This window comes from Lutjanus erythropterus, chromosome 3 (assembly GCF_056507025.1).
Source record: "Lutjanus erythropterus isolate fLutEry1 chromosome 3, fLutEry1.hap2, whole genome shotgun sequence".
NCBI classification, from domain to species: domain Eukaryota; kingdom Metazoa; phylum Chordata; class Actinopteri; order Lutjaniformes; family Lutjanidae; genus Lutjanus; species Lutjanus erythropterus.
Window position 1 is genome coordinate 40,334,895 of NC_139319.1, and position 231,654 is coordinate 40,566,548.

At 38.5% G+C, this 231,654-nt stretch overlaps 17 protein-coding genes, 1 long non-coding RNA gene and 1 other non-coding gene across 26 annotated transcripts; 6 read left to right on the forward strand and 13 right to left on the reverse strand.

The window, feature by feature from the left end:
• Positions 1 to 5,315: 5,315 nt before the first annotated feature.
• On the reverse strand, positions 5,316 to 13,585 carry LOC146330640 (CD48 antigen-like). Its single transcript, XM_084716180.1, has 4 exons — positions 13,142 to 13,585; positions 9,904 to 10,239; positions 6,222 to 6,509; positions 5,316 to 5,889 (listed from the first exon to the last, which is right to left on the reverse strand). Exons 1-4 carry the CDS (start codon positions 13,188 to 13,190, stop codon positions 5,705 to 5,707), a joined length of 858 nt encoding a protein of 285 aa, XP_084572306.1. The 5' UTR covers positions 13,191 to 13,585; the 3' UTR covers positions 5,316 to 5,704.
• Positions 13,586 to 15,338: 1,753 nt separating this feature from the next.
• On the forward strand, positions 15,339 to 22,804 carry LOC146330641 (uncharacterized). The gene is made up of 2 exons (XM_084716162.1): positions 15,339 to 15,463; positions 21,692 to 22,804. Exon 2 carries the CDS (start codon positions 21,697 to 21,699, stop codon positions 22,603 to 22,605), a length of 909 nt encoding a protein of 302 aa, XP_084572288.1. The 5' UTR covers positions 15,339 to 15,463; positions 21,692 to 21,696; the 3' UTR covers positions 22,606 to 22,804.
• Positions 22,805 to 25,319: 2,515 nt separating this feature from the next.
• LOC146330642 (ladderlectin-like) lies at positions 25,320 to 27,233 on the reverse strand. Of its 2 annotated transcripts, none has more exons than XM_084716168.1 (9): positions 27,122 to 27,233; positions 26,921 to 27,028; positions 26,644 to 26,691; positions 26,492 to 26,527; positions 26,362 to 26,403; positions 26,155 to 26,246; positions 25,820 to 25,945; positions 25,623 to 25,719; positions 25,320 to 25,439 (listed from the first exon to the last, which is right to left on the reverse strand). In XM_084716168.1, exons 2-9 carry the CDS (start codon positions 26,982 to 26,984, stop codon positions 25,369 to 25,371), a joined length of 576 nt encoding a protein of 191 aa, XP_084572294.1. In that variant the 5' UTR covers positions 26,985 to 27,028; positions 27,122 to 27,233; the 3' UTR covers positions 25,320 to 25,368. The 2 variants fall into 2 exon arrangements, with proteins under 2 accessions (XP_084572294.1, XP_084572295.1); XM_084716169.1 differs by having other exon boundaries at positions 26,921 to 27,031; positions 27,122 to 27,200.
• Positions 27,234 to 32,337: 5,104 nt separating this feature from the next.
• LOC146330643 (ladderlectin-like) lies at positions 32,338 to 34,231 on the reverse strand. 2 transcript variants are annotated; one of them, XM_084716170.1, is made up of 9 exons: positions 34,120 to 34,231; positions 33,919 to 34,026; positions 33,642 to 33,689; positions 33,490 to 33,525; positions 33,360 to 33,401; positions 33,153 to 33,244; positions 32,838 to 32,963; positions 32,641 to 32,737; positions 32,338 to 32,457 (listed from the first exon to the last, which is right to left on the reverse strand). In XM_084716170.1, exons 2-9 carry the CDS (start codon positions 33,980 to 33,982, stop codon positions 32,387 to 32,389), a joined length of 576 nt encoding a protein of 191 aa, XP_084572296.1. In that variant the 5' UTR covers positions 33,983 to 34,026; positions 34,120 to 34,231; the 3' UTR covers positions 32,338 to 32,386. The 2 variants fall into 2 exon arrangements, with proteins under 2 accessions (XP_084572296.1, XP_084572297.1); XM_084716171.1 differs by having other exon boundaries at positions 33,919 to 34,029; positions 34,120 to 34,222.
• A 2,142-nt stretch (positions 34,232 to 36,373) lies between these two features.
• Positions 36,374 to 42,217, reverse strand: LOC146330644 (type-2 ice-structuring protein-like). Of its 2 annotated transcripts, XM_084716165.1 has the most exons (11): positions 42,170 to 42,217; positions 41,632 to 41,710; positions 41,116 to 41,169; positions 39,296 to 39,349; positions 38,917 to 38,967; positions 38,646 to 38,696; positions 38,480 to 38,509; positions 37,764 to 37,858; positions 37,004 to 37,129; positions 36,819 to 36,909; positions 36,374 to 36,705 (listed from the first exon to the last, which is right to left on the reverse strand). In XM_084716165.1, exons 1-11 carry the CDS (start codon positions 42,200 to 42,202, stop codon positions 36,614 to 36,616), a joined length of 756 nt encoding a protein of 251 aa, XP_084572291.1. In that variant the 5' UTR covers positions 42,203 to 42,217; the 3' UTR covers positions 36,374 to 36,613. The 2 variants fall into 2 exon arrangements, with proteins under 2 accessions (XP_084572291.1, XP_084572292.1); XM_084716166.1 differs by lacking the exon at positions 41,116 to 41,169.
• Positions 42,218 to 47,735: 5,518 nt separating this feature from the next.
• Positions 47,736 to 62,889, reverse strand: LOC146330645 (ladderlectin-like). Its single transcript, XM_084716172.1, has 9 exons — positions 62,807 to 62,889; positions 62,646 to 62,717; positions 62,533 to 62,562; positions 62,400 to 62,444; positions 61,974 to 62,006; positions 49,167 to 49,258; positions 48,943 to 49,068; positions 48,725 to 48,824; positions 47,736 to 48,111 (listed from the first exon to the last, which is right to left on the reverse strand). The coding sequence occupies exons 2-9, from the start codon at positions 62,692 to 62,694 to the stop codon at positions 48,041 to 48,043; spliced, it is 546 nt and encodes a 181-aa protein (XP_084572298.1). The 5' UTR covers positions 62,695 to 62,717; positions 62,807 to 62,889; the 3' UTR covers positions 47,736 to 48,040.
• Positions 49,642 to 52,734, reverse strand: LOC146330646 (uncharacterized). Its single transcript, XM_084716178.1, has 6 exons — positions 52,649 to 52,734; positions 52,488 to 52,559; positions 52,375 to 52,404; positions 52,242 to 52,286; positions 50,620 to 50,652; positions 49,642 to 50,198 (listed from the first exon to the last, which is right to left on the reverse strand). The coding sequence occupies exons 2-6, from the start codon at positions 52,534 to 52,536 to the stop codon at positions 50,032 to 50,034; spliced, it is 324 nt and encodes a 107-aa protein (XP_084572304.1). The 5' UTR covers positions 52,537 to 52,559; positions 52,649 to 52,734; the 3' UTR covers positions 49,642 to 50,031.
• LOC146330647 (ladderlectin-like) lies at positions 60,237 to 61,701 on the reverse strand. The gene is made up of 4 exons (XM_084716177.1): positions 61,554 to 61,701; positions 61,330 to 61,455; positions 61,112 to 61,211; positions 60,237 to 60,493 (listed from the first exon to the last, which is right to left on the reverse strand). Exons 1-4 carry the CDS (start codon positions 61,590 to 61,592, stop codon positions 60,423 to 60,425), a joined length of 336 nt encoding a protein of 111 aa, XP_084572303.1. The 5' UTR covers positions 61,593 to 61,701; the 3' UTR covers positions 60,237 to 60,422.
• Positions 62,890 to 67,481: 4,592 nt separating the features above from the next.
• trnay-gua (transfer RNA tyrosine (anticodon GUA)) lies at positions 67,482 to 67,570 on the reverse strand. Its single transcript is given in 2 exon segments — positions 67,482 to 67,517; positions 67,534 to 67,570. It is a non-coding gene; the product is annotated as a tRNA-Tyr (tRNA).
• Positions 67,571 to 70,308: 2,738 nt separating this feature from the next.
• Positions 70,309 to 75,521, reverse strand: gstt1b (glutathione S-transferase theta 1b). Its single transcript, XM_084716181.1, has 5 exons — positions 75,348 to 75,521; positions 73,762 to 73,849; positions 73,518 to 73,668; positions 72,171 to 72,347; positions 70,309 to 70,663 (listed from the first exon to the last, which is right to left on the reverse strand). Exons 1-5 carry the CDS (start codon positions 75,457 to 75,459, stop codon positions 70,466 to 70,468), a joined length of 726 nt encoding a protein of 241 aa, XP_084572307.1. The 5' UTR covers positions 75,460 to 75,521; the 3' UTR covers positions 70,309 to 70,465.
• Positions 75,522 to 79,857: 4,336 nt separating this feature from the next.
• Positions 79,858 to 84,804, reverse strand: ddt (D-dopachrome tautomerase). The gene is made up of 3 exons (XM_084716175.1): positions 84,672 to 84,804; positions 81,944 to 82,119; positions 79,858 to 80,442 (listed from the first exon to the last, which is right to left on the reverse strand). The coding sequence occupies exons 1-3, from the start codon at positions 84,777 to 84,779 to the stop codon at positions 80,370 to 80,372; spliced, it is 357 nt and encodes a 118-aa protein (XP_084572301.1). The 5' UTR covers positions 84,780 to 84,804; the 3' UTR covers positions 79,858 to 80,369.
• Positions 84,805 to 86,871: 2,067 nt separating this feature from the next.
• Positions 86,872 to 95,001, reverse strand: chchd10 (coiled-coil-helix-coiled-coil-helix domain containing 10). The gene is made up of 4 exons (XM_084716174.1): positions 94,774 to 95,001; positions 90,336 to 90,564; positions 87,751 to 87,892; positions 86,872 to 87,488 (listed from the first exon to the last, which is right to left on the reverse strand). Exons 1-4 carry the CDS (start codon positions 94,809 to 94,811, stop codon positions 87,469 to 87,471), a joined length of 429 nt encoding a protein of 142 aa, XP_084572300.1. The 5' UTR covers positions 94,812 to 95,001; the 3' UTR covers positions 86,872 to 87,468.
• A 1,048-nt stretch (positions 95,002 to 96,049) lies between these two features.
• On the forward strand, positions 96,050 to 117,852 carry LOC146330652 (uncharacterized). Its single transcript, XM_084716153.1, has 5 exons — positions 96,050 to 96,600; positions 100,347 to 100,477; positions 106,654 to 106,833; positions 111,791 to 111,857; positions 116,716 to 117,852. The coding sequence occupies exons 1-5, from the start codon at positions 96,312 to 96,314 to the stop codon at positions 117,663 to 117,665; spliced, it is 1,617 nt and encodes a 538-aa protein (XP_084572279.1). The 5' UTR covers positions 96,050 to 96,311; the 3' UTR covers positions 117,666 to 117,852.
• An 8,284-nt stretch (positions 117,853 to 126,136) lies between these two features.
• Positions 126,137 to 130,607, forward strand: LOC146330653 (uncharacterized). Of its 2 annotated transcripts, none has more exons than XM_084716155.1 (4): positions 126,137 to 126,857; positions 127,812 to 127,915; positions 128,080 to 128,203; positions 129,241 to 130,607. In XM_084716155.1, exons 1-4 carry the CDS (start codon positions 126,611 to 126,613, stop codon positions 130,311 to 130,313), a joined length of 1,548 nt encoding a protein of 515 aa, XP_084572281.1. In that variant the 5' UTR covers positions 126,137 to 126,610; the 3' UTR covers positions 130,314 to 130,607. The 2 variants fall into 2 exon arrangements, with proteins under 2 accessions (XP_084572281.1, XP_084572282.1); XM_084716156.1 differs by having other exon boundaries at positions 126,138 to 126,857; positions 127,812 to 127,903; positions 129,241 to 130,606.
• A 1,809-nt stretch (positions 130,608 to 132,416) lies between these two features.
• Positions 132,417 to 136,859, forward strand: LOC146330654 (uncharacterized). 3 transcript variants are annotated; one of them, XM_084716157.1, is made up of 4 exons: positions 132,417 to 132,890; positions 134,045 to 134,121; positions 134,351 to 134,486; positions 134,808 to 136,859. In XM_084716157.1, the coding sequence occupies exons 1-4, from the start codon at positions 132,614 to 132,616 to the stop codon at positions 135,854 to 135,856; spliced, it is 1,539 nt and encodes a 512-aa protein (XP_084572283.1). In that variant the 5' UTR covers positions 132,417 to 132,613; the 3' UTR covers positions 135,857 to 136,859. The 3 variants fall into 3 exon arrangements, with proteins under 3 accessions (XP_084572283.1, XP_084572284.1, XP_084572285.1); XM_084716158.1 differs by having other exon boundaries at positions 134,372 to 134,486; XM_084716159.1 differs by having other exon boundaries at positions 134,375 to 134,486.
• Positions 136,860 to 140,372: 3,513 nt separating this feature from the next.
• On the forward strand, positions 140,373 to 168,262 carry LOC146330655 (uncharacterized). Its single transcript, XM_084716179.1, has 8 exons — positions 140,373 to 140,868; positions 151,560 to 151,663; positions 152,052 to 152,169; positions 153,746 to 153,909; positions 160,771 to 160,864; positions 161,110 to 161,225; positions 166,059 to 166,467; positions 166,929 to 168,262. Exons 1-8 carry the CDS (start codon positions 140,568 to 140,570, stop codon positions 167,612 to 167,614), a joined length of 1,992 nt encoding a protein of 663 aa, XP_084572305.1. The 5' UTR covers positions 140,373 to 140,567; the 3' UTR covers positions 167,615 to 168,262.
• Positions 163,809 to 164,651, forward strand: LOC146330656 (uncharacterized). The gene is made up of 2 exons (XR_014769865.1): positions 163,809 to 163,913; positions 163,945 to 164,651. It is a non-coding gene; the product is annotated as an uncharacterized LOC146330656 (long non-coding RNA).
• A 6,367-nt stretch (positions 168,263 to 174,629) lies between the features above and the next one.
• Positions 174,630 to 191,590, reverse strand: tmem132a (transmembrane protein 132A). 2 transcript variants are annotated; one of them, XM_084714222.1, is made up of 14 exons: positions 191,409 to 191,590; positions 189,083 to 189,166; positions 187,677 to 187,903; positions 187,373 to 187,585; positions 187,080 to 187,285; positions 186,462 to 186,602; positions 186,088 to 186,348; positions 185,823 to 185,975; positions 182,563 to 182,758; positions 182,299 to 182,442; positions 180,975 to 181,177; positions 179,428 to 179,647; positions 179,146 to 179,337; positions 174,630 to 176,476 (listed from the first exon to the last, which is right to left on the reverse strand). In XM_084714222.1, exons 2-14 carry the CDS (start codon positions 189,162 to 189,164, stop codon positions 175,520 to 175,522), a joined length of 3,195 nt encoding a protein of 1,064 aa, XP_084570348.1. In that variant the 5' UTR covers positions 189,165 to 189,166; positions 191,409 to 191,590; the 3' UTR covers positions 174,630 to 175,519. The 2 variants fall into 2 exon arrangements, with proteins under 2 accessions (XP_084570348.1, XP_084570349.1); XM_084714223.1 differs by having other exon boundaries at positions 174,631 to 176,476; positions 186,462 to 186,548.
• Positions 191,591 to 203,071: 11,481 nt separating this feature from the next.
• cd5 (CD5 molecule) lies at positions 203,072 to 225,537 on the reverse strand. Its single transcript, XM_084714226.1, has 6 exons — positions 225,294 to 225,537; positions 210,219 to 210,641; positions 207,034 to 207,159; positions 204,896 to 204,946; positions 203,524 to 203,586; positions 203,072 to 203,321 (listed from the first exon to the last, which is right to left on the reverse strand). Exons 1-6 carry the CDS (start codon positions 225,346 to 225,348, stop codon positions 203,251 to 203,253), a joined length of 789 nt encoding a protein of 262 aa, XP_084570352.1. The 5' UTR covers positions 225,349 to 225,537; the 3' UTR covers positions 203,072 to 203,250.
• Between the last annotated feature and the right edge of the window lie 6,117 nt (positions 225,538 to 231,654).

Here is a 231,654-nt window from a genome sequence, read left to right on the forward strand (position 1 = left end):
ACCAGTTTTAAAATAGCCAGACTAAATGTTGGCAGGTCTGTTTGTTGCTGTGAGACATTATTCAGGAAAGTGACATACACTTTTGTTACACTTAATTTAAATATGGCCAAATACTATTATTCACATTACAGGAGCTGTAATTTTTTGATAAAATTTGTAAAATTTGGTAAAATAATTAATAGCTAATTATTGTGGTGCTCCCAAGATTCCCAGACCTAAACACTGTCCTTTGTAGACATAAGAGAACATATTAATATTGTAGTGGACTAACACATTTTTATTATGCCTCCACCCGCCGAAGGTGCCGGGCCGGAGGCATACTGTTCTCCATGTCGTACATGAGTCCATGTGTCCGTCCTTCCGTCCGTCCATCACAGATTTTTGTTTGCGCAATAACTTTTGAACGGGTGGACGGATTTGCACCAAATCTTGTGTGCTAAGACTCTATAACAGGTACATGAACTGATTACATTTTGGAGACCAAAGCTTTCGAGATGACTGCAAAATGGCAGCCTGACAGACCTGTCTCTAAAAACACACTTATGCCAATACCTTGGTCAATTTTTTATATAAAGGTAATAGCTCTTTCCTTGCAATCTTTTCTCATGAACTGTATACTGTATCAATAGAGCCATAATTCTCAAACTCCTGAGACACTTGCAAATAGGATTTATAATGAATCAGTGGTTTCAATCAGGTGTAGGGAACACAAAAAGTCACAGTTGTATGAAACTGTTGCAGGCGGAGGGGCATCATTTTAGTTAGTTAGTTTTATGTTTCCTCCATATCATTCAGGCACAGTCTTGACCCTCTATGGTCTCGTTCTACTCTGAATGTAAATGACTGTGAATTGAGTTAACAAGATTCAGAATGAACAGCATGTTCAGCCTTTATTCAGTGATCTTATTATATTAAGAGTGTTACATAAACAATGTTAATATTTTGCCTGTTGTGCACAATAGGCGTGTGTTTGCTCACATCGTTCAAGAAGTACTGCTTACTCAAATAATGCATGTTCAGCTTAAATGCATGATAAATTAACGCAAATTGATAAAACTAAGTTGCTTATTTAATTTTTTCAAGGCAATGGGTTTCCTCACATTTTTTAAGTAAACTTAACTTAGTTAGTTGGATTAGTTAGTTACGTAGTCTAACTTAGTTAGAATTTACTCTTAGTTAGAGTTAGAGTAAGTTAAATTAAACAGAAAAAATAACATTTAACAAGGCAAAAATATAGACAGGTAAAACAAATACCTCATTGGCTCCATGCTGCTGCTGCAGAAAAGTGTTCAACTGGTAGCTCACCAGTGCTGTCGCCCAATAGCTCCAACCAAGCATGAGCAGTCAACAGGAGTCACAAGCAACTTCCAAATAAAAGCACTGGTACTTTGCAAAATAAATAATTATTAAAAAATAAGTAAAAATAATAATTAAAGGAAAAATGCAGCTTAAATTAAGTCTTAATATTATACTTTATAGAAAAAGTAAACAAATTATACAAATTGTATAGACTAATGTCAACAATTACACCTCCAGTATAATGGGACTAGATGGCGCTTTTGTGATGCTCAAAGCACTAAAAGAGTACCAGAGTGTCTTTCCAAAATTCATGACCCAGTTACTCAAGATAATCCACAGACCTTGTTGTGAGCAGTTCCATGTAGGAACAACTTTCTTTCCAACAGAAAAGAAAGTAATTCCAGTAGATTCTAAAGTAGTTCTGGTAGATTCTACTGCAAAAAGAAAGTAGTTCCTATAAGAAAGAGCTCACAACAGGGATTGTGGGTTATCTTTTGTCATGATTTCTGGAAAGACACACTGGTTTTGCATGTATTTTTTATTTATTTATGTTGGTGCTCTGAGCACTGCAGGCTTAATACCAGTTAGTCCCATTATATTGTAGAGAAGGCAGACATGTCTACGGCTGATATCTCCAACTCCAACTCTGCAGCTCACACCAAAACTATCTAGATGGATAAAAAGCTGAGGGAAAATATGTATTTATGCTTTTGAGGTGAACTGTCCTTTTAAACTTAGTAACCACTGTGTCACAATATATTTTTTATTTAATAAATGTAAATAATATTATTATTGTATAAATTAGTATTTATACAATACTTGGTATCATTTGAAAACTACTATAGCAGTACCAATTCCAGTACCCTTAAAGTGATATTGATACTAATAGAGTACTTTATTTGATACCCTTTCTTTCATTTTGGTGGCATCTCAACACGATGGATGTTCAACTCCATCAAATACACACAACAACAACAACAACAACAACAACAACAAATACACCACAATCAACCTGACTATCACACACTGTATGGAACTGGAACCTGGAGCAGCGAGCCAGTCATGTTGTGTTATATCCAATAACACTTGTTGTGGTTTGTCTGTGAGTGAAACTATACAATTGGTGATATATTATAGATCTGGGAACAAAAAATGATTGAATGTTTCATTTGAATGGAGAGGTTTAGATACTACCTGTTTATGGGACATTTTACTTGATACCTTAAAGCTACTGAATACTGACACCCAAGACTTTTACACATACAGCCTGCTATTATAATAATAACTTGTGTTGCAAATGTTCGTTTCGTTTCTCACTTTCGTGAGAAAGTGAGCACTTGCTTAAAATTGTCTTGTTAACTGATTTTCACTAAAATAATTCCAGGGCTGTCACAACTGTACGTTATATTGACTGATTCAGTTTACATTGACCAAACTGTGAAATGAAAAGGTTCCTGTTTGAAAAAGAACCAAACCAACTGAAATGCAATCCATTTTCCAAAAGCAATAAACAATACTTGTAACTGTTCCTAAAATAAAAAATATTGTAATCAATGAATTTTCATAAATGCCACATATATCAAATATCACACACAAAAAAGAATACATGTAAATCATTATTATTTAATGTGTCAGACTTTACTACACAGCTATAGTTGGCTTATTTGTAGAAGAGGGGTTATTGTTAATTTTGCTTCTTTTTTTTCCAGTCTTGTTTATTTTTGTTGACATCTTAGACAGGATGTTATCTCAGCAACCACAGATTTCAGTGAAATTTTGTGGAACTTTAAGCAACAGACCACATGTAAATTCATTAGAAGTTGGTGAGGATGACGCTACCATGTGGCTACTTACAAAGTCTACATTTTCACCAATTTTCATTTCCTAAAATTGGTCACCCACTTCCCTGTGTGTCTCTCAGCACCAACCCACTCATCTCTACTGAAGGTACAAACAGCTCACAAATACGCAGTTTCATTTTTAAAAAGGTCCCAGTAATGTCATAAAACAGTTCTCACTGTAAATTTTATTGAATGTCACTCAAACAGGAGGAAATAGTGCATTTGTTAGGGACTATTTTCAGAGGCGGATTAATCCACACTTGGTACTATTGTGAGTATTTTGGCCAGCAGAGAAGCATATGTGGGACTGAGTTGATTAGGGTTTTTTGCAGGTAACTGGTCTGATTCACTTTAAACTTTGCCTACTGCTCATTCTTGCTCAAATTTCTAATTTTCTTCTGGACAATATTTGAGTTTTGTCTGCACCAAAAATCATGGCCACCATTAGTGAAGCAGTGTCACTGTCTTTATTCAGATTCACATTTGAACAAGTGGTGTAATGAATGTAAAAAGAATCATATATATATATATATATATATATATATATCACAACTAAAAGACAAGTTAAATTGTGATGACATTATACATCACAGATCGGCACACTGCATCTGTTCTGGGTTTTTGTTTAATTAAAAAAAATGTGACTCATTCCCAGCTTCAGTGGCCTGACGCCTGTTCTCAGCTGTGCAGCTGAAGACTTTTGACTCCATGTTAAGTTTGCTGTAACATGAAGTTCAGTGCCATAATTGTTCCACTTAGAGTGAGCTGCCTTATATGCAGGCTGGGAATAAGAATTTCCTTCACTAAATGAGGTCAGGTGAACAGTTTTGAAGTACAATGGACAGAGATCCAAAAGCTTACTGAAAACACACTGAAAAATCTATATTTTTTATTTTTCTTTTCTTTTGTACTTTACTTCCATAATAACATACTTTTTGTTTTACTCTCGGTTTGCTGTGTGCACATTATGAAAATTTTGACTGAACAAAGAATCATTTTCTGTCAATGAAAAACATAATCATCTTGAAAGTTATGACGAACTATCAAAAATTAGCCAACAAGATGTTCCTCAGACTATCGTGTGTCGTCCACTCAGTGAGAAAACCATCTAATAGACATAAAACAAATGGACACAGAAAGCAGTGGCTCTTGAGTGGGCCCTTGGTGAGGGAAAAATAGCAAAGCTGTTTGTTTCATTATTTTATATTCGTGTAATATTCAAATCACCCATTCTTGAGAATTGGAACAAATCATGTCCTACTAAAAACTTGAATAAACTTATAACGATTAATGTCAACACTATTATTTAAGGGTTTGTATACAGTATATATGAAATATATATCATTTCTGAAATTTTTTTGATAGCTTTAATTTTTTTAATTTCTAAACTTGCTCTGTGCCAGAAAGCAGCCTTCTCTCAGACAAGAGTTCACAACTTCAAACAATTTGAAAATGTGTTAAAAGCCTTCAAAATCTAAACCTAACAATATGATGACATAGGTATAGAAATGTGCTATTATAATCATCTTTGTTTTAAAATATATTTTTTATTAAAAGGTTAGCCCTTTAAAGTTGTGTCCCAGATTTCCATCAACTGTCATATTTTTTTTATTTTTTATTTTTTTTTACAAAAAATAGGGTTAGCTGTATCCCAAGGACCCCTGTCTCATTTCCTGGGCAGGAATACTGCTCAAGTACTGGCAAACTTTATATTTTTGACATACTCATTAAATAATATTTCTATCAGATGTGTTTCAACCATAACATAGTAACTCTGTAGCCCTTTGCTAAATAAGAATAATGGTTTAAAAGTGTGTATTTTGATTAGCGTTAAGAGAACTCTGAGACAATTAAAAAATAAAATGGCTGCTCACTGTGAAACTACGCTGTGAAATGAAAAAATGTAACAACTCTGTCAGATGGAAAATCTGACATCTACATGTAATAAAAAATGCAATCACTAGGAGGTTTAATAGCAAAGAGTTCATTTATTCATTTTCTGTAACTGCTTATTCCATAAGAGTCGCAGGCTGCTGGAGTCTATCCCAGCTGACATTGGGTGAGAGGCAGGGTTCACCCTGGACAAGTCGCCAGTTCATCGCAGGGCTGACACATAGACAGACATCCACTCACACTCACATTCACACCTACGGGCAATTTAGAGTCACCAATTAACCCAGCATACATGTCTTTGGACTGTGGGACGAACCCGGAGAACCCGGAGAGAACCCACGCAGACACAGGGAGAACATGCAAACTCCACACAGAAAGGCCCTGCCCCAGCCAGCTGGGGGATTCAGACTAACCACTGCACCACCGTGCCGCCTGATAGCAAAGAGCTTGTTCTTTTAAAATATATTTTCCAGCATAATTGAAGAGTAAAATCGAAACCCACCTACAGTTTTGTCTCAATTCTCAAGAAAGAGTGAAATGGCAATTTGCATGATAATAAAGAAAATCAAAACAAAACGGTTATCATAATCATCCACTTATAGAGATCAGTTGTAAGAAGTTTCCACTGTATTAAGAAGAACTTTTGCATCTGTGCAGATAGGTTTGTGTAGTTATGAACTATGGCTTGTTTCAAGCTTAAGAGACCCTTGGTTTGTCCGGGATGATGATGTGATGAGACGATCCTTCATCTTCTGAAATCTGATGTGGTCCGCCACCAGAATAATCAAGGCCAGGCCAACTACAGCAGAGATAGCCAGTCGTACCGTAGCTTCAGTCTCACACCAGCTGCTAGCCTCTGCTGAGGGAATGAGATTGAAAGAGTACTGCTTGGACCTTTGAAGACAGTCTCCCTGAGTTTGTTACAGTGCCAAAACACCAAGAGTTTAGGGATTTAGATGAAACATTAGGTGCTTTAACAAAATCAGGGACTAAAGATTTAAATTACTGAGTTTGATTTGTTTCTGATTTATTCACAAATCATGAAGCATTCAACAATACAGACTATCCAAGATATTAATATTCATGGTTTTCTCCAGGGTCAGTCTCATTATTTTGCTGTCCACTGCACAGCTGTAACAGAGACAGAGAAGAGGAGCATTGTGTTCCCATGTTCTATCATCATCATACCTCTGTTTTTCAGACCTGCGTCCTCTGTTTGGAGTTTGGTGGCCTTTTCTTCCACAGGGTTTGCAGCCACACAGCTGTAGTCGTCTCCATCAGTTGACTCTATTTCAAGAGAAAGAGACAGCCTGGAGGACAGATCAGGACTGCTCGTCTGTTTCAGTCTCTCTCTCCCTCTGTACCAGGACAGGACCAGCTCTCTGCTGTTCTCCATGTAGCACTCCACTGTGGCAGAGCTGCAGCTGGTGTCGAGTGAAGATGCATTGACCTTGATGGATGGAGGGCGGACAGAGCCTGGAGAAAGATGAAACAGTGTTTTTAATGTGATTTTATTATTGGAACTGAGAACTTTCTGGAATAGAAACCGTCTTTGACTGTTGGTACTGAGCAGCTCAGGGCTGTCAGAGGAGAACTATGACATTATGAGTAATATACCCAGTGTGAGATTAAAAGACTGATCGCATCATCCAACTTGCCCCAGAATTTTGACTTTGGACTGTGTCACCCATTTTTGGTCGCCAGCTGTCAGTGTTATAGACCCTTTTACAGCCAACATCATCAAAAAGCTGCATCCAGACAAGTCATCAAGCTGCAAATGTTTAAACGTTGACCAGCACCAAATTCACCAAAAGGTCTAGTTACTGTGTATTTGATATGTCAGAATTGATATTTCACTGGTCAAATGAAGCTCAGCGTAAGTTCAGTCAAGAAGACCATCTTTATGCCTCATCTATTCACAACTCTCTCACTCTCTTTCCTGCTCATTCTCAATCACCCTATTATGGGTGTTCACTTTTCAGTTAACCAACCACACGTAGCTGTGGTCTCCATCAGCCAATCAAACTTTAAAATCTTTTCTCCTCTCTGCTGTCAGCAGCTATCATTTCAGTGCAGAATTGTTGAGACCCTCCTCCACACCATTCACCTCCAGTTCTTCATATCCAGGGCCCAGGTTGAGCTCATCAGAGGTCCAGTCCTCGTCACATCCAGACTTTCAGCCATTCTTTCACCACCAGTGTCTAGACTCCATCAGGGGTTTCCTACATTAATCACGGCTTCACTACCCCCCATACATGATGACAGGCCTAATTGCCAAAGCCTTTCCACATTTGAATTTGAATTGAACTTAAGTTGTTCAGAATTCTGACAGACAGCATCTATGGCTGCAAGCTATTAAACATGTTGATAAAAGGGTCTATATATTTCAACTATAAATCAATACTCTCATGTGCATTCAAACAGGTGGTCACTGTAAACATTCCCCTGTTTATACTGGCTGTGAAGAAATTCCTTCCTATTGCAATTCTTTCATTTTCTATCCCTCCACCGAAGCTGAGCAAGGAAACACTGTGTAGAGCAGTGAAAAAGGTCATGAGGTCATGAAATATAAATACATAAACTGTTTTTAAGTTTCAATTTTATATATTTAAAATTACTTTAAAATATTTAAGATTGGTTTTAAAAACGACCTATCTGACCTAGATTAACAGGTGTTCAACCATATTGGGTGACCTGCCACATTAAAATTGGAACGTATCTTATCATCCCTGCGATGAACTGGCGCCTTGTCCAGCGTGTACCCCGCCTCTCGCCTAATGTCAGCTGGGATAGGCTCCAACCCCCTGTGATCAAATTGGGTATTGGCATTCTTAAGTTTGGGAATGTCTGGTGCAGAGACACAGAGTGAACTCTGAGCCTTCTAACACTGCGCTTCACTTCAGCAGAACTTTAGTAGTAAAGTTTTTTGGGGGGTTTTTCACATAACAAGGACTATAGATTTTGCATCACTTATGCTGACACTCTTTCAGAGGGTATCTCTTCACAGCTAGTATGAACAGCAGGAAAGATTACAGGAACCAGCAACCTTTTCAATGTACATATGTGAGCATTGAGTAAGGACTGTCTTCAAAAAAGGTGAACTTATCCTTTAATGATTATTTCAGTTCCCGAAAGACCAAGGTGAAACTGTCAGAGTCATGAGGCAGAAGAAGTTCTGCCCTGGAACATGGGACAGCTGGAGCACTTGGTGAGACATCATCACTGTCTCAATGAATTTGTGTCTCAACAAAAAAAAAACCTTGTTGAGATTTAAATACCACCTGGTTGAGATACAAATAACACCTTGTTGAGATGCAAATAACACCTTGTTGAGATGCAAATAACACCCATTTGAGCTGAAATGAATGCCTGTTACAAACACAATTAACACATCAAGGAGATGTAATTAATGCCTCATGAGATGTGCACTGTGCCTAGTTGACATTCAGATAATGCCTGTTTGAGACACAATAAACACCGTAATAAACAGAATTAAAACATCAGTTAGACACAATTTTTGAGGCTTAATTTATACATCATTGAGGAGCACTTAAAGGCTCAAGTTGATGCAATAAATAGCTAGTTGACATATGATCTCATTAGACTGTATTTGACACCTCATATCCTACATTTCTCTGGAAATGAACCTGTCTTTGCATTTGTCTCCTGGCTGGTGTGTGGTTTTGTGGTGCAGTACTGAGAGTTCCTGTGAAATCAGCTTCACACGCATTGTTTCATTTGTTGAGATATCCTCTGTCCCTGTAATGGTTTTAATTGTCATAAATATCTGTCTAATCTCTCTCTGTCTGTCTCATCTGCTCTCTCGTGGGGGTTGAATGACACACATAAACAGCGTATTATCAGCAAAATGTATCAAATATTAAAGAACATATAATGCAGAATGGTCCTTTGTTGTATCAATATATTATATTGTTGGATCTGGATATATTACTTTAATGCTGTAGTTGGTTGGGGACAAGCTAAGTTGAACTACTATGTTGTTTTGTGAAGGTATGAAGTAATCTATCAATATCATGTGTAGAAAATGACTGCATGCAAGTTGTAAAATTATACTAGCAGATAACAAAGTACTGAACACAATGCAGTAATACAGTGTTGATGACCTGTGCCTATTTTTATAGAACTTACAAACTGACTAAAATAAATAGAAAAAAACACATCATCTAAAATCTACCATGTTATGAACATTGTTCTTTTAATGGGGTCCCTTCACATTCATTTATCTATATGACACTGTGGGAACATGTATATGTTAGAGCTGTGGCCAAGTTAAGACAGTTTCTTTGTAAATATACTGGAAACTTTTTTCGTGTCTGCAGGAAGTGGTCTCATCTTATGAAAAGCAAGGAGGTGGGTGGTCAGGATGTGTAGAATATACATGAAATTCACACTACAGGGCTTGTGTATTCTCACTGCAAACAACAACCTGAGAACAGTCACACAACAGCTATTCAGCTACTCTATGTACCCTAATTTAGGCAACCCTAATACCCTAATAGCCAGTGTGGCTATATACACCCAGGTAAAAATATTCTTGCATAACAACACTGGTAATAATAATAATAATAATAATAATAATAATAATAATAATAATAATAATAATATGTCGACAGTGAACATCTTAAATTTTCACTGATTCTAGCCTTCTAAAATCAAGAATCTTTCTAAAACATATTTTATTGTTGTACCTTTATTTTGAAGCACAAAAGCCCAATATAAAGTCTCAATGAAGAACCTGCGATAACACATAAATATTTACTATTGTTTGTTATTTATGATGTGAGACCATCCATGAGTCTAATGTGAATAAAGCTCAGTTCAGCTGCAGAGAGCTGTCAGCTGTACTCACCATAGACAGTAAGGTGGAACAAGCAAGAAAAGACGTTGGTGCCTATGGATTGGTACATGTAGACGCCAGAATCAGTGACTCTGAGCTGGGTGATGGTCAGAGCTCCGGTCTGACTGTCCAGCTGCAGTCTGTCTCTGAAACGCTCATCGTAGTCACCCCTCACCTCCATCTTCTTCACCGTGGCGATACGCATGTTGGGTTCCTCAGGTCCGTAAGTCCACAGTACCTGAATCCTATTGTTATTTGTGGGTTCTCTTGCCTGTAGGGTGACATTTGCGCCCTCTCGTGCTTTCACATCTTCCTTTTTTTCATCTGCACACACACAACACAGCAGAACTGAAAGAGAAGATATGTGGCTGTCAGACTGTTTTGTTCCTGATGAAAACACAAATGTTTTGTTGACTGAATTACATCAGAGGTGGAAAATATCACAAGGAGATTCAACTCAAGTTTAGTTTTTGGCTTAGTGTCAGCATCAAGGTCAGTCTCATAATCTCAAAATAATGATTTACTTTTTCAAAATATTGAGTTATTGAGATATTAAGTCATTTTCATATAGTTCCCCATTATTCTGAGACACTAGCTCAATATTATATGATAGGGGAGACCAGGGGCAAATGTAAATTTTTTTTTATTTCCTTCATAACTCACAGATTATTTGAAATAGTCATCTTGTGATATGAGAAACATACATATGTGCACTAATTAATAATACAATTGATACATTGTCCCCAGTAAGGACAAGACTGTAATATTAAATTTCATGCAAGAAGTCAGAGTGTTACCACTGTTTATAATTCAAGTTTTTTATTGACTTGAAAGGCACGGTACATGACATAAATATATTAATTTCCGGTCATACGAGAATAAAAGGCACATATTTTTTTATAATATGGAGGTGGGCTCCAGTCCATGAAAAAAGAAAAGTAAATAAATAAATACATGAATAAGTAAATAATGCAAATAAGTCTGTAAGAAAAATGCAGGGAACAGACTTACAACCAAAAACATGTCAAACACATGTCCCTATACATCGCTCTGCAGGGACAATTAATCCCCGTACAAGTTAATAACTTTGTGGGCCTATCTTCTGTTTTTATGTGAGTCCATAAGCAGTCCAAAGGAGACACTCCTTTCTCCTGATCATCATTTATACTACTGAGCATACTCTCATAAGATGCTATTTCCACCATTGCACTGGACCATTCTTTCAATTCTGGGGCCTTTGTTCTCTTAGGACAACTCAACAGACAGTTATTAGACCAACAATAATAACAGAAAATGCACACTTGGATACGTTTGGTATCTGCGACTGGTCCCCCAATAAACACAACATTGGACTTAAGGGGATTTCTGATCCAGACCAACTACTTAGAATATCCAACACTTTAATCCAGAGTGGTCTGACCAAACTACATGCCCATATACAGTGTAGGAAAGTCCCTATTTCAGTTTTACATTTCCAACAGCTATTGTTATTTAACAGCTTCATTCTGTAGAGTCCCAACGGTGTATGATAATATCTGTGCAGTACCATATATTGTGTGAGCTTTCTCTTCGCTTCTTTCATATATTTACCACATCCTGACATGATTTTAAACCATCTGATATCTTCAGTTTCTTCCCCAAGATCCCATTGACAAATCAATTTCACATTAAAAGATACATCGCACAGGAGGGAATTAGTTACTTTATAAAATTCTGAGGCCTTGCGATTTTCCGGGGGTAATTTGTAAACACAGTATTTTTCCAATACATATTGCAGGGTTATGCCACAATGAGGAGTATCTTTGTAAATTATGTGATAATTTTAATATTTTATGGACTTTTATCCACACATCTCTTGAATGCAGAAGGATTGGATTTGTAAAATGACTTATTTGAGATAAAGCAACAAGAGGATTAAATGGTGAGTACAGCTTATATTCAGTGTCCATCCAGGCTGCTTTATCTCCTGCTTCATCCCAATATTTTTGCTATTTTAGCCATTTCAAAAGATAAGTGGTATAATCTTGGTTCAGGAAGTCCCAAACCCTCTTTTCTCCTTGTGAACACCTTGTGAGCTTATTCAGTTTGATCCTGGATCTTTTTCCACTTCACAGAAAACGTTTTATTTTGTCATCCAATTTTTTAAATATAGTAGATGGTATTTTAATTGGAAGCATCATCATAATATAGTTAAGTTGGGGAACCAATGTCATTTTTATTATGCTAATTTTTCCCCATAATTTAAGTGTTGTGTCTCACATAAAAGCTCACCTGAAAGTAATCACATTACAACTGTAATATCTAATAATGTTACTAAGGTTTTTTGTATGTGGTTTGAATTCTTTCAAATGTCAGACATCGTCTGCATTCAGAGCAAAAGGCTGTCTGTTTTTTCAGAAGATAAGGCAGCTCTTCAGAGATCTGATTATTTGAATTGAGTTTAAAATGATTTTGTTTTACAAATAACAGTAAAAACAAATTCATGACTACTACATGCTGTTTAGTAACATCATTATGCAGACTCCAGTGTCCCTGATAGGAAGAAGTTCTATTTCAAATTAAACCCCAAAACCCCCCAGAAGAAATTAACATTAACTAGCTCAATTAAAAAACAATGTGAATTATGAATACAAGGTAGTTGATTTTAATCTCTGTGAAGTGAGCTGACTCTTTTTAAGGATGAAGTTTCCTCTTTTCTTCAAAGGGTTAAGAAGAAATAAAACATAATTTCCTGAAATGAAACTGATTCTGTTCCACTGGATTACTTCAGAAGCCCTCATGTTTGCTGTTACCATGTAGCTCTGATCACAAAACAACTCTTACTTGTGTGCATCATCATTTTGACTGAAACTGTCAAATATGCAGTTACAGTGATGTATGTATATATATGTAAGCCAAGTCTCCTCACAGAGATCACAGAGCTCTGAGAGAATAATATTTGAGCTGAATAGAAATAAATGTTTCGTCTGAATTGTAAGAAATTTAAACGACACTTAGTTTTGACAGTAGTCAGTTATCTGCCACTGCATGTTTAGCTGCACCTTCTGGACAGATCTGTTGCAGTATAGCCAAACTGCTTTGTTGAACCTCAAAAATGGTACAAAAAACAGTTTAAAAGGTCACAATTTTTACACGCTCAATTAAATCAAAAAGGATCCCAGAAACCTGTTGAATCTGGCAACATTGTACACAATTACTAAGAAAGAAACAGATTATTTTAACAGCAGGAAATACTACATTTTTTGCTTACCAACTGTGACATGGACAGCGAGGTGTTTCCTTCTTAACTGAGGCCCCATGTTGTCGCACAGTCAGTGTGTAATGACAGAAGGTGACAGTTTGCAGCTGCTGATCAGTGTGTATATCACCAGGGTCTCCTCTAGTTGCTGTAGATTTTCATCATGCAGCTCCACCTTGGGGCCATGTTCATTCACTGATACAGGCTTCAGCCGCTTCTGAAGACAATTGTCACCATCAGTCTACAAAGTGGATCTAAAGATGCAAACAAGACGTGGAAGTGAATAAAAAAAAAAATAAAACTTTACTGAACATACTGGCACAAAAATAGCAAAGGGCTGCTGGAAGTCCAGGTAAAATATCCAACAAAGAAGATGCCAATGTCCATGAAACAACAAAAATACTGAGGAGAAAACACCAAAAAATGTATCCAAAAAAGACCACAAGAGAACACTAGGGAGTACCATGTGAATGAAGACGGATGGTGCATTCATGTGCTCCACAGACAGTCCCAGTTACTGAGATGGGAAGTTATTACTCTTACTTTGGTGTGTTCATGTGCTTTTAAGTCATTGGAAGCATAATGCATACTGCTAATGGTAGGGAGTACAGGTGTAATGTAGGACACTTGTTATCAGGGTTAATACCAATACATAACATTTAAAATTAATCTAGGTCACATATGTGGACAGCAACAGTTACAACTTAACACTATATTACAAATTACATGTGATCAAAAAAGTTATGCAACACCTGAATTCATAAAAGGTTATCAACCAAACATTTTCTCTCATTCTCTACATTTCTACATGTATGACGAACAAAACAAACACAACAAAAAGATGGGAAAAAGACAAAGACTGTAAGTAAAGAGAAAGAAAACACATGAGGGAAGACATTCCAAAATAAAACAGCAACTGAACAACAAATCCCAAAACCATGACAATAATATTGCTGAAGCTCCTTACAATGTTGAGCTGTAACCACGACTGACCCACTTTAACAAACAATAAAAAATTGGCCCCACATTATAAGCCTTTTAAACCCCAAACTTCTTTTTCTCCTTCTTCTTGTTCTCCCTCCTGATTTTACCAGGAGACTCATAAGTTTTATTGCCCTATTCCTGTTTCCACCTGAGATCACACTTTATTTCTCACAATTTCTGACAGTTTTTCAAACCTTTTTTTTTCCTTTTTATTATCACAATTTGTGTCTGACAGTATGCAGTGTGTATAAGCCCTGTGCAACTCTAAAAGTCTGTTGTTTCCACCCAAACAACAGCGACACCAGACCAGAGTTCCTGAGAAGAACTCTTGTTTCTTAAGGAACCTTTTCAAGGAAAAGGGCATTTTGTCAAAACATCCGCATGAATTTTCTTTTATGGGTAGGGAAAAAAATAAATGTGTGAAAGAAAGCTGACAAATATTAGTTTATTCCAGAGTTTCACACAAGTTCCCACAAGAGGGACAAATTATTCTGTATGCTTTCCTGAGAATCAGAAGTAAAATTAAAAGTATTTAACATAAAAATGCTGTTGCAATGTCATTATTATTTTATTATTTTGATTTTTAAAAGTCTCCAAAATGCAAGAAACACAGTCTCTGAAACTCAGTTGTTTTGGTTTCGAAATCATACCTGTTTTTGAGGTCTCAAATTGGTAAGCATGATCTGCAGGCCCATTTTGCCCATGAATGATTTAATTAGAGGCCTGCTGTGAGAAACTTGGATGTGATGCTGGTCATTTCTGCTTAATGTAGACACTAGTTCGATCAACTAACAGTTACTTACTTAAGAAGTTCCCCTTCTTCTAGCTCATAGACTAAATGTATTTTTATCCTGAATTGGTGATATGTAGTTATATTGCCTGTGATAGTACCCTCTTGACTGTAACTATTTGCAGATGTTTATCACCTTGTGCATGTTGGGTGGTTAACCACACCTAAAATACTACTACTACTACTACTACTATAGTAATTTGAAAAGAAAAAAGTTGCTGAAAATTTTGCTGTGATTGAATCCAATGCACTGGCTAGTTAATATCTGATTCAAATCATCAAAATGTTTTAAGATCATCAATAAGAGAAAACAGGAGCATGGGGCTGAATAATGAGGACAGGTTTTGGTTTGCTCATACTGAAACCCTCCCAACCGTCTCACTTTTCTCTGACTGTGGTTCCCCCGCCCTCCCGCCCTCCCTCCCTCGTCTTTCACATGCCTAGATTTTCCTTTTTAACACTCTCTTCACATCCTCATCCATAGCTTCACTTTCTTCGCATTATTCTGTCTGTTGTCATTCTCCTGATCTCACCACTTGACTGGACAATCAGCTGAGCAAGTAAGTAAACACTTTCCTTTCTCATGTACATTTGTTTAGTCACACATGTTCACACAGTCTGAAACACGTGTTAGCTTCTTTGCTGATGATGTGATCATTTCCCGCTCAATTTGTCTGTTGTCTTTCATCTGCTGTTTGCCTTTCTTGTAACCAATTGATCCACTTTTTTGTACTTTCTTTCTACTACCCTTTCTAATGAAATAACCCGTCTGGACAACCATTTGACTCTCCCTCCCTTCAATCTCAGCCCTTCCTTCATTCACGAGTTCTCTTATTTTAAAATTCCCTCTTTATTTTATTTGCTCCAGGTCACCTGAACCCTCTGTAATTTTGAGTGAAAATATCTAAATGTGTTTTACCATCTTAGTGAAATATAGATTATAAATGAGACATAGAAAAATATAGTAAAATAGATTTATGAAATAAGGTTAGGTAGATCTTTTCCAGAATTATAAAATGTCACTCATACAAAGGAAATGTCACTAAATATCACAAAATTCAATTGAGGTCAAAATAATGGCTTTATATACTTGAAATAAAAAATATGCAGTAAGAGTATCATGAAATCACCAAAATCATGGAAAAGGCACACAGAAATGACTCTTATCATAACAAATGAATGTAATCATCAGGTTTGTGAGTGTTCTGTGTGTTACCAGTCTGTGTCTGAGTGTGATTCAACTGGAAAGTCAAAAAGTCTGAACATACGACAGCTTCTACTGTGAATATGAAATATGGCTACAATTAACAACTTACACATATGTACAGTACAAGCAGTACTGATAGTTGTACCTGTGACAGTGGCAACTGTATGAGTAGTAATGACAGTGTCTTTTTCCATTGCTCCAGAGTCCAACCTTTATGCTCCCTAGCAAATTGAAGCTTTTTTTCTGATACGTGTTTACACAGCTGTTTAGTTCCAATCCCTTGACTTCCCTTCACATTGTGTGTGTGTGGAAATTGTCTTACTTTCACCATTGAACATGTGTGAGTTGATTTTGTTTGATTTGATTTCAGCAAATGTTTAAGTAATCTCCAATCACTATCATTCAAGATTTTTTTTCCCTCCACATTTCTTCCAGGAAGATGATGGTTCACCACTATATGTCTTCTGACATATTGTTGTTTAAGAAATGAAAAGCTCCTCACTGCATCAGTCAGGGTTAAATAACTTGTTGCCAGCTGAAATATATTAATCACTACAGTAATTATCCAATGGAAGGCTCTGACCTATTTGTTAAGTTAAATACAGGTGGTGACTTTTTTGGGGGGACCAGGCTTATACAGTTATTTATATTCATACTGTACATTTATACACTCAGGGAATAATTCTACTTTGCAATTTTTAAACTTTGCATCAGGTTGGCTTTAAACAGCAGCAACAAGGTGGTGATGATAATATGGTTGACATCTACATAAAAAGTTAGACATCTGGAAGCACTGTCCATCAGCTTTGACTGTGTTCGTGCACAAAACATCATCAATGTAAACACAGTCTTCCTCCCCTCGTCCTGCTGGAGTTTTATGTGTTGCTTCCTGTCAAGCTCAAAACTGGTCTGTCCGTCACGTGTAACAGCTTGATCTGGGATGATGTGTTGGAGCAGGTTTCTGTACGAGGTGTGGGCACGACAGTGTCTAGTTTCCCATTGCCCGGCCAGCCAGAGTCCCATTCATTTTCCTGACCACACATTAGCCAGGAGTAGCATTAAGTCCAAGCTGGGTTAGCATGGCTCCTATCCCTGCTCACCTACACTCCCTCTGGGGTGGTCCATGGTGGTGCATCCAGCTGATTTTGCTGGGTGGTCAGTAGATGCTGTGTGCATTGTTGATGGACTCAAGAACTGCTGTTCTTTAATCCAAACCCCATACTTCCTTTTCCAATGTCTACATGTGTATTTCTGTCCTAGGTGATGCGTGTTTCAGCAATAAAGCTGAAAAAATTAAAGAGATTAAAAGAGAAAAGTAGCATAGTTTGAAGGAGCTCATGGCTGCAGTATCTACATGGGCCGGTTCTTGGGATCTCCGAGATGATTCAGCCACCAGAGGAGTTAAAATATATATCTGGAGAAAATTAGGAATTAAACTACAATTTTGATATCAGGTTTGGAATCACATCAAGAACATGTCAGATACTTTTCAATGGTTAAAGGCGGTAGAATGAGTGAACATATGAAAAGCCTCTGTGGTCTACTGAATCAAAGAAGACATGTTGATGCATCACAGTGATGCCCGTTAGAGAACCAGCCGCTTACTGACGGTTGCTTGTAGGTGCAAACAAGCTGCAGAACTTGATTTCCTGTTGTTTCGTGTGTGACACAGAGGAATGAGGCACACTGAAACAACCACATCCTGACCCCTGGGTATATGTGTGTTACTGTTTCCTGTGTGTCTTCTTTCTGTCCCCTTCAGTGTTCTTTCTCACAGGGGATGGAACCAGGCTGCATACAGTACATGTTGTGTACCAAAGGCTTGTGAAATACTCCAGAGAGAGTTGTATTCTTTTCTAAATGCTATAATCATCATCAAATCGAAGTGTAACAACTCAGTCTTGAAGATGACAGCAGGCTCTACACTGTAAATGCAAACATTTAAATCGAATAGTGCCTTTCAGCAAGGCTGGAAGTCACTAATTACAAACACTATAATTACAGTAATTAAGTAGGGTTTTTTGGATACTTGTACTTGCATATTTTTAAAATCATAATTGAGTACTGAGTACAATTAGAATTATTATCCAGACACCAATAAGGTTATGTGATTGCAAACGGGCTAATAAAAACAATGACATGTGGACGAAAAACAAAACAGGTCGCTGCACAGGTTTGGAATGTGGGTGGTAATGGCTTATGATGAATAATTAATTAAAAATATATTAATCAACATTTAATCTATAGTCTAGAAATGACGGTGGTGTTTGGTGGAACCATTTGTTGAATAAGGAAACTTAAAATGACAAAAAAAAAATGAAAATGAGTTTTAAAAAAATGTTTTGTATCTTATAAATAAAAAATGAAATCGATTGTTAATGTGTTCAACTGTCAGTTAAGGAAAATGCACAAAATATGCAACCCTAGTCTGGAGAGGTGCAACAGCAATAGTAATATTAAATATTCTTCTAACACTCGTACTTTTACTTGTAACTGAGTTAGATTAGTAATGAAACAGTACTTGTACTATGGTACAGATTTTCAGTACTCTTTCCAGAGTTTAAGAGTCATGCACAAATTCACACTGCTAAGCTCTTTCACTTACTCTTCACAAGCTGATTGGCTTCTTTTAAGTAAACTTGTTTGAATTCACAGTGTACCTGCAGTTTTGACATATATATGTGGTTTTGGTCTTCACTTGTAATGTTGGTGTACTGTTCCACTTCTGTCCGTGGCATCGCTGTCATTCAGAGAGAGTGACTCATTTTAAAAGTGGACTCTATTTTTAAATCTTGACTCACAGGCTCACCCACATCTGACCTTAACATCATCCAAATGACCAGTGATGGTGTGACATACTGAAGGGCTGCTTGATTTAGATGAAGGTAAAGAGAGAGTTAGCACTTTACAAACTTTAGCTGTTCAGAGGCGTTAGCTTTCTGGCTATTAGCTGGGCCAAAGACTATATGAACTGAGTGGACCAGAAATATCCCTTGCAGCCAAGTTGTATCTGAGGTTTGTCCTATTTACTAGACTAATGAACCACATCTACATTGCAGAAGAACCATACAGCAGGATGTTTTATAAAGACAAAAAGACTAAATCTAACTCGCATTCTGGGTTTTTCCCTACATATTAATCCACCCGCGATTCAGTTTTCACAGCAGCAGAGAAGCTGTGTGTGGAGGAGACTGTTGTTAATGACGGAGTTTATTACAACAGAAACTAACGTGATGGTTAATGACATCGACACCAACCAGATGCACTTATAAAATTAAACAATTGTCTATACGTAAAACAGGAGAGTCTGTGTTTCTCTGTGAGAAACTTTCAGATCTTCTCACAGCAGAGTGAACAGGTGAGGGAGGAGAGGAGGGCAGACTGATCACTTATCAATCACTGATACCGTCGTCCTCTCGGACTGATTAAAAACATAAAAATGTCAAAGTTGGTGTCAAACCAAACCTGGGTGTCCACACAAATAAAGTCTTTGTGTAAAACACTGCAGAGTTTAACATTGTGCTGTTTACAGACAGTCTGCTGTCTGTAGTTTGACAGAGAGACAGAGGGTCGTGTCTAGAAGGGAACCATAGACCTGCGAAAGATCGCGCGAGTTTGATTATTTTAGTAGAAATAACAAACACAAATCTCGTGAGAATTGTGCAAATAAAGAGTTACCTTCTAGACACGACTGAAAAAGGTGCGCAGCTCCAAAGATATAAAATCATGTCGTGGTGTCGATGTTTTTAATGTGGCGGGCCGCCATAAATAAAACTATTCACTGATCCACAGAGAGTCACTGAAACACTGATCACTGACCTGCTGTGATGGAAAAAATACTCACATTCTTTATTCAAGTAAAAACACTAATACCACAATGTAAAAATATCTGATTACAATTTAAAAATCTTGCATGTTATTGAAAAATCAACATTTTTAATGCTTTTGTTGTACTTTAATGGTATTCTTATTGGTATTTTTTGATGACTAAATACAGACCTGCAAACTCATAAGAGGAGAAAAAGGTGGCATGTTGGTAAACCAGTCCCCTGTCCTCTGTCCCCTGTCCTCTGGGGGTCTGGGAGCGTCTGTCCTGCTCCAGAAGAAAAATGTTGTGATTTTAACAAAACATTCTGGTGACTGTCAGTTAAAAGAGTTAGTTCACTCTCTTCTGTTTGTGGTTTCTGCAGAACCAAAATGAGTTTGACACCCCTGATTTACAGGTTCATTTTAAAATGCTGATGTATTTTGAGCCTGTCGCCGATCATCTGAACATCATCCTCTAGTTGTATTTTCTAAAACATTTCATGATGTATCTGATTTTATCTGTATTCATTCTCTCGCTGCTGATCATCTTTTCTCTATTCCTTATTTTTAAAACTGTCCTTAGTGCTTGTTCTTGGTGGGAACTGTTGGACAGAGGTGGAAAAAGTACACTCTTTATTCAAGTAAAAGTACAGATAATTGTGTAAAAAAATACTTCTTTACTCAAGTAAAAGTGGAAAAGTACAGGCTCTGAAATATACTGAAAATGTAAAAGTAAAAAGTCGTCCTCTAAAGGACATTTCTAGCAGGTGTTTCTGTACAAAGCTAAGTGAACCTCACCTTTTCACAGTGGAGTCCCCCTGTTTTGTCTTGTTACGTCTTATATGCTGTTTTCGTGATGGTACGTCTTTAATGTTGTTTTGATCTTGTTACCTTTTTTTGGCTTGTTTTGTTTTGTGGCTTTTCATCCTTTTTGGTCTTGTCACATCAGTTGTTGCATTGTTACATTGTTTTTTGTATTTACATGTCTTGTCATGTCATGTTACATCTTTTACGTTGTTTTTCGTCATTCTGTCTTTTATGCTGTTTGTGTCTTATTAGGTCCTTTATGTTGTTTTCATCTTGTGACCTTTTTTCATCCTGTTTTGTTCATTTTTCATCTTATTATGACTTTTCTTTGTCTTGTTAAGTCTCTTAAGCTGTTCATGTCTAATTTGGTCTTTTATGCTGTTTTTGTCCTTTTATGTCTTTTATGTTGTTTTCATCTTGTTGCTATTTTCTGTCTAGTTTTGTTCATTTTTTCATCTAGTTACGTCTTTTTCATCTATTTACATCCTCTTATGTCATTTTTCATCTTGTTACTTCAGTTTTTAGTCTTGTTATGTGTTTTTCTGTTTTGTTATGCCATTTTTGTCTTTTTTGTCTTAAATCCTTCATCTTTGTTTTGTTACCTCTGTCATGCATGATAGGTACCGACGCATATACTAAAGAATTGTCTTTTCTATGTGTTATAGTCTTGTCCATTTAGGTTGACATTGGTCTTTCAGAAAAATTAATACTCAAGTAGAGTACAGATACCTGGAATATATACTTAAGTAAAGTAACACATACATGTACTTAGTTACTTCCTACCTCTGCTGTTGGGTCTGCGTAAATAATCTCACAAAGTGTATCGCCTTATCTGTTAACATCTGTTCTGACTTGCTCTGCAAATAAAAGCGAAGTGAATTCAACTAAATAATAATGTCTTTACAGCTTTATGCTTCCATTATTTAACCGGTATGTCTGTGTTTTGTCTTTTTACTGACCCACACAGTCACCATGAAGACCAGGGCCATCCTCGCTGTGACCTTATTTATGATGATATTCCTGATTCCTGCATCTTCTGCTGATAATCAAACACAACACAACGACACTGCTTCTACCACCTCTATCCCGAACACCATGACCACACTTTTTGAAGGTTCTGTAGCAGAGTCCAGTCAGTCTAATCTGGAAGGACAGAATACCGCCTCCTCTGCAAGACCATCATCACCTTCGACATCATCCATAATGACATCACATTCCCAAACAACCAACCAGCCTGGCCGATTTTCCTCCACAGTAGCGAACAATGCCACAAGCTCTACCTCCTCTAAATCCAAATACAACAAGTTAACAATTTTCTTGATTCTGTTGTCCATCATGGTGCTGATGCTGTGTGTCGGATGTCTCCATGCCATGAGAGATCGCGAGGACAACTCTGTCACCGGGTTCTTTCTGGATGTGAGGAACAGGGTGAGGGATGCAGTCAGAAACCTGGAGGACCGTGTTGGGCTGCGTCTCTGGCCAGGAGGGAAGAGGGGGGAGGAGGAGGAGGAGGAGGAAGAGGCAGTGGGAAGACAGGGAGAAGAAGAAGGACAGAGGACAGATGACGAGGGAAACGGAGGAGGTCATGGAGAAAGGAACAAAGAAGGGGAGGACAAAGAGGAGGACAGCACTGACTCAGATGACTACTCCAGCATGGAGGGGGACAACCTGAAGGAGAGGGCTCTGAGCAGACAGGAGGAAGAGGAGAGGAAGCAGAGTGGGAACGAGGAAGGGGGAGAAACAAGCAGCGGGAGTGAAGGAGGCCATGGAGCCGAGAAAGGAGAGAGGAGTGGAGAGAGAGGATTAGAGGAGATAGCACTCGTCAGCTGTCCGCAAGAGGACGACGAAAAGGCAGACTTATGTGACGTAACTGTCCTGTAGTGACTGGAAGACGAAGGATAAAATGCCAGGATTATATGAGGGTGAAAATGCTGATCAGGGAGATTTAGAAGGAGAATGATCAGGTCGTGATGGTTTAAATAGATTGTTTCACTTGAAGGTTAAAGATTTTAAATACTGTGATGTCTTTTTAATGTCTTTGAACACTGGAACAAATTATTATAGAAACAAACTAATGTATGTTTAAAATCTTGACAACAAATAATACTGTTTTCTACACAGCAACATGTTCGTTGCAAACTAAGCACACAGCCTTATTGCTGACCTCCACGAAAAAATACTTAACAGTCCATGACGTATTAAACACTCGACATTGAGCATCAACCTCACGCTTTTTAGTGTTCATTTGGTGACTCCAGTGTTTTCCTCCATCAACTGTTCCACGAACAAAATTAAAATCCCTATTCGCTCAACCTGCCGTGGGCGTGTCTCAGTCAGTGTAATTCAGAAAATGTTGTACTTTAAACCTTCTAATGTGTGAGAATACAGTCTGTGTGCATTTGATGATCTTCAAATAAACTCTTAAATAACTTCAGATGTCTTCATTAACCCTCTGGTACCCATTATGATGCCAACATTTTTTCTAATTATTTTGTCATGAAAATACCAAGTAAACATAATTTAAAGAAATTATATATACATACACACACACACACACACACACACAATTTATATATGTATATATATGTGTGTGTGTGTGTGTGTGTGTGTGTGTGTGTGTGTGTGTGTGTGTGTGCGTGTGTGTGTTGAGAGGGGTGGTTGTAGCAAATCAGATAGCAGAATGATTTAGAACATCAAGCTTCTGAAGCAAACCCTTTAAAGCTGACATAATGCATCTAACATTGGGAGGATGGTCATTTGAACAAGAGACAGTTAACAAAATATTTATATTCAGTGAGCTGGTCTAGAATTTCCCCACAATATGAATACATTCTGATAATATCTTTTATTTTATCAATAAATGTTGTATAATTACAAGCCTGGTCCTGAATATATATCACATCATGCCAATAATGATGGTAAAGCACACCCTGTAGTGCAGGGGTGGGCAATTATTTTTCCTAAGGGGCCACATGAGAAGCCCTGATTGTTGCCGGGGGCTGCACAAATTTTTGTCACACTGTGCCTCAATTTTATCGTTAAGATTAAATATAGAAAACATACTGTACACTTACTCTTAGTCTTCAGTATTTATTATATTGAAAAGCATAAGAACATTAAATTATGCAGGAGTCTTTGAAAATACTGCACAGGTAATCTAAAGCATCACACCAGGGATGCTGTGGACACAACCCGTCCTGTACACCTGTTTTATGTTTGACAAGAACTGTTAGCTGCATAACAGCCAGGTATAAAATATATCCAAAAAAAAAAGCTCAAATTACAGTTTTCAGATGAAAATATTAGTTTGTTTTTTAATAATCCACTGTGGATTGTCAGTGCCAAAAACAAATAACATGACAAAATAATACTGTTTTGTACACACAGAACAAACATGTGATGCTCGGACACAACTCATCATGAACTCCTGTTTGCATCTTTGACAAGAACTGTTGAGCAACAAAACAAACCTGATGGGAAAAAATCCAGAACAGTACAATATCTCCTGTCCTGACCTATAAACACATGTAGGTTACTTTTTTCAATTTATGAGAACAGCAGTACTTTTGTTTTTTGAATGATTCAGTGTGGATTGTCAATGCCTAAAAACAAAAATCTTCACAACAAATAATACTGTTTTCTACACAGCAACATGTTTGTTGCAAACTAAGCACACAGCCTTATTACTGACCTCCACAAAAAAATACTTAACAGTCCATGACATATTAAACACTCGACATTCAGCATCAACCTGACGCTTTTTAGTGTTCATTTGGTGACTCCAGTGTTTTCCTCCATCAACTGTTCCACGAACAAAATTAAAATCCCCACTTGCTCAACCTGTCATGGGCGTCTCAGTCACCTCAACAGAAGATGCAGCGACTGCAAACATCACTCATGTCGATCAATTGTGACAGGAGGAAGCGCACTCGCGCCACACAAGCATTTCAAAATAAAAGCCAATTTAGATCATTTCATTTGTCTCTGTAGCCTCTTAAGTAAAATGGTGTGGTTTGTCTTCGACCTCGCGAGCCGGATAGAACCATCATACTTGCCGGATCCGGCCTGCGGGTCGTACAATGCCCAGGTCTGCTCGGGTGTAATATTACTTAAAGGAGAGGCAAATTGTGAAGTGCTGTTGTCAGTCAAGGTAGAAAAGCTTTATAAGCTATAAAGGTGCATTTACCATTTAGCATCCATGCTAGGATGAATCTTTAAGTTAATTTGTCCGTAAATGGAAGATTTCAAGATGTCAGTGGCATACAAACAGGATGTTGTTGTTGTTCTATATCAATATTCTATATTTGACATTTCTATTAGACTTGAATGAAGAACACATGCTAATGTTGCTGTTAGCAAATAAGGCACAAGAGTATCACAGTACATCAAACATTGTTTATTATTTAGAACATGTATGTTAATTATAATACAACTTTTCTTTCTTTAAAACATGTTTTCAAAGTAGAAAAAAGAATCATCACTGGGCCTGTGGCCTCTTTACAAATCTGATTGTGTAGCAACAATGAAGAACAAGTATTTCGTTTCATATGTACAGCATGAAGTCATCAACAAAACATACAATGCAAAATGATTAAGACCAGAATGATTAAGACCAGTACACACAGCTGTATTCTGCTGTCAGCTTCAGCAGCTGTCGGTTCTTTTCATGCAGATGGACGGCCAACTATTACCACAGTTATTATTGGACCAGCCCGCTGAAAGACAAAATGTCCACTCATTAATGTCTCACAAGCCCAATAATGATCATAATAATGAGAATTCTTGAGTTTATTAATCTTCATTTAAGCCTGTATCAAACTGTGCAGTGGTCGAGATAAAAACACATTGATAAGTGTTATGATCAAGCTGAATAGATCTGAATAGAAATGTTGTCTTACCTCTGGCATTAACGTGGACACACGGGAAGCGGCTGATAGTATTCACTGAGCTCCAGTAGTTGTAGTTGAAGGAGCTCTGATCAACCCACCTCCAGCCCTGGACACAAGACACATCAAGTTCAGCTCCTCTTAAACATTTCATGTGGACATCTTCATGGATTTAGCTTTTTATTCAACATGTCTGATGGTCTAATAACCTGGAAGTAGAATCCTCCCATCCAGGAGACGGATTGTCCTGATCTCCTGGTGAGCTGCTGGAGGAAACTGTAATCAAACACATCATGGACAGAAGCCAAGGAGGCTCCCAGACTGGCACAGTAGGCCTGGAGGGAGGCACACACACACACACACACACACACACACACACACACACACACACACACACACACACACACATGCAAATGTTATTTTAATATAATAAAATGTAGACTAAGTGTTTTCATGTTAGTTTACAAGATGAACAGCAGAGAAACAGACTTTCAAAGCAGCACTCTGACTGCACGTGTATCTTTAAGAGAAGAATGTAAATTACCGCAGCACTGCTCCAGCTTCTGCCAGAGCTCACATACAGGTAGCAACTGCTCTTGTATCTGACCCAACCAGGGGGACACGAGAAAAAACGACCTGCAGAACAGAACAGAACAGAGAGGGGAGCGCATCAGTACCTGAACACATCATTTGGTGTCATGATATTGAACAGCAGGCTCAGTGTTCAGTGTTTAATTCAAAGACAAAAGACCTTCAGCCGTCTCTCCAGCAGGAAACATCTCAGGCTCTTCCACTAAAGAAAAGAATAAAAACAGTCACATTCTCAGAAAGTTTTACTAATGTGACACAATATGTAATGAATCATCCGTTCAGCTTTTTACCTTCAGGAACAACAACTTCAACTTCATTTTCTCCCACTGAGACAAAAACAGAAAACACAAGCTCAGTGTGATGAGCGACAATCTGTTCCAAACCTTCACATAACATTCATTTAAACTGTATCACAACTGTTTTCTGTGTGAGAACAACTTACTCTGGTTGTTCTCCTGCAGCTCCTGAGGTGCAGCTTCAACTGCTTCAACTGAAAGGAAACAGAAGGATGAGGCTGCTGCCTGTCACATGTCTCTGATTTCATTCATTTATTCATGAATATCTTCAAACTATAAAGTACAGGGCCTCCTGAGGGTCATGTGGTAGAAAAATAATTACTGACAGTGAAATCCATATGAGTGACTGCTGAAAACAGACAGATGAATAATGGAACAATGAATAATAACCAGCGAGGTCTAAATCTAATCAAATGATCTGACCTGCTGCAGCTGTGACAGCAAGAACACCGCTGAGCAAAACACAGAGGATCAGGAGAGCCTTCATGATGAAGACGATGAGGAGGATGAAGGACGATGAAGTGTGAACGTCTGCTGGGAGTCAGAGACAGTCAAACAGTTACAGAATTGACTCACATGGAATGAGACAGACAGAGACAGAGACAGAGAGAGCAGGTGTCTTACCTGTCAGGTAAATGTGAGGTGATGTTCAGGTATGAGCTGAGAGATGCAGTGATGATGAGGAGGCTGTCCTGCTCTTTATATACACACCTGAAGCACAGGCAGCACACAGAGCGGCACGTGAAGGAATGAACTTTGATTGAAACGTGAGTGTGTTTGTGTTGTTGTGTTTTATCCCTCAGAGACTTCAATTTGTACACATGAGGCCAATAAACATTTACTCATATCAGTGACATTTATATGACTGATACAGATCTCACTGATGTGATCTAATGATACAACACTGATGTTAATGATCTAAACAGACCTGACAGCTTTCTCTGAAACACAATGAGACACACAGCTGAAGGTGAACCATGTTATTGGTTAAAGGACACAATGATCAATGATCATTAATTCCAACTGGAAATGTTGCTGTCAGTTGCTTCAGCTGAGCAACTGAAACATGTCAGTACTGCTGGGTGGCACTTTAACAATCAACAGCTGTATATAACATGAACTACAAGACAGACATCTCTGCCACATATTAACACATCTTTTTATTAATATACTGCAAAACAGATACTGGATCTAAATAAATGTTTATATATGTAAACATATACAGTTAATATGTGTTGGTATATGGCCATGTATCAGAGTCCAAGAGTTGCTGTTGTAAAAGACAACTCCCTCATCTCCTCGAAAGTTTAGTCAACAATCATAAATGAATCTAAGGTCAGGGTGCCAGATTCATACCTCAACATGTGTACACTCTGCTTCTAGAGTACTGCAGATAATCTGTGGGTCATAAAAATTAACATTTTGATCAGTGGATGAGTTGCAGGTGGGTGAAATACGGTCAAGTGTCTGCCCATTAAGACAGATGCTGTGTACATTTGCGCACGTGGCACAGCAGCTTTAACTTGTCACTGGATCAGTTAATAACATTAATAAATGTTCTGTGTTATTCTGCACATCTAAAATGTCTCTCACACAGTTGTACAGTAAAATTGTTTAAGTATAAAGTATAAATCCTGACTTTCATCAGAGCTGTCTATAAATGATTTCCTCTGTTTCCTCTGGAGAGTTTTCTCTTTCCTGTCAAGTTTATAACTACTGTTATATCAGCTCCTAATGTTTGGAGCTGTAACCTTATTGCACCTATGGAAACATCACTGCATAATTACTGAAATAGCCTCTCTAACCAGTAAATCATCTTTTATATTATGTTGAGCAGTGCCATCTTCTCAGCTGATTTTTAACTAGTAATTAATGTAGTTAAGTTTCTATGTGTGCAGTAATGTCACTGCAGTCATGCTACTGTGCCTTGTGTGTAAATGTGTGCACAGCATCTGGCTTAATGGAGAGATCCTTCACCCTATTTCACCCATCTGCAGCCCATCCATTATTAATCAGAATGTTCATTTTTATGAATCCGCCTGCCTGACGTTTTATTAACCACAGTGCGTGTATCACCTAAATTCATGTTATACCCAAAATTCACCTATAATGAATTAAGACTCTAAGTACGTCCTACTTTGCAATCAAAATATGTGCTTTTTAAATTACAAATTGGAGCTGGACAGGCCCTAAATGCACTTCTGCCATGCACTATAGATCATCTAAATAGGTCCAGAGAGTCTTAAAATATAATGCAGGAAGAAAGTTTAACTCAGATCATAGAAAAATCTGCCTTTGTCTCATCAGTAATCTACTGAAGGTGTGGGATTTGTCCATGAAAATAAGAATTTTGCATTCTGTCTCTTAACTGATCATTTTTATATAAATGTTTTTATTTGGGTTTAAGACATTTATAATTCTGGATGCATGCAAAGTTCTGTCTATTGATCCACATGTACAAATGAATGAATATGGGTTTTTAGGGCAGTGACAACTTTCTGGAGTTATAAGTTATGGAAGTCTTCTGACAGGTGCAGCAGCAGCACTGTGTTATCTGGCTGATACTAGAAACCTGATTTGTTGGTGGTCTGAAGGTCATTGTAAAAGACACCTACCTTGTGTCCTTTAAAGTCTGTGTTTTGTTTTATCTCATGTCTTGTGTGGTCAGGAAGGACTAAAATGTCTGTTTATCTTCAGTTTTGTGATCATGGGTGCCTCGTTATTGTTATAACCACTTATAGCCACTATCAGTAATCAATACACACATCATTAAACCAAGAATAATAGAAAAAAACACTAACTGTACAGCTAAGTATACAACTAACTCTATGTTAGCAGTTACCTAGTGTTTCTGACCTGAGTTCTTCCAGGGAAAAATATTATTCTACACTCCCTTTAAGAAATTTTTTCATAAAAAAAACGAGACTCTGGACACACGAGAAAAAGGGCATCAAATGTTGACAGTCTTTGTGCTCATTTATCATCAGTATAATCCATTAAGATACAGTAAAGTATTTGTGTACAAACTTTATAGTTTGTAAGATTTCTCACTGAAATAAGTGTTGGTTGGTGGATTTAAACACTGACTCATAAAAGCCATCACTCAGCTCGCTCAACTGATTGTCTAACACTCAAAGTCCCAGTGCAAATTCTAATCTTGGAAATACTGCTTCTCATGCTGTCTGATAATTGTATTAATTGTTATGTTTGGTTTTCTTCTTGTATTTATTCTGTTCAAAGTGGACTCTCGACATCATTGTGAATGAAAGCACTCAAGGAATCCTTGAGATTAAATAAAGGTTGATAAGCATTACACACACACACACACACACACACACACATGCACAAAACTATTGTGGTTATAATGTAGTTAATAATCTAACAGGGCCGATGTTGTTTAATCAAAGTTGATGTTACTGTGCCAGCAGGCTCCTGCACTCAACCTGATCTTGTAGTGTCTGACTACATAAGTGTCCTTTCTGCAGACATTTCTTTTCCTAATCTAACTTCAGTATTTTTAGTATCTAAGGTTTTCTTGTCTTTCTAAAGCAGTCATATCAAATAAAACACTGATGAAACGATCATAAGAATTCCTTCAGACCACACAAGCCCCCACTCTCATCTGATTTCATTTCAATCTCTTTATACCCCACAAGTTATTTTTTTTAACATATTTATTGCTTTTATATATTTATACACTGAATATTCAGTACAGTATACAAACAAAATCTCAACAGTCCCGAAACATGAACATATGGCAGTATCAGAAGTAATAATAATTAGAAAAAAACTAAAAATAACAATGGTAATAATTAGATCAATTTTAAAATAATTATAAGAAGGGGAAAAAAGTTTGACACAACGATACTGTGTAAAGGATAATAACTAAAAACAAATAAATTATTATTATCATTATTTTTTAATGTAGATAAACAAAAGTATTGATCAAAGTTCAGCATACATTCCTCACAATAAATGTGATACTCTCATAATCCCCTCATACTTCCAGTGCTTCTTCAGAGCTTCTTCAAGCTCTTTCTAACAATTCCAAAAACATCCTCCAAATGTTATTGTTGCACACTTGAATAAACAGTCAGTGTGATTTTTTTGGATTTTCTTCGTTTACTTTCAATCCAGCTCGTTTGCTGAAAATACACAGATGAAACAGTATATCACATTTTGACACACCTCTGTCCAACTCAGCACGAAGTGCCCTTATTTACATCTGAGTTATATAAAAATTAGCTTCTAACAAATGCAACACAACAATACACACAAGTACACAAAATGTTACTGCGACTCCCTGCTTCAACATTACTGTTTTTTGCAAATGGGTACAAGCGATAAAAGCACACACTTATTTTAATACATGCTGGAGTTCCTACACATTACAGCCAAAGTTAGCATAGCCGCTACATCTACACCGAAAAATAGCTTAGCTGCTAACTTTACATACAAAAGCTCCAGTTACACTTCAAATACACAGTGGGAATAAACGGGCAACTTTCCCAACTCTCTATAACTCAATATACACTTCTGTCCCCTTATTACCCAGTTTGCTTACCTGAAAATACACAGATGAAACAGTATATCACATTCTGACACACCTCTGTCCAACTCAGCAAGAAGTGCCCTTATTTACATCTGGCAGAGATGCTCACTTTAGGGGATCCTCCCTCTTGTGTAAAAAAAGAGGTAACAACACCTATTTTCTTATGCACTGTTTGATATGCAGGATTTTGGCAGGCATGACATTTTACCTTTGGAACACTGTGTGTTTCATATTGCTGTAATGAAATGAAATTACAATTAAATGAAATTAAATGGAAATTACACTAAATAAAATATGGGAGTGGCTTTTTACAATAACAATTTGTATTTATGAACTTCTTGTTTCATGAACTCATCTTCACATTATTAAACTCACAAGCTTTCCTTCTAACTATATAAATGAGTTTCTCAAGAGTCAAACTTGATGTTAAGTTTCTTAACCAGTGGTCAAGAGAGCGGTGGTTAACACTTTTCCAGCGCAGAGCGACAGAGCGTCTGGCTTGTAGTAGAAAAAGGTCAATCATTTTTCTTTCTCTACTGGATAGAGAGCAGTTGTCTGGATAAATGCCTAAAATGCAAATCTTAGGATACAAAGGAATTGGGGAAGATGTCATTAGGGAGATATATTTTAACACCGAGCTCCAAAACTTTTGGATCTCCTCACATTTCCACAACCAATGATATAGTGTGCCCTGGTGAATATTGCACTTACAGCATAGGTTGTTTATTTTAGGATCAAATTTATTTTGTGTTTGTGTGTTATGTAAATGACAATCAGACAAAGTTTGGTTGAGGACTGTTCAGCTGATCAATATATGTGAATAAAATATACTGTTAACTAAATTCTCATTTCTACCAATTTCATGAATAGAAAGTAATGATTTGTTTCTGTCATTTTGTTGCCATGGAGTAGCTGCTGCTGCTGATGATGATGATGATGATGATGATGATGATGATGATGAAGTGTTGATAATGATGATGATGATGATTGTGTTGAGTTGTGCCTGCCTCTGGCACGTTGCTAATGTGAAATGATAATGTTGCTGTTAGCAAATAAGGCACAAGAATAACACAGTACATCAAACATTGTTTATTATTTAGAACATGTATGTTAATTATAATACAACTTTTCTTTCTTTAAAACATGTTTTCAAAGTAGAAAAAAGAATCATCACTGGGCCTGTGGCCTCTTTACAAATCTGATTGTGTAGCAACAATGAAGAACAAGTATTTCGTTTCATATGTACAGCATGAAGTCATCAACAAAACATACAATGCAAAATGATTAAGACCAAAATGATTAAGACCAGTACACACAGCTGTATTCTGCTGTCAGCTTCAGCAGCTGTCGGTTCTTTTCATGCAGATGGACGGCCAACTATTACCACAGTTATTATTGGACCAGCCCGCTGAAAGACAAAATGTCCACTCATTAATGTCTCACAAGCCCAATAATGATCATAATAATGAGAATTCTTGAGTTTATTAATCTTCATTTAAGCCTGTATCAAACTGTGCAGTGGTCAAGATAAAAACACATTGATAAGTGTTATGATCAAGCTGAATAGATCTGAATAGAAATGTTGTCTTACCTCTGGCATTAACGTGGACACACGGGAAGCGGCTGACAGTATTCACTGAGCTCCAGTAGTTGTAGTTGAAGGAGCTCTGATCAACCCACCTCCAGCCCTGGACACAAGACACATCAAGTTCAGCTCCTCTTAAACATTTCCTGTGGACATCTTCATGGATTTAGCTTTTTATTCAACATGTCTGATGGTCTAATAACGTGGAAGTAGAATCCTCCCATCCAGGAGACGGATTGTCCTGATCTCCTGGTGAGCTGCTGGAGGAAACTGTAATCAAACACATCATGGACAGAAGCCAAGGAGGCTCCCAGACTGGCACAGTAGGCCTGGAGGGAGGCACACACACACACACACACACACACACACACACACACACACATGCAAATGTTATTTTAATATAATAAAATGTAGACTAAGTGTTTTCATGTTAGTTTACAAGATGAACAGCAGAGAAACAGACTTTCAAAGCAGCACTCTGACTGCACGTGTATCTTTAAGAGAAGAATGTAAATTACCGCAGCACTGCTCCAGCTTCTGCCAGAGCTCACATACAGGTAACAACTGCTCTTGTATCTGACCCAACCAGGGGGACACGAGAAAAAACGACCTGCAGAACAGAACAGAACAGAGAGGGGAGCGCATCAGTACCTGAACACATCATTTGGTGTCATGATATTGAACAGCAGGCTCAGTGTTCAGTGTTTAATTCAAAGACAAAAGACCTTCAGCCGTCTCTCCAGCAGGAAACATCTCAGGCTCTTCCACTAAAGAAAAGAATAAAAACAGTCACATTCTCAGAAAGTTTTACTAATGTGACACAATATGTAATGAATCATCCGTTCAGCTTTTTACCTTCAGGAACAACAACTTCAACTTCATTTTCTCCCACTGAGACAAAAACAGAAAACACAAGCTCAGTGTGATGAGCGACAATCTGTTCCAAACCTTCACATAACATTCATTTAAACTGTATCACAACTGTTTTCTGTGTGAGAACAACTTACTCTGGTTGTTCTCCTGCAGCTCCTGAGGTGCAGCTTCAACTGCTTCAACTGAAAGGAAACAGAAGGATGAGGCTGCTGCCTGTCACATGTCTCTGATTTCATTCATTTATTCATGAATATCTTCAAACTATAAAGTACAGGGCCTCCTGAGGGTCATGTGGTAGAAAAATAATTACTGACAGTGAAATCCATATGAGTGACTGCTGAAAACAGACAGATGAATAATGGAACAATGAATAATAACCAGCGAGGTCTAAATCTAATCAAATGATCTGACCTGCTGCAGCTGTGACAGCAAGAACACCGCTGAGCAAAACACAGAGGATCAGGAGAGCCTTCATGATGAAGACGATGAGGAGGATGAAGGACGATGAAGTGTGAACGTCTGCTGGGAGTCAGAGACAGTCAAACAGTTACAGAATTGACTCACATGGAATGAGACAGACAGAGACAGAGACAGAGAGAGCAGGTGTCTTACCTGTCAGGTAAATGTGAGGTGATGTTCAGGTATGAGCTGAGAGATGCAGTGATGATGAGGAGGCTGTCCTGCTCTTTATATACACACCTGAAGCACAGGCAGCACACAGAGCGGCACGTGAAGGAATGAACTTTGATTGAAACGTGAGTGTGTTTGTGTTGTGTTTTATCCCTCAGAGACTTCAATTTGTACACATGAGGCCAATAAACATTTACTCATATCAGTGACATTTATATGACTGATACAGATCTCACTGATGTGATCTAATGATACAACACTGATGTTAATGATGTAAACAGACCTGACAGCTTTCTCTGAAACACAATGAGACACACAGCTGAAGGTGAACCATGTTAGTGGTTAAAGGACACAATGATCAATGTATCATGCATCACTTGAGCAACTGAAACAAGAGTATTTTGTGTCAGTTTGCTAGTTAACAGCTGTATATAAAATGAACTACAAGACAGACATCTCTGCCACTTATTTACACATTTTATTATCAATATACTGTCGACGGGACCAGATATTGGATCAAAATACATGTACCTTTCTGTAAACATATATAGTTAATTATATGTTTTGGTATATGGCCATATATCAGCGTTCAAGGGCTCTATCTTCTGCCTGGCACAAAGAGGTCAGTGCCACTGTCATTGCTATTTCCTGACTGACACACCTGTCATTTTCACAGCTAGCGCCCACGCTGTTTAGATAGCAAATGTACTGGCATCCATCAGTGCACCTATTGTGTTGGTCTTTAAATGAGGCGTGGTCAGTCTCTGTGTGTTCAGTCATAGTTGGTGCATTGCCATCTTGAGGCAGCAGAAAGCGAGGATGAGTATGAGTGCAACGTTGAGGGCGACTGCGGCAACTGTGTAGAACTCCTTTATAGACACCGCGTTCCAGACATACGTGGGTGCCTTGAACATACTGGAATTGTCACTTAGCTCATCAGGGAGGCGCATGAAGACAACGAACACCTAGTAGTCCCGTGGCTGGACTTTGCCAATGCCTTTTTGATCAATACCCCACAACCTGGTGGAAACAGCACCATAAACAGCATACAGAAAATCAGGGACTTCACTCTGAATTATTATAACTGCTTCAGTCTGAGAGTCACCTTTGGACCCTTTAACATCACATTAACATGGCACCACTTGGAAAAGGGGATAATCACAGCATGTACCATTTCAGTGATACTATTCGAGTTGGACATGAACATGCTGGGTATGTCAGCAGAAGTGGAGTGAAGGAGCCCCCTGACCAAGTCTGGAGTCCAACAGTCCCTAGTCCGAGCCTTCATGGACAACCTGACTTTGGCATGTGGACACAGATGGATCCTCCAGGGCCTTGAGAGACTCATCACATGGGCACGAATGGGCTCCAAGACCAAAAACTCCAAGGCACTGGTGTTGAAGCTAGGAAAGTTAATAGGTAAGTTCCGCTTGATCCTAGGAGGCATCCAGATCCTGCAAAGCCAGTCAGGAGCGTGGGCAAAGTCTCTGACCAGGGGCATTCAAGGCCTAGATTTATCGAAACCGCATCCTTCACTGTCTCCTGTGGCCCATACTGGTCTATGAGGTACCACTGAGAAATGAGGGCTCTGAAATGAAGTTGTCCCCAGCCCTACCAACCCGTATTATTGGGTGCTGGCCTAGACTCAAGCATGTCCCCTGTGTCAAAGAAGGGGATCCCTCAAACAGATTCTCTGTTGCCCAAAGGCTCTGGGAGAGAGATGCATGACAACCAGGTCTGTGACAGACAACGAGACAAATGGTCCAGTTAGAGCTGACTTGTGAACCAGAAGGAGGAGGCCTACGAGAGGAGAAGGCCAAGTTCAAAGGGACTTTAAGTCACGTCTTTCTCTCTGTTCTCCTGCATACATGAGTTCAGTATCAGAACAAGGAGGTTTGTCACAGGTTGGCTGCAGCCGTCAAGAAGTCACTGCAGCCAGCTTGGAGGCCCAACTCCAGAGGAGGTTACACCCAGATAAGAATTTTACACACCAGAATACACAGTGACCGTACTGCACAAAAAACCATTGTGGTTGTAATGTAGTTAAAAATCTACCAGGACCAATGATCATAAATCATCATTCCTTTTAGTGTAGCAGTGTCCCAGATTGTCATTAACAGCCTCATAACTTCATAACCTCATAAACAACCACACATGAAGGGAGTTTTATGTCAGCGAAAACCTTATACATCCAAAACTTTCCAGCAAATGAACAAACATTGTGTATTTCAAATACCTGAACACAAGACATTTTGACTGTTGTCATCTCATATATTTATTTTTCCATTTTATATCAACAGAGAGGATAAGAGAAATCCGTCAATTCAACTGAAAAATACACTTGTGCTTCTATTACCAGAAAGGTGAGGTAATAAAATGTGCAATATAAACATACAGTCCATTGCAGAAAATTGTCTTCACAGTCAGCAACATGTTGATCCATGTACGGCAGTCAGTGACAAACACGCCTCCGTCCTCAGGAACTACCATTAGCACAGTACCCAAGTTTATATGAGCAGATGAATGGATGTGTGTTGGTGCAGCTTGTACTGGTCCAGCCTCGATAATCTGCAAGATCAACAACAACATACGGTTAGAAACAGATTCTGACAGAGGCTAACTGTTAGCATTTATACCCACAAAATTCAGGTCTGCCCGTTCAACCCCTCGTGTGATCTTACCCTGGCTGTTCAAGTGCAAACAGTCATAGCCATTGCTGGTGTACCAGTTGTTGTAGTCGAACGGTGTAGCATCATCCCACCTCCAGTAGCCCTGTGGGGACACAGTCGAATTACAGTCAGTATTTGTTACAACGCTGTGGAGAAGTGTCTGTTTTTAAAGCTTGAGCGTGAATCTGATCCCTGACCTGGAATTTGTGTCCACCCATCCAGGCTGTTAAGAAACCAGCCTTCCAGGCCAGCTGCTGCAGGAAACTGTACTCCCATAAATTGTGGGCTGACGCCAGGCTGGAACCCAGACTCTCACACAGAAACTAGACAGAGAGACAGACAGGGACACAGAAGCAAAGACATGAACAGAGAGATTGCCAGTGAGCAGCTTAAATGACTTTCGACTGAAGAGACGGAGGGACAAGAACACTGTTTCAGTGCTGTGAGCTCCACATTCAAAACTCCATTCAGCTTCATTGTATCATCGCACCAACGTCATTCATTATTATCATCACACAATACAGGGTTGCACAACAAAATGAGACTTGTAATTCCCTCATGCTACATACAAACACACATGCAATACAGTCAATTAATTAAATTCAGTACAGAATAGGATAAAATCACAAAACAAAATGAGACAAAATAAAACAATATATACAGTTATTTAGAAATATACGTCTTGTGCTGGACGCAGAAACCTCAGACACAGATATCTGCAAAAACAAACAAACAAACAAAAAACCTATCCTCCCAGGTAGATACTATAGAGGACAGTGAAAAAAAACAGTGAACCACAAAGGAAATTAAGCTAAATACCAGTGTAAATATGTTTCTTTGGACAATTTAGCATTTTACACTGGAAAAATGTAACTATGACCAAAAATCAATTTTTTCATCTTCAAACAGAATCAGAACATTTCCTCTCATCTCTTGACAAACATATCTGTCTTTTACCTCTGCATTAGTCCAGGTATACGACATGTTGACCAGCAGATAACAGCTGTCCTGGTGTGACTGCCATCCTTCTGGACAATATGAACGTGATCTCCCTGAAAAAAATGAACATTTAACGTGAATCTCATGTAAGCAAACAGCAGCATGCTAACCATCTAACAACTCTTGCCACTTTAACTGAAAAAAAAGCAATGCAAAACTTAAAAACATAGTTTGACAGTTTGGTTAGATGATAAGACATCATTTGTTAAGTATGAAACTAGAGCCAGGAGACTCCAGAATTAGCTGAGCTTAGCTTAGCATAGTGACTGGAAGTAAGAGGAAATAACACACCTGGCTTTACAGCTCAATAATGAAAACCTTTTATCTTGTTTGTTTGACTTTGTGCAGAGCCAGACTGGCTTGAAGTCTATGCTAAACTAAACTAAGATAATTTCCCTCTGGCTCAAGCTTGTCAAAAAGCATATTTTTGATGAGGTGGACTTTTTTGCTACTTGACAGAAACTTTATAGCTATTTTTGTAGTTGTTATGTGTGTACAGGCTTCTGCTTTAAAGGAAATTTCACTTTTTTACAGCCTGGATGATCAGTGAAAACACAAGTGACTTTTAAATAAAAAATAAAAAATAACAGAATTGTTATTATTGGATATCACAGTGGTCAGATTTTGTCATGTCATCAACAGCAGCCTCAGTCTGAGCTCATCATGTCATTTACCTTGGATGAAAGGAGGAAGAGCTCCACCTCCTGGACAGTGCAGGGATCAGAGAGGGAATGAAGAACACAGCTTCATTTTATACATTCTGATTATTTTATGCAAATCATTTTCATCTTATCTGTGTTATATATTGTTACTGTTGTGTGTTTCCTGAAATGAGCTTACGTGGAGTTTCGTCCTGCAGTGGATCCTCCAGAGCAAATTCTGTTGTGTCATCTACAGACAGACAGACAGACAGACACACAGACAGACAGACAGACAGACAGACTCTGAGGTCAGAAATATGTTCAGTGTTCAGGAGGAGTAACCTGAAGCCCCTTATTGTCCCCTGCTGTAACAATATCACATGATAATATCATCATGATAGTCAACATGTCCAGTGTCCCTATGGACTGTTTACAATGTGAGAGCAGGAAGCAGGTAAACAGACGCTCACCTGGAGCTGCACCTTTAGCCTCCATGTCTTCAACATCTGCTACTTCCAAAACTGAGAGGAGAAACATGATGAATGTGGTTAAAGAAACAATCTGAATCTGAACAAATGTCACAGAATTTCAAAGTATCAGCAGTGATCTGACTCATTAATGATGTTTTGAGGTTCTACTGAGCACTACAGTAAAACAGGCAGAGTATCATTATGTTCTCTAAAATGTTCATCTCAAATCAGAAATAAGATTATAATGGAGGTGATAAGTGTTCTCTCTTCAGATGCAGTAAATACATGCAGTGGAATGAAGTATGAATATGTATAGTATATAGTTCTGGATGATGATGTTCTGCTGTAGTGAGTAACAGCAGCTTGTGGAGACTCTGACCTGGGACTGAAACATCAGCTGTGTCCTCTGGGACATTGTCTTCCACTGGAACAACTGACAGGAAAGACAGTGTTTTCACATGTTAATGACAAGAGTTTGTTGTGTTTCCTGTCAATCATCTTTTCATCATTAGTCACCATCACAATAATGATGATGAGAATGAAGAGCACAGAGAGGGAACCAGCTGCAGGCTGCTCATTACACATCTGTAGCCTTGTGTTTATAGAGAGTGTGTAAATGACGTCACAGCATGGACGAGTCATGTGGCTACTTCCACTGAGCAGAGTTTTCAGGTATCTGTACTTTATTTATCTTTTTATTTTTACTCCCTACATTTTAACATAATTATCTGTACTTTCTACTCCTTACATTTTCAAAACAGGCTTGTAACCTTATTTTTAATGCATTTCAGGGGGATTATTGATTTTTTTTACTTTGCATCATTGTGTGTAGCCCTCCCAATATCAAGACTGATTTCCACCTGTAAGGACAGAACAATAATTTCTAGAAGAGATGATTTCTTGGTGTGTCCATCACTTCATGGCAAGGACGACAGACATAACAAGACAAAAAAACAAAGGCATAACAAAAAGGCATAACAAGACAACAAGGATGTAACACAAAGACAAAAAAGATGTTAGAAGACAAAATCGACACAAGAGATGTAAAATGATGAGAAAACAGTAACAATATTGGAAATGACTGAAAACATGTAACACAAAAAAAGACATAACGAGACAAAATAAGATGTCACAAGACGAAAAGAAAATGTAAAATAAAAGGCACAAAAAGAAGAGAAACAGACAAGAAAGGGAGGCTCAAACAGAGACATGAGGATCAGTAAACTTTGCACAGAGACAGTCAGTAGAAATGTCTTTCAGTGGACGACAGTTTACTTTTATACTCTGAGTACGTTTCAGAGCCTGTACTGTCTCACTTTTAGTTGAGTAAAGAAGTTGAATCAGAAAACACACAGGCATCTAAAATGATAAAGAATTGGTGTGTGATTGACTGAACAAATACATTCAACAGGAAATCAGAGCGATCTTTTTACAGACTGCTGAAAGATAGAGAAAAGAAAAGCAAATGAATCACTGCAATTCACAAAAACAACAGGACTCCAGCCACTAAAACATGGATTTGTAGTTGCTACTTTGAGTCAGATATGTTGGATTTTATGTTAAATCAGACCTTCAGATAAGTACTGTGTTGACCATACTCATCAGTTAAATATTTTGCATCATTTTTTATATTTTGATTAACTGAGCCTTTTGCATTCTAACTCCAGACTACACTACAGACTACACACACACTGATGCATGTCCTCAAATATCTGTGTAAACCTGTCCACATACAAAACAACATGTCCTTTGGTGTCCTCGTCACTTTAATTCTGCCAACAAATCCCTTCTTAAAGTAACAAAACATCCCAACTTCTGTAGGCTTTTCTTTGTGTATTTCCCTGGTGTCCAAATCAGGTCCCTGATTCCTGTCCACATGTCAATGTCATTAACCTCTTTCTGCCTTTAATTTTCTCAATTGTACCTGCCTTTAATTTACAAAGATAAACATATACCTATATCAAACCCTGTATATATTTTTTTTAATATTGACACTTAAACAACCATTTCGCTGATTCATTCAGTTGTCATGGTCACCTGCTACAGACGCTGTAAATGAATTGATCGTCCCACTGGCTGCTCATGAATGAACACTCTCCAGTAACACTGACAGAAATGTGATGTCAGTGTTTGCTGCCATGACGATGACATAAATGACAGAAGACAGAGAGTGACTGTAGATGTTCATCAGACACTGACCTGGGACTGAAACATAAGCTCTATCTTCTGGAACAACGTCGTCCACTGGAACAACTGAGAACACAAACAGTAAAAACATCATGTCATCAAATGAATATGTCATTTCTATACAGATGTGATCTGATGACCCTTAACATGAATGCAGCTGCTGTCATGGATACTAATATTATCTTTAATAATGATCAAATCTCCTGACAAAAATCTGTTCAGGCAACGTTCTGCATGTTCACACTGAGTAACAAAGGTGAACATAGCCGGATGTTTTTCATTCTGACACAAAAAAATACTTGGACAAGGTCAGAAAAGACATCTGGAACCTGGACATCAGTTCTGATCAGAGTGTCTAAACTCATCATATATGAACCTGCAGGGATCATTTGCGCTGTTTTTTTTTTTGTTTTTTTTTTTGGAAGACGCTCGCATCATATTTTGTCTTTGAGTGGTGATAAATTGTTCGATGTAAAGAAATGACAGAAAGCATCAGTAGTGTTGTTTGGAGTCTACTGATGACTTTACCTGCTGCAGCACTGACAGAGAGACTGACACAGAGAAGAGAGACGAGCAGCTCAGTCTTCATGATGAACATGATGAAGGTCTGGAGGAAAAAACACAGAGAGTCTGGATTCTAAATGTGTGTGTGATGATCATATTATTAAACCTCAGTGTTTAGTTACATTATTATATAACAGTGATTGTTTATTCTCCTAAAATCTAAAAAAACACATGAACTGAACGTTTGCTAAAAGTTACGTCAAACAACATCTGCTCCAGTTTAAGAGGTTGGAAACAGAAACCAACCAGAGAGAAAGAAAGGATGAAACCAACCAGAGAGAAAAAGAAAGGATGAAACCAACCAGAGAGAAAGAAAGGATGAAACCAACCAGAGAGAAAGAAAGGATGAAACCAACCAGAGAGAAAAAGAAAGGATGAAACCAACCAGAGAGAAAGAAAGGATGAAACCAACCAGAGAGAAAGAAAGGATGAAACCAACCAGAGAGAAAGAAAGGATGAGTGCATTAAAAGATGACAGTAGCTGAGTGTCAGTAGGTTTTACCTGGTTGAAGTCAGTATCAGCTGTAATGAACATGACAGCCTGCTGAGCTCTTTATATACTGACTATCAGCACAGACCTACTGGAACAAGATAACAAGAGATAACAAGGTTTGAATGACACTTTACCAGAAGTGACCCAGGTTATAGGAATATGTTTTGGAAGGAGTTCAGTAGTTATCATTGTATCACTGTGTTACTCAATCCAGACTGCTGGGAAACAAACTTCCTGAACTGAAGTACAAATCACTCAGAGATTTTAATAAAATAAAGTACTATATTAAGGTTTAGATGTGTTGCTAACCTTGGACAGAACCAGGCTGGCTGTTTCCACCTGCTTCCAGTCTTTGTGCTACTTGTGCTGACTTGTGAGATACTTGACCTAAGCAATGATTTGACTTGATTTACTTGACTCTCACCACAGTGAGCTGGGACTTGCTTGAGACTTGAGGGTTAAGACTTGAGACTTGCTAGTGACTTGCACATGTGTGACTTACTCCCAACTGTGCTCTGCGGAGCCCTTTTAGTGGACAAACCATGGTAAAGTGCCCTCTGAAGTGCCCTGCTAGTGGACAAACAATTACAATTACAATTACCTTTTATATCATATCGCTTTTACAACCCCTTTCCAGTACTACATACTTTGATTCAAAGCAGTAAAACCTTTGGTCGTGCAATAAATTACATAATTTACACACCGCTTTCAGGGACGTTTTAGAGTAATCTGGTTGAAGTGCTCTTTCATTGGCTGAAACAGCAATATATTATGATGCAGTTCGTCATCAAATGGTGACCTTGTTTAATGATGGGATGATGTCTTACTTGAGTCAGCATGATTAGTCAACATTATCATTAATTACACTGAAATGTGCTTTTGTAACAATATACTAAATGGTCAGTATTAATGTGAAGTCACTAAGTGACGCTATGGGATGCACATTTTTTTATCCATTTTCCTCCACTTACCCGGGTTTCTGTGGGAACAGCATCTCTGTGAATGGTGACAATGAAATTAACTGGGATGTTGGAAATCTCTTCTGCATTGAACTACTGCAAATTGTGTAACACTGGTGGGTCTGGTAGTCCAGTTTGCGTGGCTTTGTTTCCGCTGGTTAAGGTTTAGTTCAGAGGTTGTTTTCGGGTAAAGGGGGAAACCTGTTTTGCCGCCCTACGTGGGTTGGACAGAGGTGGTTCCCCTTCTATTGTTCATTTTGGCCGACCCATCAGGGTTAGTTAAGTTATTTTTAGGTTCTGATCCTTTTGATTTGGTCACCCTGTTTTCTGCTTATTGTAAATAAAATAAACATGTTTTTGCAACTCTTGACTGATTATGTTTGACCTCCTCTGGATACAAGCTGTTCTTGGGGTCGTAACACACACAATATAGCTAACAGCAAGCAGGCTGTTTTCAGTGAGGGTTAGTTACTTTGGTAAGCTCCCTCCAGCTGGCTATTCACTGTAGGTTCTTATAGTTAGAAGAGCAGGTATTGTATAGATATCCATATCCATATTTTAACTTCATAAATGAACCATTATGCAACACTTTGAACACAAGCGAAGGCTCAGACATTCACACCTGGATTGTGCACTGAGGACCGAATTCCAAAGAAGAATCAGTTCCAAAATTGTGATTCCAAAAGAAAAATGAAGAAATTTTGATTTTGATTCCTACACAAATTTCAGTCACACTACTTTCAGGTTAAACTGTGTACTCCAACCAACTGCTGTAGTTGAGGGCATTTGTCTTATTAAATTGTGCAACATTGTTCTCAGTTAACGTTGCTAGCCATCGCTACGTTACTTGACTAGCAGGTGAATAGATCACAAATTGTGTGAATATTGTAACAATCACCTCAATTTAGCAAATAATACAAAACACATCAGGATTCTCCTCTGTTGTTACAGTAAAGCAGCCTCAGTAAACCCCAAAATATTCAAGAAAGCAGAGAAGAGACCACATTATCTAGTGTTATAGTGAGGAGGCTTGATGACCAAACTTTCTTATAACCAGAACTTTACTTCTTACTCGTGCAGACATACATTAACATGCTGCTTCACATCAGCACAACAAATAATGTAATGACTCCCTACTTCCATATGATGTTATCCCAAGCTACAGGTACCTTGTACCTTGTGTATAAGGCACAAAAGCCTAATAAATCAAATCCATCGTTATAACACTCTTTTGTTTTTTGATGGGGGTCTATTCAGTTTAGCATGACACCTGCAAACATGTCTCAAAACATTCAGATATAACACTAAAGATTCAAAATATAAAAGTTACTATTCAAAGTATTGGACTTACCAAAGCATTTATACTCTCAAAACCAAAGGTCTTCAATCATACGGGACATTTTAAACATAAGAGCAAGACACTCTTAATATCATGTCATTCAACCAACTCTCTGTATCTAAGGTGGTCTTACTTATCTTCCAGATGTGGTTTGATAAAATAGTGCTTCACGTTGTTCATTAAGAGTCTCTGTCCAGCTTTAGGTAAGTGTCTTGTCCATCTGCAGATGGAAATGCTTTCTTCTCCATTTTCCCCAGATAGACACCTATAACACATAAACACACACCTGTCCCCAACTACTACTGAATGTGGCTCTTCGTGTTTGTGCAGCACCACGTCTCTTCTCTTTGCACCTTGACATTCTCTCAATACAAAATGCCTCTGGCTCTTTCTTTACACTTAACAATCCAAGAGTCAGTCATGAATTTTGTTAAGCATTTCTTGTCTCAGCTGATGTGGAACAATGAGCTTTGCTCCCTTAAAAATCAGTCCAGATGTATGTGTGATTTCATCCATGATTGTCCATTTTTAAAACTGCACTTGTCTCATTAGGTTTAGGAGTAGGTTTTGTAACAAATACTTTGTACTTTTACTTCAGTATTTTTCTAACACCAGTACTTTTCCTTTGAGTATTATTTTAGCAATGTAACAGCACTTGTACCTGCGTACAGATTTTCAGTATCTTTCCATCCTACATGTTTTAAAACAAGAACCCTGTTAAAGTGCATTAACCATGTCAAGTTACCTAACAGCTGTGTAGATGATATAACGTTAATGTTAACATACTGAGGCTAAAGCTAGCTTACCTCTCAGCAAATATTGGTCAGATGGTGAAATACAGCAGGTATATCTACATATATAGACAATACACTCATTAGCGCGGGAAAAGGAAACACAGGGACTGGATCAGTGCAGCAGATGTTGAGACGGGTCACCCGGCCAGAAAATCCAGAATGGAAGACAGCTGGAATAAGAGCTAAACTAACCAGGCTTAGATCTTAAACAGAGAGCCAGAGCACAATATATCAAAAAAAGAAAGCGCCCAAAACAGCAACCACCTCAAATAGCAGATGACTTTCAGGAACACAAAAGAGAAAACAGTAAGGATTGTGATTAGAAGGACATGAGGCCAAGAATACCACAGTTACCATCATATTAACCCACTCAGTCTGCCTTCCTGTCACTCCCAGTTTTTCCATTTGCTGTAGTTCTTCAGCTACTCTTTCTCAGAGTGCTACTGGCTTCCTCCTTAGGGGTGTCCACAACGGGTGTGACAGTGTGGTCAATCTGTATGCGGTGCTGACCATGTAAGCAACCTAGTCCACTGAAAAGATTATCTTTAGTCTTTAAAAATATCATTCTCTTTTCCAATTTCATGCATTCTCTTCACTAAGCCTAGTTTTAGGCAAATGGCTGCTCGCAGTATAGCTGGAACCCCTTCTTGTGTGATTTCAATCCAATCCTGTGTGTGTCAGTGCTCTCTTGCCTTATGATGCTATCTTGTGGCCAAAGAAAGTAATTAGTTTTGTTTTCTTGCTCTGAGCCTGTCTCTAACATGAAATGCATTAAATGTTTTAACTGACATTCTATTGCAGTCTATACAACTTTAGTGCTTATTTTCAGTCTTTAAGTACATTTTTCTTCTTTGGTTTCTGTCTCTGCAGACTCCATCATTTTCACACTCTCTTTGCTCAGCTGAGTGCACTTTCTTTTGCTGTTGGTGCTGCTGACCTTGTGATCTGCACATCTTGGTGAAATCAATTTCCTGATTTTGACATGATTTACATATTTTTTTGATTTGCATACATTTTTTAGTCCATGGTTAAAGCCACATCTGCTGCAACTTAACTCATTTTGTTCAGTCTTTCCTGTGTTAGCTTCAGCTTTGTTACCTTTTTGCCTCACTGTTCTTATTTTATTCACGTCTGCTTCTTCTGTCAGTGCTTTTACTTGTCTGAATGTAATGTTATTTGCACGGCAAATATGTATAGCCTTTTCTAGTGTCAGATCTGCTTCTCTTAACAGTCTGCCTCTCACATAAATGTTAGTTATGCCACATACATGTTACATATCACAGAATCAGGCAGCATTCACAGTCCTTGGCTCTGTTCTGTAAAACCGTGACATATGCGTTGATGGTTTTCCGACCATTTCTGGGCTCATGAGATGTGCCATATGTGAGGTAAGATTTTTCTGGGGTCACAATAGTCCTGAAACTTCCTCTTTCTCTTCTTCTATTTTACCTCTTTCGTCATCCTTAAAATCAATAAAATTACAGACTTTAATCAGCTCTTCTCCCGTGACATGAAGAAATGTTGCACACTCCACCTTCTCTGACTTTTCATCTGTGGGTGTTGAAACTGCACAAACTTTTTTCTGTCACTTGCTGCTGGCAACCACAAATGAAGAACGTGATCATCATTCTAATCCACTGTCTTCTTTTAGTGTGAAAAAATGAAACAGATATAAGGATACCATTCTAACCATCAGGCTCATTAGTAAGAATATCTGCTCCCCAAATAGATGAATTATCATATGTGTGCCACAACTGTGCAGCAGAATAGATGAATTTACATAAGAAACTCTCCAGCCATCGTGTACATGATGGCAGAGAAGTTTCTCATGTAAACTGACCTCTTCTTAACACTTGTGTCTCTAATGAGCAGAATAAGTGAATTTACATAAAAAACTCCTCAGCCATCATGTGAACCATGTTACTAAACATTCACTTAACAACACCAGAAGCCAGTAACGAATGCTCAAGTACTTTATTGCAAAAAGTGTAAAAAAAAAAAAAAATCAGAGGAGCTGGGGATTTGAAAATAGTGCTCAAATTCAACTTCAAACTCACACTTTTCCAGTTTGTGTGACATAAAAAATATGGCTTTCTTCTCTTTCTTTAAGGGAGTCAGTCTCCATCAGTCTTTCTGAAATATGATTGTTTCACTTTTTCAATAACATTATCCTTGAATGATTTGGGTTTGTTTTCCTGAGGTGTTTGTCTCTTCTGAGATTGTTCTGTATAACAGACTCATCTTATCCAATGAAATTAGCTGATAAGAAATCCATTCATCAAAGATGAGAGATGAAAATGATCGGCTCCTACAAATGAATTTTTGCTGTGTGTCTTCTGTAGACACCTGTCTGGATGCACATAATCCTTACTGATAGTAATATTCAAGTTCACCTTGAAGAACTAGGCTCCATGGTAAATCTCTAAACTGTGGCTTTTTCTTACTCAGCAACAAGTTTATAACAAAACTTCAACCACACATGGTCACATTTTATGTGTCTTTATTAGTGAAAAACAACATAAATGATATTACACAAAAGTTACTTCACAGTAAGCCAAATTCACTCTGAACTATAGACAGAATACAACACAAATACATTTAATACAATCACCTCAATACATTGTACAACTCAATTCATGTGTCTAAGATTTGGTTAGATTAGTTTACTTACTGTGTTTTTGCACTATGTTACAGATATAAGAGATTTTAGATCAACTGAGTTATAATAAAGAATACACAGTGGAACATCTGGCAGCTGATCCATCACAGAGCCCCAGATGTTGACATGTTAACAACCAAACGCATTCTTGGAGCAGATGAAGCGATAAGTAGAGCTACACGGTGTGTTACTCCAGCCACCTGAAATTTGAAAGAAATAAAAACTTTAACTGGGAGAGATGCACCATTGCTTATGTAACCAGCAAATTATATTATTTAGAGCTGCAGCGATTAATCGATTATTAATAGACTATTAAATTAATTGCCTGCCACATGGATTATTGAATAATCATTTTGAGTGATTCTTTTTAAGTAAAAAATGGTCAAATTCTTTGACTTTAGCTTTTCCAATATACACATTTTCTGGTTTCTTTAGTCCTCTGTGACATTTAACTGGATCTGTGTTGTGGACAAAACAAGACATTTGAAGATGTTACTTTGGGGAACCGATTAGTCAAGAAAAGTTAAATCCAGGTGGTTACTTTTTTTTGGCCAGGCAGTGTATTATTCCCTGTAGACAGGCTACACATCTCTGTCAAGTTCCATTTGTGAGTCTTTGCCATCAACCAGTAAGCTTTTACCCAATCATTAATATATATTGTGTTATGTTTGTTATCAAAAGTACAAAATTTCATAAGATATTTGTCACTTTATTTCCGAAAACTGTGTCCAGTGTTTTTATTTACCTCAGCTGCAGATAGAGAGATTTATTTAAATTAAAAGCCCTCTGTATAGTAAAATCACAACTACTTACTACTAGTACGCAAGTAGAGGCAGGGGTTGCTGCTGGTGGAGTACTGGCAGTACCAGTTGGTGTAATAGAAACCTTGACGGTCAATCCACATCCAGCGGCCCTGAGAGACAAAGAGCAAAGAGTGTAAGGACGTGTCGTCTCAGTCTCTGGACCTCTCTGGACCAGGTCCTGGACTTGACCTGGACTCACTGAGGTGGTGTTACTTGATAAATTCAGACCTGCAGGTTGAAGCCTCCCAGCCAAGCGATGCTCTGACCAGCTGTCTGTGTCATCTGCTGCAGGAAGCCGTACTCTTGGGGATTGGTGGCCGAGGCCAGGTGGGCACCCAGGCTGTTGCAGTGCTCCTGTTGGACAGAGGAAGCACAGAGGGTGAACATTACATTACAGAACATTACATATGACTGTTCATGATAACAAGATAGAAGAGTTCCAGCAGCAGTACCTCAGCACTGTACCAGTTCATGGCAGAAGTGCTGAACATGAAGCAGCGAGAGCCGTGGCTGAACCAGCCGCTTGGACAGAAGTTATAACGAGCTGCAGAGAGACAGAAGAGACAACAGTAACTACAACAGACCACGTTGACTGTTAAAAATACACTGATAATAGATCCTTTCTGTCAAAGTCTTGAGTTTTGTGTAGTCACTTCCTGTTTTATTTTGGTAGGACTTTGAGTGTCTATGTTGTCTTTACTTCCTGTCTTTATCTGTTTTCCCGCCCTTTCAATATCTTATTGTTTTCACCTGCTCTTATTTACCCTTCCAGTGTATTAGTTGCTTAGTTGCTAGTTTGTCTTCAACTGTTGTGGTCAAGAATCTTTGTGTTCCTGTTTCCCTGAGTGTTTGGTTTTCATGCATTTTGGACTTTCCTTTTATTTAAATTTGTTTTACTTTGAGTCTTCTCTGTAAGTTTTTGTAGGGTTTCCTTGAGTTTTCATTAGTATTTTTGATCTGCACTGGCTCATCTCAGTTCTGCATTTGGGTCAATTCTGTTGAACAACAGTCTAAAAATACAGGGAAACTTGACCACAACAGCCAAAGACAAACTAGCAACTAAAGTGTAAAAGACACAAGATAAAACACACTGAGTGTAATCATGGGCAGGTGGAAAGGATCAAAAATGAAAAGGGTGGGAATGCAGACAAACACAAGAAGTAAAGACAACAACGACATGTCAAAATAAAACAAAAAGTGACTACATAAAACTCTAACACTGACACATTTTTACAGCACAAACAGATGTTCTAAAGAAGCCAACATCTGTCTGTGATGTATCTGATATGAGAAGAAGAGTTAGCAGTGGGGGCAAAACTAGGCAGGTTGTAGTTGAGAAGTTAACCCATGCAAAACTACTGCTGTGGACATTTTATAGACATTTGTGATTTTCTTTTTCTCTCTGATGAGGAAACATGAAGTGAAGATTAAAACAGTGATGTGGTTCTTACATGCAGGGGCTGGTTCCTCCTCAGTCGTGGGTGCTGCACAAACACAGAGACACACAATCTTCACAATGAATAGAAATATTATGTGTTAACTACTCAAGCTTTCTCATCATCATCATCATCATCACTCTCCTCGGGGGCCGATGGCCACAAAAAGTTACTCTGTGGCCACTAAGTTTTATCCCCATTCTGTGACAACATTACAGTTCCACAAACATTCTGATTCCACAGCCAAAATTTGTCTGTAATAAAACTGATATACACTGTAGAAGATTAGCAAAGGAGTCAAAACTAGGCAGGTTGTAGTTAATAACCTTGCACATGCAAAAATACTGTAATGGTCCAAAAGTTGTGATATTTGGAGAAAGATGTTAGATTTTCCCTTTAGTGCTGTTATTTTTGTTGCCATGGAGACTGTACTTATGAAGCAACATAAAAACAGTGATCTTGTTCTTACATTCAGGTGATGCGGCCTCTTCAGACACAGGAGCTGCACAAACACAGAGAACACAGTCAATGCAATAGTACATGCACATTCATGACTGTCTGCTAAATGACCTCTTTGATTCATTCTTTTTGATAACAATGTTTTCAGGTCATCTCATTCTTGTGAACGTAATATCTCAAGAACATCGTCAAGGAATTACTTTAAACTTGATACAAATAACCACTTCGACTCAACGAAGAACTTTAAGATTCTGGTGGTCAAAATTCACTTTCACCTCACGTCTACCTGACTTTTGTGAGTGCAACATCTGAGGAACGTTTGGAGGAAAGTTTCTTCAAATTTGGTACAAACATCCACTTGGCCTTGAGGATGAGCTAATTCAATTTTGGTTGTTTAAGGTCACTGAAAACATGCTTTTGGCCACAACTCAATAATTCATACATTAATTATAACATAATTTCACACACACATTTAATAGGATACTAGCAGTGATGAAGAGTAACTACGTACATTTAATGAAATTACAAAATAAATGTAATTGCAATCCATTAGTTACTGAGTTAGTTACTGAGAAGAAATCAAAGCAATTAAATTACAGTTACTAATCAAAATGTTATTCTTTCTGGGATGCCTGCCATTCTACTGAGTGACATATACTGTATATACATTCACATACATTCTGCTGCTAGTGGTCTTTCTCACATAAAAACAATACAAAACATAGTTTGTCATCATGAGGTGGCATGACATCATGGGAGTTATTATCTTCACTTTTAAAAAATCCACCATAGCTGATAAAAGTCTACCTGGCATGACTCGGAAATCATGTTTACGGATGAGATAATAAAGTTTTATTCACGTTGCGTTGGGTTATATGCACCTTCCTTCCTCCTTCCTTCCTCACTCTCTGACAAGGGTTGGGTATGAGTACTCAGTACTTTTAAAGGTATCGATTGAAATAACCCAGTGCCAAGTAGGATCAAAACTTCTCCGGTCAAAATACACCTGCATTTGATCCTTTTGGTACCCAGATCTAGAAAAAAATTACTATTTATATGGTTTTATCATCATTTTGGAAATGATACCAGCCGTGGCTCTGACATATCCAACATATCCCATGTTTTCCCGGAAGTTATAGCAAATAGCTAGCAATGTCTAGCAGGAAATGCGTCATTACCTTGAATAAATTACAGATTTCTCTCAGTTTGAACATTGTTGGAAACATTTGGGATCAAGTATGTACACAACTCAACAAAAATATATATGTCTAAAGTTTTTTGACATTTTAATGCAGAAATGTTATGTATTTTTGCTTTAAATAGGTGCCCACTATGACTCAGATGTGATTTGAAAGGGTTAAAAAGCTAGTTTTCATTTCATCTTGACTTTAACAAAGTGAGGTTGACAACGAACAGCTAAATTCACATTGTGATGGTTACTGTTTCTTTTAGCCTGCAAAGGTCACTTTGTATGTGAAAAAGTTACAACTCAACAGAACCTAAAGGAATAGGTATCAAATGTGGACTAGTACTCAAAACATCTTCCTTTATCAATTCTATTCAAAAAACCTGGTTCTCTTGTTCTGTAATGTCCTGCTCTGTTCACCTAGACACCTTCAAGAGGATACTAACCAGGTTCTGCAGCCATCTGTCCCTGCGGAGCGTCCACTGCTGCTTCTGTGGATGAATCACAGTAACGTGGTGTCAGATAGAAGCAGCTGTGACTGTCTGTGTGTGGATTAAAGTAAAGAGCTTCAGTACTGACCTGGAGCCTTTTGTGTGTCTTCAGCTGGAGCTGCAGAGAAAAACACAACACTGTCAGTATCACATGGATGATGGTGTGTGTGTTCTGTCTAAACGGTGTGTGTTGAATCTGACCTGCAGATGCAGCCCAGAGGAGGATGGAGAGGAGCAGGACAGTCTTCATGGTGATGATCAACAGATTGTTCTCTGTGAAGAAAAAAGAAGAAATGTCCAGAGGGAGGCAGAGCAGAAGCCTGAGCTGCACTGAATGAACAGAAACACAGCAGGTGTCTCACCTGTCAGCTAAATGTGAGCTGGTGTTGTTCAGGTGTCAGCTGAGTGATGCAGTGATGACAGGAGGCTGCTCTGCTCTTTATATACACACACCTGAAACATTTCACTCACATGGGACAGCAAGATGTGTTATCAGTTTATTGGTGTTTTGATGAGAAGCTAATCAAAGTGCACATGAAGATCTGAATTATCTGCCGGCTCTGATTTTTGACCCCACACCCTGTTTTCAGGAACCACTTCCTTGGCATGCTGCAGCTTTATGGTTGGAAAGAATGCTGACAGATTACATAACCAATTACAATTTTTGTTCACAATAACTTCTGGGTAGAAACCCCCTGTGTCACGTACACACTTTATTGGCAGCAACATGTTGAATGTCTATTTTTTGGTGGATGCTATTTGCACCTTGGAACGAATAGCCAGTATGGGTATTTGCATCCAGGTAGATATAGCCTAGCATGGCAGAGACAAGCACCCAGGTGTCTGCTGCCAACAATGCTATTTGCACCCAGGGTGCAAGTAATCACTGTGGCTATTTATACCCAGCTGACAGAGACAAACCACAATCTTTTTCTAAACGTAATCAAGGTCATATTTGAATATTCAACAATTTGTCCTTTTTTTTGTGCAGTGCCCTACACCGAATTCCTGAGCCTACATGAGTATGTTTTGCCAGATAGACTCATGTTTTTATCATTTGTGTTGTGAAAATATCAATATTTTAACACAGTCTGATAAATTCAAAATGTGCATCCTCCTGTAGTTCAGTTATTAAATCAGTGGACCTGCAGACCTTCTCTCCTGAGGCTGCAGCAGCTGTCCAGCATCATCTGTGCTGCACACTCCGCGCTTCTTTACACCTTCAATTAAGGATTTATCTGGTGGCAAGATTGGCGAGAGCATTTAATCAACTAACAAAATGTATCTTACTCTTTAAAATTAGGTCTGTCATGATCCTTTCCATAATGTCAAACACAATCTGGGCCCCTCAGTGGCAAAAACAGGCATAAACAACAAGCAACAATAATCGAGTGTCACTTGCACTCTGCTTGTGTGTCAGGTACAAAACACTAAAGAGTCTAAGGACAGGAAACAAACCCTGTTAGACCAAAGCATCCATATTTGACATCTTGGAAATGAGACTCAACAATCAACTATCTTCTGGTGCGTTTAAAACAGCTCGGACGAATCCTTCTGATTCTGTGCCACAGAATAATGTGAATGTGGACAAATCTGAGTTCAAATCACTGTAATTTGTTTTGTTTGAATTTGAAAGAAAATTACAATTAATTCATTAACCATCAACAGTGGGATGGTTCGAAAACACTGGGCAAATAAATAAAGAAGAGATGATGATCAGTAATGGAAGCTATCTTCTAAGCACCTTTTTCTATCAAAGCAAACGGGAACAATAAATCAAACTGCTGGTGGTTTTAATAAAGATACACACCTGCATGGTTATTATTCAAATTGCAGAACAACCTGTGAAAGCTGCTTATCTTCTGTCCATGTTGTTGTAAAATGGAACATCACAACTTATTTTCTTTGTTATTTTACTTGGGAGATTTTTGACATCAGAAAGTCAGTTGCAATTGAAGCTTCTCTGTGGGTCCCTGCGACTTTGAGAAAAAAAATTATATGAAATTGATTAACGGTTAATTTTAAACTTCATTGTTGTACAGCAATTCTCCAATTGTAAAAATATATATCCTTTACACTGAATAAAAGTTTTAAAAGGCCAGTCTTAGCTTGCCCTAGGCTAGCTGTGGATGCCAAATCGAACAAAAGAGAAATCTCAGAAGAAAATTAACAATTTATTAGTTGCAGCTTAGACAATTTTTTTTTGGAGCCAGAAATGCTCTTTTGAAAATGAAGGTTACTGACCTGAAGTTATCAGATGCATTTTCTCATTGGAAATGGGATTGTGATGGGATTTTATGTATGGGTTTTGGTACAGAGTACCTGACCATACCTGCCTACTTTCACCACTAGTTGGAGACCTAATGTACCCATCAGCCACATCGTTTATCAGTGATGCAAGCAAAGTTTTTTTTTAGCAGAGATGTTATTATGTGTTTCTTGCCCCGAGACTGTAGATGAAAATTAGCTCATAGCTTACTCTGGTACAGCTGTGCATTGTTCCTGTCACAATAAACAAATAACATGAATAAAGCAAACAAGCACAGCATAAATGTCAGGCCACTGTGTTTAACTATACATCCTTAGACTTTAGTTATAGATGAAAATGGCAAGAAAATGAAAGAAATGTGTCTATTTTACATTTCTCCACGATGCAAATCAACTGCCAGTTGTCCACCCAGATGTGACAGTTGTTGTTGTTGTTGTTCCCCTGACTTCTAGTGATTCCAGGGTGATACTGTGCCTTATCATCAGGACACAGTTCAGTAACAGTTCAAATTTGGCATATCATTGCTTCCTTATTATCCCCATCACCTGCCAGAGAATTACCAGACCAATCAAAGCAGGTCTTCTATCTCTCCTTCAATCAAGGAAGTGCATTCTTCAACGCCCAAATGATAAATAACACGTGATAAATTACCATCTAGGGCATTTTACTGCACTATATATGTATGACCTAATAAAACCATTTAATCTTAACTAGAGTTTGGAACTATAAAGCACTATAAATACATTTTGCAGTGTTAGCTAATGTCAGCAATGGTTTCGGTATTGGCTAGACGTCGTCATATCCTCATAATAAGAATATGTGTTTATGGCCTAAATTCTTCCTCCATTGCTTCAGTGCTTTGGTCTGTTGGCTGTCTTGTTAGTTTTCTTTCATGCTGCTTCCATTGGTGGCTGCAGGTGCAGAATGTTGACTGTGGTGAAACTGAGAAGTGGAAGAAGATGAACATACATGACGGAAAAAATACATATTAAGTAGTTTGTCACTGTTCAGGCCAGTACTGGGTTAGGTAGAAACTAGTTGGAAATTTAGCTGCAAAAACTAATTTCAGTTGGAAACCATTCGAAAGTTAAAGGAGAGAAATATTAATATTAATATTATTAGAAAAAATATTTATTGTAATTTATCACAAAATGACCATGACATGTAAAGAGAGATCAAAGAAACATGTTCAATTGAAACTCAGATCTACTATTTCACATTAATCAGAGTAAAAATTAAAACTGAATTTTCAGTGTCTGTTTATGAGTCAAAGGAAATCATTAATAATCTTGTAGAAGGAGTATATGTTCGTAACTGTTAAACTGTGCAAAATGTTCATGGAGTTTGACAGGCAGTGAGACAGGCAGCCACTTAACTCCAGTGTGTCCAGTGTGTTATTTCAGAGCAATGGGCTTTTGTTTTGAGGATAACAGGCTTAACTTTTCATTTACAGACAACTGACAGCTGATCAACTTGTAGTGGAGGATTCATCCTTGCTTGTGATTGGCAGTTTACAATGTTGTGCACATCCTATGCTCCTGCAGTGCTCCTGCAGTGCTCCTGCAGCCAGCCCAAGCTTCCACAAGTCTGCGAGCAGTGGGGAAGCAACTTGTTTCAACCACAGATCATATACTGAATAGGACTGAAACTTATTTAATATACCAACTTGTTATTTGGACAGCTGTACTAATTTTGCATGCACAAAAAAAATGTTCCTTTAACCTCGGATGGTCAGCAAGTTAGACGGAATCAGTTGGAAGTTAAGATGTAACACTTCAGTTACAGGCAGGTTATGCAGAAGTTGGATATACAGTAAGTAATTACATAATGTGGATATTAGACATAAATAAGGTCTCTCATGTATCACTATTGATCTGTTCTCTGGAAAATGTATAGAAATTTTGGGGCAACTGGGTAATTTGGGGGTAATTTTGAAGAATTTTCATATATGTTACGTGCTAATTAGCACCTACTAAACATGAAATTAGTGCCGTATAAAATGAAGTGTTACCAAAACATGTATAATGACATATTTTGCAAATCATGGAGTAGCCTAAAGACATCAAGGTATTATTTGTAAGTCATAATGCCCAGCCAGTAGTACCAGCCAGGACTCTGACACCGGGAACAACAACAATACAACAGGTTGAGACGGGGACAGAAGATGTCAACTGATTTGACTGTGTGATGTGTTGATTGCGCTGAAGTCCATGAGTATTTGTGGAAGTCATTTATTTACATGTTTTGAACAATGAGACTGGTTGTTCAGACACATTCAGATGCATCAGATGCTTTTACTGTTAGCTTTTAACAAGCAGCTTTTTTTGTAAAAATTTAAAGCAGGGTCTCAAACTGTCAGCCAAATCAAAGTGAATATTTTTTTCTTGAACTGATCATTATCCGTGATAAGTTCCAATAGCCTAATTAATATTTTATTTAATACTCTACTGTTTACTTGTGTTCTACTCGTGTTTTCTTAGCTGTGGTACCAGCAGTGTAAAAAGGAAAAACATCATCCATAGTGGTATGTAACTGCTTCATATATTTTCACAGTGTGTGGATGATATGCTTTGTCACATTTTGAAGTTTCAATATTACCTGAAGGAAACAGAAAAAAAATGAAAAGAGGAAGGCTGGATGTGGGGGCAGATCCACCAGTGTTGGAGGAACTGGCTCACTCCAACAATGAAGGGTGATCGGATCATGGAGGTGATTGAAGGGGGGTTCCAGTCTGATCCAGCAGCTCCCAGCATTATTTGTTTATCCAGCATATGTGTAAGCACTTTGGTGATAAAGTACTAAATGCCTATTTGTAGTAGCCATCAGGCTTGAAAAGTCTCTATCTGATTTCCAGTTGAAGGGGACACCATGGTGTTGATGGAGACACCAGCACATGTCCTTCATGATCCAACTACAGAGGCTCTGGTACAGGTAAGGAGCTGTGCATTGTTCCTGTCACAATAAATGAATGACACAAGCACAGTATAAACATCAGGTCACTGAACTATACATCCTTAAACTTTATAGTTATAGCTGAAAATGGCAACAAAATGAAAGAAATGTGTCTATTTTACATTTCTCCACAATGCAAATCAACTTCCAGTTGTCCACCCAGATGTGACTGTTGTTGTTGTTGTTGTTGTTGTTGTTGTTGTTGTTGTTGTTGTTGTTGTTGTTGTTGTTGTTCATGTTTATTATCCCCATCACCTGCCAGAGAATTACCAGACCAATCAAAACAGGTCTTTTATCTCTGCTTCAATCAAGGAAGTGCATTCTTCAACGCCCAAATGATAAATAACACGTGATAAATTACCATCTAGGGCATTTTACTGCACTATATATGTATGACCTAATAAAACCATTTAATCTTAACTAGAGTTTAGAACTATAAAGCACCATAAATACATTTTGCAGTGTTAGCTAATGTCAGCAATGGTTTCGGTATTGGCTAGACGTCGTCATATCCTCATAATAAGAATATGTGTTTATGGCCTAAATTCTTTCTCCATTGCTTCAGTGCTTTGGTCTGTTGGCTGTCTTGTTAGTTTTCTTTCATGCTGCTTCCATTGGTGGCTGCAGGTGCAGAATGTTGACTGTGGTAAAACTGAGAAGTGGAAGAATATGAACATACAATTTATCCAGTTCAGGCAATTTGTCATGTACTCTTATCCATTTTTACTGTGTTAAATCCATGTCATGCAGGTCTATTAAATCATTCATCAGTTGGAGACTGTAAATGAGAAGGACACAATTTCTGTGTACTTTGTCTTTGAGGATAAATGTATCTATCTATCACCAAATCTTTAAATTTATCTTTTAATTTAAAATAATTAAGTTTGCTTGCTGATTTGCCTATAGCCTTCACCTCATGGCAAACCAAAAGGCAATTACTAAGGGGTTTCCATTTTTCAGTAAAGAAAGCAGTGTTGTCATGTTGGTGTCGTACTGTGTTCATGATTCACTTAGCCTAAGTGAATCATGAACACAGTACGACACCAACATGACTTAAAAGTCTGTTCTGGTCGTCTCTGCTACTCGATGAACACCCCACTGTCCTATAAACCAGCGTTTCACAGTGCTGGTCCTCGGGGCCCACTGCCCTACATGCTTTATATGTTTCCCTGCACCAACGTACCTGATTCTAATTCATCATCAGGCTTCTGCAGAGGCTTGATGACGAGCTGAACCAGTTGTGTTGGAGCAGGGACACGTCTAACACTTGCAGGGCAGGAGGCCCTGAGGACCAGGATTGTTAGATACCATTTGTGTTCTCTACAAAAAAAAACAATAAAAGGAAACTGGACAACAAAAGAAAAAAGAAGTGGAAATCAAAAAACCATGACTTTTTTCTCTCTTTTCCCAGTAAATGCAGAAATTCTAAATAAAATGTATTAAACATTCAGTTAGTGGTTCATTTACTTTGATTTTGTAGTATGGTGCAGCATGGCGTGCTGACAGTAACAACAGCAATGTGCAGTACAGTTTGGCTTGGTGCAGCCAAAAGTGCTGATGGTAAAGGCTCAATAGAGACTGAACAATCTGGCAGAGTCTGGATGTCTGAGGCCTGGTTTTATACTGCAGTGGCTTGATTAGTTGATGAGGGGTTCAGGTTAAGTAACTGCAGGCGCCCATGAAAACTGGTAGGAGGAGGGAACCAGGAGGCCACACCCAGCAAGGAGCAAGGAAATAGTTCTCCGTCCTCCATCATGAAGGATCTTCCAATTCCTTAAATGCACCAGGTGGAGTCAAGGAGAGAGTTGGCTTCTGGAGGAGCTCAGAGTGAAGATAGATGTGTATCCTACATTAAAGTCTTTTATAAACTGAGCAGCGTGACTTATAAATGACGCAACTCCACATGTGGCACACATTTGAAGCATGAAAAACCTGAAAAACCAATGCCTTGAATGCATGTACAAACCAAAAACAGCCTGGCAAAAACTGCTCAGTAATCGTGGTCACCTACATTTCATAGTGCATGCCATCAGATTTTAATAATGTGGAAGAGAAACCCATCTACTGTTCACATTATCCTCCCAGTTAATGTTAGCTTTATTAAAACTTTTTCAACAGCATGTCTTTTTTGTCTCTTTTCCATTACAATATTTCAAATATTCCTGTGTCTTTCTAAATAAAAGTCTTTTAACATCCTTTCTGTCAATGTACAGACTCATATACGCCACAATATTATATCACATACTTGAGCTCATGCTTATAGTCACACATTCATGTACTCTTTTAGGCTGTTTCTTTACTGACTGATCTGACAGTGTGGAGATGGCAATGTGATGGATTTGAGTATTTGAAGAGGACTTGATTGGCTGGGATTAAGTGCAGCTGATGGCTCAGACCTGACTGTGGCACGCCTGCAGACAATCACACTCAGACACAAAGAGAGAGGGAGCTGCTCTGAGTGACACTGGAGTGTAAATCTCAAGTCTCTCCCAAATTTGTCATTTTCTCACTCCTCGATCTGCACTTGAACCAGAAGTTCTTCGGGTCCGCCATCTTGCAGACCAGCCCAAGTTCAGCTTGGAGGAGTGAGGATCTCTGAGGGACAATGAGTGAGGATGCATGAGAGCAGCCTTTACAGTGTTACAGTACTGTGTTAATTTCCGGTACATGATGTTCAGGTTTCAGTTGATTAAAGGAAGATCACACATTGTTCTGTTTTGTTCTGTCTTTTTATGGAAAAGAAGCCTCAGGTCACAAACAAAAAAGCTTTTACACAAATGTTACTGAACACTTTATCATTTAACCTTTTACACAAAATACACAATGGAAAACTGTAATTCATTAAGATGCACAACAAAGTTCATGAGTTGGCTCTAAACAGCTGGTCCATCCTGAGGCCCCAGATGTTTCGGATGTTAACAGCCGAACGCGTTCTTGGAGCAGATGAAGCGCTGAGAGGAGCCACACTGGGCGTTACCCCATCCATCTGAAATTTGATTTAAAAAAGAGAAAAAAAACAACATTAACACTAAATCATGTTGAGGTAACAAATGATTCAACACAGTGTTCACAGCAACAGCAGATATTTGCTGTTTTCTGCAGAAAATTGAGTAAATCAGAGGTCAGCCCAAATAAAGTGTTAAATATGTGACATTGCCCCCAAAGTGCAAGTCAGTAGGACAGTAGTAAAGTAAATTTAGAGTAAATCAGGAAAACAAATGAATACTTGTTTCTGTCTACTACTGTCATGTGTTTAGGAGAATTCTCCAATCAGAAAACCATTATACCATTGCAACAGAAGAGGACGCAACAGGATAACATTATTAAAAGAGTTCTAATGGAACCTCAAACAGTGAGAAACAATGTAGATATTTCTGTTAGTTTCATGTATTAATATGAAGAAAGTGTCATCACATCTGTGTGGAGCCATCATGGATGTGTTATAGAGCCAAGGGAGCCATGAGGAAACAGCTGATCAGTCAAGTGACTTAATGTTTGTTACATCAGAACTTATTCAGAGTGAATGAGTGTTTCCATCTTGCATTACGAGAGATCAAAGTTCAGTTGACGTAGTTCTGCACTCAAAGCAAACAGGAGGACTTACTGTTGGAGCGTAAGTAGAGGCAGGGGTAGCTGCTGACGGAGGAGGAGGAGTGAAAGTTGGTGTAATAGAAACCTTGACGGTCAATCCACATCCAGCGACCCTGAGAGACAAAGAGCAAAGAGTGTAAGGACGTGTCGTCTCAGTCTCTGGACCTCTCTGGACCAGGACCTGGACTTGACCTGGACTCACTGAGGTGGTGTTACTTGATAAATTCAGACCTGCAGGTTGAAGCCTCCCAGCCAAGCGATGCTCTGACCAGCTGTCTGTGTCATCTGCTGCAGGAAGCCGTACTCTTGGGGATTGGTGGCCGAGGCCAGGTGGGCACCCAGGCTGTTGCAGTGCTCCTGTTGGACAGAGGAAGCACAGAGGGTGAACATTACATTACAGAACATTACATATGACTGTTCATGATAACAAGATAGAAGAGTTCCAGCAGCAGTACCTCAGCACTGTACCAGTTCATGGCAGAAGTGCTGAACATGAAGCAGCGAGAGCCGTAGCTGAACCAGCCGCTTGGACAGAAGTTAAAACGAGCTGCAGAGACACAAGACAGACAAGACTGACTTGACTTCACCAGAGAAGAGAGAAATACACTGATAATAGATTTGTTCTAATCTTTTACATTTTACAGCACAAACAGCTGTTCTAATGAAGTCAACATCTGTCTGTAATGTAGCTGATACTCTAGAGAAGAGTTAGCAGGGGAGTCAAAACTAGGCAGGTTGTAGTTAATAACCTGACATGTATGTCATGCTTAAATTTAACTTCTGGACATTCTACAGACATTTGTGATGTTTGATTTTCTTTTTCTCACTGATGAAGGAACATAAAGGAAAAATGAAAACAGTGATGTGGTTCTTACATTCAGGTGCTGCTGCCTCTTCAGACACAGGTGCTGCACAAACAGAAAAAACAGTCACAATGAATAGTAATATTATACATGAGGTTAAGTCTTCTCATTGTGTTCAGATTGTTGTTTCAGTCTTTTCAGTGTTTGACATTAACCATGGCCTGATGGCCACCAAGTTTTATCTTCATACTGCGATTCTTCACCAACATGTTAGAGCTCCACAAACATCCTGATTCTTTTGCAACTTTTAGTTCAACATCCAACAAAAACAGCCAACAGAGCTCATCGCCGGCTCGCTACAGATACATCAGGTTTATTAAACCAACTCAAACTGCTGAAATGAAAAGTGGACAACACAAGTGTAACACTTAAGGAAGGTTCACAACTACAAATATTCGTCTGGCTCACGTCATATTAATATCTGAAGAGGATACTAACCAGGTTCTGCAGCCATCTGTCCCTGCGGAGCGTCCACTGCTGCTTCTGTGGATGAATCACAGTAACGTGGTGTCAGATAGAAGCAGCTGTGACTGTCTGTGTGTGGATTAAAGTAAAGAGCTTCAGTACTGACCTGGAGCCTTTTGTGTGTCTTCAGCTGGAGCTGCAGAGAAAAACACAACACTGTCAGTATCACATGGATGATGGTGTGTGTGTTCTGTCTAAACGCTGTGTGTTGAATCTGACCTGCAGATGCAGCCCAGAGGAGGATGGAGAGGAGCAGGACAGTCTTCATGGTGATGATCAACAGATTGTTCTCTGTGAAGAAAAAAGAAGAAATGTCCAGAGGGAGGCAGAGCAGAAGCCTGAGCTGCACTGAATGAACAGAAACACAGCAGGTGTCTCACCTGTCAGCTAAATGTGAGCTGGTGTTGTTCAGGTGTCAGCTGAGTGATGCAGTGATGACAGGAGGCTGCTCTGCTCTTTATATACACACACCTGACGTGTCTATGTGGGCGTGTGACTGCAGAACGTGCCGATGTTTGTGTCTGACTCAGCACTGTGTGCAGGAACACGATGGTAGAACCTGAACCTGAACTCTGATCTGTTTCCTGAAATCATAAAGAGTTTGCACAAACCACATCCTTGTTGCTGTGATTTCAGATCAGGTTATTGTTTTAAAAACCTGACGCTCAGCTTTCCAACATCAGTAAAGTCAACAGGTCAGTAATTTTAAAATACAACTGCATCAGAATAAAAGTCATGCATTCAAAATCATGCAGAAGAAAGAACAAGTATAAAAAGAAGTCATTATGCAGGACAGATAGGGTTCCTTGTTAGTGTAATATTATGATATATAATATTGCTGGATCATTATTTCTGATGCATGAACATATTCACAGCATTTTAATGCAAATATCTTCCTGAGATTTAATCTCTGATTAATAGAGCTGCTCCCAACTAAAGACTTTCCATGTCAACTAGTACCTCTAGCCGTTAGTTAACTAGCCATCACATGTTTATGATATTAATTTAACTATTTAAATATAACTCATTCTTGAGAGTTGGAACAAAACCATATTTTGAGGGGGTTTTGATTTTTACTTCAATCATGCTGGAAATATGTGAAGACTGTTAAACCTTGTAACAAGCCAACCCCCCAGTGATTACATTTGTTAATAAATGTAAGTGTCAGCTCCTTTAGATGGAAAATCTGACAGAGTTGACAACATGATACAGTTTTTACATTTCACAGAGTAATTGTAGTGAGCAGCCATTTTATTTTTTTAAAGTGTCTCAAAGGTCTCTTAATGCTAATCAGAATACATATTTTTAATCATAATTCTTATTTAGCTTTGATTTAGAAGGACTACAGAGTTGACATGTTATGGTTGAGACACATCTGATAGCAATATTATTTCATTTATTTTACAAAAAAATAGAAAATTTACCAGTACTTGAAAAGGATTCCTGTCTTTTTTAAACCAGGAAGTGATGTAAAGGTCCTTACGGTACAGATAACCCTTTTTATGCCTGATAAAATCATGTTTTTGTGTAAATTAGACAGACTTGCAGTTGTGAATTCTTGACTGATTCTTGACTACAAGGCTGTTTTCTGTCACAGAGCAAGTTCAGAAATTAAAACAATTGAAGCAAACAAAAACATTCATAAATTACATATATTTCATATATATACATCCTTAAAGAACAAACTAACACCAAACAATTGCAATTAGAGTGTTGGTATTAATCCTTTTTAAAGTTGTCTTTTGGTAGGACATGATTTGTCCCAATTCTAAAGAATAGGTGACTTTCTATTGATGAAACTGGGTTCTTGTTTGCTTTTCTTGCATTGCATAGAACAGACTGAATGTACATAATGAAGATTCTATCATGTTGAAAATACCTCCTCAAACAGAACAGACTGATAAAGTGTAGCTGAAAAAACACTCAATAAATACGGTGATTGATCAGTGATTAAAATCAGACGCTCATGATTCAAACCATTTCCTTTTAATGTTGAGGCCTTGAATGAAGGTCATTGTTTCAGCTGATGTCATTCCTTCCCATCAGTAGTTACATCTGTAACTGTGTCACAGTGGAATAAAAAATCTAAAGTCTGTTAATCATTCCTGTAAGTGTGCAGCGAATTATCTAACAGAAACAGCTCATATCACCGCCTCAAACGAGGAAGCAAGGCGGTTACTTAATACAATCATCAGTGGAGTCAGCTGCTGTTAATGGTACAGTTCCTACAGGAACTGGGTTCATTGCTTACTGTAAGGGTTTTATTGCCATATTTTACTACATGTACAAAGGCTTGCATATCTGGAAACTGTGGAAATTTTGTTTCTTTGCAAAACATCAAAATGTGTTTCCATCTTGCATTAAGAGTGTTAACTCTTTTTCATAAAGGCCAAAAAACAACCTTGAGCAAACTCAAAAACAAAGCAAAAATTGAGAAAGTTTTTCAAAAGAAAGTTTTTTTCTAGCAACCTTTTCTAATGCTGTAGACATCCACTCTCTGCCACCAAGACAGAAATCCAGGACACACTTCATTACTGTAGTGACAGACAGAACTCGTATTTGGATTTATAGTGTGAAGAGACAGAGAGCGGTCAACGCCGGCGATTCTACCATTGATAGGGGGAGCATGTCTTCCACAATATACACTGCCACCAGTCTCCTCACTTCTCTGGCTTCAAGAAGCATGGCAGACCGAGAGAAACTTAACTTTTGTTGCTTTGTCTTTCTTGTATGCTCGTCCTCGGTTGTCTTTCTCTAATTCGCAGGTGCATCTCTCTGGTTTACCTTAATGTTAGTGTGACACTGGTCCAGGTTACTAGTGTTATTTTTTTGAAGTAGAGAGTTCCCTCAGTGTCGCACACAGATTGCACTTGACTCTTTTGCTCTTGTCCTTTTCTCTGAAGAACTAAAAATAATGTGAGTATGTCCATCTCACAAATGTAGAATCTGTGTCTGTAGTCATCTTTGCGAGTTCCAGCAATAAGAAATCTCTCGTGGATTTTTTTTCTGCTTTGCAAAACAGCTTGAGTTCAGTCAGGTTGCACAGGGATCGGGCGTGAACAGCCCTCAAGTCCAGCCACAAATTCTCTATTGTACTCAGGTCTGGGCTTTGACTCAGACACTCCAGAACATTCACCTTGTTGTCTTTAAATCATTTCTGTGTAGCTCTGCTGTATGCTTCAGGTCATTGTCTTGCTGGAAAACAAATCTTCTCTCAAGTCATAGTTCTCTCGCGGCCTGAATCAGATTGTACTCCAGGATTTACTTATATTTTTCTACATTTATTTTACCCTCTACCTTTACAAGCCTTCCAGTCCTGCTAATAAGAATCAACTAATTGTGAGACTACCAGCACCGCTTGGCTGGACCTCTGTTGAATCAGGGTGATTATTTATGCAATTGCTGATTTTACATGGCATATGTTTATTTAATTGACATTAATTTGTAGGAATCTGTTTTCACTTTGACATTGAGTTTTTTATCAAAACGCCAAATTATATTGGCCATGATTCCACTTATAAAAGCAATAAGAGGGGAAAACATCCAAGGGGGTGTAAAGTTTTTATAGGCACTGTACATGTGATCTTTCAGGTGTGAGTGGACCAGTCAGAAAACATAAATTATATTGCATGTTTTAGATGTAAAACTGTAACTATGAACTGCAGTTATCAGAGAGATATAGTGGATCAATCATAATATGATACTGTTTCCTGGTTCTCATTCAGATATATGAGTTAGTGTTGGGAAAAGCAGGGCAGAGTGCTGACCTCTGACTGAAGGAAGAAGAGATAACACGTCCTTCAAAACTAAAAGCAAAAGTAAAAGTAATTAATTAATTGTCATAAAGAGTGTGTGGCTTCTAGTAATTGAGTTATTAAAATCAAATAATCATTTATTTCTCTTCTCTCCTTGACCTGCTGTAGCTCTGTGCTGTGACATCATTAACTGTGATATCCTTCTTCTTATCAGCAGGACAGCGAGCAAGAGGAGGTCATTTTTTTTATTTTAAAGGGACAGTTCATCCAAAAATGAAAATTCATTCATCATCAGTCATTATTGACTTACCCTCATGCCAATTGAAGGTCAGGTTTAATTTTTAATCAACAAAACACTGCTGGAGTGTCACAGGCAAACAGTGTTGCACAACCTCCCAAACAGCTGAAAGGTGACCAGTTGTCAAATGTAAAAACACACTGGGACAAAAAAAAAAACATAAAATGCCTCGATCCTGCATGTCTGGCATAATCCAAGTCTCCTAAAGTCCCGACATGCCATTTGCACACTGTCAAACCACACATTCCCCACTTCAGACAGTGTGCATGTGCTCATGAACATGGCTCCAAGTTAAGCAAGTGAAGATTCAGACTAAAAACATGGTGTAAATGATGATGTAGTCAACTTGGCAGGTCGGGGCTTTGAGAGAAATGGATTACACCAGATGAGCAGTATGTTCCAAAATCCATTAAGTATTTTCTCATTCAGATTCCACCACCTGTTATACACTACGTTTGCAGCACATTTTTCAAATGCTGACACGCTATTTTCAAAATTGTTATAAACACATTCAAAACAGAATGATGGCAATTGTGCATTTTCTGCATCAGCCATGTTGGAAAATGTAGAAGTTTTAGAGTAATAGGTGATATTTTTGCGGTATTCTTTAAATAAAATACTGATTTGTGTGAGAAATCATTTAAACTTCAAAGATAAAAGCATTTATTTAATGCTCACTGTGATGAGTGAAAATATATGCTTTCTAAGTCATATTTTTTTGTCTTTGTCATGGTCCTATAAACTTATTTTGCAACATTTATGAAGTGTTTTGGTGGTTTGAGTGATGTTTGGAAGTGAGATTAACTGTTTGGCCAGGATGTATGTTGTGATGCAGACTGTATGAAGAGTTCTGACTTCAGTACTGACAAATGTTTGTTAGCAATTGTGAAAAACAGTACATAGGTTAAGTGACAGACATGCTGTATGATTGCTGGTCGAACAGCGCCACCCTGCGGCGGTTTGATTCACAACAAGGAGAGACAGTTAATCCTGAAAAGAAGCTCCTTCGAGCCGGATTCGAACCAGCGACCTAAGGATGTCAACATTTCTTATTCTACAGTCCTCCGCTCTACCAACTGAGCTATCGAAGGGACGCGTGTTAATGACAGACAGTACCTCATATACTCTTCAGGGGTCGCTGTGTTTCGTAAATCCAAATAATAGGGAATATAGTCATAGAAAAAATAAAACTACGTCGTTTTTTTTGTTGTTGTTTTTTTTGTTTAAATCCACGTTAGAGTGTTTTTGCCACCGTGCCACACGTTTTCTCAGTTTCTTGATAAGAAATTATCTTAATCTGGTTCATTCAGCTCAGAAACAACTCACCATCCATAGTAAATGGCACAGTTAAACTACACTGTACAACTGTAGTTTAATTGTACAGTGTCTGACAGAGGAGCTGAGATTCGCAACTGTGGTTTGTTCAGAGAGGATGAAATCATTTTTTAACGGTGGACAGGTGGAAAGCGGCAACACGACAAAGAGTTTTACTGGTTTTAAAATATTTACTCAGCCTTCCTTTTATTGTATTAATTAGATTTTTACCCCGTTGCTGTTATCGTTTTGTTGTTTTTGGTACAAAGAAGTATTCTCTCGTTTTCTATTGATTATATTAATATACAACAGACAGTGTATAAATATGCCGTGTAATTTAATTGCCTCGTCTTGCCCACTAGGTGGCAGCAAACCGCCATGAAACAGCAGGAGGAGCTCAGACCTGAATGCTGAGGTACTGAAAAATAAATAGGTCAAAAATGTACATCAGACTTGACTTAGTTGTTAGTTTCCACCCAAAATAAATGAACTGGTTCATAATTAAGCAGTTTAGAACTACTATATTGTTCTGCATCTTGCAATTTTAGAGTTTCCACAACATTTGCACAGGAGAGAATTTTCACATTTGGAGCAGCCTCAATAGTTTTAAGTCTTTAAAGGGACAGGTCACCCCAAAATCAAAAATACATATTTTTTCCCTGGTCTGTAGTGCTATATATCCACCTAGATCAGTCACTCCCAAACACTGGGTGGAGATCCACAGGTGGGTCACACCTTTTATTTGGTGCATCAAATTTTGAAAAAGAGTATGGATGAAATTTCACAAATTTGATATTTAAAACGTTTTATTGACAAGAGGAAAAAGCGAGACCCCGTAAATTCCACCAAAATGCACTTGTGTACCCCACCTCTCACCCAATGTCAGCTGGGATAGACTCCAGCCCCCCGTGACCCTTCAGGAATAAGCGGCTACAGAAAATGGATGGATGGATGGAATTTTTAATTAGTTAAACTCTCAATGGCGATTGGTGATAAATTACCATCTTTACTCCAAACCTGTGTTTTTCATCCATATATCATTGTTTTCATTTGCCTGTTTATGATGAGATCACTTCAGAACTAACTAAATACATTACATGGTGTAATGCATACTTAGGTACGAGTAAAAGTACAGACTTGAAATCTACTCATTACAGTAAAAGTACCAAAAAAAACTACTTAATTACAGTAATTACAGTAGTTTGTTCTGTGTAGTCTGTTTTGTAGCTCTATAGCGCCTCGGTCCCTGAGGAACATGGTTTCCTTTCACTCTGTGTCAGCTGTATACGGCTGGAATGATAAATAAAGACACTTTACAGTTTGGTTTGAGAGCTGCATCATATCATCATCATATGATTCATCTGCTGAGTACAGCTGACTTTAAATACAATGAGTGCTGCCATCAGACACATATAGAGCCTTCTCACATCACACTTCTCTATATTATCCACATGATCTCCCACTGAAACGCACCGTCACAGTGTGAACAACCAATGACCACGACCGACAGACAAAGACACAAAACAGTATTTATTAAAGCTTGAAGGAGCATCAACATGTCACCTAACATGGAGAACAGCTGATGAACTGCATGAACTTATTACTACGTGTCCACAGTGAAGCATTACAGAAAAGGCTTGATGGCTACAGCTCTCAGAGGAGCAGTTATCTCACATTTCACATTCTTTTGTTACATAACTAGTCCAAACAGTGCTGGACTGCCTCTATGGCCCAGTCCTGCAGATCATATGCGATCATAGTGATGTCAAACTGTAGTGGCATAATTTTCAACATGATGCCCATCCAGCACAAAGTCCTCTCTCCCCAATATATAAAAAAAACCCGCTCCATTCTTAAACAGAGTACTGTTGGAGGCCTCATTAAAAAGAACGCTCCGTTCTTCAAAGGGAAATGATAATGAAAAGATCAAACCATAACATCAATCACTGTCACCCAAAGACCTTGTAGGTACTTTCCAGCCCTTGGTGCTCCTCACACAGCGTAATTGTCAGATCAGGTGTTTTGTTTCATGTGTAACATTGATCTGTTTTGTCATTTAATTATTTTTAAAAAATATGAGATTAATGTATGCAAACCTAAGGGAAGTAGCAATTTGCTAGAAAATGAATGTTATTATGATTCCATAAGGTAAAATTTAATACACAAATATGTTTGACTGTAAGCCAAAATGTTCAAAGTGGGAGGAGGCTCCTAGAGCCTCCTAAACAGTATATAACAAGGTGTTTTGCACCTCTTTCTTCAGTCTAAACCTGGGTTTGACTCAAGCTTGTTGATTTTTCTACCTAGAGAGATCAATAAACTTTGTGTGGCAGAACTTTGTTGCTCCTCCAGTGATTTTTCCAGACTTTGCCTGATTCTTCTTTTTTATGGTTTTGAACTTTGAAAATGTACAAGTGATAACAGTGTTTTTTTATTAAGGTTTTTAGGGTGTTGTGGCTTTAAGCCCAGACCTTACTGGCCTATTTTTCCGAGTCTTTTTGTCACAACAAAACATTCTACTGCTTTTCATTTCGTTTCAAAAAGGGAATTATCCATTCAACAAGCTTGGAATGTATATTGTGTATTATCCAGTTTATAAGTAACACTGACACACAATGTTATGTGTATTCTCTGCAGAACAAACTTTGCTAACAGATCCAGGGTTCTCCTCTTCACATGAACAACCTGAGGATCTTGGGCTTGAAAAACTGCATCTTGCTGGCGTCCATCAGCTTCACGCTCTCCTGGGCTGCCAGGATGGTGCGGTGGGCGTCGTCAAACAGCTCGTTTCCGATGGCGGCCCGGACTCTGTCCCGCCAGGCGCTCAGCTTGGGTCTCCCCTCAAACACGTCCAGGCCAGAGCCCACAGGCTATCAGAGAGAAGGAGGACTCTTCATCCAAATCCCAAAATCATCCCTCATCAGTGCTAAAATAGACTCTATCAGTACTACTATCTTAACTGTAAAATTGAGAAATATTATAATTCAATTTCTTGAGAACTGGGATAAATAATATCCTACAAACAAAAACTATACAAATTATTAGCACCAAAACTCTGATTCCATTTTTCTTGAAAAATAAAAACTTTAGTCTTTAAGGATTTATATATGTGTGTGTGTGTGTGTGTGTGTGTGTGTGTGTGTGTGTGTGTGTGTGTGTGTGTGTGTGTGTGTGTGTGTGTGTGTGTGTGGTTTACTTAATTTTTTTTTTCTAAACTTGCTTTATGTCAGAAAACAGCCCTGTTCACAACTTCAAACTATTTAAAAATAAGTTAAAAAAAAGCTTTCAGACTGTAAAACTAACAATACCTACTGACCCCTGTCTGACTTCCTGTAATACTGGTATTGGTAAACTTTTTATTTTTCGACAAATTCATTAAATAATATTGCTATCAGATGTGTCTCAACTGTAACATGTCAACTCTGTAGGCCTTCTAAATCAAAGCTAAATAAGAATAATGGTTTAAGAATGTGTATTTCTACTCTGCATGCACAATGTAGACAACAACACTGCAGTAAATGTAGAAGCTTCAAATCATTCAGGTCAGCCCTTGTGGAAACATGGTTCCATGCAGATTTAAAGAAGAGCTGGTGAAGACCGAACCAGAGTCCAGACTTCTTTGAGAGCTTTTGTTAATTGAGTAGGAGGTAGAGAGAATAATTATTAATTGAGTAGGTAGAGAGAATATGTAGGCATTGTGCACACAATCCTGTTTAATATACAATCCATGGTTGTAGCGAGTTGTTTCCTCAGACATGGCAGATACAGACAGGCTACAGGACCTCTGCAGGAATGCAGGATCCTCCACTGTAGCTGATCAGCTGATTATAACTGTCAGTTGTCTGTAAATGCAAAGTTAACGCCATTACCCTGAAAACAAAAGCCCACTGCCCTAAAATAACACACTCTGGACGATAAGTTCAGTGGCTGCCTGTCTCACTGCTGCCAAACTCCATTAACATTTTGCTCAATTTAACAGTTATAAACATCTACACCTTCTACAAGATCATTAATGATTTCCTGTTACTCAGAAACAGACACCTACTCATTTGACAAAAATTCAGCATTAATTTGAACTCTGTTTTGTCTGTCCATTTCACATCTATCAGTTATTCTGGTCTAATAACTGTACTGGGGCTGAATCTCAGGTACCGTTTTGGCACTAGCATAAAAATTTCAAACACCCACCAAATACCTGTATCAAGTCGAGTCAAACAAATTGAAATTAGGTAAAACACATTCAAATATATAAAACATTGTGGTATTCTTTCAAAAACTGGTTGGTAGGCATGTACATGGGCTAAAATGCACAAAAACTCTGGCATGGCCCTTTATCACTACTCTGAAGCTCGACTGTGGAAGAACCTGTCCACACACCTGCATGATTTCCACAATGGCGACCAGGTCAGCCAGTGAGATGTGATCTCCTGCGATGAAGGGCTTGTCCTGGATGAACTTGTCTTCGATGAGTTTCAGTGAGCCGTTCAGATCCTCCAAGGCTGCGTCCAGTTTGTCCTGTGGGACGTCCACGCCCAGGACTTTGGGAATCATAAGCTACAGGCCAAACACAAACAGTCTGATTGAATCTCCGGAAAGTGCAGATGAAATAACACACCATTAAACTCCGTAAATGAGCCTGTCGCTGATACATAAATGATTCTAATCACAAGACTTCAGACCGACGGTCTCTGCACAGGCTCACTGACACATTTAAGATACAATGAATGAAAGTCTAACACTGGTCATGCAAAGAATGTGCTGTATTCACAGTTTTATCTTCATGTCAACATGAAGGAATGATAAGAAAATGAAACAGGACACAACATAACAATGGAGAGCAGCAGGAAACCTCCATCAGTGGCTCTAACTTAGAACAACACTGACCTGGTGTTTTCCTTCCAGCTGATATCGCTCGCCTGAAGGGAAAAGTCTGCACTCTAAGGGAATTTTTTAACTGTCAGACGGACTTTTCTAACAAGAAACTGCCGTTATATAAGCCAAATAACACAATCTCCAAACCAACCAAACTCAGAAAATCAGTAATTTTACCTCGCAGAACACAGGAGTGGTTTGTTTACCGCTGCCTCGATCTGTTTGCTCGTTTGTAATTATTGTGTGACTTCTGTGTTTTAAAGGGCCAGTTCAGATTCACCAAAGTCACACAAACTAACAGTGATCGAGGCAGCAGTAGAACAACTCTTGTTTTCTGCAGGTAAAATGGAGTCTGGTTGCTTTGGAGACATTTGGCTGTTGGAAAAATCTATCTGACAGACAAGCCAACAAGGTAACAATATCAACTTACATTGAGATTGATCTTGAAGTGTCTAAAATGTCAAAGTTTTGCTGCCGACACTGTCCACAGGAGGACATTGCTTAGCTTCTCAGCAAGCAATTTGCCCTCCTGCATAAAACTGTAGAGCTTACATCTATTTAAAAGAACAGTCACACTGCTTCTACTGTTTTTATATTATTATTTTTATAAAAGTTTACAGAAAATGTTATTGTCCATCTTCTATTGTTTGATGACAGTTCTTACTTCAACCTCATTTATACTTTTAGTATTGTAAGTGTGATTCTGAGCTTCCTACACCAGTACTCCTGCTGCTTCTCAAAACTTGCCCACCATCTACTACAGATAACACACTGATTGTGGGTAAGTACCTCACACAATCCAAACTATCGCTTTAACAAAGAGGACACTGTGACAGGTGTCAGTGAACATACCCGGAGCCAGAACATCTTGGATCCCTGCATACGGATGGCCATGTGCTGCCATGACAGATACTCATTGACGCGAGCGCGCTGCTGGAGGTCAGCTGGGTACCAGAAGTCTGGAGTCTTAAACTTCTCCGCCAGATACTGCAGGATGGCGGTGCTGCAGAGGCAAACGGCACTAATGACCAACACACACACACACACACACACACATTGTTTAATGATGTATGTCGAGGAACATGAAAGTAATCACCTTTCAGCCAGGCAGAAGTCTCCATCTCGCAGAGCGGGGACTTTTCTTATCAGGTTGATTTTCCCAAACTCCTCTCCATACTGCTCACCTGAAACACACACGTCTGGCTCAAGTCAGTGGCAGCAGCAAAAGTTTTACTCTGGAATCTGTATTCTGTATCTGTATTCTTAAGTCTGATCTCAAACTGTGTCATTGCAGGGATGTAACATTGCACTCAAGTAAAAGTTAAGCACTGTAGTGTAAACTAGCAGTAGTAAAAAGTAGCTCAGGTTAAAATGTAACTACTCAAGTAAAGGTTAAAGCATTAAACTTTTACAAGGGAAAGTCTAAATGGAGAAGAGCCTGACCGATATATTGGTTGACTGATATTTATCAGAACTATATCGACCTACACCAGCATCAGCATTCATGTTGTGAATATGTGCCAAAATGAAAACTTTCTGTTTTTAAAACAGACCATAATGCAGATTGTGTTTATTTTTTAGCTTTATAGGCAGCATTTCATGTACATTTGATCATTTTCTTCAGGTTTAATATACATTTTGCCATATATAATTATTAAGTTTACTGTTTCAGTGCCTGAAATCATTTTGGACAATAAAGTTTATTGTCAAACTGTCAAAAATCCTGCCTTCATTACATACTGTATCTTTGTTATAAGTTTTAACCATTTTAGAGGGATCATTGCAAAAAAATGTGTTCATGTATATATTCTATATTCTGTATAAAGAATATCGGCCAGTATATTGTTTTACTCCTTAATATCAGTATCGTCATCTGCCTCCAAAATCCAGTATCAGTTAGGCCCTATAATGTACAACCACAGACTATTAAAACAAGACTGTAAACAAATAAAAAGTCAGTGACTGTATATGATGCAACAAACATGAAAGGGACAGTTCACCCCCAAATTAAAAAAAACATATTTTTCCTCTTACCTGTAATACAGAGTTTCTTTTCATCTCTGTAGAGATGTTTGCAAACACAACTGTTGAGTCTGCTAATTGCCCATACTAGATATGTTTTTTTTTTTAATATATTTTCTCTAGTTTACATATACTTTTTTAGATTTCTTCTTGTTTACATTGCTCTGTTTTATTTCTTTTATTGTTTCTATTTTGATATTTTCTCCTGCTTACTATGCTTGTTTACTTATTCATTATTCCATTTTACTGCTTCATATTTCCTAGTTGTGGGACTAATAAAGTAATATCTTATCTTACCAACAGGCAAAGTGCCATCTAGTGCCATTATATTGGAGATAAGGCAGATATCTCCATGGCTGATATCTCCAAAACTCACATCACACTATCAAAATGGATAAATAAACACTTTTGATTTTGAGGTGAGCTGTCTCTTTAACGTGGAGGCTAAACGTTCCTCAGAAATCACAGCAGCGGGTTGCAGAGTGAACACTGGAGCTCTGCCTCCTGCGGCCCTGAACACAACTTGTGAAAATACTCAAAACTAAAAAAAAATCAAAACACACCTGCATCCACTCTGTTACGCTAAAGAGAGTTAAAGTCAGTCCATCCCTTCTCATGCAGAAAAAGTTTTCCTTGCTCCACATGTGAACATGAACTCACCGTTCATCAGCGACAGTTGCTTGAATTCAAACGGGATGTTGTTCTTCTTGGCGAAGATATAAACTGAGCGGCAGGGCTGAGAGTACAGGTCCAAGTACAGCTCCAACGCCATTACTGCGTCTGTATACAACACGGCTTCTTCTTATGTCGTTTACTCTGAACTGAAACAACTTCTACACTGGACGTGACTTCGATGCACCAAAGATCCTTTATTTGACTAAAGATAGTTCACGTCCCTCCAAATTCAGCGGCACACAGGGAGAAGTGACGCCCCCTTTACTAGCTGGCAGCCTCTGACCCGCAAACCTCAGCTAGACGATGCTTTCTCACAGGCATCTCTACCATGTCGAACATAATCATGGATTATGTTTTCACACTGGAAGATAAATTATAATCACTACTGTAGCTTTTTCACAGCCGCCATATTGATATGAAATAGTATGTTAACAGGGTGTCACCAATGATACTAATTAAGATAGATGTCTTATAATAAACCAGTGTACACAAAGATGGCGCCCATTCAGTCCAATGAGAGTTACTCACATGGTGCATGAGCCCTGGTTATATGGACCACTGAATATGTACAGTAGTGTTCCCTGCCCTGCTTTTTGAGGCAGTGGGGATTTTTTTTTGCTGCAACACCTCTGGTGGACACTGGGAAAAAAATTGGCAGCAATGCATTGTCTAGTTCTATTTTACGTCTATTGCCAAAATGTACAACAGCAGCACCCTGACTGTATTTGACCTAACACCTCTGTTTACACCTCTATTTCATACCAATATGCCGCGAACAAGGTTTTAATTACATAAGCCTTAATGGCAGTTGTAGTCTTTTAGGGACAATGGTTCAACTGTTGACTGGAATTGACGTGTCCTGATAACTTACCCGAAACCAGCAGTCTCCATTAGTTTGGTGCATATACAGAGGTTAAGTCCCTCCCCTTCCATGAGCCCCATGGGACCATACTTTGTAAAACAATATGAACAGTAGTCTATGGCAAGAGAAAAATTATTTGTTGTTACGGTTTGAATTGTGCCTCCAATGATAGATATGGTGTTCATCAATTGAAACAATAATTTTACAAGCCAAGAAAGCTGCTATTTTTCATAGGTTTGTCGTACTTCAGTTAAGTTTTATATAAAATACATTGTCTCCCACAGTATACGTCTTCAACACTCTCTGTAAGGTTATCTTACCTGAAGTGTTTTATCAGCGACTGCTGGTCCTTTTATCAGCCATGAAGTGAAAGAACAAATAAAACCAACACAGGGTCATCAATGCTTCAGTGGCTAACGGTAGCTTTTTCAGTTTTACAACAAACTGCAACTTTCATGACTTGCATAAATCTTTTAATTAAATAAAAATCATATGTGTAGTTCATGATATAGTTAAAACAGGAACAAAAAAATAATTTGTCTCTTGCCATTGCCTTCAGTTCATATTTTAGTTAAGTGCCATCACCATCCACCAAAAGGGACATGACTCGCCTCACTATTTGATCCTAAACTATTGGTAAATTAAAATTGATAATGATGACACTGGATGAAACATCAGGGTCTGAGTGTTATGTTGCCTCAGTGCCTGTTTCTGGACCTCTAAATTGTGGAAATGATCTAGCATGCTGAGTGAGTGTGTGCAAGAGCCAGGGGTGAACCAACCAGCATTATGTTGGCCACCATCTTGTTTATTTGCAACCAGAGCATGTGCAGTACTGACAACTGCTGGAGCTGGTGGGTGATGTACTGCAAGTTCTGCAGTGCTTGATTTTGGCTTTAGCAGGAAACAGTGACCGTGTGTCCACAATATGTATTGTATTACAACTTCACAGTACACTGACCCACAATGGCAGCCATCTGGTCACCATCTGTCTTGTATTACAGCTAAGTAGTACACTAAAACATGTTTCTAAAAACATTTTAGTCAGAAATATGCAATGTGACAACGTGACAGAGTCTTCTTATTTGATCACCACGGCCTAACTGACAGTTTGATCTGAGTTTTGTGAGCCCCTGCTATTTTAATGATATTACTACTATCACAGAGTCACTCCACACTAAAACATACCCTGCTTTATTTTACTCTAAATACGACCATCATTTACAAAATAAACATCATGCTGTGTGGACGAATCCACCGTGAGTATGAGCGTGAATTAATCCGAGCCATCATATGAAGTTTACAATTTTCTACTTTTACACTTACTTTTTATACAATGTTACCTCTGAAAACAATGTGTAGGAAGTTGGGAAGAACCTGTGCAGTTCAGTTGCTCCAACAGTTGTGTGAAACTTCAGTTTGCAAAATACACAAACCTTTACTTGACAAAGAGTGCTGCTGTCTGAGAGCAGAGACTCTACAGAGATTCACTGTATGGAGGACCAAGACGTGTCACAGTGGATCAGAAATATTAGCAGAATATTATTTTTGCAGCCGGTGGAGTTTCCCCCTTCTGGCCATTCACTTCCCTGTATTTGGTTTGAAACGGGCATGTTTGTGCTCAAAGATTTATTATGAAAATTACCCAATTAATTAATTCCACAAACCGACAAAACTTCTCTGCTCCTGCTGCTTCTCCTTGAGTCTGAGCCAACTCAACATTATATCACTCCTTTAACGCAAACAGTGTTAATCTGGCTAATCAATATCAGTTTAAGTGTATTGGATTAGAATAGCACAACCCCATCTTTAAAGGGACAGTACACCCCAAAATCAAATACAATACATATTCTTCCTATTTTATCAATCAACATTTTTTTGGTGTGAGTTGCTTGGGCTGTAGAGATATCATTGAACTAGATGACACTAGTCTTGTGGGGCTTAAAGAAGCAACACCAATGTCTCTTTCCACAGATCATGACCCAGTTACTCAACATAATCCACAGACCTTTTTGTGAACAGTTTTGTGTGGAACTATTTTCTTTCTTCTGCAGAATCTACTAGAACTACTCTTTTCTACTAGAAATAAAGTAGTTCCTACATGAAACTGCTCACATGAACTGCTCTGTGAATATTGTGAGTAACGAGGTCATGATTTTTGGAAAGAGAAATTTCTCAAATGTATTTTTTGGTGCTTTGAGCACCACAAGCTGATTGCCATTTAGTCCAACTATACTGGAAAGAAGGCAGACATCTCTGTGGCAAATATCTCCAAAACTCTGCAAATCACACCAAAATAATTCAAACTGATAAACACCACTACAGACCAGGGGAATTATATACATTTTTGATTTAGGGGTGAACTGTCCCTTTAATGTAGCGTAGCAATCTTGTAGATAAGACCGTTTGGTTACAACATATTGGAGGTCAGTGAAGCTCCATACATGTGCATACACCCTCTGATGACGAAACTCACGTCATGGTGGACTCTTGTGTAGTCACAGGTGTAGGAAATATCATTTTGGCCTCAGGGATTTGTCCTGCAGACAAGAATCCAGTGAAAGCAGTTAAAGAGTGAATCCTCTTGCTTCATCTCTGTACTCTCTGTGTCCAGCGGTGTGAAGTTTAACCACTAACCACACACAATACTGAGGAGCACTGGGTGGAAGGCCACAGATGCTTATATAATCTCACTAGGTTTCTGCTGTTTGTCATTGCACCACAAATGAGTGGTTGTGTAACACTGTTATTCAGTTTCAAACAAGAAACTATCATCTACGTAAAAATTTAGAGGTCCAGTGTGTAAGATTTAGGCTGTTTTACTGTCAGTTTTTATTTTATGTTGTCTATAATCACCTGAAAATAAGAACTGTTGTGTTTTCTTTACCTTATAATGAACCTTTTATATCTACAGAAGGTATCTACAAGGTGTTTCAAATCTGCAAGCTCACCACTAGATGCTACTAAATCCTACACACTGGTCCTTTAAACGTACTGACTGATTATTCTACAGCCTGTGAATAAACTGTTGTGGGCTGTATTTGTTACCACTAACAGCTGTGATGCCAGCACAGTCAAGTCACATTAGAATACAAACATCAGTTCATCAAAATTTGTGAACTTATTAATGACCCATTCTTGAGAACTGGAGCAAATCATGTCCTACCAAAAGTTGTTTTATTTCTCTCATGAAGTGTTTTGGGTTGCTTTAGTTTCTTTCATTTCTAAACTTGCGCTGTGTCAGAAAACAGCTTTGTCCCAGACAAGAATTCACAACTTCAAAAAATTTAAAAATGTGTCAAAAGCCTTCAAAATCTGACAATACCTAATAATAATAATATAATAATGTGTCTCACTTCCTGGTTTAAAAAAAGGCAGGAATACAGATGTGTCATTGTCAACTTTTTTTTCCCCATCGGATGGAGTTGACATGTACATTGTAAATGTAAGAACTAGGAGGTTGGCCCATTACAAGGCTTAATATTGAAGAGTCTGATCTTTTAAAATATATTTTCTAACATAATTGAAGAGTAAAAATCAAAACTCGCACAAAATACGTTTAATAGAAACATCTGCTTGCGAGCAAAAACAAAAGACACACATATCAGAGAAAAAAGGTCAGAGGACTCTGAGTTTGGATTTTAAAAGACATCTGTTTATTTAAGTGCTTTGTGTAGAAAATTTAATTATCAACAATCAAAAACTAAATTAACTATTTCAACTTATTTTTTTATTTAATAAAAAGCCTCCCAAAACAAATTCATGACATTAAAAGAATAAGGATGGTTTTTTTTTTTACCATGTCTTTAATGAAAATATATAGAAATCTTTCATTTCAGCAACATTTGAGCAGATTAGGCCTCATGATAGCAAGTCAATATTTTAGGTTAAAAACTTTCCATTCTGATTGAGATGTTCATCTTTTGATCCATGTGGTTTTCATCTGATCTTTTTCATACAAGGAATGCTACCAGTGGCTGTCTTTGAATTATTCTGATTAACATGTTAAAGTTGTAGGAACGACATGCTTCAGACCTGTTAATGACCTGTAAGATGCTGACTTCAGTGTGTAATAATACTGATCTAATCTGTCCTCTTCTGGTTTTAGGAATGACTGTGAGATGCGTCACAAACTACAACATCCTTCACAAGAAGCTCATGACGGTTCCCTTCTTCCCGACCTGGTGAGGCTGCAGCGCGTGGAACACAATTACAACCCTGTAAATGAGAACAGAGATGTCAATCATTTACCCAGTGCATTCATTTAAATATGGACACAGACTGCAGGGCGATGAGGCAACTCAGAGCTCCTCAGCTGCCTCGAGCTGCTCTTGGTTCTGAGAGTTAGTTGAAGTTATGATGAATCACTTCCTGTGAGAAAACTGACCAATCTGGTAACACAGTTTCATGTAGAGAAATGGAGTGAAAATGTCCAGCATTTTTTATGTTTAGAAGTTTTTTGAGAAATGCTTTGCTTTGGCAGTATGTACAGTTACATCATGCCATAAAGCAATTTGAAATGAGTTGAATTGAATTGAGTGGATCTGTGGGGGATGGTAGAGAATTAAGGCCAGGCACAAGGAAGTGAAAATACAATTTCAACTTTTTTTCAACATAGCAACTTTATTCTCAAGATTTTGACTTTATTCTCAACATTTAGATCTTATTCTTGTCCTTTTGACTTAATTCACCATTTCAACTTAATTTTCATAATTTCAATTTTATTGTCAACATTTCAGCTTTTTTAAAATCTTGACTTTTGCCCTAACATTTCAAATTTACTCATCATTTCGACTTCATTCTTGTCATTTCAACATTATTCTCAACATTGCAACATTATTTTCAGCATTTAAAGTTCTTTTTATTCAACATTTTTACTTTATTTTCATCTAGATTTTTTTCTTCTAGACATTTACATTTTTTCCCGACATTTCAACTTTATTTCCCAACATTTTGACTTTATTCAACATATTTGCCTTATTCTTGGCATTTTGACTTTTTTTCTGGACATTTCAACTTTATCCTCTTTATTCTGACTTCATTCTCATCATTTCGCCTTTTTTCTCAACTTTTCAACTTTATTCTCAACATTGCACTGTTATTTTCTGCATTTCAATTTAATTTTTTCAACATTTTTTTTCTTTATTCTTATCATTTTGACTTTAGTTTCATCATTTCACCCATTTCGCCCTTTTTTCATGACCTTATCGTCGACATTTCAACTTCATTCTCAGTGTTGTGACTATTCCCCCAACATTTCAGCTCCATTCTCAAAGTGCAAAATAAAAACAATCTTCCTCTCATTTCTCCCCTATGCCTGACCCTGATACTCTTCCTCTAGTAGCGTCCTTGATGCTAATGCATGTTGTAGCCTGGCTGCAGACAAAATGAGAGCAGCTACACTATAAACAAAGAATAATGATGGCACCAAAAAGATCAGAACAAGGTGACATACTGTATGTGCTGAATTTAAGCTAAAGACACAACAGTCTTTGTATCACAACCCTGAGCTGATAAATGTGTGCAACTTTCTGCTATGTCTTGTTAACAGACTGATCAACTCAAGCTGGACTTTATATTACATTATAACTGATTTTAGGGCTAAAAGGTCAGCAGAAGAGTTAAAAGCTACTGACCTGTAGCTGAACTCAGAGCTGTTTCTATAAGGACACAGTCAGACCATATAAACCAGCAGAGCAGTGACGTCCTGAGAGCTCACCTGTCTTCAGTCAGACCGAGTTCTCTGGTCAGAAACTCAAACAGCTTGGCACTGTGCTCCTTGTTCTTGTCAGCAGTGTCGGTCACACCGATGGCCGACACCGACAGCATCACACACGGAGAGCAAGAGCCAGCTATCAGCATGGGCAAGCCGGGCTTCACCACCACGTTCATCCTCTGAAACACAAACACCACCATGTCAACCATGAGGTGAATAATGGATCAGCATGACAGAGAGGGGAGGAGGAGCTTCATTTCAAAGTCACAGCAATGACAGAAAGACGAGGTGAGCACAGCTCTCTTCCACAAGGTCAGAGTTCATTGTCCTGTGTGTGACAGCCTGTCCAAGTGTCCACGAGCAACAAAGTTAGAGTGAAGAACTCCAGTCTGCCTATAGTCATCTTTAAATACATGCAAAAATGATCTAAATCTAAAATTTCAATAATGTATATCTTAATATATTAATGTACATACAACTATGAATATAATTACTCCATATGATTATGTCCATATTAAACAACATGTCATGTTAATGTGTAACCATGTATACACACGTACATTAGAGCTGAATAAATTAATTAGCTGCTGGCTGGAAAATTCAATCTGCAAAGATGATAATCATTATAAAGTCATTTTTATCAAACATGCCAAAAAATTAATGATGTGAATATAAATCTGAACTGATTTTTTAAACTCTGCTATGATGCAGAATTTTGAACCGTCCATCAAGCAAAACATGACATTTAAGTATGTACAACTAAGTACATTTACTTAAGTTCTGTACTAAAGTGCAGTTACGAGGTATTTGTTCATGCTATTTTATACTTCTATTCCACTACATTTTGGGGTCAAATATTTTACTATGTACTCTACTATACTTATTTGATAGCCTTAGTTACTAATTACTTTACACATTTCAATTATTAAAGGGACAGTTCACCCCAAAACCAAAAATCCATATGTTTTCCCTGGCTTGTAGTGCTGTTTATCCATCTAGATAGTTTTGGTGTGAGTTGCAGAGTTTTGGAGATATCGGCTGTAATGATATCTGCCTTCTCTCCAATGTAATGGGACTAAAAAACAGTCAGCTAGTGTTACTTCAAGTACTCAAGTAAAAGTTTTGTTACTTGTTTACTGTAGTGTAAACTAGCAGTGGTAAAAAGTAAAAACAGGTTAAAATGTAACTACTCAAGTAAAAGTTACTGCATTAAACTTTTAAAAGGGAAAGTTTAAATGGAGAAGAGCCTGTTGACTGTTACATCAGAGGATATTTATCAGAACTATATCGATCTATACCAGTATCAGCATACATGTTGGAAATGTGCCGATATGAAAACTTTGTTTTTAAAACAGACCATAATGCAGACTGTGTTTATTTGTTAGCTTTATAGGCAGCATTTCATGTATATTTGATCATTTTTCTTAATTCAGGTTTAATATATATTTTGCTCTATTTGTGATTTTTATTAGTAGTTATTTATGATTATTGAAAATACCAGTTAAGGTTTACTACTTCAGTGCCCTGAAGTCATTTTGGACAAGAAAGTTGATTGTCAAACCGTCAAATATCCTGCCTCAATTACATATCTTTGTCACAGGTGTTAAACACTTTTGAAGGATCACTGCAAAAGATGGAATATAGGCGTGAATTGTCCCTTTACTACAAAATATAAATAAAAAATTATGGTATAATAGGTTATGGAATTACAATTTAGCCCCATGTTGACCAGCTGCAACATTAAAGCGGGTTACATATTAATGAATTAATAATAAAAATTATGATACTAAAATTGGCTATGTAATAGTCTTATTATTACTTCTACTTTCGGCATAGTTGAATGCGAATTCTAAGATAATAAGATTTTGAATGCAAGACTTTTACTTGTAACAAAGCAATTTTACACTGTAGTATAAATATATGTACTTTTGCCACCAGTGATGTCACATTATTGAGTATATATGACCGAGCACAAATAATCAAAAGATAAATAAGGCCAGCTCTACGCCCCATCGTCTGTCCTCACCTTGAGTTGACACTGAAGCGTTCATGCACAAGTACAAATACTTGTGTCATGTGCCCAGTTATAGTGCATTCAGGTGGTGTCGGAAAAATGAATCCCGAACTGGCAAAATTCACGTGAACGCCCCCTCAAGACGTAACAACATCTCGGAAAGTCGGAGAACAATTTGTAACACCAGTTGCCGAGTTGTTATATAGAGGATTTGGTTTATAACTTTTTATTAATTCACGTATTACATAACACTTTTGGCCACGTTATTTACTGTTAGTTACTGTCAACAGAGTAACCTGGGTTAATTAGGAATGATATTTATTAGCATTACTCCTGATAACAAGTCCCCTAACTTTACTTTTAGCATCCATATCGTTTCCACTTTAAATGCACATGAACACACCACAGTCGGAACAACTTCCCATCTCGGAAACTGGGACCGTCCGAGGAGCACCTGAATGCACTACATTTGTCCCTTTACTAGAAATTAGTGGACACTTCCAGCCAATTAGAATCGAGAATTCTGGCACGAGTGGATGTGTCCTAACATCACATAATGAACATAATCCTGCTGTAGGCGTCGTCCCCGGAGAAGCACATGTGAACACGTTGACATCCATGTGCAGAGCTAATGTAACCCAGCTGTGCTGCAGTACAGAGCCGCACATGTAGCTCTGACACGGGGTTCGCAGTGAGGTGTACCCGGGATGTACTCACGTCCTCTGGCTTCCCCAGAGCGGCCGCAGCGCTGCAGCTCAGCTTCTTCACGAACTCCTCAGAGAAGGAGGCGGCCGGGAGGTTACTCTGCAGCTCTATGAAAGGCATCTTCACCTGTGTCTGTGTGTCTATGTGTCTGTGTGTCTGTCTGCTGGAATCTCTGCCGACTACTCTGAATGGAGACGAGCGAGAAAGACAAGAGCCAAGTCGGCAAACTAGCTTGGTCTACTTCTTCCGGTGTAACTTTCAAAATAAGTGCGTAACTGCTGCTGCTTGTGTACTGGTACTTTGTAGTGGGATGGACAGGAACTAACGACTGTTTTCATGCTTCATTAAAGGAGTAGTTCACCTTAAAATGAAAATTCAGTCCTTATCTACTCACTCTCAAGGTTAGGTTTAGTTTTTTTAGTCCACAAAATACTGCTGGAGTTTCACAGGAAAACAGCTTTGCAGAATCCTTTGAACAACCGAAGTGAATGGTAACCAGTTTTCAAACATAAAAAAACAACAGAATAAAAACATAAAATGCCTCCATGTTTTTAGCCAAAATCTTCACTGTAGATCCTTAGCTTAGAGCTGCGTTCACATGCACACGGTCTGAATTGGGTGTGTGTGGTGTGACAGTGTGCACACGCAAGCGAACAGCATGCCAGGGCTTTAGGAAACTTGAATTACACCAAACGAGCAGTCACCATTCACTTCCACCATTGTTTGGGAGATAGTGCAACACTCTTTTCCTGTGAAACTCCAGCAGCATTTTGTGAACTAACATAATAAACCTGACCTTCAATCGGCATGAGGCTAAGTAGGTAAGGAATGAATTTCCATTTTTGGGTGAACTTTCCCTTTAATCAGTCATATTATTTTCTTGATTAATTGTTGTTTACCTATATAATGTTGGAAGATGGTCAAAAGTGTTGATTGTTTCAAGATGACATCCTCAAATATCTTGTTTTGTCCACAACTCAAAGATATTCAGTTCAACCACAAACAAGTTAGCAACAGAAAAACAAAGGACTGATTTATTTATGTATTTATTTATTTCACCATTGCTTCTCTACTGAATAATAGACGTGTGCATACAAAACTACAGCTGATATTTCTTGTACCCATGAATAATGGGATGTTTTATTTATTTATTGGTTTATGTATGACTTTGACCACTCTCTTCAAAAAACTCAACTGAATGGCATTTTTGCTGATATGTGAATTTTTGCTCTGTTTTATTATAAATGCAGTTCATGTACATCATCAAATTGATCATTTTATAAACAAAATAGTTAACTTAGCATTAGCTAATTAAACTAGATTTCTAGTAGTATTTCAAGTAGTTTAACATCTTCCAGTGTAAAGATGCTTTAAAATATTAAGACTATATAAAGACTAAGATATAAAGAGTCAAGAATTTTCTTCCAAGAACGGATGAATCCTATTTGGGGATTTGAGACACCCTTTTTATTATGTTTTATGTTTTCAAACTCACTTTGTTGCCGCTATCTTATGCTTTTATTTTGAAAGAAGGACTGGATGTAGTCATCTACACCATGCTGAGCTGCAATCAGGTCAGGGGGACTCTCCTCTGCAGGACCAGGAGGGAGCGCCTCCACTGGCCAACTCCATTCATTACAAAGAAATGATTGGCAAACAAACAATTCCCATACATATAAGGTTGGGAAGAAACCTGTTATGAGTAATTGTAATCAGATAACATAAAAAAACAAACAAACAAAAAAACGTTCAATAAGATTAAAATTACCTTGTCGATTACATTTGTGATTGTTTAATATTACAATTTTATTTATTAATTTATTTTCAGGATTACCACTGTAATCTTATCTCACTTATCACTTATCTCACTGTAACTCATGAAAACTACTTCATGGTTTCTAAGTTCCACTTCGTGGTAAACCCGGTGGGAGAAAAAACAAATATTAGCAAAAATGCATTTTGTCTGTGTCAAAAATGTTTTGACATGTTTAAAGAGACAAAAAAAAAATATTTGTGGCACTCGAATTTTTGTGGCTGTGTCCATTTCTATGAATACGGTGTGAAATTTTCAGTGTTTGTTTTTGGATCAACCCAAAAGTATTGATAAGATTACAGTTTCTCTAATCTATATAATTTATATCATTATAAGTAATTAGAAGCTGACAACAATAAAGATATAAATTTTAAAGACAACACATGCTCACAGAATGTACAAGTAGTGGATAGCAGCTGTTTATTAAAGGTTTATCACTGTACATTATTACCAAAAACATTTCATACATTACACAGTCATCAATCAGTAGGGGTGACCCAATCCGATATTGATATCGGATATCGGTCCGATATCAGCCAAAAAACGAGTATTGGATTTTATCGGACTGCATCTAAAATCTCCGATATAAGCGCTCCGATAATCAGTCCATTTTCCGCTCCAGCACTTCTATCCATAGGTGACTCTGGTTGCTGACTATTGTTCTCTGTTTGAGTAACATCACTTGATCAAGCCTTTTCTAACATTCCACACCACAAAATAAGTAATAAAAGTATGTATGATTTGTGCTGATATCGTATTGGATCGATATCGGTATCGGCCAATACTCAAGGCTGCAATATCGGTATCGTATCGGAAGTGAAAAAGTTGTATTGGGACATCTCTATCAATCAGCAAACAAACAAATCCACCATGCTCACTGCCTGAGGAACAGCGTTCAGATTGTCGTGTTATTTTATGTCTATAACAGGTCTACAGTATGTAGGATGTAGTATTCATTGTTAAAATATGTCCATCATGACAGTTGTCATCCATCTTTTACACCAGTGATGACACACCTACGGAAAAGCAGAAAAAAAAATGCATAGTGATAAACACTAAAATCATAATATATCATTTTAAAGTTGTGCAGGCAGTAATAAAAGTTCACGATTATTCATGTGAAAACAGCAGGTAATGACAGGACGAAACATCCAAATGGAATTAGAGTGTCAAATATAAATATTAGAGAACTCAAAGACAGTGTCTTATGTCAAGATAATGTTAAACATCCACCTTTGCTTGCTATGAGCAGGGCTGTATTATGTGGCTCAGACTCACCGTGGGAGTACTTGCACTGTTTAAGTGCCTCACTGAAGCCCTCACATAAACTCAGGTCGTTCTGGTTGGTGGCACAGTCAAGGAACTGTTTGACCTCAAAGTGACAGGGGCCTGGCTGGGCCGGAGCAGGCCGGGGGGGCTCCTGGAATCATACGAGCAAAGGAAAGAAACACATCACACATGTGAGTCAAAGTCTCACAATTCACAAATGTGGAAGCACAGTTGTGCCAATGCAGGGTTTTTCTTGCCTTTCAAAAATCAAAGCCAGGATGTATATGCTTTGTATTTCCTGCCATTACCTTTGTTAAAAATTCCAACAAAAATGTAAATGCTTTTTTACACTAAAACTTTGGAGCTTTTTTTTTATCAGTTACTGCTTTAGTGCACTTAAACAAGGGGTATAATGATACACCACTCTGGACTGATGTATCAATTCAATATTCAGTCACCTAATGTGATCAATGCACAGTGGAAATGTTGATCTATATTGTTATCTTTAAGATACACATTTATTTCGAAATTTCCATGACATGTCTGTGTTACAAATGTCTGGAAGAGCTGTCAAATTAATATATAAAATAGTGGAATAATAAATATGTTAGTTGCTTTCTATGAGTTGACATAAATGTAAGTGATTATATTAAATGGATATATGAGATCATTGATACGATATTTGTCACAGACTCCCGAATTAAATTGAATCAACAACATATTCAGACTTTGTGATATCAGCAAATATCGTATCGTATTGAAACTTGTGATTTACACACAACATTTCTGCAAGATCAAGGCAGTCGTAAGGCGAAAACAAGGAGCAAGTAGAAGTAAAGCAGAAGTAAATAGGACTAGATATCAAACCTCCGAAGCCACTCTTTGAGTGCCCATACCTGACAGCAGGTACGCACGTCAGCACAAATATATTCCCTGATTAACAGGTCACAAACTGTTAAAACAGCTGTGCTCATATCCTACTCTGGGAACTTTGTCAGAACAAAGTGTTTGACAGTAATAAGCCTTGAATCATTTCTGTACAAGACACATCCTGTTCGTCTCCACCTCATCAGATGCAACAAGTGCTGCAGAAAATGTCAGCTCACTGAGGGACCATCAATGAAACCAATGTTATTTTCAGTATCTTTGTGCTGACCTTCCCATTTTAATAATAATAATGACTTAAAATCAAACAAATTCAATTTTCAATAACTTTCATGGGGCTCTGACTTAAAAAAAATTAAGTCCCTGCAATGTGACGAAAAGAAAAGATCCATAGAGTTAGAAACCTGAAATAGCTAAAAATTAAATAGTTGAGTTAATATCTCATTATTTCAGGACGGTTTCTCATTATGTCTTGCAGGATCTTTTTCCCATCACATTGGCAGAAAAGGCCTTTCATACACAACAGCAAAGTTCAAAATGACCTTAGTGGTTGAGGTCAGACTTGGCAGACACCTTCTGGTTGACCCCAACTTTACTAGTAAGAGTCTGGGTGTTACAGTATTTTGAAATAACAAGCATATCCAAAATATCCTCAAATTTGAGTCACTTGGTGTATCAGTTGTTTGTACCTGTACATCCTGTACATAGATAAGGCAAAAGAAATGTTTCAACCTTGAAGGTACATATTCCCAGGACTGGATATTTGTTGTGAAACATTTTTTCTCACACATTACATTCATTCTCATCACAGTCTGAACCCTGAACAGAACTATCTGACCTTGACTCATGTCCAGCTCCACTCATCCCAACTGTTTTGTAACCAACCTTGTCATCGTATGACTACCACCTTGTTTATATCCACTTATTTCTTATCTCAAGCTCTATGTGACATGTTTGTTTATGTTCCTGTGTCCTCCATCAAACTGAATAAAGTTCAATACTACTGACAATATGATATTTGAGTTTGGCTACTAATAATTAAAAAACAAAGACAGGGTTATATTTCTTTGAAATATAAAATTAAACATAAGAAGCCAAAGTTCTCAATAATAACACAAGCAGCTTTACAATAACTTTCCCTTAACAAAATGCAGTCAAATACTGGCAAAATGATTATCTATAACAGGAACACCCTGCTCATTTTTTCTCTCTTCATATAATAAAATCATGACAAAATGTTCATTGTTCTTATATCTAAATGAAGAAATAAATTAGACCAAAATCTAAAATGTTTTACTAATAATGTATGACTAATTAAGACAAATTAATGTTCTCTTTTTGTGGTGGCACAGTTTTTAAATTTGAGGTGAAATGTTTAAGAGAATCCAACACAGATTACTGCACAAAAAAGTAGTATGTGGGTTTTATTCCAATGATAATAATAATAATGCTTGTCCAGTGGACACATTAATAAACTGATCTGCAGGAGCTCTGGACTTCAAACACTTGGCCAGGTGGAGAAAAGGTCTGAAGTTGAACATTAAACAGGTGAAGGAAAAAACACCCAGACAAGTCAGACGCAAAACACACTTAGAAGGGCAAGACCTCTAAAAAAAGTGACCTAGTAGACATGTTAAAGTCCATCAGGCTTCAGTCATGCAGCCATCCTAATCCTCCGTCTCTGTCTGACCACACTCTACCTGTCTTACCTGGTATGTAGGCTTGGCAGGCTCTGGACTGCTGCTGCTGCTGCTGCCTCCACTGAACGCTCCTGTGAGGGCGCCGCCAACCACGTGGCCCACGGCTGAGCCTATGGCCACCCCAGCAGCTGTGGTGGCCATCTGGGCCATGAGGCCCGGCCCCTGGGAGGGTGCTGGAGCCGAGGCCACGGCGGAGGGAGGTGGAGGAGCCGGGGCTGGAGCGTGGGATGGAGCTGGGCTACAAACAGAACAACAACAGTCCATTTCTTGAGCATTAGAAATGCTTCATTACATAATGTGCCACACCAGCTCTCCTTTTCATTCAGCTGTATCAGAATGTAGATTATGAAATAAAAGTATGAGTATATAAAAGTATTTTGCAGTATCAGTAGTCTGGCACCTGCTGCACTTTCTTTTGCTCACAGTGCTGATGTCTTCTTGTCACTTGTGTCATTTTCCATATCTGTTGCAGCCTTATTATTTTATACCTATTAAATCTATATATTTTAATAAAGATCTAAAATGTTATGCCCTCGATGGTGAGTAAGGTTTCCCTGTGGTATCAAAAATGGTATGAAATATTAATATTTGTTTAAAGTATTGCATCGAAATGAGAAATTCCAGTATCAAGGGACCACCATATATTTTATAGATATTTTATAGGCAAACAACTATTAATGGAGAAAATAATCCACTAATGAACAGACTATGAAAATAAGCGTTAGTTGCAGCCCTACTGGACATTGCTTATTTTGTCCAACCAACAGTCCAAAACCAAAGACTCTTCATTTACTGCCATAAATGACAGAGAAAAGCAGCAAATCCTCACATTTAAGAAGCTGGAACCATAAAAATGTTTGACATGTTTTCTTGAAAAATGACTGAAATGATTAAGTGGTTTAGCGCTGCAACAACTGATCAATTATTAAATTAATCACCAACTATTCTGATAATCAATTAATTGGTTTGCTTTTTTTTTTTTTTTTTTTTTTAAGAAAAACAGTCCAAATTATCTGATTTCAGCTTCTTAAATGTGAATATTTTCTGGTTTCTTTACTCCTCTCTTACAGGTGTGGGCAAAACAAGACATTTGAGGACATCATCTTGGATTGTGGGAAACACTCATGAACAGTTTTCACCATTTTCTGACATTTTATAACCCAATAACTATTAATCAATTAATCAAGTAAATAATCAACCGCTTAGTAGACAATGAAAATAATCATTAGTAGCAGCCCTACATCAGTTATCTTGACATCAGGCACGTGCAGAGGGGGGGGCGGAGGGTGCTGGAGCACCTGCCCCTTTGACCCTTGATGCCCAAAGTGCCCTTTTGTCAAAGTGTTTTTTTGTTTGTTTGTTTGTTTTTTGTAAGTGTGTGTGTAAAAGTCTGTCTGTGTGGCCCAAAATAATAAATAAAACAAAATAATAATAATTCAGATCTACCCTCGGTTGGCCACATGATCCACGTAAACGTGCCCTCACTGCCCTGACGTGCCCAGATGTGCCCTGTAGCTAAGCGCTGCTAAGCAACGGATCGCCCTCTACAGTTCGGCACGCGTGTGATCCGCGGACCACATGTGAGCATCATAGTTTTACTGTCACTGTTACTTTTGTATAAGTTATAATATGCGAAATCTCAATGCAGAGTTACAGTGAACAGACAGGACAGATGCTGCTGTGTGCAGCGCATCTCTGTGAAGAGCGACTGATTTAAAAGCCGTCACATCACCTTGAGTGAAATCCAGACCATAACTTTTTTCACTGATGTAACTCTGCTATCACCAAAGAAACAGATCATAAAACTGTGATGTTCATTGAAACTTTGGTGATATCAGCTGTCTTAACTTCTACACAGCTCCTCTCTGCTCAGGTGCAGCTCTGTCTCACCCCGTCTGTGACACACTGTGTCTGCTGATTGATCATGACTTCTGACCAATCAGATGTGCTGCTGTAGGCGGGACATTGAGTCAGACTACAGAGCGTAGTTGTGTATTATACTGTACAGTGTATAATGATCTAATATATGTACATACAGCACTGTTTAAGTTTGAAGTTTTTAATATTATTACCATTATCATTACTATTATCATAATTATTACATTACATATGGTGATAATTACAGACAGACAAAGATTAGAGACAAGTGCATTTTTAAAATAATTTAACCCTAATCCCACCACTTTTTTCTTTTTTGCTGATCCGAAAAATGATCTGATCCGATACTCAAAACCGTGATAACGATCCGTGAGCATCCTGTGTGTGTGTGTGTCTGACTCTGCACACACCTCTCATAAGTTATAGCTGCTAGTTAACCACACACAGCGTGATGAGAGGAAAAAGTATGTCAGGCCTCTTTTTGTTTCTATATGTCTTTTGTCACGGGCAAAGTGCATTAGAGAGATGTATCATTTTACTGTCAAGTGAGTTGCAGTGTTTTTCCTATGTTTCTAGAGACAATGAGGCATAGGCTATTATTTCACTAAAACTATGCAATGTACATGCATAGTCACATAATTTTGGACTATTACAGTATAAATACAACAACAATAACAATAATAATTAGAAGAATTTGAATTGTGATTTTCTCAACCTCTCATTTAAACATATCAGTACTTGTTTCTAACATTTGTATATATACACACAAATTCAATATAATATGCATAAATATAAAATATATAACTTTTATAACCTTGCTGTCTTGCGCAAAGTGGATAGTCAAACTGAATAAAAGCACAAATACATTTAAATACATGATTTCTATATCATTTAATTATTTTTTTACTTTATTATTAGCACTACAAATAATAAAGGGCAGATTATGAACCAGCACCATGGAGCAAATTCGTGGCCCCCTTTTAACTTTGAGCACCTGCCCCTCCAAAGGTCTCTGCACGGCCCTGCTTGACATATAATTTTCTTTTGACAAACTAATTAATTAATCAACAAGCCTAACTGTTGCAGTTCTGCTTTATACAGGGTACTGCAATAAAAACATAGGGCTTTTTGTTCTCACTTGCAGAGAAAATCTATATCTATGTGTTGAGGTTTTTGTCTAGTTTGAAAACCAAAAGACAGAACCTTCTGATGCTGCAGTAGAACCACAAGGAACCTGGTTATAATAACAAAGATATATGCTCATTGTTGTAGGAGAACCAGCTAATGTTAAGGACTATTGGTAAATTCCTCAGACAAACACATCACCTGTCATACTTTCATGATAGACGATGGAGGATGGAGTGTAAACCAAACAGCTAGCATAGCCTTCAAACTATATCACTCAGACCATTGAGGTGTAATTTTATAGTTTATTATTACATATTAGTAACCCCCAAATGACATTTATAGGAAACATTATACCTGAGAACAGTATAAAAATTATTTGGACCAAAATTACTAAATTATTATTGTTGTGTTTGTGTTAATCTCAGCACTCAGCCTGTGGTGCTCAAAGCGCTAATAAATAATTTAACATTTTAAAACCGGTGTCTCTTTCCAGAAAAAATAATAAAAATAATCTACAGACGTTGCTGTGAGCAATTTCATGAAGGAACTACTTAATTTCTGCACTAGAATCTTTCTTCCTAATAGAAAGAAAATAGTTCCTACATCACAACAACATCTGTGGATTATCATGAGTAAACAGGTCAGGATTTTTGGAAAGAAACACTGGGTTTGATTTTCTTTATGTATTTCTGTTTGATATGTTGTATTTGTTGTATTTTAATATGCTGCGTTTGGTTGCTACCTTGGCCAGGAATCTCATCCCAATATGATTGTCTGGCTAAATAAAGGTAAAAAACAAACAAGCAAATAAATAAATAAAAACTAAGTGCAATCTACTTCCATTATAGAGGAGAGAAGGCAGACATCACTATAGCCAATAACCCAAAAACTCTACAACTCACACCAAAAACATCTGAATGGATAAACATCACTACAGGCCAGGGGAAATGTATGTTTTTGATTTTGGGGTGAAGTGTCCCTTTAAAGGTTCAGCTGTCAGAGTTTTAAGCGCGACGTTTTCTCCAAGTAACTGAATGATACGTCTTGACTGAGAAAGCGCACGGATTTAAAAAGAGCTCCTTCTCTTCACTAAACATCCCGACACAACAAACCCACGCAGCTCTATTTTGACCTGCCTCTAAGAAACCTTAGCTGCCTTCAACGTGGTGACCTTGCCAAGATCTAACGTCAATTTAGACGTAACGGTCTCAGTGGCTTATGACGCAACAATAATTAGACTATTGACCACCAGGTGTATAAAATAGTTATTAACCTGACTATGGACAAACTATCTAGGCTCTACTGTCTGCATGATATCCGTATTGGGTCTTAAATAATGTGGGCTGAAGTGGCTCTTCTTCCAGCACTTTAAATAGGACACGTGCGTTATTCCTACAGACTAAGTCAGTTGTGAAAGTTACAGTGAATGGAAGTTAGTTACCTGGGCGCTGAGGGACGGCTGCGGCTTCCTCTGGCCATGTCTGAACCACACAGTTAGCTTTAGCGATATTAACCGGACTGAAGTGCAGGTGAGCTCGGTCCTGTCGTGGCTTCTAGAAAGTGCTTTTCTCACACTGCTCCGCTCAGGTCACCGCCGGCTGACAGCAGCAGCTCGTGCAACGTTCACTGACCTTGTGCGACTTGTCTTGCCGGCTACACACACACATATCGCGAGACTTCACGCGCCATACCAAAATTCCTGCTTCTTGCTTCTGCTGTGGGTTGAGTGCACCATAAACTGTGGGCACAGCTCCACCTGCTGGACTGGAGTGCAGGTGTATGCTCACCACAGAGCCTGGCTAAATAATACATTCAACTGGATAACACAGTTCAAACTTGTAGCTGTTTTCAGCACATTTTCTAAGTGGGGAGGGCAGTTTTTTGTTCTGTTTCTAGTGTTTAAGTATAGATTTGAGTTACAACATGAGTATTTCCATTTTTTGCTATTTTACTTGTATTCCACCTCACCTCAAAGGTAAATATTGTACAGTTGTTCAGTGTCAGGATCTTGGTATAGACCTTTTTCACACCAGACATTTTGACTTGACATAGCAGGAAGAACACAGTTGGATTTAATAAAATTAAAGGTGGAATTGGTAGGCTTTGTCCGAGGTGTCCGTAAACACCAGAAAGATTTTTGATTAATGAGACTAATTTCCAGGAAATACAATGTTTTGGATTAGTTTGGCAGGATCTCTGCAGATACAACCACCATCACACACTTCTAGTGGACCATGAGTGATGATTGAGAAGGATTATGTTACACCAAAATTAGTAAAGTAAATATTATCACATCATCTTAATTAACAATACTGTAATATAACACTTACAAGCAATGCAATATTATTTCAATATAATGTGCAACATATTCTTTTAATTACTTTTCAATATCATGCAATATTACTTGCAGTATCATTGCCAATTCTACCTCTCTATTTTAATTTATTTAGTTACTTAGTTTACTTGTTTTACTAAAGTTATCTTACTTTTATTGTTATTCTATCAGGCAATTTTAGCATTTACTCCATTTTATATTTATTATTGTTTTTATTCCTATGTTACGGTGATTTTTGAGAAATCACTGGCACAAGAATTTCATTCAGGATTAATAATGTTATTATTTCTTAATTATTTTTCTTATAGTCATATTTATATTTACTTGCTGTTGTTTAGTTTATTTTAAAGATGCATCTGATCTGCACGTTACTCCAGTAGCCCACTGAGTTGAGGTACTGTAGTGTGCTGCTGCTCCTGGACACAGGGGGCGCTGTTATACTGTATTCATCGTTCCTACTGGAAAAATACTGTCAAAAAAACTGGAGCTTCCGTCTACACAGCCGTCATATCAACAAAGAGTCCACAGCTCCACACAGAGAGTTATGCATTTCAGATAGCACTGCAACGTTTTTACAACAGGCAGTCTTGTTTTTAGGACAAAATACATTTCTTCGTCCAAGAGGTCGTGTGTTGACACGGACGATGTCGGTGGCCGTGGACTTCCATTCCCAGATCGCCTCCATCATGGAGGTGCTGGCGAACGCGGCCGTTGCAGAAATCTGTAAAGTTGTGGACGACGGATACGCGGTGGTTCATCTGGAAATGTCCCGGAGCCAGAAGGAGAACGAGTTCCTGCGGAGGAAGATCAAACTGCTGGAGCTGCAGGTCGCCCGGTATCGAGCGGAGAGGGTGAAGGGAGCGGAGGGCTCCATGAGCAGCCGCTTCACCGGAGTCCGTCTCCTCAACCGGCAGGGCAGGGACTCACTGGCCGGTATGTAGCCCCGGAACTCCGGTCACAGATCTGTTCAGTCTACAGAGGACGGTCAGCACAAACTGATTATTTCAGCAGGACGAATAAAGTTAACAGAGCCTCATTTCAACTAAAGCCGGAGCTTAACTTTAAAGTGACAGTACACTTAAATTAAAAAAACAGATCCTCTCACCTCCAGGGAGGTTTTGGGAGCCCTGTCTCTCAGGTTTCTGCCTCCAACCAGTCTTTAATTATATTAATGCTCCAACCTAACACAGTGGAGGGGAATGACATTTAATTACTGCTTCATCAGTATTAAAGGGATAGTTCACCCAAAAGTGAAAATTCAGTCATTATCTATTCACCCTCATGCCAACTGAAAGTCGGGTTTAGTTTTTTAGTCAACAAAATACTTTTGGAGTTTTACAAGAAAATGCAGAATCTCATCAAGTGAATGGTGACCAGTTTTCAAAATGCCTCCACACTGCTCGCCTGGTGTGATCCAAGTCTCCTAAAGCCTCAACATGTCAAGATGACTTAAAAAATGTTATTTACACCATGTTTTTAGCCTGAATGGTCACTGTAGATCCTTAGCTTGGAGTCACGTTCACATGCACATACACACTGTCTGAACTGGGTCTGTGAGGTGTGACGGTGTGCAAACGGCATGTTGGGACTTTAGGAGACTTGTATTACACCAGACAAGCAGTATGGAGGCATTTTATGTTGTGTTTTGTATTTTTTCTAAGTTGTTTTTTTAATGTTTGAAAACTGGTCACCATTCACTTCATTGTTTGGGAGATTCTGCAACACTGTTTTCCTGTGAAACTTCAGCAGTGTTTTGTGGACTAACAAAATACTCCCAACCCTCAATCAGTATGAGAATGAGCAGATAATGACTGAATTTTCATTTTTTTGAGTGAGTTATCCCTTTAAAAATTACATTATAAGATCCAACATCTCTCAGAACAGTATCTCAGTTTGGTAACACTTTACAATATAAGGATAGAAATCATGGACTTAAGTAATGCTTAACTACTGCGTAACTCATGGGGCTGGTTTCACAGACAAGGTTTAAGCCTAGTCTCAGACTAAATGCTTGCTTAAGCAGTCTTAATTCTAAGTAACTTGCTCAGACCTGTATTAAAACAGTCATAGACTAAACTAAATTGAAGCTTAATTTAATCCTTCAAAGATGCAGCCTTAACCTCTGCATAGTGCTGTTTGTGAGGGGGCATGGACTGTTTACAATCTCTAAATCAGGGGATCCCAAACTTTTTTAAAAAACCTGGAACTTCATGATGGGCCACAGGCAAAAAGCACACATCTAATATAATGTTTTTGTATAGTTAAAATGAAAAGTGGTGCTGTGATCCTAGGTTCTCTTAACTGACTGCCTATCTGTGCAGATTATGAAAAAATAATGAATAATTATTGATATTACATATATAAAGAGTTTGTGAGATTACTTTTTTGGTCACTTTTATTTATTGGAAACAACAGGAAGATAGGAAAGGTAAGAGAGAACACAACATGCAGCAAAGGGCCACAGGCTGGGATCAAACCTGGGCCCCTGTGATAAGGTCTACTGTCTTATTTGGGGCTGAATGATTTTGCAAAAAAATATCTAGTTGCAGTTATTTTGACTGATATTGCAATTGTGATATGATTTGCGTCATTAGATACAATGATCATTTTTACATCAATATTCTTATTTTAACTGAAAAACATGTTAAACTATGGTGTGATTTTTTTTTTTTTTTTTTTTTTTCAGAAATCTGTACCAAATGAAGATCTTTTCTTAAGTCTGTAGAATCTGAAGTGTAGGACAGGACATCTCTGTTTCACCACATACATTCATTTAAAAGTTTGCCTTTAACAAATGTTGTACCTCCTGTGATTTGAAAATTGCAGAAAGCCATATTATGATTTCGATAACATTTTGATTAATTGTGCTGGTTTTATTACATGGGGCGCACACACACGTGTGAGCCACCAGGACACCCCATAAAGAGCATTTTTACCTCACAAAAATAAGACAGCATAAATAACGAATTACAAAATAATTTCTTAAAAAATATATTAAATCTAAAAACATGGCAGACCAATCAAACTTGATGGCAGGCCAGCTTTGGCTCACGGGCCTCATATTGGACAGCCAGATGTGTCTGGTTTATTTTAAATAACTGGATGTTTGACACAATTTGTTTTGGTAGTGTTTTCTCATACTCACTGAAGTTTTTTGAACAAATCCTTTTTGCCTCTGCTGTTGTTTTATCTCAAGATTCACACCAGTCTTTGTGGTTTCTATTCCATTATTAGTTTTTTGTGAGCAACATTATTTACATACCATACTTCAGGACAGGGCTGAACAATTAATCAAAAATTATGTCAAAATCTCACTATGGCTTTCTGCAATTTTCAAATGACAGGAGGTGTAATATTTGTTCAAGGCAAAATGTGTCAAAAAACTTTTAAATGAATGAATGTAGTGAGCCAGATGTGATGTGTCCTGTCCTACACATCAGATTCTACAGACTTAAAAAAAATCTTCATTTGGTACAGATTCCTGCAAAAAATCACACCGCTGTCATTTTAACATGTTCTTTAATCAAAATAAGAACAATTATGTAAAAATGATCATTACCATTAATATTGCAAATCATATCACAAGTGCAATATCGGTCAAATAATCACAGTTAGATATTTCTCCAGATTGTTCAGCCCTAACCTAAATAAGGCAGTAGTTTTTATTGCAGTGGCCCGGGTTTGATCTCAGCATGTGGCTTGTGAAGTGAGGACACTAATTGTTGAAGTTCTGAAAGTGAAATTCTTTCTCTTTCCTGCTTGATATATGACTTCAGGTCCTCAACAGTCCGAGGTCTCTGTTGTCATATTTTGTACTTCATAATGCACCACACATTTTCAATGGGAGACAGGTCTGGACTGCAAGCAGGTCAGTCTAGTACCTGAACTCTTTTACTATGAAGACACACTGTTTGAACACGTCCACATTGTGTCTTGGCATCATCTTGCTGAAATAAGCAGGGACGTCTCTGAAAAAGGCGTCACCTGGATGGAAGCACATGTTGCTCCAAAACCTGTATGTACCTTTCAGCATTAATGGGGCCTTCACAGATGTAACAGTTACCCATGATGCCATGTGCACTAACACACCTCCGTGCCATCACAGCTGCTGTCTTTTGCACTGGTGACAATCTGGATTTTCCTTTTCCTTGTTAGCCTTTTTAGAGGACATGACATCCATGATTTGTGAAAACAATCGTGCGTCAGTCGATCTCAGATGAGCTCGGGTTCAGAGAAGTCTACAGTGTTTCTGGATGTTGTTGATGTATGTCTTTCTCTTTGCATGGTAGAGACTTAACATTTGTAGAGGCAGCAACAGACTGTGTTTACTGACAGCAGTTTATTGCTCCTTATGTACAGAGGTATCTGGATTCTTTGAATCTTTTAAAATTGTTATGGATTGTAGATGTTGAAATCTCTAAATTACTGCAGCTTTATGTTGAGAAACGTTCTTAAACTCTTGGACTACCCACCTTTGAATAACATGGTGAGAATGTGTCAATGTGTGTTTTTATATTCCCATGTAAGATCATTGTAATACACTGATCATCTGCTGTAAGACAAGAGATGGAAGAGAAGTAGTCTGAATGGTCAGCCGTGCTGCTTTGTGGTTTTAAGATGCAGAGATACAGAGAGTTTAGGATTTAGTGGTTAATTATTCTCCTCTACTGTTCCACAAGGCCCCTCTCTGCAGGGCAGGACCAGGTTCCTGAACCGAGGTCCAGGGGCTCAGCAGCCTGTGCAGAAGACCCAGCCCATCAACCTGGACCAGGATCCTGATCAGGAGGTCGTCACTACCACCAAAACTGAGGTAGATATCCTACAGTACACCGACACCAGAAAACCACCTTTATGTTTAAATAATTTTTTAAAAAAAGAAGGGATTTTTTTTTTCCGTTTCGTAAATGTGAATATTTTCTAGTTTCTTTTCTCCTCTCTGACAGTAAACTGAATATCTTTGGGTTGTGAGTGCAACAAGACATTTGAGGACGTCACCTATGGGAAACACTGACCAACATTTTTCATCATTTTCTTACAATCTAAAACAAACAATTGCTAATAGACTGATTGAGAAAATCAACTATGAAAATAATCGTTAGTTACAGCCCTAACAGCTACACCGTGTAAGAACTGTGATTAGTCAGTGTGTTTCAGATGGTAGTAGAGAGTTGAGATGAGATTAAGCAGTTTAGGAAGTATAGCTATTATTATTATTATTATTATTATTATTATTATTATTATTTATTTATTTTATTTTTATTTATTTATTTATTTATTTATTTATTTATTTATTTATTTGCACAATAACAGAAGAAATACATTATCAAGAGGAGTAAAAGAATCAGAGTGTGCAGGTGAAAAAACTCCAAAGGCTTCTAAAAGGAAAGTCTCCTCACTAAGCATTATACATAAGCAAATACAACAGACATGAAATCCTCAAAAGTGAGCAAACAAGCAACCACAGAGTCAAAGTAGGCTTCTCCATGTCACCAACAGCTGTCTCACTAGGAGGCCAATAGTCCAGTCCACTATCATATACAAATATCCGAGCACAACCACTGCATACATGCAGTATGCATGGATATATGCCCAGATACAGCCTCATCATCTCAGCTGTGTATTAATTATGTACTTGTAAAAGACCAGAAAACACTTAATGATCATGTACACACATTATGTACAAATATCAAATGTGTAAGCTGAAGCAACATCATGAACATGGCAGCTTCATATCAAACAACTTTTTTTTTTTTTTTTAAAGAAAACTTTATTTTTGTTGGTTGTCTGACAAAAGACACAATGGACTACAGACAGGGTTATCATGGGTGAAGAAAAGTGCCTGACGTGTAAAATGAAGATCAGTTACAGTATTAAAGCCTAGCTCAGTGATTGCCCTTTAAGATCCTGGAAGTTTTTTATGACCCTTGATAAGAGTCCATCCTGTTGGTACAAAAGAAAACACAGAAGAGGAAAGGCAGACTTCTCCAAATGAAATCCCTTCAGGTTCAGACGGGATGTCCTTTTTTCCAGTGTTTTTCATGGTTTTTGGTAGTATGCCTCAGAGAAAAAGTCAATCGAGCCATAGTATACATTTGTTGAACCATTTCAATCCACTCAGGGATTGTAGGAGGCTCTTCACTCAGCCATTTTCTAGTTATTACTTTTTTTTTTCACTACCTGTTAATAGTATTTGAAACCAATATCTGTCCTGGTTTTTCAGCCCAGCTGGTACATTTCCCAAATACGTAACACTGAAATTAAAACTGAGCTGTGGGCTGATTTTAGATCAGTTACTACATCTATGCAATAGGAAGAAATGGTAGGACACTCCCTAAAAAAAGATATCTATCTATATATGTATATAAGCTGTGGGAACATGTTGACTGTGTGTGACAGAGGTCTTATTTCTCCATCTTAACAGAATGGTCTCTGTGCACTTTACTGTTGTCAGCATCAGTTATAATCATTATTGATTTATGACAGAACATTCAAGGAACAATTCTTGGACACAAGTTTTAGAAGAAGCAGGAAAACAGTTTGTGTTGTGTAAATCTATATGGCCATTTAGTCAGATCCTTCATCAGAAGGTATTAAAGAGTATTCAAGTAGACCTGCAATCATTAATTGATTATTAATCAATTATTAAACTAATATCAACTATTTTGATAAGTGATTATTTTTTTAGGGAAAAAGTGTCCATATTCTCTGGCTTCAGCTTCTTCAATTTGAATATTTTATGTTTATTTATTTATTTATTTATTTTTGCTCCTCTGAGGGGGGGGGGGGGGTTTGGGCAACACTGTCTGAACACTTTCCGAACATTTTCTGATGTTTTATAGACCAAACAGCTAATCGATTAATCAAGAAAATAATTGGCAGATTAATCAATGATGAAAATAATCACTAGTTGCAGTCCTGTGTTAAAGGTTGTCTCTTGGTTGTGTGGACATTCTGCTGTAGACACTATGTTAGTTCTAAAATGTTTCATCTTATATCTTGTCTCTTGTCTGTCCTGATACATACTTTTTTGTTTTTACGTGATGTGTTCATGTTTTCTGTATCGTCTCATGTTTCATAGTCTATGTGTCTCTGTGTTTTCTATGTTTACCAGCACAAAGACAAAGTTCCCCTTTGGGACAAATAAAGTCGGGGGTGAAATGTAGTTTATGAAGACACTGTTACAGGGAAGTCTTTTTTTTCTAGTAGTGAAGCCAGTTAAATTGCAAAATGGCTTCTGCTGCCTTTGTTTTTACTGTGGTGTGTCCACTGTCAGTACTTAAAGCCACACAATTAGAAGTCAACATTAATATAGCTTCATGTATATTCATCCCTTTTAAGATAATTCTTGCCTCTTTTTATTTATGTCACTGCTGGTCAAACAGACAGTTCACCACTAAAATCAAAACTAATATTTTTTCCACTGGCTTGTAGAGATATCACATGGTGTGAGCTGCAGAGTTTTGGAGACGTCTGACATAGAGTTGTCTGCTTTCTCTCCAATATAATGAGTCTAAAAAATACAAAAAAATCTATGTGTCTTCCCAGAAATCATGTAACTCAAGATAATCCACAGACCTTGTAGTGAGCATGTAACATCATGTATAAATACTTTTTCTGAAGTAGAATCTACTGGAACTTCTTTCTTTTCTACTTCTTTCTAGTAGTTCCTTACTGCTCACAGCGAGGTCTGTGGATTATCTTGACTAACAGGGTCATGGTTTTTGGAAAGAGACACTGCTGTTGATCAAATGTATGTTTTTTGGGTGTTTTTTCTTTTTTTTTTGGTGTTTTGAGCACCACTGAGTGCCATTATATTAGAGAAAAAGCAGACATCTCTATGGCCGACATCTCCAAAACTCTGCAACTCACAGCAAAAAGAAAATAAAAGGTAGATGGATAAATGCCACTACAGATGAGAGGACAATATATATACTTTTGATTTTGAGCTGAGCTGTCAATTTAAGAGCAACTGAGTGTTTGTAGTGTTAGTTTCCACCTGTGCAGAGCCTGTGCTTAATGTCGTACACTGAATGTGCATCATTTCTAATTTGTAAGCTCGTGGCTCTCATATTTAATCTACAAGTGTGTTATTACAAGAAGTATGTGCACAGTGTCCTGTAGGTTATAGGATACTGTGCACATACTTCTTGTAATAACACACTTACTCGTGGGTTACAGAAATGGATCTTTATTGGTGAATGCTGGAACAAGTTGCAACAGAAATCCACAAAATTGCTCAGCGTCTCTACATGTGTAACTATAGAATCAAGCAGAATTAAACGTTGGACGCTGCCAACCTCCAGAAGTGACAGGTGTCCACATACGCTCCAGTGTAAACTGAAATCAGAAATTTTCAGGAGGGAAGCAGAAAGTCTCTATGAAAGGACGTCTCTGAGCCAGGAGTCACAAAGCAATTACCATCACCATGGCAACCTTTGATTACAGCTGGGAACACACAGCTGATTGAGTTTTGCTAATTAATGCAGTTTGATACGCACACACACACACACACACACACACACACACATGCAAGACTGAGACATTCTCACACCCTTTCAAGTATTTATCAAGTCTTATCTACATATTCATAGTTTCAGTCAGAAAGTCCATTCAAACCTTATCATTTTCCAGATCTTTCATACATTATGATTTATTCCACTTTTCAGTCCTATTCATCCTAATTGGACTCTTTCACACTTTTCCTGCTATTCATATTCCTTCATCTGTGTCTTCATACAGAGTTAAGTCAGCTGTGCAGTGTAGCTCACAGCATCCCTCACCCCTTTCCCACTTTTCCAACTATTCACACTCTTTTCAACTTGTATCTTTTCATTCATACTTTTAGCCAGAAACCCACATTTTTTTATACATTATGAATTTATTCAACATTTAAATCTCATTCATACTAGACTTTCCAGCTCTTCATGCAACTTTGACAGCTTCTCCACACAAATTACATCCAGCAGTTCAGTTTAGCATTAGCTTTTCAACAAACCCTAAAATATTCCACCTTTTGATGGATTGTTGGTATTACTCAACATTATACAGTCTATCTTAAGCTTTTTAACCTCCAGCATTCACACAATTTCTTCAGAAGTTGTCCTCTCTAATCCATTGCTGCATATTTTGATAAATGAGTGGTTGTTCTGCTCTTAGCTGTCAGCATGACTCCCAGCTTCATCCCTTTCTCACATTTTCAACTATTCATAGTCATCAACTTTTGTCTATCATTCTTATATCTATTCATCTACTCATTCATTCTTTAAGCCAGAAAGTCCATTCAGTCCTTATAATGTTCTGCATCTTCCATACATTATGAGTTCACTCAACATTTAAATCCCATTCATACTAATTAGACCCACTTTCTAACTTTTCACACAACGTAAGCTGCTTCTCTATACAAATTAAATCCAGCAGTTAAGTTTAGCATTAGCCTTTAAAAAAAACTAAAATATTTCACATTTTTCATACATTATTACTCAACTTTTAAAGTCAATAATGCAGTCAAACGTCAGCTTTTCTACTTCCAGTATTCACACTTCAATTTTATGTTTCTTCTTTTTTTTTTATTTACTTTTTATTGACGTTCAGCAACAAAGAACTATGTACATCTACTTCAATTATTAGTCACAGAGTATCAGCCTGAATGTCCCCTTTTTTAGGACAAAAAGAACACAAATAAAGAAAAACATAACATGAACATTAACACACAGGGAGTGAGATGTGGTTATTGCTACATACACATGATGTATTATCTACGGTTAGCAGTGTCAAAGTCCGGCCTGTGTGGTATTATGTAATCTATCCATTTCTTCCAACATAAGAAAAATAGGTCCCTCTTGTAATTCACATCTGCTGTCAATCTCTCCATCTTGCAAATGTCCATTGTGATGTCCATCCACATGGTTAAAGTTGGGCTCTCCCATGAAAGCCATTTTTTTGTAAGGGCTTTTTTGGCTGCTACCAACAAAATACTACACAGATATTTGTCTCTTTTTGGTCATCCATCGGGCATGAGTCCAAAAAATAAAATTTTACTTTGCATAGGTATGTGACTCCCAAAAATGTCTTGTATGTCATTATGTATTCTCTTCCAGTAGGCTTTAATAACATGACAATCCCAAAAAACATGATAATGATTTGCATTTGTATTTCCACAGTTTCTCCAGGAAGCAGGAGTTACTTTCATAGTGAAATTTTTGGCAAGGTGTGATAAAATATCTTATCAGGCTTTTCCAGCCAAACTCCCTCCAACTCTGTGAGCTGCTACATTTCCATTGATATGCCCATACTGTTATCCACTCTGCCTCTCTTATATCTATTCCTCCCTCCTGTTCATAAGCCCTTTATATAGACCTGAAATAATACCTCTATCTTTATTTGAACCATATGCTCTTTTAAATAGGTCTCACAGCTGTTTACTTGATTCTGTTACTCATTTTATCTAGTCACTGACAAAATGTCTCATCTGTAAATAATGATAAAAATCATGTGCTTCTAATGAATATTTCTCTCTAATCCTTTCAAAACTAAGTAGTGTACCTTCTTTCAATTTTATGTTTCAAATCTTCCGTCCATTATGAGTTTATTCAACATTTAAATCCTATGCCTGGTAATTAGAACCACTTTCAAACTCTTCACACATGCAACTTACATACAGCTTCTTCTCCATACAAATTAAATCCAGCAGCATTAGCTTTTCCTTACCTTAAATTATTCCACATCTTTCTTTTTAAGCCAATAATGCCGTCTAGCATCAGCATTTCAGCTTCCAGCATTAACACCGCAATTTCTTCAGCAATTGCTTTCTATACTATAAGAGTGGTGCTCTGCTCTTAGCTGTCAGCAGTCCCTGTAATGGGATAGGTTTGTTGCGGGCAGCCATTGTGGTCTGATGGTTCCCTCTTGTTGAAATGTTATGCATTTTTTGAACTCAGCTTAGTTAAAAGAGATAGAACATTATTTTTAATCAGTTTGTTCTCTCAGTCAGCAGAACCTGAGGAGGAGGGGGAGCTCCTGATCGTCAAGGTGGAGGGAGCGATGGAGACGGGAACCACCAACCATGAGGTGCCAGTTGATGCCACCACTAGCAGCAGAGGTGACGCAGATGCCGCCTCGAAGGACGCCAGCGACAGCCAGCCGACCAGACGCCGCAGCGAAACGGAGGTCAGTGGATCTGACATCGTCACCTTTGTTGTCGGCAGGACAGCTGAAACTGACAGCAGCAGTGACAATACCCACAGTTCCCAGCTGGAGCTAACAGGAAGTGATGTCAGAGCAGGGGACAGTGAGCCGCTGAACTCAGACGCTGACATGGCGCCAAGTGGGGACGCTGTGCCAGCTTCCTGTGATGATGAAACGGACGTAAGAAACAATGATGAGGCTGCGTTAGACAACTCCAAGTCCTCCCTGTCAGAGGTGATAGTCATTGATGGAGGGGGGGCGTCAGACAAGGAGGGGGAGGAGTGTGAGTGGACAGATGTAGACCAGACACAGAGAGAAACAGGGAGAGGGAGACACACACATGACAAAACCACATTACCCACGAGTCATCATGCTGGGCGGGAACCAGGAGGACAAAGATCAGTGCAGGTGAAGTCCTCTCTGCAGGTTCTGCCTCGTCACACTCCGGGAACATTCAGCGGCGGAACTACGTCCAGTATCATCTCCTCCAGCGATGCACACAGCGTGGCTCTGCACCGCCCCCTGAGCCACCACAAATCCTTCTCCAGCAGCTTCCACCACACCTTCTACCACGCCGTCACCATGGAGCGCCCGTTCGGCTGCACCATCTGCACCAAGCGCTTCTTCCTGGAGTCTGACCTGCACAAGCACATGGCCAGGCACACGAGGGAGAAGCCCTACACCTGCCTGCTGTGTGGCAAGAGTTTCGTGTGCCAGAGCCAGCTGGACATCCACCGCAACGTGCACACCGGAGAGAGGCCCTTCAGCTGCTCCGTCTGCAACCGCCGCTTCTCCCACCCCAGCAACCTCAAGAGGCACCAGAAGATCCAGCACTGAACACACAGACCAGACCTCCCACAACACTGCTGCACCAAAGTTTTACAGACAGGGCCGGGTTTTCCTCGAAGACGACTAGACGAGCCTTTTTTACAGTTTCACTTTTTAATCCTGACGCATATTTTTGAAAGACTTTTCAGAGCATTTCATTTTTTTATTCAGAATGAATAATAATAAGATGAAAGAAATGCAGAGCAGACTGAAAGAAAATGTGACATTGCAAGAACATGAGCAGCACAGTCTCTGTCTTTTGACTTATCTGAATGTTTCTCAAGTTTGTTTCATCATCCAAACATTCATGGTTTTATTTCAAATCTAATGTGGGGATGGCAGACGAGAATGAGGACTATACAGAGAATGACAGAATACAGTCCTTCCGGCAGCAACAATTCAATTTTTGGAATTATTGTGGCCTAAAATGCTTGATTTCACGTAGGGCTGAGCAATATATTGATATTTTATTGTATCATGATATGAAACCAGATATCATGGTAGATTGATGGAGGTAATTGGTCAAAAATAATTTGTTTTTGTCCATATCACCCTGCAATAATACAAGAAACTAATTTTATCACCTCAGCCACTTCCACCCCTAAGAGTATACAACATCTTGTCAGTCACAACCTACAAAATCAATAATTATCCATATTGACCAATATAAAACTTCACTAATGTGAATGTTTTTCAGCTATATCACCCAGGCCTAATTTTACGGCAGGTTTTCTAAAAAATCGTGATGCACATTGAAATGTGTGTAAGTGTTTTTTGCAATGAAACTGTAGGAGCAAGTAAAATTACAAAAAAAAGTTGAGATTTTTTTAGGTGTAATTCATTAACTATCAAAGGCAACGTGTACTGATGAGAATAAAACCACACACAGAAAGCAAAATATGCATAATTTGTGAATGAAGCAAAATCTTTTCAGAGCTCAAACTCAGTCAAAATAGCATAAAATGATAAAATACAAAATTGTTCAGAGTTTTAATAAATGTCAGTAACCAGAAATAACTAATTACCTTGAGTTCTATTGACTACCTGTAACAAAGTCAAGTTACAGTCAAGTAACTTACAGTCAAGTCATTGAATTGTACATGTATAATGTTTGCATGGAGGACTGCTGGAACTCGCAGGAAGCGACAATGATTGGTCAGTGATTGGTGATTGGACAAAATTGCATGTCATGTAGAATTCAATTCAGACAATGGCTGAATTTGCGTTAATCGTTGCAATCGCAGCTTTCTGGAGGGACTGAACTACAAGACATCAAAAGGCTGCTGCACTGGAGAAATAATAGAAATCTTTAAGATGGGAACGTTTCAAGGTTTAAATCCCACCACCCAGAAGAGTCTGATGTACTGAGCAGTGTCAGGGTGTTTAACTTATTTGAACATTCTGTGTAAAGATGCTGAGCAGGTAAAAAAGCTGGGTAGTGACCCACCTGGTTAAAGGAGCAATATGTAAGACCCCACTGTTTAAAAATAAGTACAGGGAGTTGGAGCCATGCACGGTTTATTAAATAGTTTGAATCTCTATTTTATATCCAGTTGATGGTTGAAGCGAGTTGTTTCATCCCTTCCTCCTCGACTAAAGCTCAGGCAGGCTGCCTGCAGGAAAACAGAGGAGTGCAACATTACAACTGGATTGAATTAGAGCTGCACAATCGTTCGAGCATCGTCATCGCAATGTACATGTGCGCAATAGTCACATCGCAGGTCCTGCGATGTGGGAGGCAAATGAACTAAACGTGTTCTCATCTAATTTCAAGGGTACCTGACACACACTGTGCGCAGCGATCCACCAATCACAATCGTTCTTAATCAGTTTGTCAAAGCAGACCACGCCCCTGCATATGGAGTGAGTCACAAGATCAGTGCAGGTTAATTGTCCACAAGATGGCAGCAGTGCAGCGTAACATAAAGTGCTATTCAAGTCATCTGGTGAAAATTCCTTTATTTTTTTATATCGCAATATATATCGCAGGGTTAAAAAAATGCAGTGTCAGTTTTTTCCAATATCGTGCAGCCCTAGATTGAATAACAAGTGACGATGAGTCCTCCACTGTAAGTTTATCAGCTGTTTATAACTCTGTCAACGTTAAGTTAAGCCTGTTATCCTGAAAACAAAATCCCACCACCTGCCAGACTCCCATTAACATTTTGCTCAGTATAACTGTTATAAATATCTACTCCTTCTAAAAAAAAATCTAAAGGATTTCTTAAATCTCATAAACGACTCTAACTCATTCAGCGTTAATCTGAACTGTGATAAACATGAGAGAGACAAACAACAACAGTCATTCCAGAACAGAATGGACATTTCAAAGGAGAACATGCAGGCTGAAGTGTTGTAATCAATTTAACACGTTTAATCTCTCTTCATCTCTGATGACATGTCATGATCATTTTATAATTTATTATAAAATGAAATGATGTGGCATATTTCTTCTTTAACTGCCAAACTGGTATCAGTAACATATGAACGGCTGGTAAGATTTAGAGAATTATATTAACATAACATTTCAAAATCATGTCAGTAAACGAAACAAAGCACAGCATGTAATCAAGAACTGAGAGCTCCCTCCATATGATTACTGTCTAACTCACTGAAGCCGTGAGTACCAGACACCTGCTGTGTGTCCGTCTGAGTGAGCAGAGGCCATCACTTGAAAAAATCACTGAAGTGTATTCTCTGAAAAAGGCTGTAGAGATGTTTTCATGTTTTCCTTTGATTTCATTTCCTTCCAGGGAGATTTTTTTGTGAATTCACCCATCAGTTCTTGTGTTTGTGTGAGTGTGTTTTATTTTTAATTACTTGTTTTTTTATTATAATTATTTAATTATTTGGTTAGTTATTTTTTATCTTTGTTGTGTATTTTAATGAAAGTGCTTCTGTGGACTGAGAATTTAATGAGACAGATGAGTCTTCTTATCAGATCATCACATTTTCTTTTCTAATGAGAATTGCTGTTTCTCTTTTGCTCATATTAACCACGTAGATCACAGTTTTGATTATATTAAATACTGAATTTCCAAGTTGCAACTAATGATTATTTTCATAGTCAGTTATTTTCTCAATGAACTGATCAATAGTTGTTTGGTCTATAAAAGGTCAGAAAATGGTGAAAAATGTTAATCAGTGTTTCCCAAAGTCCAAGATGATGTCCTCAAAGAAACCAGAAAATATTCACATTTAAGAAGCTGAAATTAGGAAAAAAAAAAGACTTTTTTCTTCTTTTTTTTTTCAATTCGTTTAATAATTGTTTAATTTTCGCAGCTCTGTTCCATATAAATGCAGCAATGAGACAAAGATACAGTATGTGAGCAGTTGTAGCTGGCTCTCACTGTGAGGATTCTGCAGTCAAGAGGTGTTTGGTTAAAGAGCGATTCCATCTGCGTTCTTCTCTGGGATTTTTTAAACTTTTAAACTCCTAGTCAAGTGTTTTTAAAAAGCAGTGATGTAGAGTAGAGCGGTGACAGCCTCCCCTCCGTCAGCCTCGGGGGGTTTATATGTAGCAACATCATCATGCAGAAACCTTTGTCAGGTCATTTGGGAAAATGTTTTTAGAAGGACTTGGGGGGGAAAATATCCTTTTGATGCTGTGACAAACATACTGCAATGAACATTTGATTGTTCAGATCTGAAGAGAAAAAAATAATGGACCCGTCCTTTAAGTTTTCCACATGTTGTCAAAGCACCATCGCTGTGTGGAGGGCTTTTACACATCAGAGCCTCTGTCATCCTCGTAGATTCATCACATCAGTTTTGACATGTAGCTGCATGGTTGAACATCAAATGTATCCTTTAAATCAGAGCTTGGAGCTCACCAAAGATACGAGATAAATTTGTACTCATGTATACAAACTGTAGTGTAAATATGACAATAAATCATATTTTCAAAGAGTTTTTGTCATTTACTTCTTTAGTCAGAGTCAATTACTGCTGCAGTTGAAAGAGCTACACAAAAAACTGATATTTATCTTTTATATCCAGCACAAATATCTAACACCTCAGCCCAGTCACTCCTGTTTAAAGTAATAATAATTACTGTGTGGGAGCCTTGTGGGTTCTTTGTGTCAGCTAAACGCCTCCCTCCTCTTTCCAGGGCCAGGGATATCTGACACACACGAGCAGCCCTCACAGCAAGGCGGAAAAGATGGATGAAGTGCAAGGTATCAGTCTGTTTTTCTGTCACATTCTTTCCTGTGGTGGAAATGACCCTTCAGTTATGTCAACCCGCACCAAGCAGCTTCACAAACTCACTCTTTAAACAGTCGTGACAATTTTTTTAATCATCACCACTCTGTACAGAGCACAAGAAACTGTTTTTTATCTACTCAGGACCACTTCAGTCAAAGAAAACTGATTTCCGATTGCAGTAAGTTGCGTTTTCTGTTCTGGGACCCTCTGACAGGGTACAGAACAGAGCAAGCATCACTGACAACTGACTGACGACTGAGGTGGGCTGCAAATCAGCCTGCATGGTAGACAGGCTAAAGCAGCTTCATTTAAATGGAGATTTGCCAATTGGATGCTTAAAAGGTATATAATAATCTGAGCCATCAGCTGGTGTGGCTGCGTGAGATTGACTGAGATTATGAGCTGATCTTGAGTCTGTGGCCTGCCTGAACTAAAGCCATGATCAGTTTGTTTTGTACGGCAGCCCTGAGAGGCAAATAAGAAAAAAACATCCAACGATCTGGTTTCTTAAGTTTGATCTAAATAGTTTCCTCAACTGTCTTTAAGACTTAAAAACAGAAAAAAAAGTTTGCCATGATAATTCTTCTACATTGCTCTATTTTCGTCTGTGGAAACAGGTTGGAAAGAAAATTATGGACGATGATTTTTGTTGTTGTTGTTGTTGTTCTTGTAATACTCATTTTGGCCACAGGAGGCTGAAGTTTGCCACTATTAAAAATCATCTGAAAGAAAACATGAAAGATCAGAAAATTGTGAAAAATGCCGATCATTGTGTCCCAAAGCCCAAAATGACGTCCACATATGTCATGTTTTGTCCACAATTCAAAAATATTAAATTTACTGTCATAAAATCATAAAGAAACCAGAAAATATTTACATCAAAGAAGCCGGAATCAGAGAATTTTTCCTTTTTTAACTTAAAATATTACTCAAAATGATTAATAAGTTATCAAAATCGTTGATGATTAATTTAATAATTGATGCCACTCTAATGTGTTGCCAGTGTAATGAAACTGCCTGATGTTAACTTTCATATGTCGGGCTATTTGCATAATTATCATAATGACTAATATGGAAAATATTTCAGCAACTTCTTGGCCAATTTGGATAATACTGGAGTGGCATAAACTGTCACTTTAAATTTTGAAAATGTCAGAAATTAATTGACCAAGCAGACATGTTGTCCATGTGGTCAGTATGCTAATTCATGCTAATTATGTGAAGTGTAATGCTGTGGATCCATACTTTACATTTCTGACATAAAACTTTGGGGTGTTCAACACATCTGGGTTCACAGTAAGGTTCTGTTGGCTGGACAATGGACTAATGTTGTAGTGGTGCAACAGACAAACAAAAACTTTGTCTGGCAAACTTTTTTCCACCTGTTTTCACTGATGAAAAAACTTACTCTCCTGTTCTTAAGTTCTTAAGAGAAAACAAATAGTTTTCTGACAACATTGGCGCTCTGTGGCACAGAGGGAGAAGATACAGTATATCAAGCTTTGATATACAAACAGTACTTGTAATTAGATATGTTTATTGCTGGTTTGGCTCTACACACTAAATTTGTTGACAAGAAGAAACATACAGAATATCTGTCTCTCAATCTACTTGTCCTTTTCCTTCACTTGTAAAACTTCCAACCAGTGGATGTAACAATGTTAGAAATTGATTTGAGAAAGCAGGATAAATCTGCACACATTTCAAAGGATGGGGTTTACTCTCTGCTATGTGTTATGAAAGAGCACAGGAGTGTCTGATTATACATGTTGAAGCCCGTTGCTGAGAAAGTGGAGCCCCACTGCTGCAAAATCCGTTGTTCTTCCTGCACAGATTTAAAAAGAACTACAGGTTATTAGAGCTTAGATTTCTAGTCTCCTCCTTTGGGTAGCCAGCGAGTTTGCTAGATGAGTATTTTTGTCACTACGTTTTGGCCAACAAAGTAATAGCAACAGGGTAGGTTGGTGATTCAAAGCAAGCAAACGAGTGAGCCCTCAATGCATCCTGGGACATGTAGGCACTGCTGCCACAGCTCCACGAGCAGATTACTCAAATCATGAAACATCAAGTGAGCAATCTGCAGAAAAATATATATCAATAATTGATTAAAAAAATATACTAGATAAAAAAGGGGGGCATTTGTCAGAAATATACCATACAACTCTTTAAATAGTCAGCACAAAGTCTGTAATTTTCCTTAACTGATGGTTAACAACCAATAATCAAATTAATCTTAAATATCTTGTTCTCAGTTTTATTTCAGCGATGTTAACTGCACATTAGTTATGTGAAACATTCATTCAAGTACAAACCATTTGAAATCAAATAAGTTACACATTGAATACTCAAAGTTTCAAGGCAACATACTGCAGTAGATTTCTGAGGTTTGAGCCCAACTCAAAGTTTTACCGACTACTGATCTTGTGTTGAGATCATTTACTTTTCTTCTTTAGATAAATTTAAGGCTTTGAATTCTAGGAACTCAAAATATTTTGTATTTAGAAGTGAAAGTAAATGTTAAAATTTTAATATTATCAGTTAAAACTATCAGGCACTAAAAAGAAGACAAATCAGGTTCACAGCTCGTGACCAACTTTTGAATTTATTTATTTGTTTATTTATTTTAGTTTGTAAGACTCAAAGATTCAAATTTATCTAAAGTAGAAAAGTAAATTATCTCGACTAAATATGATAGGTCAGCAAAACTTTTTTGTTTATTTCAAAACATAAGAGTTTGACTTGGGCTCAAAAGTCAAAAATCTATTGGGGCGCCCCTATAGCTTGATTGGTAGAGCGTGTGCACCATGTGTTGAGGCTATCAGTCCTCTGCAGCGGCTGCCGGTTTAATTCCAACCTGCAGCACATTTGCATCCCCCCTTTCTCTCCCCCTTTCCTGTCATATCTTCAGCTGTCCTATCTGAATGATGAAAAAGTGTAGTGTGCTGCCTTGAAAGTCGTCTTAACTATTTTTGTTACAGTATACTGCCATTTCTAGACTAACCAGGCAGACCAAATCCTGAGAAAACCTGTTTACACAAAATATACATTATCAGATTAAAGCTGCTGCAGGTAGAAATCTTGAAAACAGTTGATTTTTGAGTCTCATCTGAGTTAAGTTTTGTTTTCTGTGTGATACTGAAGTACTGAGAGCTGAACGTAAAGAGACTTTTAAAAACATCTCTCTGCTCTCCTGCACACACATGAACTCAGTATCACAACACTTGCTTGTTGGAGGGGGACAGGAAGGAGGCTCGCCACCGTTGGGCCGCGGTCAGCGTGACGTGACTGCAGCCCGCTTGGAGGCAAGTCGAGCCCATGTTTCATGTCAGGCACGGCTCGCAGCCATATAAGCAGTCATGAAAATGCAATTCAGGGGCACCGCAGTTTGACTTGGACGACCAAAAAGTGTCAGTACAGAAGTACGGTGTCAGTAATTGTGTCATTTACTCACCCTGTAAACAGCACGGGCAGCTCCTCCATGGTGCTGCTGCACACAGGCTTACAAGCAAACATGAAGATAAATCCACTTTTTATTCCCAAATGTTTAGAAAACATACTCTGAGCTCTCATCTGGCTGGTCAGCACATCCATAATTGTTATGTGAATCGCTGCTGCGGAGGGGCTGAGAGGCAGGAGTGAAAATAAATCCACTTTTTCATCTCAAAAGTTTCAAAAGCAAATGCTGAGGTCTCATCTGGCCAGTCAGCGGCTCCATGATTTCTTTGTTGTTGCTGCAGAAGGTTGAAGCAGGAGTGAAGATAAATCCTCTTTTTAATCCCAAAACTTTGAAACATACACCCTGAGCTCCTCTCCTGCCAGTAAAGTAGCCGGCATCACAGCAACTCCAGTGTTTTTTTACCTCCAGAAGCACCAGTCTGCCACCAACCCTTCACTGCAGAGCTTCCCAGCTCTGAGCAGCTGCCTGTCAGCTCTGTGTCTCAGCTGCGTCCAGTCCTCTCGGCATTCAGCAAAGCTCCACGATACATGTGAATGAACACAACTGAAGGTGAACTCAGAAGTAACCGAGTGAGCTGACAAACTCCTGGGCTGTGCGTGTTGCTCATTAGGCTCTTTTCTCTTTATTATAATGCCGTGTTATAGCAACTTTTCCTGCAGTAGTTTCTGTCATTGATTCAGTGTCTCACATGGTTTAAGTCTATCATCACGGGCCAGATTCTCTAAATGCTGAAAACAGAACCATAAAGGAGGTGCAGAAGTCTAGTTCTCTCTCAGAACACCTGATTTACAATATGCTGAAAGGTTTATATGAAATAATTTCTCAATTATACCAAAACAATGTTGCCTACTGGAGCTTTAATAGGGCTTTAAAAACTTACAATACCAGTACCCTAAAGTGATACTGATACCAATAAAATACTTTATTTCACACCTTTTTCGAAGGTTTTTATGATGCTTGTGATGATTGGCTGCAAGAAAAAACATATAAATAATATTTTGTTTTTTTCTCGGTCTGGGTACCAAAAGGATTGAATGCAGTTATTGTTTGACTGGAGAAGTTTCGAGACTACCTGGTACTGAGTAATATCAATGCATACCTTACAGGTAGTAATACAGTTACCCAGACCTAATGATTAATCATTAACATCCTTGGTAGGCCATCATCTCCATAAACATTTTCAAAATGTTATTGTTGTGTTGTAATAGAGTTGCAAGCAAGAAGTGTGATAAAAACATCCAAGGTTTCTGACTCATCTGACAAACAGTAGTAGAAATGACTAAATTAACATAATCTATTCAAAAATAGTTTGTTGTTTTCTCTCAGTTTTCAACACAGTACAGTATTTTCTAATTCTTTCCTTTTTGCTGCAGGCTCATCAGGTGACACCTCAGAGAAACATAGTCCCTCCCAAAGGCTGCTGGACTGGCAGGAAAGCAGCGAGACTGAAGATATGGAGCGGCCATCTTGTTCCACATATACACCAGAAGCCACAGCAGGAAACTCATCATTTAGCCAAATAAGGACAAACCCCGCCTCTGGTTTCCCCATAAGGCCTCAGAGCGACATGGACCGGTCAAGCCCTGCATTGAAGACTGATGTCATTGTGATCAACTCAGATCCACGTGCAGCAGAGGACGGTTGCAGTGGAGCACTGTCGTCTGGACGAGGTGGAGGTGACAGAGCTGAAGAGGTGATGCCTCACACCGCTGTGAGGTCACAGTATCAGCCGCTGCTGTGTGTTCAGATCAATGAGCCGCCTGGTGACGTGATGTATGAAGGGAATGCAGCCTACACTAATCGCATCTCTACCTTCAACAACCCCCCTGTTACCATGGCGACAGAGGACTCCCAGCAACAGCAAACCTCTTGGTCTGGAATGCGGCCAATAGACAGTGTCCACTTCTCTGCTCAGAACCACCTGTATCAAGCGCCCAGCGGTCAGAAGCAGGAGTCCAGCTTGGCTCAGCCCCAGCAGCCCTGCCTCCCCTACGCCTGCACCTTCTGCTCACGCCGCTATGCCCACCAGTGCCAGCTGCGCATCCACGAGCGCGTTCACACAGGGGAGAAACCCTACCAGTGCACCCAGTGTGGGAAGAGCTTTGGCCAGGTCTGCAGCCTCAAGCGCCACCAGATGGTCCACACGGGGGAAAGGCCATTCCCCTGCCCCCACTGTGGCAAGCAGTTCTCCACCTCCACCAACCTGAAGGTCCACCAAAGTGTCCACACGGGGGAGAAGAGGTTCCATTGCTCCAAGTGCGGCAAAAACTTCTCCTTCCTCAGCAACCTCATCAGGCACCAGGCTCTGCACAGCACCAAGTAGAGACAGTTAGACAGACCACCTGCATGTATCTGAGGGGACAAATGGACCTGTACAGCCTCCTCCTGCAGTAAGGATAACCAACAAAGGCTAGTTTATGACATTAAACTGTTCACATGTTCATAATTATTGTGTGGATGATAGGTGAGATGCATCTGGGGCCTCATTTATAGAAATGTGCTTGTACTTGAACTTAGTCTTAAGATCATTTCCAACCATGTGCTTAAAGTCTGTGTGAAGGAGAAAGGGAATTTTTCTTCTAAATTGCTGAAAATCTGTGAAAACACTGAGAACTATGTAGGACTAAATTGTGGAGTTGGACCGTTAAAATGTTCAACATTTCTGTGTTTAGGAACTAAATTACTTGGTGGCGTGCCGGATCCATGGTCCTTTGATACTATATAAGCCCCACAAACTGACACACAAACACCACCACCACCACCACCCCACCCCACAATTTAGATTTTTCAGTGAGCCATTTAATTTTCAAGCACCCAAATATTGAGTGATATAAATAAAAAAAGTATCTTTATCTAAAATAAAAAATAAATAAAAGTAAATTATTCAGTCACTAAAAGATTTTAGGTGGGCTAAACTTGAGAAGAAAAGTTTGACTCAAAACCCAAAGACTTTGTGAAGACAGTTTCGTTGAAATTCAATTGGGTTTTCTCAGTTTTTTAAATTTATTTCTTTCACAGTGAATTGCAGTGGACCAAAACAGAAAAATGATGTGTTTGGAAGAAAAGATCATAGTGATGGTAGAGAGACTTCACACACCTTTAATTGATCATTCCTGTCACATTGTTCATAAAGCCGATGCAAAGTTCACCACAGGCTGCAGTACCCCGACGTCACTGACAGGAAAATCACTTCAGCCAAGTCCAGACTTTTCTTAGAGATAAGATCATTTCCACATCAGTAAGGTAAGGTAAGTAAGGTTTTATAGATAATGACTCACAATTGGTTTTCTGCTTAATTCATACTTATAAACAAAATTGTTCCTTAATCCTTTTTTTTATAAATGAGGCCCCTGGTCTTCATTTGAACAGCATTTGATCATCATGTCCAACATTTTACTTGCAGTATTGCCCTGTTTGTCTTTTAAAAATGTCTGTAAAATCTTAAAGTGTTCCTGCTCATTGAAAGCATCTCTTTCCGTGAGTCTTCCTGTAGTCACCGAATCAGGTTTAATGTTGACAAGATTTGATGAAAAATGCATTTTGTCAATTCTACTCTTCAGAGAGGGAGAAATGAGAACTGACTGTGGTGTGAAGAAACTTTTGATTGGTTTCTTACATTCCTGTCTTTGATTTTTTTATTTAAAAGATAAATAGTCCTCCACTCACAACAGAGTGGCAGCATAATAATATAATATAAAGCTTCTGTGCTTCATCAAGAAGAAACTGAACCTCCATTATACCTTTTTTCCTCACAATGGCAGACTCTTAGATTCATCTTTCACACTCCATCATGAAAAATATTTTACTTTCATAAAAATAAAAAATACCTATCACTGGGCAGATAGAAAATCATACTTGAGACATGAGGACATTTCCTCTGTCCTTCATCAGCGCAGGTCATGTTAACAGCTCTCTTTAATTTTAGGTCATGTGAATTTAACTTATATTTGCTCAACTAGCTGCTTCCAGGCAAAACTAGCTTGATGGGTTGAACAGACTGTTTGCACAAGCAGCTGAATAGGTGCAGTGAGTTCATCACATGGAGGATTATTTCACCCAGAAGTCAAATTAAAGTTAAAGGGTAAAAAAAAACGAGAGAACAGTGAATAAATTAAATTACTATTGCACTTAGGGTTGGACAATATGTTTTTTTTTCAGTCAGTATAATAACTGATAATTACCTGTTTCTCATGGCCATCATGGATAAGATAACCATTAATTTCACATTTTTGTGTTTTACAAAGAAGTTGATATAACCTGTAGTTTCTGCACACCTGAGGGTAAGAAAGGCTCCAATGTAGTGATTAAAGATGGATGATTTCATATTTCACAGCTCTGACTGAAATTTAAAAAACAAACATACTTTATATTTAGAGCATTTTGGTTTAGGATTCAGATTAAATGCTTTCTTCTTCTTCTTCTTCTTTTTCTTCTTCTTCTTCTTCTTCTATATTTACTGGAAAACCAACTTTTTAAATGTGCATGCCACCACCCACTTTATTGAGTGTATAGATGCTGTCAATTAATTATCTATTATCTATTATCAGCTATAATTTAATTATTGGAATAATACATAACAATAATGGTTTCCTATCATATACTGTATATTGTGCCTCTTGAAATGAATTGAAATGACTAGGAAACTAAAAGATATAAGTAGATATTGAGTGACAAATGGATGTTGTGTGACGGTAGTTTGGAAAGTAAAATGGAAAAATATGAAATGCAAAGTATAAATACTCAAATTTAATACACAAATTTCATTTAATCATCTGGGAAGTCATCCTTAGAAACTGCTTGAAAAGAACACTTGGCAGATGATTGGAAGAATTATCTTGTCACGTCTAACACAGGCTAACTTCAACCAATCAGATCAATGCTTCCATAAATGCTTTTCACTGTCGTCACACCTGAAACCATACCTGTAGCTGCCAGTAGTCCCTCCTAGGACACTGACTGGCTGCACCACTTTTGGTGCAGACACAAAAGGGTAACGTGAAGCCTGCCAAGATAGATTCTTGCATGATCTTGTGAATCCAGGTGCCTCGTAAGGTAAGTGTTCTACATGTGCTCAGTAGATCTGTGTCTGTACTGGCCACAGGGACAAGTCCACAGACGAGTCCGTACAGTTTCAACAAATTGAGAGTACATCGATTCCACGCAGAACCTACACATACACCTGCTGATGAAATTTACCTGGACTCTAGCAGACCCTGACACACTTGTAGAAGAGTAAAATATAATAACATGCTAAGTATCAAATCTTTGCACTCAAGTCCCAACAACTAAACTTTGAGTCATCTGAGTTTTGAGTCCTTAACAAGTTATTATGCACTCTGGAATTTGTTTTTTGTAAACCTCCTCGTAATTTTTGTATGCAGGTAAAATGATCTTTGGTATCATTTTTTCTAACTGGAGTTCAGTAACATAATGTGAGTTCTTCATGGTTCTCTGCTGCAGCTTGATTGGATGGTGTCAGACACCAGACAGGTTCAAACAAAGTGTATCTGGGGAATTAATGTATCAAGTTTTATTCACATTATGATTAGTAATGTTTGCCAAAGGTTTCTTTTTTGGCATTTTGAGAATAGTGTGGTTGAAAATCTGTGTTTTAATAGAGCTTTGCAAAGGATCAGTACACAGTCACACAGAGTGTAAAAGGAACTGATAATGAGTCAAGAATGTAAATCTATCTTCTAGGGTTAGGAGATGAAGGAGGTCGGGTCAGGATGGACCTGAAGTGCTTATCGGGAGAGTCAGGATGTGATTGTGTTATCAGAAGTTGTTCTTCCAAAAGGAGAACAGCTGTGTGTTCAAGGACAAGTAAACAGTCAGTACCTGACAGAACATGAGAAGTGACTATGAGGAACAACTGTGACCAGTTCAGCGTATTATTTTCCCACTACAATCCCCCCTTTTGATCATACATGATCACATAAAAATGAAAGTAAAGGAAAATTCTAAAAGACCATAAAAGATCACACCTTCACTACAAATAATAATCTGTACATATGATAACATATTAGTAAAGTATAAGAGAGTGAAGAGAAAATATCTGCAATGCTACGTCAATTACGATTTTAAAACATTACTTCATAAAACATCACCCTGGAAAAAGCAAGATGCTGTTGTTGCAGGTGGAAAAATTCAGTATAACAAAGGCAAGCAACTTAGGTAGGAAAGTTACATAGATATTAACACATAAATGTCAAAATCTGGATTGTCAACAGGATCAGGAATGTCTTCAGCATTGCATGGTGGGAGCCAGTCAGCAGTAGTTAACTGTGTAAACTGATGGAAAACAGTTTTTTTTTCTGTAGGGCATGAACTCACAAAAAGAAAGCACACTGAGCCTCACAGGCCACACCATCCAGCGTGTCTGAATGCATGCCATGGCTGTTGTTGGAGTTCCATCTCTGATCCCATGATGGTGACACTGAGGTTCACTCAGCAGGCCACTTAGTTGGAGGCAGGCAAGTTCTCGTTGGACAGTATGCCAATACTGTTACCTCGTCTTCTCGTCCTCGCGATGTGATGACCTGTTTTGTCATAGGTGTCTCTGGTGGAAGTGGGACCCTTTTGCAGTGTCTGGCATGGATCCAGGTGACTCTTTTGGCAAGCTTTACTGCTGTCTGTGTGGTCAGCAGCACCTGGAATGGACCTGTCCACTGCTTCGAGCGCCAGGTCTTTTGTCTAAGGTCTCTCACCACTACCCAGTCACCAGGCTGCAGGTCATGAAGAGGTCCTGTGGTTGGAGCTGGTAGCGCTTCCTTCGCCTGCTTGTAAATGTTAGATAAAACAGCTGTAGGAGTGGAGGGTGTGTTAGGGTCATCAGACATCTGCAATTCTACGTCAATTACGATTTTAAAACATTCCTTCATAAAACATCACCCCTGGAAAAAGCAAGATGCTATTGTTGCAGGTGGAAAAATTCAGTATAACAAATGCAAGCAACTTAGGTAGGAAAGTTATGAAACTCTCCAAATCCAATCCTCCACGCAATATAACTTTCCATAAAATTAAGGACATCAACTTGGACAATTTATTCTCTTGTATCAACAGACTTCCCAGTGTTGACAGGTTTTCTACCCCAGATGAATTCCTCTCACACTATAACAACAGCCTTCAAAACCTTTTAAATAATCTTGCTCCACTCAAAACCAGATCTGTGTCATTGACTCATACTGCACCCTGGTTCACTCCCACTCTCAGACAGTTAAAAGCAAAACGACGTCAACTTGAAAGACTCTACAGGAAAGCCGGTCTCACTGTGCACAAAGACATGTATTCAAATCATATTCTCCACTACAAAGACTGCATTTCTACAGCCAAATCCATATACTATTCTGGTTTAATCAGTTCAAATGAGGGTGACTCTAAGGCCCTTTTCTCCCTACTCACAAATATTACAAAACCGTCAGATTCACTTCCTCTTCACCTGTACTCTTCTGATTTCTGTAACACTTTGTTATCATTTTTCTCTTCAGAAATCGAACATATTCACCAGCAACTTACATCCATCTCTGCTCCAACTTCACCTGCCCCAGTTCCATTTGCCCCCACTCATTCACTCTCAGTATTCACCCTACCTTCAGTCAATGAAGTCTCCAAATTCATTAAGAAATCCAAATCATCAACCTGCCAATTAGACCCTTTTCCCACTGTCCTTGTAAAAGCCACCCTCCCCTCTCTGTCCCCTCTCATCACAGATTTCATACACTCTTCCCTTACCACTGGTGTTGTTCCTTCTGCCCTCAAAACAGCTGCTGTAACCCCAATACTCAAGAAACTTGGTTCAGATCCCAATAACCTCAATAATTTCCGTCCAATCGCAAATCTTCCATTGATTTCCAAAATTCTTGAAAAAACAGTTGCTGCTCAACTCCACACCCATCTATCCTGCAATAATTTATATGAACAATTCCAATCTGGTTTCCGTCCCTTCCATAGCACTGAAACAGCACTCCTTAAAGTCACTAATGACCTCCTCCTTGCTGCTGACTCCGGTTTACTATCTATTCTCCTTCTGCTTGATCTGACTGCGGCCTTTGACGCAGTTTCACACACCATCCTTCTGAACAGACTTTCCTCTCTTGGCATCACAAACACACCTCTTAATTGGTTTCATTCATAGCTTTCAGGCCGCACTCAGTTCATTTATTTAAAATCATTCACCTCCCATCCAGTCCCCGTCACCTCAGGTGTCCCCCAGGGCTCCGCCCCTGCTGTTCATTATTTACCTTCTCCCCCTCTGTCACATTTTCCGCAAACATCATATTCACTTTCATTGCTACGCGGATGACACCCAGCTCTACCTTTCAGCCAAACCTAACTCCACACTCCCACCTTCGTCCCTCACCAACTGCCTCCTTGAAATAAAATCCTGGTTCACCTCAAACTTCCTCAAATTAAATTGCAATGAAACAGAATTTCTCTTAACAGGCACAAAATCTACATTAAACAAACTCCATAATCTTTCTATTTCCATTGATAACTCCTCCATCTCTCCCTCCCCTCAGGTTAAGAGTCTGGGTGTCATCCTCGACAGCACCCTCTCCTTCGCCTCCCATGTCAATAATATCACTCGGTCTGCCTACTTCCATCTTCGTAACATCAACCAGCTTTGTCCTTCTCTTACTCCTCACTCAACTGCTGTTCTTGTTCACAGTTTGGTCACCTCCCGTTTAGATTATTGCAACTCTCTTCTCTTTGATCTTCCACATAAAACCCTCCATAAACTACAACTGGTCCAAAACTCAGCCGCCCGTATCATTACACGCACCCCTTTAATCCACATCACACCTATTCTACAGCTCCATTGGCTCCCCATCACACATCGCATCAACTACGAAATACTCCTCCTTACCTTCAAAGCTGTCCACAACCTTGCCCTTCCATATCTCTCTGACCTCCTCCACATTCCTACACCTGCCCGCACCCTCAGATCCTCTTCTTCCATCCATCTCATCGTCCCCCCTGCCTGTCTTGTTACCAGCTCTGGAACTCACTCCCACTTGACCTCCGTAACACAGACTCACTACCACATTTCAAATCCAAACTCAAAACCCATCTGTTTAAACTGGTTTACTCCCTCTGATCACAATTGCATTGTCAAATTTTAAACTGTATTTTTGTATTTTATTGTTTATTGTCTCTTTAATATTGTGTCTGCTTTTATGTTTGATGATGTAAGGTGACCTTGAGTGTCAAGAAAGGTGCCTATAAATAAAATGCATTATTATTATTAGTAGTAGTAGTATTTTCAGTGTTACGGTGTCTCCTCGGCGGCGGCACACAGTCAAGGCCGGAATCCTGCATCTTTGACACAGTGAGATACAGATGAGTTTTTGTCTGTCCATGCCTGTATTTTTCTGTCCCTCCTTTGTGCTTTGTCCTTCCATAAACTAAATGCTCTCCAATCTGCTGCGAACTTCCTCTTACCTTTCTTATATTCAGTATCTTTTTTTTTTTCATGCAATTCTTCAGTTTGTTCAACTGTCTTATACTGAAACTTTCTGTGCTTGGAAAGTTACATTCAGTCACATTATCATGTTTATTTTTTTATTTTTATTTATTTGGTTTGATTTTTGCTGTTAAAAGTACTCATTTTTGGTAAATTGAAGAATAACGACAAAAAAAATTAGAAGATAGAAGAAAGTTAGAAGTTTTATCCTCAACTAATTTCCACAATCCAATATGAAAGTATCAGAACTGATCAGTATTAGTATGCTCAAAATAAAATAATCAATTTCAATGCATTGCTGTTTTTTGTTAAATTCTCTCAACCTCTTTCTTTTTGTCTTTTTGTCCCAAGATGATCAAAAATCAGAGTGATTAGTACAGAGGAATTCTCTACTCTTCTGCGCGCGTGGGAAGGTTGAAGAGTGTAAAAGGAACTGATAATGAGTCAAGAATGTAAATCTATCTTTTAGGGTTAGGAGATGAAGGAGGGCGGGTCAGGATGGACCTGAAGTGCTTATCGGGAGAGTCAGGATGTGATTGTGTTATCAGAAGTTGTTCTTCCAAAGGGAGAAATGCTGTGTGTTCAAGGACGAGTAACCAGTTAGTGCCTGACAGAACATGAGAAATAAGTATGAGGAACAACTGTGAACAGTTCAGCATATAATTTTCCCACTACAATAGCCAGACTTTCAGTATTAGTTCCGGGAGGAAGAAAAATAAATAAATCTGAGAATATTATACGTTTTTTTTCCATACATCTGGCACTAATACTTAAAGGGATAGTTCACCCAAAAATGAAAATTCAGTCATTATCTACTCACCCTCATGCTGATGTAAGGTCAGATTTAGTTTTTTTGTCCACAAAACACTGCTGGAGTTTCATATGAAAACAGTGTTTCAGAATTTCTCAAACAATGGAAGTGAACGGTGACCAGTTTTCAACCGTAAAAAAAACAACAACAAAAACAAACAAACAAAAAAATATATAAAGTGTCTCCATACTGCTTGTCTGGTGTAATCCAAGGCTCCTAAACCCTCATTAATAAGACCTGTGTTTAAGATAAGATATAATAGAACTTTATTAATCCCAAAGGAAATTCTGGTTCCAGATTGTTCCAAAATTATAGTAATATAATAACAACAATACAGCAACAAATAAGTGAATAATAAAATTGAAAGTGTATACGGAGCAAATGCCAAGAAACATTGCCTAATAGCAAAACAATAGTAAATACGTTACGTACAAAAGTAGCCAAGCAGAAAAGTATTAATGCCAATTACATTGACAGTGATATTGGCAGAGGTATGAGAGGTAGTAAAAAAAATATATATATATTGTACCAGATAATGATTGTAAGATAGCACATGATACTCATGACCACTTTATTTCATATGAAAATGGCTGCTATTAAAAATGTCTACATATGCTGTCATCTATATTGTCCTGCACACTCATCAAATTCCACCCCAATGCTTTTAATTCAAAAATATCACCAGTTAACTTGAAGAATTTTAGGTTCATCTCTACACTGGTAATTACGGTAGGCGTAGGAACAGCCTTGCGGCATAACCGGAAGTAAACAGAAACAACATTTTCATTGAGAAGAAGTGTATTCATTACGGAGAATGGCTGTTTTTGTGTCCTCTCACATGTCTCATGTATGACCGTATGAGCCTGTCTTCGTTTCCAACAAACAGCAAAGAGTAGTTGTGTTTTGTTGGAGAACCGTCGGGGTGAAACAGTCTACGTATTTTTGTGGTATTTTTTTTTTATCAGTATTATCGTGCCGTTACAGTTCGGACAGGATGGCTTGTGCGGATTTCCACTCTCAGCTGGCCTCCATCATGGAGGTGCTGGCTAACGCGGCGGTGGCTGAGATCTGTCAGCTGGTGGACGACGGCTTCGCCACCCTGAGGCTGGAGATATCCCGCAGCCAGAGGGAGAACCTGGCCCTGAAGAGCCGCCTGCGGCTGCTGGAGGTCCGCTCAGGAGGAGAGCAGTCCCACAGAGAGAACACCTCCACCTCCCCGCCTCTGAGGCTCACCGCTACAGGTCTGTCACAAACTAAACTACATCTGTGTCCTGCATGGAGGAACATTAGTCACCAAGGTCCAAAAATTACACATTTTCACAGAATAAAATCAAGACCTCTGATGATTCTCATTTTCTCCTCCTGACACGAGAGTATGATAGTTTTGTTCACACTTACAAAGAGCTAGTTTAAAATTCACTTCACAGAAATTAAAATGAGCAAGAGAAATGAACTACACACATTTCTTTTTAAATTTTGCGCCACGTTCACAGCAGACTTGGGTGTTATCAAGATATTCGGGTAAACCAGAATATAGAAGTGATGAATTTTACTACTATCATTGTGAATAAAGTTATCTGAAACATATACGCTTTTTTATGGAATATAAAATTATAAAATTAATTTAATGTGTTACAGTCGGGAACTTAGCCAACAGAAGAATAATGTAGAAAGTAGAAAAGAAATAATTGTTTGGTCATTTTTGTTCTACAGCCTAAAATTATTAAATATGACTAGATGTGGAATAATTAAAATGTTGCCATATATAAATTTATTTTGATATGTCTTTCAACTACAAAAGCAGTAAACTTCCTAAAAATAATGATTTAATATCTTAAACTAATGACTTACTATGCAAGTCATTTTGAGAGAGTCTCATTGTTTAGAGATAGTAACTCAATATTTTGAAACACTAAATCATTATTTTGAGATTCCAAGACATTATTTTGACAGTTTGTCATTAAAATGACGTGTAGGATTTACTTTTTTCCATTATTTTGGCAGAAATGTGCTTCCATAGATACAGATGTTTGTGTAGGTGAGTGTATAACGTGGATCTATCTGTCTGTTAGCAGTGTGGTTCATACACCTCACTGATACACCGCAGAATTATAGAGAAACATAAGTAAGCACAACTTGGGCAGGGGAACAGTGACTTTTTTTTAACAAACTCCTGTGATTTTACTTTTGAACAGATCATCACTTTGGAGGAGACAATCCTGCCGTCACCAAAAGAAAAGCCAAGTCCATCACGCTGGAGAACACTGACACTCAGTGCTCACAGCAGGTCAGTGCAAAGGTCAGCTTTCTGTCTTCTTCCCTCCTTTTCCCTCCTCATCTTTTTAAAGTTTGTGTAAAGTAGTTCTCAGAATGTAATAAATGAAAAACAAAAACAGCATCTCATGATGATCAGGGCTGCTGATAGCCAAACACACATCAACACACATGTTTTCTGTCTGTCAGCCAGTGGTCGTGACGGAGCAGCCAGTGGAGCCAGAGGTGATTGTGATAAAGAAGGAAAGGCTGGAGGAGGAGCTGACAGGCTGCAGCGTGCTGGAAGACTATCAGACGGCTCCTGACAGCAGCAGTATGTATGGAAGATACTCCACAGAGTTTTTGACTTCATACTAAACACTGATGAGCAGGAGAAAGACAAAAACATCAAACACAAGTAGCTACAACTCACTAAATGAACCAACAGCCGGCTGCTGCTGCTGCTACCACTGCAGCCTCTTTCAAACATGTGCTGTCAGTGTGCTGCCTCTGAGTCAGTGTTTTATGAAAGTAACAACAGCAAACTTACAGACCTAACTACATCTAAGGTCATCTAAGGTATGCTGTCACATTAAGAAAAATGCAACCTGGTGAAATTCATAAATGAGTAAATGTGGCAAATATCACACAAGACATGCAGCCGTGGCCATAATGGTTCTGTCCAGTGCTTTCATTGTTGATCTTGAAGGATTGATGGCTGAAATGTTATCAGAATAAAAGAGAAATGCATATGGAGCCTATGTATGAGACACTTCTTTCCTACTTTCAAGACATTTACCTCACAGAAATCTATATTTGAATGCTGTTCTTTTAACAAATCATTGAATCCAGTAATGTTTGGGGCTGCATGATATGGCAAAAAAAAAGTCCTATTGCATCACAATATTTTGACTGAAATTGTGATTGCAACACTGTTAGTGGGAATGATCATTTTTGAGTCACAATATTCATTTTTACTGTAAAGAAAAAAATATTATAATCATGACGATGTGATAATGGGTCTGTGCCAAACAAACAATGAACAAAGATATAGGCCAGGGCGTATCTGCAACAGGTTCCTTCAACTTTCTTTCACGCTATGTCTCACCTGGTCTTTCGTGCCCACACTGCAGTGGCTCTGCACCCCTCCAGGGGGTCTGCCCCCCAGTTTGGAAACCAATGGTCAAAAGGCTGGCTCTATGCCCTCTCCACACTGTCAAGAATATAATTCTGCAAAATGATTAATTAATCAATGCATTTTAATTTAGATCACATATTAATCACCCTGAACTGACTGATGATGATCTACAGATAGATGAATAGTCTGAATGGCAGATTGATAGAATTTTTTTCTTTCTCTTCACTCTGTAGTTGGAGCTCCATCTCTGTCTCTTGCTTCTGAGGGTGACTGTCCTCTGAGTGCTGAAGCAGAAGCAGAAGTCCCCAAAGAAGCCAAAGCTGAAGCACAGCAGCAGGCGGAGAAAGAGAGTCAGTACTGCGCTCAAGCAGAGCAGAGACACAGAGGTGCTGGTCCAGACAGAGACAGGGAGGTGAGCAAAGAAGAGGACTCTCTGTCTCCTCAGTCCAGGAGCAGTAAAGCTCCTGATGTAGAGACTCCACTGATGAAGACGCTGGACTCAGAGCTGTCAAACACTGGAGTGAAGCATCTGTGTGGCGCTGCTGCAGACTGGAGGGCGATTAAACTGGAGGCGGAAGCTTCCTGGGCTGAAGCTCTGCGGACACAGAGTCCTATAACTTCTGAGTGTGTGAGTAACAGTCTGCACACAGAGAGCGAGGCAGCACAGCTGGACACTGGCAGCTTGGACTCCTGCTCCTTCGATGAGCTGTTCTCCTCTCCAGAGGTGGCGCAGTCTCTGACAGCTCCTCACAAACACTCCACAGACCTGGAGGAGCCGCTGTCGTCCTCATCGTTTTCCTTCCTGAGTGGTTCCATGTCAGAATCCTCCTTCAGCAATGCCTCCTCTGACTCCAGGAGCAGGAGCCTCCCTGGCAATGCAGAGCGAGCGTTCAGCTGCCAGCAGTGCGGCCGCGTCTTCTCCGCCTCCAGAGACCTGCTGGTGCACCAGCGCTCCCACGCTGGCGAGAGGATCTACCACTGCCACCTCTGCAAGAAGCCGTTCGTGCACCCACACCAGCTAAAGACCCACCAGCGGGTGCACACCGGGGAGAAGCCCTTCAGCTGCACCCAGTGCGGCAAGCGCTTCTCCCAGTCCAGCCACATCAAGAGACACATGAGCGTCCACACAGGGGAGAAGCGCTACAGCTGCAGCCTGTGCGGGAAGCGATTCTCGCAGGCATGCAGCCTCAAGGTGCACCAGGCTGTCCACACCGGAGAGAGACCCTACAGCTGCACCAAATGTGGCAAGAGCTTCTCCGTGCTGGGGAACCTGGTACGCCACCAGAGCGTCCACATCAGCAAGTGAACACACACACAGGGAAACATGTCAGGTGCTATGACTTGTTATAACATCTGTCTGTCAGAAAGTGTTTATCAGGCTGAATATTATTCTTAGCTGTTGACATTTATACACCTTCATTTTTTTAATAAAACATTCAAAAACTGCTTCCTTTGACTGTTGGGTGAATTTTAATTGTACATGGGACTGAATACACTGAAGGGATAGTTCAGACTGTGTGAAGTGTGGTTGTATGAGGTACTTATCCATAGTCAGTGTATTACCTACAGTAGCACTACGCACTGCTGTGGACAGGGTCAGCAGCAAAATGTATTATAGGCATCCCAAAAAAACATCAATATCATACATCAGTATTTTAAGTCTGCATCGTATTTGGAATATTTTCATACTTTGCTCTCAGACAGCCTTTTCTGCTGGGAAACCACAGTTATAAAAACCACCAGACTCCACCTCACAAAACACGGGAGTTTCAGGCCTACATTGATCAGTTCCAGAGCCGCAGGTTGCAGACCTCTGCTCCAAGCCATAAGACTATTGTACAAATAACTCACACACAAGTGCAATAAATCTGTGGGCAACATTCATCACAAACTGTATACACCATTCAATACACGCACACACACACACACCTCACTCACACACAGACTCAGAGATATAAGTGCAATACAATCTGTGCAGTTCTATTCAATATGCAGCCTTTGTTGCTTCTATATTTATTTGCTCATATATCTTCCTATAAAAAACATAATAAACACAAGGGCAGCCACTATTTTATCCTTATTCATTCATTTTTGCTCCCCCACCCCCTATACCTCATCTGCACACACATGCAAACACACTCAAAATCAGGGGTGGAAATAACTAATTACAAATACTCAAATTACTGTAATTAAGTAGTTTTTTGGGGGGTACTTGTACTTTTAGGAGTAGATTTTGAAGTCTGTACTTTTAATTAAGTATGCATTACACTATGTAATCTGCTTAGTTATTTTTAAAATCAAAATTGAGTACTGAGTACACTTTGAATGAATTTTCAAACCTTTCACCTGCATTTTTGGAGCTCATAAAGTTATAGGATCCCAAACAGGCCGATAAAAACCAGGACATACAGTTAAAAAAACAAAAAACTCAAAACACTGCAGCAGGTACAGGTTTAGAGTAGAGAATCAATGTTTCATCGGTAGTTGAGAAATCGGGGTAATTACACCTCATTTGTTGAACAAGGAAACTTAAAATGACAAGAAAAAAGACAAAAAATGAAAATGAAAAAAAAAGTAAAAACATGCATTTTGTATTTTATAAATCATTAATCAATTAATCATTTACAACTGCTGGTTTAGGAAAAAGCACAAAATGTGCAACCTGAGAGTGACCACTGAGCAGAACTGCAGGAGTCATTTAGACTAAAGGTTTTACTGAAAGCTGCTGTTGATTATTTTTGACAAGAATATTTTGTACTTTTATTTCTTTTCTAACACTGGTACTTTTACCTGTAATTGAGTAATATTTCAGTAATGTAACAGTATATGTGTTTGAGTACAGATATTCAGTACTCTTTCCACCGCTGCACAAAACCAATACAGCCCCAGACAACAAATGATGTTTTGCTCTCTTTCTTCATGGCCAACTGTCCTGTATTTACTGTTTTGTTTTTTTATTTACTGTCCTGTCAATGTCCTGCCTTGTGTTTTGCAATTAATTTTACCAAAAAATATGTTTTTAATGGAGCTTCCCAGCCAAAGTTTTTCACCTGATTGTACTTGTGTGACAATAAACAGGTTTACTATCTGTTGCTTTTATACATGAGCTGGTAGTTTTGGGATGTGGAATCCCGGTGTGTCTGATGGACAGTCTCAGATGCAGAATGGAAACATCTGGTGTGCAGGAATGTGTTCAGAATAGACAACATTATGGCTGAATCATTAGTTTTGAAACCACTTTCATGTGAAACTGTAAAATATGAAGCTGGCAGCAGCACCGATCTGTCTGTCTGATGACATAAGGTCTCTTGTCCATGTCCACACAGACACACAGAGCTGCTTTTTTTCCCCTTTTTTCCCACAGCAGCCTGTGAAGTGATGCTGAACAACAAACTGACGTCATCAGGAGGCGACTCTCGCACCTCAAATAGCCACAACAGTCTGTAACACATTACAGCAGACAGACGGTGTGAATTGGACTCTGCGATCTGTGTGCATGTCACCGGTCGCACCTCGGCGTGCGGATCAGACGCGTTCACGCCCGTGCGCCGCAGCAGCCGCAGCATCTGCCCGCGCGGGGACAGACACACGGAGTCGAACACGGCGATGATGGCGGACTGTGTCGGCTTCCAGGCGCAGATCGCTTCGATTATCGAGATATTGGCCAATTCTGCGGTGGCGGAGATCTGCAAGCTGGTGGACGATGGCTACGCGGCGCTGCGCTCGCAGATGGAGCAGGAGCGGGAGAAGAGCGAGAAGGAGAACGATGCCCTGCGGCTCAAACTGCGAGAAATGGACGTGAAGATGCGGAGCTACGAGAGGAAGATGAGGAGACGGAGTCAGCGGGAGGAGATGCACGCCGTTCATTTTAGGCCACCCGAAGGTAAACAGATGGAGGCGGCTGCAGCCCGGTGCTGCTGCTGCTGCGTGGCAGTCATGACACACACGTCCTCATACAGACCGCATGATTATTGATGAGCTGATCGGTGTGAGAGCAGACAGCAGATGTCAGTCTGTTTCCACACTGATCTCTCACAGACACACTGCTGCTGTGATGCTCCTCAGCATCACACAGGACAGGACAGGCTGTCACACAAGATGTCACATGTCAGTGTCCATATGGCAGCAGGACGGACAGAATCACACTTACACTGACGGAAAAGTTCATCAGTTGTGTGAAAAAGCTGAAAAACCTATCACCATGGTGCAATTTTACATCAGACAGTGTCAATATTCATTGATCAGGTAATGTCAGTGGTTCCCAAACGGGGGTCGGGCACCCCTGGGGGCAGCGCAAAGCCACTGCAGGCGGGCGATTCAATTTTTATCAGCTGCTTCCCCAGTTATTTTTAATGATTGGTGAAAATTGTATGGGTGGGGTTGTGAACTTCTTCTGACTTTTGGAAGTGCAAGAAAAAGTTTGGGAACCACTGATGTAGGTTGTGACTGACAACATGATGTGATAAAATCAGTTTCTTATGATATGGACAAAATCAGATACCACAATGTGTTTGACCAACTGTTGGTGGTTTCACAAAATATTAACATAATGAGATTTTTGATAAATAATCATCAGTAATGATTAAGATACATGCATGTTACTGTGGTGGAAAATCTGAAAATGAAGACAGGCATGAAGACCAAGATTGTCTTTGTGGTGTTTTAATAGAGCTTTGCAAAGGATCAGTACACAGTCACACAGAGTGTAAAAGGAACTGATAATAAGTCAAGAATGTAAATCTATCTTCTAGGGTTAGGAGATGAAGGGGGTCGGGTCAGGATGGACCTGAAGTGCTTAGTGGGAGAGTCAGGATGTGATTGTGTTATCAGAAGTTGTTGTTCCAAAGGGAGAACAGCTGTGTGTTCAAGGATAAGTAACCAGTTAGTGCCTGACAGAACATGAGAAGTGACTAAGAGGAACAATAGTGACCAGTTCAGCATATAATTTTCCCACTACAGTACATGTGAAATTGACACAGTCAGCCAAAATCAGACAACTTGAAAAAGGAGCTCTGTGCTCTTTGCTGTTTTTTTCAGGACCTGATGACCATCAACCTCTGGTGGTGCCTCTTCCTACCTCCTCTGAAGACAAACCCTTCCATCATGTTTCAAAGGTAAAGAATTAATCAGCAGAACATTTCTAAATGAGTTTTATTGAGCTATTCCAGGGTTACACTGTTTGTAAGTCATCCCATCTACCCTATAAGCATGTAGAGGTCAGTGCAGTAGAAATGACATTCACAGGTGATCTGGAAACTTTAACCCCTCAGACGTAGTGTAGCCCAGATATATGAACATGATAAGTGAACCTGAAAAATGCAAATGTGTCTTGTCATGTTCCAGCTGCCTTTAACTGTATCGCAGCAGGAGGAGACCACGGTGTTGCCACTGGTGAAGCAGGAGAAAGTGGAGAGAGACGACTGCAACCTGGACCTCAAGGTGGAGGTCAACATTAGGGCGGAGTGTGGCCTCTCTACTGGTGAGTGTACTAGCCTGGGAACTAGATGAACCTGCATTCCTTCTAACAGCCAGCAGAGAGTGACTCCACGGGTTGCAAACAGTAGTCTGATTGTATGGAGTCCAATGCTAAAATGATCTTATACAGATACAGCATGATGTTCATTTTGTAAATTATGTTCCTATTTAGAGTGAAATAGACCATAAAGCAAACCAGCTCTGGTTGCAAAACACCAAGATGGCACAACAATGATGAGGAGCAATAGTGTTGGAGTATAGCAACATGATTCTCCTTGAAATGTCCCTTTCTTTCTGTAACTCCACTCATCCTATTTGCCTTCAGCTCTGGAGCCCAGTGAGGAAACCCCCATCAATGATATTGTTCTCGACACCAGTGTCACCAACACCACTTCCTCCTCCACCACCCAGCCCTCCTCCCCCACTGACGCCACAATGGACCTGACCTGCAGGCCTCGAGCAAAACGTAAAGCCTCCAAGCCTCTGAGCAACAGTTTGACAGTCAGCGGTGGAGGGGGGGCGGCCCCTGAGGCCGCTCGCAGGGACCTTGGAGGGAACCTAACAGACGGTGCTCTGAAGCCAGAGATCCAGGCAGAGGATACTGCAGAAGATGAACTCCATGCCTCTCAGCTGTCAGCCCCTGTAGCCTCAGATGAGCCCAGCCCCGACCGCCTCAACAGCCTGGGCCTGGACCTGGCCTGGATGCAGGAGAGGGTCAGCCATCTTGGTGCGGCATACGCAGTCGCACAGCTAGGTTTGGGGAACACAGAGACTGGTCACCCCTCTGCCTCCTTCCCCTCACAGGGAGGAGGAGACAGTCTAGATGGCCCTCCCACCATGCTCTTCACAGGTGGCGCTCATGAAATGGCTGCCTTTGCTGCCTCCTTTGACATGGCCGCTGCCGCTGCCGCCGCTGCTGCCGTCGTAGCTGCACCACCTCCACCGCCTCCTCCACCTCCTCCCCCCACAGCTCCTTCTGCCACCACGGCCAGCCAGAGGCGGCCTTATAGGAGTGGCACTGCTGCCACTAAAGAACCTGTGGTGTGCGCTGTGTGTGGGCGTGTCTTCCCCAGCGCGGCTGCCCTGGAGCTGCACCAACGGGTGCACACAGGGGAGAGACCCTACACCTGCCCCCACTGTGGAAAGGGCTTTGCCCAGCCCAACAACCTGCGGGTCCACCTCCTCATCCACACCGGGGAGAGGCGATATCGATGTACACTGTGCGGGAAGAGTTTCATCTCGTCCAGCCATCTGAAGAGGCACCGCACAGTCCACACACAGGAGAAACCCTACAGCTGCTCCCGCTGTGGACAGTCCTTCAGCCAAATGTGTAGCGTCCGTAGACACCGGCAGCAGTCCCAGTGTGGCCTGTAGACTGACCGTTGCAGGAGGTGGATGACGTCTGGGAGTGATCCTCGTACAGTTTGAACTCCGTGATTGAAATACTATCATCTTACGTAAGCACGAACAAATGAGAAGCAAGGCTGTATCCTGTGACATCATGGCACGTAGAGTTGATATTTGTCCTAGATCATAGCAGTAAAATGTGAATTCTGTTTTAAGGTTTTTTTCCCTACAGACCTCTCAACTTTTTCTTGTTTCAAACAGAGAGAATCACACAGTGGACTGTTACAGAGTGCCTGAGACAGTGTTGAAAACACTCTATCTATCCATTTGTCATGAAATGGTCTTGTTTGTGACACACTATCTGGTTTACTGGTTTATAACTATCACACATGTGCTGATCTAGGAGTGAGGAAGAGGGTCATAGTTTATCTTGGATCATTTTTCATCACTGATGATGATGATGGTACACAGCCTTCATCACAGTGTACCTAAACTGTCTACTGACCACCTGCTGGATGAACAGAACCCAATTTGAACACCTGCCAGCTATAGTATTTAAGTAATGAGATGACATAAAAAAATTACTTTTGAAATTAACCAGATATTAAGCATCCATTAGAAACAAAAATATATTCTTGCCTTATCCTACTGTGATTTCGAAAGTCAGGTTCACATCTGTAGACACTTCCGCTTTTTGTTTGTTTTAGGACTGCTGGCATAACACGATTTACACTGGGTTGCACCAATAGAGATTTATTTAACCTAAGATTATAAAAAAATAGCTTTAAAATCCAGTAAAGACAGATTTGAAATTAAACAGAGCTCTGCTGCACAATTAAAAATGAATCCCCATTAAGAAAACCCAGGTTTATTGATGTAAACCAAAATTAAGTATAGTTTAATCAATATGGAGGTACTTGATTACCCAATATTAAAAAAATAACTAAATAATTTGAGTGCTGTTGGGACTTGTAAAAGAGGTGGGATACTGGTGACTTTCAGCTGCTCTATATTGTTTGTTTGCTTGGTAAAAAGTTAACAAAAGATTACATTGTTTACGTTCAAGCTAAAAAGTTAACAGAATGTTATGTTGTCTTCCTAGCCAAGTTAACAAAACTTGACATTGTTTGCTTTCTAGCTAAAGAGTTAACAAGGTGTTACATTGTTTTCTTGCTACCTAAAAAGTGAACAAAATGTTACATTGTTTGCTAGCTAGCTCAAAAGTTAACAAAAAGTTAAATTCTTTTACTAGCAAGCTAAAAGGTTATTTAGCCCAGCTAACCTTCTCATGGTGGCTCAGCAGAGAACCTCTAATATCTTTTCCTTTGAGAAAAACTTGTTGGCTGGGAAAAAGCGAATAACAAGTAAGTAAGTGAGTAGGGTTGGGTGATATCTACCAAACTGGCACATGACTATATCCGTATTGAAACATTGTGATGGACGATGATGTTGTTGCCGAATTTGAAAGCATCTTTATAATATATAGGTTTAAAAATGAATCCTTGTTGGTGCAACTCAGCCTTGGTTTCTCACACTAAGAATGCTGGGACATCCTCAGAAGAGTTCTGATTTAAGTATTTATGTTTTTGTTGCGGCTATCCACGTCCTGGACCTATCTCCGTACTGGACGCTCATCTTCTTTTTTGAGTATGTGCAAGACGACAAGTAAGAATATTGTGCAAAATGTCAGACTGTTCCTTTAAAGCACTTTAAATGTTCTTATAACTAATCATTAAAGCCATGGGCTGAATTTGGAGTTACACAGCGTTTTTCATCATGTATTATCACGTATGGTCCACTCTGTTACCCACTAGTAAGCGGTTCTTGAGGGAGCCTGGTGTTGAATGGTAAATGTTGGCACTTGAATATGTTTTATAGCACGGGTCTGCACCTTCTCATGTATGATTGTGTTTATGATTACATCTGTCACACTGATTCTACATATATTTATTTACTACTCATTTCACAGATGTAATGAGCTGTTGTCCAGAAGATTGTCTTCAAGGTCTGTTTCCAGAATCGGGCAGTGAAATCAGAATATTTAATTTTTTAGGTACAAAGCCCAACTGAGGCAGACCTGAAATGTTTTAATCTCCCTTTCTCAACTTCTCACAGGTTGAAGCCTGAGATGTAACAGTCTTTTTCATGTCAATCATTCTTTGTTCTTAGTTAAATATCACAGAACAAAGGACTGTAAAAAGATGTAAAGTAAAAACATACAGTATATATCAGAGAGTCGTGTTTGTATGTGTAGATGTTTGGATGTAATGGGCACTAGCTGTAGGTTGCACAGCTAAAACAGATATTTTGCCTTTCAATATTCTTTCATGACATGTTCCAGTGTTTAAAAATGTATGGGTGTCATTAAACATGTTAACGGTTTGCAATGAATTTGGCTGTGCTGTGGGCATCATTTGTGTGGCGTCATCACATATATAAAGAACTGGAGCTTCTCTGTCGTCTGGACTCCTCTGTCATGTTTTCAGCCATTCAGATTTTAAAAAGAGGATCACACCTTAAAAAAAATCATACAAGCATTTAGTTGAATCAGCTATTTTTTTCTCATTAACTAAACACAACTTCAATTTATTCAAGTTGTGTTTAGTTAAACTTCAGTTTAGTAGAGTTGTAGTAGAGTTCTTCTAACTGTAAGTCTATGGACTTGAAATGATGAGTTGATGAATGTGTTGTACAGAGTTCAATCAACTCATTAAATTAATTAATTAATAATTAATCAATTACTCAATTAATCAATTAATGAATTAATTTCCAAAGAAACACGAACAGCAGGTTACATAGTTTGCTTGCAAGCTAAATGTTCACAAAACCTTACAGTGCTTTCTATCTAAGATAACAAATGTAAAGTTCATGTAATGTTTACGTCTCATGCTATCATGAGCACAAACCGCTCATCCATCCGCTCTGCTTACTGCACAGTGATATGGTTACAGTTCGGTATGGTTCTTACATTTAATTTTTCATGACAAGTTCTGTGGATTATCTTGAGTAACTGAGTCATGATTTCTGGAAAGAGACATTGCTGTTGAGTTTTTCAAATGTATTTTTTGCCGGTTTGAGCACCACAAGCTGAGTGGCATCTGGTTCCATTCCATATTGGGATGAACGCAGATACCTCTATGGTGGATATCTCTAAAATTCAGCAACTCATGCCACATCTATCCAGGTGGATAAATAGTAGTGGCGTGCATTTCTGCCTGCTATGATACGATGCAATCTGATTCTTTACATTTGTTTATGTCACGAAAGGCATCACTCAACTACACTTTCAGGTCATAAGTTCAAAACGAGCTATAGATGCTGTGATAACCTTAGATATCTGCAAGTTGTGGCCAGAAAATACATGTCTTTATTTTGTGTGTGCTTGCTCATGCTAGTTGTACTAGCATCCAAAGATTCCTTGTGGACCACAGGTGTCACCATTATGTCTCACCAGGTGAGTGTTTAGATATGTCGTACTACTGCTGTACTTAATGTTCTACACACTTTATAAATGCTTGGCTTTTGTCCAGTTTTTTTTTACTTCTGCCTGTGCATGCCCCATGTACTGAGGCCATCAGTCCTCTGCAGCGGCTGCTGGTTTGATTCCTGCCTGTGGTCCATTTGCTGCGTGTCGTCTCCTCTCTATCTACCCCTTTTCCTGTCATATCTTCAGCTGTCACTGTTTGAATAAAGGCAAAAGCCCAAAAAATAATCAAAAAACAAACATACAAAAAAGTTACACTAACCTACTCTCGTAAAAGCTACAAGTCAGTGGTCACAAGAGAATCTTGCAACAATGTCAGAGTCTTTTTATGTTTGAGAGATGGCGGACCAAACTAGTGGCAAAGCTTCAGCCAACCGATACTGATGACCCATAACTTTGGAATTGAGCCATCAACTGGTTCATGACACATTTGGATTTGATCCAGGGCCCCACTATGATGTAGTTGCATCTTTAATGTTAATTTCTGATTCATATCAGTAAATCCAACCTTAAGAGAAAAAATATGTATTTTTGACTTTGCTGTGAATCAGAATCAGAAACACTTTATTGATCTGGGAGGAAATTGTTAATGTTACAGGTGCTCCTGTTCAAGAATAGAAAATATAAACAAGCCTAGAGAATTATAATAGAAAAGTATGTAAAAAATATATACACTTGACTATAGCATATAAAAGAGATAATATAACAATAACAATTATATATATATATATATATGTATATATATAAAACACTAAGCAGTGTGTAAAGGGGGATGTGTGTTATATATCTATGATATATGTATGATATGTAACAGCAATTTATAAATATAAAACTGCAACGTATGGAAAAAATACTATGAATTAAAATATGTGAAAATGTGCCTCAAGCTACAGTCACATATATTATTACACAGGTTATTGTAAATTTTACATGTCTAAAGACTATTATAGTTTTTAGGCTTACCTACTAAAATATAACTAACAGGTGGATGATAAATTGAGAAGAGGAACTATTGTAGTGCTTACGGTACCGGATATGACGTGTTATGTTTGCGGTGGAAGCCTGTGGACGGAGGAGGAGGAGGCTACTGTAGCTTAGCCATCTTTTACCTGCTCACTGTTCAGCTAAACGCGCAGTCTTCACCGTTGCTGTAATGTTGTGACCGAACCTCCAGTATATGTTAACCCTGTCAGAGGAGTTGAACTGTTTTCTCGAAGCGACGGAGCAGCCAGCGAGTCACCGACTGTGGGAACAATGTCCAACCGCCTGGCCTTCCAGACCCAGCTGGCCTCCATCATGGAGGTGCTGGCTAACGCAGCGGTGGCGGAGATCTGCAAGTTGGTGGACGACGACTACGCGGTGGTGAGTTTACAGATGTCTCAGTGTCAGAGAGAGAACAAAGCCCTGAAGAGGAAGCTGCATCTGCTGGAGCTCAAGATGGCCCGAGGAAACGCCGAGAGGAGGCTCCGGGAGAGCGCCATGAACAGCAACCGACCCCGGGTGCAGGTCAACACCGGCGGCAGCGACAGGCTGCGAGAGTCTTCACCGTCCACCGGTAAGATTATCATGCAGGACACACTGAAACCATGTCAAACAAACACATCACTGCTGAGCCAGCATACATACACACACATGACAGATAGAAACAACAACGTAATACTAGTGTTAGAAGTGATTTCATACTGGTAGCTTTCTATTACTGTATTACAATATTTGATGATTTGGCACTCGGCTTGAAAAAAAAAATGAAATACATATAAAAATAAAATTAAAAAAATACAAAACCAGTGACTCTTTCCAGAAATCATGCCCTGTTTAGTCAAGATACTTCACAGACAGTGAAGTGAGTATTTTCATGGAGGATCTACTTTTTTTCTAATAGAAAGAAAACAGCTCCAGTAGACTCTCCAGTAGATTCTACTGCAGAAAGAAAGTAGTTCCTACATGACACTGCTCACAAGGTCTGTCAGGTATCTTGATTCATAACTAAAAACAGAATGCAGTCATTTTCAAATCATTTTCAACTTAAATTCAGTACAAAGTCAGTATATGAAAGGTTCAGACTGATAAACTTCATGGTTTTGTGTAAATATACACTCTGAACACACATTCTGAATTTGATGCCTGCAACATCTTTCAAAAAGTTGTGACAGGAGCATGTTTAGCATTTGAAAATTTGAGGGCACTAATTGTTGAAGTTTTGAAAGTGAAATTCTTTCAAATTCTTGCTTGATATAGGTATGACCTCAGGCGCTCAGTGTAGGGTCTACATTTTCATCATTGTTGTATTTTGTATACATTTTAAATGGGAGACAGGTCTGGACTGCAGGCAGGTCAGTCTAGTACCTGAACTCTTTTACTATGAAGACATGCTGTTGGAACACGTCCACAATGTGTCTCAGCATTGTCCCGCTGAAATAAGCAGGGACATCTCTGAAAAAGGCATCGTCTGGATGGCAGCATGTGTTGCTCCAAAACTAGTATGTACCTTTCAGTATTAATGGGGCCTTCACAGATGTAACAGTTACTAGGGATGTCCCGATACAACTTTTTCACTTCTGATACGATACCGATATTGCAGCCTTGAGTACTGGCCGATACCGATATCGATCTGATACAATATCAGCACGAATCATACATACTTTTATTACTTATTTTGTAGTGTGGAATGTTAGAAAAGGCTTGATCAAGTGTTGATTTTCAGCCACGCCCCTTGCGTGCAGAGAATTCTCTGGATTATCTTTTAATATCACACATTGTTGGTGATGAGATGTTGAGAAATGTTGTTCTGATCTGTTGGACTATTTGCAGTTTTCCATCTCATCCATGCTTGTGAACGACTGAGCCTTTCAAGGATGTTCTGTTACACCCAGTCATGATACTGCTACCTCTTACCAGTTAACCTGTTTACCTGTCATATGTTCCAAACGGGTCTTTTTTTCAGTATTTCACAACTTTTCCCATCATCTGTTGCCCTATCTATATTTTTTAAAATGAGTTGCAGGCATCAAATTCAGAATAAGTGAATATTTACAAAAAACAATCAAACATATGTGTTTAAATATTAAATATCTTGTCTTTGTACTGTATTAATTTTAAATAAATGTCAAACAGGGGTTGCATTCTGTTTCTATTTAGCCCACATTTTACACACCACCCCAACTTATTGAATCAGAATGAATGTATTGCCCAACCCTAGTTCAGTTATTCATCAATTCCCTGTTAACTCCTGATCAGTTTTCTGTACAAAAAGCAGGTCTTCAGAGGTTTTCAGTCAGTCCAACTGTTTCATTGTCTTGGAGTCTGAACAAAGTGTAGAAACAAAGTAGAAAAAAGGAATGCATGTGACTCAGACCTGAGTTTTTTTTTTCCCAAGGCTTCTCTGTTGAACAGCTGTTCAATTTGGAACCAATTCTTAATCGGAACTGGTTCTTGATTCCCATCCCTGTCTGCAAGTTGATGAGCGAGTTGAGCTGGCTGTAGTCTGAGCGCCAATTAATCTAAAATCTTAGTGTGACCAACACTGAAATGATCAGAGCAAACAACTGAAATCTTTTATCACTTAAGTAATTTTATATCACGATATCAGATTGGCTGGGTGTTAAAAGATTTTCAATACCAGTATCGAGAAACCTCGGCTTCAATACCAGTACCTGAACGATACTTTTTTCCCAGAGCAATTTTATAAAATCCATTTCAACTAGTGCTGTCAATCGATTAAAATATTTAATCGCGATTGAAATTTGATATTGAATGATAAAGCATTTTTTGATATGCAGTATTATTAAATCAATTTGATTGGTACTATAAAATTATCAGGGTGTGGTACCCTGGGTTGCCACATTTGTGCAGGCCAAATGGAAGATCAGAACAAGCCCATATGGGTGGATGTGTGATGTGTGCCAGGTCCATGTGTGTACATGCTGATCTGGAGTCAGTTTGGTAGGATTTAGGTAGAAATAAATACTTTCATTTAAAATATGGATTTGTATTTATAGATATAATTAATGTAATTTGCAAGCACAATAGGTTCCCCAAGCAGCAGACAAAAAAATAATTCCATGGACTCATTCTAAAGGTAGCTCAATTCTGCATGAAAAACACAGACCTGGCAACCCTGGTGGTACCCAGCTCTACTGTAGGTAAACGTATAACCTATATCACATAGAGTTACAATAGAGTGATCTCTAAATTCAATTAAGAAATTGTTTAAAATAACTATACTTCATCACATTTGTTAAGTTTTTCTTTTATTGAAACTTCCATCCAAACAAAAACAACTGCCTCACACAGGACAACGCTCAAGTTTGAAACAAAAGACTCACAACAGTAAAATGAACATTCTTAAAAAAAATTGAAGCTTTGAGGTTCCAAATGAGAACAACAATTCGAAGTGTTAGAGGTTTTAAGGTTAACGTGTGCACAGTGGTGCTGTGGTAAGCACTGTCATCTCACAGCAAGAGTTTGAATCCCCCAGTCTGCTGGAGTTTGTGGCTAGGACAGGACCTTTCTGTGCAGAGTTTGCATGTTCTGCTTGTGTCTGCATGAGGGATGTGCATGACTATACAATTAAACGTTGCCACACTCACTAGTTGACACCAGAAATACTAGTCGTTTAAACTATTTATCAATATTTCATTCATGCATGATGCCAGTTATCTGTTGCTTCTAAGATTTTATGCATCCGCCCATGACTAGTCGGGGCTGTGGCACTGTCAGACAGCAGCCCCTTTCGCCCAGCGCATATGCCCCAGTTGCCCTGGCAACCTCGGATGTTTATATCAGCAAAGTCGGACAGATGACAGCTCATAGAACCAGCTTGGTTTGGCAGTATTTTAATCTAGAAAATGGAAATAATGTTGAATGTAGACTGTGTCAGAATAAGCTGATATATATACACTCAACTGGAGAAACGTGACCACATTAAGCACAGACACAGACATAAACCTGCAAGCAGAGCTGCTGCTGCTGCTGCTACTAACACTGCTAATGTTAGCCACACTGTGTGTCAGGCTGGCAGCTAACGTTAGCTCTGGGTCCTTTACCCGCAGACACTGTGACTTTAATCGGTCTGAAAAGGTGAAGCGGTTAGTGAGTTATGTCATGTTTTGCACATTAATGTGTAAGGTTTGTATTACACAACGCAAAGTAACGCGCATTTCAGCGGCATTTAAAGTACGATTTGGCGATTGTAGACTGTGATTAACGGCTTCAAATGGCTCTTAATACACACAGTATTTTTCAGACAGTGTTTAACATTATAAATTAATAAATTCTGCTCAATTGTAACTGCTTTCTGGATGTTTTCTTGGTGTTAGACTAGACGACTTGTCTAAAATTTAATTTTGCATTAAATCGACAGGGAAATTAGTCGCCAGGAACATCCCTAGTCTGCATGGATTCTCTGGGTATTGCGGCTTCTTCCCACAAGCCAAAGACATGCAGCATAATAGGTTAATTGAAAACATCTAAATTGCCCTTAGGTGTGAATGTGAGCATGAGTAGTTGTTTGTCTCAGCAGCCCTGACATGAACTGGCAGCTTGTGCAGTGTGTAAACTGCCACTTGCCCAATGTCAGCTGGGATAGGCTCCAGCCCCTCCAACCTGTCAAGGATAAGCACGTATGATTGATGGATGGATGGATGGTGTGCAAAAAACACCAGGCTGGTTGAGATTACTTCCTGCTCAGTGGCAAACCAGATCCTGTCCTGTTAAAAAGAGGTGATATTCTCTTTTTCAATTGCCGGTAGACCCGCTTGCCTTTCTGTGCTTTCCTTTTTCTTTTTCTTATTTTTTTTGGTGTACTGGAAAGCCAAGCCAACTTGTGTGCAGCAGAGCAGAGAGAGGCTCTTAAAAGTGTCTGTGTTCAGCTCTCAGTGCTTGTGTAGCTTCTAACTAAAACCGGGGATTTGAAGTGAAGTTGCCAGATATTAGTGGGTGTTTGTGGGTTTTTTTTTTTGGTCCAGTGTAAAAGAGGTTAGGACTGCAACAAATTATTATTTTCATCATCAATTATCTGTCAATTGGTTTGATTAATCAATTAGTAGTTTGGTCCGTAAAATGTCAGAAAATGATGGAAAATGTTGATCACTGTTTTTCATAGCTCATGCTGATGTCCGCAGATGTTTTGTTTTGCCCAAAACACAAAGCACAAACACACACACACACACACACACACACACACACACACACACACACAAAATACTAATTTTAGTGTTTACTGAGGACTTAAGACACCAGAAAATATTCACATCTGAGAAGCTGAAATCTGAGAATTTTGACTTTTTTTTTTTTTATAAAAAAAAATTTGGCCGATTAATTTAATAATCAATTTATTTATTCATTGTTGCAGTTATAAGGCTAAGGCTTTAGATATGCATTACTGCCACCAACTGTCACTCTCATGTCATGTAAGAACGTAGGAAGCAGTCCAGCTGTCCAAATCATGTTACACTGGGAGCTGCAATAACAAGTTGGGATGCACCTAATGATTATTTTTGTAATGATTAATCCATTGATTATTTTTTGATTAGGCAATTAATCTGCCCATAACTAAAATAGAATTAATTTACCTAAAACATATATAAAGAACTTGTCTCATCAACATTTCACACATTAGAGTAATAATAACAGTGGCATATTTTAAAGTTAGTCCAATTTCTGCCTTATTTAATAGATGAATGTCAGATGCCTGATTCTGAAACAGGACGTCAAATCAGAAGGAGCTATGATGCATATTAATTTAATAACATCACTGTCAATCATTAACTGAAACTGGACAATCAGTATTTTGACTTCAAACTTAAACTGGTTATAACATGGATTCATTTCATTACTAGAGTCATATGCAGATGATCACTGGCAGGGTATTTTTGCATCAGTGTGAGTCGAAAATATTTTTCGTTGTTTTTCTGCCAACTTCTGTTAATTTTGGCCACTTCTGTCTCATACGTGGCTGATAAAGAGAAGAGAAAGTATACAGTGGCAGTATAACACTGTCAGATGACGCATGGTGTAAAGTTAACAGCAGTGACGCAGACATCACTTTTAACATGACGGTGATGGAGAGACTTCTACTAACGGAAACATGTTCTACGTGTTGATAGTCCTCATATATGGTGTTTGGGTGCTGACAGAAAGTAAACGGGACGATGCTGCAGCTGCAGGAGGACGACAGATCGCTTGGTGTTTCCCTTCCAGCACTCGTGTGGAGCAGTTTGTCCTGCTGTGATAAGTCATGTCCAGTTTGTGGATCTTAAAGAGACACAAAATGTTGTGTGTCCATCTTGCTCTCTGCAGCTTGTTCTGCAGGTGAATCCATGCTCTGACCTTTTGTAGCACTTCATAGCGAGGCATCATTACACAATATACAAATCAACATATTTTCATAATCAATGACATTGATTATGTTGACGAATCGCACCAGCCCTAGTTGCAAGATCATATGAGATCAGTCATCACTGTAGAAATAATATTGCCAAACCTCTGCTGGTGGACACATTTCTCCTGTCACATGTTATATACAGTACCATCATATTGCCCAGCACCATCCATAACTTGATGTTGCTCTCTTGCTTCCCCTTAACATTAGTGGTATTGTGCTAATGTCCCCTCACTGTCATTTCCAAACTTGAAACACATAACAGCAACCACTCCTGCTGTAGTTGAAGCTCTGTTCTGAAGAGTTAGAAACTTTCTGAGTGTGTGATCACGGTTAGTAGCCGCTTCATGGCTCTGTCTCATATCATATCATAGTTTTATACACACTCAAGAGTGTTGATGGATTTCTGTGTTTGGGTTTAGCAAAGAACCTGATTCAGAATCTGTGTGCATTGGTGTTGTCTGCAGTATAGAAATGCTGTCACTGCACTTTCAAATGAATTCATGTAGGTGTACCAGTTGTTAGGGTGTGTACTTAAGATTTAAGCTAATTTCAAAGTTAAACTCTCAGCAGTCAGGAGCATACTGTGGTTTCGTCCAGGTGTGTTGAGGTGTGTGAGCCAGTTGCTCTGCTTTATGGTCTGAGGAGAATATTGTGGCTTTCAGGCAGTGTGGAGCTTTGGGCTCAGTAAGTTTGAGCAGTGTCTTTATGATGCATTACACTCTTCCAGGCTGTAAACCTGGTGATGTAACATGAACATGCAGACAAATGATTCAGTGATCAAGATAAACGTCATGGGCTACTAGTAGGGGTGTGTATCTCACTGACTGAGAAGATTCCATCCATATCTTGATACATGTTCAACGATACGATATGTTATGATTTTAAATGGGCAACGATTCAGTTCAATTCAATTCAGCTCTGTCATGATACGATACAATATGATGTAATACAAGACAATGCAATGTATGAATCTTTACATTTTGATTCAATTAATGCTGTGTTTATAGAGTGTTATTAGTGCCAAAAGACATGCTGATAGCAAATAAATAGTAAATATACTAATATACTAAGACGCAATATAGTAACAGTAGAGACAGAGAGAAGGAGACATTACAGTGGTGTTAACATCTTATTATGAGTCTCATGTGTAAATGAGATCCTGTAGCATAAATGAGAATCTGTGAACAACGTTTAAAACAGTTTATAATATTAGTATTTCTGCAGTAAGCTGATCTGCTGCTCTGTTTCATATGAAGAGTGCTGTGGTTTAGATTAGTGAAGTGTTACCTGCTCTCACAGTGACATGACGTCTCTGTGGGTCAGACTCGTGGCTCTGTTCTCTGCTGTCAGACACGTTTTACATAAATGATCTGCAGCAGCGTTTCTCATCTTTCTTATAAAACCCAAACTTATTCTACACTTGCACATTATAAAAATTTGCTGGTGCGGTGCGGTACAGTGTCACTTCCGTTGCTGTTTTTAGTGCTGTCTGTTTTGAGCAAATGAAGAAGAGACACAGGGGGAGGAGGGAGCGCTTGTTTTGTGTGACCGCGGCAGCAGGCGTCCAGTGAGAGCGGTGCTGAGGTGGGAGGAGAAAGAAAACGGCGGAAAGTTACAGTGGCAGCTCCTTGATGCCAAAAATGAAACATATGTGCGTCCTAATGAGATATATCAATACGCTAGTGCTACGTCAATTTGTTTCTGATTCATGCTCAGCTTTTTTACCGATACAGGCCATCTGAACCGATTCACTCGTATCTTATACATTAAAGTCTGATGCATTGGCTGCACAAGTGAATCGTTAGAAAATTTGCAATAATGTTATTTATGATGATATAGAAAAAATAATGCTAAAGATTGTTGTATCAGTGATTGCAGCTTGCAGACAGCAGCACTTATTAGTGGCATTTTCCATCCTTCTTTTCAGCAGCAAATGGATATTCCATGAAACAAGGAAAGTCAGAAAGTGCTGGAACTCTACAAGTAAACACTTACAGGCCAACACGCACTAAAAGCTTCAATTGAAGCGTCTTTGGCGCACTGCAGGCTTCAGATGACATGTTTGGGCTTGTTGCGACTGAGCATGCTGGGGAACTCATCATTCATATCGCGTGATCACACTAAAAAAATGTACCAGTGTTATTGTGGAGGGTATGATATGGGACAGCCCTAGTGTCCTCTGTCCAGTGTACTAATACAATACATTATTGATTTAGAGTCACTTGGTCATGTGACATGGAGGTTCATTTAAAAGACTGGAACTATTTTCTATTCAAATAAATTTGTAAAATAAACAAATTAGCAATTAAAACATTAGCAGTTCAAACAAGTGTGCTACAGCTGACCAACTGAGTGTATTTATAGTATATTTTTTATATTATGATTTTCACTGCGTCAGCACAAAGGTAATAAAAATAACACTGGTTAACAGGTTCAACAGTAATTTATTGGTGGTCCCTAAGTGAACCAACAGTTTATGTACTTGCTGATACCGAGTACCGATAGAAGTACTTAATAATGAAATTAAAATTCTTACAATAACTTTTAAAACATGTTTTATTTTCATTAGATGGTCACTTTCTAAATGTAACAAATCATTGTTGTTGTTTCCTGCTACAAGTGTAACCATAGTTACTGTACACGTTACATTTTTAGGTTATTTGTAGTAAGTTACTTTACTGATTTTGTGTTCCTTATGAAGCTGTGCAGTTTACTGTGTATATTTCAGTATAATAATTTCACAACATTATTATGGACTTGCAGAATTAAGTTTACTTTTATAAATAGTGTTATATATGATAATTATTTCATTATCATTTACAACATTTTACTTAGTATTTTAATGACACATTTAGATGTGTAGTATTTAAGTTTCTTCTTCATGTCCCTCTTGTCTAAGAGCTAATTAGTTCCTACCTGTCATTGTTTAGGGGGGACAGGTATGAGTGTGACGCCATGTGTGCAACAGTTTTGTTGACCCTGCTGTGAACCTAAAAAGAGTGAAGATGCATGTCTTGAGCTGTCAGGACGTTTTGGTGAAGAATACATACACTTCAGATTAATTTGCCGAGGCATGCGACTAGTTCACATCGGCCAGGACTGTGGTCTACAGGTGGACTCTTACATGGACATGCATGGACTTTTACGGATAGTTTTCAAAGTCGCTTTGGTCATTAGTGGATGACGTTGAGGACAGCGAGTCCCTCGCTGATGATGACGGCGCATCTAAAAAAGGCTGCTATGGCTACTTTTTGTGACGTGGTATCAGAGTAGTTTTCTGAGTATGAGTACATGAGGACAGTATCGGACCGATACCTGATGCTGCTATTGGTATTGGTGCATCCCTAGTGCAAACGTGCACATGTGTTTTCTAAGTAATCTGTCAACTACAGGTACTCAAAAAGTGAGCTACTGAAGAGTAATGTGCAGTCCTAGTAACTACTGTAACTCAAGCTAACTAAGCTTTCATTACAATCAGACTTTCATTTGCTCATGATTACCTTGATCTTGCAGAAATTGTAAATGTGTCCCTCCCACAGAGGATTCATGGTGAGACGTGAGTACAGGAGATATGTTTTTAGAGACATACAACATCCTTTCCTCCAAAGCGTCCCATGGAGCGAGGTCAGTTTGTGATGACAGCAGCAGCTGATCACAGCTGGATCAGCTGTCACTCGGCTTTAACAGCTGGAGATTTCTGATGGAGTGTGTGTCCACACATGTGCTGTGTTAATATTAATAAAGTATCAACAGTTCTCATCAGTGTCAGAGCAGCAGCCTGTTTGACAGACACCTTCACCCATGAAAAACGACTTGCATTCTGCGTTTATACTGTGACTGTGTCCTGATCAGATGCAGAATATGTTTATTATTATTATTTATTAATTATTTCCACCTCTTTCTATTGATATTCTGATCTTAAATTCATGATTGAATAAGCCAGATTGTGATTCTGGTGTATTTTGAACGTTAGAAATTAGTTATTAAATTAATTGTTTCAGGGAAGATTAAAATGATGTAACTGGTATCAAACTCGAGCTCATCTGAATCTTCCTGTGTGCATAAATCCAATAACCTGCCATCACCCAAATTCTTAGTTTTTTCAGATTTAAGAACAGAGTCCCCAGGTGATTTCTTTACTGTATTTTTTTTTTTTATTTAACTCAGAGTGGTTTCTTTAATGATTTACTGATTAATTGGTTAATGATTAGAGAGGCTGTCAGATGTTTCCCTGCACGCAGCTCCTGTGCCAAGTGTGCTGTTGCTTCACTGCTTCTGTCCTGAGGGAGAGACGCTTCCACTCGTGATCCAACCAATAATAATAAAGTTAATTTTTATGACCTGGCCTGCCTGATCTGCAGATTAACTGAAACCTGAGCATCACAGACCTACAATTAACACAGACTGTGAATCAGTTAAAATCGGAAAATAAATTAAACATGAATCATGGGAGTGATACACTTTAGTTTAATCTGTTATATGTCTTCACTTCGCTGTGACACTTGAGTCAAGTTGTGATGTATCAGATCGGTCTGATCAGCTGGAGTGTCCAGTCTGTAAATTTTGTCTAAGAGGGTGTCGGCTGTTCAGGGAACTTCAATAAAGGAGATGTGTACCCAGTATCAACAGTTGTTGCTTCTTCCTCTTCTTTTGCTTCTTCTTTTTCTTCTTCTTTTAATTATTATTTTTATTACTATCCTTTTTTCCTTCGCCTTCTGTATTATGGTGAACTTCTTAACTAAAAGTTGCCAACTTACACATCCAGCAGACACAAAGGAGTATCCATTTGGTGGTGCTTTTGTTTCCACTACACAGTAATAAACATTATACACATTATACACATTTTCCTTGTTTTTGTGTAGATGGCGTGTTTGAGCGACAGATGGATGTGTCTCTGTGGTCTGGCAGAGCTCCTGCAGGGGACACAACCAGCGAGCTGATCCACTCTGACAGCATCCAGAGTAAGGTAAGCTCACCACAATGGAAGGAAGGTGACTGTGGAAGACTGGAGACATGATGCTTTGAGTAAAGCTTCTGGGAAAACATATAAGGACGGAACAGAGAAACTTAAACCCTTATCTGGTCTGTAAACAGCAGAGGGTTGTGTATGTGCTGGGCTGTGCTGTTTTGATTGAGTACAGGTAGCATAGCTGCATGAATGTAAAACTTAGGGCTGGGTATCAGTACTCAATACATTTTAAGCCATTCTTTAAAGAACAGCCCTTGAAAAAAGATATTGAATGAAATATTCTGTTAGTATCAATATCTCTTAAAAACTTACAATGTCAGTATCCTTAAATGATACCTAGCCCTGGTGTTTGCTGACTGAGTTACAAACTTTGATTGTTGTGCAGTCTCCAGATGTGGAGCTGGTGGAGCCAGAGGCAATGCTGGTGAAGGAGGAGAAGGTCGAAGCAAACATGCCAAGAGTTGTAGAAACAGAGGAAGATGTGCCACTGATTGGAGATGATGGTGAGTACTGTTGAAGAAAAAAGATTCTTTCAGGTCCAAGATCTTGGCTGGTTCTGGATAAGCTTTATTCACTACACAGCGAAGACAGCCTCACAACATGGTGATATGGTACTGTCTGCTGAAGTCAGGTTGTTGTCAGGCTGTGTACAGTTACAGGAAATCACAGGAAGTTTAGAATGTGAATTTCACTAGAACGTTCAGGAAACAAGCTTCCTGAACCCAAGATGTGAAGTAGGCGCTAAACCAGTGGGAGTGTGTCTGAGAAACCTAAAGTGGAAGTCTGTGATTATAATAGCATTGGGTTCTTATGTTAAGAGGGACACAAACCAAAAGGGGAGAGCAGTTGGGGGTAGCTCAGTTGTGATGTCAGGGGACAACTGGGCTCTCCTTACAATACAACAAAGGATTCATTTACAGAAGTATGATAATGTATGTAAAAGGATGACTCTTAGCAGACACATTCAAATCTGCTCAACAGAACCACACAAAATAAGAAGTAAATAGAAGGAAATAAAATACCTTCTTCCACAGTACTGACAAAGAACTGACAGAAATGTGTCTCTGGGTAAAAATGAATTTGTAAGTGCACTTACAAATATTTAGATGTGATGATAAAGGCTTTGAGAGTCTGGACTGTTTTTTGTTAGGATACCTTGAAAGTGCTTTAAGGGGGAATTTAACATACAGTATGTCACAGGTGTTTTGTTTGAACACATGCAGTGTTAACACTATACTGTGTGCAAGAGTTCAGACATCTGTAAATCTTTCTGCAACTTTGACCTAGTGTCCAGTCACTACGCAGTGGTCTTTACTTATGATGTTTATACGGGCAATCCTGCTTGCCCAGTCTTCATGTTGAAATTTGAGATGCAGCCAACTAGTTACAAAAATTCAGAGGTGTGCGATAAAGCAATGCAACATCTTTTAGAGCCAACACTACAGCGAGAATAAATCCAGCTGTAGCTATGCCATTGGCACTTACTGTACATACCCCAATACCATCACGGATGCTGGCTTGTGAAGGTAGTGCTGGCATCTGTCATCGTGTTCCTTTTTTAGCCACAGCACACTTTTACATTTTGCTTCAGTCCATCTCAGATGAGCTCGGATCCAGAGAAGTCTGCAGTGTTTCTGGATGTTGTTGATATGTCTTTCTCTTTGCATGGTAGAGTCTTACTCGCATTTGTAGATGCAGAGACAAACTGTGTTTATTTACAACGGTTTTCCAAAGTGTTCCTGAGTCCATGTAGTATCCTTTATACAATGATGTGGATTTTTAATCTCTAAATTCCTGCAGTTTTATGCTAATTTATTTTGCGGTAAACAGAGAAGATGACAGAGTGTACTATTGAATTAGTGTGTTGGACATTATGATAAATTAACCATGTTGGCTATTAATGCTGGTTAATAGTGATGAAAAAAGAATTAATCAATGAAAAATGGACAGATTAGTAAGAAATGCTTTTTAGTTGCAGACTTCATATCATATGAGGCATGAATATGTAGTGTGTAAGAAATTTAATATTAACAATTCATTTTTTTCTTCATTCTTTGCCCCCACCTTGTCTCTTTAAAGGAGTGGTGGAGTGTGTAGCTGCAGGACGGAGAGCCAGCGTTGAACAGCAGGACACCCAGTCCTCTTCACAGTTGCAGACCCAGTCGAAGTCCCAGATCCAGAGCAGCAGGACGAGGCGTACGGGTGGCAGCGGCGGCAGCAGCAGCAGCAGCAGAGGAGTGGAGGTCAGTGACTCCTCTCCTCTCCTGAAGTGTGAACTCAGTGCCTCTGTTGAGGGCAGAGACTCACTGCAGGAGACAGTAAACCCACAGCAGTATATTGAAGACGGCAGCAATGACTCACAGTTTGACGTTTTGTGTGACAATGATAAAAGTGCTAACTCGTTGGTTGAGGAGTTTTTTGATGAGCAGTCGCGGGTTGAAGCGGAAGGAAGGGGGCCGTCTTGTTCATACTCGATGGCAGCGGCTGATTTCCCATCAACCTCTTCCAGTGTTAATGGCTGGACTCGTTATGGCCCTGGTTTTCCCCTGTCCCAGCCCTTTGGTGACAGCAGCACGGTGCCCCCTCGATCTGGCACCAAGGAAAGACTCTTTGTTTGCAGCTACTGCGGCAAGGCTTTTAACCGACCCAAGAAGGTGGAGATCCATCAACGTGTCCACACGGGGGAGAAGCCTTTCAGCTGCTCCACCTGCGGGAAGATGTTCTCTGAGGCCGGGAACCTGAGGAAGCACCAGAGAGTTCACACAGGAGAGAAACCATACAACTGTGGGATGTGTGGCCGGGGATTCGCCTGGATAAGAAACCTGAAAACACACCAACAAAAGAGCCACCCTGAAGTTTATACTGAAGTCGAGACCTGGGAACAGACCTGAACTGTCTTCTTACCCCGGAGGTTTGCTATGGAGTGTCCAGCAAAGACTAAAAAACTGTCTGCTCAACGGAATATTTTGTGCATAGGACCTTCAAAAGAACTTTATAAAGAAGATTTCTAAATGTTTTACACAGCGTTTCTAGGACACATCTTTAAACTGTGGCTTGTTTTCAAGACAGATAAAAGAATAAGGTGAATGCTGAGTGGTGTAGCTTGTAGAGAGACGATTTTAATTTAGTTCTGGTGAATTTATTTATGATTTCTATTAAGATTTTAAAGTGAAAAGTGGAAACACATTTTACTGGTGTATAGAATTGAAATGTGCTGTTTCATTTATCTGTTTCCTATACATATGCTTGGATAGAGCCAGCCAGGATGATAGCGCACACAGCTGGAGCCTTTTAACTCTGAAAACATGTTAAACTTAGGTTAGCTGAGGGGAGTTCGTTTATCAAGTGATCTGTTTGGCTGTTTACACCTAGCATTAACATGCATCTTGGGTGATCTGATCACAAGTGGTCTCTCCATGTGTCTCAAGTGACCACTTGCAATTGCATCTCACTTCCCCAATCTCTATGCAATAAAGACTAGCCCCATTTTGTCAGTTGAATATCTATTACTGTCCATGTTCAGTTCAATTCAGCACCACACTAAACCCCTATATCAGCCTACACAAGCCTCACGTTTTACCTGCACTGTTAGAGACGCTCTCTCTCAAAATAAAAATATATCAAAATAGTTTAGATAGTGATTAATTTAATAATTACTTATTAGTTTATCAATGGATTTATTGTTGCAGCTCTAAAAGAAGGGCATTAATGACAGAGAAAGAGAATGTGAAAGTGTGCATCCCAGCGCACAATAGAGCATCTCTCCTGTCTGCTCCTCAAGTATATTGTAGTGTCATGTCAATGCCAAATTTGAAAGAAAGCATGAATGAATAAGAATTTTACATTTTACAAAGCTTTTTTACTTTCAAAATTGTGCGATTTGTTTTCTTTCTGTGTTAAGGGAATTCAGGGATTTTTTCTTCTTAACACGTTCTAAATGTTAGAACATAGTTCCTGAAAACAAGTAAAAACACAAAGAACTATGTAGTACTGAGTTGTGGAGTGACTGTAGACTGTTAAACTGTTGTTCAACATTTCTTTGTCCAGGACTTTTTGGGTGAAACATGGCTCGTTGAGGAGCCGTGGTCCCCCAACACTATATAAGCCCCACGAACCGACACACAAACGACACCACCTTCTCTCCCCTCACCCTCCCTAACGGTCAGTTACAAATGCACCTTCAGCGACAGTCCTCAGTCCAAATCAGCCCAGCAGTTCACTTCAACTCACTTCATTCCAACAACCAGACACAGAAAGGAAAAAAAGTACCATCTTGTCACTGTCCTCTGACTCCAGTGGCTCAACCATGTTGGGACATGTTCAATAAAGCTGCTAGTTTTTATTATTACTAGTTTTTATTATTTTATTTTTTACATTTTGAGACCTAATTTTATATACATAGCATTTTTTTCAATTATTCAAAGTTGGCTGGGTGATTAATAACATGTTTTTGAGGTGTGACCAACTCAAAGCACAAATTTATTGTTGCTTTACACAAACTTAAAGGGAGTCTGGGAATATTGTGGTTTCTAGTTCAATGGTGAAGCAGACAATGAGTTCACAAACATCTCCTGCTTATCTTGGCAGGTCAGAGAACTCCAAACACATAATATTGCATCACAGTGAACCAAATTGAAATCAGACAGCTGTTTCTTGTGAACTTACAGATAAGTGCTTGGTCCTTCAGTGTGGACCAGGACACATTGCAAACACACTGCTCAAAGAATGTGATCACATGCGGCCCAGACCACCTCTGAATGTGGTCTTAGAGATTGGATCTCAGCGTGTCCTCAATGTTTCATTGGTGCATTCAAACCTGTACTCAGTGCTGTCCACTTGTGATTGGATCACCTAGAATGCATGTTAATACCAGGTATAAACAGAGTTTGTGTTGTACCCCTATTTCCCAAAAAGGAAATGACTATTAGTGTCAACGAATCTCATGCACACTCAAACCAACAGTTAGTCTCTCAGCACTTTCTGATCTCCCGTCTGTGGCTCTCAGCTCCAAGCCCACTGACTGAAGATATACATCTTTAAAAACACCTCACAAATAGATTATTTTGTTTAAAAAAAGATCTAGTAACTTCCCAAAACAGCTGCGTACCATAATTTGTTTTTATAAAATATCACTGAAACAAGAGGAAATCGTTGTTCTCATGGGTTACATGCAGGTCCAAACAGAATCTAATGATTTTTTAAATCGGTTTTCAGTGATGATCCAGAAGGAAAATCTGCAGAATTCTTCAGAATGTTTTTTTTTGCTGGGGAAGGACAATATTCATGCTCTAATTTATTCATATTTATTTGAAACAAAGATTGCTTTTTAACAAAAATCAGCACACAATACATAACTTTAAATTACTTCAAACATGGTTGAAAAAATATTTATTAAAACCTTATAATATGAGATTGTTTTTCCATCACCAACAGGTCTACAAAGTGTGACCATTTGTTGGAAAAGTTAACCTGCATAAAATGTCAGACACATGGCTGCTAAAATACAAGGTTCAGTGTGGAGCTGAGAGAGCAAAAATTAATTTGTGCCAGTATCAATCATTAATTCATCTCCCAACAATTACCACTTCAACACATATACACACAAATGCATCAGTATCTTACAAACAGCATCTTTATTTGTTTAAAATCTGTGGAAAATCTGTAAAAATATCATCAAAAGTCTGTGTGAACCTGGTTTTTATGGTTGAACTGAATAAGAAGTACTGGTGTTAGAATTCAACCTTCAGTCAGTTATTCTGTCTGGAAAAACGGTGTCTCCTAGTAAATGTTTGATGGCTTTGTCAAGGACTGGATTGTCATTCTAAATGTAACATAATATCATCTGTTTTATAGTTAAAATATTTCATATTTTGTATACAACAATTCATTTATGAAATAAAATATGATTCATAAACCACTGGAATCTCTTATTTCATGACCCCCTTCTTTGAAAATGAAGTTGTCATGACTGTGAATCTTCGATATGAATTTAATCAGATGTGCATCGCTGCTATTAGGAAAGACTGACCAGTGATTGAGGAGAGCGGAGTGGACACAGTGAAATATGTTCAAACATCCTAAAGACTTGAATATTGATTGTTGAATTGGTCTCAACATGACACTGTGTCTCTCATACCATTCTTACTGTAGCATGAAATGTAAACTCTGTTTCAGGCAACAAATCAAACTTGAGTCATAAAAGGGAACTCTAAGGCCTGCTGTCGCTGTCAGACATGACATATTGTCATTACATCTTTTACATAGTTTTGCCTTGTTGCATAGTTTTCGTTGTTACGTCTTTTACATAATTTTTGTCCTGTTATGTCTTTTATGTAGTTTTGTTATGTTGTTTTTGTCTTGTTGCGTCATTTTTGTATTGTTACATCTTATTACGTCTTTTCCATCATTTTCATCTTGATTCATTTTTTACATCATTTTCGCTGCTACGTCTTTTCCTTTTTGTGTTCTTATGTCTGTCATGCGTGATATGCACTGAATAAACCAAGGAATTATCTTTTCTATGTGTTATTGTTCCATCTATTTAGATTGAGATTGGTCTTGAAGGTGGTGTGCAATAATGCAAAATAAAAACAATCGACAATTCCCTTTAAAGGGATAGTTTACTCCAAAATGAAATTTGAGTCATTATCTACTCACCCTCATGCTGATTGAAGGTCAGGTTTAATTTTTTAGTTGACAAAATGCTGCTGGAGTTTCACGGGAAAAGTTGCAGAATCTCGCAGTCTCCCATTCACTTCCATTTTTTGTGAGATTGTGCAACACTGTTTTCCTGTGAAACTCCAGCAGTGTTTGTGGGCTAACACAATAAACCTGACCTTCAATCAGCATGAGGGTGAGTAGATAATGACTGAATTTTTATTTTTTGGGTAAACTATCCCTTTAAGGGGAATTATATTATAACTATCCTTTAAATGCATTAAAACTAAAGTCAAGAGCATGTTTTAAAAATGTAAGGAGTAGAAAGTGAAGATGTGCGTAAAGTAAAAAGTTGTCAGAAAAATAAATACTCAAGTAAAGTACAGGTAATTGAAAATTCTACTTAAGAGTAATGAAGTATTTGTATTTTAGGCATTTCCCATGTCTAGTTTTCACGTTCACTGAAGGGGGAGATGTCTGTGCATTTCCCTAAAATCTGAGATTCACATGTACCTCAGGCAGCTAGATTTGGCACACAAACAAATTCTAAATCCAGTGGCTAATCTGCAAATACAGGCAAAGAAGCCTGAAACCTTCATTGCAGACCGGACTGAGAGGACAAAGAGAAAGCATTAACTGTACTGGCCACTACCAGTTACAAGCTCACAAGCTAACAAACAACATAAACAAAAGATGCTAACTACACATTACATTCTGATACGTCTGCTAGTTGCAGATGTTGGTGCCCGAAAGCCTCCTTGTTTGTGTCTGACTGAGGTTCAAACGTGGGGTTGAATCTCTCTGTTGCACAGCTTTCTTTCACCGTTCAATCTAGCACAAACAACCACCACCAACGGTTGTTGGAAGAATTTCTCACTGAGGTAGAAAGAAAACATGTGCATCCGGCTATTTTTCAGAAGTCTTTTTTTGAATAGTTTATGTGGGAAAACCACAGTAAATGACATATTAATCATAACAGAGTATTTAAAACGTGTCTGGAGTGGAGCTTTAGACATTACAGTTGGTCACATTTTGTTCTCAGCTCTTTGCTTCACGTGGCATACAGCAGTAAACTCGAAAACCTGTGTTGGCAGACAGACTAGGAAAAAAAACTACATGACAGTAAGAAATATAACAAGCGTGACACTTCTATATTAACCTTTAGTTCCTGCAATATGAGGCAGGTTCAGATCAGTGACTGAATATTTCTAAATTAGTTCACCTGAACCAGTTGTCAAACTGATGTGTCCAAACAAATGGTACTCTGTGACTGTCTCATGACAAGACTTTGACTGAAACAGAGGTGGCAAGTCCACACATTCTGTACTCAAACAGAAGTAAAGGTAGTTGTTTTAGAAAACGTTTCTGGAAAAAGTAGAAGTACTGATTCAACTTCTTTAATCAAGTAAAAATGAAAGTGAAAATGTGGTACTCGGAATATAAAAATAAAAAGTCATTCTCTGAAGGACATTTCTACAGACTGTTTTCTGTGCAAAACTAATCAAACCTCACCTTTCTCTGCAGTAGAGTCTCCCTCTGTTTTTTCTTGTTACATCTTGTACAACATTTTCATCTTATGTCCTGTTTTGTCTTTAAGCTTCTTGTTACAGTGTTTTCATCTAGTTATGTCTTGTTACATCTTCTCATGTTGTTTTCATATTATGTCTTGTTATGTCATTTATGTCTTATTTGTCTTGTTACATCTTAAGTCATTTTGGTCTCTTTCATACATCATCGTTGTCACGTCATTTTCATCTTGTTAAGTCTTTTATGTTGTTTCTGTCTTGTTACGTTCTTTCACACAATTTTCGTGCTGTTATATCTTTTACATCATTTTTGCCTCATGTCTTTTATGCTGTTTCTGTCTATGTTATGTCCAGGTTTTTCAAAGAGAAACTCCTACTCAGCCTTTAGCTAAAAGCAGCGATGCAGGTCAGCATGCTGATGCCCTCACCTCCCTCAGTCCAGAGGGTTTACATGTAGAAGCCTAGGTCAAATCACATGAGAAACTATTTTTAACAGGCCATTTTGAAACATATATACTTCAACCAAAATGAAAATGTTCAGGTTTTAATACATAAAGATTACTACTGGGAAGCCCCGGGATGGTATGAAAACCTCAATAAAAACAAAAAATAATGGACCTGCCTGAGTTTTGGATTAGTGCCCAGTGCTGGATTTTTTAAGTCAATATTGTTAACGATACGTTGACCAGCATAGCTTTTTTTTTTATAGCTCACTTTGCAGTCTGATGCGACGTATATGCCAGTACTGACATGCTAGCTCTAATATTAGCTCTACTTCGGATTCATCTCCACTCCAGTTAATGTCTTAAAATCTTCAGGTGTCTCTCTTGATCATTTTCTCTTTATTGTGTTTAGAATGAAGCGGCGTCAGTGTCTGCGGTGCAGTAACAGCAAACATTTCTCTCTTTATTGTATGTGCAGAAGGAGGAGGAGCCAGATGTGGTGCTGGTGAAGGTGGAGGAGGTGGAGCCGGAGACAGGGACTCAGAGCCAGACAAGTCTCAGCATACAGGAGGGTGAGTGGACACATCCACCTTTAATTTCAATCACCGATCACACTACAGTCTATTGATATGCACACTGACTTCACAATACAATACCAGGTTTGGGGAGTAACGGATTACATGTAACAGGATTACATAATTTGTATACAAAAAAGGTAGCTGTATTCTATTATAATTACAAATAATAAGTATTGAGTATTTGTATCAGGATACATTTTTAAAGTAACCTTCCCAACCCTGTGTATCTTTCTCTCCAGGCTTGGTGGAATCGAGCACTGATGACTACAGAGCAGTTCTGCCATTTGAAGAAACCACACAAGCCTCCACCAATCAGCTGTCTGACCTGCAGGAGTCTGGGCGGGGCTTCTCAGAGGTCAGCTATGGACGTTCTTCGCTGTGGACCAATGGGGGGGGTAGTTATTGTCATGATGACAGCCTCCCAGGGCCGTCATCACACTGCGCACCCCTCTCATTCCTGCCCAGCGCTCTTATTGGAGCAGAGCCCGGCAGCTCTGGGAGGGGATTGGCTGCTGAGAATTCAGCAGGAAGGGGATTGGCTGTTGAAAGCTCAAGAGGCTTCTCTGTGTCCTTTCAGCAGCAGCCTCCTGTTATCGATCTATCAGAGGAGCCCAGCCCTGTTCAGGTATTAGGTCAGATACAGGGGCCCCAACGGTTCTTGGGCCCCGGTCAAACTCAGGGTCAGGGGAGTCATGGCAGCGCTGATCTGCAGCACAAAATCCCCAGGAAGAAGGTTTGTATCTGTAGGTTTTGCAGTAAAGCGTTCATCTCGCCGGCGAGCCTAGAATCCCACCTCAGGACTCACACGGGAGAGAGGCCGTACGGCTGTAGCATCTGTGGCAAAAAGTTCTCCCAGTTCTGGAACATGAAGATCCACAAGAACATCCACACCGGGGAGAGACCGTACCAGTGCTCGCTCTGCCCCGACAGGTTCTCCGACCCCAGCAACCTGAAAAAACACCAAAAGAGGCACCATCCACAGACATAGACCCACACCTGAATATGCTCTGTTACTATGTTTCAAAAGGGTCATAAATAACAAGCCTTTTATTTCAAAATCAGATCATTATTGTAATTTACAACAGCAAGGTGACCACAGTGCCAAACAACAACAATAGCTCTATATTTCTAAAAAAAAATAGTGTAGGTTCTCAAACAGAAGAAGGTCCTCAGATAGTAGCTGGGTATAGAAGCCCATTTCCACCAGTGAAAGAAAAAATTATGAGATAAGTCATAATGAGGAGGTAAAAAAAAAAGCTTTAAATTATAAGATAAAAGTTGTCATTATGAGATAAAAAAGTCAACATTATAAGATAAAAAGTCATTATTTTTATCTCATTCAACTTTTTAAACTCATAACTATGACTTTTTTATTTCATAATGTTGACTTTTTTAATCTCTTAATTTTGACTTTTTATCTGATAATAAGGATTTAGCATGGTGATATTTTTTTTCTTTGTTGGGCAGAAATGGGTTTCCATCAGTGGGTGTCAAATAACAGTCTATATGAACAAATCAAGGCTGATCATTATTATAGAGGGTTGGAACTACCTCTGCTATGATGGCTGACATGGTAATTCAGTATAATGTCCACATGTCACTAATTCCATCAGTACAATACAATCATGTCATGCTCACTATTCTCTTTACTACATAAATACTGTTTGTATTGGAGACTGACTGATAATAGATTTTTGGGGCTGATATCAACATTACGGAGTAAATCGATTCTGATATCAGCGTATCAGATGGGATTCTTTGTATGGACTATAATAATAATGATAATAATAATAATAATAATAATAATAATAATAATATATATACATATATATATATATATATATATATATATATATATATATATATATTTTATTTATTTATTTATTTTTTTTATTTAATTAATTAGAGCTGCAGTGATTAAGCATTAATTAATTAATGAATTCATTATTAATTGATTATTAAATTAATTGCCAACTATTTTGATTATTTATTAATCAGTGCAAGTAATTTTTTAGGAGAAAAATGTCACAATTCTGAGATCATTCAGATGTTTCACATTAAAAGCCAACCAGTAACAGGAAGTAGGTCCTTTTAGCTGCTAGAAGGCTCTGAATATGAAAAAGTTGGGTGTATTTGTCAGTAGCTTAACAGTAATTCACTAAAAACCTCAAAGTGGAAGTGAAATAATTCATGAATAAAAGAAGAGGAACTGGTGAGCATGACATGATCCTGTTGATGTATGTGTTGTATATGATAAAGCAATAACAAATATACTTAGCAAACATAGGAAATTGTCTCTAATGTGAGCCTGTTTCAAATGAAGGCCCGGGTGTCTCTGAAGTGGAGGTAAACTAAGGGTCCAGCCAGTAAGTGAAAGGTTACAGTTGTAGGGCTGTATTTGTCATAGACTCTGTTTACACTGGTTATTAACATGCGTCTTGGGTGACTGGATCAAATGTGTAAACAACCACCAAGACATATTGCAATCCGATCACTCAAACCACTTGGTCTGGGATTCATTTTACCATCACATATCTTTTTTAGTGGAATTCTAATGCATCCAGGGCCACATTAAAGGACCACTGACATCACTGATGTCCTCTTCTGCAGAGCTAGCTTGTTAGCTGCACTTTAGCTAGTTAACTTGAGTTAACTGTGCAGTGTGTGGTCCTCTTAGCTTACTCTGCTAAATGGTAGATCAGCATCAGTGTTGGTGTTTACACTGGTAGCACCCCTCATTGGGAGGAGGAGCCAATAAACCTTTACTTAAAGATACTACAAGGAGTTGTTAACTGGTTTCGGAACAGTCTCATTGTAATACTGATACTTTATACTGTTATTTTGTGGTTATTACAGAGGAACAACTACCAGTTTTGTCCACATGGGCCTCCAAAATCAACTAAATCTGAAAGTTCCTTGTAGTAGCTTTAGGTTTTAAAGCTGCATGGCTAACAAGCCAAGAGCAGCTGTCCTTACAGTTAGCAGCAGCCAGTGGTGACTTTAGCAACAAGTAAAGCCATCAGTCCACCAGGAAACTCCGTAAGTCACAAAGAGTTGAGGCAGAGCAGCTGGAGGACATCAGAGGGAAAACCTGAATATGATTCAGTTTTACCAAAATCACTGAATAAGTGTATAAAGTTGTGTTTTGTACAGTATCCAGTGACAGCTGGCCCGAATTCTTATCTCTATTGTGGCATGATAAACAGTAAATTTGTCAAATTTAGGGTAAAAACGACACATTTGATCTTTGTAATCAGAAGTGATGAGATCCAATTGCAAGTGGTCACTTGAAACCATTATAATGACAGGTGTGAAGTGATGGACTCTGAGCTGTCTGCTTGTGATCAGATCACCCAAGATGTATTGTAATGCCAAGTGTAAACAGGGTTATAGATACAGGTACAGCACAAGCCAAACTACAGACACTGTCACTGATATAATGAGAACTAAAAGGCAGAATGATGAGTTCAAACACTGTTTGGAGAAATGTTCAGTCCATAAAACTGTGCATTTTAACATATTTTAATACTGTTCTTCCAGTTTGCTCTCAATAATACAGGACCTCTGATCTTTTTTCTTTGTTTTATCTACAGGAATAATTTTCTTCTCAAGGAATGTGTCTTGTTAAAGTGTCAATATGTAAAGTATACAGTAAGCCATTGTAGCGAAAACATATACTGTAAATGTAACATTAGCTTTTTCTATTGTGTCACAATTTTGTAAAATCTTCTCAATGTTTTCAGTTTGCTATGTAAATCATTAAAACTTTATAAAAGCTCAACATGTGAAGTTGTGTTTTTATTTATAAATCATACATTACGAAATTGTGACACAATATTCTTATCAAATCCATAACTCATACATAAGTCCAGATTCATTATACCTCCAAATAGAATTACCAAATTTCTGAAGCACATGCTTTTCCTAGAGCGAGCCCCTCAGTTTTGCATGACTGCTGTCATATTTTGGGAGAGTAAGAATCTTTGTTAGCGACAGAGGACTGCATGTAAACATAGGACTCATACACCGGTAATTAGAGGAACCAATTAATTACTAATCCATTTAAAGGTAGGGTATATATGTATATATATAAACCTTTTTCTGCCTGATTTAAAAAATCTGAGTTGACAGAAATCTGGGACACAACTTTAAAGGGACAACATTTTCATAAAAATTTATTTTAAAACAAAAATCACAATAGAACATTTTACACCTATGCAATCGATTTTAGATTTTGAAGGCTTTTAACACATTTTAAAATTGTTTGAATTTGCAAATTCATGTATGGAACAAGGCTGTTTTCTGACAGAACAAATTTAGAAATAAAAAAATTAAAGCAAAACAAAATATTTAATAAATATATATATATAAAACCTTAAAGAATAATGATTCTGGGGGGTGCTCATTTTAAAACGTCAATTGGTAGGACATGATTTGTCATGTTACGATTCTCAAGAATGGGCATGCTGCATAAATGCTATGTAAATGCCACATGGTATTTGCACATGCACACATGAGGAGTGGTCTGACAGATGATTGGTCTGTGCTGATCGACCTCTCTGGACTACTCTGGTCTGGTGTGGATTTGTCTGTTCATCTCTGTATCGATTTTTTGAAGGAGACAAGTGTATTTTTTGGTGCTTTGAGCAAATTTCCATTCCAGACCAGAATTACTGTTTTGTATGTCTGTTCCACATTAATCAGAGTTCAAATTAATGCCACGTTTTGCTGAATGAGTAAGTGGCTGTTTATAAGGAGTAGATGTTTATAGCTGTTAAATTTAGCAAAATGGAAATGGAGTTTGGCAGGCAGTGGGATAGGCAGCCACTGAATGCATCATCCAGAGTGTGTTATTTCAGAGCAGTGGGCTTTTGTTGTCAGGATAACAGGCTGAAATTTACATTGACAGACAACTGACACCTGTCATCACTTGTTATTGTCAGTTTATGAGGTTGCACACATCCTGCATTCCAGCAGATCTCCTGGAGGAGGAGGCAGGGGGGAAACAACTTGTTTTAACCATAGATGGTATATTGAAGAGTATTATAGCCTATTTAATATACAGTCTATGGCTCCAACTCACTATTTTGGACTGCTTTATGAATTTCTGCATGTGCAATGGCTACATATTGCTCCTTTACCACCTGGTTTTAATACACCTCTCTTCTGCTCTTTTTCCCCTCCCCAGTCTGCAGCACCTCAGTCGAACCCTGTATCACAAGAGCCCGGCAATATAGTGACAGTCCAGCTGAGGGTACCAGACACCAACACACCTTCCAGCCCCGGCACACACCAGCAGAGGTCCAGTATCAGCTCTGAGTACTCTCTGTTTGAACTGGAGACCTTCTTCAACCGCTGGGCCCCTGATAATGACTCTGCGTCGGCCCCCGGCGGGCCTTCGTGTTCTTTCACCACCGATGACCCAGCAGAGTGTGACCAGGACGGCGTTATTCTTGTAGAGAATGAACCGCAACCTCAACATGTGCTCCAGCCACCACAAAACTCTGCCTCCTCAGCGGTGAGGATGAGTGGAGGACAGAGCTTCTCTTCCACGTCTGACCGCTCCAGAGCTTGCATCCAGCCGTCAGTGTCACAAGGTAACATGTTGTCTGCTTGCCTTTGTAGAGGCTTCATGTGTCCTGTTTTTATTGTTTCACTTTTTGTCATTGTTTTGGATAAATGATCACATCAGGCACTGCTAAAAATAATATAAAGATGATAGAATTCAGTATTTTGAAGGAGGAACCAGAAACAATTTCTGATGACTTGGTAAGATGAGTGCTTCCCCTCAGACAGACAAAATGGTCTCTTCACATTGCACACAGTGGACCCTGGGATAATTGCTCCTTTTCACACACACATTGTTAACCCAGGGTTAAGCCCAGAGCTATGATTCACACTGTAGATCTTTGTCTGGTGCCGAGCGCTGTGGAGCGAGGCCTGGCTATGAGAGACTAGTCGAACGAGGACAGAAATACCCAGTGTCATCTTTCAGTCATTCAGAATGAGAATGAGAATGATGTCATGAATGTGTTCTGACTCCTTGTTTTTTCAGCAGGGACGTCTGCGTCCATCCCTCTGAGGATGCAGGCTCCGTCCTCCCAGCCTCCATGGAGCAGAACATCCACCATGATAAGAAGTGCTCAGCTGCTGCAGCAGCATCGTACCAACAATAGGATCTCTCAGCAGCAACGGCAGCTCAGCCTCCCCTCTGCTCAGGCCACAGCTGCTGTCACTAACACTGACAGCACTGACAAAACAAGCATCTCTGGTATCAGCTCCACCAGCAGGACTCTGAGCTCCACACTGGCTCCACAGTCAACATTACCTGTCAGAGGGACCAACGCAACATTGGCCAGCATCGAGGCAGCCCTTGCTGCACAGCGTCAAGCCAGCTTTTTGGCTCGCCACAATAAAAGCCAGGCCGCTGGCGCTGGGGCTGGCGAGCGTCGCAGGAAGAGCTACGTGTGCCGAGCCTGCGGCAAGGCATTCTCCGGCCTGTCCAACCTGGAGGCCCACGAGAGAGTTCACACAGGGGAGAAACCTTTCCGCTGTGACACCTGTGGGAAACGTTTCTCGGAGGCCGGGAACCTGAAGAAGCACCAGAGAGTTCACACAGGAGAGAAACCCTTCAGCTGTGAGCAGTGTGGGAAAAGGTTCGCCTGGATCTGCAACCTGCGGACACACCAGCAGTCTGCCACAGGCTGTGGACCACAGGCCAGGGGAGGGTTAGGTCTGAGCTGATCACATAGAGGAGACTGTGGAGGACATGACTGTTACAGCTACAACTATTTTATTCACACACACAGGCCCATCACAATTATTTTATTCTTAAAGGGATAGTTTGGATTATTTGTACTGTGGTTCTTATCCATAGTCAGTATATTACCTACAGTCAGAGGTGGGAGTTAACTTACAATGGTAAAGTACAAATACTTAAATGACCCTTTGTGAAGCCCTGTCCTCCTTAGTTGCTGTTGCTAAGCCTGCAAAACATTATATTCTCACACTGCATTCCATTCTTTATGCAGTTTACAGCGATAACAGCGGCAGATATAACATTGAAATTGGGAGTAACTGTTGAAACCCAAGGTCTCAGAGACATAAACAAAAGCAGCTTCTCTTTTCTAGCTGACGACGGTGGATTTTGTTGGCTAAAATAATGACTCACAAGCAGATTTTTGAAGTGTAGCTGGCTGATGTAAGCTCCTACTAACTTCCTGACTCGGCTGAATAGTCTGTCTCCAGCTGATGTTTTAATGTTTCCATCTGACATGTTTTAAAACAAAAACCCTGTGAAAGTGTAAATGTAGCTAAAGCTACCTGATGGCTGTGTACATGGTATAACATTAGTACTAAAAGACTGAGGCTAAAGATTACATCTCAGCAAACATTGGTAGTGAAGGGTCGATTACTGAACTTGAGTAGATTTTTCAGGTATCTATACTTTACTTGAGTATTTATTTTTCTGACAACTTTTTACTTTTACTCCCTACATTTCAGCCTTGTTACTTTAGTTTTAATGCATTTGAGGGGAATTATCCATTTTTATTTTTCATCATTGCACACCGCCTCCCTAATATCAAGACTGATTTTAACCCAACTGGATGGGACAATAAGACATAAGAAAGACAATTCCTTGCTGAATCAGTCAGTGCATATCATGCATGACAGATCAAACAAGACAAAAAGATTACCAACGGGAAAAAACTATGGAAAAAAGGTGACACGACATAATAAAATGAAAAACACATAACAAGCTAAAAAATGAAAAAAACTATGTAGTAAGACAAAAAATCGTGTAAAAGAAGTAAGAAGGTGAAAAACACTGATGTAACAAAATGTAACGAGACCAAAAAACAAGCTAACAAGACGAAAAAATGACTGGACATAACAAGATGAGAAACAACGTAAAAGACAAAGACAAGAAGGACTTAAAATTATGTAACAAGATGGAGTAAGACACAAAATAAAAGAAAACACATCCGACGAAAAATGGCATAAAAGATGTTAACAAGATGGAAAAAATCTGTATCAATTTAAGTGTACAACATATTTAAAATGTTGTCATTGCTTTACTTTGCTGTCAGACAGATTTTTCTGGCAGGAAACTGCCAAGTATCATTTTCTCCAAGATCACTAGACTCCTTTGTCAACATTAATTTTACACAGAACACAGGAGTTGTTGGTCTACAGCTCCTTGATCTGTTAGTTTGTGTCATTGTGTGACTTTGGGAAATCCGAACTGACCCTTTAAAACACAGAGGTCACACAGTGACACGGGTAAACTGAATGATCGAACAACTCCTGCCTCCTGTGAGGTAAAATGACTGTTTTTTTCCAGAGGAGCCTGGTTGCTTTGGAGAGAGTTATATCTGGCTGTTGAAAAAGTGTCTGGCAGCAAGGTAAAGCTAAATATTCTGAATATAGTGTGCACTTTGTTTTGGGCGTCTAAAATCTGTAATGCAGTGACTATGGATAAGTACGTCAATCAACCACACTTCAAATAATCTGAACTATCCCTTTAAATAGTAGTAAGGCAGCAATATAAAGTGTGAAAGCGTTTTGAATATTGAATTATTCTGTCTGTCATACTTTTCCAGGTGTTTTGTATCTATGATGAATCACTGTAAGCTCACAGTTAAAGGACCAAACCAGTGTTTTTCATGGTTTAGCTCATTAGCAACAAATCCTGTGCACATCACATTACTACTGACTGTTTACCAAAGCAAGTTACGTTGTTTTAGAGTTTTGAATGTGTTGTTACAGGCTGTTACTGCATTCATTTGATGCAGCTTGAGCCCTACAATTTCATGCAGCAATAACATCACTGTGAATTTTTTTTCAAGTGTCTCCAAGCTGATTTTACAGATGTCAGAGGAATACATTAAATTATGTGAGATTGTTGGTGGTAATGTCATTTATACATGACTTCTGCTAAATGTTGCCTGGTCTTCCTCTAACTTGTTCTCAGTGTTGTGCCACAACCAGTCAAACTCTCGGCTAGAAACATTAGTTTAATAAATATAATCCTACTGTACATGTTGAAATAATACAGGCAATATGACTGTTCAGTAAGTTTCTGCAGAGGAGTCAATGGAAAGAACAAATGTTCCATTTGTATTTTTGATACTGTGAGGATAAAGAGTTTCAATGGTGCCAGCCCGAGCCAAAACCTTGCCATTGTGAATATTAAAATTACACTGAAAATAACTGTCTTTTCGTGATTCTAATTAATTCATATTTCTGAGACATTAGTGTAATCTAATCACATGATTACAGTTCAAAACAAAAGCTGCCATCAAGTAGTTTTTGGGGTTTATGCAAAATGTGGTCTTACGTTTTGGAGACACCATGTGTGAAAGTTATTCACTCTTGTTAACAGTAGTTATACGAGGGGCATTCAAAAAGTTCTAAGACAAATGACATAAATTCAAACTGAGTCAAAATAGTGTAACAAAATGACCTTGAATCATACCACTGATGACTTATAAACAAATTTGACAAGTTACAGCATTCTAACTTTGTTATTCAATGTTCCAGGTTACATATTACAAAACCAACTTTTTTGACCGTCCAAAATGAGCCAATTTGAAGTTCGAGCAAACATCAAATTTCTAACAAAACTTCAATGGAAACCTACAGAAATCATTGAAGCTTTGCAAAATGTTTATGGAGACTCCTCACCTTCTGGAGCCGTATTTTCAAAGTTGAAGGAACGTTTGAAAGGAACAAGATTTCAGTCCATACTTGAAGCGAAGAGGGAGGTTGTGACCTGGTTGACTAGACAAGCTCCAGAATTCTATCAAGAAGGAATTTCTCGGTGGAAACATCGCTTGCAGAAGTGTATTGAGTTAGGTGGATCTTATGTTGAAAAATAATTTTGTATCTTTCATAAATAAAGTTTTTTTTCAATTTGTCTCAGAACTTTTTGAATTACCCTCGTACTATATGGTCACAATTTATCTGACAGTGATGCACTGATGTCTCTATGCAGTGTTTTAAGCACTGAAACTACATATATAACTACATAATAAAATTCTTAAGGAATAATAATATTAAATCAAAATTATTTTTTTCTATTAATGTCATCATAAAGAAAATAAATAATTAAATAAGACATTAAATAAAGAAATGTTTAATTTATTTGTGTATATTTCTATTCATTAATTTAGATATATTTGTACTTTTTAATAGTTATACATCTATTTACTTACTCATTTATTCAAATTTATTCACATTCACATGTATCTATTATTATTATTATTATTATTATTATTATTATCATTATTATTATTACCATTATTATCACAATATTGTGGACATGTACGTATTTATTTATTTCTGTGCAGCAAATCACACTTGATAAATGAAAACATAAAATAAGATTAGAAATGGATAAATAAATATGAAACAATGTATAATTTAAAAACTTAAGAATGTGTATACACATATATATAATTTAGTGTGTCGTAATTTGTGATTTATTTATTTATGTCGATAAATAGGCATTGCATTATATGATAATTTAGTTTAATTAGAATTCATTTCTTTAAGCATTATGTAATTACACATTTATTAAGTCATTAAGCGTTTAAAATTATAGGATCATTTATGTAGTTATATATTTAGTTTCAGCCCTTAAAAAGTGCTACTTCATGAAGATATTTAATCCAAATCTTTGCTGTCTTGCCTTTGTCTGCGTTCAAGTTTTGGAAACACTGAACTACTTGCATTTTTTTTATTTTGAACACATTACGTATATTTTATTAATATGTACAATAAACATTTTATGATGCACCATTAAAGGGTTTCAATCCTCATCCATGTTTGTCGAGTTGTACTACTTTACAGTATTGAAGTGATTTTCTATCATTAATGGTCACAGCGATTAAAAAAAAAACGGCGTTTTTGACGATCAATAAGGCTCCAGGACTTCAGACTTCTCACATTATGTAGGTTTTATTTGTTTGTTTGTTTGTTTCGTGTTGTTGTTAGTCGTCGACATTAAGACATAAAGACAAGGTGTTTTCGAGTCAATATGACTTAGTGACGATCCTCTATATTTTGGTTTTCCCTCTTCAGTGAAAATTCTCCTTTGATAATAGATGTGCGCCCGGAACTGGCTTGTTCAGTTAAAGTCAGGTAATCAAAAAAAAAGCGTGCTATTATGAAAAAATAATTACAAGTAAGTTAAAATATATTAGAATCAATTGTAACCAGAGAAAAATATGGACAACGTAATCAGCAATACAATCTAGCACTCTCAGTATTATAAGGAAGTAGTCAACTTGAAGAAAAAGCTAGCAGAGGATGGTTTCGATCCATCGACCTCTGGGTTATGGGCCCAGCACGCTTCCGCTGCGCCACTCTGCTTACGAGAGGGTAATACTAGCCATGTCCCTCCTTATGGCTAACAGTGTCGATGATCGTTCTATGGTTGATCACATGACTAACGTCAGTATTATGTCATTACGTTCCCTCCCCACAGAGCGATTCACTAAAAATGGCCATAGGAGTGTTTTAAAAGTGTGTGTGTGTGTGTGTGTGTGTGTGTGTGTGTATCCAGTATTTCCAAACGTCTCAGAGCATCAGGGCTTTTCGTTTCACCATAATGCCACTAGAGGGCATGGCGATATCATTTTTAATTGCAATAGTAGAAAGCATAGTGCAGGGGTCTGCAACCTGAGGCTCCAGAGCCACAGGGGCTCCCTGTGACTTTGGCAAAAAATGATATGGAAATAAATAGCATTACATTTTTTAAATATTTTTCATGTTTTGTTCTTGTAGGGCTATGAAAAAGTTGAGACACCTCAAAATCTCAAGCCAATATACTGCATACATAGTACATCAGTTTTGAGCCCAAGTCAAATTCTTCAGTTTTGAAAAAGTTTGACCAACTACTGATCTTTGGTTGAGATAATTTACTTTTCTTCTTTAGATAAATTTAAATATTTAAATTTTAAAAAACCTAAAATGTTGTATTTAAAAAATTATAGAATTATAGAAACCATATAATTTTAAGGCAACAAAATAGTAACAGATCAGGTTCACAGTTAACTGTGACCAAAATTTTGAAAAACAATTTTTTTGAGTTTCTCTAACTTTAACTTTTACTGTAAATTTATCTAAGGAAGAATAGTAAATTATCTAAACTAAAGGTCAGCACAAAGTTTGTAAAGAGTCGGGCACAGAACTCAAAACTCTATTGCAGTATGTTGTACACCAAATTTCAAAAAAGTATTAATATTTCATCAACTAAAATATCAAAAACTGTGTCTATGGCTCGGTGTCTTTTCCTCTAAATTGTGACGGTGGCTTGTCTTCTTGAGTCTCTATAACCTATGGCTGCCAAAAAAAGTCGGTGAAAAGAGAGCATTTGATAGTTGTGGCTCCAGACAGATTTTTCCCCCTTTTTTAGCCAAAAATGGCTCTTTTGATCATAAAGGTCGCAGACCCCTGGCATAGTGTATCCCATTGCAATATCGTCAGTGGAAGTCAAAATTTAGCTAGCTGTCAGTACATTTTGGTGAAAATTTTCGATTGACGTGTGTTCGTTGTGTTCTAAGTTCTTAAACTGTGAGAAAGATTTTGGGGGACCTTTTTGCTTCCGCTTGATGGGGACAGTTGAAGATCTGAAAGGAAAGCAGAGAGACCCAGGCGGGAGTCGAACCAGCGGCCTCTGCAGAGGACCAACATCACCCAGCTTTTACTCATACTTCATTATGCATTACACTATGTAATCTTCTTAGTTACTTTTAAAATCATAATTGAGAACTGATTGCAATTTGAATAAATATCTAAACCTTTCTTCTGCATTTTTGTGGCCAGTAAATGTTATGACACACAGGTCACAAACAAGCCAATCAAAACATGATATATGGGCAAAAAACAGAACACTGCAGCAGCAAAGTTTTGGAATAAGTTGTTAATGATTAATCATTAACCAATCAATCGCTGTTAAGAATAAAACCAGTTTAAAATGTATTAATATTTCATCAGTAGTCTAATTGCACCTCATTTGACATTGTTTTGTCTGGAGGAGCCATTTGTTGAGTTAGGAAACTTGAAATTAGAAAATTGCCACAGAAAAGAAAAAAATGTTTTGTATCTTTAAAAAATAATTATTAATCAATTCTTAGCTTTTTCATTTGTTAAGTAAAATAAAAGATTCAACCTTGAAGAGGTGAGCGTGAAATGTACACAAAATATTTCAACAAACAGAAATTCCTTTAATATAAAGTACTACTGATAATGTATAATAATAAGTTGTTTTTTTTTTTTTAAAGAATACTTTGTATTTTTACTGATGTATTTTTCTGGCACCAGTAATTTTTCTTGTAATTGAGCAATATTTTAGTAATGTAGCAGTATTTGAGTACAGATTTTCATTACTCTTTCCACCGCTGGTAACAAGACAGATACCCCAATCCAGACTTCCTACAACAAAGACCAGTATTTTAAGCAAAGTTTTAAAGAAAAGAGGTATGCACTTTGTAAAATCTGATGCTTTTAAGACTGGGAGCAAATACTAATAAGATTTATGCAAGTTTTATTCTGTATTCTTCTTTGAGAATTATGTCTGGGATATTTGGAGTCCAATTTGGGGACTGTTTACAATCATACAAAACAAAGCATGCTCAATACAAACTATTCATCCATGGCTGCCTTTTCCTCCACGCTGGATGTTGAACACATTGTCAAACTTTCAAATGAAACCTATTTTATTTATTTTAAATGAAAACAGAAATAGACAGATGACAAATTGACATATTCTGAAAATAAAACATTCAGGTTTAGAATTAAATGTATAGTTTCTAAATACAAAGTAATCATTCAACATATTTACATTGTGTGATATGTCGACTGCCCTCCTAGCGACCATGAAGATTTTATATTTGTTTGTGATTTATCAGTTTGATCAGTTCACAAAAAGACTGAGTGTGATTGAATATACTTTTTTTGATGAAAATGTTCTCTTCTAAGGTCTTATTTGTCAAGAAGAACCAATTAAATATTAATCAAATTGTTTTCAGGTCCACTGATATGTGTAACCATTGATAACATATGGACCAAAACATTCCTTGGATGGACTGAATAAAGGCCGAATTGACTGAATAAAGACTGGATTGACCAAATAAAGACTGGATGGACTGAATGAAGACTAGATGGATGACAGAAGAAAGATCAAATAGACCGAATGAAGATTGGTTAGATGTGCTGAATAAAGACTGGATGGACTGAAATGGACCAGTTGGTTTGTTTTAGCTGGAACTCAGAATTCAGATTGTACACTTTTTTCTGCTGTTGGTGGAGGATATAAAATGAAATTTACAGATTAAAGGGCAACACATAGCAGCCACATCACATAGCGTCACATCATTTGATGTGCGTGCCAAATGATGCAACAAAACCACCTCCCAAAAAGTGATGTCATAGTTCCCCCGTGTTTAACAAATAAATATTGAGCAGAGCGATCACAGGTTGTAAACTGTCTGTGACAGTATTGCTGTGGTTTGTCTGGTAGAATTATATTATGTTAAACAGGGTGATAGCATGCTGTTACAATAATGACTTCATCTTCCATGTTATTGTTCTTACACAGTGACTACTGATTTGCACAGAAATTCTCCTTGGCTTGCACATATATCAGCAAATGATCTCTACTTCTTTAATATACTCTTTAGTGTTCTCCTCCTGCTGCTGCTTTATCTTGTCTTCATCTTGTGTCTTCTTCCTCTCCTCTGCCTCCCTGTCCTCTACCTCTGTCTTCTTCATTTCAGCTGCATCTTCTTCCTTTGAGCCTCCCTCTAGCTCTACTTCCTTGTCCTGTTTTGTTGTCCTCCTCCTGTCTCGCAGGGCACATGGCAGACAGTTTGCAAGGAAGAGGACAGCAGAGAGACAGAGCAGAGAGAGGACAGCGCCCACGCCAAGCTCCAGCTCTCGAGCTCCCTGTCCATCTTCCTCATTCTCTTTCCTCTGTCCTTCTTTCTCCTGGCTCGGGGAGAAGTATACAGCACCCTCCTCCTGGCTCGGCATCAGCACTGCTCTTTCCAGGTTGTTTCGACTGACCATCCCTCCGTTCCCCACCTCATTCCAGTTTCTATTAGTCATCTTCCCATTGATTTTGTCATAATAGTCACTGCTTACATTCCCGCTTTCATCATCATCAAAGTTTGACACATAGACATCGCTGTCTGACTCAACCAGTGTGTCTGAAATGTCAAACTCAAACTCCTCGCCCCCCTCATTCTTGTCCACTACTGGCTGCAGGAAGCCTAGGTCCATGTTGACTCTTATCCAACCAGATCCTCTTGCCAGCCTCCTGGTCCCGCTTTCTCCGGTGTCCATCCAGTCCCTTTCACCTTCGCTTATAGAGTTGGAGGTGATTGGCTGGTCAGTGCAGGTTGAAACCAGAAGTTCTGCACGCAATAACGGCCCGCCTCCGTCACCCTGAGCAAAGATGCGTTGGCTGGGGCTGGGTGTCACCACAACCACAGTCTCAGCCAGTGAGGAAAGACGCAGGAAAAAGGGAAGGTCGCTAAAGGAGGAGAGGAGGGAGGCGGTGTCGTCACTGAACTGGAGCCAGACACTGATGGACGCCTCCTGGAGAGACACCACAGGATATAGATGGAAAGATCATTAGAATTCAAAAGTTTGTCACATTGTTACTTTATATCAATTAATTCATAAATATCAGGTAGGTATCAATAATGTTCAACTATCATCTAACTCATACAGTAGCCTTATTTTGCCTCAACTCAACAACCAGATCTTTATTAATGATTTTCCTTGTTTTTATAAGCATATCTGATGTTTTTGGAATAAGAAGCCTCCATGTTCTGCTCCTGTTTTAATTTGACTGTTAACAGAGCTCCATACTTCCTCCGTGTTTACCTGTTGTCCTGGTAAGACAACAACAACACACAACAGAATCATGTTATACACAACAGTCAGAAATAGTAGATAGAAAGAACAGGAATACCATCCTTGATTATACTTTACCATTTCACTCTTAATGCACTGTCACTGAAGCTCAAGACTTACTGCACTGTACTGGAAAGTTTCACATTAAGAGTCTTCTAAAAGAGCATGATCGCTCCATTTACTTAATTTTGACAGTAGCAGTTAAAGTAACAGTTAAAGGCGCCTGTTGGCTTGACACTGGTATCAAGTTTATATGAAGTGCCACATGGGTGAGAGTGCTAGAAGCTCATGCTCAGTGTGTCCAGTGCTAGTACATTTCTTCACTGAAAGAAGAGCAAAGATCAAGAGAGCAAGAGCAAGATCAAGATCAAGCGTAAGATCTTATTGGTTGAAGTTAGCTGATGTTAGACCTGAGAGACAGATGATTCATCCAATCACCTGCCAAGTGTTTTTTTAAGTGCCTGCCCTTTGCTAAACAGTTCCTAAGGTCGATTTCCCACATCGTTCTGTGTAACAAACCATCTGGTTTGTCAAGTTAACACAGAAGCAGTTGTATGAAGAATGACCAAAGAAAGTTTGAGAGAAAGACTAGCACTTGTATGAATGAATGAATGCTACTACTGAGGTGGTAACCAAACAACTGGTGAAAGGCCAGCATGAATGAAACCAATCAATTAATCCACAACTTTATTGCTTTTTAGTGCCTGAAATAAAGCCATTTTTCAGGTGATTCAACCTGTCAGGAACACAAATGCTCATCTCATCTCATCTCATCTTCTTCCGCTTCTCCAGGGCCGGGTTGCGGTGGTAGCAGTCTAAGCAGTCCACCACCGGGTTTGGAGATCTCTGCTGCAGCAGGCACTGGAGACCTTACGGCCACAGCTCTGAACGGCCATGTCAACAATGGAGGTGGAGAACATGATTGATTCGGACTCAGTGTCTCCAGCCTCCCATGGGATCTGGTCAAAGCTCTCCCAGAGGTGAGAGTTGAAGACCCCTCTGACAGAGGGTTCCACCAAACGTTCCCAACAGACCCTCACAATACATTTGGGTCTGTCAAGTCTGTCCAGCTTCCTCCTCTGCCAACGGATCCAACTCACCACAGGTGGTGATCAGTTGACACCTCAGCCGCTCTCTTCACCCGAGTGTCCAAGACATACGGCCAAAGGTCAGATGACACAACCACAAAGTCGATCATTGACCTCTGACCTAAGGTGTCCTTGTGCCATGTGCACTGATGGACACCCTTATGCTTGAACATGGTGTTCGTTATGGACAAACTGTGACTAGCACAGAAGTCCAATAACAGAACACCACTCGGGTGCAGATCGGGGCGGCCGTTCCTCCCAATCACACCCCTCCAGGTAACACTGTCACCACCCATGTAGGTGTTGAAGTCCCCCAGTGGAACAATGGAGTCCCCAGTCGGAGCACTTTCCAGCACCCCTCCAAAGGTCTCCAAGAAGGCCGGGTACTCTGCACTGCCGTTCAGCCCATAAGCTGAAACAACAGTGAGGTACTTGTCCCCGACCCGGAGGCGCAGGGTGATGACCTTCACATCCACCGGGGAGAAATCCAACACAGGGTGGCTTAGCTGGGGAGCTATAAGCAAGCCCACACCAGCCCGCTGCCTCACACTGCGGGCAACTCCAGATTCCAGAGCCCATACTGTGCATGGAGGTGAGCCCGACTATCTCTAGCTGGTACTGCTCCACCTCCTCCACTAGCTCAGGCTCCTTCCCCCCCAGTGAGGTGACATTCCATGTCCCCACAACCAGATTCCATGTCCTGGGGTTGAGTTGTCGGGGCCCCCGCTCACAACTGCCATACAAACCACACAGCATCGGTCTCTTCTAAACCCTCCCATGGGTGATGGGCCTACAGGAAGGCGGGTCATTGTCGTTTGTTCAGGCTGTGCCTGGCCGGGTCCTGTGGGCGAAGACCCAGCCACCAGGCGCTCGCCTGCTAGCCCCAACCCCGGGCCTGGCTCCAGGGTGGAGCTCCGGTGACGGCAATCCGGGTGACATAGACATCCCTGTTTTTATATTATTCATAGGGGGCATTACAACACAAATGCTTGCATCAAATTGTTTGGCAATTCATCATATAGTGGCCAAGATAATTCACTAGATAAGCAAATACTTTGACAAGCTGATTCTGCCAGGTGAAAGGTCAGCCAGGAGAAATCAGGGGTTCAAAAAAATCATTACAAGTCATCCTCCAATGTCAGCACAAAATTTCAGAGCAATTATTGTAGCGAGTATAGTTGTACTGATGGATTCAGTGCTGTGGAAAAACACAGTACATTATGCTTAATTTGGCATCTCAGTGTAACCCCACCCCCTCACCTGGTGGTGGTTATACAGGATGTTATAGGCTGTCACTGTTGTTGTGATGATAGAAGGGTGGGCAGGGCTTGCCATGACCGACATGCCAAGGCCGCTGACCACCTGCACAGACAGGTCCCCAGGGGTAACGGGGTCAGAGGTCACAGTGATGTCACATCTTCCGAGCACACCATCCCACTGCTCAGAGATGATCTAAGAAAGAAAGAGAGGTGATGATGATGATGCTGATGATGCTCAGCGAATGAAGATCTTCAACTGAACTGATGTACATCCATCACCTACATGGAGTGATGTCTTTCCTGGTTGTAAACCAATCAGGTTGTTCTGGGAGCCAAGGGAAGCCACTCGAGGGTCTTCTATTCGCATCAATTTCAGGACCAGCTCCGTAACATCCACGAACCAATCAGATGAGCCCAAGAGATGTGTGGTTCTGCTGTGGGAGTCCTGAGCTGTGAACTGAGTCAGAACCTGGACTGAGGAGCGCTGATACACCGGCACACACCTGAGTAGACAGGACACACATGAGGAACTAAAGGCCTTGACATTTCTGTGCATATTAGATAATACACAGAGGCATTTGATCAGGTTCGTATTACAAGTGCATCTGAGAATATATCAGAGTTTATTCGTAGTAACCGTGAATCTCTGAGTGTACTTAAAGCTCTCAACCTCAACATGGATTTTCTGACCTCTAGCAGCAATTTAGAGCAGTTTTTCTGTGGGTCCCCATTTTGTTCAGCTCATGCATGCTCACAAGGGTGCACACGTACATGATGTACATACATGTGTGTAGCCCAAAATACACTCCTGCTAATGATTTCACACTATTCCACTGATCTATAGGTTGCAGTAATGCACCAAAATATGCAGCAATCCACAAATAAAAAAATATAATATAAACTAGAAGAGGTCCCTCAGTAGAGTGCAGATCACTGACAGACAACAGATGGTGAAACACCTGCTGCAGTGTCACCGCAACTGCCGGATGCAACCAGTTGAGACTGGTTCCACCAACATTAACATGACCTCCAGTGAATAAAAAAACATTCTGGATTTAAAATACTTTGCATCAGCTTTGCAAAAGCGTTCAGACTCATCCCTATAGACGGGCATTTAGGGGCCAGGTTCATCCTGGATGAACTCTGTGTAGGTAAGTAATCCAGAATTTGTAATTCAATCTCAAATCAATTCGATTTGTATAGCACCAAATCATAACAGACTTATCTCAGGATACCTTTCATATATAGCAGGTTTAGACCATACTCTTTATAAACCCAATTGTTCCCACCAGGAGCAAGCCCTGAGGCGACTGTGTGAGGAAAAACTTCAAATTTAAAAAAAATGTGGAAGTTGGCACAATAGGATTAGCCAGAAGAAGCCAAGAAGGACTTTCTGCCCATACCTACATAAGACTGTAGCAGCATGAAAATGCTGTCATGGATATTTGAGAGAAAAATTTGGCTTTTAAACAATCTTCTTATATAGTTGCAGTAGTGAGCAAGGCAGCATTTATATACTGACATCTATTTATAGAGATTGCAGCTTTAGCCAATACCTTAGTGTTCTGTATCATGGTTGTTCATTATATTAATTTGTGATGCCCTTTTTTCAATAAAAAGTTATAAAAAACAAAGTGATTATTCTATATACATATTTTCTTGTTTTGGCCAAATAATGTTTGACATTGTGTGGTAGGGTTTCTCAGTCTGTGCATTAAACAAAACAAATATTTCCACTTTGAGAATATATTGAATTCAATACTTAAAGCCAAAAAAGCCTTTAAAGGGCTAAATAAACCACAGTGAAGACCCACTGGGACCGTCTCCTACCCTTTCTCTGTGAAGTGGTTCCAACCATCGATGGCATTGAGAACAGGGTCTGCTAAGGACACTCTGAGGGGCACTGAGGGAGCCCACACCTCCAGGCACACTGAGCCACGGAGCGTGCCCAGTAGAAACTCCACCTCTGCACAGGTATTACCCAATCCTGATTCACTGCCGTCCACAAAGAGCGTGGAACAATCGCTGGACACCTGCAGTGAGGATGGAGACAGACAGAGGACAAGTGGAGACGACTTCAATTACACCCGTGATTAAAGGATACATGTACAGTGTATCAAGTCATTCAAAACATTAGACAAGATGACTTTAATTTAATTGTGTCTGAATTGACTGAATGTTCAAATTAACAATGTCACTTATTCAAAGCAGCTGTAAAGAATGTTTTTATTTTACTTTTTTCTAAATGAACAATTGGTTCAGTGACTATTTATAATGTGAAACTGAAAAAGTTATGAAAACTCTAAATTTCAATTTCAAAATTTTGAAAAAGGTGCTGATCTTTTGCTGAGGTAATTTACTTTCCTTCTTTAGATAAGCTTTGCAAGTTTAGAAATTCATAGCATTGAATGTAAAAAATATTGAGTAAATTCATTGAAATGAATTAATGAACTATTACTACTGCTATTAAATAAATTTTAATAGCAGGACACAAATGCAACTCCAATTGAATGCTAATGTTGCTCTGTGACTGCTGGATGTGTACTGTTTGCTAGCAGGTTATCCATAACAACGTTATAAGGTGATAATATGTAAGATGTTGTGTTCACAAATCCCCAAGTTTTTTAATTAAATGTAATGCATACATTTACCCCATAGAAAATCAGATAACAAACTTCTGTCCTCTGAGATGATAACCATATTTGTTTGTTTGTTTTAACATAAATAAATTTTACATATTTTTTCTAGCCATTATGTCCCTGCTTCCAGTTTTTATTCTAAGACAGGCTAAAGTTGAGCGTGAAGACATGAATACAAGATGGACGCCGGGACTCCCCTTCTTCCCACTGTACAAAACTGATGCCAAATTATCGTGGATACAAGTGCTACCAGCACTGGTGACATCATTTGGAGCCTGAACCTGTATAGTAATGATCAGTCTTGGAGATGCACTTCCAAGTTTCCGCCCACATAACTGGCTGAATAAATCGCGAGCAGAGCTCATCGTGGCATGAAACCTCTGTTTTTAATGACTAATTAAAACCAACCTTATGAGAAAAATGAACACTTGAACACTGCAGTTCAAATCTCTTGACTGATCTTTTAGCACCAGTTACATTACATTTATTTAATTGATGTTTTATGCAAAGCCAACCTTGATAGTGTTCTCGTTGGTGGAGTGACACGTGACTGCAGAGGTGACATCTGACACCTTCCCATCACGACTTATGGCCAGCACAATAACAGGAAGTGACACCTGCTTGTTGGTCAGTATGGCTGTGTTGATGATCATATTACTCTGTCGACAGAGGATCAGAAAACACAAACAAATCAGATTAGATGGACCTTTAAAAATATGAGAGATTATATATATGATGCTCTTTTGAACCGAGCATTAATGAATGGATGGGTGAAGCACCTCTGTGATGGGAGCGATTCCAAAGATGCGTCGATCAGTGAATGAGAAGATGCTCACTGCTGCCCTGTGTGGTGACTGGGAGTTACTACGCCCAGAGTACTCCACCCACCAGTTAGCAGGCACTGCCATGGCAACACCAAAGCTGTGCCTCAGGCCATCAACGGACAGACACACCACCTGCTGGAGAAAAGTGGGACTGCAGGGCGACAGAGATCAGAGTTAGCTCTCCACAGTGAGGGACGATGTGCCCTTGGATATATACTGATTCAGTAAGGGTAGTTTCAAAGCAAACATGACTGCACATAGACTAGAGCGCTGCTAGACATGTTTAGAAAGTTCTGACATAGTAAATATGATCACTGAGCTGTCAGCTTCCCTACACCTGAAACATGTCTGGTCATGTGGAAACTAGTGTTTAAATGCACATCTTTGTTTGTTTGAATGGTAAAAACATGTTTTTTCCCCAAACTTGTCAAATACAGCAGCTTGGTCAGTGGCACCTCACTACAAACTGCAACGCTATAACGTGCAAACCTCTACTGTCAGGTTTGCATGTGCAAGGCCCCATGGTCAAGTTAGCATTATGTTACGTTATGCAACGTGCAGGAACGTGTTCAAAGTAAAGGCGCAAAAACTACTACTAGGTAAAGGAAAAGTTCATGGTTCATGGTTTGCATTAAATTAGTTATGTAATTTAATGCACATAATGTAGCTTATCAGTATTACAAATGTAACGTCCGCACATGTCTAATGTAACTTACGTAAAAATAAGATGACTCTGATCTCCTGGGTGAAAGTCCTAGTCAGAGTTTTATGTCCCATGTGAAGCTCAGTGCCTTCCAAATGTAAATTATGTATATCACATAAGTTAAAAAGTATTGCAGAAAAATAAAAAACAGAAGTCTAAATAAATGCTTATGGTCATATTTGTGCCCGTCAGACACAGCTCAGATGTGAGACGCACAGAGCAGGTGCAGAGAGCTGCGGAGATTGAAATTGTGTGAGACGTGTGGGTGAAAAACACATCTGACCCACTTGTGGTTGAGACAGGGGGAAAGGTCAGAATAAGTCAAGACTGACAGTTGGGCTGTGAATCTTCACTGGTCCCACGATTTGGTTCGAGTATGATTATCCTGTCAACGATTCGATTCAATTCAATTTCATGATGCATCACAATGCATTGCATCCTCAATTTTCTATATTACTGCACATGGCTACTTTTTTTATCAATGAATACAAGCAGTCAGATAAATATGAATTCCATTTTATATTGTTTAGAAAGTGCATCAGTACTCAATAACATAAAAATAATTAACATTAAATTGTAAAATAAATAAATAAATAAATAAATAAATTGTATATGTCTAGCCTTCTTGTATTTGTGTGAAATTGTTCCATCCTCAGAAACAAAAATAAAACTTCTGCAGTGTAGCTGCAGCTTCCAGCAACTGCCTTCTGCTCAGGTAACTGCTAATAAAGCTGCAACAATTAATTGATTATTTATCCATCATTAAATTAATCACCAACTATTTTGATAATCGGTTAGTGGTTTTGAGTCACCAGAAATACTAGTCGGTTTAACTATTTAGCAATATTTTATTCATGTACAATGGCAGGTAATGGTTGCTTCTAAGGTTTTATGCAGCTGCCAGCCACTAGTCAGGACTGCAGCTGCATCAGACAGGAGCCCCTCTCACCCAGTGTGTATCCCCTGATGTCAACTAGTCTCATCAGTTCTTGGGTGGGCTGGGTCTGCTGTTTTTGGTGGTTTCTCAAGTTAGTGGTATTTTCAAGGTGTTTGATTTTTGTGTGAGACAGACTTTACACACAGCGTGTGTCTTGTCCAGTTCATGCTTAACAGCAAGTTCATAAAATCTGAAATGTGTCCAAAGGTCTGCTTTGAAAATACTAGGTGCATTTTTTATCACTAACTCCTGATTTTCACCTCCCTCCACCATATTGTGCTTGCCCTGTTCTCCCACAATTCAATACGACATTGCTATGGCGCTGGTTGCTGCGCCACCAGTTGCTACCAGGAAGTTGTTTTGAATTTTAGAACTTTATTGTCCAGCCGCAGCCAGAAAATTAAAACGGAACATCTCTACACTATAATCGATTATGTTCTGTCACTGCATCGATGCAGAATCATCCTTGTCTGCATCACAATGCATCTTAAAAATGATTCATTTCGACACCCCTAAATGACAAGGTCACCCAGGAGATCAGTGTTCGTGCCCCACGTGAAACCAAAACACCACATATGTTATGTAAGTTAAAAAGAAGTCAAACTGTGTCAGAAGTTCCATACTAATAGTCCACTAAAACAGTATATGAGATTTTTTAGTATGTCTGAAAACTTAGAATGAAACCAATAGTACCTGAGGTGCATATGATTTCTAGGGACAGTATGCAAGCACAGGACACTATACAAGCATAAATATCCCAAAATGCATTGCAGTAGTGACAACAGAAACAACATGTAAGATAAAGGCAGACAGTAACCACAAGCAGCAAGCAGTCCTAATGTAACATCCACGAAAAATTTATGAGAAATATAAGTAAGGTTTCACTTTTCTTGGCGTGAATATTTTTAAAATTAGTTTGTCTTTCACACAGATCACCCCAGTTACACATCCCCAGTTGCCAAGGAGGCTCTCAGCAAATGATCTCTATATCTGAAAAGATACGTACTACTGTTTATTTACACAAAAGTATGTTGAACAATGGAATTCAAATTGAGACAACTTAAATTTGAAGGCCACACACTGCGATAGATTTTTGCATTTTAAGCCCAATCCAAACTCTTACATTTTGAAATACACTTTAAAAAGTTTTGCTGACCTATAATCTTTAGTTGAGATAATTTACTTTTCTTCTTTAAATAAACTTAATTCTCTGAGTTCTAGAAACAAAAAATCCATCCATCCAATCCATCCACCCCACCTGCTTCATATGCAGACTTTCTCGCTAATTTATGCTATGTGACTTCAATGGCACATCAAAACAACCTTGGAGGGAAGCCTGCAGACACTTGAGGAGTACCTAGAGTGTTATAGTTTGAAGTATGGAGGCACTGACCAAGCTACTGTATTTGACGTGTTGGGAGTGAAAACTGGCCTGTAATTTCCATCTTGTTGTTTATAGCTGAAGGTGTTATTATGTCATCATGAGCTAAATGAACTTGCTGCTGCATTACACTGTATTTTTGACTGTAATGGCTCACTGACAGACTGTAAGGTGGAATAAAACTCTTGACCTACTCGTGTGTGTGCTTGAGCGTGCTCTGTTTGTGGCAGAAGATGGACACCAGGTCGTGTTTGGAGCCTTGGCTTTTTTCCAGGGTCACTGCCCACAGGTCAGAGGTCAGAGTTCTCTGGGCCACCATGGACACCAAGCCCTTCTTCACCTTCAGCCTGAAGACACAGATTTCCAATGTAAAACTAGAGTTTTTGATACAGATTGTGATACAGGACAGCATTTAGAAAAAGTGAAAACAGAGTTTTACTGACATCACTTTGTGCTCACCTTATTACAACAAACTCAGCACTGAAGTTGGCTCTCAGATTTACTGACACCCTGATTGGTTGTCCTATCAGGACTGGGCCCTTGTGATAGCGAATCACAACATGGGAGTCCAAGCTAAGCTCCTCCTCTTCCTCTCCATTCAAGCAGGTTTCTTGTTCTTTGGTCCTGCTCTCCTCTCTGTCTTTCTCCTCCTCCTTCAGAGTCACAGCTTTGATATGGAAGAGCTGCCTCTGGGATGGAGCCGCTCTGTCCTCCACACATCTGGATGGATTTTCAGTTGATATGAGGAGATCAACAGATGTTGGAGACTGACAAACAGAAATGAATTTTCATGCAACAATGAGAAAACTCAAAGAGTGTCTCTCACCACATACCCTTGTGGTGTCAGCTGTAGGTCGGCCGATGTGTCGAAGGAGGAGTAGTAAAGCTGGATTTGGTTTCTCATTGGGCCCCGTTGATATCTGAAAGACCATGGAACATCCTGCTGTGTGTTCACATCAACACCTGAATGGTATCTGAATGAAGGTGGAAATTAATCTCACGTAAAGGAAGTACAAACTGTCTCAGAGACATCTTTCCGTGCACAGTGTTTCTGGTATAAGAGGACCAATGCCAACTGTCTAAATAAAATGGGCTTCACATTGACAGCTCACAGCTTAAAGTTGTAATTTTTAATTTAATCAAGTTACAATTAATGAGTTGGAAGAATTTCAGTCTGGTTTTAGAGCTCATCATAGCACCGAAATAGCTGTAGTAAAATAAGTAAATGATACATGTACATCATGTAGATTCTTTTGGTGTTGGTATTACTTGATCTAAATGTCAGTTAGTCACAAAGTGTTTTTAAATAGACTGATGGTTTTTCCTCTTATCTTTCTAGGAGAGAAAGTCTCAAATGCTGTACATATTTTACATTCATGTAATAATCCATTCAAAATGAGTTGGCTGAGTGAGATGAATAACTGAACTAAAGAGAGAATAAATGCTCTCACCTCAGAGAAGAAGAAGTCGCACGCTGACGGTTGACAAAGTTGCTCTGATGACGTCCACCTCGCAGCCAGTCCCGCTTCTGCACCCGGCGACGGGGGTGGATGCTGCTGTGCCACTTTTCCAAATCTTGTTGCGATTGGTTGGCATGTTGATCCTCGAACCAGTCACTGGGCAGTGTCAAAGTTGCGACGCAAAGCCCCAGAGGAGGCTGTGAAATGGGACAGACAGATGGATAGACAGTGAAGTTAGACAGATGGGGAGAAAACACAAGGTTGAGACAGAGTCTGGTTCTCACCTGTGTCATACAGGAGGCCTTGTGCTCCTCCGTCTCCTTGAAGGCATGCAGGGTGATGCAGGTCCCTTGGGTGCTGGTGTCGCCCCGCTTGTGGAACAGTGTCCTCACCCTGAACCTCTCCTGCCCTCTGTCATCTCTCTCTCTCTCCACATGCTCTGAGAGGAGGGAGGCAGACAGAGGGGGAGAGAGAGGGAGGACAGGCTCTGATATGAGCTGTGGAAAGAGAAGAAGACGTATGTAGCCAGTTAGCTTCAGCAGCTGATGTAGAATTAGCATCAGTCAACATCTGTCCTCTTCCTCTTACCTGTGTCACTGAGTAAGGGCCAAATGAAGCCTGGAGGCCTGGTCTTGGGGCCCGGCTGTGTGGGGCCACCATGAACAGACTCTGAGAGAAGGAGAAGGGGCTGGAGTTGGAGAAAAGAGGGCCCAGCTCCGCCTGGGACAGAGGGAGGAACTGCCAAGGTGGAGGGACGACGGACATTTGGACGGGCAGAGAGAGAGGGAGAGGAGTCTGAAGGACGGCTCGGGGAACTGAGGGAATAAAAAAGGTGTGAACCAAAGATTGTGCATGTTAGAAAGTAAAGAAAGCATAAACCCTGCTGCATAATGACGCATCTAAAAGTCAGGCTCAGCAGCAAAATGGAAAGGAAGGTCCACCTGTACTTATAATTTCACAGCTTTACCTTGCTGTCAGACAGTGTTTACCAATGTTATACAACCCAAATCCCAATCGCTCCGTCCAAAGCAACCAGACTCCCTTGGCAAAACAGTAATTTTACCTCACAGAACACAGAAGTTGCTATTATTATGTGACTTCTATGAATCTGAAATAAAATGCCAAAGTCGCATAATAATACAAAGAAAATAACAATTGAGGCAGCAGTGGACCAGCAACTATTTTCAGCATAGGCTTTGGAGAAAGCAATATTTTGCTTATATGACAGCAGTTTCCTTTTGGAAAAGGCTGCTTGACAGCAAAGTAAAGCCGTGAAAATATTCAAAAGTGTAGTGGACAATTTCATTTGTTAGGAGGCTCAATATATTTTGCTGCTGGATATTGCACAGCAGTGCATTTCTAAGTATTCTACACTGGTACTCCTGCTGCTTCTTCAAACTGGGAACATGTTGACCACCAGCTAGTGTAGGTAATACACTGACTGTGGAGAAGTATTTCATACAACCACACTAAAAAAAAAACTATCCCTTGACATCTCTTTTGGAGATATCAGTTTTAGAGATGTCTGCCTTCTCTACAATAAAATGGAATTAAACATCACTTGGTTTGTGGCAAGGCGCCAAAAAAAGTGCTTCTTCAGTCATGAATTATTTTCCTTCTGCAGTCTAATCTTCCAGAACTACTTTATGTCTACTCTCTGAAAAGAGACACTGTTTTTTGAATTTTTCAGATTTATTTTTTGGTGCTTTGAGCACCACAAGCTACGTGTCATTTAGTTCCATTTTATTGGAGAGAAGGCAGACATCTTTACAGCTGATATTTCAAAAACTCTGCAACTCACATCCAAAAAAATCTAGATGGACAAACAGCACTATAGGGCAGGGGGAAAATGTGTACTTTTGATTTGAAGAATGGGACAAAAGCAACAACAAGGAATGAACAGCACTTGAGATGAAATTAAGTTCTCCATGAATAGTGTGACAACTGTGACTGTCTAATGTTCCACAGACAAAATGACCATAGTAAAGACTCACGTTCGATGAAAAGCCAGAGGAGCTGCAGCATGCTAACCCGTCTTCTGCCCCACTGCACACTGGCCCAGCTGACATCTGCCATCCCTACAGACCCGATGCAACACAGTGTCATGTGACACAACTGTGAATTCAGTCAATATGACACTCTGCATTACAGTAGATGTTCTTATCCAGTAGCAACATCCAGTGCCAGTATCATAAATGTTTTTTGATTGATCATATTATCCTAACCTTAGTTGTACTTTGGACTTAGGTTTAAATTGCCATGACCGCAATGTCTGATGTCAACCAGAAGCTTCAATTTGTAATTGTTAGTATATTTAGTTGTTGATGTTATTATATATTATGGCTGTTCACACTACATTTAGCCCTGTCGACCTTGGGGTTCGCCCTTTTTCATGCACACATTGTTAACCCAATATTAACCTAAGCCTAGGATTATACAATTCATACTGCACTTCAACTTGCCCTGAGGCAAATGTCCATTTGAATATGTGACTTACAATCTAGAATGATGCATCAGTACACTTTAACAGCTTTTATTTCTGTTTTACACTGGCACATTTTAGCCCCATCTGCCAGTAAAGCAGCCCACTTTTGAATGTGCCAGGATTTTGCCAGTGTGAAATCTTGCTTAGCCTGGGGCTAACAGCTCCCATAACCACACACACTGGTGTATATAAATTAAAAGTAGGCAATACAAAGAAAAAAGTTCAAACTTAACTTAAAAAAGTTAAACTATACTAAATTTATTCAAACTAAAGTCTCAATTCTCACACAAAATTTGCTTAGATCAGCTTTGTGTATAAAAGGCTTGCTGCAGTAGTACGTGTTAAAGACACAGGCTCAGTCTCTGCATTTAATCCATCCTAGTACTAGGAGCAATGAGCAGCCACGATGCAGCACCTGGGGACAAACTCCAATTCCAATTGGTCATCTCCTGGGGTACTGACTGGACAATTGACCATGTTTTTGATGGTGGAGGAAACTGGAGAAACTGCCAATCAGCAGCTTAGGAGGGACTACTGACAGATCTGGGCGTAGTTTTAGGTGCATGAACAGCATGAAGTTTCCATTAAAACTAGAGTGTAGTGTAGAGGTGTCTTGGGTGGTGAACAAGTCTTTTTTGAAAGTGCACACGCTTTTCCAAACAGTTTCTGAGGATGAGTTCCCAGATGGTTCTGGTTACAAACCATCTGGCATGTCAGGTTAAGGTACAGTGATTTTGTTCAAAAAAATTCAAATATAACTGCTACTGTCTGTCACAAATGTTAGTTAGTGAGACTCTGTGACAAAGCACCTGTGCTAACTGTATTCACAAAACAATATGTTTTCAAGTGTTTTCCCCCTCATTATGCCTCTCATTGGTTTGGTCCACCACCAATATTTGATATATGAATATTTAATACACAAATAAACTGACTAACAACATTTTTTTTTCATCAAAGGGGAAGACAGAAATATGTAAATTTATTTTACTTACTTACTTAAATATATAAACATGTAACTTATATACTTATTTTGAACTTTATTTATTGCAGTAATCTCAGTCAGCACTCCTCTGGCAGCAGCACAGCGTCTCTCCATCTCCTCTTGCATCGTGTGCCTCAGGGAGGATACCAGTGTTGGGCAAGTTACTGACATTTCGTAATTAGTTACAGTTACTAATTACTCCTCTAAAAAGTAACAGTTACTTTACCAATTACTTCATATAAAAGTTATTACTTACTAGCAAAGTAACTTTTGCATTACTTTTAAATGTCTTCTTCAATTATCTTTTTGATGCACACATAATTACACTCTTGAAGTCTAGCTATTATTTTATTTTATTGTAGCGTTATTATTTTGGTGTAGCGATAACATAGACCCTCCCATCATAGCTCCAACTGAGACATGTTTATTGACCCCACCAACCACAGCATGAAATATCCACACTTGCCTGCAGGGGAAGGGAATGTCATTGTGTCTCCTGTGAACATGCATATGCATACATGCACAAGCACACGCACGCGCATGAGCACACACACACACACACACACACACACACACACATGCACATGCACATGCACACACACCTCAGCTGCATGTAACTATGTTAAAATCAGAAACTGCATGTTCTGCACAAGATTAAAGGGGACAGCACTGACATGCAGCTAAATATATAAAACGTGTGTGTGATGTACATGTTCCCATAGCAGTCTCTGTGAACAGGTCAGATGATAAAGTTCTACACACACACACACACACACACAGACACACACACACACACACACACACACACACACACACACACACACACACACACACACACACACCTTTTACCCACCTGTGTCTGTCTGTTTCAGCTCCAAATTACTTCTTTCCCTCTGGCCATTTTTAAGCAGGTTTATAAAGCACGTCACAATAAAAAATTTTCCAAAAAGCAGAATAACTAAAAATAAACAGTTGCTCTATGCTGTTTTTTGTCTCTCTCTTTCTTCTTAGCTGGTCTGCTGCTGCTATAAGCCTCCTCCCTCCTCTCTCTTGTCCCTCCCTCTCTGTGCCACATTCACACAATTCAGATTTATTCGTTTAAAATGGTAAATAATCCTCTCTTCTCTCTCTCACTCTCTCTCTCTCTCTCTGTGATGTCCCTCCTCCCTCCCCTTCTTTACAGTCTCATTTTTTCTTATATAGGTTTTGCTTCTTGCTTGTTCTCTCCCCTTCCTCACCCCTCCTCTCTGAGTTACTCCTTTTGTCCAACCCTGTCTGTTGTCCTCCTCCCCTTCTTCTACAAACAATTTTGCAGAAGAAAAGGTCACCCTATGAGATGCAATGCTTTCCCAAATACGTCAGTGTGTGTGTGTGTGCATGCATTTAAGTATCTGTATGGTGAATAATGCAGGTTTCTGCTTCACACACCAACAATAATCCTACATACACACTATATGTAATGGCAATTTTGATCCGCTAAGTCAGAAGTATATATGTATGCTGCAGTTCAAACTAAACTGTCTCTTTAAGGCTCAGACAATGTACATTATAGCGGCTGTACATTAAGATGATAATGTGTAATTTTAAGCATAGCAGTTATAGTCAAGTGCTCATTAGGGCAGTCGAATGTCGAATGATTAATCAATTAACTGCTGTTCAGTGTGCAGCTGATATATATATATATATATATCTAGTCTGTTAATTATTTATTGTTTGTTTCTATTTTGCTTTACATATATCCGAATGTTTTAAATGTTCAAAATAAATCAAATCAAAATCAAAACATCTCTATCTGTTCTTACCCGTCACAATAAAAAGCTCCAAACTGTGTCACTGCTCCACCAGCTGCTTGATCAGTGCAGTGCTGATGTGATTGGTTACTCTCTAATGAGGTTTTGTGGCGGGTTCATGGAAAAGTCAACATTAATCATTCACCTTTTTTGGAACTATTGATTGTAATCATGCTATGTGATGATCTCATTTTTTTTTTAGTTGAATGGCTGAGATTGTTTATATCTAATAATTATTCACAACAACTTATTGTTTCAGAGTGTTTTACACTTCAACAAAGCAGCCACAGCAGCACTGGACTGATGCATGAGAACTGCATGGAGATGAAGAGGTGGTGAGACGCCGCCTGGATACAGGCAAGAGATATGATCCATTAATAGGTTAACTTGTTATCCAGTGGGACACTCTCTGTATAAAAGCTCTAATCTGCTCTAAATCTGCATCCAATAATAGATTATATATAATAATTAACAGATAAAAAAATCTAAATCCTCTTTCCCATCATAAGTTCTCGTGTACCACACATACAGCCTGCATCCCAGTGAGAAAGGAAAAAACTATTATAAAAGTTTGAAGCATTTCAACTATTTCCCAGAGACATGAAAGCAGCAAATTTATTACTGAAATATTGTTTATTACATTAATATCATGCTTAACAGTGGAACATAATTCATTGCATTTTTTCATTTTATGTGCTTACTTACCAACCCTCCTGATTTTCCCAGGAGACTAACATTTTTTATTGCCCTCTTCCTATTTTCTCCTGGGACACAGATCTCCTGTATATATTCCAATTTCTGACAAACTTTCACACCTTTTTAATTTTCATTATCACAACCTGTTTCTGGAACATATATATGCCCCATACAACTCTGAAAGTCTACTGTTCCCACACAAAACCAGACTATCTAAAAAGAAAAAGTTTCTTCAGGAAAGTTTTAAAGGAAAATGCCATGCATTTTATTAAATCTACCTCATCAGTTTTCTTTCAGGAGCCAGGCACATGCTGATTTATGTCAGAGATTTATATAAATTTACACTAGTGAGATCAAATATTTTGTATTCTTTTCTGAGAATAAAAGTAAACCAAAATGCAGGAAAAAGGTATCAAGTGTCTTGGCATTGAAATCCTCCCTGGGCGGCACGGTGGTGCAGTGATTAGCAGGGACTTTCTGTGTGGAGTTTGGATGTTCTCCTCATGTCTGTGTGGGTTCTATCTGGCTTCCTCCCACAGTCCAAAGACATGTATGCTGGGTTAATTGGTGACTCTAAATTGCCCATAGGTGTGAATGTGAGTGTGAGTGGTTGTCTGTCTCTATGTGTCAGCCCTGTGATGAACTGGCGACTTGTCCAGCGTGTCCCCTGCCTCTCACCCAATGTCAGCTGGGATAGACTCCAGTCCCCTACGACCCTTTGGGATTAAGTGGTTACAGAAAATGAATGAATGAAATCCTCCCTATTTTCATAGTCTCAAGGTTGGCACGTATGACTATGTGAAAAAATTTACTTTAGTCACTTTGAATTGCCAATGACTGCATAGATTCTAATGTAACTTAAAAAATTAGACATTTCCATACTGGTCTTGGTTGACTATAGCAGCCTTTGGACTGATTTCTAAGTAATTTTCCTGGTAAATCCAAAGGATGTGATCACCAACATTGTGCAACACTAGCTAATGTTAGCTTAGAGTCTGCTAACGACAGCAAACTATCAGCATAATGCCAGTCAATGCTCGCTCACACTTAATGGAGTGCAACAGGATCACACATTTACATCGACATCTACAGATCTTTAAAGGAGAAATATGTAGCCATGGCACATACAAAAATGTGTACAGGAGTCCAAAGAATGAGTTGGAGCCATAGACTGTATATTAAGCAGTTTGTAATCCTGTTTAATGTACAGTCTATGCTAGTCTATTCCCTTCTCTCCAGACAAGGCAGAGACAGACATGCTGCAGGAGCTCTGCAGGGGCGCAGGATACATGCAACCTTGTAAATTGACAAAAACAACTGAGGATGGGGTTTCCATCGTAGGTTGATCTGCTGTTTAAAACTGTGAGCTGTCTATCAATGTAAAGTTGTGCTCATTATCCTGAAAACAAAAGTCTACTGCTCTGAAATAACACTCTGGATGGACTTAAGTGGCTGCCTGTCACACTGCTGCCAAACTCCATTAACATTTCACTCAATTTAACAGTTATGAACATTTGCGCCCTTTATAAAATGATTAATGATTTCTTACTACTCATAAACAGACACTTACTCATTCTGTAAAAAATCAACTTTAATTTGAACTCTCATTAATGTGAAGAGGACATCCCAAACAGTTATTACATTCTGGAAAGAAAATTTCAAAGTAGGACACACTGTAGCATTCATGTAAAATGAAGAGAGTATTTCAACTTAACATGTTTCCTTTAATTCTGATGATACATCATGGTCATGTTATGATTCGTTGTAGTAAATGTATTACAGTTTTCTCCTTTAAAATATAATTTAAAATAAGTTTTAAATTATTTTATGTGTGATTTTGCTAACAAAATTCAGCCCCCAACTTCCCACTTTGTAGCCTGTCCACTGTCAGAAACAGAAAAATAAATGGTTAATAATTGAAGTACATTTTTCCTGAGTCACAGGATAATGACCTGAAAGAGAACCACAGATCACAGAGTAGGCTGTATGTTAGAGTCTGGGAGACATCACAGTCATGTAATTAGTATTATCCTCTTTTATTCTAGCTCTCATAGGCTCTTTCCCTATATATGTATACCCCCCCCCCACACACACACACACTCTGACAGCTGTGTGTGTGTGTGTGTGTGTGTGTGTGTGTGTGTGTGTGTGTGTGTGTGTGTGTGTGTGTGGTGAGAGTGGTAATAGAGCAGCAGAAGGGGCTTAGAGGACAATAGATCTGACACTGAGAGAGGAGCTTAACAGTGGAGAGAGAAAAAATGAAAAACAGCATCAAAATTTCACTAAACAGACCTCCACCTACTTACACTGCACTTCATATCCTCATTCATCCAGCAGCAGTCTGTATTTGCATTACATTAACAGTAATGAGTCCTGTGGGGAAATTAGGCTGTTGCAGATGCACACATCAGTCATTTTTTAGAACTGCGAAAAAAAAACATACTTAAACAGGGTTTTGATTGTTACTTTTATGGGGAAAATATATCAAATCAATTTTAAAAGATCAAACTTGTGGCTATTTACCATTGTGATGGACCAACCTCCTAGTGATTTTTTTCAATTTGTTTATTAAATGTAGATGTCAACTCTGTCAACAAAATGTCACATTTTTTCGTTTCACAGTATAGTTGTAGTGAGCAGCCATATTAATTTTTGAAGTCACTCTGAGTTTTCTTAATGCTAATCAAATTTGAAACCCTAATTCTTATTTGTCTTTGATTTAAAGGGACTACAGAGTTGAGATGTTATAGTTGAGACACATCTGATAGCAATATTTTTTGAAATTGAAGTTTACCAGTGCTTGAGCAGTATTCACGCCTTTTTTAAACCAGGAAGTGACACAGGGTCCTTAGGGTATAGCTATTATATAATATAATAACATAATAAGCTATTATGTATCTTCATTTATTTTGGTAGGACATGATTTATCTCTGATGACGATGATGATGATGATGATGATGATGATGATGATGATGATGATGATGACACACAGAACCCTGTACATACATCACAATACCTGATCTGCAGCTGACTTTTGTTTAGCTGTTGCTACATTATTCATGTGAAGTGCCTGTAAATAATGCGATAAGATTCATGTGTGACTGAGTCTGTGGTATCCAAACAGTGGTTTGTATGTTCTGCACGCTTTGCTCATTTATGTAATCACTGTCTGATTGTGCTCAGAGAAAAAGCTTTAAGCTCTCTGTCCATTTCTCTATACCAGTGTGTGTCTGTCTCAAACCATATATATGTCCATAATCAGATATGATTATCAGATAAAACTATTTCATGTGCCTGCTTTTTCATCAGTCTTCTACTGTCTGTCCCAGATATTTACTCTCTTTTCTCACGCTGTTCCATGTTTGAGCATGACTTTTACACTCAAACTAACATGATGGCATAATCCCATCATGAATACACACAATGAATTCAGATGTCAGACATATTAATCCACAAACACTGACAAGAGACCTTCAAACTGGTGCAAACTACAATATTTCCCCACAGCACACACCTAATCCTGATACAGAAGATGTGACAGGTATGTTAGCAGTTCAACTCCTTTTGTTTTCTTTTTTTATATAGCACGTGTCACACACACACACACACACACACACACACACACACACACACACACACACACACACACACACACACAACCTACCTTAAAACAACACACAGAAAACAATTTAAAAAGTCAGTAGAATTATATGAAAGGAACACTGAGATTGTGGTTTGTAGGCGTCTCCAGGTCTTTGTCTAACCATCAGAAAGAAGACGACCTTAGCTCCAGTCTTCTACAGTCTAATCATTGTGGTCTCTTACAGATCTCAGCCTGGCTCTTCTTTGTTTCTCACTGATGAATGGCTTTTTTTCTAGTTCTGCCTCTAGGAGCCTGTTTTGAATCGTCCTTGCACTTGTTGCCATCCAGCTAGTCCTAGTGCAAGAGGGCAGTGATGACCACAGGTTTTTTTTTTATAACCTTCCTTATTAAATAAGATTTGATCCAGGTGATCACTGAATTAATCTCATTAAGTAGAATAAGGTGTGCCTGTTTTGAAACTTCTGTTCTCATTTGCTGCTTCATTACAGTTTTTCCTCATTCGCTTTGGCTCAGTTATCAAATCAGAATTACATTTTTTCAAAACAGTAAGTTCAATTTTCTGAACAATTAGTTTGTTGTTCACAACAGAGTGATTTCTTCATTCATTCTGCACACGTTTTGACACATGTGCAAAAAGGCTCGCTGATCAAAACTAATAAGCTGATTCTCAGTGAAATGGTCAGTCTCTTTTCATCATTTGAGCTATCACATGAAAAATGATCCATTCTGTTATCAAAATCTGTCATGTGTATATCAAAGATCAAAGTTGAATTTTCTGTTCATGTAACCAGGGGTGTAGTAGGGGGTTAACTCAAGTAAACTCGTTGGAATAGCTCTGAGAGGTAATTTATCTATTTTCAGATCAGCAGTATAAATCAGTGAAGAGGAAAAAGAGGTGGGTACACTGTAAGTTTACTCAGCTCTGTATTTACCACAACACCCCTGCATGTAGCACATTGCTACACAAATAACTGTACCATACAAATGTGTATGAGGATTGCCTAAAATGTGTGTAACCTTTTTCTTTTCTTTGCTTTCTTGAATAGCAGTGTGTCAGCAAAGGAGAAGAATGAAACAGAGATTTGCAGATTGAGAAACATTTTCAGGGTTGTCTGTCATGATTACAGAGTACATCTACAAACAACTTTTCATTTTGGTGGCACTGGACAATTTAATGAAACAAAAACTGAAGCATGAATGACATGTTTTGGATGAGTTACTACCTTTTGAAAACATGTAATTGAGTTTTGATGTCCCAGAAAATGGTCGTGACAGTTGCACTTAGAAGATGTTATGACTCTTTTGAAAAATGAGCCACAACAATTGAGAAAAAACTGCACACTGTAAAAATGAAAAGTTGAGAAAACTCAAAATTTCAAGGCAACGGACTATAATAGATTTTTGAGTTTTGAGCCTAACTCAAATTATTTTGAAAAGGTTTTACAAGCTACTGATCTTTTGTCAAGATAATTTACTATTCTTCTTTAGATAAACTTAAAGCTTTGAATTTTAGAAGCTCAAAACACTGTATTTAAAAATATATATATTGAGAAATATATATTGAGTATATCTTAATGTTTTCAATTAAAACTATATAATTTTTCATGCATTATGCAACTTTGTTTTACAGTGTTTATTCAGGTTCCTCTAAAAGTGATGGCATTGCTCCTCATTTATGTAGAACTTCTGTAAAATGTGATTTAGCTCATTTCCCCTAAAACAGACTTTGTTGGGTTTAGCGTTCATGCAGGCCCAGTTAAGGTTATGATTTAATTTGCTCATTGACCTTCTGCTGCAGAAAATACAGACATTACCTCCCATTATATATTTTTATCTGCCACCAGCAGCTGAGTCAGCTGACTGCTGCGGTCTCACAGATACCATGCAGGAGGCAGGGACACGGATCACTCAGACTGTCATGTGTGGATCCTGGTGTTGAATGTGCTTCTGTGTTTGTGTTTGATTTCACTGGGCCAGATGGCTCATAGCTTATCATGAATTTAATTTTTGATGTATTTGGTCCCTGGTATCTTTGGTGTTGTTTGTACAGTTCTGCCTGGAGAACTCTGACCCGTACAGCAAACCTTTTAATGATATGTAACTGATGTGAAAATATTAATCATTTTTCAGCATTAGCATTCTTCATAAGAACTATTGAATCCTTATTTTTAAGCACTGATAGAGACTGCAAAATATGTACTTAGACCACACTACTACAATATATCACTGCTGCTTCTTCTGTTTTTCCTTTATCTTTTGACATGCCTTCATCTGTCTGTATTTGTTACATACTCCATATTTCTATCTTTCTTCTCCTCCTCTCCCTCCATTTCTGCCCCCCGTGTCAATCCCCTGCCAGATAATCTGCAGCTGTAATCTGCAGTCATCTGTCATTGTTTCTCTGGATGGGACATTTGCAATGAGGCCAGATTATCATCTCATACCGTGACCTGACCAGAGGAGGACGAGGTACAATACACCCACTCATACACAGATGGACACACACACTGACACATCCACTCACACACAGGAATGTGACTGTGTACTGTAGGCTACACACACAGAGGACAGGGTGGAGTACACATACAACACATGTGTGTGTTTGTGTGTGTGTGTGTGTGATAGAAACAGGTCAGATAGATAGAAAGAAAATGTGTTAAAGCCTTCAAAATCTAAAACTAATAATCTCTACTGATAATCAGAGGTGGAAGTAACTAATTACAAATACTCAAATTTCTGTACTTAAGTAGTTTTTTGGGGTACGTGTACTTTTATGAGTTGAGTTTCAAGTCTGGACTTTTACTTGTACTTAAGTATGCAGTGCAAAATATAATCTACTTAGTTACTCTAAAAATCAGAGTCGAGTACTGAGTAGAATCTCAATTAATATCCAAACCTTTCATCAGGTGATCTGATCACAAACACAATGACATACAAATGAAAAACAAAACAAAATGCTGCAGCAGCACATGTTTAGGATAAGAATATTCAGGATTAATCATTAATTGCTGTTAAGAATTTAACCAATTAATTAATTGGGTAATTAATTATTAATAATTTTAAAAAATTAATCAATAAATAACTAATTTGGATATTTAATCAATACTTATGACAGAAATGGCACCTCATTTGATGAATAAGGAAAATTTAACTAAGCTTCCAACTTACATCAAATGAATTACTCATATATATATATACATACATACATATATGTATATATATACATATACATATATATGTATATATATATATACATATGTATATATATATATATATATATACACATATATATATACACAGTGTGTGTGTGTGTGTGTGTGTGTGTGTGTGTGTGTGTGTGTGTGTGTTAGAATGATGAGTCACAATGTCTTCTGCACTGCCATTAAAGAATTTTCCACCAGTGTTTGTTAAAATCCAGTCAGTGATCACTGAGATGTTGTGTGATGAAGAACAGATGAATGAACAATAAACTTCAGCCCCGGCTTCACCACGCAGAGGACAAGAAGACAAAGTGGGAAGAAGAAAAGACAAAGGCGGATATAAGTGATGAAAGAAAAGAACGAGGAGGGACTGGAAGAAACATGAGAAAACAACAAGGAAGAGAAAGAGAAGGAGACTGGGGGAGAGGGGGCAAGATATCGAGGTTATGACAGAAATAACACAAACAGGAAGCTGGTGTCAACGGCAGAGGAAACCACATCTCTGCACTTAGTAACCACCTTCGTCTCTCACTCTCTCCTCCTCCTCCTCTCTGTCTTCTCCAAAATCTACAACATTTTCCACTCACCTACTTAAAAGACGACAAATCAGGTCAAACACAACTTAAATCATTTTACTGAAAATACAAAGTTCACAATATTAATCAAAAACTACAAACTGTCAACAAAAGAAATACAAGTCGTTATGTTACAATGTCAGTGAATCAGATGTTACTGAATCCATTTTCTCATAAAGTTTGATTAAAGGAACATTCCAACATTTTAGAAACTATTGTTGCTGTTGTTGTTTGTCCAGTGCAGCGATACAGAGATATTTGCCTCACTGAGCACAAAGACCTGAAGATGGAGGAAACTGTTAGCCAAGGCAAAGTGAAAAACACATCTTCTGACAACTCCAAAGCTGTCTGATTAATGTTGGTGTTAGTTAGCAAACAAGCTAATCAGCCATATATCCAAAGGTCACAGAGCACAAAGATGCTAACACTACTGGGCAGAGATGGGTCAGAGTCATTGTTTTATGAGTCACAAGCAAGTCTCAAGTCTGTGCAGTCAAGTCCTGTGACAAGTCCTGAGTCAAGACTGACAAGTCCCAAGTCCCAAAATTTGAGTCTCAAGTCCTGAGCCAAGTTGCTGAGCTGTACGTTTGTAATATCACAGAACAAAGCTGTGCAATGTAGAAATGTAATAATTAATGTAACAGCAGCACAAACTGTAAGCATTGTGCTGTCGTGGGAAACTCCATTTGGTGATGCAATAATTTTTTTCCTGTTTAATTCAGCTCATATTAACCCTTTAGAAAATTGATTAGTCTATCTTATTTATCACAGAAAATCAGTTACATTCATTTTACTTTGATTTGGCCTAAACCTTAAGTTATCTCCACATCTCTGTCATCACAGGACAGTGTCAGACCAACAGCATCTGTATGAAGTTTAACTGTTTAATGTTCAGTTGTCATGTGAGAAATAAACGGCAGCATTAAGATCGCATTCAACTAATGAGTCATTTTCTGACAGCATTCGTCTTCTCCTGCCTTGTTTGCAGCAACAGTCCTGCTTTTTGTCATGATATATTTTATATTCCCCACAGATTTTCATTATAACGACTTCTTGACTGAAGTGGGCGGCTCACGGTCGCTTCATCTTGTGCAGAAGAAGAGTCAAATGACGTATCAAACACCCCTTTTTATGTGAGCGTGCACAGAGTCTGAAGAAGAAAGCCTCAGTTACCAAAGCAAGCTGATAACCACCATCATGATACCCGTTATCTCTGACTGGGGTTTTAGGGTTTTTTTGTCGAGCAGCTCCTGCAAAGAAAGTCTGACTGTGTTGAGCTTCCCTTGTGGTACAGCCCTCAAGTCATACGCTGTGTCTCAATTTGGGTGCTTCTGTACCTACACTTCCTGTTTTGAGTGAATAAGAGTGCTCACATTCACATTTACGGCAAACCGAAGTGCACTGCGAGTATCCAGATATCGTACTCAAAACAGACAAAAAGTTGAGTGCGGAACACTGGACACTTCTCACCCTCAGCAATCACCATCTTGTCTTAGTAGAGAAGGAGGTGAGACTATCAAACTACACTAAGTACCACTATGTTGGATTGAAACCACCAATATGTGTATTTGGAGCATTTCTGATAAGGGCACAACAGCGGACCTCCATTTGAGACAGCACTACCCTGTTGAAATATGCACATTATATGAATACATAGAGTGCAGACTGTAGTATATGACAGTGTGCTACTGGAAGTATCCGAATTGAGACACAGCTATAATGTAACAGTGAGTTTCAGGCCATAAAGTTACTTAACTATTAGGCTAAAGTTAGCTAAGCATTAGCTTGCAGACTATTATTAGCCTCATTGTACCATTCTTTGTGCAACGTCAAACATCTAAAGAAGTAGGTGTGTAATTTTGCATAGTGCGATTCCTCTTTTGTTGGGTTTTTTCTATCTGAACAAAATGATCTTTATCGTCATTTTTCCTATTGGACCATAGTAATGTAACACTAGTTCTTCATGGTTTTCTCCTGCAGTCTGATTGGATTCTGTCAGCTTTGTTGGAAAGGGAAATGAATTGTTTCCTGGATTCACACTTTTTAAAAGACAGACTTTTTAATCTTTGGTCTTGAGGAAGGTATCAAGTCAATAGTCTCAAGTCCAAGTGAAGTCACAAGTCACTGGGCTTAAAGTCCAAGTCGAGTAGGATGTCTTTTTATTCATTTAGTGAAGCTGAGTCTAAAGTCATCAAATTTGTGACACGAATCTGACTTGAATCCACATCTCTGCCATTCAGGACTTTCTGAGCTCACTGCACCCAGCAGTTGTTATTTCAGTATTAGCTTCAATTCTAACTGCTAAAATCAGGATGTAAGCGCAATATACAATGATAATGATGACAACGGTAAAAAGTATTGTAAGATTCTAAGAAAATATCATATCTTAAAGGACCCGTGTGTATAATTTAGTGGCATCTAGTGGTGAGCTGTCAGACAGTAAACACCTCACCCCCACCCTCCCATTCCAAGCATGTAGGAGAAGGTACAAAGATACCAAAGACCACATCTAGAGTTAGTGTTTGGTTTGTCCATTCTGGGCTACCGTAGGAACATGGTACATGTGGAAGAGGAGTCTCTCCCTCTGTAGATATAAAGGGCTTATTCTCAGGTAACAAAAATTCTTATTTTCTTATTTTAAGGTGTTAACCCTCTAATCGTACACACTGGTCCTTTAAGATAACTTAAGTCAGGGTTATATAATTTGTTCTGGTGCTGTCAGTTCAAGTTGAATTTATAAAAGAGCTGTTAAATTGAATTTTGACACGATACTATACATTGATGGTTGTAAATTCTGTTTGATGATGATGAAGGAGGATGAAGAGGCATGTCAGAAGGTGTAGCCGCTGTTCCTGTTGGATGAAGGCTCTCTGCTGTCACTCACTGTCAGTCGCTCCAGAGCTGATTTGACAAAACACAGGAAGAGCAGCCAGCTTTAAACCAATAGAATGTGTGCTGGAAGAGCAGTGAGCTAACTACATGACTGCATGGTTGGTTTAATACTCTGCGTGTGTGTGTGTATGTGTGTGTGTGTGTGTGTGTGTGTGTGTGTGTGTGTGTGTGTGTGTGTGTGTGTATGTGTGTGTGTCTGTGTGTGTGTTACCAGGGTAGGACAGTCTCTTCTCTCCATCGTTTTTAACTGCAGCTTTCCCTCGATGATAAGACACTGAGACAGAAACATGAACAGATGAGAGACAAACATTAAAATGATAAATCTGGTGTCATTCTGCGTTTGTCTTATTGTATCATGTGCAGTATTATTCTAATATAAACATTGTGTTGTGTGTCTGTCTGTCATAGCTCCAAGTAGAGCAAAACAACTAATCAAACTTTTAACAAAACTGCAATAATGAAGACTGCAATTTTCAAATCGCAGGACATGCAATATTTGTTAAAGGTGAAATATGGGACAAATGATCATTTTACATTAAATATTGTTGTGCTGTAGAAAGGGCTGTGTAATAAAAATTCACGTCACAGTATGAACTGAAGCATGAACAGTAATGGTATATGTTATGTTATATTTGGTTTTCACAACCTTTTCTCAAGTATATATTAAGTATTACCACCTCTTATAAACACTGTCGGCTGACGTCATTTGCAGATTGTTTTCTGCTTGATGTCTCGTTTGCATTTTTTGTTGGTCAAGTAAAGTGACAGCTCTACCAATATGTTGTAATGGTATAGTCAATTTTCAATTCATACCTTAGGGCAAATTCATAAGGTCATACTTTCTTTACTGTTTATACCTTCAACCCCTGACCTACACATCATATTCTACAGACTTGAGAAAACATCTTTGTTTGGTACAGATCCTTGTACCAATGTGTCTGTGTTTTTCAATGAAAACTGTAAGAAAAATCTCTAATGAAACTGCAATTGCAATATCAGTGAAAATACTTGCAATTAGCAGGGGTGGAAGTAACTAATTACAAATACTCAAATTACTGTAATTAAGAGTTTTTGAGCAGGTTTTTGGGGTAGCTGTACTTTTATAGTAGATTTTCAAGTCTATCTTTACTCATACTTAAGCATGCATTACAAGATGTAATCTACTTAGTTACTTTTAAAACCATGGTACTGAGTACAATTTGAATCAAACACACAAAATTTGCAGCCCCAGTTTGGAGATGTGATGGTGACATCATTGTGAGATGAATACTTACTATGAATATTTCTGACACCAGTACTTTTACTTGTAATTGAGTAATATTTTAGCAATGTAACAGTGCTTGAGTATTATGTGTGTGGATACATATATATCTATATATATGTATGTATATATACATATATATATGTTAGGACTCATTCCTGCAGCACTCTATGGTAATGAAGGAATATGTCATCCAGTACAACAGTGTGGCTCATTGATGTGTTTTTAATAATTTTATAGACAACACTGGATCCAGGCACACAAGAAGAGGAAGAAATTAAGTACACACAGTTGTACATGTACAGAACAGTGTGTGACTCACCACTGTGACTCTGTGTAGGTCCAATCCAGCGATTCTGCCTCCTGTCTGATACTGAAAACAAACAACAGCAACCAAACCTGTGAACATGCATGTAAACACTACAGGGATACTTCACAGATCTGCCAGCCTGATTCTCTCAAACTGAATGTTGTAATTATAAGCAGTGAACTCTAGAGGGCTCTGTTTTAGTGAAACATGGTGAAGCCTTGTGTACTACTGTATGGTAGTAACTTGCTGTGAGTATGTGCACCTCTTCAAAAGCTTTTTTTTTGGCCAGTTTCTGATGAATGTAAAGGGTCAGTTCACTATTTACAAGAAAAAATATACATATCATCAGAGGTAATTATTTCATTAGTTAATTTTCTATCAAAATTCTAACTTTTTTTTTTTTACACGAGAGATTTCTCTTTTTGTTATTTTCCCCTCTGTGCTCTTCTCACTGGTTTCAGATAGACGCAGCTCCATTTAGAAAAAGGTGATGTCATGTTTTTCCATGCACCAATCAGGATTTTGTGACATTTGAAATATGTAATATATTTACTGTAATAAATCATAAAATGATCATATTCTGGGGATGAACATCTGTTCTTGTTTGTTTCCCATTAATTAGAGTTAAAATTCATGCTGAATGTTCACCGAATGAGTGTTTTTGTGAGTCTTAAAAAATCATTAATAATCTTTTAGAAGGAGTAGATGTTTATAACAGTTGAACTGAACAATATGTTAATAGGGTCTGGCAGGCAGTCACTGAGCGTCTATGTGAATTTTCAGAGCAGTGGGCTTCTGTTATCTGGATAATGGACTTAAGTTTACATCGATGGACAAATGACAGAGTTAAATACAGCAGATTAACTCACAGTGTCAGTGTCAAAGTGTAATGATGCGCTTGTCATGTGTTTGTGTAGGTTCAGTGTTCCTGCCGCCTGCAGACAACCTGCCTGAGCTTCGAGTCTGGAGAGCAGGGAGTAGGAGTAAACAGCTCGCTTCAGCCATACATTGTGTATTAAATAGAAATTCAACCTATTTAATAAACTATCTATGGCATTAGGGTCTCACACATTGCTCCTTTAAAACTGTAAGTAAATTATACCATTTTTTTCTTTATGTTTTATATATGTATATATATATATTATGTAGAGTTTGCTTCTCAGAGCTTTAAGGAGGAAAAAATTGCATTTTAATTGTAGTTTTCTACATTCAACATAGAGCTGGTGCTGTCTGGTTTGGACAGAATTGTTGCCAGTCAGATAAAGAGAAAAAGTCATCCACTACACCATGTGCACCTGTGCCCAGTGCATCAGATCCACACGTACAGCCCTCACTTCTGTCTTCAGACCAAATCAGCCCAGATGCATTAGGAACACATAAAAAAAATGAATTGTGGTCTGTTCTGATTCTATTGTATTTTGTTCTACTATGTTGCGTTAACTATTCCATTCTGTTCTGTTCTTTTCTATTCCCTCTATTATATTCTGTCATTTTATTTTGTTCTATTTTATTGTGTCTTTGGATTTAAGTCAACAGTCTTGGAAATAATCTGTAATCTGACGGGTCTTAATCTGAAAATATCTGAGATTTCAGGTCAGTAAATACTGGCTGCATGGAAACGTGTGCATGTGCACATATGTGCAAAATATCTTGTGTGTAGTATGTGCATGTGTGTGCACAGCAGCTGCAGGACTCACTGTTGAGTGTTGTAAATGTGCAGTGAGCTATTCTATTCTATTCCATTCCATTCTATTCTATTCTATTCTATTCTATTCTATTCTATTCTATTCTATTCTTCCATCTTATTGTGTCAGTCTGACAACATTCTTTGGATTTAAGACAACAGGTTTTCTTGCACATAATCTGTAATCCGGTGACTCTTAATCTAAAAATATCTGAGTTTTCTTGTAAATACTGATGATGAAAATGTATACATATGCACATATGTACAATGTGGCTCCTGTGTGTATGTGTGCATCTGTGTGTGCCATATAGATGTGGAAGTAGTTTTTCTGTGTCAGTACATGCAGAGTGTGTATGCAGAGATGCAAGTCAGTAAGCAATGTTTGTGTGTGTGTGTGTCTGTGTCTGTGTGTGTGTGTGTGTGTGTGTGTGTGTGTGTGTGTGTGTGTGTGTGTGTGTATACGCACATCTCTTCTGCAGAGCTTTGACGGTGGGTTTGGTGAAGCGGATCAGTAGCAGGACCAGCAGCACACAGCAGAGTAAAGCTGTCACCACTTTGTAGGCCTGCAGCTGCTGCCCCTGTGCCTCTACATCTAAACACACAAACAGACATATGAACACACACACGGACACATGGGTGTTGTTCTGGTAAACACTCCTTTTTTTTCTGTCTACACAGGCTGACTTCAGCCGCAGATGCACTTCTGAGAGGAGGAAAGACTTTATCAAAACATGATGAAGGTTCATTGTTTCATGGTCAGTGGTGGAAAGTACAAAGTACAAATATGTTGTTACTATACACATGTAGTCTTTTCACTTTTACTATGAACTTTTTCTCCCTAAATTTGAACACAAATATCTGTACTTTCAACTCTAGTACTTAATTTGAATGTATTTGAGGGGATTTAGTCATTATTTGTATTTTGCATCATTGCTGAATTCAACCAAAATGGATGAAACATTAACACATAGAAAGGATGATTCCTTGGTGTAACACACAGGTGTACCAAGACAAAAAATGGTGAAGAAGGTGAAAAGAGAGAGAGAGAGAGAGAGAGAGAGAGAGAGAGAGAGAGAGAGAGAGAGAGAGAGAGAAGAAACACAAGGTGAAAAACAACAAAAAAGATGTAACAAGACAAAAAATAAGTCATTAGACAAAAATAATGTGAAGGATGTAACAAGATGCAAAAGGAATACGACATAACAAAATGAAAATGACAGAAAAGACTTAACAGACTGTGGAGAAAAGGTGAGGGTCAGTTAGCTTTGGACAGAAACAGTCAGTAGAGTTGTCCACCAGAGGGTGACTTTTTTTGTGACTACTTTGAGTATATTTCAGAGTCTGTACTTTTTCACTTTTACTCAAGCAAATAAGTTTAATCAGTACTTTTCTTTTAGAAAAGTATCTATACTTAGACTTGAGTAAAGAATATGTGTACTTTTGCCACCTCTGATGGTGGGGGAATCTTCTCCATGTGAACAAATGAAGCTAAACTTTCCGTGAACAGATCTGAAGATTAATTTGAGGATTTTTGTAGTTGAGAGTACAAAATACAAGCGTGAACAGGAAGCCAGTGTAATCTAAATAACCTGGAGTTATACACTGATCTGGAGAGGTGCATTTGAGCATGTGAAGTTTAGTAGTGATAAATAACAAGACCATAAAAGAGAGCATTACAGTAATGTAATCTAGAGGTAATGAACTTCTTCAGCAGTAGCTGGTGACAAGAATGGTTTTATTTTCACAATATGATGGAGGTGACAGCATGAAGTTCTGGCAATGTTATGAATAATAATGTTATTAATTAATATGTAATGCAAATGAGAGCTGGCAGTGAAACAAGACTCCAATGTTTTGGGCGATGGAGATACTGGAGTGTTGTCAAAAGTCAGATTTAGGCTCCTTGCTTTATTTATACCTGAGACAGTGTCAGTCAGAATAGTCTGTTTTTGAGCTGTTGAGTTTTAAGAGGTTGTGATGCATCCAAATTTTGATGTCCATCAAGCATGCAGACAGGGTCGGTGAGGAGTCATTCACATAAGGCTTGGTTGGTGTATAAATGTTTGTATCATCTGCATAGCAATGGAATTCTAACCCCTATTTCTTAATGATATGACTGAGAGACAGCATGTCAATTAATGTGGGCCCAAAACAAAGCCATGTGGCACTCCTTGTGCTACAGGTGCTGAGAAAGATTGACTGGCCCCCATGAAGAGAGACTGAGAGCTGTCTGCCAGGTAAGAAGTAGTCTTGCCTATGCAGATGTCTCTCCACAGGACACAGCTCTGGAGAAAGATCTGACTCCACACATGCACATTCTGCTATAGTAGGGTAAAAATGCCCTGCCTTATTTGCATTTCTTTAAACCAATCACAAACGTCTTGGGTGAAGCTAAGCCCAGGATGCAGTGACGGTGCTGCTGCCAATTAATGTTGAGAGGAAACTTGTTTTGGTGGTACATTTGCACAGCAGGAGGTGAGCTCTGGCATTGAAATATCTACATCACTGGTTGTTTGTTAGTTTGTTTATGTCTGTACCATTAGTATACCAGGCGCTAATTTGCTGTTTCCAGCAGGTAGCTGGCAGCTAGGAGATTTTTGTTGTTTCCTGGGGACTTTGAAAATGTAGGCGCAGATGCCGCGATGACACTTGGAACAAGCAACCAATGGCAGGACTTATATGCACAGTGTGCATGTGATCAGTCAGATTAGGTAAAATGTAAACCACATCAGTGTAATTCCTGATATACCCAGAAATTTAAATCAGAAACAGGGACAAATGACAACCGTACAAGAATGCTTCCATCCAATCAGCTGTAGCTGAAATAATGTCTGTTTTGGAGGTCATCAGGTTATCTGTGTATGTGACATAAAGGTAACTATGTTGTTAATCATTCTCAATCATCTCATATCTTCTCACTACAAGTTCACTTGACACAAAAACTCATCCCCCTTTTAAATTCTAATTGTTTAGTTCATTTTCCCAAAAATGGTAAAGCTGATACTCCCTAATTACTTAAAGACCAATTAACACTGAATTAACACAAACATTGTGCACTTGACATATATTTTGATCATTGAATGAACTACAACAAATGGTAAAAATATGTACTCAGTTTTTATGTTCATATGACATGTAGTTCAATAAAATGAATAACTGAACATCTGTTGGTGCAACTTAATATCTTAAGCTTATTGAAGACTTGAAAATTGAAAATCATTCACAGTGCACATTAAGGTTTTGTCTTCCAATAAACTTTTAAATTTTGTAAGCACATTGATATTCATGTGGATTAACTGTGGTATTGCAGACAATGACAAAATCATTGTCATTGTGGGACAGTTCACCCCAAAATAAAAAAAAATCCTCTTGCCTGTAGTACTGTTTATCCATCTAGATTTTTTTTTTTTGACGTGATGTGTTTTTGAGTAACCGGGTCATGATTACTGGAAAGAGTCACAGGTTTTGAATTTTCAAATGTATTTTTTGGTGCTTTGAGCACCACAAACTGATTGCCATTCAATCCCATTTTATTAGAGACAAGGCTCTTTAAGGTAAAATATCCCTTCTCATTTCTGCATGACGTTAGCCTCTAAAAAATTTGCTGAGTATGAAATGTCAAACTGAGGACATGAACTGTTCTCCACAAACAACAGACAGTAGACCCACCTGTGCATTTGACCATCAGCGTCTCACAGCTTTTATTCTCTGTTCTGCTGTGTCCGATGTAATAAGCTTCTTTCTTGAACTTTTTTTTCCAGAAAAGTGGGCCTTCACAACCTGCCTTGTTCTGACACACATCTATGAAAAGATCCTTTACATCTTTCTCACTGTCATAACAGACAGGTAAGGGGGATTTAGAGGGAGGGGAGAGGATCAGCTGAACGGCTCCTTCACATTGACTCGTCCATTTGAATGTGAGGATGGCCAGTGTATGTCTAGGGGTGGTGGGGGTGGAGGGAGCACTGGTTGCTGCAGCAGCAGTGGGGCAGGTACAGGCCGTGGTGGTGCTGTTGGTCGGAGCAGAGGTGGAATTCTCACTGATGACTTGACTGACTGTTGATTGTTCTATTGCTGGGAGAAAGACAGATGAGTTAGTACGGAGAACAGGTCAACAGTGCTCCAAGCACTGAAGCTTACAAGCAATAGTGAGTCATTTTGGACTTTTTTGCCCTGCATTTCGCCTTTCAGACAGCATGCACCCAAGACTAGCTTCTTTGTGCAGGGTGTTGGGGGTGTATGGAGCCTGAAAGGTGGATTGGCAGACTTTAAACAGAGATGAAAGAATTCCCCTACCACCTCTGCATCTTCAGGACAAGAAGAAATCTGTTTTTATTTACAGATCATTTTACATGCAGCCCGTCTTCACCTGAAAAACGGGCATATAGATTGTCTGTATAATCAGCTTATTACAACCCATATTTACGTTTATTGTTAGGAAGTGACCTCTACTGGCTGTAGTAATTATGACAAGAGTAAATAAGCAAGTCAGGTGACATAGTGTAAAGAGTGAGAACGTCAGTGTAAAGAGGTGGTTGGGGTGGGTCCGTGAGTCAAACATGCACACGTTACATTACATTTTGTTACATTACATAATATTATGTTATGTTACATTAGGCTATGTTACATTTCTTTATGATAGGAGCCAAGATTGAGGACAGGTGACATAGTATTAAGAGTAACTCTGTGCAAGGAGGTGCTTTGTTTTGTTTTGTTTTGTTTCATTATGTCATTTCATTTTGTTACATCACACTATGTTGCATTACATTATGTTGTGTTACGTTATGTTGTGTTACGTACACTGCATTACGTTATGCTGCATTATGTTACGTTACTTTATGTTACATTTGTTACGTTTCATTATGTTACATTTCATTATGTTACATTTCGTTACATTACGTTACATTTCATTATATTTCATTACATTTCATTACATTTTGTTATGTTTGGTTACATTATGTTTTGTTATGTTACGTCCCTGACTTCTCTCACTGAGGTATAGGGTTATGTATTTCTTATGTATTTGTCACATGACTTACGTATCATATGTACTACAAGGATTTTTAAACTGGTTATGAAACAGCCTAATTGATCGATAATCTTAATGCCTGCCATTGGGTCAGATTCTCTGTGAAATCAGAGGAAATGAGCCTGTGTTGACATTTTCCCAGACAGTTACAATGAGTAGTACATTAGCCAGTTTAAAAGAAGCAGGAGGTGATTTTTCTGTAGATCATTTTATTTTTAAAGTTATATTTTGTGGTTATTACTGTGGAAACACTGCAGCTTTTGTCCACATGGGGCTCTGAAATCAACAAAATATGAAAGCTCCTTGCGGTAGCTTTAACTGTACATTGTGCTGGAATTCAATGGCAATCAACCAATTCTGTCGTTGAAGTATGGGGATGAGTTGTTTTGTGGTAAAGACAGAAACAATTATTGACTTTACAGTTTTGTTGTAAAGATAAAGCAGATGTGTACAAGTTAACCAAAGCAATCCAATCCAAATTTAATAATCATACAAAGTCATCAGCTGAAGAATAAACAGAGTTAATTAGAATTTTGGCTCAATCTCACATCTGCTACCCCAAATACTCACTAGAGCAACAAATGTGGAATAATCCACTGATGAAAATAGTTCCCCACAAATGTACCATTTCCTCTTATTGGTTTAGCAGTAAGAAACTAATTAAGGAAATTACTGAGCCTTTTTTAAATTAAACTTTATAGTTGTGAGGTGTTTTTAAGGATCAATTCATCTGTAATAATCAATGGGCTTAGACCTGACAATAGAATTGGTTTAAACTTTGATCACAGTTATACAGTCGTAACGTTCTGTAGCTGCTCACACAGCGCTGCACGTTGCACCCTGCAGGCTTAGTTCAACAAACATCAACCACAAAACCAGCCACTGAGAGATGTATAACACAAGCACTAAAACAGGACAATAAGGACATAAGATGAGTCTCAGAATTAATAGGACTAAAAAAAAAATGCAAATCGTGATCACCTGCTGGATTTGAACTGGGACTGAAACAGTTTAAAGATTCTAAACCAGCAGATCAGGCTTCTTGGGACACCGAGGAGCTAAAATTCATGTCAAGTCTGGTATGTATGGTTTTAAAATGGACCCTGACACAAACTGGCAGCAAGTGCAAGAAGGCAAAGAGGTGCCAGTTTGTCACCTCAGCTGGAGAATTTTACCAAATTTTGAAGCTGCGCTACAGCTCATGTGTTGATGAGGTAGATTAGCAAGGCGTTGCTCAGCTGCAGACATCCAGTCTGTCTCATGGTGAAGCAGCTCTGCAGTGTGGCCTCTTACAACTGACTGTCAGAGAAAGGACATGGTAGAACAACAAATTATATGTCCCGATGGTGTGCAGTGGTCTAAGAATTGATCCATGAGGTACACCATATGATCTCTGAGCTGAATAAATGAGGCAAAACAAAGTGACACCCATTCTTGAATTGGAACAAATCATGTCCTAAAAATAAAATAAATAAATAAAAAAAAAATAATAAAATAAAATAAAATATTAATTCCAACAATCTAATTTCATTATTAGTGAAATGTTATTCTTAAAAAATTAAATAATAATATATAAATTATTGAATGATTTATTAAATGTTTGCTTTATTTATTTATTTTTTTCAAAAATTGCTTTGTGCCAGAAAACAGGCTTGTCCCAGACAAGAATTCACAACCTCAAGCATTTCTACAATGTGTTCAGAGCCTTCAAAATACAAAACTAGCAATACCTACTGATAACATAGGTGTAAAAATGTGCTATTATAATCATCTTTGTTTTAAAATCCATTTGTTTTGTTGCTCTCATCAGCGATTCACTTCTGTAAAAAAAAGAAAGAAAGAAAAGGAAAGACCACATGCTGATACTTAGTTTTCCCCAGGAACTATTTTCTAGCAAAACCGGTTCTCAGTAAACACAGTCACAGCTCTGTCAGTTTCTCAAATGTCACTTTTTGATGCTCTGAACACCACAACCTGTTTCGATTCAGCGCCGCCGTGTTGGGGTGGCGGCACAAGTTTCAGCGGCATGGATTTCAAAGCCTCTGTAGACACAACTGAAACAGTCTGCATGGCTAGACACATATTACAGGTGAATTTTCTTTAATTTGGGTGGACCAAAGTTTTAAATGTTGTAGTTTAAAAAGTTGTACTGAAAGGTTTGTGTTTGTCTTCATCTTTTCGTCCCAGTGAAGTCAGCTGTCTGTTTTTTTGTCTTTGTGTCTCCATGTGTTTATCTTGTCTGTTTCTCGTCTGACGGGTTTGGTCCATGTTATTTGTAATTCAATGCGTGGAATGTGCTCCTGCATTTTTTGAAACAAAAATAAAAAGTTAACTGAGGAAACGTGTACACAACATAAAATACTCTACAAACCAAAACTGTATTCTGTAATAGTGAGTAAAGACGCTTGTATCAACTAAAAACCTGTCAATATGGTGAACAATGAAAGTGACAAGGAAAAAAAGGACTTAATTTGAAACTTCATTAGGTTGATAAACCAGAGAATTTTATATCTTACATCAAAACTATACCAAATAAATAAATGACACAAATCTCACAGGAAGGGTGTAACCAATATCGAAAGAACTATGATAATCATGCAAAAGCATCAATTCAGCAATGTTGAAATCTTCCATTATGAGTAAAAATCCTGCATTTCAAATGTTACTGAAAGCTGTAAAGTGTAAATGTGAGAAAATGTGCCTTAAGTATTAAAAGTATAAATTATGCTGCACAATACTATGAAACAATAAAAAAAAAAAAACTTTCAGCTATCAGAGATTTCACTGTACTTTTGACAACAAGATATCTGTGCAATCCATATTATAACTATAATATTAAATGTCATATGTCACATCATCATATTTGTTTGTATGCAAAATCTGAATCTGCAAAGTAGCTACAAGTGGCAAATAAATAGTGGAATATTTCTTTATGTAATGTGGTCAAAGTATACCTCAAATAATGTACTGTACAATGTAATGAAATAATGTGATTATCTTAAAATGATACTGAACTATTGAGTGTTAGTTTTCACGAATGCTGCTGCCTCCTGATCCACCCCGTCTCTTCGACAGCACCCGACACTCACAGGATGATTTATATGAGGGTGTTTTAGTTGTTTGAAACATTTAACAATTCTTTGCTGAGTCAGGCAAATATATCCTAGAGATGTGCAGAATGCCGTTGAAAGGTAAATTTCAGGTCCTTATATGTACATACATACATGTATGTGTGCGCTTGATATATCGAAGTATGGATGTGTGGAAGTGTGGGGAAATACCTATAAAACAAACACTAATCCAATATACTCAGAGCCGTAACAATTGTAAATAAAACCTCCTACAGAGAACCAGCCAGCCCACTCGAAATTTAAAGACCCGGTCGACCTCAAAACAAGTCAAATCATGTGTATAGGAAAAAAATCCAGAAGCTGATTCAAATCAGAGAAAGTCAACACGATCTGAGAGGATTTTTTATATTCAAGAAGCAACCAGCAAGAACCAACACTAATGGACGGATAATAATATAACTGTAATGATGAAAAGTAAACATGTCCAACAATGAATACATTTAAGATAATGTTTAAAAATAGCACAACAAATGTATCCATGATGGATGATCGAGTTGATGAGGATGTGTAGTTGATTCTGATTTGTGCAGTTTTGTTCATTTGCTGTTGCTCTGTTATCAATCTTTACATGTTACTGAGTTTTTGCTTGGTGCAAAAAGCAGAAATACTCATTTCAGGTAGTTTATCGATGAACTATAAAAAAAAAAGAGGTATCCACTTATTCCTGCTTCTATTTGGACATGATTTTTTTTTTTTTTTTATTTCTGCTGAATGTTTGTTGTTAAATTCATTTGTTACTTTTGTTTGTTTATTTCCTGTTTGTAATAAATCTAACCTAAAAAATTATAATCACAATTTTACTATTATTTATACAGAGGACACATTGGTACAATTAATATCTTTCATTCATATTTGTCATCCATTTACATAGATATATAGATAGATAGTACGTTATTGTCATTTCGTTATTTTTTTGTTTTTGCTCTGACGAGTTATGTTTTAGCTTTATTTTCTGCACGTCTTTTTATTATCATATATTTTCAAACTATATAATTTTTTTACCTAGAAAATGTTAAAGTATGTGAATTAAAAACAAAATAAGTTGCTTGTGAAGTGTCAGTGACTTGATCCCTCACCGGCCTCCCACTCTGACACTGACTGATGATTTTGGAGTGTGTGACCGAGCTGGAGGCCAGAGACACATCAGCCACAGCTCTCTACACACTACAACCAACCTGTTTTCAAGACTTTTACAGTCCTGGAGTGGCAACTGAGAAAAAAAAAAATATATATATATATATATATCAAAGCCACATTCACTACAGCTGTTGCACTTGGTGTCTCACTACATCCATGTGTCAGAATATGTGGGTGCACAAAACATCTCTTGCATGATATTTGAAGCATGTGCACTTAATGCCTCAACGAGAAAGACTAGTCTCTGTATTAACACTGGATATGTACAAATCAATCAAAACATGGGAATGAAATTGGATCGTGAGGACACAACAGCATTATGAGTGCTTCACGTAGTAAAAAAAAATAAAAGAAAGACTAAAAAAAAGGTTATCGCACAGAAACGTGCACATAAAATAATCTTGAATTTGCAAGTGCATTAGACGAAGTGTGGGAGTCTTTTGGCTTTTTAATGTTGGCTTTTCTCCTACGCACCTGTCTGCTCACAGGTGTGCACAAGTTTTGTTCTTTGATGAGCGTTTCATGGAGTAAAACATGGCCTCGATACTTTTTGTCTTTCTCTGGCCGCTGCAGAGCTCCGTAGCAATCTACCTTCTTCTCTCTGATTTCAAGAAATACAAAACAAATCCTTTTATACTAGAAATTATCTGACAGCATTGGACACAATGACAGACAAAATGGATTACAAAACGGAAGCAGCTAAATGGAATTTAGCCATCTGTTCATTTGATATTTACATCTCGCTTTTTATACTGATTAAATGTCAAAACATCTAGAGTAAAAGTGTCCTGTTAAGAAAAGACAAGGGACATTTACTTGAACTGAGTCAGATAGGTTGGTTAGTTGACATTTGACATTCTTTATATTTCTAAAACCAAATAGATTTTAAATCCAGATATAAAATCACTACTTCGCCTACATAGTTCTTACACTGTAGGAGTGCATTCTGTTTCACTGTCATGCTTTTCCATCAGGACAGGTCTATTTTTTATGCATTTATATCAGATGGGACAGCTGAAGTGAAGACAGGACAGGGGAGAGAGCAGGGGGGACGACACGCAGCAAAAGGCCACAAGTACCTTTATCCAGCTGCCACAGAGGACCCACCAACCGCGCCGCTAGATCACCTGGACAGGTCTATTTTGAAGGATTTTTCTTAGCTTTCCTAACGTCTAAGAAGTGATTCATACAGGAAGTGAACACCTCTTAAAATACTTTTAAAGTGGTTTTTCATCTTAAAAACACATTTGCGACATAAGATGTTGATTAAAATAATACCAAAAAAACATTGTCTTGACTTATTAATATATAAATTTGAAACAAATATTTTTGTCTTCATTTAATACTAGAAAAATATTAAGTTTGTGTTTCAACTGTGCATCATTTCAAAGCTAAGAACGAGCCTTAAGCTGCATGGGGGTGTTTTGATGCATTTACAGCAAGATAAAAGATTACTATCATTTTCACACAGCAAAAACTAAAATGAAATGACATCTTGCTCGTCATCTAAGCTCGTTTAGCAATAGTTGATGCAGTACTTTTGACTTGCTAACAGCGTCTTTAGTCTTTTTTGTTTGATTTGTTTCACAGCAGCGGCTGTATGGTGTTAATTAGGACGCAATAGTTGGCACTGGGTCAATTAAAGTTTAGTCAGTGGTAGAAAGAGTATTGAAAATCTGTACTCAAGTACAAGTACTGTTACTAAAAATATTACTGAATTACAAATAAAGGTACTGGTGTAATATACTTACATACTACTAAAAGTACAAAGTATTTGTCACAAGTATGAATATCAGTTACTTTTAACTGCTGATGTCACAGTCCTCTCTCCAAACTAGGGTTGCAAACTTTGTGCATTTTCCTGAACCAGTAGTTGAAATCGCTAACAATAAATTAATCAGGCGCCCCTGTATCTCAGTTGGTAGAGCGTGTGCACCATGTATTGAGGCTGTCAGTCCTCTGCAGCGGCTGCCGGTTCGATTCCCGCCTGCGGCACATTTGCTGTGTGTCATCCCCCCTCTCTCTCCCCTCCTCTCCTGTCATATCTTCAGCTGTCCTATCTAAAAAAAGCAACAATCAATTATTCATTAAATATTTATGATACAAAACATGTCTTTTCCCAGTTTTAATTTTTTTTCAGATTTTTTAAATCTAAGTTTAATTTTACTTATTCATGAATTGGTTAAATTCTTAACGGCAATTAATCCATTAATGATTAATTGTTTACATCATTACTCCAAACGTGTGCTGCCGCAGCGTTTTGTTTTTCGTCTGTATCTCATTCTTTTCATCGGCCCGCCTGTGATCAGATCACCTGATGGGCTACAGATGATATTAATTCAAATTGTACTCAGTACAATATTACGATTTTAAAAATAACTCAGTAGATTACATCTTGTAATGCAAGCTGAAGTACAAGTAAAAGTACAAACTTGAAAATCTACCCAGGGCACTACTTAATTACAGTAATTTGAGTATTTGTAATTGGTTACTTTCACCTCTGGGTTTAGTAACAAATTTAGGTCACTAAATACATTTCATTTAAAAGTCTGTGTCTGTGTTGATGTTCAAGGCTGACAGCATTAAAGTTATTTTGTGTGAACTGAGTGAATAAAATAAAAAAGAATATTCAGTGTCCAGCTGCGATCTGCATTGAAGTGAGTTGGAAACAGCTGCAACACTGAATACAGTACGCATTCCTGTAGTGTGCAGCGTTTTTCCATTATATTCTGTAATATGCACCAAGAGTAAAGAGCTGGATCCAGTTCAGAGGATCAGTTCTTTAAAATTAATCATTTTGAACTTCCTGGTGAAGCCTGTAAATATTTGACTCGATGTTCTCAACTGAAGCTGCTGAACGTTCAATCAGCCAAGATACAGTACCTGTTAGACTAGGTTAGAAAAATGAAGAATAACACATAATTTAAATACCATGGCTTTGTTTTATTAGTTCTGATAACTTAATATTTTATGGCAATTTCAAACTTGTAACAAATGAAAACTTAAAAACATTTCATTTATTTACTTTTCATGACCTCTCAATGTCCGTCTGTAGGGTCTTTACGGCCCACCAGTGGGCTGCAGCCCGCACTTTGGGAATCACTGTGTTCGATCATCTGATCTGATTCAGATTCAGTCTGGCCTTCATTTTCATTTATACACTATTACACAACTATACACTAACTATTGTTGGAAGCGAGCATGTGTACACAAGTAGTATAAAAATGTCATTGTTTAAAATAAACTATTCGGGTGTAAAAGTTTTATAATAAACAGTTTGATCATAAAATACTGGAACTGCTATGTGTTATTTATTCAGAGTGAAAGTGAAAATTTAAGTGAAATAAATTACTAATACTCTAAGAAAGGTAACAATTTTGCACACTAAATATTTTTGAATTATTTTCTGAATGAATGCCTGTGAATATTCTCATTCATCCAGGTCATAGTTATCTTAAGGGATTAAATCGATCGCAACAATTTTACCAGTCCAGTTGCGATCGATTTAATCCCTTAAGATATTTCTGAATGAATATTAAGTTAAGTTAAGTAAGAGCTTTTAGAGGCCAGTGTGAATCATGTTTGTTATTTTAAACTGTCTGACTAGAAAGACTGAGGATTTACTCAACAATGCAATAAGTTGTAATCACTTAAAAGTGCGCAGAAAATTGTTACCTTTTTAAGTTGGACCAGTGTATTCTTAGTTTTTTTAAGACAGTTTTCTGCAATCACTTTTATGTCTTGATGGATCTGGAACGAGTCATCACAAATGAATTGTATGTGTGAATTTGTGTGTATAGTAGATAATGAACGGCTGAATAAATCCACATCAGAGATCTGGAGTTTGATTCCCGTTGGGAGTATCCAAGGTTGTGTAGTAATGAATTACATGTATGTATGCATGATTACAAAAAATAAATAACCACCCAGATTACATTTAATAAAACGTGTAGATTACAGTTACTTTAGCCAAAGATTGCGTGACATTTCGATGGCAAATTTAAAATCATGCAATATTTTCTCACGACAACTGATGTTTGATTAAATCATAAAAATCACATCTGACTAACAGGGTTTCTTAGACAACTGCTCCACAGAAAAACAAACCCGACTGCAAAAATGCACTTTATTTGCATTTAAAATGTTTTGAGATGATTTTAAGAGAAAAAATAATTTTTGTGGCTGCGTCCAGTTTTTTGATATACGGTGCAATATTTTCAGTGTTTGATTTCAAAGTAATCAGATTAGATTACACTGTTTTGTAATCCAACACATTACATTTCTAATTACAAAAATTGCCATGTAAAATGTATTCAGTTACTGCTACCTTTCAAAGTAATCTGACTCAACCCAGGCGGTATCTTAGTCGTGCATTCCAACAAACACAGTTGCAACAGAGTAATAGGCAGCGTTTGGTTTCAGTTTGTGGTGAAAAAGCAAGGCTCAGTACTTGAAGTCAATAATGATGTGATGTAAGCAGTATTTTTTTAAAAAGTAACATTTAATTTGTAATTAATTATCAACTTACTGAAGTCCCTCAGTAGGATGTATCATTAATGATTCAGGTCTGTGCAGTATCTTTATTTTCACAGTGAATCAGTGATGCCTTCAGTGGCCGACTCGAAGCAGCTGTTAAGGTTCCACAACTACCCAGTAGCTGTCAGTGGGTGTTCAGACACAAAACAGCTCAGTATTCCCAACATGACTGCATTGTTAGTGACATGTAGTCTTAGGTAACAGTGAGATGATGCATCGTGATCCAGGAGGGTCAGTTTGATCACGGTGTGTCAGACACCAAACTCTGCACAAAGCTTTGGACAGGATTTTAAATCTGGAAAGATTATTATTTTCTCTGTGTCCGATCCAACACATAAATCGTGTTCACACAGCATCACCAGGGGATGTCATGTGATGTAGAAATGATTTTGTCATCATTATTCATTTTAAACCTCGATACAGCCGACCTCATGGCACAGTTGTCGACTGCTGTTCAGCGTATTTTGAGCCGTGACGAAATTTCATACTTGTTCAGTTATCTGATAAAAAAAAATTACAACTCCAGATTACTGATGCTGACTCTCATATGACGAACACCATCATGGTAACATCACATGGTGGGTGATTTTTGGGGAATTTTTATTTTGCAAATTATAGCCACAGGTATGGCAGATTCACCCAGTATTACAATCACAGTCAACCTCAGAAATTACTCAAGATCTCCAGATAATACTAGTCTCGTTTGAACAGGGCTCATGATAAAGTACTGTTTCTTTTCGTGTTATAAATTCATCTAGCTGAAAGGCGTTGGCATACATTCGACACAGTGCATCGATGCAGAGACTTGAAGGATGTTACACTACTGTGTCACTGCAAAAATAGAACCAGGTGTACAGTGGTTTCATTGAAATGAATGAGAGGCCTGCAGCTGTTTTTATTTTAAATTTAGATTCAGTGTTATTGTCATTGTGCAGTGCGCAGATACAAAGCCGCAAATGCAGTTTACATCTAACCAGAAGTGCAAAAACATTAGTGTGCAGTATTGTGTTTTACTTGGTTTTACATCAGACAAGCTGATTTGTTCTAACAGGCAAAGTACAGAGGGTGTACTACTGTTTCTCTTTTGACCCGACTAGATCATCAAAGTAACTCATCCTGAACTCATCCTAACCTCCGATAATCCGGGAATTAACAATTAACAATTTCAATTTGACACAGAATGAGGAAGCAGTATAGACCACAATAATGTATGTTTTTAAGTTTGCTCCTACTATTGCAGCTCAGAACAAGGATTAGAATTAGAACCGATTAGTCTATCCTACTTATCAAGGAAATAGCATGTCCAGTCACATTAGAACTAAGGGCGGATATGTCATACCATAGTTGGTGGGGACAATAAACATGTAAATAATAAACAGCAAACACAGAGAGACACCGTGCTGCTGCCAGAGGAGTGCTGACTAAGATTACAGCATCTATGGGAAAAAATTAAAAAATAGTAGTTTTGTGCATATTACTCACTTTCCCGCTAATGGTCTGAGTAACTCATTAAATTTGTTGCTAGTCGCTTTGATGCTAATTTGTGTATTAAATTCTTTGGCGGTGAAAAGAGACCCCATGGTTACGGGTCGGTAGCAAACCAAACCAATGTGAGGCATAATGAGGAGAAGACACAATCTTTCAAAACTTAAAAAACGCCTTGTTTTGCCTTTAACATTAGTACAGGTGCTTTGTCATAATACTGAAAACAGGTATACTAAAAATTGATTAGATACTGACAGACAACAGTCGCTATATTTAATTTTTTTTTATTCAAATTATTGCAAGGGACAATTCAGTAGTCTATGGACATTGGTAGAGATGCGCCTTTTGTCTCCACAGGCATTAAGAGCACATTAAGTTGATCGGTAATTTTCTGCCAGCATCCCTCTCCTGCCTTATTTGCAGCAACAGCGTTGCTTTTCGCCGTAATATATGTTGTATATGAGCTATTCTCCATAAGCTATTCTCTTACAACAACTGATTCTTCTTGATGAAATAGGCGACACGTAATCGCTCCATTTTGTGCAGAAGAAGAGTCAAATGATGCACTAAGTGCCCCTCTTCATTTTAACATGCACTGAGCCTGAAGAAAAAAAAAATGGTTCAAGAAAATACATGACCACCATCATGACACTTGTTATATTTGATTTGGTTTTAGATTTTGTTGAGCCAGCTCATGCAAAGAAAGCCTGGCTGTGTAGAGCTCGCTTTGTTATACAGCCCAACCCTCGATACCCAACAGAAGTTTGTGAAATAATCATAAATGTATTATCCACCATAATTCTCATACTGCGGGTAAGTTAGCAATACTAAATATTAGCATCTAGGTAATCTTAGGTGGGTTTAGGCACCAAAATATCTTTGTGGTTTGAGTTAAAATAAGTTCTTCCTTAAAACAATCAAACACAGGCACTGAACTCTGGTCTTCTTTCTCACTCTTTATAAGATACTGTGGTTGTTCTTCCTACTTTGAAGGTCATGCCGACTGCCATGGAAAATATTGACAATTCATGTCCATGCGCACAAATCTATGCATTACATTTCCTGACTATTTCACAATAGTGGAATGCAATACCAGAGCACTGGTGCAAGAACTTCTCAGTGGAGTGTAGCCATGATTAATGTCAGTGATATGTCCAAATGTCTGCTGTGAGAAAGGTCATACTGTGAGAAAAGCAGCAGATTTCCTTGCTGAACCAGGCCGAGCGGCCTCTGACAGTCTGAGGTGAAAATACAACACCATAGAGACAGAAAGTCGGGACAACAGGAAGCCTAATCAGGCCTGAACAATATGCACACATAAGCGCACGCTAACTTCACTTTGTGCAGAATGTAGTTTGAAATGATAAAGGAAGAACTGTAAAAGTGATGGTTTTAGGCCAGTGCTTCCCAAACTTGGGGCCATGACCTAAAATTGGTCATATACTCACTTTTATGTAAAATGTATAACAAGGCTGTGATGTGTGACTGTGACATCTATGATTCCCTCACTCTCTACCACATGCATAATGCTGATGAAAATATCATGATGAGCTCATAAACACTTCGCTGAAGTTAGAAATGCAGAGGACACATTGTGTTTTTTGTGGGGAGGAGCTCAGTATTGAGAGCTAAAAAATGAATTAATGATTTGCAGGCAGTCTGTCTTTGGGAGACCATGAGCTAAAAAAGTTGGGTAACCCCTGCTTTAGAGAATACCTTGTGCTATTATTAACATATACCAGTGTATGCTAACATTTAAAGTAAAAGCAAAGCACATCTTTCAGCAAAATCCAATGTTGTGTAATTAATTTATGAAACAAATCTCTCATCAGACTTCAATTCCCTAAACTGTTGCTAAATCTACTTCATTCAGAATTATGCTATATACGTGAGTCAGACCCATATTAATAACACTTTAAAATCAACAATTGGACAGACTTCTCCAAATGATGTATATTCAGCCAGCCATATTTTTTAGCATAGCATTTGAATTGTTTGCGTGTGTGCTTTTGTTGGTGACAAGTGTTTTGCTAACTAGCTAACATTAGTTGTCAGGATTAGCTGTGATGCTAGTCACAAATGATGTAACAACATTCTGTCCCTGATTTGCAGGCTTGGTTGTCTCTGGGAGACACCAAATTTCTCTTTTTGGGTCTCATGCTAAAACAAGTCTGATAACTCCTGTTTTAGAGGACACTATGTGCTATTATTAGCATACCAGCATAAGGTAACCCCTGGTTTTAGAGATAATACATGCCATTATTAGCATATACCAGTGTAAGCTAACATTTAAAGCAAAAAGCACACCACATTTTTCAGCTAAATCAAATGTTGTGCAATTTATGAAGCAAATCTCTGTATACTTTATACAGTGTACAGCAGACTTCAGCTGCCTGCCTAAATTGTTGCTACATCGTCAGAACTGTGCTAAGCTATGTTAATCAAACCCATATTAATAAAAGCTTTTAAAGTCAGTCATGTTTTTTTGCATAGCACTTGAATTGTTTGGTTGTCTGCTTTTGTTGGTGACTAGTGTTTACTAGCTAGTTAACATTAGTTTTTTAGCATTAGCCGCGATTGACATACCATCATTCTGTCTCTTTCTTCTTTAGGTCTCAAGATTAAAAAAAATTGGTAATGCCTGGTTTTAGAGCACAATGCATGCTATTATTAGCATATACCAGTGTAAGCTAACATTTAAAGCAAAAACTGCAGCACATTTTTCGTCTAAATTAAATGTTGTGCAGTTAATATATGAAACAACTCTCTGTATAATTTATACGGCGAACAGTAGACTTCACCTCCCTGAATTGTTGTTAAAACTACAATATTCAAAACCATGCTAAGCTATATGAATCAATCCAATAATATATTTAGATGCAGACCAAATCTTCAAGTGATTTTGCAACCAAACAGGACATCCATCAGTAGAACTGGGCTGCTACATACCATAATCAGCATAGTCAAGTTAGCCATACCTAGCAGCCCTCGAACTAGCTTAAAGCTAGTGTGGCCACCCCAAACTGGCCATTAATCAGGACCTGGGAACTGGCAACCAGGCGACAACAGTAGATTAAAGTTGCTGTTTTGTTGACATGAATGAAATATGTGATAATATTCATGGTCCAAAATTGAAAGTCGTGTGAAAATTGACACATTTTTGAGCCTTCTACATCGTTTTTCTTCAGATTTTTTTCTAATGTGTTGTATCAAAATAATTTTTTGTATTTTCTTACATAATACAAGCTTTTGCGTTAGCGTAGCCCACTGCTGCCGGTTTTCACAATTTAATACTGTATGACTTTCAGTTCAGTTCAATTCAGGGGATGTACCGGCATCATACCAAACCAGTCTAATTGCCTGGTTCTTATATTTTTCAACAGTGTCCAAGAAATAATGTGTACTTACCAGCAGTCATGAGTAAAAAAGTTGAGATGGTCATAACAGTCCTGAGATCCATCATAGTAACTATGAACAACAGGTGGAAGAAGAAGACAGACAGGCAGACAGACAGGAGGAGAACAAACGACACAAATCAGATCAAGACACCAGCAACAGAAAAACTGATGAGAGAGGAAACGGTGCAGAGGTGTAAAACTCCTCAACCCTCTCTCTCTCTCTCTTTGTCTCCATACAGTGAATCAGTTCATCCCCGGCCTGCTGCTGCTGCTGCTGCTCGTGCAAAAGTGCAGATTTCCTCTCTTCAAAGCAAGCTGGGTGAAGAGAGGCAGAAATGGGTGGGGAAAATGAGAACTGATGATAAGAAGGGAGGAAGGAGGAAGAAGTAGGAGGAAGACGTGAAGGGAAGAGATCTGTGACTCGAGACGAAATTCACTTTTTTCAACATGTTCGTGAGTCATGAGCCTCTGCTGACAGAGAGCACAAGTGCATCGACAGGGAACGCAAAGAGGTGAAAAGCAACATGCAGGGTGAACTTAAAAACTGTGTCACGGGTTTAACAAATGAAATAATCGTACTGAAAAATAAGTATAATACTGCAAATTACACTGTAACACTTTAAAGTAAATAAGGTGCACAAAGTTTTGAGTAGTTACCGGAGAACAAACAAGGAACAAATGAGGAACTAACTGCTAGTTAACAATTTAATAAGTAACTCCTAATCAAACTTTAGAATTGATAATGATCAGTTAATTATAAAGTTGATGATTAGTTAATTAAGAAACAAGTGATGAACTAATTAGGAATACCTTGATAATTCATGAATCATTTATAACTACTTCCCAAATAATTCCTAATGGAGGAATATCTAATAGATAATGATGAATTATCAGCCAACAGACTGGGAGATCCCACTGTAATCAATGATTAGGAAATGATTAGTTTATAAATATCTGTGAATCAATCATGTTGACCACTTTCCTTATCAAAGTTTCCTGGTTAAACCTGAGCCGGGCGGTGAACGGCACAAAACTAGCTATGACTCATTCAATACTTATAACTTATTACTTATTATTAGGCCCTGATGTCAGAGTAGTAACTAAGTACTCCCCAATTACTATAATCAATATCTTAGCATTACTTTTTTTGTATAGCTAAAGTAAAGACATTCATAACACTAGTTACTACGTAGTCCCTCATTACGTCCTCATTATCTTATGATTACTTCCTCCCTTTGTGTCCCCTGAAAAAGAGTAGTTACTAAGTACTCTGCCATAACTTCATCAATATATTACTTATTTTTTTTGTGTGCTCAAAAGTAAATTCATTCATAATACTGTGTAGTGCTGTGTACTGTGTCAGTGCTTCATTGTTATATTGTGATTACTTTCTATTTTCCTGCCCACTGAAGTTAAGTCATCCATAAATAATGAGTAGTTACTAATTAGTCCCTTATGTCTAATCAATCTTTTCTTGTCCCGTAAAGTAAAGTCATTCAAAATACTGAGTAGTTGTTTAGTAGTTCCTCATTACGTCTTCATTATCGTATGATTACATACTATTTTTGTGTCTCCTAAAGCAAAGTCATCCATAATACTGAGTGGTTAATAAGCAGTCCCTCATTACTTCATCATTAGCTTATGAATACTTACTCTTTTCATGTCTCCTGAAGTAAAGACATGAAAGGGAACTCTGAGTAGTTACTGAGTATTACCTCATTATTTCACTGTTATCTTATGATTACATATTCTGTTTCTGCCCCCGAAAGTGAAGACATTCATAATACTGAGTAGTTACTGTGTACTCCATCATTACTTTGTCATTATCTTAATATTGCTTGTTCTTTTTGGTTACTGCGTGCTGAATCATTACTTTATCATTCATAAGTTTATCATAAATTGCACTTATTGCTTGTGAATTCAACTTAAATTTGTGTAAGAAAGAGTGTAATTTCTTCTTTCAGAAGATGAATAGTGATCACTTTAAGGTAGAACGATGACCTGATTCCACACTGTCTGACAGAATCAGTATAAATTGGGGAAATGTGTATAAACTGAGGACCTCACGCTCAGTGTAAACATCACATATTCATATCAATGACAGTCTGCAACAACGCTGACACACAAACGTGATGGCATGTATCAGACAGTGTGGAATGAGATGATTTTAACAAACGTGTGTGTTCCAGCTCTTCATTCATATGAAGAGACATTGTTCTCTCTAAGTGAAGTGTGTCACACTTCCCACTGGTTTGTCTGACATTTGTGTGTGTGCTGACCTGTGTTGTTTTGCTGCGTGTTGTTTGTTGTTGTAATGACAATGTAATGAGTGATTCAGCAGCAGGATGCTGAGAGGTTCATTTGATGATGTTTAAATGAGTGGAAAAAACTTTTCTCACTGGTTTTGTGTACATATTACACATGTGGCACCACAGCTGGTCTTTTATTGTCTTCAGTTATTTCTGGGGTTTGTTATAGAGGTCAGGAATTAAACTCATTTTAAACTGTGTTCTCAAAAATATGTTCATTTCATTTTCTGTTATGGTTTTAATCAATGTTTTCTTAACTGACTTTGTTACATTTACAGTATAAATACATCACTATTGTTAAAACTATAATATTTTCTCATGTATTTTTAATCATAGACAAACTCTCTGAGAGATTTTATTCTACAGTGTGTCACATAGCAAAGGACGATGTTTTACTTAAATTTCATAACTAAACCTGAAAGTGAGCAGTGATGTCCCTCATGTACAAAACCTCACAGAGGACAAAAGCAAAAATCAACATTTTACAACATTAATTTTGGAAGAATTGAATGATATGTCATGTTTTGTTGAATTTGTTAATTTGTCTTTTTAAAATGTACTTATTGTATTCATTATGCATAGATATATATAGTTTTGTGCTAACTGTTAAAATCAACAACAACAATAATAATGTTAAAAATACTACTACTACTGATAATAATAATAATTGTTATATTATTATTATTATTGTTATCATTATTATACAGCTGACCTTGTTTGCATTATGAATTGTATGTACCATATGTACAATGATGTGCCTGCCTGTATTTTATACATGTTGAGTGCAAGTCTAGCAGAAGCTGTATGTTGATGTCTTGTACTTGTATTTTACGTTAGAAAAGTGATTGAATACACACATATAAAATATGAACTGTATTTAATGTAGAGGTAAGTATGTCAGTAGTATACAGCTACACTGGTGCTCTTAAAAAAAAAAGGCAAAAAAACAAAAGACTCACAAAAAAGCTCACTGAAGTGCTCATGTGATAAAATCTATCCATCAAACATTTCACACCGCTCACACACACTTCTGTTGTGTGTTTAAGCTTCAGTATAACGACACACGACCACTACAACTGTGAATGCTCAGCTTTCTCTAACCTGCTGTAGTTAATATACAAAATACTAAATCAGTTGGATGGATGGATGGTATTTATTTTCATCTCGATCTCCACTAGCCACCTCTAAGGTCACAAAAACCCCTGGGGTCCACACAAGTAAACATTACTTCTTAATGTAATTAAAAATCCAAGTTTAAAGGGAACAGAACAAACAAACAAAAAACACAAACTAATAAATAAAAGTCAAGAACAATAAAACTACTAAGAACAACAATGACAACAAGTGCAGACATTTTATTTAAATAGTCAGTAAAATATTTGATACAAAATAATATTAATACCATTCAAACAGTGAGAATATAAAAATATATTTAAACATTTCATATTTGTCTCACATTAGTTTTTGATGCAGGGAGTGAAAAACTCTGATGCAGGCCTGCATTTATGGCCGTTACTATCATATGAAAAATAATAACAGATAAAATATTCTTCATAAAACAGAGCAGAGAAATAATCGTCCTGTCTCTGACCAGTGAACAACCTGAGGTTCTGTTCTATTCTTTGACACACTTGACCATAATACTGGACAGTAATCCCAGTAAGTAAGAAGTGATGTCTTTCATTCACACAGTCGCACATTGAATTGGACCATGACTAGCGATATGGTACAGTGTTGCCTCTTGGTAACATAACCATTTTTGTCCCTCTATACACACTATATCCTAAATGATGGTGCAAAACTTTAAAAAAGAGGCAGGACCTTGAGGAAACTAATAGCAGTGTTTTTATTTGTCAACTGTCGGATCCCCTTTCTGCAGCCTTCTTCACATGGGTCAGCTTCATCATCTCTGACTAAAAAATGGTCTGAAAACATATTTTTTTCTAATTTTACAGTATCATTTTACATGAATTGTTTAATATACTTTATTTGATAATTAATTAATGAAAAACTGTTCAAATGTAAATGTTGCACCATATAATTGTGGAATTCCATGTGTTTATTTTGGTTTATATACTGTTCAGTCAATACAAGATAGGATGTTTGTGTACTAATAACTATTTTTTTTTTATTTGAACTCATCAGCAGTGAGCCAAATGATCAAACATGAAAATGTGACTGTCTTGTTTTAAAGAGGGTTATGAGTTTGCTGGTAGATTGTTGATGCAAAGTTTTCTTTAAAATTCTTACACTTAATACACAGATTCCTACAGGCCGCTCCATAATGTTACAAGGTTTCCTAACAAACACACCTATGAAACTTTTTTTTTTCATTTTGTACACCATAGATCAGTCATTCCCAGAGACGGGGTCATGACCCACAGGTGGGTCACAGGAGATTTTATTTGGGTCACCAAACAAATAAAAAGACTACAAAAGAAATTAAGTAGTAACTTAATCATATTCTTATAATTCAGTAGTCTAAAATGTTCTACAAATTGTTTTCCTGACGAGTGGAAATAAAACCAATGAGTTACCTTTTTAACTCAGACTAAAAGCATTTATTTATCATTCATAAAGTGTTAAACGTGTATATGTTATATTATATTTACTGTCAGAGTAAAGAAACTAGAAAATATTCACATTTAAGAAGCTGAAATCAGAGACTTTTTTCTTTAAAAACTGACTCAAACTGATTGATTGATTATGAAAGCAGCTGACATTAATTTAAGTTTTAAGAATTGATTAATTGTCGCAGCTCTAGTCAAGATGATGTAAGGTGATATAGAAATGGAAGTAAAAATGGTGATTTGTGCACAAATTAAGTCTTACCAAGATTCATTCATTAGCTCTATTGTGGATTGGTCATGACAGTTTGTCATTCTTCCAAAAAAAAGTTTTGGAAACACTGTCATAAAGAGTCAGTCCCTGGGTTGTGACCTGCAGAAGGGTCACATGAGATTTTATCTAGGTCACCAATAAATAAAAGACAATGGAAGAAAATCTGCAAATTCAAGATGTCTATGATTATACTGTATAAAGCATTTAACATTTGCGTATTGTTTTATTGATGACAGGAAAAACAATGGCCTGTTAATTCAACCTAAATGCACTAGCTGTGTCTTATTTATGAAGCTGGCTAAAGTGTCCTGTATTGTTTTCTTGATGAAACAAAATAAAAACAATGACACGACCTGTTAATTCAACCAAAATACATTTGTTTCTCATCCAGAAAGGACAGAGATCACACAGATTTATTGATATGTCCAGTTATGAGGTGGGTTGCAGTTTGACTCGCACATTAGAAGTGTTGGAATTTTCTACTAAACAGGCCACAAGTGCTCATTTTGACCTTTGACCTCCAAACTCTCTTATCTCTCATGATAAACAAGAGATTAATGCATTTATTATGTTAGTTTATCTTTTTAAAATGAAATAACAACAAAATGTAGATTTTGTAAAAATGCATTTATATGTTTATCAATATTCAGCCATCACTTGTAGTAAACCGTAATAATTGCGTATATTCTCAGAAGTATTTTTCTGTATGATAATAACCATCAGTGATCCAACTCAAGTTTCACATTCATCACTCCTGGGAGGCTCAGTTGGTAGAGTGCGTCCTCTGCAGCAGCTGTGGGTTTAAATCCCACCTACGGCCCTTCGCTGCGTGTCATTCCACCACTCTCTCTCTCCCCCTTTCCTGTCATATCTTCAGCTGTCAGCTGCCATTAAACGCATAAAAAGACAATTTAAAAAAGTAGGGTAGACCAGGGACAATTGTAACACTTTTTGTCTCAGCACCTGTAACTCACTGATTTTTTTTTTTTTTTTTTTTTTTTTTTGAGTCTGATTAATTAATTATTTTAATGTTGGGAAATTGAGACCACTTGTGAAGTTTTTTTGACAGAGACGATGAGAGTTCCTAAGCAACCAAGATGCATCTCCAAGTGCGCAAAAAGTAATAATATAACACCGTCAGTTTCTGTGTGGTCAGTATGACCTCCTATGGCTGAAATAGGAAAAAATGAAAATCACACTTATTTGCCTTTTGTGTGATTC

What these genes read in the sequence shown, in the direction of transcription:
- LOC146330640 (XM_084716180.1), bottom strand. Translation starts at nt 13,190, where the DNA reads ATGGGGCCTCAGTTAAGAAGGAAACACCTCGCTGTCCATGTCACAGTT. An exon ending in CGCTGTCCATGTCACAGTTG is followed by an intron (nt 10,240 to 13,141) that starts GTAAGCAAAAAA and finishes CTTCTCTTTCAG; the next exon opens with TTCTGCTGTGTTGTGTGTGT. An exon ending in CGCAGGTCTGAAAAACAGAG is followed by an intron (nt 5,890 to 6,221) that starts GTATGATGATGA and finishes TTCCCTCAGCAG; the next exon opens with AGGCTAGCAGCTGGTGTGAG.
- LOC146330641 (XM_084716162.1), top strand. Translation starts at nt 21,697, where the DNA reads ATGAAGACCAGGGCCATCCTCGCTGTGACCTTATTTATGATGATATTC.
- LOC146330642 (XM_084716168.1), bottom strand. Translation starts at nt 26,984, where the DNA reads ATGAAGGCTCTCCTGATCCTCTGTGTTTTGCTCAGCGGTGTTCTTGCT. An exon ending in TGAAGTTGTTGTTCCTGAAG is followed by an intron (nt 26,404 to 26,491) that starts GTAAAAAGCTGA and finishes TCTTTTCTTTAG; the next exon opens with TGGAAGAGCCTGAGATGTTT. An exon ending in TGGGAGGATTCTACTTCCAG is followed by an intron (nt 25,720 to 25,819) that starts GTTATTAGACCA and finishes TCTTGTGTCCAG; the next exon opens with GGCTGGAGGTGGGTTGATCA.
- LOC146330643 (XM_084716170.1), bottom strand. Translation starts at nt 33,982, where the DNA reads ATGAAGGCTCTCCTGATCCTCTGTGTTTTGCTCAGCGGTGTTCTTGCT. An exon ending in GCTGCAGGAGAACAACCAGA is followed by an intron (nt 33,526 to 33,641) that starts GTAAGTTGTTCT and finishes TTTTTGTCTCAG; the next exon opens with TGGGAGAAAATGAAGTTGAA. An exon ending in GAAGCTGGAGCAGTGCTGCG is followed by an intron (nt 32,964 to 33,152) that starts GTAATTTACATT and finishes GCCTCCCTCCAG; the next exon opens with GCCTACTGTGCCAGTCTGGG.
- LOC146330644 (XM_084716165.1), bottom strand. Translation starts at nt 42,202, where the DNA reads ATGTTCATTACAGCTGATACTGACTTCAACCAG. An exon ending in AGCTTATGTTTCAGTCCCAG is followed by an intron (nt 39,350 to 41,115) that starts GTCAGTGTCTGA and finishes CTTTCCTGTCAG; the next exon opens with TTGTTCCAGTGGAAGACAAT. An exon ending in ATACCTGGACTAATGCAGAG is followed by an intron (nt 37,130 to 37,763) that starts GTAAAAGACAGA and finishes CTCTCTGTCTAG; the next exon opens with TTTCTGTGTGAGAGTCTGGG.
- LOC146330646 (XM_084716178.1), bottom strand. Translation starts at nt 52,536, where the DNA reads ATGAAGACTGTCCTGCTCCTCTCCATCCTCCTCTGGGCTGCATCTGCA. An exon ending in CCTCTGGGCTGCATCTGCAG is followed by an intron (nt 52,405 to 52,487) that starts GTCAGATTCAAC and finishes TTTTCTCTGCAG; the next exon opens with CTCCAGCTGAAGACACACAA. An exon ending in ACAGATGGCTGCAGAACCTG is followed by an intron (nt 50,653 to 52,241) that starts GTTAGTATCCTC and finishes GTGTTTGTGCAG; the next exon opens with CTCCTGTGTCTGAAGAGGCC.
- LOC146330647 (XM_084716177.1), bottom strand. Translation starts at nt 61,592, where the DNA reads ATGTTCAGCACTTCTGCCATGAACTGGTACAGTGCTGAG. An exon ending in TGAACTGGTACAGTGCTGAG is followed by an intron (nt 61,456 to 61,553) that starts GTACTGCTGCTG and finishes TCTGTCCAACAG; the next exon opens with GAGCACTGCAACAGCCTGGG. An exon ending in TGGGAGGCTTCAACCTGCAG is followed by an intron (nt 61,212 to 61,329) that starts GTCTGAATTTAT and finishes TTTGTCTCTCAG; the next exon opens with GGTCGCTGGATGTGGATTGA.
- LOC146330645 (XM_084716172.1), bottom strand. Translation starts at nt 62,694, where the DNA reads ATGAAGACTGTCCTGCTCCTCTCCATCCTCCTCTGGGCTGCATCTGCA. An exon ending in AGACACACAAAAGGCTCCAG is followed by an intron (nt 62,445 to 62,532) that starts GTCAGTACTGAA and finishes ATTCATCCACAG; the next exon opens with AAGCAGCAGTGGACGCTCCG. An exon ending in CCTCTACTTGCGTACTAGTA is followed by an intron (nt 48,112 to 48,724) that starts GTAAGTAGTTGT and finishes TTCAAATTTCAG; the next exon opens with GTGGCTGGAGTAACACACCG.
- gstt1b (XM_084716181.1), bottom strand. Translation starts at nt 75,459, where the DNA reads ATGGCGTTGGAGCTGTACTTGGACCTGTACTCTCAGCCCTGCCGCTCA. An exon ending in GACTTCTGCCTGGCTGAAAG is followed by an intron (nt 73,669 to 73,761) that starts GTGATTACTTTC and finishes TTGCCTCTGCAG; the next exon opens with CACCGCCATCCTGCAGTATC. An exon ending in CCAAGATGTTCTGGCTCCGG is followed by an intron (nt 72,348 to 73,517) that starts GTATGTTCACTG and finishes TTTGGCCTGTAG; the next exon opens with CTTATGATTCCCAAAGTCCT.
- ddt (XM_084716175.1), bottom strand. Translation starts at nt 84,779, where the DNA reads ATGCCTTTCATAGAGCTGCAGAGTAACCTCCCGGCCGCCTCCTTCTCT. An exon ending in CTCTGGGGAAGCCAGAGGAC is followed by an intron (nt 82,120 to 84,671) that starts GTGAGTACATCC and finishes TTTGTGTTTCAG; the next exon opens with AGGATGAACGTGGTGGTGAA. An exon ending in CTCGGTCTGACTGAAGACAG is followed by an intron (nt 80,443 to 81,943) that starts GTGAGCTCTCAG and finishes TCTCATTTACAG; the next exon opens with GGTTGTAATTGTGTTCCACG.
- chchd10 (XM_084716174.1), bottom strand. Translation starts at nt 94,811, where the DNA reads ATGGCCAGAGGAAGCCGCAGCCGTCCCTCAGCGCCCAG. An exon ending in CTGCCAAGCCTACATACCAG is followed by an intron (nt 87,893 to 90,335) that starts GTAAGACAGGTA and finishes GTATGATTCCAG; the next exon opens with GAGCCCCCCCGGCCTGCTCC. An exon ending in ACAGTGCAAGTACTCCCACG is followed by an intron (nt 87,489 to 87,750) that starts GTGAGTCTGAGC and finishes GCTTTTCCGTAG; the next exon opens with GTGTGTCATCACTGGTGTAA.
- LOC146330652 (XM_084716153.1), top strand. Translation starts at nt 96,312, where the DNA reads ATGTCGGTGGCCGTGGACTTCCATTCCCAGATCGCCTCCATCATGGAG. An exon ending in TCACTACCACCAAAACTGAG is followed by an intron (nt 100,478 to 106,653) that starts GTAGATATCCTA and finishes TTGTTCTCTCAG; the next exon opens with TCAGCAGAACCTGAGGAGGA. An exon ending in GACGCCGCAGCGAAACGGAG is followed by an intron (nt 106,834 to 111,790) that starts GTCAGTGGATCT and finishes TCCTCTTTCCAG; the next exon opens with GGCCAGGGATATCTGACACA.
- LOC146330653 (XM_084716155.1), top strand. Translation starts at nt 126,611, where the DNA reads ATGGCTTGTGCGGATTTCCACTCTCAGCTGGCCTCCATCATGGAGGTG. An exon ending in CACAGCAGGTCAGTGCAAAG is followed by an intron (nt 127,916 to 128,079) that starts GTCAGCTTTCTG and finishes TCTGTCTGTCAG; the next exon opens with CCAGTGGTCGTGACGGAGCA. An exon ending in GACGGCTCCTGACAGCAGCA is followed by an intron (nt 128,204 to 129,240) that starts GTATGTATGGAA and finishes TTCACTCTGTAG; the next exon opens with TTGGAGCTCCATCTCTGTCT.
- LOC146330654 (XM_084716157.1), top strand. Translation starts at nt 132,614, where the DNA reads ATGATGGCGGACTGTGTCGGCTTCCAGGCGCAGATCGCTTCGATTATC. An exon ending in CCTTCCATCATGTTTCAAAG is followed by an intron (nt 134,122 to 134,350) that starts GTAAAGAATTAA and finishes GTCATGTTCCAG; the next exon opens with CTGCCTTTAACTGTATCGCA. An exon ending in GGAGTGTGGCCTCTCTACTG is followed by an intron (nt 134,487 to 134,807) that starts GTGAGTGTACTA and finishes ATTTGCCTTCAG; the next exon opens with CTCTGGAGCCCAGTGAGGAA.
- LOC146330655 (XM_084716179.1), top strand. Translation starts at nt 140,568, where the DNA reads ATGTCCAACCGCCTGGCCTTCCAGACCCAGCTGGCCTCCATCATGGAG. An exon ending in AGAGTCTTCACCGTCCACCG is followed by an intron (nt 140,869 to 151,559) that starts GTAAGATTATCA and finishes GTTTTTGTGTAG; the next exon opens with ATGGCGTGTTTGAGCGACAG. An exon ending in CTGGGCGGGGCTTCTCAGAG is followed by an intron (nt 161,226 to 166,058) that starts GTCAGCTATGGA and finishes TCCCCTCCCCAG; the next exon opens with TCTGCAGCACCTCAGTCGAA.
- tmem132a (XM_084714222.1), bottom strand. Translation starts at nt 189,164, where the DNA reads ATGGCAGATGTCAGCTGGGCCAGTGTGCAGTGGGGCAGAAGACGGGTT. An exon ending in AGGCCTCCTGTATGACACAG is followed by an intron (nt 187,286 to 187,372) that starts GTGAGAACCAGA and finishes CCCATTTCACAG; the next exon opens with CCTCCTCTGGGGCTTTGCGT. An exon ending in TCCTGTATAACCACCACCAG is followed by an intron (nt 176,477 to 179,145) that starts GTGAGGGGGTGG and finishes GTGTCTCTCCAG; the next exon opens with GAGGCGTCCATCAGTGTCTG.
- cd5 (XM_084714226.1), bottom strand. Translation starts at nt 225,348, where the DNA reads ATGATGGATCTCAGGACTGTTATGACCATCTCAACTTTTTTACTCATG. An exon ending in CAAAGCTCTGCAGAAGAGAT is followed by an intron (nt 204,947 to 207,033) that starts GTGCGTATACAC and finishes GTTTGTTTTCAG; the next exon opens with TATCAGACAGGAGGCAGAAT. An exon ending in ACCTACACAGAGTCACAGTG is followed by an intron (nt 203,587 to 204,895) that starts GTGAGTCACACA and finishes TTTCTGTCTCAG; the next exon opens with TGTCTTATCATCGAGGGAAA.